At 34.0% G+C, this 288,358-nt stretch overlaps 4 protein-coding genes across 5 annotated transcripts; 2 read left to right on the forward strand and 2 right to left on the reverse strand.

Moving 5' to 3' along the window:
• Positions 1-7,370: 7,370 nt before the first annotated feature.
• LOC116413252 (lachesin-like) lies at positions 7,371-172,002 on the forward strand. 2 transcript variants are annotated; one of them, XM_052896774.1, is made up of 10 exons: positions 7,371-7,563; positions 52,629-52,673; positions 88,225-88,341; positions 118,008-118,031; positions 129,183-129,315; positions 129,820-130,031; positions 136,600-136,813; positions 158,464-158,641; positions 165,924-166,060; positions 170,642-172,002. In XM_052896774.1, exons 5-10 carry the CDS (start codon positions 129,240-129,242, stop codon positions 170,725-170,727), a joined length of 903 nt encoding a protein of 300 aa, XP_052752734.1. In that variant the 5' UTR covers positions 7,371-7,563; positions 52,629-52,673; positions 88,225-88,341; positions 118,008-118,031; positions 129,183-129,239; the 3' UTR covers positions 170,728-172,002. The 2 variants fall into 2 exon arrangements, with proteins under 2 accessions (XP_052752734.1, XP_052752733.1); XM_052896773.1 differs by lacking the exon at positions 88,225-88,341.
• A 3,031-nt stretch (positions 172,003-175,033) lies between these two features.
• Positions 175,034-185,993, reverse strand: LOC113511350 (UDP-glucosyltransferase 2-like). The gene is made up of 5 exons (XM_052896765.1): positions 185,250-185,993; positions 184,666-184,885; positions 184,064-184,283; positions 182,919-183,131; positions 175,034-175,070 (listed from the first exon to the last, which is right to left on the reverse strand). The coding sequence occupies exons 1-5, from the start codon at positions 185,991-185,993 to the stop codon at positions 175,034-175,036; spliced, it is 1,434 nt and encodes a 477-aa protein (XP_052752725.1).
• A 17,650-nt stretch (positions 185,994-203,643) lies between these two features.
• LOC128201088 (UDP-glucuronosyltransferase 2A3-like) lies at positions 203,644-239,361 on the forward strand. Its single transcript, XM_052896766.1, has 3 exons — positions 203,644-203,782; positions 236,089-236,308; positions 239,265-239,361. Exons 1-3 carry the CDS (start codon positions 203,644-203,646, stop codon positions 239,359-239,361), a joined length of 456 nt encoding a protein of 151 aa, XP_052752726.1.
• Positions 239,362-250,390: 11,029 nt separating this feature from the next.
• LOC113514775 (UDP-glycosyltransferase UGT4-like) lies at positions 250,391-256,653 on the reverse strand. The gene is made up of 6 exons (XM_052896767.1): positions 256,559-256,653; positions 254,796-255,585; positions 254,079-254,301; positions 253,168-253,387; positions 250,954-251,160; positions 250,391-250,562 (listed from the first exon to the last, which is right to left on the reverse strand). The coding sequence occupies exons 1-6, from the start codon at positions 256,651-256,653 to the stop codon at positions 250,391-250,393; spliced, it is 1,707 nt and encodes a 568-aa protein (XP_052752727.1).
• Between the last annotated feature and the right edge of the window lie 31,705 nt (positions 256,654-288,358).

Below are 288,358 nucleotides of genomic sequence, written 5' to 3' on the forward strand. Positions count from 1 at the left end.
AAAAGTAATGTAGGTATTTTAAAAATACCTGCAAGGTACATATACACCAGGAGTGTCGGTAGTCATAATCATAGAGTATATAGGCACAACACCTTAGACCTCAGGAATGGCAACGCATGAAGGGTGTTATGGACGACACAGTATACTCTGTTATGTCCATGGTACTGTTTATGCCATAGGCGACGGTCACCACTTTTCATCAGGTGGATCGTCAACTTGTTTGTCATTTTAGGTTGTATAAAAAAATCAAAATTTAATAAATTTAATATTGGTATTACAATTTTTTCATATTTATAAACTTAATTAAGAATAAATTAGCTGTAATAAACCTGTTCCTGTAAATTTATTAAGGGGCACCAACAACCAAATTTTATTTTAATTAACTTTCCGCTATACAGGATTTCCTATGGGATTCTCTTTTCTTTAAGGTCGAATGGAATTATGTGTTGGTATAGTAAATACATGTCTACTGGTCTGTTTTTCATCATCCTATAAACATTATAAAATTAGTAGATTTTATTTCTAAAAATAAAACATTAATCCCACTATTTATCTATTTAACTCTTTATTGCACCAGTAACATATAATAAATAATGACATATAAACAATTCAAATGAAATACAGTAGCATAAAATACAGATTAAAATATATAAATAAAGGCACAAAAGGCGGCCTCATCGCAGGGTAATCCCTTACAAACGACTTTTGGTTAAAGGAGAACAGATAGAAATGGGTAGGTGGCGCAAGAGTAAATTATTTTAAAACGAATAAAATACAACGATTAATGATGAGATAGTTCATAAATAAATAAGATTTAAAATATTTGAATTTAGAATGTGAAATTTTATTTCCATAAGTAAATTTTACATTGAAACCAGGACTGCAATCATTTCGTACTGTAAAGAAAAACTTTAGTTTCAATAATCATAGAATTAATATGAGATGTACATCGGACTAAATAAAATTCAGATGAATTTAGAACTTTCTCTTATTGGACGTGCCGCTTGAAAACCGTTATTGTACCGCTTTATTAGCGTGAAGCAGTTATGTTTGCATAGCTGTGTTTCGGTTTGAAGGGTGGGATATGGCGTGAATTTACAGGGTACAGAGGAATAACACCTAAGTCCTCAGGAATGGCAACGCATGAGGGGTTTCATGGGCGAAACAGTATACTCTGTTATGTCCATGGTACTGCTCATGTCTATAGGCGACGGTTACCAGTTTCCATCAGGTGGGCACTCAACTTGTTTGCCGTTCTAAGTTGTATAAAAAAAAAGCTCCATAAAAGTCGGCGATGGCATATGTCTATATTATACGAATAACTTAATGTAAACATTTTAATGTTAAACAAAATTTACACTAATTATATGAAGTTTGGAAAGCTTTTTAGACGGTTATAATAGTAATATTATTATTTACTCAGTACTGACATCACGTAGTTTATATGATGATAGTGGAATGGTAAACCCCGCCTGTGCTATCAGTGTATATCGCATGGTTTTTATATTGATCCGTGGGTCACTAGTTTACTTATATAGCCATATAAAATATAGCCATTGTCGCTCGGGAAGATATCAGATAATAGATTTGAATGTGTATTCAAATATCCCATTATAACTTCTAAATGGTGGGATAAAGAAACTCACGTACATGAACATTGAAAACATTACACTCTTTTGGAGAGAGTAAAAAGTCAATTAATTTGAAAGGCAGACATGTAGACAGATACGTTGATACAGATTTTGGTGCAATTAATGAAAACATGTAAGTTGTCTCTCTTACATTAGACAAGCGTTGACCTGTCTCGAGTCGACACAGAGTTCTCTTTTTCTCAACCGACTTCAAAAGAAAGAGGTTCTTATTATATAAGATACTAGTTGTATACCGCGGCTTCGTCTGTGGCTGCCACCTACTGTTGAACAGTCTTCCTTAAGACATTTCTTATGCATTCAGAAAGGATGGTAATCATGCAGTAATTTTTTTATTACTCGTAAATGATAAATGCAATTGAAAAATTTCGGAGCAAATATGAAGTAGGTGCAAAGTTTTTAGTGGCAAATTTATATGTAACGTATGTTTTTTTATGCAACTTAGAGTGGCAAACAAGTTGACAACTCATCTGATAGAAAGTGGTAACTGTCGCCTATAGACATGAGCATTACAATGGATATAACAGAGTATACTGTTTCGCCCATGATACCTCCCATACGTTGCCATTCCTAAGGACTCCGGTGTTATTCCTCTGTACCCTGTAAATTGTATTCTATGATTAAAGTTTCAGTTCGCTATCAGAGCACTTTTTAAATGATCAATCAGAAACATTGAGAATTGTTTGTTTTTAAAAATTGATTATTGAAAAGTATCATATAGACTCGATGGAAAGAGAAGAGTTTCATGGGCGTCATGGGCGTCGCAGTATACTTTGTTTTGTCCACGTTACTGTTCATGTTTATAAGAGACGATCACAATTTTCCATTAAGTGGACCATCAGCTTATTTGCCGTTCTAAGTCGCACAAAAAAGTATATTGTAGCAAGATAATGGACGCAGGTTTAATCGTTAATTGTCCACTGCTAAAAATATGCCACCCATATAGGCAGGTTTTTCTAGTAGTTGTCACATTTGGTAGGCAAGTTGGCAACCGCAGTTAGACTTTAGAGATGTCTTAAGAGATACGCTGCTGCCAATACCTCAACCATTAACTTTCTCTTAGTTGTCCCTTACGCCACCCATTCTATACCATTCTATACCGGGACCACACAGCAGTTGTTTAACTAGATGGCACATAATTTTGTGTTCTCCACTCAAATATACTCCATCTCAAATATCTACGTAACGCCTTGTTATTTATCAACGATGTTTTTGCCGTAAAAATGCACCCACGTATTTGTTACGAGTATATATATATATATATATATATATATATATATATATATATATATACGTAACGTATAGTCACCAGTTCCATATTTATATAAATTAGACGAACCAATAATTGTAATCGTTCTTAGAAATGTGAGATTTCTATATTTAGACAAAGTTAAATTTGATTCGTATTGCTTACCCATATCGACTTTCTGTCCAACAGCTGTACGAACTGTTCGCTGCGATTTGCGAGTTTCAAAGATTTTAGATTATCAAACTTTTTTCTTTGTACGCACTTCTGGTGATGACAGACAAATTGACAGGCCCATACAAATATATATATATATATATATAAATATATAGAAATGAAATAAAATATGAAAATTATATTTAACTATATTACACCAGTGAGGGATGATAGGTGAGGTTAAAAGGGCAGGTCAGTTAACCTATCGTGATGAATACACCTAGAATTCAGCACGATGGTTTCCAGGGGGAACCACGTGGAGGTCCACCTGATAGGGTATATTGCTAGCAATGGGACTGATAGTCCGCATTACTAACAATCCCGTTAACTGAGGGGTACCTATTATGGGCGACACAGTATACTCTGTCATGCCCGTAATACTTTATCAATAAATAGGCGACGGTTACCATTTTCTGGGGAGAAAGGAATTGTTAGCAATGGAGTTTAACAGCCTTATTGCTAGCAATATGTCTATGTCGACATCCACGTGGTTCCCCCTGGAAACCATCGTGAACAATTCTTGTTGAATTTGTCACGATGGGCTAACTGGCCTGCTTCATCCTTGCCTATCATCCTTCACTGGTGCCCCGCCGGTGTATACCGATAGCGCGGGTGGGGTTACCATTCCATTATGATCCATTAAAAGGTTACCATTTTCTGTCAGCTGGTCAAAAAGATATACGAATGATATAGAAATAACAAAGCAGACGGCTTTTGTACGAAGTTTCTCTCTGGTGGAATTTTTCCTTATTTTCGGTAACAAATCTTATATTATATTCAAATTACATCTGAAAGTAAGAAGACTAGCATATTTTGTGTCCAAATCTGCGACACCTATAAAATTTTCCGCTCCAATTTGCTGTTTGCCATAACGGCGGATCCCGTCCGCCGGCAGTAAGAAATTAAAATAACGCGGAATTCCGACGCCTGTTTGCCGAAGGAATTTTTATTACCCAAGGTATTTTTTAAGCGCTTTATTGAAACGGTCAAATCATGTGGACGGTTTGATTTATTATTTTAAATTTAAATACTAGGCAATGTTCGCGTAACCGAAATGAACACAATTGTGAAAAATACTAGAGGAAGACAAAAGTCGATTGCTTGGGTATCTCTGTCCCACTCGTGTTTCTACCGTGAAGCAGTTGTGTTTGCATAGCTGTGTTTCGGTTTGAAGGGTGGGATATGGCGTGAATTTACAGGGTACAGAGGAATAACACCTGAGTCCTCAGGAATGGCAACGCATGGGGGGTATCATGGGCGAAACAGTATACTCTGTTATGTTCATGGTACTGCTCATGTCTATAGGTGACGGTTACCACTTTCCATCAGGTGGGTCGTCAGCTTGTTTGCCATTCTAAGTTGTATAAAAAAAAAACTGTCTTACAAAAAAAACTGACTTCAGTTGCGACAAAATCAGTTATAAAACTTATACGTATTTTGATTTAAAAACAAAATTTTTGAATAGACTTTGATCAAATTCCTATGAGATCAATCTGTAAGTATACCCTTTCAGACAAAAAAAGAATTTTCCAAATCGCTTTAGAATTAACGGAGTTATGAGGTAACAAACGAACAAAAAAAAAAAAACTACTGAATTGTTAACCTCCTTCTTTTTGAAGTCGTTTGTAAATTGAATTCGATTTGACGCTTACTGTATCATATTTTGCATGATATCGAAACAAACATACAGACAAAAAAAATCTAAAAATTACACAGTACAGACATCGTTTAGATATAATATTATTTTAATACTGCAAGTAATCCTTATTTGCATACTAATACTAAAAATGTAAAAATAAGTTTGTTTGTTACATCTTAACGTCTTAATTATTGAACTAATCATTACAATTGGTTTCACATTGTGATAATTTCTTGTAATTGTTTTGTATCTATAATAAATTTTCATCTAAAATACTTCAGCCTTTCAAGACGAAGGTCTGGTCTTTACCCGTGCGTGTTGCCAGTGATGACTTATGGAACCGAAACATGACCTTACACGATTGCATAAAATTCAATTTACTCAGCGAGCTATGGAGAGGGCTATGCTCGGAGTCTCTTTGCGTGATAGAGTCCGAAACGAGGATATCCGAAGAATCAAAGTAGTCGACATATCCTGAAGGATAAGCAAGCTGAAGTGGCAATGGGCTCGTCACATAGCTCGAAGAACCGATAACCGATGACGAAGAAAGGTTCTTGAGTGACGACACCGTATGGGCAAACGCAGTGTAGGACCACTCCCCACTAGATGAAGTGACGACCTGAAATGCATTTCAGGGAGTCAGTGGACGCAGGTGGCTCAGGACCGTCCGTAATGGCAGTCTATGGGGGAAGCTTATGTCCAGCAGTGGACAGATAACGCATGGGCGGTATCATGGGCGAAACAGTATACTCTGTTATGTCCATGGTACTGCTCATGTCTATAGGCGACGGTTATCACTTTCCATCAGGTGGGCCGTCAGCTTTGATTGCCATTCTAAGTTGTATAAAAAAAAAAAAGATAATGGTTGAAATGATGTCAATAAGTTTACTATTGTAATCTTTTTGAGGAAACAATAAAAAGTATCTATTTGTCTATAAAATTCAGTGTATACATACTATACCGGATAGAAAAGAATTATTACTAATGGCTACATTTATACCCGATTAAAGAACATATTTTCGTGGCGCGGACGAAGTCGCGGGTAAAGGCTAGTATAATATATTTTGAACAGAAATATACACAAACGGCACTGAACCCTCCGCGTCAAGAGTAACGCAAATATTGCGAGAATATTCGTAAATATTTTTCGAAAACAAATCTCATTCCGAATATAATGGGCTACAATCAATATTATTACGTCGCTCAGCCTTTATTTATCTCCTTGTGTTTTGTAAAGATTTTGTCTGTGAAACTTAAAGAAATAAATTGGTTAGTACGCTGTCGTTATTAATACATATATAATATGAAATGTTATATACAATATAAACGTATATATATATATATATTATATATATATATATATATATATATATATATATATATATATTATATATATATATATATATATATTATATATATATATATATATATATATATATATATATATATATATATATATATATATATATAATTATATAAAATGTATTATTATTATATTAAAAAAAGTACTAATTAAATATTTTTATTGAGACCATTAAATAAAAATGTATAACACAAATATATATAATTAAATATACAAATAATTATAATTATATATATAATTTACGTTATGTTGATAAAAAGATTTGCTAAGATTCTCTTCTTTAATCATCATCATCGTCCTACCCTTATTCAAATTATTTGGCGTCGGCGTAATATGTTTTTTATCTATATTACAAAAAGATTTTGCTTATAGATTTACTATTGGCCGCCTGCCTGACGTCAACCCTCTTTGGGAATGCATTTGTTGGTGGTTCCCGCCACCTACGGTATGGAGGAAAAAAGGAAGGGAACGTTGGAAATGCGTAAAGGAAATTGGTAAATAAAAGGAATAAGATACTTATGTAGCAAAGGAAAGGGGGGATACTTCTTTTCTTTAATAAATATAAAAAAAATATACGGGAATATAAAATAATTTATTATATAAATTTTATATTGTAGTTCGAGAAAAAATAAAATTATTTTAATAAATATTAAAACAATATAAAATATTAAAATGTCTCATTAAAGAGAACCACGAAAAAAAGTTGCAAAGTTGCACGAGATCGTGTTACAACAGATTATATATTTATTTATCTATTTAATACTTTATTGTATACATTAGTTATAAGAATATGACAGAGGTAATCAAAAGTACAAAAGCGCGCTTAACTCTGATAGAGTATTCTTCCAGCAAAGCCAAAGTGAAAAGGAGCATAAATGTCAGCGGATACAGCAGTGTACACTTTTTAAACAGACAAAATTAAATTAGTTACATTATATTAATTTTTAATGGACTTAAAAAAGATGAATATATAGTTCTATTTGACCATATTTTTTTAAGTGTAACATGCGAACTTTGTTAATTCTAATTAAAATGAATACTTCTGTATTAGCAATTTGGTCATGATCGATGTAGCTTTTTATAGAACAAATTCTTATATTATTTTCATTTTTTTCCTAGAACACGAGAGATTAGTAACTTTTCCGCTGACTTCCTATAAGGATGTAGCACGTAGCTACCGCGTAGTATGTACAGGATTCCGAAAAGATCCGACAGAGGGCGATACTAGCCGACTACGTACAGTCTCAATTCGCCGCGCGTAGACGTCGTACGCGGCGTAGCATAGCCGTGGTCCTCGTAGCGTTACGCGTTCCGAGTAATATTGTGCGCGAAGTTACTAAAAAATATTCTGTGTGCACAGAATAAATTATTGTGTGTGGATTATTTTGTGCTACTACAATTATTGTGTGGATTTTGTGGTTGTGTCGTGTTACGTGGTTGGGATATTTTTGTAAGTCATTACATTTTAAACTTATTAAAACTTATTCTAAATTATTAGTCAGTACAATATAATACATTGCACTGTTGAACAAACTGGTTATAGTTTTATGCTTGTGTTATTATAATGAAGGTTATTTTAAAATAATAATAAATAAATTTAAAATAACTATAGATTTTAATAAATTCACATTATGTGAATTATTTATTATAAAATGTAGAAAGTTTTTTTTTTTTTGATAAATACTTGATTAAGTTTGACTTAAAACTATGAATTAAGAATTATATATAAAAATTGAAGTAGGTATTATAAAAAAAAAATATATGAAATATTCTATCCAATAATGTAAACTTTTAATACTTTATTTAGGATACAAATACGTGATTTAAATATAATAATAATTTTTAATAAATAAATATTTATAATAAGTAAAAATAAGTTTTAAAATTTTTACTGAAATTCGCATTTTGTCTTCTTTCCTTCTTAATTTAGTAACACTAATGACAATATAATTTTTTTTGGTTACTAATATTTTTTTTAATGGAAATGAAATAAATTAGTTATAATTAAATATGTATAAATAATTAATTACATAGTATAAAAAGAATGCAACATTAAAATAATGTTACAAACATTGGAAAGTTATATATATATTTTCAAATACTTAATTATTAATAGTAAAAATTATTTGCTTTTATATAATTCAATTCAATTCGGTTGCATTTTTTTACGTTCGTTGTGTCATAACTTCGTTAGTTATAAACCGATATGGAAAATTATTTTTTTTATCTTATAGATTGGTTTCATAGAAATGTTATCAAAATAGATTCTGTATTTAAGTTTTTAAATCAAAATAAGATAGATAGATAGATAATTTATTTGCATCACTTACAGCACACAAACTACAATAGACATAAATGCACAGTGAAAAGAATTTGTAACTGGTTTCATTTCTGGCCACAACCGAAGTCTGTTTTTTCCTTGAATAAAATTTTAAATTATAATAAATTAATATTTAAGTCAATCTATTAACGTTACAAATGAAAAGAATTGTGAATATATTTAGACTTTTTTTTTAGATAATTACGTGTTAATAGTGTAATTAACCCTTCTTTGCATGATTTTTTTTATTGTGAAATAAATCAAGGTCTATATAATTCATGTTTAAAATTAAAGGAAAAATGCTTAAAAAAATAAATTTAACAGCTATGATTTTTTTTCTGCAACCGACATTAAAAAGGTATCCAGACACGATCAACTTAAAGTGAACTTGGTCTTTTATATAATTTTTGAGCATTCAATGTTATGATGGAAATTTCCACTATTATGCAAAGAAGGGTTAATGGTGGTAATGACAGACAGTAGATGGTTTGATTTTTTATTAAATTTGTTACATAGATAGACCACATATATATTAACATATTTGATATTTTTATTCACTAATTTACTAATGTAGAGCAAGATTTTGCTAAGTTAGTATTAAATAAAGGTTACGTTAGGGAGGGATATGCGAATAAAATTATAGGGCACGGAATTATAATACTCTGCTCTGAGGAATGTTAGCCGATGTAGGTTCCATGGGCGTTATTCTGTATACTGTGATATCCATGGTGTTGATCATGTCTATATTTGATAGTTGTCACTTTCCATCAGGTTGACCCACAATTTGTTCACATTTACCAATAAATTATATAAGTAAAACCAGGAAAGTTATATAATAAATATAAATAATATGATATTAAATAAATATAAAACGCAATATCTGTGTTTTTTGCTAGTTGTGCTCAGCTGAAAAACCATTTCGAACTGGGCAATAGTTTTGTAAAAAAAAATACTATTAAATCATCATCATATCAGCCTATAACTGTCCACTGCTGAACATAAGTCTCCCCCTTGGGAGGTTTTGCCAGTAGTTGCCACGCTTGGCAGGCGGATTGGCAACCGCAGTTAGACATTAGATATGTTTAGGAAGGACGCTGCTGTCCATCCCTCGCCCTTCCTTAGTCGGCTTTTACGACACCCACGGGAAAGGAAGGTGCGGCCTATTCTATGCTGGAATAATAAACATATTTAATGTTTTTTTACTAATAATAACAATAATATATTTTAATAATAATAATTATTAAATAATTACTATTATTAAAATATAATAATTTTCAATATTTTATATATATAAATATAATATTAAATGAAAGGTAATTTGATCTGTATAAAATTACCTTTCATTTAATATTATATTGATATAATATTATGTACGCATCACGAATTAAATAATTAATAGAATATAAACAATTACTTAATGTCTGAATTTATAATATAATTAAATACATACAAATATAAATACTTTTTAATTTCACATAATTAATTTTAAGCACAGTTAATTAATTTAGTTAAAAATAATAACTGTCTTAATAATAAGTGTTATTGATTATTAAATTACATACATTTAGTTATATCTACTAGCCACCGAACTAGGTCGAGCCTGTATCGCAGTGGATAGTTTAATTAATTTTAAATTGTAGTTTTCTATATTTTTGTATATTTCTGCTGAATATAAAACGTACCTAATATACTCTATAATATAATATAATATAATAATGTATAACATTTATTATACATAATATTGTAGCTTTGCAAACGTAATACTATCTCTATGATTACTATTGAGTAAACGTTACATTCCCTTTAATATTTTCAAAAGTTTCAAGTTTTTCAACGAGCTATGGTGAAGGCTACGCTCGGAGTTTTTTTGCGTGAAATACGAAATGAGGATATCCGCAAAGAAACCAAAATAGTTGACAAAGCCCAAAGGATAAGCGAGCTGAAATGGCAATGGGCTGGTTACATAGCTTGAAGAACCGGCAACCAATAAGGAATAAAGATTGTTAAGTGGCGATCTTGTACAGGTAAACACAGTATAGAACGATCCTTCGCAGTGGACGCAGGTGGTTTGAGATCGTTCCTTATGGCGGTCTATGAGGGGGGCTTATGTTCAGCAGTGGGCAGATTATGGCCGATATGATGGATAATGTTATGATGAGGGATCCATCTCGCAGATAGACGTAAACAGTCGACTCATTTATGCTTCGGTCTACCGCGATGCCGGTTTCAAACGCTTGGCATCCAGAACGTGACTTATACAGTTATATAATTTATATAACGCTTGTAAACAAGTCTATTACAATAAACATGTTTTGAATTTCAATTTGAATTTATACTATAATATCATAGTCGTAATAATATAAACCCATTAATTGTTCCACGATTGCTATCTAATAAGAGGAAATCAAACTTTACACACATGAATTAGTACATAAAGTATCCTATGTACTAAGATAGGATATAACCTATCTGTGTATAAAATTTTATTCAAATCCGTTCAGTAGTTTATGAGTGAAAAAGTAACAAACATCCATCCATCCTCACAAACTTTCGCATTTATAATGTTGTAATAGGAAATAGGATAAAGCCTTTTATTAGTCTTCATGTTAACCCAACATATATATATATATATATATATATATATATATCTACCTAATACAGTTAGAAAGCATGTCGTTAGCGGGCAGCTAAAGTGCACAAGTGCTGTACGAATAACTACAAATACTAATCAATACATAAGCTACAAGTAAACAGTTAAATAAAATTTTAAACTTAAATAATAACAAATAATTTTTGTAACATCCACCGTAACGAATGTACTTTATCCCCTACAGTATCCCCCGGGAATTAAGTTCAAATAAGACTTACAACCACTTTACAACGATGTTCTCATATACAAGTAGGTTTTCTCTGCAAAAAAAAAAAAAAACAACAAAGATTTCAACTGTGACAAAATTGACCAGTAACCTCATTGATCTATTTTTAAATAAAACATATTGATGAGTGGCGAGATGTTTTCCAGACATAAAAGTTTTATTTTATTTCAATATTACATCTGGAATCAACAGCTTTTATCTAGAATAATTAAAAATATTTAATTTACACCATATATTAGCCAATTACAGATTCCCAATTTGTATACCAGACAATATTATGCTTATTTTTGGACGGTAGGTTCAATTAAATAGAGAAAAAAAATCTATGGAGATACTTATTTGAAACGTCGCATCGCTGGGGGGAAAGGGATTGTTAGTATTGGAGACTGAGAATCTCATAGCTAGCAATATACCCAACCAGGTCGACCTCCTCGCGGTTCTCCCTGGAAACTATCATGGTTAATTCCTGATGAATTCATCATGATTGACTAACTGGCCTGTTTTCATTCTCATTTCATTTCTATCACCCTTCACTGGTGCTCCGCCAGCGTATCCCGTTAGCGCAGGCGGGGTTACCATACCATTTTCACCCATCAAAAAAAAAACGTCGCGTCACTGGAAGTTCAGCAATAATTAGTGTAAAAGTGTATGTTGTTTGTGTGTGTAGTGTTACGTGAATGTGTACAAAGAATTATAAGTTTTAAAATATGTGAATTTAGAACATGGAATCATGTGTCTACATATGTAGATAGATCTTTTGATTCGCAACAATCAATCCTTATACCTTAGAACCAGAAACATCACGCACATTGCGGTTTCAAAGAAGCTTCCTACAGCAAATTGTAGGTATGAATATATAAATTTAGATAGAAAAAAAATTACCGAATCCGTTTATAACTGACTGAGTTACAAGGTAACAAACATAAAAAAACACAACCAATTTAAATGATTTCTAAAAGAAGTAGATTCTCAAGCTTTTTCATTTTGAAGTCGCTTGAAAAATCATAAATAATCAATTGTTTAAGGTTACAAATTTACTATTTTTTTAATAGTAAAAGTTTAATTTAAAAGTTTTGAATTACTAATGGAACCCACGAAAACTAGATGGTGGTTAAACTTTACCGCGCTGAATTTGAAAGGATTGTCCGCGCCCACACAAAAGTCTAAGTACCTTTGTCCAGGTATATAACGTTCTTAGACTCATATTTTAATAATAATATTATAAATTCTAAAATTTACTTGAAACTCCGGAGCTGAATGATGAACGAACTTGATGTTTAACTTCAAGAAAGGTTTTTTGTTAACGTACAAAAATAACTAAATTGTATTTACAAAAACAAAACCGTATTCAATTGTGATTAAACCAGTTATTTTGATTTAAAATCTGAAACGATTTTGATAAAATTTCTATAAAACCAATCTGTAAGTACCTATATCCTTTCAGATAAAAAAGAAATTTTTAAATAGGTTTACAAATAACGTAGTTATGAGGTGACAAACATACAAAATAGAACCGAATATTCTTTTTTTTAGAAGTCGGTTAAAAAGGACAATATTAATTAGGTAGTGTTTTATTATTATTGAGAGACGGGCTTTTTCAGGCAGAAAATCCTGAAATATTGTGACCTATCTATGATTTTTTGTTCTGGCCCTTTTCTAAAGTTCGCTGCTAATTCCTATCAGTGATAGAAATTTTAAGATTATTTTTGTAGCGACGTTTTTTATCCACTCAGGATATACAGTGTGTTTTCCAAAGGAGATATATCGTTTATGTATGAGTGGGCTACAGACACACATTCAGTGCTGCGGCGTTTATTCCTCATTGTGACAAAATCTGCAAACACTTTTTGGTCATAAGCCTAGTTGGGCCTTATACTTGTTTAGTTTAATTAGGTATTAACAAGATTTATTTGCCAATGTTGGCCACATTGGCAATAAAATTTTACAAACCGCTCTAATAATTATAGTCTGATAAAATATAATGAAATAAAAATTTTATCAAGTTTTATTGGAATTATCAACGCAATATTCTTTAAATGACGGTAATAAATTAAAACAATCAAACGATTAATTTATTTTTGTTTATACTACTGGTTTCATTTATCATCATTATCATCACATCAGTCTTTAACTGCCCACTGGTGAACATAGGCTTCCTCTTAGTGCATTTGCAAGTAGTTGCCACGCTTGGCAGGTAAATTGGCAACCGCAGTTAGGCTTTGGATATGTTAGAAGAGAGACACTGCTGTTCAGCCCTCGCCCTCCCTTAGCCGCCTCTTACGACACCCATGGCCAAGTAAGGGGTGGCTTATTCTATGCCGGGACCACACGGCTAAAACACGGTTGAAACACATAAAACTAGTGCTGTTATACTGTTCAAATTATACAGTGATCTCACGAATCATTTAGCATTTTGGTATTTCAATAAAAATAAAATATAAATAATAATATAATATAACAGTACCGTAACAATGTGGAATGGACTTACCCGTGACATGTTTTCTTCGTTCTATAACCTCGGATTCTTCAAACGTAGCGTGAAAAAGCACTTACTAAGCCGGCATAGTTCGGCCAACCGTTGAGAGTGGAACGTTCTCTTTTCAGTTGATCGTCTTCATGGAATGTTGTCTGTATGTTCGCTCAGGATAATGTGATCACATGTATGGCGTGAATTTACAAGGTACGGAGGAATAACATCTGAGTCCCCAGGAATGGCAACGCATGGGGGGTATCATGGGCGAAACAGTATACTCTGTTATGTCCATGGCACTGCTCATGTCTATAGGCGACGGTTACCAGTTTACATCAGGTGGGCCGTCAGCTTGTTTGCCATTCTAAGTTGTATAAAAAAAATTTAGTGGTATAATAAAAAAAAATTATACTTACACATGCTATTTAAATGTTGACGAAATATTATAAACGTAAAAAAAGTGACGTGACATGCAATGAAAATTAATAATTACTGGATTGTTATTACGTAATTATCAAATAACAGTTTTTTTTTTATTTAATTTATACTCGTTTAGCTAGTTTTTAGTAGAAATTTATATGTTCTCCAGTAGACTACTTTATACTAGACTAGCTTTTATCCACAATTTCGCCCACGTGACCAGGATATGTTTACTGACCAGAATATAAAATAGCCTATATCCTTCTTCGTCCTATATAGTGCCTACGTGTATATCAAATTCCATAGTGATTAGTTAAGCCGTTAAGGTACTATAAGGTATAACAAACAAATTCACTTTGATTTTCTTTGATTTGATTTATACTCGTTTAGCTGCTTTTTAGTAGAAATTAGTATGTTATCCAATAGACTACTTAAGGTGCTATAGCACCTTGTTATACCCTACAGTACCTTAACGGCTTAACTGATCACTATGGAATTTGGTATACACGTAGGTACTATATAGGACGAAGAAGGATATAGGCTACTATAGGACGAAGAAGGATATAGGATACTATACTATAGGTATAATAAACAAATAAACTCACTTTCACATTTATAATAGATGCTTCTAATATGCTTAATACTTTACTATGTATAAATGTATACAGGAATTTGAATTTGTAACACTCCACTTGTAGTAACTGACCGAAAAAAAAACAACAATGATTGATAAAACTAAAATAACCGTTAATAGCCAACAACGCTATCACTTATTTCGTACAAATTAACAGTTTATCTAAATTAGTTAATAACGAAACGTCCGTTAAATGAATTACAACACGTTAACCGCTCTTAGCTGATGAATGTCCGCAACGCCGTGAGACAGGCTTAAGTGCTAATGTATGTATGTAGGTTTATGTCGCAGTTTTGTTAGATATGTTTTGGACATACAATAATAATGTAGACAAATGGGAGGCCGAGATGAGTAGTATACATAAAAAATATACTTCGACAAAATGTGAACAATTATGTTGTTAGTAGAATTGATGTGATAGATGTTTCATATTACTGCAGCTGTGACCACGTTTCTGTGATAAATTATTCCAAACTAGTTTTTTTTTTAACAAAATGATTAAGGTATAACTTGTTCTGTATAGATGCAGCTATATTTATATATAACATATGTAGGAACGAAGTCAAAACTGATCTATAGACTTTTATAGTTTCGTGCTGCATATTTTTCTTATACTACTGAGACGGCAAACAAGCATACGACCCACCTGATGGTAAGCAGTTACCGGAACCTATGAACGCCTACAATGACAGGGGCATTACGCGCGCGTTTTCCGACCCTGAAGAAACCTCTTTACTCCTTTTTTTAAGAACCTCGTGTTATAATCTCTTAGAAAAACCTCGACAACGAGCTTACCTCATAATCTGAACTGTCGTGGGAGAATGCATATTTAAAACCTTGCTGTATGCAACCATCTAAGCTCTAAGGTATGGGAGTGAACTCCTGGGCATGTTTTATGTTTTTAATAAGAGACTGTAATTAATGCAATCATTTAGGTAAACTATAATTTAACCGAGTTATCTCGAATTAACCAGGTTACACCGACCGTAATCACGAGTAGGCTGATATGGCGTAGTAACTACATCAGTCTACTCAACGTCAACGTAGAGATAACTCAGTTAAATTATCATAGTTCATCAAAATGAAAGAAAGAAAGAAAGAAGGAAGAAAGAAACATTTTATTCATAGAATTAATTAATAAATTACTAAATGGTTTTAGAAAAAACACGGGTATACTCAAAATATAAATACATATGTATATGTATTAATATAAAGGGGGTACTAAAAAAAAAGCTATAGTTGTTGAAAAATTTCTTTGTTTGCGTGTTTGTTTATTTGTGTGTTTCGCGTTTCGTGTAAAAACTGTTGGACAGATAGAAAGAAATAATTTTTATTCGAGTAAACTTAAATTTACGCATTTATGGATAATTATTTTTTGTATGTTTCTATAACCCATTCGGATTTTGGAATACAATTTTAGTTGTGAATAGTGGACAAAAACTGAATCTCGTTCAGTTATACGGTCACTCACCCAAAGATTTATATGTTTGCATAAACTTTTTGATTGCCTACCATAATGAAATTTATCATAATTATCATCTCAACCATTATTTGTCCACTGCTGGACATAGGCCTTACCATAGACCGCCATAAGGAACGGTCCTAAGCCACCTGCATCAACTAATCGATTTTTTTTATGCAACTTAGAATGGCAATCGGCCATTTTTTTTATGCAACTTAGAATGCCGGCCCACCTAATGAAAAGTGGTAACCGTCACCTATAGACATGAGCAGTACCATGGGCATAACAGAGTATACTGTTTCGCCCATTTCTATGATACCCTCCATGCGTTGCTGTTCCTGAGGATTTAGGTATTACTTCTCTGTACCCTGTAAATTCACTGCCATATCCCACCCTTCAAACCGAAACCCAGCCATTTTAACACAATTGCTTCACGGTAGAAACACGAATGAGACAGAGGTATCCAAGCAAACGACTTTTGTACAAAGTCTCCCTCTGGTAATGTATTATTATAATATTATTAATGTTTTATTCGAATTCCTTAAGATTATTTATATTAATCATTATTAAATAGAAAATTCAACGACACTTTCGTGCAGAGCACTTCATTTATTTCTCTGAATTTGAAAATTGGAACAGAGGAATTCGAAAAAGTAATTCAGTTTCAACACAAAGTTTTGTATTTTGGTGAGACGAATTGTACAAAGTTGAGAAAAACGAATTTATTTTATTGTCATAAAAATTAAGTTAAAAAAAGTTGAAACAGTTTTAAATTCTATTGTTCGCAGAATACTGTGAGTCGCCTTTGTATAATAGGTACTTTCTAATAACACTTTTCAGGATTCCGCACGAAAATGGTACAAAGGAACTCTTATGGTATTACTCGTAACTTATCTGTCTATATGACTGTCTGTCATCAGTGTTTTGTTCTTTTGAGGGCAAAGCAATAATCTGAATTATAACCATTTTTTATTAATATGGCACACGCACGAAAGGAAGAATAATTAAATAAAAACGACGAAACGGCTGCACACGCGAAGCTTAAAAATGGAGTAACTTCTCCCGTTTTCCCAACATTTCCCTTCACTGCTCTGCTCTTATTGATCGTAGCGTGATGAAAAGTTTACTATACCTGCCCAGGAGTATAAAGAATATTTGTACCAAGTTTCGTTAAAATTCGTTGAGTAGTTTTTGTTTCTATAACAAACATACAGACAGACAGGCAAAAATTTTACTGATTGCATTTTTGGCATCAGTATTGATCACTTATCACCCCCTGGTAGTTATTTTGGAAATAGATTTCATGTACAGAATTGACTTCTCTACAGATTTATTATATGTTATCTGTGCCTACATATCTACAAAAAATAGCTTAAACTTCCTCTCACTGATAGGAATTAGCAGCGAACTTTAAAAAGGGCGAGCACAAAAGATCATGGAAAGATTTTAGCGTCATAGGTTTTTCTGCCTGAAAAAAGCCCGTATTTCAATAATAATACGAATAATATCTAAGCTCACATCCTGAATATTAATTACTCCAAATTATCAATAATTACTAGAAGGAGACTTTATTCAAAAGTCGTTTGCTTAGGCACCTCTGTGCCATTCGTGTTCCACAGTGAAGCAGTTGTGTTTGCATGGCTGTGTTTCGGTTTGAAGGGTGAGATATGGCAGTGAATTTACAGGGTACAGAGGAATAACACCTGAGTCCTCAAGAATGGTAACGTAGGCGGGGTATCATGGGCGAAACAGTATACTCTGTTATGCACATGGTACTGCTTATGTCTATAGGCGACGGTTACCACTTTTCATCAGGTGGGCTGTCAGCTTGTTTGCCATTTTAAGTGGTATAAAAAAAATGTGTTTCGGTTTGAAGGGTGAGATATGGCAGTGAATTTACAGGGTACAGAGGAATAACACCTGAGTCCTCAGGAATGGCAACGCAGGGTATCATGGTCGAAACAGTAAACTCTGTTATGTCCACAGTATTGCTCATGTCTATTGACGATGGTTACCATTTTACAAAAAAAAAAAAACCCGTAGGATAAAAAATCTAATTTTCCTTTTAGGATTGACAAATATTATGAGATATAAATCTCTAATTCAATTAGCAGATACCAGTTTGGTGACAGATATATAAATTAGTAGAGCAAGGATATAGTAATTTGTTAATCTATTGAAACACAATATACAGGATTCAAAACCGATCAGAGCCCTTAATCTTAATTAAACCCATTGAATGGTAATAAGAGGACACAGAAGCGATTTGTACTCGATTTGAATAGTTCACGATCATTCAACAAGATAGGTAGGTATGCTCGCAAAAATGTCGGCCTAGTGATTAATTAATTATAACGGTTAATAACAATAGCTGGTTGTTTAGTTTCATGGACGATATAGGTTATTTGAGTTTTTAACTGACTTCAAAAAGAAGGAGGTTCTCGTTTCGGTTGTATTTTTTTTTTATTTTTGTTACCTAATAACTGTGTCATTTATAAATCAATTTGGAATTGGCTTTTATTCGAAAGGATATACAGATTGGTATAATAAAAATTTTATTGAAATCGATTGAGTAGTTTAGTTTTTAATTAAAATAATTGGTTTTATTACAATTGAAGTCAATTTTCTTTTGTGAAATCACAATTTTAAATGTCAGTTGACAGACATTTGAACAGTTTACGACTCATCAATAACGTAGGCAATTGTGTCCGTAAAAGAGTAGACGTAGTGATGTATTAATATGTATTAACGCACTACTCAATAACGGTTTATAATCAGTTATTTGGTTTAAGCTATAATTTATTTGAATATTATCCGATTATTTAAGGTAACGTTTGTATAAAAAAAGTTATAATTAATATATATTGTATTAGTTATAATATTTTATTACAACAATAACAATTTATTTAGTTACTAGCTTTTACTGGCGACTTTGTCTGCTGGGATATGTACACTGACCAGAATAAAAAGTACCTTATGTCTTTCTCTATACCATATACCTAGTAGTTGTATATAAAATTTTATAGTTAAACTGTTAAAGCAGTAAAGGTAATGGACAAAAAGACAAATGTTTTAAGGTGAATCATTTCAAAATTCGCTTATTTTTTAAACGTTATTCCCAAATTATGTTAATAGTGAGAAATTTGAAAACGAGTAAAGTAACGCTTTTAAGATCCAAGGTTAGCTAAGTTTGATGCGCTTTAAGCTGCAAGTCATTTATTTATATTATAGGTAGTGTAGCACTAATATTATAAGAGGAAAGATTTGTATTTTTGTGTATATGTACGTTTGTAATGAATGAACTCAAAAACTACTTTGCCGATTTCAAAAATTCTTTCATCATTAGAAAGCTACATTCACTCTGATTAACATAGGCTATATTTATTGCTAGAAAAGATTAGGGATACTTACTAAAACTTTAGTAACGTAACTCAAGGTGTAAAAAAAATGCTATAAAATATCTTTCGTCACGTGCGCTGCGGAAACTATTGGTGATAGAACAAAAGTATGTTCTACAATATTGAAAAAAATATTATTAACTACAAAAAAAACTTCGCGATACTATATGTCCAACTATTATCGTTATGTCACAATAACCACTTTTTGAAATGTAAAAATGTCCACCCGTGCGAAGCCGGGACTAGCCTTTAGTTATTTATAAATATATTTATAAAATTCGCGTATAAATTTACTCTGCCATTACACGGGGAATATATAAGATGAATACCAGATTATGATTACCAGAGGGAGACTTTGTACAAAAGTCGATTGCTTTGGTACCTCTGTCCCATTCGTGTTTCAACCGTGAAGCAGCTGTGTTTGCATGGCCGTGTTTCGGTTTGAAGGGTGGGATATATCGTGAATTTACTGAGTACAGAGGAATAACACTTAAGTCCTCAGGAATGGCAACGCATGGGGGGTATCATGGGCGAAACAGTATACTCTGTTACGTCCATGGTACTGCTCATGTCTATAGGCGACGGTTACCACTTTCCGTCAGGTGGGCCGTCAGTTTGTTTGCCATTATAAGTTGTATAAAAAAAAGAATAGTAAAAATGCGATTCCATTGGGTTAGATAATATTACATATATTTGGAGCAATCTGTACTTGATTTATCACCGAGGGTTGACAACTCACCCAGAGGAAACCTTTCAATTTTAATATTAGTTTATTTATGAGATTCGCCCAAAATAATAACTTTATATAGAATTTATTTAGCAAACGGATTGAGAAGGGTCGCAATTTGACTGTAGTTCTTTACCTTTTTGTATACGTATGTTACGCGATAACTTGATTGACTGTGAATCGATTTCGATGATTCTTTTTTAATACCAACAACTTAATTTACAGTTTTATATAAGACTTCGTTTGTTATTATTATTATATCAGCCGTTAACAGTCCGCTGTTGAACATAGGCTTTCCTCATAAGGGGAGTTTTGCCATAGTTGCCATGTTTGGGAGACAGGTTAGCAACCGCAAGTAGGCTTTGGTGATGTATTAGGAGAGACACTGCTGTCTAACCTTCAACTATTAAGTTTTTGTGGCCGCCTCTTACCACACCCATGGGAAAGAAAGGGGTGGTCCATTCTATGCTGAGACGATTCGGTAATTTTTTTCAATTTGTTGTCACTATTTGTTATAATATGTATTAAATCTGAAATATAATAGATTTATAAAATATAATAAACATTTACAAATTATATTTATAAAATACAATAAACAATTATACTGGGCTTGGGCGATACAAACTGTACGCAGTAACAATATATGTATACTGGTCATGCACTATAAATTTACCTATATCTGTAGGCCAACTATATATTAGATAATATTTACTACAAACGACACAGCCGCACTCGACGCTGTCCTGCGACCGACTGCGACGTAACGTAGTTCTACATATTAAATAATCTGTGGTCAATTGTGCTGGCTTGTAATAATGAAAAGAAAAAAAAATAGTAAAAGTAAATACTACTCTTTATGAACTTGTTTGTGGTTTTAATATAATAATAATAAAAAAATCTCGAGCGATAATAAAATAGGTAATAGATAAAGCGTTTCAAAATTCAGATGTGAAATCACCGAATAACGGCTCACTAACTACAAACAGAACTCGAATACTGCGCTGTCTAACTGAATATTAAACATGGAATTGTCTAAAAGTTTAATGAGTTCGACGTTTATGACATAAAGTGCAGTTTCAAATCATTAAAACTCTGAATTCATTGTATGTGGCGTCGTTTGCTTGGCTGTTTTTGTCGTTTTGATAGGATCTCTACATGGTATCGTATTCGTAAAGATAATATTTTAAAAAATCTTTTTATTTTATACAAATATCCATAGTTTATATGACATTTAAATAATTGGTATAATTTAAATTAGTTTATGTCAAATTTGAGACATTAGACAAACAAAAATAAATAAATAAAATGAATGTCAAAATAATTTTATTGTAAATTCTTTGGTCGTTAGGTACGTGATGTGGAATACTTATAATATGATTGTTATAATATGAATGTTATAATTCATTCGTAAAAATTTACTTTAAATATAACCTTGTTTTCACAGAATAATTATAGTCTACGTATACTCATATTATCATATATATATATATATATATATATATATATATATATATATATATATCATGAACTCATTACAACAATAATAGTTAGTCATCATCTTTTATATTGTATTTATTTATGTGTATTATAATAATTTTATGTTTTTTATGTATATATTATTTATTGCGTATTGGTATATATTACTATATATTTATAGAAAAACTAACGAATAAGGAAGTTCTGAAAATAGTGAACGAGAACAGAAGATTAATTAAAATAATAGAGAATAGAAGAGACAAAATGCTGGGCCACCTTATACGACATGACGATTTTTTTAAGAGCATAGTAGAAGGAAAGATATAGGGCGAAACAGGAAAAGGAAGACCGAAGAATAACTACATGGGACAGATAAAAGAAACACTAGGTGTCATGTCGTATAGGGAGGTCAAAGCTATAGTCTGAGATAGAGCTGGCTGGAAGAAGATGCATGAATTAGTTGCACCGACAAGAGGAAGCTCTTAAATAAAAAGAAGAAGAGGTATATATTACAAGTGTTATTTACCTAACTCAATAACGAAGTACCGCGTTCGTGATTCACCGTTCATACCAATGGTAGATTGGTAGAGAATGCTACTAGCATTAAGTCTGATTTTGTACCATGTTTTCTTTTGGCCAATAAAGTTATTTAAATATATATAATGCTACATAAATATAATATATTAACACAATGATATATATGTTGTGATATATCTATTTAAATATTATTATTATTTATTCATTCATTCATTTATTTATTGCTATTACATGTTGTAACAATATTGGTCTTAATTTACTAAAAGTATAGAATCAAACATGAACCCTGGAAGGGCACAGCAATCACATTAATAAATATTATATAAACTACATAACTAAATTTTTACATTATATATATGTATCGACGTATGTATTTATCTTCCGTACCTTCTATTTTTACATTTGACGTCATATAATAGACATAATAAAGGATATATGTTTGTATAAATTCAAAATATATATTTCCATCTAATTTGCGTAGCTATTTTTCCTTACATTCACTAAGTATATGCCGTTTATCGTAAACAACATTGTATATAAGAATAATGTATTTGTATATTTTTTTTTTCGTTATTATTCAATAGTAATAATATATAATAGTCTAGTTGTCTGTCCTTCATCATCATCTCGGCCATTATCTATCCAATGCTGCTGAACCTCCTCCTAATAGACTTCCGTCATAAACTTCCATAATAAACAGTCCTTAGCCACCTGTATCCACTGACTACCTGCAATGAATTTGAGGTCGTCGCTCCATCTAGTGGAGGGTCATCTTACACTGTGTTTGCCAGTACAGAGTCACCATTCAAGAACCTTTCTTCCCCATTGGTGGTCGGTTTTTCGAGCTATGTGGCCAGCCTATTGCCACTTCAGCTTATATGTCCTTATTTGGCTATAAAAACTGAAACCATCTGTAAATATATTTTAGTTGTTTTAGAGTGTCACGTGACTATTTTTCAAAGTGAAAATGTAATGGGAAATAAAAAGATATAATGTTAATTCTCTGAAGTAACCAAAACTGATGATATTTTTGGTTAGAAGCTAATTGAATAGCAGTAGGGGGAGGGTTTGTTCGTTATACGGACTCTCAGTCTCATAGCCGCAGCACTGCTGTTCAGTTCTTTTTTATGGATGATAATGGAATGGCAACCCCGCCTACGCTACGCTGGAGAGGTACCAATGAGGGATGATAAGTGAGAATGAAAAGGCAGTTCTGTTAGCCCACCGTTATGAATACTTCTGGAATTCAGCACGATGGTTCCCAGGGACCACGTGGAGGTCGACCTGATAGGGTACATTGATAACAATGAGACTGGTAGTTCGTATTACTAACAATCTTTACCCCTCATTTAAATATATTAGTAACTAAATGTATGATGTATAAATCCATTGTTTAATAATTAAACATTCTATCTACTTATTTTCTATAAGTTGGACACGAGTTTAATATCGTATTAATGTTTCTACACGCGGAAAAGCTGAAACATACAAAACTCCGCCATTGTAAATATCACCTCGTCTCATATTAATTAGAGACAGTTTGCTGAGTGCAATATGTAGTATAATAACCTCTACATAGATATATATTACGCCAAATTCTATTAATATATTCAAAGTTTAGTCTCGCTTGTTAGAATTTACGTTTGAAAGCTTAAGAAGCCAACATTCCGGAACCAGTGGGCGTGCATGAGATGAAATATAAAAGATGGATTAAGTGATTTTGTTTATCCAATTTAAAATGGCGAATAAACTGAAGGCCCTTCTGATGAAAAGTATTAACCTTCGTCTATAGACATGAACAGCACTGTGGATATAACAGAATGTATTCTATTTTTTTGGGTACCTCTGTCCCATTCGTGTTTCAACCGTGAAGCAGTTGTGTTTGCATGGCTGTGTTTCAGTTTGAAGGGTGGGCGTGGGTATGGCGTGAATTTACTGGGTACAGAGGAATAACACCTGAGTCCCCAGGAATGGCAACGCATGGGCGGTATCATGGGCGAAACAGTATACACTGTTATGTCCATGATACTGCTCATGTCTATAGGCGACGGTTACCACTTTCCATCAGGTGGGCCGTCAGCTTGTTTGCCATTCTAAGTTGTATAAAAAAAAATCTAAGTTCAGCAGTGGGCAATGAACGGCTGATATGATTGGAATGATGATTTAAGGGGAGAAATATGGGGTAATTACCGCCGAAACATATATTATTACATATATTTTCATTATATTTTAGTACGCTCAGCCATATTTACTTGTATGTTGTATTACATGATAGCAAACAATGGAACTTAATAATCCAGCTGAAATTAAGTTAAAACCATGTAATTGAGTACTGTATGAGAAAATGATGTAAACAAACCAGCGTGGAGGTGGCTTTATCTTATTAACATATTGTTATTTGCACAAGTGCTTCGTATATAATGAATAAAATATATATCTATACTTATATAATAGAGAAGAAGAGTTTATTTGTTTGTATGTGTTAAGCTCCGGAACTAAAAGTCGGATTTGAATTAAGATCGTGTTCCATAAAAAAATTCGACTTTCAACTAGTTATTTTGATTTACAAAATTAAACTATTCACTAGTTTTTATTTTATTTTAAAAAAGATTTTCCCTTAGTCGCCTCTTACGACACCCACCTGAAAGGAAGAGGTAGCCTATTCTACGCCGGGACCACACAGCGTATGAAAAGAAATGAAATATGTAATGAATATTTATTTGCCAAAACACTTTTACATGGATGATTAACTCTACGAATTAAACAGTACACATGCCTGTATCGTGTAAGTCAGAAATACGATATAATATATACGAGTATATGTATATATATGTAATTTATAAAGTATTAAGAAATGAATATTAGATATGTTTATAACTATATCATTTCTATTCAGTGTGACAAATGCGAGATTGGAAGATCCAAGAATGAAGCCTTGAGGGACGCCCGTTCTCAAGTTGACTTGACAGATACATCCCCGTTTACTGTGACTTGTCGAGTTTTGTAGTACAAGTGGAATTTGCAGTAGATTATGAAACGTCAGTACCTATCTAGCGAACTTTGCGCAGTGTTATTTGGATATTTCAGATATCTAAATAACATTCAAGTATAGTCTATTTCCATAGACTTTAATGAGAGGGAGGACTTTAATAACAATTTATATTGAAATTATAATATGTATATATATATATATATATATATATATATATATATATATATATATATATATATATATATATATATATATATATATATATATATATATAGCCATTTTATCAACTTCTATTTGAAAAAAGCAACAGCTGTGTTTCTTGCCCGTTCTTCTCAGCTGAAATTGCATCACCTACTTACATTTTCTGTTTTCCACTAACCAAAGGCCAAGCGAACCAAGAGGTTGTCTGTAAGACTTGTCTGGAAAATATCTAAATAATATATTCTATTCCAATTGCTATTGCTGTGTGGTCCCAGAATAGAATAGACCATCCCTTCCTTTCCCATGAGTATCGTAAGAAGCCACTAAGAGAGGGCGAAGGATGAGCAGCTGCGTTCCTCTTAAAACATCTCTAAAGCCTAACTGCGGTTGCCAATCTCCCTACTAAGCGTGTCAATTACTGGCAAAACCCCCAAGGGGGAGGTTTATGTTCATGTGAAAAATGTTTGTTTTTGAAAATTTACAGATAATTGCAACATTGCTATACTTTAAACATTGTTCATGAATGCTCTTAATATTGTAACTATTACCCAGATTTGTAAAAAAGAATTGCTTAAAATTTGCATTCCGTTACGCTTCGGAAGGCACGTAGAAACATTACTCTCATGGGTACAAACAATTTCTTCTGATATGGGTCCACTATACACCATAAGGTAAAATCCCACCTCGTCGGTATTTTTTGATTCACGTATTTAGAGATAAAGCTGTATGAGACGTGTACTGATTCATTTTTATTCATAGTTCTGAATTATGAATGAAAAAGAATTATATAAGGTAAAGGTTTTGGTATAAAAATATATTAGGAATTTATAATGAACATAGTTAAAACTCAAAGTCTTTAACGAGTTCGTGTTGCCAGTGATGACTTATGGAACCGAAACGTGGTCCTACATGATTACCAGTATGCAAAAGCTTTAAATTACTCAGCGGGTTATGGAGAGGGCTTTTTTTTAATGGGTGAAAATGGTATGGTAACCCCGCCTGCGCTAACGGGATACGCTGGCGGAGCACCAGTGAAGGGTGATAGATAAGAATGAAAAGAGGCCAGTTAGCCCATCATGATGAATTCATCAGGAATTAACCATGATAGTTTTAGAGGCCGACCTGGTTGGGTACATTGCTAGCAATGGGATTCTTAGCCTCTATTACTGACAATCCCTTTCCCCCCTATGGACAGGGCTAGACTCGGAGTCTCTTTGCGTGATAGAATCCGAAAAGAGGATATCCGCAAAAGAATTAAAATAACCGACATAGCGCGAAGGATAAGCAAGCTGAAGTGGCAATGGGCTGGTCATATAGCTCGAAGAATCGGCAACCGATGAGGAAGAAAGTTTCTTGAATGACGAGCCGTACGGGTAAAGTGAAGACCTCAAATGCATTGCAGGGTGTCAGTGGATGCAGGTGGCTCAGGACCGTTCTTTATGACAGTCTATGGGGGAGGCTTATGTCCAGCAGTGGACTGATAATGGCTGAAATGATTATGATGGTGATAGTTCAAAGTACGGCGATGAAACACATTGGTAATAACAAATGTATTTTGCTCTATAATTAAACCCTTATGTAGATTAGACGTAGAACGTAAAGGTAAACAGCACGCTAATAACACAGTGTAGCTCGCGACACAGTCGTGAACCGCGCTTATGTATATGATGAGCTCCTATTGAGTTGGTATCCCCGAATATACAGGCATAATACCTTAGTCCTCACGAATGGTAATGTATGGGGTATATATATCATGGGCGAAACAGTGTACTTTGTTATGTCCATGGTACTGCTTATGTCTATAGGCAATAGTTACCACTTCCCATGGACCGTCAGATTGCTTGCCATTCTAAGTTGCATAAAAAAAAACGTGAGTGTAGACGACATAAATAATTACAATAAATATTTAAACTTAATAATCGAGGTATGGGCAGCAGCGTCCCTCTTAAAGTATCATTAAAAGCCAAACAGCGGTTGCCAAACCACCTGCCAAGCGTGGCGACTACTGGCAAACCCCCCCTTATGGGGACGGCTTATGTGGATCAGTGGACAGTTAACAGCTGAAATGATGATGTAAATCTAAACAATTCTTATACAGCAGAATGTCAATATACTTTGAACGAGTTGGACGGAGACTGCTATATTACTCTTTCAAGGGATTCGTTTAATATAATAAATAACTATGCAGATTATATCAAATAAATGTTTAATAAAGCCATGTGGAATATTAAATGGATTTATATTAAACATATTTCTCACTCTATCTGATAATGAATTTTATATTTTAATCAACATATATCTACATCTACACTAATATTATAAAGAGGAAAGATTTGTATTTTTGTGTGTATGTATGTTTGTAATGAATAAACTCGAAAATTACTTTGCCGATTTCAAAAATTCTTCCACCATTAGAAAGCTACATTCACCCTGAGTGACATAGGCTATATTTATTGCTAGAAAAGATTAGGGATTCTTACTAAAACTTAAGTAACATAACTGAAGGTGTAAAAAAATGCTATAAAATATCTTTCGTCGCGTGCGCTGCGGAAACTATCGGTGATAGAACAAAAGTATGTTCTACAATATTGAAGAAAATATCAATAACTACAAAAAACGTGGCGATACTATATGTCCAACTATTATCGTTATGTCACAATAACTACTTTTTAAAATGTTGTAAAAATTTCCATCCGTGCGAAGCCAGGACGGGCCGCTAGTGTATAATAAAATCGTAACTGGTCGCTGTCTGTACATGGAAGATATATAAGAAAAACTATTATAGCGGGGCTTTATGAACGCAATAGAACCCAAAACAACGATTTTTTTAAATTTTTGTCTGTTTGTCTGTACGTTTGTGCACGGTAATCTCAGAAACGGCTTAACCGATTTGCACGCGGTTTTCAGTAATGCATTGCGGTTTGCTCCATTTAACATTCAGTGTTAATTTCAATCAGTTCATAAATAAAAAACTTATATCAATCTAAAGAATCACATATAAAATGCTATAAAATAACCGATAATAAAAAAGTTTCAGACATTTAAATTAATTAGCTGAAACTTTTTTTATTATATGTATTGATTTTCGATAAATTCTGACTACTTGTGCGAAGCCGGGTTAGATCGCTAGTTTTATTATATGTATTATAGTTTTATTCTATATCGTGTAGTCCCGGCATAGAATAGGCCAGCCCTTCCTTTCCCATGGGTGTCGTAAGAGGCGACTTAGGAAGGGCATGGCATTGGCAGCAGCGTCCCTCTTAAAACATCTCCAAAGCCTAATAGCGTTTAGCCGACTGTTAAGTGTGGCAATTACTGGTAAAAACCCCTCAAAGGGAAGGCTTAAATAGCAGTGACTAGTTTTTTTTCAACACATGGGGCAAATAAGCATGCAGCTCACCTGATGGTAAGTGACTACCGCCGCCCATGATCACCCACAACACCAAAGGCATTGCAGGTGTGCTGCCGGCCTTTTAAAAAGGAATAAGCTCTTTCTTGAAGGCTGATATGATATCAGCCTTTAACTGTCCTATCTTCGATTACTATTTGTTATTTGTCTTGTTGTTTTCTAGTGCTTTTAGTATCACCGCGCTGTTAGAGAACTACCTTATAATAAGAGACTTAGGCCCAGCAGTGGGGCGTTTATAAATAATAGTGGTAGGAAGGATAAGCAAGCTTTTTTTTATACAACTTAGAATGGCAAACAAGCTGACGGCCCACCTGATGGAAAGTGGTAACCGTCGCCTATAGACATGAGTAGTATACTGTACTGTATACTGTACAGAGTATACTGTTTCGCCCATGATACCCCCCATGCGTTGCCATTCCTGAGGACTCAGGTGTTATTCCTCTGTACCCAGTAAATTCACGCCATATCCCACCCTTCAAACCGAAACACAGCCATGCAAACACAACTGCTTCACGGTTGAAACACGAATGGGACAGAGGTGCCCAAGCAATCGACTTTTTTACAGTCTCCCTCTGTTAAGAGACAATGGGACCGACAACCGATGAGGAACAAAGAATCTTGATTGGCGACTTTGTATGGGCAGACGCAGTGTAGGACGATCCCTCACTAGATGGAGTGACGACTTCAAATGTATTGCAGGGAGTCAGTGGATGCAGGTGGTTCAGGAGCGTTCCTTATGTCAGTCTATGAGGGAGGCCTATGTCCAGCAGTGGACGGATAATTGCTAAAAGCATGACGATGGCATCAATGATTCATAGATCATTCAGGAATTGAATTGCTTATTTTTTTCTATACAACTTTCATTAGCAATCCAATTAGCATATAATCCTGTTTAAGCAGCTTTTACACAGCAATATTCATTAGTCTTTATGACAGAGTTAATAAAGCTATATAATCCCTTACTACAGCTTATGTGCTAGTTTAAACATGTTGATAGCTTTACTAATGGAAAATTTTAGTTGTCATTTATAAACCCCTCGTAATACCCCTCAGAATAGCTGAAGCAGTAACGCATTCTGATCCTACTAAGTGGTATCAAATACCAACCTTAGATTATATAAATAGAGCGTCTTCATACAAATACTACGAGAAAAAAGCGCGCCAACTTTTTCGTACAATTTTGCGTGATACCTAAATAGTTATGAGTGTTTCCTTTATAACTTCTATATTTATTTTTTATTATAATTTTTGCATTTTTTTAATACATAGAAACTAATTTTATTTATTAAATAATTAAATATAGATAGGTCAAGATACATTGTGTGTGTGTAAGTATATGGAATATCGATAAAAAAAGGAGTCAGCTAATTTTTTTTTATACAACTTCGAATGGCAAACAAACGACTTTTGTACAAAGTCTCCCTATGGTGACAATTAGCTGACAAAAAGTTAACCCGTTTTTGAGACTCGATGCCCTATCTATATAGTCTTAGATAGACTGCTACCAAGTCCTACAGCCTATCTTAATTCACACAAACATGTATGTATGTGCTAAGTAAAGAAGTATATACGGTTACGGTGAAAATAGTATGGTAACCCCGCCTGCGCTAACGGGATATGCTGGCGGAGTACCAGTGAAGGGTGACAGATGAGAATGAAAACAGGTCAGTTAGCCCATCATGATGAATTCATCAGGAATTAACCATGATGGTTTCCAGGGAGAACCGCGAGGAGGTCGACCTGGTTGGGTATATTGCTAGCAATGGGATTCTCAGTCTCCATTACTAACAATCCCTTTCCCCCCAGTATATACGGTTGTCCGCATGTAATTTATATCTATACCTAAGTATTGCCCTCTGACCGCGTATTTTTTTCACAACAAAAAACATCGCTTTGACAACAAATAGCAGTACGAGTATTTAGCCATCTAGCGAGATTCTGAGGAACAATATCAATCTACTAAAAAAAAAAAAAATCGCAGGAGAACGACGTTAATAAACATAAAAAATGCGAGCACTAAAGTTAAACTAGTGGATACTGCACGCGGAAATCGCAGGATGTCCGGTCAGAGGGTTAAATAAAGATAGAAAATAGCCTGAAGTAATTTTTTATCCCGATCAATCAACGTATCCAGGACACGCGGACGAAGTCGCGGATAAAAAGTAGTATTAAATATTTATATATACGTCTAATGCTTGCTTATACTATAATAACACGGAAACATTTTCAGGTTTACATTACCTGGCTAGTCTAAATCGATTTATTTACGATTTAACCTCAAGTAACCTTCCCAAGTCTGAAATGTGGGCCGATTTTTCTATCAATTTCCATAAAATACAATCTTATTTCAATATTCCATTATTAAAAATCGGTTGGCACGGTAAAAAAGTCCGTTCCACTAAATTAAATGTACTTAAAAAAATCCTTTCTCCCTCATTAGTATTGTGACTATACGATCTTTTTTTAACGGGACTGTCTTATTTTATATTACAGTTATCCTTGAAAATTGTTCGCTTTTTCACTTTTGAGAAAGAAGAATCAAAACACAAACATCGCGAATAATTCACATGAACCAATAAAAAATAAAGGAACAAAAAAAAAAAAGAAATTAAAGATTGAGTCCCACAAAAAAAAAAAGACTTCAATTGTGACAAAACCAGTTATTTTGCTCTAAAAACTAAACTGCTGAATCGATTTTGATAAAATTTCTATGGGACCAATCTGTGAGTACATCCTTTCAAATAAAAAAAAAAGATATTTTAAGAAAGTTGAATGTTAGTTTAGTAAAAAAATATAACTGCATTGAAAATCTTCTTTTTGAAGTTGCTTGAAAATTGTCTCTAATTGACAATAATGACTTCTAAAAAAATAATATTACATATTCTAAAATGAATTATAAAATATTAATTATGAACTTATTTACTTACATAATCTATATGTAATATATGTAAATGAATATCGTTCGTGGTATTTATCTTGCGTTACCATCTCATCTAATGCAATCAATGTCTTATCTTTTAACGGTCACTGGATTTATTCCAACATTATAATACCTATACATAACAGGACAATACAAACATTTGTATTTTTGAATATTTTTTTAAAACTTTCTTTTGTTTAAAAAATATGTAAAAAAGTATTTATGTATCAGTGCATATATTTTTTTTATGGTTTGCGATACAGTATTTAAGACATCCTGTCCGGATACGGGTGACAGAATGCCTATACAAGAGGGTACATGGTGGGCGCAGTTTAGATGCAATATTTGAGGAGCATTAGGAAGGTACTACGGCCGGATACTGCAACAAATGAGTACGTGGTCAGCCTCCGAACTGGCGGCCTCTGCTGTCACTACGTATATTAAGTTCAGTACGCATAGTACAAAGACTGTTTAATTTAGAAATAGACGGCACTGTGTAAAAGGATATATTTATTTATTTATACATGTAATTAAAACTGTGTCCCGTTTTAATTAAACAAAGTATAGTCACGTTAGTCACGAGCCAACCGCGGGCGGGAGGTTTGTTTGCCAAAACCAACCCGATTCGGTTAATTTATAATAGGTAGTTTAGTCTGCTAGATGCGGGCGGAATCAGAAGTTTGCCGATGGCCAGTCGAGATTGCGTATAAGTAATTAAATTAACTAAGAAATAAATCAACTTTAGACAGCTTCCTGCTGTTATCGTTTCTTTATTATGTGGGTTTAAAATAAAAATGTAATGTTAGAACTATGTATTAAATAGGTTTTATTCCCGATCGTCTGCGTGATCATATTATTTTTTTATACAACTTAGTATGGTAAACAAGCTGACGGCACACCTGATGGAAAGTGGTAACCGTCGCCTATAGACATGAGCAGTACCATGGACATAACAGAGTATACCGTTTCGCCCATGATACTCCTCATGCGTTGCCATTCCTGAGGACTCAGGTGTTATTCCTCTGTACCCAGTAAATTCACGCCATATCCCACCCTTCAAACCGAAACACAGCCATGCAAACACAACTGCTTTACGGTTGAAACACGAATGGGACAGAGGTGCCCAAGCAATTGACTTTTGTGCAAAGTCTCCCTCTGTGTGGTGATTTAATAGAACCTCATATTACAGTACATTATTTTGATGTATTTTTTAAAGTATAGTCAGCGTATTTTATGATTTTTTTGGCGACTTTATTACAAAACATTCCTCTACTTATTTGAATTTGGAGTGTTATTGACATATGCTGGCGTGGTAGCAATATGAAATGATAGGTGAGACTGAAACAAGGCAAGTTTGTTCATCACAATTATTAAACAAGTATTAAACACGATGGTTTCCAGAGGGAACCGAGTGGAGGTCGACCTGACAGGGAATATTGTAGCAATGGGGCCGTTAGCACTTCATACTGACAATCCTTATAAGTAAATAGAATCAACTGACAGTTTGTAATCTCTGCTTATCACAAAGGGGAAATGCGTAATCATATAATAATCATCAAGGCGAAGGGTAAATTAAAGATAAATACCAGCATTAATTAGTGAAGGTGCTTGAACAGTGGAATTTAACAGATTCAAAGAGCAATGCCGGAATGAAATTGAATTACCTATCGCTTCGAGCTGTCGACTGCACGTAAGTGGCTTTCCACATAGTCTCACATTCTGACTCGACTTCAAAAGGAAGCGATTATCACATCTACTATACATATTTTTGTGTACATTTCAAGCTATATCTCTGTTGCGATGATTATTTGTTTATATTCTCTTTATTGCACCACTTAAAGAATAATACAAACATAAATATATAATACGCTTATGGAGTACAAAAGGCGGTCGTATCGCTAAAGCAATCTCTTTCAGACAACCGTTGGGTAGAGGAGAATGAAAAAAGACGGTAGCTATTTGGCGTAAAAATTGGTATTAAGAAAAAAAGAAAAACGCTAATGTCAATAAAACATATACAAATAATCATATGCACATATTCTAAGTACTTATAATATTAGCTACAAAAACTAAATATATATATATATATATATATATATATATATATATATATATATATATATATATATATATATATATATATATATATATATGTGTACATACATAAACATATACACATGGTTATTCTTTTTTACCAAGAATCTATAAATCGGGTCATCGACATCATTGAGTTATCGACCTGCAAACAAGTGGGGAAGAAGTCAGCGAGTATGGAGAAAACTGAATACCGCGCCTTTATTAATTTCTTCACCAAGGAAGGAAAATCCGCTCAGACGATTTTTCAAGAGCTGTTAGCAGTTTTCGTAAAACCATGGTTTACAATTAGCATAGTCTTTTCAAACAAGGAAGAGAGTCGCAAAAGTAGAAATACTTGTATAAGAAGGTACCCAGCTGAAGAAGAAGCAGCTTGCAGCAATAGCAAAATCGTAACTTGACAATGTCTGTAATGTCCTCCAAGATATTATATTTAAGAATAATTAATATGAGGTGTGTTAATGAGCCCAATAGATATAAATACAATATTTTTTTAAATTGTTGTCTGTATCACATAGGTTTTCAAGAAGTTACACTTCTTGAAAGTGTAACTTAAAACCGGGTTTATATGTTGAAACGTTTGTAACTTGATTCGCTATCTAGAAGCGGTCTATTTCATTGATTCTTCTGCTTCGGAAAACTTCATGTACGAAGTATAAGAAGCGAATAAGAAGTTTTAGTAAATATTTTTTTTTCTTTAGTAAATAAATAAAATCATATTACATTTCTTAATTAATTTTAATTATTGTTTTTTTTTAAATATTATATAATTTCGTAATATTTTAATGTTACAAAAAAAATTAAAATCCGTTTTCGTCGTAATCTGCATATCCTGTCTCTTCTTTACGCAATCCTTTTTAATCCTGCTGCTCCTGATTATCTAAAAGACCGATTCTTGTTTCTCACTGAGGCTAATGATCATACTCTACGCAGTGTCAATAATAAATAAATAATTGTAAACACGTAATAAATTGAAATTTGTAATAGTAACAGTTATCAAATTCGAATATTGTAAACAGAAAGCTTTGCATAAAGCCGGAGTAACTTTATACGGTTGTAATACTCACAGGCAGCTATGTTCGCAAGGCTGTGTCGGATTGAAAGGTGGGATAAGGTAGTGAAATAACGGGCGTAAGAAGCTATAACATTCTAGAAATTATAATGGGCCGTTTATATTATCCTGTGATTGTTCTGTTACAAAAAGGAATTTCGGTGAAATATTGACTTTCATCGCCTACTTCATCTCACGCTTAGGTTGCTGGTTCAGGGCTCCCGTAAATCGCGTTATCGTTGCCTGTTTTCCTTTGGTTTATGTGTACACAAAAATAAACAATAAAAATAATAAAATAATCCCTGAACTCACCCAAAATAAACCGAAGATTATTGATATTTGCACCTATTTTCAAAAACTGCCGTGCAGGTCGGTGTTTCTTTTCCCGCGTCAAATTCACACTGTGGTTGCACTGCGTCCGCATATATATATATATATATGTGTGTGTGTGTGTGTGTGTGTGTGTGTGTGTGTGTGTGTGTGTGTGTGTGTGTGTGTGTGTGTGTGTGTGTGTGTGTATGTGTGTATTGTGGCAATGAAAAAGTGTAGTGTTGTGAAGTTAGTAAAAATATTGCAGACTAATTAAACAGTTCTGTTAGTGAAAATTATGATTTATGATAATTAAAATATATTTCTAGGTGGTAGAGCCACGCTGTAATACCATATGGTATTGCAGCATGAATGGGCCGGCTCGACCGGGGAAGTACCACACCCTCACAGAATACCGACGCTAAGTGGCCGCACTTTTAGTGCGACCACATTCCGTATGGTGAGTGAGGGAGTCCGGAGGCCCATCCTATACCCATCCCCTTCCTTATCCTAAAATCCTCCCCCAACTCCGTCCCCCCATCTTTCAATACCATGGCAGTGGAATTTAAAAAAAATAACGTACCCCAGGGAGGTACCAGCAGCCATGTTGCTGGAGAATCCTCCCTCGAGCAACCACGCTCGGGCTGCCCTGCGTATTCTGGGGGGGGGGGCAAAATTCCGCTCTATGGGACCAAGGGCAAACAGAGCAAGACTTCTGCGGCATCCCCTTTGCTCAATGTGAGCCTCTGTAATATTAGGGGAATTCATTCAAACCTGAACGCTGTCCACCACCACCTAGAAACGGCGCGGCCGGCATTGCTCTTCCTCACGGAGACACAGATATCCCCTCCTAACGAAACATCATACCTGACCTACCCGGGGTATAAGCTTGAACATTGTTTTGTTTCGCGTGCTGGTGTATGTGCGTATGTCAGAGAGGATATCTGCTGTCGACGCCTTGGGACTCTTGAAGGTACGGACCTGTCCATTCTATGGCTGCGCGTAGATTGCAATGACCATCCCCGCATCTATGCGTGTCTATACAGGTCCCACAGCGGTAACACTGAAACCGACCAACTAATTGAGCACGTCCAAATGGCTACAGATTCCCTGCTTGAGCAGATTCCTTCCGCTGAAGTCGTGATTGTTGGCGACTTTAATGCCCACCATGCCGAATGGCTTGGTTCGCGTACAACCGACTATACGGGAAGATCTGTTCATGACTTTGCTTTGGCTTATGGTCTGACACAGCTTGTTTCCTCGCCTACGCGAATCCCTGATGTGTTGGACCATTCACCTTCACTGCTGGACCTTCTGCTGACCACCCACCCAGACAACTATGTGATCTCCGTCGAAGCCCCGCTTGGATCGTCGGATCACTGTTTGGTGCGGAGCGAAGTGCCTCTTACGAGTCCGACTCCACCTCGTTCTACGGGTAGACGTCGCATTTGGCACTACAGGTCGGCAGATTGGGATGAGATGCGGATTTTTTTCGCATCTTACCCATGGAGGCAGGTTTGCTTCACACTGGATGATCCCGACGCCATTGCCGATTCCATTGCTGATGTGGTGCTTCAGGGAATGGAATTATTTATTCCTAACTCTGTGGTGCCCGTCGGCGGGAAATCCCAGCCCTGGTATGGAGCCTCCTGTAGAACAGCATCTCGTCTGAAACAGGAGTGCTTCCTAACCTGGGCTAAAGGTGTGGCGTCGCGAGATCCTAACACCAGTGCTCTTAAAAAGAAGTATAACTCTGCCTCTAGGTCTTTCAAAAGAGTTATAGCCACAGCGAAGTCAGAGCATATTAGTAGAATTGGCAAGAGACTGGCTAGTTTGCCCTCTGGGACTCGAGCTTTCTGGTCTCTTGCCAAAGCTGCACAAGGGAATTTCTGTAAGTCATCTTTTCCACCTTTGCGCAGGGAGGATGACTCGTTGGCCCAGAACGCTAAAGAAAAGGCCGATCTTCTTGGATCCATCTTTGCGTCAAACTCGACATTGGATGACGGGGAGAAACCACCACCGACCATCACGTGTTGTAGGAGCTCTATGCCTGACATTAAATTCACGCATAGCTCAGTGCGTAGAGCACTTTTCTCCCTCGAAATCCATAAGTCGAGTGGGCCTGATGGTATTCCTCCAATTGTGCTTAGGACGTGCGCACCAGAGTTGGCTCCGGTTCTTACGCGTCTTTTTCGGCTTAGCTACTCATCGGGCATAGTCCCAAAGTTTTGGAAGACTGCTCTGGTGCATCCGATCCCTAAAAAGGGAGATCGCTCAGATCCAGCTAACTATAGGCCCATAGCTATCACTTCCTTATTCTCGAAGGTTATGGAATCCATCATTAACCGTCAACTGCTCCGGTACCTAGAAGAGCACCGGCTGATCTGTGATCGCCAGTATGGCTTTCGACAGGGACGTTCGGCCGGTGATCTTTTAGCTTACTTAACACACCGATGGGCAGTGGCAATCGAGAGTAAGGGAGAGGCCTTAGCAGTTAGTCTGGATATTGCGAAGGCCTTTGATCGGGTGTGGCATAGAGCGCTGCTTTCAAAGCTACCTTCATTTGGGTTGCCTGCGAGACTATGCATTTGGGTCGCCAGTTTTCTCAAGGAACGTAGCATTAAGGTCGTAGTCGACGGTGCATGCTCTGATTTAAAACCTTTGAATGCTGGTGTCCCGCAAGGCTGTGTACTATCTCCGACTCTGTTTCTTCTGCATATCAATGATATGTTGCAGATAAGTAATATTCATTGCTATGCGGACGACAGTACAGGAGATACATTATATACCGGTCATGCAAAGATCTCGCGGGCACATACCGATGAGTGCCGGAATAGACTTGTGTCTGAAATCGAAACTTCACTCTTGATAGTTTCGATCTGGGGTGAACAAAATCTTGTCCAATTTAACCCCAAAAAGACACAAGTCTGCGCGTTTACCGCAAAAAAGACGCCGTTTGTCGTATCTCCTCACTTTCAGGGCACTTCCCTTGATAAAAAGTCAAGTCTAGGAATTCTGGGCGTAGATATATCTTGCGACGTCCAATTTTGCGGTCATCTGGAGGAGAAGGCTAAGATAGCTTCCAAAAAGTTAGGAGTGCTCAATAGGGTGAGACGATATTTCATGCCAGAACACCGCCTGAAATTATATAAAGCCCAAGTCAGGCCGCATATGGAATACTGTTCTCACCTGTGGGCAGGAGCGCCACAGTACCAACTCCTTCCGTTAGACCGCATTCAAAGTCGGGCGGCTCGAATTATCGATAGTCAACGCCTTACTGTCCGACTTGACCCATTGAAACTGCGCAGAGATGTTGCGTCTCTGTGCATCTTCTACCGAATTTATCATGGGGAGTGTTCTGAGGAATTGTTCGGATTGATACCTGCTGCTGATTTTCACCACCGTACAACCCGCCACAAACTAAAGTTTCATCCCAATCATCTGGACGAGTGGCGGTCTTCCACCGTGCGTTTTTCAAGGCACTTTCTTCCACGCACAACCATTCTTTGGAATCAACTTCCAGCAGCAGTATTTCCGAACCGATACGACAACATAACCTTCAAGAAAAGAGTATATTCCTTTTTAAAAGGCCGGCAGCACACCTGCAATGCCGCTGGTGTTGTGGGTGATCATTGGCGGCGGTAGTCACTTACCATCAGGTGAGCCGCATGCTCGTTTGCCCCCTGTGTTGTAAAAAAAAAAAAAAAAAATATAAAAAAGTATAATTAATGATATTTCGGCATTTGTTTAAATATAATTTATCTGGACTTAACAAATTTGTAGTCAAAGTAGGATAGGATAGCTAATTATATATATGTATATGTATAATATATTATTTAGCATTTTATAATATTATTTTTTTATGAAACTATCTACCTATTTATGTACATATAATATAAAACAATTAGTGTAAATGGCGGACTTAACACCATATGACATTATCTACCAGTCGACCGCAGACAGGAATAACAGAAAATACAATTGACCATGCAACGTTTTTCAATTTATTTTTCTATTCTACTTAATATAATTACAATGTAACAGTTGTTTACTTTTTAATTTCTTAGTATTGACAGATCAAAAAAGAAGCCAATCTGTTTTTATAATTTATTTATTTTTTGCATCAAAGTCCTTTCTATTTGTTTAGCCTCAAGCAAATCCCATTCACAAAGAGATTTGAATATCTGGTAATTCTACACCCACACATATTATTTGCTTTCAATCCAATTTCCGTGAAAACTCTATAAATAATCCAAATTCAATAAGTAGTTAAGTACATTATGAATTATAATATTTTAATATAATATTATAAACTAGTCACTAATCCTATTATCAGTGGGATAATATTTCCTTTTACCAGAAGGAGACTTTGTATAAAAGTCGATTGCTTGGGTACCTCTGTCCCATTCGTGTTTCAACCGTGAAGCAGTTGTGTTTGCATGGCTGTGTTTCGATTTGAAGGGTGGGATATTGCGTGAATTTACTGGGTACAGACGAATAACACCCGAGTCCTCAGGAATGGCAACGCATGGGGAGCATCATGGATGAAACTGTATACTCTGTTATGTCCATGGTACTGCTCATGTCTATAGGTGACGGTTACCACTTTCTATCAGGTGGGCCGTCAGCTTGTTTGCCATTCTAAGTTGTATAAAAAAAAGAAGATCCTTTACTTAATTTTGAAGTAATTTAGTCAAATTAAATAGCTGTTTCTCTTTTGAAGTCGTTAAAAACAAGAATATTATAATTGGTGAATAAACAAACTTATTTGTAAGGCGTACCATAATTATACGAGGTCTCTGGCCGAAAAGATTGGTTTTTAAATTAATCGAAGTACGAAGACGGAGTCTGATATCAAAGTAAAATAAGTCGTGAGACTGCTCAACTTTTGTAGACTCAACTTGTCAACTTGAGACTCTCGCACTGTGAAAACTTGACCAAAATTCTAAACCGACTTTTAATACGGTTCTTAATTCTATGCAACTTTTTGGCAATTTTGAAGTAATTTTCATGTTTTCTTTGCAGTCTGTATTTATTTTTGTTTATTATTTCCTGTATTGATATACGAGGTCGATTTTTGTAAACTGCCTTCAAAAAGGGGAAGGTTTTTATTTCGGTTGTTTTTTTCATAAATACGGAGTAAATTTTTTTTTGATGGGTGAAAATGGAATGGTAACCTCACCTGCGCTAACGGGATACGCTGTGGGAGCACCAGTGAAGGATGATAGATGAGAATGAAAACAGGCCAGTTATCCCATCATGATGAATTCGTCAGGAATTAATCATGATAGTTTCCAGGGGAAACCGCGAGGAGGTCGACCTGGTTGGGTATATTGCTAGCAATGGGATTCTCAGTCTCCATCACTAGTAATCCCTTTGCCCCTACGGAGTTAATTAGCGGCATTTATGAATCTATTTGGATTTTTCTGTCTCAAAATATAGATATACTTTACAGATAGATTCCATTGCATATATTAATCGATAGGACCACTTTTGGATAGCATATCTAGATAAAACAAACTGTAGTTTTTCAATCAGACCTTCAGTAATAGAACTGCAAAAACTGTAACTATGTCATATAATATTTTTAAAAACTGTTGTTTTGGCATCTTTTGTCTTATTACTATTATATTACCCTTTATATTAATTCTTTTTAAATATCTTTCAAGTTTAAACTTAGCTTAATTACAATTTTGTTATATAAGTAAGATTACTTACTTATCTGTCTACTACGTACTCAACAACTAAACATACATATTCTATTTATAGACGCTAGCTACAGACTTATACACCTATCTCTTTCTATTCTTTTTCAAAAACAATTTTCATCTCGCAAACCGCGTAAATTGCAGACGATCGTGAACGAAAGTGTATGTGAAATATAATACATTACCTCACATACAAGCTATGATCCAAGTCTATATGCTGGAAACTTGCCAATTGCCATAAATTGATATACACATATTCGAAGGTGGATATAAAACTGGAACTCCACTGTATAAATATCAATAAGAACATCTCAAATGATGCGTTAACGACAAACGCAAAAATGGTGAATTATGAAGATTCGAAACGAATTAATATTGTTCCAGATTTATAGATAAGTATAATAAAATATATTATTATTATTAATAAATAATTATATCATATATATGAGTCAATTATATATTTTTTTGATGGCTAAAAATAGAATGGCAGCCCCGCCTGCGCTAACGGTATACGCTGGCGGAGCACCAGTGAAGGGTGATAGATGAGAATAAAAACAGGTCAGTTAGCTCATCATGCTGAATTCTTCAGGAATTAACCATGATAGTTTCCAGAGGGAACCACGTGGAGGTCGACCTGGTTGGGTATATAGTTAGCAATGGGATTCTTAGTCTCCATTACTAACAATCCCTTTCCCCCCTGACAATTATATTTGGTACTAGCCACATTTGCAGCTCAGCTTGAGTGGATCAGTATTTTTTTACAACACAGGCAAACGAGCATGCGGCTCACCTGATGGTAAGTGATTACTGCCGCCCATGATCATTCACAACACCAAAGGCATAAGGAATATGATCTCTTCTTGAAGGTTATGATATCGTATCGGTTCGAAAATACTGCTGCTGGAAGTTGATTCCAAAGTGTGGTTGTGCGTGGAAGAAAGTGCCTTGAAAAACGCACGGTGGAAGACCCTCACTCGTCCTGATGGTTGCGATGAAACTTTAGCTTGTGGAGAGTTGAACGGTGATGAAAATAAAGGATCCTATGTACTAAGTTAGGGTACAATCTATCCGTGTACCAAATGGAGACTTTGTACAAAAGTCGATTGCTTGGGTACCTCTGTCCCATTCGTGTTTCAACCGTGAAGCAGTTGTGTTTGCATGGCTGTGTTTCGGTTTGAAGGGTGGGATATGGCGTGAATTTACTGGGTAAAGAGGAATAACACCTGAGTCCTCAGGAATGGCAACGCATGGGGGGTATCATGGGCGAAAAATTATACTCTGTTATGTTCATGGTACTGCTCATGTCTATAGGCGACGGTTACCACTTTCCATCAGGTGGGCCGTCAGCTTGTTTGCCATTCTAAGTTATATAAAAAAAAACCCTTTCAGTAGTTTATTTATGAAATTGTAACAAACATCAATCAATCAATCAATCAATCAATCGTTGTAAAGTTTAACATTTATTATACTAATGGGATTGTTATGAATTTTAATATTATATTTATACTGTAAAAATCATTAATTTTATTTGAAACAGAAAATGGTAAACAAGCTAATAGTCCATATCATCATTATCTCAGCCATTATCCGTCCACTGCTGAACGTAGACCTCCCCCATAGACTGCCATAAGGAACGGTCCTGAACAATGCAATTGAGGTCGTCGCTCCATGTGGTGCGGGGTCTTTTTACATTGCGTTTGCCCGTACGGGGTCTCTATTCAAGAACCTTTTTTCCCTATCAACTGATCGGTTCTTTGAGCTATGTGACCAGCTTACTGCCATTACAGCTTGGTAATCCTTCGAAATATATTGGCTAGTTTGGTTCGTTTGCGGATATTTTCGTTTCGAATTCTAACACGTAAAAAAACTACAAGCCCTCTCCATAGCCCGTTGAGTAATTTAAAACTGTTCATATGTTGAAAAGTAATTGTGGCGTATAGACCTGAATCAACACATTATGGATAGGCACGATTTTTTGTTTTGTTTCTGAAATTCCAATATTCTTTCTCCAAATTGAAATGTTTTCCTTCACTTTTATCTAAACATAAACTTTTGTCCGTTTTCATTAGGTTTGATCAACTACATTACACAAACGGTAAAAAACAGCATTCCTATTATGACATATACTATATATATATATATATATATATATTCAATTTAATTTTCCTGTTAAAAAAATTTCTCCAGCAATTTTATTACTCCGAAAAATTTTTCAACACTTTTTTCCCAATATTGCGAGAAATAATGCTCAATTCACAAAATATTGATTGCTGTGTTCATGGGCTGCTGTTCCTGACTAAAGTGTTATGTCGTTCTAATTTAATCTACCATGCATTCCCACTCTTAAAACCAAAATAGACACTTTCACATTAAACCGTTTTGCCGCAGAAACATGAATGTGTCAAAAGTAACTATGCCTTTTGTACAGTCTTTCTTTAGTAAATTACTTTTTCTTTTTTTTTTCTTACAGCGCTAAAAGAAAAAGTAATCCAATTGTGGCTTCCATTCATACAAATAACTAATACAATATAATAAGCCATCCAAACTTAAGATCCAATCAGGCCGCAATACTATTGATCTTTTGTTATTATGGTGAACACAATAGTCTTTGGTTTTTGTTTGCCGAGTGTACCATGGACAGCTGGTGATTAATCATGACCATTTTGCCACGAACAACGGATAGCTTTGTAGGCGGCAATACAGTCGTATTAATATAATGAGAATTACGTACAATTTAATAAAATAATGAAAATAAACATCTTATTTGCTATTATTAAAATGTAATCCCCAATGTAGTAAGAGATCATCAACATCGTTGTTGGTGGTTATTTCTTACTTTTTAGCTTGTGGTCCCGGCATAGAATAGGCCACCCCTTACTTTCCGGGTGGAAGGGGTAGTCAGTAATGGGGAGGTTAGTCCCCATTGATATCAATATACCCTATCAAATCGATCTCCATGCGGTTCCTATTGGAAACTATCGTGACTAATTTATCGTTGAATTCGTCATGATGGGCTAATTGACCATTACCATGCCATTTACACCCATGAAAAGGAAGGGACTCTTTTTTTTAATGGATGATAATGGAATGGTAACCACGCCTGCGCTATCGGTATACACTGGCGGGGCATTAGTGAGGCATGATAGGTGAGGATGAAGCAGGTCAGTTAGCCCATCGTGACGAATTCAACAAGAATTGTTCACAATGGTTTCCAGGGGGAACCACGTGGAGGTGGACCTAATAGGGCATATTGCTAGCAATGGGACTGTCAAACTCCATTGCCAACAATCCCTTTCCCCCATGGAAGTTGCCTTACCCGTGGGTGTCGTAAGAGGCGACTAAGGGAGAGCAAGATATAGGCAGCGGCGTCCCTCTTAAAACATCTCCAAAGCCTACCTGTGGTTACCAACCCGCCTGCCAAGCATGTCAACTACTGGCAACCCTCCCCCCCTTCCCTCCTTATTGACGGCGGCTGATGCAACAATAACATAAGTCTACTGGGACTTAAAAGATAATAATGTTAACTATGTCTATTGTCAGAATTAAGGGGCTAATGAAGTAAACAAAAGGATAATTCGGCCCCAAGGAAACGGTAGGTAGTTAACGGGCTGGATAAAGAAATTGTGAAAATTATGCGTAAGCCAACGGGTCAAGGGTGAATCGCATTTGTACACACTAACGATTAATATCCTATAAAGAGTTTCGTAAACGATCAAGCAGCTCGAATCAAGCACGTTATTTTATCAACCGACTTTATAAATTGAGGAGGTTCTTAATTCGGTGATATGTCTTTTCTGTTTATTGCCTCACTGATAAACTGATTTGGATTTTTTTTATCTGAAAATACATCCTTTCAGATACAGGCAGGAGGGTTGGCGACCGTTGATAGGCTTTTGATGATGTTTTAAAAGGGATGCTGCTGTCTATCACTCTACAATTATGTTTCCTTAGTCGCCTCTTTCGACATCTACTGGAAAGGAAGAAGAGGCCCATTCTATACTGGGACAACACGGCAAACAATATAGTTTTACATACTATAAGTACAATAATTAATATTTAATAGTTTTATTCAATTTTATACATCTTTAAAACTAAAAATAAGGTATTGCATTTGATATTATATATATACCTATGATCATATAGCTTGTTTCTCATATTTTTCTCTTTCATTCTTTTCTTCATTCATCTTTATTTGTAATTATCTCAGTATTTTTTGGGGTCGTTTTTTTCACTATCGTTCACATTTGTATTTAATATAAGTCTTATAATATATTTTTTTATACAACTTACAATGGCAAACAAGCTGACAGCCCACCTGATGGACAGTGGTAACCGTCGCCTATAGACATGAGCAGTACCATGGGCATAACAGAGTATACTGTTTCACCCATGATACCCCCCATGCGTTGCCATTCCTGAGGACTCAGATGTTATTCCTCTGTACCCTGTAAATTCACTGCGATATCCTACATTCAAACCGAAACACAGCTATGCAAACATAACTGCTTCACGGTAGAAACACGAATGGGACAGAGGTACCCAAGCAATCGACTTTTGTACGAGTACAAAGTCTCCCTCTGGTAAAATATTCTCTACTTCTCTTCTGATACTACTTAGTAGTTTGTATTCACACTGTTTTATTATTTATATAGTTAAACTTTTTGAAAGACAACTGCTGAGTTTCTTTCCCGTTCTTCTTTCCTGAAATTATGTTCTGAATGGGCAGTAATGAAAAATTACAATTCAAAAATGCTTAAATCTAAATTTACTTGAATAGAAATATTTCTTTCTTTCTCTTTCTTTATTTGTACACGCGGTGATGTTAAGTCAAACTTCTATAGATTTAAAATTAGTAATACAGTCATTAAAAATGAGTACATCAAGCAAATAGTGGTTTCATTAAAGGTTTAAGCAAAGATAGCAAATGTCCTATAACGTTTAATTGAAACAAAAATCTACGCGATTATTTCAAGCCGCTTGATTGTCTGTGGACCTTTTGAGAGGCTATTTAGAGCTTAGTGTAGTTACAATAATCTTAAAAGCGTTGTCAGAGAGCAATTAGTAGAATTATTTAGCTTTTGGTCAAGAGATCGCCCACATTAATTGTCTGCTGGTTATTTTTATACTGTTGCATGTAGAAAAAAAAAACATTATTTAATACAATAATAATAATCATTACAATAATTAAGATTTTTCTAAAATAGTATTTTCACATTTTTCCAATTTTTTTTGAGACTTGGTGATGTGATTAAATTGCTAATTCTGAATCAATTTTAGCAGTCACAGTGTGTTTTTACAAAATAGGATCACATTTGATTGGATTTTGTGATTGCTTATTGTGAAGTAAAAATAACGACCCACCTGATGGAAAGTGGTCATCGTCGTTTATAGACATGAGCAGTACAATAGACATAACAGAGTATACTGTTTCGTCCATGATACCCCCCATGCGTTGCCATTCCTGTTTTCTCAAATTCAAATTGTAGACAGAATCTGAATTGAAATAATTATTTTAAATTAAGCGTATTTAAAATATTTCGTGATTTGTGGAGCAAAAATTTATAATATTTATGTTTACTTTTTTTTTGTTGCTTTCTTTTTCCCTTCCCTATTTGATTGTGAAACAGTCATGAATATAATAAGACAAATATTCTCTAATGGACATAAAAACAAAGTATAATAACATGGGCATATATATTACACTTTTTATGATTCTTTTTTCCTTCCGTCTTATTTTTATTTTTTCCTCCTTTCTTGTTTTATTGAACTTATAACTATATTTTCTTTTAATTAGTTAAAAACTATTATGTACAATTCTTTTGATTATGTTTTTTTTATAACACAGGGGGCAAACGAGCATGCGGCTCACCTGGTGGTAAGTGACTACCGCCGCCCATGATCACCCACACTAACGGCATTGCAGGTGTGCTGCCGGCCTTTTAAAAAGGAATATGCTCTTTTTTTGATTGTTTGATTAAAGATAATTTCTCTTTTATTCTATTTACTCAATTTAATGTATGTTCATAATATGTAATAAAATATTGTGTTACACAAAAAAAAAAGAAAATCGACTCCAATTGTGACAAAGCCAGTTATTTTAATCTAAAAACTAAATTACTGAACCGATTTTGATAGAATGTATACGGGACTAATTTGTAACTATATCCTTTCAGATAAAAAAAAAATAAATCGGTAAAGAACTGACGGAGATATGAGGTAACAAATAAAAAAAAAATACGACCGAATTGAAAACGGAAGCTCGAATTCTTTTTGAAGTCGGTTGAAAATCATTCATCTAGCTTTAAGCTTAGAAAGAAAGAAAGAAATGTTTTTGTTCAAGTAAACTTAGGTTTAAGCATTTTTGTATAGTAATTTTTCATAACTTACTTACTTATGACATTGTACGTAGTCTATTCAATTATCGTGAACATATTGTTGGTGTATTTTTTATAAATAAAAATTATGTTTTTTTTTATACAACTTTGAATGGCAAACAAACTGACGGCCCACCTGATGGAAAGTGGTAACCGTCGCCTATAAACATGAGCAGTACCATGGACATAACAGAGTATACTGTTTCGCCCATGATACCCCCCATGCGTTGCCATTCCTGAGGACTCAGATATCATTCCTCTGTACCCAGTAAATTCACGCCATATCCCACCCTTCAAACCGAAACACAGCCATGCAAACACAACTGCTTCTCGGTTGAAACACGAATGGGACAGAGGTACCCAAGCAATCGACTTTTGTACAAAGTCTCACTCTGGTATCTATTATATAACTACTTAGTTCATAATAAAGCAACTGGCGAAAATAATGTTTGCGTAAACTGTTACGTGCGTAATTATAATGCAAATAGGCTATGCCAGGTCGCTACGATGGTGAATTGTCCATTTTCATGAGCGTTCATCATGTTTAATGCTTACATTATATAATGATAGTGCCTGTTTATAGTCACCGAATGTAAATGAAGTGGAATGTTGATTATTTCCTTCTTAATTGAAGCAAATGTTTTCGACGCAAATAAATTTATTATTCCAAGGGCAGAGGTAAATAAGTTTATGTTGTAATGATAAATTATTTGGAATAATCCATACTAATTATGTTCTCCCTTTCCCGTGGGCGTTGTCCCGTGGGATTTTAATACTCGTAGGATGGATAACAGCGTCTCCTTTTAAAACATCACCAAAAGCCGAACTGCGCTTGCCAATCTGCCTGCCAAGTGTGGCGACTATTGGCAAAATCTCTCAATAGGTGTAGGCTTATGCTCAGCAGTTGACAGTTAACATCCGATATGAATAGTATTTTATTTCTTTAATATTAGTTAATAGATTATTTTTATAATTTTTCTAAAAGGAATATGTTGGAGGGAATGGGATTGTTAACAATCCCTTTCCCTATAGTATATTCCATAAGGTCCACATCTACGTGGTTCCTCTTGAGAACCGTGTTCTTATAAATGTTGAATTCGATTGCAAAAGGCCATCTGACCTGCTTGATCTTTCATTGGTGCTTCGTCGGTGTATATCGCAGACAGGTTACAATTTAATTTTTACCCATTTAAAAAAGGAACAGTTTCTCAATTCGTCCGTTTTATATTTTTATAGCTATATTACACAATTATATTACCAATTCTAAACTGATTGTGATAACTCTCTTTATAATTACTATGATTTATTCTGTGTGGGCCTCATGTTAATTTTGCATCGACTGATGCTCCGGTGGCTACGAAAATAAAAAAAAAATTGCAGGACCAAAAAAAAGTACTTGTTACGTAGCAAAATTTACAGATAACAAACAATTGATTTTGGAGTTTAAATTAAAATATATTTTATCTCATGTACATATCTATGAAATGTTTCAATATTAATTTTTATTTGATGAAACTTTAATGCACAGTATAAATGTATGTACGTTTGGCGGAATTAATACCGGATGGCGTTCTCTACCAGTCAACCATTAAAATAATAGATAAATAGGCAGAGCATTTATAAATTGAAAGAACATAAAGTAATGTTTAAAATATTCATATATTAATTTTTGTATTTTTTATTTCACTACTGCAATGGTTATTTGTTACAAAGCAAGATATACTCTACAAATATTGTATATTTTATGGTAAACCTGATTAAAATAAAGCTAACATATTTGTTATATCCTTAGAAAAATATAAGTTTCTTAACTTTCTACATATTTATTTATTTTGCATTTTATTGCATCAAGTCAAAAAAAAAATAACAAATACAGTAAATAACAAAAAGCGGTCTTATCGTTAAACAATCTCTTCCAGGCAACATTTGAATACATAGCGTGTATATAGTTATGTGCATGGCTATTTCTATCTATGATGTAAATTTTGATGGGATATGGGATCTTATTTTTATCTTAAGCAGAACCGAGGGTTACAACTAGATACACCATAAACTCTATTAAGATATTCAAATTCACTATTGAACCGTTACTTGGTTACCCTCGTTTGGGGACTAAAACTAAACGCATTTATATATTTGAGTAGTTTAATTTCAGTACAGTTGGGTACTTTGAGGCTTAAGCCATTAGACTTAGGCCACAAGTTTGGCCCCCGTTGACCACAAAACTATTATAAGTCAATAATGAAAATGACTCCTCTAGTTCCATTCACATTGGTCTCATGATGACTTGACACTTTCGTTATTGTGCAGAACTATATAGACTTGTAATATAAAGTTATTTTGATGTTTGCAAGAGAATCATAAGCTATAGAGCACTTGATATAGAATCGCGTTTGGAAGTAATATTGCAGTACAAATAAAGGGAAAAATCTGAAAACAAATTACAAAATAAATAAATGTGTAGTTACAACATTAAAATACATTGTTCTTTTACAGTTTTTTTTTAAATTACATATTGTATGAAACCTTCTGAAAAGTCTGACTTGCACTTGGCAATTTTTATTTAATTTTGTTAGGTTCATAAGATTTACATAATATCTAGACATACGAGTCTAATCTTACTTAGCTCTTTTATTCGCCAATGATATATATATTTATTTTTTATTTTTATTAACTTTTGCCCGAGACTCGACCTTCAGGAACATTACTTCTAGGGGGGAAAGGGATTGTTAGCATTGGAGTTTGACAGCCCTATTGCTAGCAATATGCCCTATTATGTCGACCTCCTCGTGGTTCCCCCTGGAAACCATCGAGAACAATTCTTGTTAAATTCGTCACGATGGGCTAACTGACTTGCTTTCATCGTCACCTATCATCGCTCACTGGTGCCCCGCCAGCGTATCCCAATAACGCAGGCGGGGTTACCATTCCATTATCATCCATTAAAAAAACACTACTTCTAAGAAGCGCATATAATTTGCTGCAGCAGCTTTAGCGCGATGCCGGAATAGAGAGAGATAGACAAGAATTCAAATATAAAAATATTTTGGCTTCTTTAAATTTCCTTAATATCTTCTATGTATAGACATCGTTTAAGAGGCGACTGAGGGGAACTAATGGAGGGATGGGCAGTAACGTCTCTCTTAAAAGTCTAACTGCAGTTGCCAATCCGACTGCCAAGTGTGGCAACTAAAGCAGTAGACAGATAATGGCCGATATGCTTATATATATATATATTATGTATGTATGTATAATTGATCGAACCCGTATATTAGGGGTATAACTTGATTTATTTATTTATCTAGTACGCAAATAGAAAACCCGTACCTGAAACCTTGGGGAATCCACTTTATCCGGTGGTCCAATCAAGTTACTGACAACTTGTTTGGTCTTAGTTCAAACACTAAACTAATTTGCGCGAATTCCGTTACCAAATACCAAACTACAACGGGATCTATTCTTGGCAACTACATCGGTTATTTCTTACTAGTTATTTACCGTGATTTCACTCGTAAAAATCCGTTGTCTTTTGTTCCTGTGAAATTTTCGAAATGTTTCTTTGTTAATGGTGGCCGTTAATATTATATACTTATAATATCAACAACAGAAACAAACATTGGTTAACCTCAATGTTTACAGGCAATTCTATTACTAATGTCTCGTCGCCGTTGGTTTAAAAGCGACAATGTAATAAAATTTTATAAAATTAAAGTTAGTTGAAAATATGTCCACTCCAGTAAGGACCTGTATTTTCTTGCTCCTTAAATTGTTATTCGAAAGTGAACCTTAACATTGAGTTACACAGTGGCCGAAGTCATAAAAGGAAATGAATGAATAAATAAAAAAAAATATTATTCCCTTCAAAAAAGGATACAATTACATGTGTTAACAATATGTACACAAAAAAAGAATCTTAATTAAAAGAAGCAACGTAAAGAGGCAACAATGGGCGGCCTCAACGCCAAATAGCCATCTTTTCCAGGATATTATATTAAAACGTAATAATTTTCCATTTTCAGATATGTAAATTATGTGTTGTTAGATTAGTTATTCAGAACAATATTTTAAATAATTTTCGCAAGGAGATTTTTATTTTTTTATGCAACTTAGAATGGCAAACAAGCTGACGGCCCACCTGATGGAAAGTGGTAACCGTCGCCTATAGACATGAGCAGTACCATGGACATAACAGAGTATAATGTTACGCCCATGATACCTGCCATGCGTTGCCATTCCTGAGGACTCAGATATTATTCTTCTGTACCTTGTAAATTCACGTCATATCCCACCCTTCAAACCGAAACACAACCATGCAAACACAACTGCTTCACGGTAGAAACACGAATGGGACAGAGGTACTCAAGCAATCGACTTTTGTACAGTCTCCCTCTGGTAAATCGATGACTTACTGTGTGCGATTTTCAACCGATTTTGTTAATTCTTTTTACCAATAATAAGGTTTACTCCTATTTTGATCTTATTAATATTGACGACTGAAGTCTCGGATTATTTACTATATTAACTAGCTGTCTGCCTCGGCTTCTTTCAGTTTTTTTTCAGCATTAAATGGTATAATAAATAATCATAGTAGTTGGTAATTTAGGTCTTTTTTTGTGTATACATTTTTTATCTCTTTTTACTGTATATGTCTGTTATTATTTATGTGCTGTAAGTAATGCAAATAAATTATCTATCTATATATCCATCTACTATTGTTTATGCATTAATAAAAAATATATTTTATGTGTTAATACAGTATCCGAGTATAATGGCTGTCATCAATCAGTGGTCTATATCGCGTGGTCCCGACATAGAATGGACCATCCCTTCCTTTCACGTGGGTGTAAGAGGCGACTTGGGAGCTGAACGGTCGAAAGATGGGCAGCAGTGTCTTTCTTTAATCATCACCAAAGCCTAATTGCGGTTACCAACCCGCCTGCCAAGCGTAGAAACTAGTAGTTGCCACGCTTGAAAACCTCTTAGTAGGGCGAGGTGTATGTCCAGCAGTGGACAGTTAAAGACTGATATGATGGTGATGATGATGATACTTAAAAACTATGCTATTTTTTAATTTTAGATAAAATATATTGAAATTTATAATTATTTATATAATGAATTACTAATTGTTTTGTTCCAGAATTATCCAGGAAAAGGCTAGCAAATTGCTGAGACACAATCAAAGGTGATTAATATACTTTTTATGAAACGTGTTAAATAATATGTGAAGTTCTGAAAAAGGCGAAAAAAAAAATAACGAAAAACTGGTTCTTTATTTATTTATTTATTTAATACTTTATTGTACACACTAGTAATAAGAATATGACAGAGGTAATCAAATGTACAAAGGCGAGCTTATCTTATCTTATTTTTTTTAAGGCGAACTTAACTCTAATAGAGTTTTCTTCCAGCAAACCCAAAGTGGAAAGGAGTATCAGAAGAGTACAATATTGTGACAATTTTACAAACAGACAAAATTAAATTAATTACATTATATTTAATCGTACAAATACACATATGCATATACATACATCTATGCATATACTTACACACACATACACATGTATAAACATATATCTTTACTTATTACGAGAATTATTAGTTATTCTTATATGTTATGTTTATTTATCAAGAAGCCGGGTCATGGTTATGAATACTTTTAGGGTTCCGTACCTTAATAGGAAAAATGGAAGAGACAGAATTATTTTGTTGTCTGCCTGTCTGTCTATATCTCTACTAAGACCTTTTTTCTCAGGAATGTGTGAAGGTATCAAGCGCAAATTCATATTATATACTCAAATCTGCAATCTCTTGAAGCTGTGAAACATTTTTTAGTCAACGCAAGTAAAAGATACGGATGTTTATAGCGTATATTTGGACATGTTCAAGGGAATCAAAACCTATAGGGCAGGGGTGGCCGACTTGATTAGACCCAAGATCTATTGTTTACAGACGAAATCCTGTGCGATCTACCAATTAACTACCTACTTTTTGAAATCTCAAATGAAACAACATAGTTCAGTACACAATTATGTAGTATTGTAGTATTTTTTTTTATTAAGAGGGGAAACATAAAACTGAAAATTATTCTTAGTAACTGCTTATTTATATTAGTCTGAGCATCTTTCGCTAGAATAGCAAAAAAAAAATATATTTTTTGCCGTGCCACGATCGACTGGAGAAACTCGCGATCGACCTAGTATCATTAAATTTGGTAAGAAACAATTTTGTATAACACAAGTAAAAGCAAAAGATTAAAAACTGTAAATTAGAAGTTACGTCATAATTTTTTTACTTTTTTTTTCAAATAATAATTTATATTCAATTATAGGGTACTATCAGTGTACGAGTTCGACTCGAACTTGGCCGTTTTTTATCATAAGTATTATAAATTTAATAAAAAAAGCTATTTAATAAGTAGCTATGCTATGGCATATGTTAGGTTGTTTTTAACGGGTGAAAATGACATGGTAACTCCGCCTGCGCTATCAGTATACACTGGCAGGGTACCAGAGAGAGGCGATAGGTGAGGATAAAAAAGCAGGTCAGTTAGCCCATCGTGACGAATTCAACGATAAATTAGTCACGATAGTTTCCAGGAAGAACCGCGTGGAGTTCAACCTGATACGGCGTATTGATAACAATGGGATCTAATCTCCTCATTACTATAAATCCATTCCTTCTCCCCCACAAAGTTAGGGTTGTCACCCGTTAGATATTTGTCCGGGTGTGCCCGGACTTTCAGCATACATTTTGAAATAATATTCATCTTAATTACACTCGTTCATTGACCCCGTTGAAACGTGCACTGATTTTATTATTTCGTGTCTAAAAATACCTAAACTTGTCTGAAATGTCCGCGTTTTTATAATCCAGGCACAGAGTTTTAGTTAGCTTGCATGCTATTTTCAGTATTATCATTTTTCGTCTCTATGAGTGTAATTGTCTATGAAATGTTTATAAAGTCTGCTACCCGTGCGAAAGTGCCGCTATCTAGTGTCAAAAGTTTTTAGGCCTTATTAAAGAATCAGCAATACAAAAAAAAATTATATAGAACCATCAATTATTATCCCCATAATATTATAACAAAGAAATAAATAAAAGAAGAAAAAAGAAAAAGAGAAGGAGCCTATATCATCCATTGATACCATCTAGCAAGACATGCTGGCAATCCGGGCGATGTAGTTACCTCCGGTGATGATTCAGGGGTATGTTTATATATTATCTATATACGCTGGCCGGACGCTAGTGAGGGATGATAGGTGAGAATTAAAATGCAGGTCAGTCAGCCTATCGTGATTAATTCACCTGGAACCAAGCACGATGGTTTTTAGGGGGGACCACGAGGAGGTGCACTTGACAGAGTACATTGCTAGCAATGGGGTTTCTAATGGGTGACAATTGAATGGTAATCCCGCCTGCGCTATTGGTATACGTTGACGAGGTAGCATTGAGATAGGTGAGGATGAAAGTATCATAAAGTAATCATTAAGTGATTGATTGGCCCATCTTGAAGAATTCAACAAGAACTAACCATGATGGTTTCCAGGGGGAATCACGTGGAGAGAGGGTATATTGCTAGCAATTGGACTGTCAGATCTCCATTACTGCTCTATACTCGTATAATAAGTAAAAAGTCAACTGAAAATCAGCAGTGTTCATTGTAACTTCGGATTTATTCGCGTGGGGTGTTCACACTGTGATTTGTCGTTTGGGAATTGCAGTTGAGATTAGGCAGCTCGTGACGTAGGTACGTGTCTCGTTTTAAACCGTAGTTTGTGGTTACCAGCGACCGTAAAACGAATCTGGCTCGGCGACGAGGTGTGAATACTAGATCTTTATGTTACTTATATTTTATCTATGTAAGTTTATAAAGCTAATAATAATTATTATTAATATTTTGTGACCTGATACAGGTATTCTTATACCTATCTCAGGCACCAGTCTCTCACAATTATATTTATAATTTGATTACTTTAATATAAGTATGTCTCAATGTATTTCACTGTGATTAATTGTGAAGAGGAAATAAATCTATTTATTTATTATTAATTTAATATAATTCAGTATAAAAATACATAATATAGGAAGTACTTTAGTACTTTTATATAAAACAAATTATATTTTAATATACGAATAAAAAATATTTCTTACTTGAAATAATCATACTATTTTCTCTTTTTATTGTACGCACACTGCCCGCTGGTAATTAATGCTCCTTCCCGTTTAGGATTTGCTTGAAGAGAACTCTCACATAGTTAAGCTTGCCTGTTGTACATCTTTATTTAAAATAAATTATAACAATGTAAAATTTTTATATATATATATATATATATATATATAAATAAAAAAAAAATATATATATAAAAATATATATATATATATATATATATATATATATATATATATATATATATATATATATATATATATATATATATATATATATATATATATATGCATATTTTTCGTATCAAAACTTAGTGACATGTAAAAAAATAAATCTATTAAGGTTATTTTTTTCGAGTATAAAATCGTGTTTACGGCACTATATCTATTAACTGTTAGGTTTTTATACAGCTTTGATCTCAAACCGTTGTGACTACAAAAGGTTTATAATATTAATGTAAATTAAAAACCTCCATTTCGATTTTACTTTTAATCTCGTCGCAAAGTTACGAGGCTGTGTGGAGATTATTAAGCCACACTTTGTACTCGTAAATGTATACGGTGAAGGATCCCAACTTATCAGCATTTCACTTTGCGAGTGAACAAAAAAAGTCGATCCCGTTCATTCTTATACTCATATATTTTCCTCACCAACGACTTCAGAATATATATTTTGTATTCTCGAATTATCCACGAAGGTCGTATGAAATAAAAGTAATTTGTGAATACCGCGTTTCCATACAAAACGCTTGCTTACCATAATCTCGAACTTTTATAAATGTGTTGTGTCTACACATTTTCATTGTGACAATGTGGTCTGAATAAATATTACTTTTATTCTATATGAGATTCTTTATTGTTTAGTTAAACTTTGTTGCTTTGTTTTTTTGAAGACTTCAAAAATAATTTGAAAACGAATTGCGGGATTATTTTTTAGTTGCTAATGGCGGATATAATGGTACTAAATTTGAAGGAAAAAACATAGTTATACCTTAAGACAGATTAGAAGGATACCGCATATCGATAATCAATAGTGACAAAACAAAATAGTTTAAAGTAACAATCGCTTTCAAACTGATAGCAAGTGGCTTTCATAAATGAAACGAAATGAAATTTTAATTTTAAAATAAGATGATGCCCATTATGTTTCATCACATTAAATGAAAAAAATAAATAAATACATATATTAGTTACTAATATTATTAGTAAACTCAAGTTTACAGATAATATTTTTTTTTCAATTTATTATTTTATATAATATTATATAATATATAAAGCAAAATATATATGTACGTATAAAATATATGTAAAAAATATATGTACGTCTCTGATTATATAGAGTTATACAAATCGCCATGCTTCGAGAAAAGCGGGTTTTTTATACAATTTTGCGTGATAAACAGTTATGAGTGATTCCTTTATAAATTCTATATTTAATTTGTCCTCTAAATTCTGCACCTTTTTAATGCGCCGAAGTTAATTTTATTTATTAAATAAATATAGAAACGTCGAGATACATTATGTGCTTAAATATATAGAATATTAATAGAAAAATGAGTCAGCTAATTAGAAAATTAACTGAAAAAAGTTGAGGCTCGCTGCTCTATCTATATAATCTAAGATGTATGTATATAATCTAAGATGTACGTATATAATCTAGTTCCGAGACATGATTTATTTTTATAAACAAATAGATACAAGTTCATCCCTCTTCATCTGTCACCGCATCCCCCTTGCATAATATTAATGTTTTTCCATATAAAAGTACAGCGCCGGGTTTTTCGCAACTTTCACCCATACACCTTTTCACGCGTCGTTAAATTATGACAGAGTGTTTTCAAACTGAGTAAACCTTTCAGGGGGTGCAGATTTTTTCATGATTTTGTTCTGATTTATTCAGATTGTGATAGCTTCCTTAGTGTAGCGGTTTAAATATACTGTCTTACCTTTTTATGTTGTCAGTTCGATCCCGGTCAATACAAAATTTTATGTCCATTGTTTTGTTGCAAATATATGGACTTTATGCAGATATATGAAAGTTTTCTTTTAAATTTGAAAAAAAGTTATATTTTTAATGTATAATTTTTGATTATGTTTAATAAAAATCGACTTCAATTGTAGCATGGCCTATAATTTTGATTTAAAAACTAACATACAGAATTGATTTTAATAAAATTGATTAAAGATCTGTATGAAACATAAAAAAAAAAAATTCAAAATTGCTTTATAACTGAAATAGTTATGATGTAATAAACATAAAAAAAAAAATACCACTGAGAACAATTTGCAACTGACGAAGTTAACAAACAAAAAAAAATATATAAACTCTTTTGTCTTTATTTCTTGTAATTGTTTGTATTTATAATAAAAAAAGTTTACTATTGTAATATTTTGCAGGAAACAATAAAGAGTATCTATCTAAACGAATTGAGAACCTTCTTCTTTTTAAGTCGGTTGAAAAAAACCACATCTTGCGGTTTTAAGCGAGGCGTAATTAAATATTTCTGTGTTCAGAGCTCTAACAACAATTGTTATCAAGCGGTACATAAAGCTAATTGCTAATATTCAAGTTAATTATACATATCCAAGTTAAGATTAATTGCTTGAAATAAATAATTATTACTAGGTTTTTCCTGCGACTTCTTCCGCGTAGATATTTATTTATTTATTTATTTAACACTTTATTGCACCAACATAACATGATTTGTTAAACAATTTTCAATACGTATAGTGTAGTACAAAAGGTGGTCTTATTGCTAAGCAATCTCTTAAGATATTTTGATTGACTGAAAGAAAAAGTAGTCTATATCTTTCTCTATCCACAATAGTATGTGTATGGCTAGTATCAAAATACGATCTTCAAATATGGCATAGCTATTTGGTTGGTATAGTCAATTGGTTCTTTCGTTAAATCATTAAGAAGTAATAATACATTATCTATATATTGGTCCAATAAACCTTAACCTAATTAGAGTCTGGGGGGGGGAAAAGATTGTTAGTAATGGAGACTGAGAATCCCATTGCTAGCAACATACCCAACCAGGTCGACCTCCTCGCGATTCTCCCTGGAAACTATCATGGTTAATTTCTGATGAATTCATTATGATGGGCTAACTGGCCTGTTTTCATTCTCATCTATCACCCTTCACTAGTGCTCCGCCAGCGTATCCCGTTAGCGCAGGAGGGGTTACCATACCATTTTCACCCATAAAAAAAAAACAAATTAGAGACAGTCGTTACAGATATATGTATGTATGGTCTAATAGCGAATATAATTAAATATTAGTTATCCAATATATGTATATTATCCAAATGAATATAGATATCCGACTAGTGTAGGTATTATCTCTGTGTGTGGAAATAAGTAATGCATTTTTTATGCCAATATACATTGCCATATATACATTAAATATATCTAGACAAATACAAGTTTGCAAAGTCGCGAATACAAATATTTGTATTGTGCAAGGATCGAACTCGTAACCCTCGGTAAGTGGGGCAGCACAGTATGTTATACGAGTATATTGTTACACCGCAAACGTTGTGGAAAAATACTTAAGCAGACGACTTTCGTATATGTTTCCTCTCTAGTGACATTAATAAATATAACTGTAGACAATATTGTTTTAGTTTTGTGTTATTATTGTATTTATTTTTATTACTTTATTTATCTTTATTATTTAAGTGAGCTTATGGTAAGGAAATAAGCAGCAGCGTCCTTTTTTTATACAACTTAGAATGGCAAACAAGCTGATAGTCCACCTGATGGAAAGTGGTAACCGTCGCCTATAGACATGAGCAGTACCATGGACATAACAGAGTATATTGTTTCGCCCATGATACCCCCCATGCGTTGCCATTCCTGAGGACTCAGGTGTTATTCCTCTGTACCCAGTAAATTCCAAATGAACCAATAACATTATAATGTGGCAATTTTTAATGTGGTCACCATTAAAAAAATATGTTTGGTACAGAAGGCGGACTGTTAGTTAATTATTAATGTAAATGGCATAATGCAATCATAAAATATATATGTATTTGTAATACAAAATATTTTGTTTAGTGAAAGAAACACAGGACATCACGTAGTATAAAACAAAGTCGCTGTTACTGTCTGTCCGTCCCTATGTATGCTTAAATCTTTAAAACTACACAATGGATTTTGAAGCGGTTTTTTTTAATAGATAGAGTGATCCAAGAGGAAAGTTTATATGTATATTACATGCAAAATATTGTAGAGAAACATTGATAAATTTAAAGCTTTCTAATGTGATGTCGTAAATAAACATATTTTTTGCGCTTACATTGCAAACGCTGGCTAAACCCCACGAGATAAATCAAAATAATGTACTACAGTATTATACACCTTAAAAAAGTCAACAATAAAATCTGCGATGGTATATGTCTGTCTCTTAAGGATAACCCACAATAACTATTTTTTTACCTTTACATTTTATAAAAAAAAATGGTCTATTTACGAAGTGATTTTAAGCAATATAGAATTAATTTTTATTCAATTAAGTACCTTAAATACATTGTTCATTTAATATAGATCAATATAGCCCTTTACAGCATGTAATTTAAATGAATATTTCCGAAAATATTACAGATTTAAAATGCGGTGCGGCATTGCATTTGTGCGAAGCTGGGGCGGGTCGCTAGTGTTTTATAAACAGTCTAACACAGAACAAATTTAAAAACAATACATGTTATAAAAAACCTCAGTGTCAACAGCCAGTATTAAAACTTCAACAATTATTGATCTCATTGTTACGATCCGAAACATAGATTTTATTCCCTGACATTATAATTGTAAAAAAAAAAAACTATTAAAACTTCAGTAAAAAAGTATAATTAAAATATGGCTCCGTAAGGAAGGAACAGGATTAATACGTGGTTTTATTTTATAAAATTTCCCGAATAAATATTATCCACCTAATAACCTGCGGAGACGAATTAACTTTCTTCTCGGACTATCCACTCATTTCTTTCAAAGCAAAAAATACGGAGTTCTTATAGATTTAATTAAATGAATTTCTGTATTATTTGAAAAAAAAAATGCGTAGTAACACCGATTGAACCCTATTTAACCTTTTCCACTGTAACTTAGGGTTAGTCGTAAAAAAGTTCTATCATTTATTTCTAGTTAAATCCAGAAACATCTGCTGCAGTATTGTCTGACAGTTAAAATCAAAAAGAGATTTGGGACGGCGCGAGGGATGATTGGTAAATAAACATTTTATTTTTATCTAAGCCATATTTTTTATTTGCTACACTTGTTAAGATTGTAATATATGAAGTAATAAACCGAGTTCATTTACAGAACCCTACATAAAGGGTCAAATAATAAGCCAGGTAAATGGGTTTTTTTTTAATGCACGATAATTTTCAAGAGACTTTAAAAATATTTTCAATTTGTATTTTTATTGTTGCCTTATAACTCCGTTAGTTGAAAATTAATTTGGATTTTTTTCTTACCTAAAAGTATATACTTATAGATTGATCTTATAGAGATTTTATCGAAACTTGTTCAGTAGTTTAGTTTTTTTTTTATACAACTTAGAATGGCAAACAAGCTGCCGGCCCACCTGATGGAAAGTGGTAACCGTCGCCTACAGATATGAGCAGTACTATGAACACAACAGAGTATACTGTTTCGCCCATGATACCCCCCATGCGTTGCCATTCCTGAGGACTCAGATGTCATTCCTCTGTACCCAGTAAATTCACGCCATATCCCACCCTGCAAACCGAAACACAGCCATGAAAATACACAACTTCTTTACGGTTGAAACAAGAATTTAATTTTTAGATCAATATAACTTGGTTTTGTCACAATTGAAGTGTTTTTTGTGTAACAAAATTTAATTTAATTAATAAAACCTATTTTATGGCAATTTTATGAATTTGCTCGTACTATGTTTGACGTTTCTGACAATTGTCTCGACTTCATCCAGAAGTCTTCTTCAGGATGAGTATGTTAGTATTTCAGCATCAAGTATAATGCACCATATTGAATATGGGTGTCCTAGTTGTATTCCTGAAGGTCTAATTGAAAAACTGGCGTATGAATTATCTTGACCAGTCATTTAAAAGACTATTAGAATACTAGAATAGAGCATTGTTCTATCAGCCTTTAACTGTCCACTGCTGAACATAGCCTCCCTATAAGGGAGGGGCGGGATTGCTAGTAGTTGCCACACTTGGCAAGTAAGTTGGCAACTGCAGTTTGGCTTTGGTAATGTTTTAACTGGGACGCTACTGCCCATCCCTGGACTATTAAGCTCCCTTAGTCGCCATTTACGACACCCACGGGAAAGGAAGGGGTGGCCTATTCTATACTGGGACCAACAAGGCGCGGCGAATAGAACATTACCTGAGTATTATTAGTTTTCCTATTTTTTTTTAAATTCACGCTTACGAAATAGTGGGCTAGTTAGCTAGCTAGTTGATTTTGTAAAGAGATTTTTTACATTAAAACATGTTATAGTACTTTATATATATATATATATATATATATATATATATAAAAGAGTATATTCCTTTTTAAAAGGCCGGCAGCACACCTGCAATGCCGCTGGTGTTGTGGGTGATCATGGGCGGCGGTAGTCACTTACCATCAGGTGAGCCGCATGCTCGTTTGCCCCTGTGTTGTAAAAAAAAAAAAAAAAAAATATATATATGTAATGAACATAGTACAGTAATACCGCAAAGGAATAATTCACTCAGTCGACAACTTGGAACACGCAAAAAGTATATTATAAGAAACCGGTAATAAAAGTAAAGTATGATATATTAGATTTATAAGTTAACTTTGCAGAAGTATACTGAAAGTAAATTGTTTGGATGGTGTATTTTTAACTCCGAACTTATATTTATAATAAACTGTATTATGGTATACTCTATTCTTTGCCGTATATTTTTTTTAATGGGTGATAATGAAATGGTAACCCCACCCGCGCATATCCAACCAGGTCGACCTCCTCGCGGTTCTCCCTGGAAACTATCATGGTTAATTCCTGATGAACCTGGCCTGTTTTCATTCTCATCTATCACCCTTCACTGGTGCTCCGCCAGCGTATTCCGTTAGCGCAGGCGGGGTTACCATACCATTTTCACCCATAAAAAAAAACCCACTCGCACTATTGGTACACCGGCGGGGCACCAGTGAAGGATGACAGGTGAGGATGTAGCAGGTCAATTAGCCCATCGTGACGAATTCAACAAGAATTGTTCACGATGGTTTCCAGGGAAAACCACATGGAGGTCGACCTAATAGGGCATATAGCTAGCATATGGCCTATAGACATTATACTGTTTCGCCCATTGTACCCCCTATTCGTTGCCATTCCTGAGGACTCAGGTATTATTTCTCTGTACCCAGTAAATTCACACCATATCCCACCCTTCAAACCGAAACACAGCCATGCAAACACAACTGCTTCACGGTTGAAACACGAATAGGACAGAGGTACTCAAGCAAACGAGTTTTGTACAAAGTCTCCCTCTTGTATAAATATATAGTATAAATATAATATTTTTAATTATTCTAGATATTTTTTTTTTTTTACAACACAGGGGGCAAACGGGCATGCGGCTCACCTGATGGTAAGTGACTACCGCCGCCCATGGTCACCCACAACACCTACGGCATTGCAGGTGTGCTGCCGGCCTTTTAAGCTATAAGCTGTCCATTCCAGATGTAATATTAAAATAGAATAAATAAATAAAATATTGTAACTAAAATATGTAGACATTATTACTGTATATTAAACATCCCTACTAGCCAAGTATAAATAGAAATTTGCTTTTATCTAATCCCGAATAACTTCATTATTATTCCATACGCGTGAACGTATTATAACATGGGGCATCGTTTCTGTGTCCCCTAACGATATTACCTGACATACATACCTATCTACCTACATACATATAGATAATTGAAAACATTTTATAAAATATTTCCAGCACGATTTTATTTTTGGACAACGACATAATGGAATTATGAGTGGGTTATATTATAACCCACACGTGTTTACCCACGTGGCTTTCACAATGACGCAAGAGGTAAAAAGTATTTTTAATTTTAAATCCCTGTCGATGTTCTTTTGTTTCTCGTATTGTTTCACGTAATAAACGTAAACGCGCTTAGTTTAATTCTTCGCTCAAGCCTTTATTATTATTTTTTATATGTGTGGCAAACAAGCATACAACCCGTCTGATGGTAAACAGAGTTACCGTAGTCTATGGAAAAAAGTAAATTTAGATAGTAAACATTTATCGTTTCAGCTATTCGTAATTTTTAATAATTAAAAATAAATTTTCACGTCATAGTATATTCTGTGATTTTATCTGAAGTAAATTTAGGAATTTTCATTAATTGTTTAATATATTAATAACTTAACAAAAAGCGTATATGAATGTTTGTATTGTGTGATAATCGAATCTGCGACCATTAGCAGGTAAAGCGGGGAGTTATTTTTTTATGATGGTTATAATGGAATGGTAACGCCGCCTGCGCTGTCGGTATATACCCGCGGGTACCAGTGCGGGATGATAAGTGAAAATGAAATAGCAGGTCAGTTAGCCCATCGTGATAAACATACTTGGAATTCAGCACGATGGTTTCCAGGGGAAACCACAGAGGTCGACCTGACGGGGTATATACCCCGTAATATTACTAGCAATGGGGCTGGTAGTTCACTTTACTAATAATTAGTTAGAAAACAAAAAACAAAGGTCATCATAGCTGATATAGTAAAAAAACACGTATGAGACCATGAAAATAGGTAAAAAAAATCTAAAATGTTATGTAGACGGAAATATAAACCCAAAGATGTATCGAGCCTGACAATGCTACTCCCAAATATATAAAATCTACAAGATTCCCCTAAATTATTCACGTAAACCGCTCAAGATTTTTGTGGCAATGAAGTACATGTTTTATGAACATTTGACGTTTCAGTTGTCGCTTGAATTGTAAATGAGAAAAATAAAATATGACTGTATATGTATGTATGTTTGTCCAAGTTATTCCATGGGGAATCCTAGCAGCCGAATTGGGTTGAATATTGGTGAAGTTATCAGTTATTCAGCTGTAAATATTTTTTTTATGGGTGAAAATGGTATGGTTACTCCGCCTACGCTAACGGGATACGTTGGCGGAGCACCAGTGAAGGGTAATAGATGAGAATGAAAACAGGTCAGTTAGCCCATCATGATGAATTCATCAGGAATTAACCATGATAGTTTCCAGGGAGAACCGCGAGGAGGTCGACCTGGTTGGGTATATTGCTAGCAATGGGATTCTCAGTCTCCATTACTAACAATCCCTTTCACCCCGGACTCAGGTGTTATACCTCTGTTCCCTGTAAATTCAGTGCCAGTCCCTTTAAACCGAAACGTAGCCATGCAAACACAACTGCTTCAAGATAGAAACTATACCGCCTTTTGTATCACTTCTCATTATAATTTCCTGTATTTCTCATTTATATAATAAGGTCAATAAAGAATAAATAAATAAAATAGTACTTTGTTCTCTAGATGGAGTGATAACTTCAAATATAATACAGGGAGTCAGTGAATGCAGGTGGCTCAAGACCGTTCTTTATGACAGTCTATGGGGGAGGCTTATGTCCAGCAGTGGACAGATAATGGCTGAGATGATGATGACGACTCGATGATATTGTATTATCGATTACATAATAAATAACCGACGTTTATTCGACAACATTGGCTTGCACTTCAGACCGCGGATGTACTCCTATCCATTATGTTTGCCCCAGGGAATAAAAGTTTGTCCAGAATAATACAGTATGTACAAGATATATTTGATCGATTTTGATTTATTTTTGTGTAAATACATTAATATTCTTTTAATATATAAAGAATCGCTATATGGTTGCGGTATTTTATTTATTTATTTATTTAAAAATTACTCACCACACTTACAGTCTCCCAAAACGCGTAGTGAGCCGTAGGTTTATTTTACAAACTTACAAATTTTGTACATTTTAAAAATATATCTATTTTGTCATTAAATATGTCAATATCTGGCTGCTGAGCAATCAGAGAATTGAGCAGAGAAATAGCATGATAAGTGGGAGCAAACTGAGCAGTACAGGTGCGAACCGGCGGTGCCGATAGTAGTCGATAAGCACGCAATCGCATGCAGCGTTGGGGTGCGGCTAAGAGTTGCAGGATTGTCTATTCCGCCGTTGAGCAACCGATAATAGTGCATAGTGTATAGAATGGGTCATCCCTTCTTTACCCGTGGGTGACGTAAGAGACATAACAGACTAAAGGAACATAATAGTCAAGGGATAGGCAATAGCGTTCCAAGTAGAACAGCTCGCCTGTCAAGCGTGGTAATTATTAGCAAAACCTCATAAGGGGGAGATATATGTTAAGCAGTGGACTGTTAATGGCTGAAATGATGATGATGGCGATATAAATAATTCAGTGTCAGTATGTTCGTTTACTAGAGAATGCTCAACCGTTTTTAATGAAATTTCTAAATGTAGATTATTTGCTTGAACAGAATAAAAATAATATTAAGGATTTAAGATTAAATGCTTGTGAAGCACGCTATATTTATATTATATATATATATATATATATATATATATATATATATATATATATATATATATATATATATATATATATATATATATATATATATATATATATAATATATATATATATATATATATATATATATATATATATATATATATATATATATATATATATATATATATAATACCTTGTATGTTGTGTTTCCAGTGAATGATAAATAAATAGTTTTGGAAAAAATAATATGTTAAAATAAAGTCACTTGGGTCTTTTAATTATAAGAAACATTTTGTATGACGATATTCGTTTCACACTATAATTCGAAAATACGCAACCGCTTAAAAAAATTTAATAAAATATCTCATGGGGAGTGTTTTGTAGAATTGTTCGGATTGATACCTGCTGCTGATTTTCACCACTGTACACCCCGTCACAAATTAAAGTTCTATCCCAATCAATTGGATGAGCAGCGATCCCTCATCGTGCGTTTTTCAAGACAATTTCTTCCACGCACAACCAATCTTTGGAATCAACTTCCAGCAGCAGGATTTCTGAGTTAATACATTATCGTAGCCTTCAAAAAAAGAGTATATTCTTTTTTAAAAGGCCGGCAGCATATTTGCAATGTCTCTGGTGTTGCGGGTGCTTATGGGCGGTGATAGTCACTTAACATCAGGTGAGCCGCATGTTCGTTTGCCCTCTGTGTTATAAAAAAAAAATATGACTTTATTGAAATTTTAAATGAGTATTTTCTGCAGAAACTTAAAAGATACAATAGTTTTAATCGTGATAAACGGCGCTGTTGTAAATATCTTGCACCCGTGCGAAGTTAGGTCACGTCGCTAGTATAACGTTATATCCACAACATATAATGGAGGGAAAACCGTGTACAAAGTTTTTTGCGTTTGCGACTTATTTGGAAACTTCGCTGTCAATAGAAAAAATCTTGCTACGCAACAATTCTGTTCTTATTTTGTAGCTTGGCTAATAATTTTGCCGCCAAATAGCCAAATTTTGGGATTGTTTGTGTAGCCATAGATAGAGAAAACAACTTTACTCTTATTCTTTATCTATGCAGATATACATGGAACAAACTCCCTTCCCACATACAAGAGAGTCGTTCTATTATCTATTTCAAGAAAAGGTTGAAATTACTTTTTTCCCCATTGAGTCATAATTTTAATTTTTCATTTTTCTAATTGAACTGTCTTACAAACCTTAAGATCATTAAACTAAATTTCTAATGTAGGTAGTATATTAATTTATTTTAACATTTATTATATGAGTAGGTAGGTATTATATTTATTTATAGTATATGTATTTGCTTTCTGTTTTGGGTTGACTAGAAGAGATAAGTCCACCTTTGCTCTTTCTTCTTTAACAATGTAATTTACAAGTGCAATAAAGAATATATATATATATATATATATATATATATATATATATATATATATATATATATATATATATATATATATATATATATATATAATTTATTAAGAAAATTTGATAAGAGTGATCTTAATAACAGTAATAGAAGACTAAAGAATATTTTTTAGAGTTCTTGTGTTTGTATGTAATTCTATATGTTCGTATTGGTATCACACGAAAACTACCGAACCAAATGATGTGCTAGTTGCAACCGTATTCATGAAGGTCTTATTTAAAATCCAGTGTGCATTTTATCTTGATATGTCAACGAGAAATAATGAATTTCATTGGTTTTCTGCTTCCAAAATCCACGTATACGAAAGGCGCGAGGTAACACTAGTGTAACATAAAATTTAACAAGGTTTTATTTACCAAAAAACACAAGTAGCTCGCATTACGTTAGAAAGCGCGGAAGGTGCAAATGGACCAAGGAATTTCGTTTACAGGAAAGCACAGGATTACTGGGATGCCGCTACAAGACCGTTTGTTATTCCAGCACCGTTTTATATTTCGAATTCCTTGTATATTTTGGACGGTTTTCATGTTAATGTAAAGTGATATTAATAACTTTGTATACTTTTTTTCAAACGTAATATTATCATGAATGTTTTGTAAATACAACAATTATATAGGTGATAGATAGATGGAGAGGTACTCTTTATTGCTTCCTTCAAAAGATTACAGTAGTAAACTTATAGCTAAAAGCGATATCTTCCAGGCAATCTTTGGATAGAGAGGAGAGGGAGACTTTGTAATAAAGTCGATTGCTTGGGTACCTCTGTCCCATTAGTGTTTCTACCGTGAAGCAGTTGTGTTTGCATGGCTGCGTTTCGGTTTGAAGGGCGTGAATTTACTGGGTACAGAGGAATACCATCTGAGTCCTCAGGAATGGCAACACATGGGGAGTACCATGGGCGAAACAGTATTCTGATTCTGTTATGTCCATGGTACTGCTCATGTCCATAGGGGACGGTTACCACTTTCCATCAGGTGGGCCGTCAGCTTGTTTGCCAATCTAAGTTGTATAAAAAAAACCTGAGTGTTCGCGGGAGTAATCTTCTCTGAAATCGCATTGTACGTGACCATTCTAGTTCTAAGGTGTGAGGATAGATTCTTTGTCGATGGCGAGCGGTGCGATGGTGAAAGGTGGCTGTACAATTATTTTTTTATATATATATATATATATATATATATATATATATATATATATATATATATATATATATATATATATATTACTAATACTAATATTATATAATATATATAATTATTTGAATACATAACACAACATAAGCTGCGCTTATGTGCTTACTTTAAGTATAAGAATATTTATCTTTTTGTTTAATTTATTTGTATATAAATGAAAGTATCTAGCCAGTGTCTATGCAATTGTTCTGGGAGCTTTGTCCGATGAATATGCAGAGAGGAGTTGCTCAGATCAAGATCACCCGAGACGAGATGTCATGTATATTTATGATCTGCAAGGGGTGTTATGCATTTCATTTGGTTATTTGTGATGTTTTATTTGTATAGTTTGCATATTTTATGATAAATTGTCTATGTTGTAAATTGTGAGTGGAATTACACTTTTTTTTATTTTTTTTATATAACTTAGAATGGCAAACAAGCTGACGGCCCACCTGATGGAAAGTGGTAACCGTCGCCTATAGACATGAGCAGTACCATGAACATAACAGAGATGATACCCCCCATGCGTTGCCATTCCTAAGGACTCAGGTGTTATTCCTCTGTACCTAGTAAATTCACGCCATATCCCATGGATAGTATGTAGATATGTATATATAACCTCTTTTGTTTTCTTTTTTTTCTGTAGATATTTCAGTGAGACAAAAAAACCCTTCAATATACTGCGAAAATGGTGTTTTGAAAAAAAGGGTTCAGCACCCTGAGGGCAAACCGGGATCCAATCGCTGTCACTGCTTGTTTGTATATGGGTCAGGGCTCTATATTTTTTAAACGGAATGAGCTCCAGTTCTTGTAAAAAGTGACCTAAAAAAGTATTTTTAACTTACTTATTATTAATTTTGTCCGCGAGTTTGTCTAAAATAGAACTGCAATTTGGTACTATATCTTGGATTAATATATACTTTACGTATAATCTAACACATTCATTTCAGGCATGAACTATCTTTTCATACCTACTGCACTCCAAGCTAGGAATTGTTTTTTAATTTTTGGTTACATTTTAAACATTTCTTAAATATAGAGTATCATTGTTGTGGGTAGATATATTTGCTAACAAATCATACAAGCAGTTGCTGTGACAGATGAGAACGAGAAATTGGTAAGTAAATTGGTAGTCCGCATTATAAACCATTCCTCACCCCCCCCTCATTATTTATTAGGTTGTAACCTTTTTTTTATACAACTTAGAATAGCAAACGAGCTGACGGCCCACCTGATGGAAAGTGGTAACCGTCACCTATAGACATGAGCAGTATCATGGACGTAACAGAATATACTGTTACGCCCATGATACCTCCCATGCGTTGCCATTCCTGAGGGCTCAGGTGTTAGGTAACCTAAGATTGTCACATATTATAAATATTACTTTACCAATATTATAAATGTGAAATTGTGTTTGTTTGTTACAATTTCGTGCAGTAACGATTCGACCAAACATCGTTAAGATAAGCACATGGTATTTTGGATAGAGAAGGTGTTGAAGATTGCCACCTTCTTTACTTTAATAGCCATATATTATTTTTATTTTGTCAGTCACTCTTCTTCTTTTGTTTTTCTTTTGTTTTTTCATGGCATAATTTTCTATCAAATATACGGAAGCAATTTATTATTACAAGACAATTATTTATTTATTGTTCACCATAAAATCGAGAAATCCGTCATACTCCCCAACAGAAGGATAGTTTTTCTTTTATCTTTTCAATCGATACATTCCGGTCACGCGAATGAAGTCGTGGCTAAGAACTGGTTACATTATAAAAAGCTATACTGTCTACAATTACAATTTTCTTAATACCAATAATGAAATCCAATTAATTCCTTTCAACGTTTCACTCGAATAAACAAAAATACACTAATTACTAATTCGTTTTATTAAAGAAAAACAGATTGGCCAAACTGTTTCTAATATTTAATTTACCCAACCAGGTCGACCTCCTCGCGGTTCCCCCTGGAAACTATTATGATTAATTCCTGATGAACTCATCATGATGGGCTAACTGGCCTATTTTCATTCTCATCTATCACCCTTCACTGGTGCTCCGCCAGCGTATCCCGTTAGCGCAGGCGGGATTACCATACCATTTTCACCCATAAAAAAAAACCCGTTAACGAGTATGACGGATGAGTCAGCCGTCACTGCGCTCAACCATATTTTAGGGAAGTCACTAACCCAGCCCACCACGCCGCCACATGTCTGGATATTTTAGTGAGCATGACTTACTCAAGGCCCCCAAACACGTCATACCTAAATTAAGTTCATACATACTACAGTTACAGTAAAAGCTGGTAAGAATAAGTGTTCTATTTTTAAATAATTGATGAAAATGGTAGTGTTGGTAATAAGAGCCTGCGCAGCGCAGACACTATCATTAATCTATGTAACCAACTGTTTATATTGTGATAATCACATTATTGGAATGTTCTATTTTTAAACAAAAAAACGTTATTCATGGAAAAAATAAAAACTGTTCTCCTTCTAAATAAATTAATTATAATAATTAAAAAAGCGACGGATTGCGGAAGATCGGCAACTGCGTGTTGCATATTTCTATCTAATATGCTGTATTTAATTTTGCTTAGGGATTACATTTTATTGTATTGTATTCGCCGTTAACTGTCCACTGTTGAACATAGCTTCCCCCATAAAGAGACTTTTGCCAGTAGTAGCCACGCTTGGCAAGTAAGTTGGCAACCGCAGATTGACTTTTGGTGATGTTTTAAGAGGGACACTGCTACACTTTCGTCGACCGTAGCTCCCTTAGTCGCCTTTTATGACACCCATGGGAAAGGAAGGGGTGGACGATTCTAGACCGGGACTTACATGGCTTAGGTGTTATATATAATATATTGATAATATATGTATATAGATGTTGTATCTATCTTCATTAAAGCTTTATCAAAAGCGACCACTTTTGCAGGACGCATTTTAATTGAATACTGTTAACACTGTAATTTAAGCTTAGTAATTTCTTTATTAATTTTCTTTTTCTTTCTTTCACGCACAACCACTCTTTGGAATCAACTTCCAGCAGTAGTATTTCCGAACCGATACGACATCATAACCTTTAAGAAACACCTGCAATGCCGTTGGTGTTATGGGTGATCATGAGCGGCGGTAGTCACTTACCATCAGGTGAGCCGCATGCTCGTTTGTCCCCTGTGTTATAAAAAAAATCAATGGAATACTTGCGACAAAATTTGAATGCGACCACAATTTTCGGTCGCCGATCTTCTGCGACGGATGATCCGTTGAATATGGTGTCAGCCTTACAGCTTTATCTGGAATTAGTAAAAGCAGTTATCGAGTTAAGATACTAAGATTAACCTAATTGCTGGGTTTCTGAATTATTAGAAGCATTAATACATTATTATTATGGTAGGGTGTCAAAGTGTTTACATATTTTGTGGCTATAACAACCCACACGAATTATCCAAAACTGTATAGGTAACTTATATCAACAAATTGTCGTTGCGTTTTCATATTGACATTCTAATAACTGGTTGTTTTGACCGCGTGAAGCTAAAATAGCTGTTCTCATTATTTATTACGCGTGCATATTAAATTGTGTATATTGGGTGCGATCTAAGATTATGAAATACATGCTATTTAGGCACGCGACTTCTTCTCCATTTCAAATACTAAGGTAATATCAAAATGGGATGACGACTTTTAAACTATCTTTTTAGTTTTCTAGAAATTGCGATCAAAATTGGTTCAGTAATTTAAATTTTTAAATCAATGTATAATATTGATTACCATAATTGAAGTTACTTTGTTTTGTGGTATAAAATTTTAAATGATTTCTTTCTATATTATATACAAATAGTAGTTCAGATTTAAAAACAATGCAACTTTGCATTTATGATATTTACTTTCTATCTCTGAGTGTACTATTTTTTTTACAACATAGTGGGCAAACGAGCATGCGGCTCACCTGACGGGAAGTGATTACCGCCACCCATGATCACCCACAACACCAACGGCATTGCAGGTGTGCAGGAATGTGTTCTTTTCTTGAAGGTTATGATGTCGTATTGGTACTATTTGCATTTTGTGAATCTCTAATCATCTGTTAACATCTCGTTTTCAACCAACTTTAAAAAGAACCCACCTTGGAAATCATGTCGGCCTTTATTCAAAAAACTTCGCCTTCTTCCCTTACCATGTATGTACATATATGAAATAGCAGTATTTGTTAAAAAATATTTTAGCAAATTTACTACTGCTATACAACAATACCCAAAAGAAGGAGGTTCTCAATTGTTTTTATATTTATCATCTCACAACTTCTCTTAACTCTAATTAAGTTAGTTGTAAGCTAACTTAGAAAGTACTTTTTTATTTGAAAGGATATACTTACAGAATGATCTCATAGAATTTTTAATTAAATCGATTTAGCAGTTTAATTTGTAAATCTAAATAACTGGTTTTACTACAGTTGAAGTTAGTTTTATTGTGCAACAAAATTTAATTACTAAAACTTATTGTCAGTCATGCATTTCCATACACATATCTGAAAAAATCAGGTTTAGTATGTACGTAAATTTTCGAGATTATTTTTCAAAATTGTTAACTACGTTGTCCATTTCTTTTTTTTTACGTATACCGCGTTCAACGACTCAACTCTCGGCTTGATGGAACGAAATTTGTATATAGCTCGTAGCGTGTACATTTAAATGGTCATTTTTCGTTCAACCTGTATTAATATCATGGTGAAAATGACAGATCGCGTTTGCTCCTACGTCACCCTAGAATTATGGGTATTGATTGATATGAAAATAATTATGGCGGAAGTGCGTACTCAACTAATTTGTACCTACCGCCATATTTGTTATGAATCAACTTAAAATTTGTTTTTATAGACACATTGTTTTTGTTATCGAATTAAGTAATTTAAAACAAAAAATGTGTAACATTACAAATCGTAATGAAGTAATAATATTGGAGATACATAGAGACTGATGGTCGTGTGGTAGAATAAGCCACACTTTCCTATTCCGTGGGTGTTGTAAGAGGCGACTAAAGGGAGGACGAGGGATGGGCAGCAGTGTCCTTCTAAATTTATATATATATATATATATATATATATATATATATATATATATATATATATATATATATATATATATATATATATATATATATATATATATATATATATATTATACAACTTAGAATGGCAATCAAGCTGACGGCCCACCTGATGGAAAGTGGTAACCGTCGCCTATAGACATAAACAGTACCATGTTGAGTATACTGTTACGCCCATGATACCCCCATGCGTTGCCATTCCTGAGGACTCAGGTGTTATTCCTCTGTACCCTGTAAATACACGCCATATCCCACCCTTCAAACCGAAACACGGCCATGCAAACACAACTGCTTTACGGTTAGAACACGAATGGTAACTACTGGTAAAACTTCCCTTATGGGGAAGGCTTATGTCCAGCAGTGGACAGTTAACGGTTAAAATAATAATAGTAATAATTTGTTGTGAATGTACCTAAAATTTGTTTTTATAAGCACACTGTTTTTTATTGAATTTAAATAAGTAATTTAAAAATAAAAATGCGTAATATTATAATTCGGGATGAAATAAAAATATTCAATATATATATAGATATATAGATAAATGGTGTATAGAGAATGAAATATGGCGTTGAAAATACAGTGCATTCAGCCAAATTATGCATTCTAACCGTCTAGTGACATATATCAGGATTTCTTAAAGTGGGGTTCCACGGATCTGGGGAGGTGTGGGTGAAGTCTTAGGTGTCCGTAGCATGTGTATCACGGGTCCCCAGTAGGTCAGTTGACTGTAAAAATATGTACTCTTCTCTCATTGAGACCAAACAGCAGCATTCTTCTTATTAAAATAGTCGTAAGTGTTAAGAAACTACCAATAGTAGTTTTTCTTTTAATATAAAAATACCTTTTTTTCTTTTCCTAAATTATAGAACCTAACTAAAATATTTTTTGACATTCGTTCTTGTTGTATTAGCTGTTAACTGTATCACTGCTGAACACAGCCTCCCCCATTAGGGGGAGGTTTGCTAGTAGTTGTCACGCTTGGTAGCCGGATTGGCAACCGCAGTTTGGCTTTTGGATGTTTTAAGAGGTGTACTGCTGCCTATTTCTCCACGACAGGGATCTTTGGAATTTTTACATACGGGCAATCGTGTAGGACCATGTTACTGCTCCATAAGACAGCGCTGGTGAAACGCACTGGTTAAAGATCTTCATCTTCAAACATTGAGGTATTTTGGGTTTTTTTTTATACAACTTAGAATGGCAAACAAGCTGACGGCCCACCTGATGGGAAGTGGTAACCGTCGCCTATAGACATGAGCAGTACCATGGACATAACAGAGTGTACTGTTTCGCCCATGATACCCCCATGCGTTGCCATTCCTGAGGACTCAGGTGTTATTCCTCTGTACCCTGTAAATACACGCCATATCCCATTCTTAAAACCGAAACACAGCCATGCAAATACAACTGCTTCACGGTAGAAACACGAATGGGACAAAGGTACCTAAGCAAACGACTTTTGTACAAAGTCTCCCTCTGGTTAAAGGATGTAGCATAGTTCCCTCTGGTGAAAAGATATAGCATAAAATAGGTAATATGTATAAATAATATTATAGTACATATAAACTATAGGAATGGAATTAAGAATACGAATTAAGGGGTATTTTTTTTAATCTAAGATCTTAAAGCTCATTTTTCGTTTTATAACATCGCCCTTGTTGTAGTAGATCGTTTACTTCTAGGCCATTTTTGAATTATAGTTATTGGTATGTACATAATTATGGGGCTGGTGTATGGCCAGCTTATTTACATTGCCATAATCTGTGTAGGTCGGTACTAAATTATATTTATTTAACGAATAATAGCAGTAGGTAAATAATATCACATAATTAAGTTCACGCAATGAGTCATACGCTGTACTCGTAATGAAATAGAATTGTTAGGTAACATGCAAAGGATTTACGTCTCTGAGCCCTCCATTCGAATTTGCATTTAAATGAAATTGTTTCATGATTCTCCGGTGGGTGTTAACATCGGGCGGACCGTATGGTTAATTATCATGTTTGTTATATTTATATTTAAATATGTTATATTTAAACTGGCTTCATGCTTGATAGTTCGTATGTGTGGATTTCAAAAGCAATAAAATAGTTAAATTTTAGATGGCGTATTAAGACGAAATGTATATCAGTTTTTAAGTTGGATCTTCGTGAATATAACTGTGAAACTACATCCAATTTTATACAGTAATTTTTGCGTGATATCGGAACAAACACACAGACAGACAGACTAACAGAAAAACAATTAACTTTATTGATTTGGCTTTTATTACTCTTATCAAGACTCCTTACATAAATTTTTCTTCAATATTTCCCACGTAGTAACATCGCTAATTTACAATTTTATTATATTAGTATGATGAAAATAAATGATTATTAAAAATTTAGTTTTTTTAACTAAATTTAATTTTTAGTTTTTTTTTAATGGACTTGAACGGCTCTATTGTACCAATCTATCTTACTCTCATTTTATTGGTAAAAGTATCAATAGCACATATTGTATTTTAACGTTACCGGTTTAACTTGACGCGAGCGCGAGCCTGGCTGTGCGCCTGGTCTACTGAGCGCGAACTGTACGTATTCGTATCACAGCTGCTCATGATTAAGGATCATGAATTGATACCGAAAGTAGTTTATGTGTCATTAGAGCTTTCTCGCTCTAATTAACCCTAAGTTAAACACAACCCATTTTATTGCCCATTAACTCACAATTGGTTACCCATTAGTTGTATATCATCTAAATTTTATTACCCTTACTTATTTAAAATTAATAACTCTTAAAAATTCATTTTAGTTGAGATTCCTGCTGATATCTCTTAGTGAAATTTTATATTTTCCGTATAGAATGAAGAGAAGAAGAGTCGAGAAGAGAACATTAAATCTTCTACACAATAACTGAACACGCTCTCTTACTATCTAATTTTTTGCCCTTTTTCCATTGATATTTCTTTGGAAAAATATTTAATTTTGGGCGTAAAACACTCTATTAAAAGCAAACTAATGATTCCATCTTTAATTGAAATAATCAAAATATCTTTAAACTATAGAATCCTAGCAGCTAAGTTTCTTTGAATCCTCACTACGAATTATATTCTATTTGGAAGTTTAAAGGGAATTACAGTTTGAAATGAGCTCTTCAAAGCAATATCTGATGATGAACACTTCAATAAGTTAAGCAGAAGTTATGAAATATTGATGAACGGTTGACGTGTGAGACAGATGCGTAGGCGAGACTCTATCTACAAAGTACATATCGTCAAATTTGTTTATCATTACCATCGATATAAAAATATTATAGATTCACATGTCAACAGAAATATTGCAATCAAAATTTTCTGGTATTAAAACTAAATTGTATACTGTTTGGTCCCAGTATAGAGTAGGCATGCCTTCTTTTCTTGTGGGTGTCGTAAAAGACTGAGGGAACTTAAAGGTCGACGGATGGGCAGTAGCGTCCTTCTTGAAACATCACCAAAGTCTAACTGCTGTTGTCAATCTGATTGCCAAGCATGGCAACTATTGTAAAACTCCCCAATTTATGGGGGAAGCCTTTGTTCAGCAGTAAACAGATAACGGTTGATCCGATGGTGATAGGGATGAAAATTAAGAAAGATGTGTCGTAGTACAGTGACTCGAATGAAAATTAAAAGAAAAATGTATTTATCGTGAAACTTGTTTGTCACCAAAGTAGTATAAAAACATTCATCTATATATTTAAAAATAAAAACAAAACTAGCGACTTTACAAAAATGGTTAGAAATAAGTGAATAATTTAATTGAATGTGCTTTATTTACAGTACCGTTTTACAATCTGTGCGTCTTGGGCTTTCTCTATATCAATGATTACTCCATTGACATTTTTAGTCTGGATAAAATATGCAATAAAGTGAGTGCCGTTCGTAAAATAATTTTTATGTTTTAGATATTTTGGAATAAAAAAGAGCTTAAAACAATTTAAACTCAAGTTTGCTAGTGGTTGCCAGATTTAGCAGGCGGGTTGGCAACCATAGTTAGGCTTTGGTGATGTTTTAAAATTATTGGACATCCATTACAAATTTTGTACAAAGTCTCCCATCTGGTGAATTTGTATTCAATGGCTAGGAATTTTCCTATTTTTATTTTGTTTTATTTTGGGAACAAATGCAGAGAAGAAGTTTTATATTAATAAGGTATATATTAATAAAAGAGTTTATCACAATGCCAATAATCGTTAAGATATGTAGAAAAACTTTTGAGTATTTTGTTTTTGCATTCATTTTTGCAAACCCTTATTAAAATGTCCTACAACTCGTTTGCTTTACAATAATATAAACGTTTCATCGTACGTACGGAATTCAGATCAGAATCGGAATTATGTTTCATGGTAGACCCATTGAACTTTTATCCTTAAAATGTGTAGGTATGTTAATCTGAAACCACATTACATTTTCACTTGTTCCATAGCATACAATGTTATATTGTAATGGATCAGTTTTATATCATAATAAAATATATATATTTTAACGGTCCAATCACCATATCCAGTCGGATAAAGTTGATTTAATACTACAAATATGATATATGAAAGGATGTGAATACATACAATTTGCGGAAACTCAAGTGAAATATGATTCTTTTGGCATTTAACCAGCAGCAGTTTACTGAACAATGTAATAGTGCTATAAGCAACTAGAAGACAGTATTAACTTTTTATAATCCACTTTGTTGCGATTTAAAATAAAAGTGATACATTGATGATTGATGAACATATTTTTGGCGGGAACTTAAACTACTCTGTGACAATGTTATTTGAAACGGAACGCACTGCATAGAGGGGCAAAGTACGATCGATAGGGCATTTTGGGTGCGAAAAGGTTTTAAATTAAATCACCAATATTTGAGTGGGTAAAAAGGAACGTCATGCATTGATGTTCAAAGTACGATTCACAGGGGTAATTCGGGCTTGAGGTTTTAAACCAACCTGCCAATGTTTGAATAGGTGAAATGTACCGTCTTGTACTGTTGGCTAAAATATGATTAGGACAAATTAGGTTTGCAAAGGTTTTAAACAAACTCACCAATATTTCACTGGGTGAAATAGGACATCCTGCATTTGCGAGCAAAGTACTACAGATAGGGCAATTTGAGTTCGCGGTTGAAGATTTTAAATTCACCTGTCAATATGAGTGAGTAAAAAGGAACATGATTTACTGATGTTAAAAGTATTATTAGAAGTAATTTGGGCTTAAGAAGGTTTTTTTATACAACTTAGAATGGCAAACAAGCTGACGGCCCACCTGCTGGAAAGTGGTAATCGTCGCCTATAGACATGAGCAGTACCATGGACTAACCTGCTTATGTTTGACTAGATGAAATGTAACACCTTGTACTGTTGGGTAAAGTATGATTAAGGCTATTTAGGTTAGAGAAAGTATTAAACAAATCCACCAATATTTCAATAGGTTAAATAGGATATCCTCCATTCACGGACAAAGTTGACTTACAGGGCAATTTAAGTTTGCAATAGTTCTAAACTAACTTTCCATATTTCTTTATGTATGTGTATTGTGGACACAAATAAATATTTACCAGTTGAGATAAATTTGCCTTAATAAACATGTTAAATTATTTATTAAGGTAAGATTTTGATTCAGTAAATAATAATAAATTTTAAATAAATCTGTTTAATTACTTAAGTATAATTAAGTAACAATCATTTAAATATGTTTAGGTAATTTCCTATTTTTAATATTAGTAAGATTTTTTAAATACTTTTTGACGATCTTGTCCATGTAATTGTTCAACATACTGCCACACATTTCAATGGTCCATGGTTACATCCCCACACAATATAAATATTTGTATTAATCTGGGTGTTTTTTATTGCCGTGTGGTTTCGGCATAGAATGGGAAATAAAATATCTGTCTACCCATCTATATATATCTATCTATTATTGTTTATGTATTGATAAAAAGACATTCTATGTGTTAATACAGTATACGAGTATAATGGCTGACATTAATCAGCAGTTTATGTCGTATGGTCCCGGCGTAGAATTGACCACCCCTTCCTTTCACGTGGGTGTCGTAAGAGATGACTAAGGGAACTTAATTTTATGGTCGAAGGATAGGCAGTAGTGTCTCTCTTAAAATATGTCCAAGGCCTAACTGCGATTTCAAATCCGCCTGTTAAGCGTAGCAACTACTTGCAAGATTCTCCCTTATGGGGGAGCCTTATTTTTAACAATGGACTGTTAATTAATACGGTATGATATAAAAATGGGTTTTTTATGTTATAATATGTATTTAAATACTTATAATCAATCAGTCAAGGTCTTCTGGTAGGAGGGATAGATGGGGGCCTCGGAGCGGACTCCTCTGCCTCGGCTTCAACCCCGGGGGTAATTACCCCCGGTTTGCTGGGTCTAAGCAGTCTCCATAACGAGAGGCGTGGTTTTCTTTCATCATTTAATTGGTGGTTGTCATATTTGTTGTGGGCAGCTTGGAGTAGGATCCCATCTTTTCTCTTGCAGTAATTTTTTTTATTTATAAAAAACTATACCGGGGTATTGTATTATTATTAATGAATATATATGTGGATATTAAACACACGTAATTCAAGCTTTATTCACTTTGGAACTAGATGGCGTTGTGTAATATGTAGTCAGTGGAATTTATTATTATTTGTACGGGGAACCAATATTAGGTTCCTAATGAACGTACTGCGGTTTGATCAAAGATACGTTAAAAGGGACGAGGGCTGACCTTTAGCTGTGATGTAGTAAACTGCATCCACCAGTAGGTACCTCTGTGTCTCTGCTGACGGCAATTATTGCATCCAGGGCCTTGCAACGCTTCTTCTCGGCCAAAGGTTGTCTCCGTCTTGAGAACAGTGGAAGAGGACTGTATCAGCGGTGTATCATGGTCTATCCAGCGTGAATAGATGATAGGAAAACCAAAGACGTTCAGCTACGATGAAGCGGAGTTTCATACGCAGTCAAGGAGGGCGGTTTCCATCCAGCGTGGGCGGATATCAGCGGAAATACGACAACCGTCCGACGATGTTGCGTCATAGGCAGTTATGGTAATACTGGTATATACAGCAAAAGAATTATGACGGCGGGGCGTATATAATATAAGAGTAGGGTAGATTAATTTAAAAATTGACAGTGTCAACATTATTATTATTATTTTCATCCAAACAAAGGCCCCGAGGGCCTACCATGAAGTGTTTTCCGAAATTTCGGAGTCAAACGAAACACAAAATTTGATGTTAAAATTACATAATACATGCTGTTTGGAAATATTAAAAATGTTAAAATATTGTTCCTTTGAACTTTTATGATAGGATGTATGATAAACGAAATTCCATTTATTGATCCGATTTTGGTATGACCAAAAACACGACATTGAGTCCGAAATTTTGGAATTTCATTTCATGGTACACCCGCTGGTTATAGCTAGTCCTGTACACACAAATTAATTAACTAAACGCCCGTTGCTTTGTTGTGGATGGTTCCTATTATATAAAAGCATCACGATTGTGTTCTTCCATTTGGTCCTAACAGATATGTACATGTTGTGTTTGTTCCATTAATTCTATTAATGCGTCCATTATGATTATAATGGGCCACGTGTATAACAGACAGACAAAATATCGTTTGGATTATGTTTTTATATGAATACAAAATTTTATCTGTGATTTTGTCCGCGTGATCGTTATATGTTGTTTGTTCGGTTATAAGTGTTTTGTCAGAATTAAAGTTATTGTTTTTGCAAGGTTTGTTCGTATATTTGTTTCGCGATAGGTTTCTTTGTCAATTCTAAACATTTATTCATGTTTTTTTTTTTTAATTATGTTAATTTTTTATTCGATGTCTATTACGATATATACGTATGTAACGGGAAGATAATGAACTCAGTGTGTTTATGTCGTTTAGGCCAATTGTTTCGACATTATTTGAGAGTCTTTTTCATGAGGCGTTTGGCGTTTTGCTTCACAACGCCTCGTATTTTTGCGTCACTTTTTTTATACAACTTAGAATGGCAAACAAGCTGACGGCCCACCCGATGGAAAGCGGTAACCGTCGCCTATAGACACGAGCAGTGTCATGGATATAACAGAGTATACTGTTTCGCCCATGATACCCACCATGCGTTGCCATTCCTGAGGACTCAGGTGTTATTCCTCTGTACCCTGTAAATTCACGCTATATCCCACCCTTAAAACCGAAACACAGTCATACAAACACAACTGCTTTACGGTTGAAACACGAATAGGACAGAACACGAATAGCAAACGACTTTTGTACAAAGTCTCCCTCTGGTATTTATACTATAGTATTAACATATATTTTAGTACCCAGTAATGTCATTTTAACATCGTACTCTTTAAACCATAACATAGCTATGCAAAGAGAGCTGTTTAAAAAAACGGGTTCAATGAAGGTTTCTGATTTTATACTTTCCTCAGGTTAGAAGTTGAATGAAAGTCCACAAGGATGAACGTTCAACTAGCGCACTAGCGTTCACCCATCTAATAATTCCGGAGCTGTGTGGCATGATTTGATTTCTTAGCCGTCCTGTTTCAGTTGCAGCGAGTGGACGAAGTTCACAAATCTAGTTACAGGAAAGTTTCTAATCGACCCAGTTCCGAAACTACAATGAAATCAGTTGCGCGCGTACCGGATTGTGGCGCTAGCAACTTAATATTAAGTGACAGTTGGTTGATAAGCCTTATGTACCAGATTTACGATTATGTCGCCTGTTCTGAACCGATTTCAATAATTCTTTTTGCAATCGCTAAACTTTGCTGTGTTAGTCTTCTTTGCAGAATAAAAGACTGTTTGTTGCGATACACTTGTCTTATATATATATATATATATATATATATATATATATATATATATATATATATATATATATATATATATATATTTATAGGGATAAACACTTATCCCTTTATGGGATAAGTCCGCCATTGTATATTAAATCATTTATCAGTGCTTAATTTGAATTATGTACAATAATGATTTTACAATACAATACAATACTTGTTTTTACCGAAAAGCAGTTATGCTTGCATGTCTGTGTTTTGGTTTGAAGGATGGGTATGGCAGTGAAATTAGAGGAACAACATCGTAGTTCTCTGGCATGGCAAATAACAACGCATGAAGGGTACTGTAGGTATGATAGTATATTTTGTTATATGCCAGTGGATCTAGGTGGCTCAGGACCGTTCCTTATGGCAGTCTATGGTGGAGGCCTATGCCCCGTAATGGACGTATAGTATATTATATTATTGTTCATAGCTTTACTCATGTTACAGATAATATAATACTATACTAGTACTCATGTCTATCTCTCATGACGACGATTGCCAGCTTGGCTTAATAATATTAATTTAATTTAAATAACTATATTAATCAAAATAAAATATAGTAAAAAATAATTAAGAAAACATTAAGAGTACCTATAAAATAAAATTACGTAAGTATATGTTTCAAATTCTGGGAATAAAATATCATATTCAACAGTCGTCCGTATATTTAGAGCAATAGACCGAAACGTTGAATATTATGTTAGATTTATTAAACAATTCTTAGTACTTGTATAATATTATTTGTCACATGACTTTAACGACTCTAACGTGATAGCAAAATAAATGAGGCTAATCCATTATACAGTGCGTGTTTACGCATAAATATTGTTACTGAATTTTCTTACCAAATAATATCTTAGAATTAATATTCTAACTTGGCACAAGAGAAATTTTAGAATGGCAACATTGGTAACTATAAGTACTTGTATAATTTAAGGCAACGTTTAGACGAATATGTAAATTAAGATTACATTTTTATAAGTTAGAACATATTTGTATTAGCAAAATAAAAAAAAAATTTTGATCAATAAACATTTTCACAAAAAGTAAATACATTACCATAATTATAGAAAAAAAAATGTCCAAAGCGTCGATACCTTAGCTTTTTTTGTAACGGATAATAATGGAATGGCAACCCCACCTGCGTTAACCAGTGAGGGATGATAGGTGAGAATGAAAAGACAGGTCAGTTAGCCCATCGTCATGAATATAACTGGAATTCAATATGATGGTTTCCAGTGGAAATCGACTTAGCAGAATATATTGCTAGCTGTCCTATTGCTAGCCACATTACTAACAATTCCTTTCATTCCTACCTCAGCATTGTTAAATAATATATATTGTATATAGTAGTTACTTATATCGGCTTTTAATTATGAACCGCGCTCATGAATAAGGGTTCATGTAAAGCTGTATATTTAAACAACACATAATTACTCCTCTCCATCCAAAGGTTGCCTGGTAGAGATCGCTCTTAGCGATAAGGCCGCCCATTGTTTTCTCATTGTGATTATGTCTTGTAATTATTTATATTTATAATAAGTTTACTATTGTAATATTTTGGAGGAAACAATAAAGAGTATCTATATATCTATCTACATTGTACTCGTAGAATGTAATATTAGGATTTTTATTATCATCGGACTAAAATATTGTTTTTTTTTTCATACAACTTAGAATGGAAAACAAGCTGACGACCCACCTGATGTAAAGTGGTAACCGTCGCCTATAGACATGAACAGTACCATGGACATAACAGAGTATACTGTGACGCTCATAATACCCCCCATGCGTTGCCATTCCTGAGGACTCAGATGTTATTCCTCTGTACCCTGTAAATTCACGCGTAGGATTGTCTCTTGCTGGGTTTAAAAGCTTGGACAGACGAGACAAACTTCGTTTGCGTTAACTATAAAAATACGATAGTATCTATATATATGTATGTTTGCTTGTTACCTTTGAAGTCCAAGGATTTGTAATGAAATTTAATATATATCTTTCTCGTTCTTTAAACACTACGGGATGAATAAGATATACACTTATTATATTTTTATAAGCAATTTCAAAAAACGAAGGCAGAGACCTTTTTTTTCGATGTTTATTTCTTTTTTCAATTTTGTTTTATTACATATAATTAAAAGGACAGTAGGGACCGCCCTAGACAGACGTATGCTGACCAAATAGGCGACGTAATGAAGAAGGGCTAAATTAAAAGTACCCATAACCGGTGAGTGTGTTTAATAAATTTATGAATGTAGAGGAAGCGAAAAAGATCTGTTTGAAACGAAGCATTTGGCGTTCTATTGTTTCTGCCTACCCTAATGGGGGACAAGCGTGACAGATATGTATGTATATTATTAAATATAATTGGACAAAGGAGCATGCGGCTCACATATTCGTAAGTGGTTGTTACCTTTTTAAAAGGCCGGCAGCACACCTGCAATGCCGCTGGTGTTGTGGGTGATCATGGGCGGCGGTAGTCACTTACCATCCGGTGAGTCGCATGCTCGTTTGCCCCCTGTGTTGTAAAAAAAAGTGATTGTTACCGACCATAGACACCCGCAACATCAGAGAAATCAATTGTTTACCAGTAATATAGTGTTTCATAAAATAATATGTAACTATTGAATAATATTTACTTATAGTAATGTCGAAATGCAAAATTCTTGTTAATATTTCTTATCATGCTGTATGTACTTATATCATTACGTATATACGTTGGCTATGTTAACCACTTACCATCAGGTGGGCCGTATGCTCGTTTGCCACCTCAGTGGTATAAAAAAATCAAGCTTTGCAACTTGTGTATCTTGTATCTGTGTATTGTGTTGTGGGTTGAAAAAATAAAAAAATAATATTACGCGATTTTGTTGCTAATTTTGAACTCATTTTTACAAATTCTATGATGATTGAAATTACCGTTTTTCTTTGTAGAGCAAAGGAGCGCAACCTGAATTTATATATAAATGCGAGATTTCACGTTCTAGATAAAAATATTTACAATGTGCGGTATTTACGAAATATTTCGTCCTGTGTATGCATGCGTGTGCGCGTGTGTGCGTGTGCGTGCGTGTGCGTGTGCGTGCGTGTGTGTATTCGTGCGTGCGTGAGTGCAAGTGTCCGTGTGTGCGTGCGATAGGTGCAATACCCATGAAACAATATGTTCAATATGCTTTTTTTGTAAAGCCACGTTTCCTAGTCAATCAATATGCGCCGATCAAGTAGACAAATCGCGGATGGCTAGTACCAAAGTTAAAAAGTACTCATATTGTCTGAGCCGAATATCGTCCGACCAATGCTCTCTTTTATTTGGCAACTCGCCACGTAATAAAGGAAACACGAATCTTTCTGAAAGTCACCCTTTCACGATAAGTATTTGGACGTATAAATCGAACGGGAAACTCCTTACTTCTTTGTATAATAAGTGTTTATTTATTTACTAGCGATTCGCTCCGGGTTTGTATGTGTAGGCACTGTATATACAAACTTTCCGTAAAAATATCTGCAATATATAACACTAGCTGTATCCCGTGGTTTCGCACGCGTTAATCAATATATATTGTAATTCAAATTGTTACTTATTCATGTACTAAATTTCATTCAAGTCCGTTTAGAAGTTTTTGCGTGAAAGAGCAACAAACATCTATCCGTTCTCACAGACATTTACATTTGATGGAACAAGTATCAACATCTGTTATGTGGTTAAGAAGTAACCATCTTTTTCGATATGGACATGTGATATGAATGAAGAGTATCTTTTAAAATCACCGTGGTTTATTCTCGTGTAATTCGTCATGATAAAGCAAATGACCTATTTTCGTCTTCATTTACTCTCACTTATTGGTGCTTCGCCAATGTATACCGATAGTGCAGGCGGGATCACCATTCCACTTTCATCCATTAAAGAAAATATATGTTTTGTGTTTTCCTCTCCCATCCATCTACAGTCATAATCAATTCCGCATTCGCTCCCATTCTGGCCATATCATATTTCACACAGTCCATCCATGTCTTTTTAAGTCTTCCTCTGCCCTTATCATCCATCTTGCCATGCACATTTATTCTTTGCCTTTATAGCCATCCAGATTTATCTTCATACTTTTCAATTGACTTCCAAAAGAATGAGATTCTCAATATGGCTGTTTTTCTTTTTTGGATGTTTGTTACCTCGTAACTCTGTCAGTCCAAAACCGATATAGAAAGCTCTTTTATTTATCTGAAAGAATATACTTACAGTTTTGGTTCATAGAAATTCTATCAAAATCGATTTCGTAGTTTAATTTTTAGCTCAAAATAACTGTTTTTTTTTTTGTGGGACACAATCTTTAATATTATCACTTTATATTCAAGTAAAATCTATTCATATGTGTAAATGGGACATAATTTTACATTTACACGACATCATATCACGCTACAAATGTGAATACCATAAAAATAATTAACATAATGTTATAATATTTAACTGTATAATGACTTCCGTAAACTGATTACAATAATAAAAACTTGTTAATTGAACTTAACTTTCATGCGTTAAATACCGTTATATTTAGTTATTCAGCATATAGTAATAAGAATATCGGTTTGAAGGGTGGGATATGGCGTGAATTTACTGGGTACAGAGGAATAACACTTGAGTCCTCAGGAATGGCAACGCATGGGAGGTATCATGGGCGAAACAGTATACTCTGTTATATCCATGGAATTGCTCATGTCTATAGGCGACGGTTACCACTTGCCATCAGGTGGGCCGTCAGTTAGTTTGCTATTCTAAGTAGTATAAAAAAAAATACGAAAAGAAATTAACTGTTCTCATCTAATTACGGTTGTGCGGTTGCTAATCCGTCTGTCAAGTGTGGCAACCACTGGCAACCCCCTTAAGGAGGAGGATTATGTTCAGCAGTGGACAGTTAAAGGCGGATATGATGATGATGATGTCCTTCTAATGTTTGTACCCTAACAATATATGATCACAGTATACCCTGTTACGTCCATGGTACTGTTCATGTTTACCAGAGGGAGACTTTGTACAAAAGTCGATTGCTTGGGTACCTCTGTTCCATTCGTGTTTCAACCGTGAAGCAGCCGTGTTTGCATGGCTGTGTTTCGGTTTGAAGGGTGGAATATGGCGTGAATTTACTGGGTACAGAGGAATAACACCTGAGTCCTCAGGAATGGCAACACATGGGGAGTATCATGGGCGAAACAGATTATTCTGTTATGTTCATGGTACTGCTCATGTCTATAGGCGACGGTTACCACTTTATATCAGGTGGGCCATCAGCTTCTTTGCCATTCTAAGTTGTATAAAATAAAAATGTCTATAAGTGACTATTTTCCATTAAGTAGGCCGTCAGCTTGTTTCTAATTCTGAGTTATATAAAAAAATGTTTTGTCTTCACAGGTGGGTGAGGCTATTGACTGCTACTTCCATCTGGAGGCGACGCTATTGAGACCCCTGGTGGGTCCATCTTGTACTGTAAATTTGGAGTGCTCTTCGAGAGCCTGCACGCTAATACAGGTATAGAAAATAAATAAAAAAATATGATGTTGGGAGCAGGTTATTGAAGTAAAAACAACATGAGTATATCTATAATGTATGTATTTTATAAAGACTTACAGAGCGTGTCCGGCATGACCGGCGCTTGCTAAAAAAAGGGGCGAGAGAGATATATATCTATTACTTTTGCTCATTCGCGTTTCATTACACACAACAAAATAGATTGTGTTCCACAAATAAATAGACTATTATTATAGCAAAATTGTCTATTTTGGTTTTAAAACTAAACTACTAAACTGATTTTGATAAAATTTCTATCGGTAATTATACCTTTTCAGAAAAAAAAGTAACTTTCCAATTCGGTTTATTATTAACAGAGAATGTCATCCTTTTTCTGAAGTCAACTAAAAACAAAATATAATTTAAATAATAACAGAAATACTGAGGTCAAATTGTAAATGGTACGTAAAATTAAAGTACACCCATGTTGACGAAGTGTTAGAACAGAAATATCGTGAATAAAAAATATATTTATTTATTTATTTAAACTTTATTTACCAATAAAATGTGGTGCAAAAGGCGGGCTTAATGCTGTAGGCATTCTCTACCAGTCAACCTTTACGATGTGCAGAGATACACGATGGCGATTTAAAAAAAAATATAATTTAGTATAAGATGGTAATTTCTATATTTATATATTAATACATACATATAAATATATACATATTTGTATATATAGTTACATATGATGAATTACTGCCTACTATATTCCTTTTTAAAAGGCCGGCAGCACACCTGCAATGCCGCTGGTGTTGTGGGTGATCATGGGCGGCGGTAGTCACTTACCATCAGGTGAGCCGCATGCTCGTTTGCCCCCTGTGTTGTAAAAAAAAAACTTGAATACTTGTTTTGATTCAGAGAATTAAATTTGAGACTGAACACTCTTTTTAAAGGCAAATTTATTAGAGAGAGAGAAATTCTAAAAGGTTAAAACATTTTGAATCTCCCATATTAACTTAACAGCTGAGCGCGCTGTCACTATGATGACGACGACCACAATGCAGTCGTTAACTGTCCACTGTTGAACATAGGCCTCCCACTTGGGGAGCTTTGCCAGTAATTGTCACGCTTGGCATGCATTATTTTATATTTAGCCTATCGTTTGCAAAAAGAATTATGAAAATTTATTAAGTATTAGCAATATAATAATGAAGTAATATCATTGCAATAAAAAAAAAATTAAAAAAAAATCCTAATTGAAATCCGTCTTTTTTTTATACCACTGAGGTGGCAAACAAGCATACGGCCCATCTGATGGTAAATGGTTACCGTAGCCTATTAACACCTGCAATACCAGAGGTATTACGCGTGCGTTGCCGATCCTGAAGAAACCTCTTTACCCCCCTTTTGAAGAACCCCATGCTCTCATGCACCCCTTTTGGGAAAACCTCGGCAGGGAACGCATTCCACAACCTGAGTGTTCGTGGGAGGAAACATCTCTGAAACCGCGCAGTACGCGACTATTGAGGGTGTAGGACATGAGGATGAACTCCCTGTCGATGGCGAGCTGTACGATGGTAGAAAGTGGCTGTGGGCATCATATTTTTTGGAAGTCTAAACGATTATCAAAAAAGAAGATCTCAGTTGTAGTATTATATACGAAAAACAATAATAATTTAAATAGCAAAATCCTGTTTATTGTACTATAGGTTTTTACAAGACTAGACAAGACAGCATGGTGTTTTTCAAAAAGGGCGTAAATAGGTTTCTTCAGGGACGGCAACGCGCGTGTATTGTGGCGTTCGTAGGCTACGGCAACTTATTGCCATTATGTGGACCGTATGCTTGTTTGTGGTACCACTTCAGTGGTATAAAAAAAGCAACAGTATTTTTTTGAAGAGACACGATCTGTTTCTTTTTTTGTGGAGCAAAAGTTCTAATGATTACTTGTCAGAATGTGAGAAACTGAGATGCGTGCAAGTGATTTGCCCATTCACGTGAATTATGACAAAGTGCAAACATAACATGACATGGTAACAAGTAGTGAAATTTACATTTAATGTAAAACAACAGAATATATAATAGCGCCTAGCAGATATTGTAATAAATTGACGCTGGAAAGGCAAAATGTATTTATTAAGAGCGTTCATGTTTTAGCTTACGGAAGTGCGACATTGCCCTAATTATACGTCAAGTTTAATTTCAAAAACAATTAAATGACTTTTTTTACATAATCAACTGAACATATTGACATTGAATAACAGTATATTTAGTTGATTATGTAAAAAGTTGAAATTACATTTTCTTTCCCTCGAGTCATAATTTTAATTTTTCATTTTTCTAAATGAACTGTCAAATCTTAAAATCATTAAACTAAATTTCTAATGTAGTTAGTATATTCATTTATTTTAAAATTTATTAGTGTTAATAGTAATTCGTATTCTAAATATTAATAGTTGTAGCACTTTAGTTGTCCGCTAACGACATGCTTTCTAACTGTATTGGGTTGCCTGGAAAAGATCTCTGTCAAAGATAAGTCCACCCTTGGTCACAACATTTATAAATGCATTAACAATGTAATTTACAAGTGCAATAGAGAATATATAGCAAACTAATTTCTTTTTTATACAACAAAGGTGGCAAACAAGCATACAGCCTGTATGATAGTAAACGATTACTGTAGTCTATCGACACCTGAATTACTAGGGGTGTCACGTGCACGTTGCTGACCCTGAAGAAACCTTAATATACCCTTTATGAAGAACCCCATACTGTAGTCTCTAGAGGAAACCTCGGCAGGGAGCTCATTCGACAAACTGAGCGTTGGTACGAGAAAATTTCTCTGGAACCGCATTGTACGTGCAGGTTCAAGCGTGTGAGGATTAATTCCCTGACGATGGCGAGCGGTTAAATGTTAGCAATGCAATATTATTACTAAATTGTCGATGAAATTTTTGACTTTTATATAAAAAGGTATTAAAATAAATTCTAAAATAAAGTATAAAGTAAGTGTAAAGTTTTTAGTGGTAAATTTATATACAACCTTGTTTATTTATTTTATTTATTTATTCATTAGTACATGTATGTGAACATGGCGGACTTAATGCTAAAAGCATTCTTTTCTAGTCAACCATAGGGAAGTGTCAGAATACTCGAATGTGATGCTAATAATAATTGATATACATACATTTAGTATGTAGATTTATTTATGTAGTAATTTACATAAATAAATCTAAATATATATAAGTAGCAAACATACCTACACATATATAAAATATACTATATCGTATACGAAGCTGAGAATAATAAATTAAACTTACTGCTCGGATAAAGTTTAAAAGTGAGCATAAAATTTTTCTGTGATTAACGTAAGAGCACTTTTTAAATAATTAATTATAAATATCGATAATTGTTATTTTTTTTTAAATTGACAGATAATAACGATGTTGCCAGACTTTGGAGTGAGTTAAAATATAAATAAATGTTCTTTAGTGTCAAAGTAGTGACTTATAGAAGAGGAAAAAATACGAAACAACAAGATAAAATTTCTGATAATAGATAGTATCATAATATCAGTCTTTAACTATCCATTGCTAAATATAAGCCTCTTTGGGCGATTATTCCAGTAGTTGTCATGCTTGACAGGTGGATTGGCAACCTGAGTTAGGCTTTGGAGATGTTTTAAAAGGAACGTTGCTGTCTATCCCTCGCCCTCCCTTAGTGGCATCTTACGACACCCACGAGAAAGGAAGGGGTGGCCTTTTCTATGCTGGGACCACACGGCGATATATACAATAAATGTTTAATACAGTAAAATAGTTAAATCACGTTGGCCATTTATGACTTGACTAAGTCACCAACTACTCTGTTTAATTTATTCAATATACATTCGAGGCACAAAACCGAATATAATGATATACGAGTATATATAACTTAATATCGACCGAATTGGCACGTTATACATTTTGCCTTTATAGCGTCTATCATCATCATCATCGTCATCATCATCATCATTATATCAGCGATTCGCTGCATTCACTGATTCCCAAAATGCAAAGTTGTCTCTTTATCTAGTGGCCTCGACATGCACGAGGCGCAGGGGGATCGTCCTACACTGGAGTTTGCCTGTACGAGGTTACCACTCAAGAATCTTTCTTCTACATCATTCTATTCAATTTTATAAATACTATTGCAGCGTCCATATTATATCGAAAAGGTATGATTTTCTTTTATTTCCTCATTATTGTTATATCAATCTACTGCCAAATGTATAAGGTAGGCTCTATTGTATTTTTACTTCTGACAAACGGTGACTGAGCCTTTCGTTCATTGAATACAATGAGCCATAATTCAGGACAAAGTATTTGTCAACATCCCACGTTTGACGCTCGTCTGATATGAATAATGAACAATCTGGACTGACGAGGATATTGAAAAAAAAAAAATAAGAATATTTTTACGAACAAAAATTGTTACTTTGAAAAGAAATCAAGATATCATCTTGACGAGGGCATTCGGAAATGAGAACTTCGTGGCGGTGCGCGGCTTTAATGCGTTATTTTAATGGTAGGAACATTAGATGGGCAGAGTATATTTTTGTTATTATTGGTAGTGTTTAGTTATTTAGTATTTTTTTTTGTGTGAAAAAACCACCAGAGGGAGACTTTGTACAAAAGTCGATTGCTTGGGTACCTCTGTCCCTTTCGTGTTTCAACCGTGACGCAGTTGTGTTAGCATGGCTGTGTTTGTGTGAATTTACTGGGTACAGAGGAATAACACCTGAGTCCTCAGGAATGGCAATGCATGGGGGTATCATGGGCAAAACAGTATACTCTGTTATGTCCATGGTACTGCTCATGTCTATAGGCGACGGTTACCACTTTACATCAGGTGGACCGTCAGCTTCTTTGCCATTCTAAGTTGTATAAAAAAAAAAATAGAATTCTTTTTTAATGGCTGAAAATAAAGCTTGCTTGCGCTATCAGTAAAAGATGGCGGAGCACTAGTGAGAGATGATAAATGAGTATGAAAATAGGTCAATTGGCCTATCGTGACGAATTCAAGAAGAATTGACCACGATGGTTTCCTAAGGTATTACTAGTAATGAGTCAGTTAGACCCTATTACTAACAACACCTTTCCTTCCACATAGAAACGTTTGGGTGAGGGGATTGACAGTAATGGAGACTGGCATTGATCTTCTAGCTCTTATCTTAATTATCCATTTGAGGTTGGCGTAATAAATTTGTTTGTTTCTTTCATATCTTTTCGCAGTCATGTTTTGAAGATCAGACAATGATCCATCCTATCTCATTTGGGTCAGGGGGGGGGGGGTTGTTAGTAATGCGAAATATCAATCCTATTGCTAGTAATATACCCTATCAGGTTGACCTCAACGTTGTCCTCCATGAAAACCAAAGTGCTGAATTCCAGGTGTATTCAATACGGTGGGCTAACTGACCTGCCTTTTCATCCTCACCTATCATCCCTCACTGGTGCAGCGCAGGTGGAGTAGCCATTTCATTATCATACATTAAAAATAAAAACCTATCACACTTTGATTTAGCATTTGAAAAACAGAGGGTGACTTTGTACTAAAGTTGTCTTCATTGATGCCTCTTTCTCATTCGTGTTTCTGCCGTAAAGCAGCTGTACCTGCAAGGCTGTATTTCAGGTTAAACGGTGGGATATTGTAGTAAAATTACAGGATACGGAGGCATAACACCATAGTCCTCAGAAATAAAAACCCGTGGTAAATGGTATATTCTGTAATGTCCATGGTGTTGTTCATGTCTATAGGCGACGGTTACCGCTGTCCATCAGGTGAGCCATCAGGCCTTTTCTTTCTTAGTATTATAAAAAAAATCAAAAAGAAAACAGAAGTTTTAATACATTATTAGGTAGCCCTTGGCGTTACTGTGTGATCCCGGAATAGAATGGGCCATCCCTTCCTTTAACGTAGGTGTCGTAGGCGGCTAAGGGAACTTAATGGTCAAGGGATGAACAGCAGCGTCCTTCACGTGTTAAGCGTGACAACTACTGGAAAAATTCCCCCTTGTGGGGGAGGTCTAGCAGTGGACAGCGAGTGGTTAATACAGGACATCGTAGGTAGCCCTAAATTATAGAGATTCATGTTGGAAGTAGTTAATTACAAAGGAAAATATCTTAACATTTTAAAATTGCAGTATAATACCTAGAGAGTATCTAAAGAGTGTACTTAAGTAGTCCGCCGTGCTATTAAATTGTTAGTAAGTTTCAGTGTTTCTCAGTTGTAAGCGCAGATAGTTCGCACTTACAACTATAAGTTTCCAAGTTGGTACACTCTCGTTGCCGTATCTTTGGATCTTGGACTATTTATTTTTTATTAGCCTCATTTCGTTTCGTGAGAAAATTTTATTTTCTCTTTTATTTATTATAAATACCTCATCGACTGTAGTTGATATCGCGTGTTTAAATTAATATGTAACCATAAATATGACATAAATGAGTATTTTTTTCTTTTAATTACTTTTATTTATAAAAGATTATTTTGCTCTACATAATATCGTTAGTTATTAAATTTTACAGGAGAGCAAAAAAATTTACTAAAATAGCAAAATGAGTGATGATAGGTGATATAGAAGATCTGCTGAACATAAGCTTCCACTATAGGGGAGGGGGGTATCTGTATATGCCATGCGTGGCAGGTAGATTTGAAATCACAGTTAGGCTTCGGTGACGTTTTAAAAAGGATCCTTCGACCATTAAGTTCACATAGTCGTCTCTTTCCACACTCACGGGAAAGTAAGGGAAAGCTCATTTTATGTCAGGATTATACAGCTCGCCGAGAGCACAAGGCTATAATAATACTGTCTTATTATATATTTGATTAAGTGTCTGTTACTACTGTCAATTAAGTGAATCATTTACCACACTTGTTACTGTAATAAACCACTAAAATCTGTGATTGTTGAACAAGATATTTCCACAAGAAACTGTACAATGCAGTCGTGTCAAAGAAGCAGCTGTTTGTTGGAACAATGTTCAAGTTTCATGGCAAGTTCCAGAAACTTGGATATTAAGGGAATTCTTTCGACAAGTATAAGTATGGAGAAAATCTTTCTACTGAACTTATTATATCAGTTGTGTTACATTTTTTTTACTATTTGTATGAATAGTTTCAGTTACTTACAACATACCGATATGGCTATACGTGAAATAAACAGCCAACTTTCTTTATTTTTGAACTTTTAAAAAAGTCTATTGGTTTCTAAACTTTTTCTGTCAAAAGTTGCGTTTGTTCGTCAAAATATAGAAATTAAAAATGTAATTTGTCTAATATCTTAAGTATAACTTATTTAAATAAAAATCAATTGTCAGCTGTAAGCGCATCATTTCAGAACTACTTCACCTATTTGGCTAATCTTTTATTCACTGTGTTTGCAATTGTCAGGGGAAGGTTAATATGAACGAAAATATTTGCAAAATCGTAGGGAAAAGTAAAATATACTGTAAATGGTAGAATTGGTTTCATTTTGTGCTGTTAAACATTACTTACCGAACAAAGTCAATATTTAAATATACATATAATAAAAAATCATATTTCAAATGTAGAAATGACATTTGAATTGAAAATAGAATTTTGCTCTGCAAAAAAAGTGACGCACACATGCGTGCACACTCGCGCCTCCGCGTAAGCGCATACACACACACACACACACACACACACACACACACACACACACACACACACACACACACACACACACACACACATATGCGCACATACGTGCACACACACAATATATAAATTAAATGAGAATTTTCTTTTGGATGTCGCTTAAAAATTCCGACAAAAAAGTAAAACAATTGTCCATGATATTGCTCTGCAATGAATGAATTCTCCAAGAATTTTATCGTGAAAAAAAAAAAGTGCATCACAATGAATCTTGACTATTCAAGAGTCCGATAACGACTTTTATTCAAACAGAAGCCTTTTCACTATTGAGAACGAATCGATACGCTATGAGAATGCCTTAGTCGACATCCAAGAATACTCTATAGATACATAGAGAATTGGGGACTTACGTTCCGCTTTGATGGCGGTTTGACTTAATTTTTAGGTCATGCAAATAAACGAGGCGAAAAGATTATTACACAAATTAAAAAGAAAGCCAAATTCGTGAACGTTTAAAAAAGACGGCTTTTTAATTTGTCTATAGACCAGCGATCCGCTCCGGTTTTGCATGGAGGCATTTTGATTACATAACATTTAATGTATTTACTTATATAAAAGGCATTGCTCATCACTGGCAGGAAGTAATTTCTGGGACGCTTTCTCTTATTAACGTTCAAGTTATAGAATGAGCTTCCTGTCGAGGATTTTTCCAAGTAGTTACACTAAATACAGCATTTTCATACATACAGAGTTTTTCAAAAACAGTAAAGTGATTTCTTTAGGGTGGGCAACGTAGGCATTTATAGGCTACGGTAATAGCTCACCATTTGGTGAACCGTATGTAGTAACAATTAAACAATTACTGTATTAATAGTATTAAAAAAAACTTACGTAAGAAAATATGTAAATAATAGAAATACCAGTATCAAAATCATTTGTGATGTAATAAACAGACATAAATAGTGACTTTGTTTATATTATAATAATTAGAGATAAATTTCTTTTATTAAATTTTCTACCAGTTTTGAAAGGGTTGAAAATTTAATTGCTTTTTTTTTGTGAATGTTGCTACATCTTTTCCAAATCTAGTCACCGATTTTAATGAATTTGTTTTTTATGAAGAGGTTAATGCGACATGGCTAATACTTTTTAACGGAGCAAAAATTTATTTCGCTGATGGTGAAATATAAATCTGTTTAAAAAACTAAATACTTAAAAGTGAACGATGGTACCCTATGTGTACATGTTTTGGTCAATTTTGTTTTGAGCTTACGAACTCGATCCAATTTCATCGAAGATCGATTTTTAAACTTCGATTGTTTTAAAATAAATCGATCTAAATATTAATAAAAATAGATTAAGGGCGACGTATTTTCATTCTATATAAATGTTGTTATTATGTTATTTCTGCACAGGTTTAATTTATTTTCGTAAGATTTTCTCGTGGATCGATCTCACATTTGTCGATAGGAATCGATTCAAAATCTCGATATATTTATCCAAGATCGAAAATGGAAATTTCTTCAAATTATCTACCAATTACATTCATTTCTATTCGTTTGTTGGCTTACGTTTGTTTTAACTTACTTGATCTTTGCCCGGTATTTCGTAAATTGAGAAATAGCTGGTGGTAACTGCAAATTGTTACAACATTCTTGACAAACGTTCAACGTCTTCCATCCACGGCTATCCACACTACAAAGTATCTGAAACGTCCAACTCTAAATAAACTGCTAACTGTATAAAAAACTTTGTGATACACGAGTAAAGCCCGTTTTAATATATTGTTATTTATTGCTCATAAAAAGAACACTAAATCTACACTCTCGCTTACCGATACAATTCTATACTCTATTTTAGTACAATTTAATATAAATAGAAACAACAACTGGTTGTTCTTCTTTTTTTTTTATATATAATAATAATTTTTCTTAATTTTTTACCCGACCATGCATAATCTAGTGATTGTGATTAAAAATCGATTAAGTGATCGAATAATTCAATTCGTTCGAATCGAATGTACTTGTTATATCCTTGTTTTAAATATTACACCATATAATAAAATAAATAAATAATAAAAATTTAATAAAATGTAAATTAAAAAAACAAAGTCGTGTTTTCGAATGTGTGTCAAGGAAGTCGCTTTGCCAAGAAAGGAACTATTTTCAAAACAATTATTACCAGTGTCATTCGTGATGATGTATGGATTCTAATGATACTTATCACTTACAACGAAATCTGTTCAAGTTATGGTAGAATAAAAGCATTCACATACTCATGAACCCTGAAAACATTATATTTCTTTTTTGAGCAGTTATGTAAACAAAGTCTTTACGTACAACCCGCCACAAACTAAAGTTTCATCCCAATCATCTGGACGAGTGGCGGTCTTCCACCGTGCGTTTTTCAAGGCACTTTCTTCCACGCACAACCATTCTTTGGAATCAACTTCCAGCAGCAGTATTTCCGAACCGATACGACAACATAACCTTCAAGAAAAGAGTATATTCCTTTTTAAAAGGCCGGCAGCACACCTGCAATGCCGCTGGTGTTGTGGGTGATCATGGGCGGCGGTAGTCACTTACCATCAGGTGAGCCGCATGCTCGTTTGCCCCCTGTGTTGTAAAAAAAAAAAAAAAAAAAAAAAAAAAAAAAAAAAAAAAATTACGCACGTATCGACGAGCGTAAAGTATCCATGTGTGAGTTAGTATTTTTAATTCCTTTTTATATTTCTGGGAGTACATAGGTACATATCCTAAAATATCTACTTTAAATACGTATCGACATTGGCCATGAATACTTCAACACCATATGTAAATTATATAAGATTAAAGACTGCTGTGATTTTATACTATTTGGGTGGCAAACAAGCATATGGCTCGTCTGATGGTAAACGTAGTTATGAAACGTACCTATGAATGCCTGTAACACCAGGAATGTCACGCGCTTTTTTGACCCTTACGAAACCTTAATACATTCTTTTTGTAGAATCCCATGCTGTAGTCTTAAGGAAAGCCTCAGCAGGAAGATTACTCCACAATTTGAGTGTTCGTGGGAGAAAGCTACTCTGAAACCACACTGTGTTTGATCATACTGGTTCTAAGGTGTGAGAATGGATTCCCTGCCGATAGTGAGCGGTGGGATGGTGAAGCGTGGCTGTAGGCATTATATCGAAAAGTTCATCAGAACACAATCCGTTATACAGGCGGTAGAAGGTGCAAAGAGAAATAAAGCCTCACTGGGATATGGATACATATGGATACGTCAATTAACGAGAACTCGTTAATTGATTTATCAATTTGTACTTATAATTTATTTATTTATTTATTCATATGTAAACCAAGGCTACACTAGAGTAATAAAAATATGAGTTAACAAAAAAAATATATATATGAACAAACAAGAGGAACGAAAACAAAAACTAACTATATAACAATATAATAACTAGCTTTTACTTGTGAGTTCGTTCGTGCGACTGGGAATTTTTAATTGAACGGAATAAAAAATAAGCTTTATTTTTTTTATCCGATATGGTTTGTTCAAAATAAAACCTTACTCCCCTTATAATAAAACATACATTGTTTACAATATTGGAGTCCGTAAATATTATATTCCTTCCACCTTAGTTTAGGGAGACTTTGTACAAGAGTCGATTGCTTGGGTACCTCTGTCCCACTCGTGTTTCAACCGTGAAGCAGTTGTGTTTGCATGGCTGTGTTTCGGTTTGAAGGGTGGGATATGGCGTGAATTTACTGGGTACAGAGGAATAACACTTGACTCCTCAGGAATGGCAACGCATGGGTGGTATCATGGGCGAAACAGTATATTCTGTTATGTCCATGGTACTGCTCATGTCTATAGGTGACGGTTACCACGTTCCATTAGGTGGGGCGTCAGCTTGTTTGCCATTCTAAGTTGTATAAAAAAAAACGACAGAACGGAGGCGTGTGCGCGGACGCTTGCTTCTGTGATATATATGTTATTGTGTGTTTTAAACTGTATGTACCTTGAAGGACCCGTAAGAATTTGTGTGTGCGTGCATGTACGATAGAACTTTCGATGACCTACAGCAGAAAGGTCACGAAGCCGCTGCCAGGTTAGTTCTCCTCGACTGACAGAAATTTTTTCCTTATAAAACGCTTCCACTACGGTGTTTTACCTTACGTAGTTCTTTAAATTTTGTATATGTACCAATTTTTTTAATAAAATACAAAATATACGAATCTTTTACGAAACATTTAAAAATGGAATTCGAGTTATTAATAATTAATAGAATTTTTACTTACGAGGTCTGTCCGGAAAGTTCGTATAAAAGTGTTCTGGAATAAAGGACCCCTTCCTTATGTCCCTAACAATGCTTCAGTTCTGGTCTGACCGCCGTGCGGTGCGAACTGGCTTGTCACGCCATCTGTGAAGTTACCTCTTAACGAAACCCCGTCGGCATGGAGCCCGCTTCCGTTGAAGAGCAGCGCGTCGTAATCAAGTTTCTCTCGAAACTCGGCAAGAATGGCCGTGAAATTTTTGCCGATCTCAGAACAGTTTATGGGGATGATGCTGTGAAGGAACCAACCGTCCACAAGTGGCTAAAAAGATTCAGAGAGGGCCGAGAAAGCGTTCAAGATGACCCACGTTCAGGACGTCCTTCCACTTCACATTCTACTTGTGTTAAACCGTCGTTTAACGGTCAGACATGTGGCACGAGTTCGTCCAGAATTGGCGCGAGAGGGGCGTTGGATTCTTTACCACGACAATTGCCCACACCTCTCTTGTTGTCCGTGATAAAAATTCCATTACGGTACCGAACAATTCGCCGGATTTGGCCCCGTGTACTTCTTCTTGTTCCCAAAAACCAAATTGGTACTTCGGGGGCGGCATTTGGGGGACATAAATTACTGAGAAACCTACAACCAGAGGACTTTAAGGAGCCTTCTCACATGGAAATTGGCACAAGTGCATTATGTCACAGGGGGAGTACTTTGAAGGGGATAAAATTGATTTACCTGAATAATTGTAAAATAAAATTTTTAAAAAACTTTTATACGTACTTTCCGGACAAACCTCGTATAACGCTAAAGTAGACTATGGTATATAGTGTATTCGAGACCACACGGCCAAGTTTTCCATATATTAATCTCTAAATAACATATTATATATTTAGATACTAGGCTCCCCTTTCTATTCAGTCTACAAGCGGCCTACTTTATTCGAAAATGTAAAGTTATGTGGAACATAACAGAGCTGGACTATAACACATACTCGTATATGGCGTAGAACCAAGAGCTGAATGTTTCACATTCACGTTTCATGCAAACAGAAACGTTTACATAAGCTTTGTTAAAAGCGGGAAAAATATTTATTTACTGGTACGGTACTTTAAAGATATTTTAACCAACATTAGTATAAGTGTACAGAGTTCTTTAAACTGTATTATTGTTTATTATGTAATTCTTTATTGTACCAGAAATATAAAAATATACAATGAAAATTGAATAATTCAAATGAAATACAGTAGCATAAAATAAACATGAAAATAAATACATAAAGGTTCAAAAGACGGTCTTATCGCTAGGACAAAAAAAAACCTTTGGTTAAAGAAGAACATAGAAGTGGGTAGGTGGCGCAGGAGTGAATTAATAAATTTTTTGTGTATAAAATACAAAATCCTATAAAAATATATAAAAAACATATAATTTACTAAACTACTTACTTTAACAATACATATATATGTAATACATAAACATACATACATAAATATATACATAGCACATACAAGGAAGTATGATGAATCCACTCAAAAAATTACAGAAAAATAGACACGGTGTTTGGTGTAGCCACTTTTTTATCATTACACAGTAGTAAAATGATCACTTAAATGATCGTGTATAGAGTGGTTTCACAGGACTTTCCTCCGCGAACGCTCAAGCTATGGCGTGAGCTCTCCGCTAAGATTTTCCTTCGAGACTACACAGTATGAGGTTTTTCAAAAAGATAGTATTAAAGTTCCTTCAGAACACTGCACACGTGAGTTTCCTGGTGTTGCGAGCGTCCATAGACTGCAGCGACCGTTTACTATAAGACGAGCTGTATTCTTATTTGCCATATTTGTGGTATAAAAATATTTTTTATTTCTTGTATGCCCTTTGCTTTAAAAGAATCTAAATTTGTTTATTAAATACATATATCAAGAAAAAAACATTGTATATCAGGTAGTTATCTAACTAGGTATATCATACTTTAACCTAGACATAATGATACCTAGACAGTATCATAAGCTTTTATTCATGGAGGGCTCTTTCACTGGCTCTTAGAATATAGGACATTCTCAATGGGAGATTCTAGGTCATTGCAATACAGGGTTGTCAAGTTTAATTATTTAAATCTTTCAGTTTATATTAATTAAAGCGATATTGTATAATATTCTGAATTTTTAAACTAGTATTATAAAAAGGAAAGATTTGCTTTTATATATGTTAGTTTTTAATGGACAAATGCAATCACAACTGATTTTAAAATATATTTCACCTACAGGAAGCTACAATATCAGCGAATAACATTTTAAATAAAAAAAAATGCTAAATGGATACAGGTTGCTAGTATTTCTTTAATATTGCGTATTCATCTACAATTGTCATTAGAATTATTTTGTTTAATTCTGCTATCATTAATATGCATGCGACTGTCAACGCTGCCAACATCTAACCTTTTTAACCGTTTTATACTTCTGCGGATATCATCGTTTTTCAATAATATTGTAACCAATGTTTTTGTTCCAAATACATTATTATTATTACCATCCCAGAGTTGCCATCAGACAGGAAATGCATTCTTATACTCTAGAACTTACATGGTAGCGTACACTGTAATTTCAGAAAAATTACCTTTTGTAAACGCTCACACTGGAATGAACTCTCTCTTGTTCTCATTTAAGACTACAGTTTCAAGTTTTTCAATAATGCTCTATTAAGGTTTTTTCAAGGTTGGTTCGGTTTTCCCTAAATATTACAGAATGGGTTCTTCAAAAAATTTAAAAGTTTTTACAGGAACGCTATAATAAGCTACTTTCTGCAACCATTTTACGATATAAACAAAATAGTCATATTAAATCACCATATTTTATTTAACTAGCTTCTTATATTGGTTAATATTATTATTTTCTAATCGTGGTAGTATCAACTGTTAGCTGTCCACTGCTGAATATAGGCCTTCCTTTAACGGGGGTTTTGCCAGTAGTTGCCACGTTTGGCAGGGTGATCGGCAACCACAGTTAGGCTTTGGTGATGATTAAAGAGGGAGGCTGCTGCCCATCCCTTGACCATTAAACTTAATAGTCAAGGGATGGTCAGCAGCGTCCTTTGGCCACCACTTACGACACATACGGGAAAGGAAGGGGTCGCCCATTCTATGTCGGGAGCACAAGGCGTATACTCAGTACTTACAGGAGTATATTTAGCTAAAGCTAACTACCCCTTTTAGAATGTAATAGTGAAATTAAAGTATATAATATTCCAATATTTTTAATTAGAAAAAACATTTAATATTTTCCTTCATTATTTTATTCTAAGCTCTTTAACACAAAAAAACCTCGTGTTTTTGACGTGAATATACAAAGAACAGCAAATACTCTAGTATTTTCTGGAATTACTAAAGGGATGAAATGTTAAATTTTTCATCCTTTCTCTACGAAATCCATTCAATTTACAATATTATGTCAACAACAGTTTAACAAAGTCGACTTCTATACGCAGACATGTTACTTAGCTTAATGAAGTCTAGTGTGAAATTAAACTTTTTATTATAAAAATAATCCGTGTATTTTTATCGCGTATTCTAAATAAAAATACACATAATTTATTTAATAACGGTTATTTTTACAATAAAATCCATTTTTTTATATTATTATTTAAAGGGCTTTTATCTTCTTCAGGTATATCAGTCCTATCGTACCCTGAACTGATTTCTCAAACAAAACTTTATCTACGTTCCCTAGACGCGGAAAGAGAAGAATTAATGGGCATCAATAATTTACAGAGATGTTTAAAAATTCCTGGTTTAAGTTCAGCTAACATAGATTGAATAAGACCAACATTAAATTTATTTAAGTTAAAGTGGCGCATGAATTCTTCTCTTTCCTTCGTGTTTATATGACACTCTAATAGAATATGATGCACATCATTGATGGTATTACAAGTTTGACAATGGGGTGACAAGGACTTTCCCATCATATTATGAAATATTTAACAATGGAATTCAAGTTATTAAAGTTTATTAGGTACTGTCTTTTTTCTACGAAATTCTCCAGGTTATGTTTACCGATCAGGATAAAAACTCGCCTATATTCTTTTCAACCCGTATAATATGTGTGTACCAAATTTCATAGTGATCACTTAAGCTATTAAGGCATTAACAAGTAACAAATAAACTCACTTCCCCATTTATTATACTAGTAAGGATTAACTAAGGTAAAAATAAACAAAGGATATTTTTTCCTTTAACACTAAACCTACCAAGCGCGGTCAAATGACCGTTTTTGAAATTTAGTTTAAAAATTTTCATGTTATAACCTTACTGTATCACCATGTAACTTATTGACTTTTCCTATAATATACATACAAGCCATTTTTCAATATTTACAACTTACCATTATTTATTTGTTTACTATCCAAATAGCTAAAATCTCTTTCTACATATTTTATTTTAAAGCGGTCATTTGACCGCTCATGGTAGGATTAGGTATATATGAAATGTTGGTAGGTTTAATGTTAATTCTAGCAATCAAAGTCGCAAAATTCTTCCACGTACAACTTCTTTGGAACTTCTAGCAGCAGTATTTCCGGATCGATACGACATCATAACCTTCAAGAAAAGAGCATATTCCTTTTTAAAAGGCCGACAGCACATCTTCGATGCTTCTAGTGTTACGGGTGCTTATAGGCAGCGGTATTCATTTACCATCAGATGAGCCATATGCTCGTTTACCTGCTGTATTATAAAAAAATAGAGGCGGTAGATAACATTTTTATGTCATGATACGAATAAAAAAGATTAATCAAAGAACGAACTTTCTTCGATATTCCAACGTATAATCTTATTATTTTGCTAGGTTCTCACGCATCATTAAGAAAAGAAGTAATTTTTCATGTTTCTACCAAAGCGGTTTTACGTCAAAAGCATTCATGCTATATAAACTTTTTTTTTACTATATAGCTATTATCTTGGCCTAGTTGTTAACTATTTAGATTAAAAATATCTCCAAGTTACAAAATCAAAAATACGGAAATTAAAAGTCACCTGCTCGCTGAAAGGGATTGTTAGTAATGGAGACTGAGAATCCCATTGCTAGCAATATATCCAACCAGGTCGACCTCCTCGCGGTTCCCCCTGGAAACTATCATGGTTAATTCCTGATGAATTCATCATGATGGGCTAACTGGCCTGTTTTCATTCTCATTTATCACCCTTCACTGGTGCTCCGCCAGCGTATACTGTTAGCGTAGGCGGGGTTACCATACCATTTTCACATTTTCATAAAAAAAAAAAACCTGCTCGGGTACCTCTGTCCCACTGGGGGAAAGGGATTATTAGTAATAAGTAATCAGGTTGATGTTTTTCCTTGGAAACTATTGTGATTAAGTCTTGTTAAATTTATCACAATGGGCCAACTGACCTGCTTTCATCTTCACCTATCATCTCTCACTGGTGTCCAATCAGCGTATACCGATAGCGCAGGCAGGGTTACTATTTTCTGTTCCACTTGAGTTTCTGGCGTAAAGTAGTTGTGTTGGAATGGCTGTGTTTTAGTTTAACCCTTAAAAGCCTGATTTTTTAAATCAAATTAAAAAATATATTATATGTGTACCCTTTACTGTGTTTACTAATGGGGAAAAATAGTAAAAAAAAAATCAAAACGATATTTGTATACATTTATTTTAAAAAAAAAAAACGTTTGGTAACATGTAAATAGCCAAATATTAAAATAAAATCGATTGTAGGCGCCCAATGTGATTTGTAACCCCGGTATCAAATTTGAAACATCAGGTATTTAAGGGTTAAAAAGTGAGATATGGCAGTGAAATTACAGTGTTGAAGGCATAACACCTTAAATCTCAGGAATGGTAACGTATTGGGGGTATCATGGACATCATAGAATACTTTATGTGACTGTTTATGTCTATGGCCAACACTTACCACTTTCTATCAGGTGTCTCAACTTGATTGCTATTCTAACTTAAAAAAAAACCTCTGTATATGGGTTCTAAAATTGACTCTATGTACTTATATGAAACTAGCTTTTACCCGCGATTTTGTCTGCGTGACTGGAATATTTTGATTCACTTGGTTAAATAGTAGTCTATGTCCTTTCCATCTCAAGCATGTAATATGTGTATATTAAATTCCACGACGATTGCTTGAGCCGTGAAGGTTTATATGTAAGTTATAGGCATCAGAGGGAGACTTTGTGCAAAAGTCGTTTGCTTGGGTACCTCTGTCCCATTCGTGTTTCAACCGTAAAGCAGTTGTGTTTGCATGGCTGTGTTTCGGTTTGAAGGGTGGGATATGGTGTAAAGTTACATGGTACAAAGGAAAAACACTTAAGTCCTCAGGAATGGCAACGCATGGGGCGTATCATGGGCGAAACAGTATACTCTGTTATGTCCATGGTACTGTACATGTATGTAGGCGACGGTTACCACTTTCCATCAGGTGGGCTGTCATCTTGTTTGCTATTCTTAGTTGTTTAAAAAAAGAAACAAGTGTAACAAACAAACATACTGACTTTCACAATAATAATCACATTAATAAGGATTCTCCGTTTTTTACTGTTTGGCATTAGCATCATTATTTACCTTGAAATGTTTATGCGCCTTTTAAAAAAAATATAATTTATACTTATGTCAGTTTTATTTGATTATCATACATCTCTGTGACTTTCTTTCCACAGAGTATAAAGATTAAATTCAAACGTTAGCGATACACAGCAAAGGTGAGAGTTCGCGTGTCGTTATCCGTTATTTTAATTAAACACTGGCATAACAGTTGGAAATATTGCGTAAGGTTGTACGGAATTTAACATAAAACGGAACGATTTACACCGTGTACAATTTTTTTTTATACAACTTAAAATTGCAAACAAGCTGACGGCCCACCTAATTGAGAGCAGTAACCGTCGCCTGTAGACATGAGCAGTACCATCTACATAACAGAGTATACTGTTTCGCCCATGATACCCCCCATACGTTGTCATTCCTGAGGACTCAGGTGTTATTCCTTTGTACCCTGTAAATTCACTGGCATATTCCATCCTTCAAACTGAAACACAGCTATGCAAACATGACTACTTCACGGTAGAAACACGAATGAGACAGAGGTGCCCAAGCAAACGACTTTTGTACAAAGTCTCCCTCTGGTGAATTTATACAGATAAATCATTATTAGATATTTTTTATGGATGATAATAGATGGGCTATTGGAATACGCTGGCGAGTCACTAATGAAGATGAAGCATGCTAGTTGGCCCATCGCAATGAATTCAACATTTAACCACGATGGTTTCCAATGGGAATGGCGTGGAGGTCGACCTGTCAGGTTATATCACCAGCAATGGGGCTATTAGATCCCATTACTAATAATTCCTTTCCCCCATTACTAAACTAGAAGTTATTCGAATACCCAATGATGATATCACCAGAAGTTCGAGTTTCACGTTCATGTATTTATTTAATCGTCTGGGTCCGCTTCATTATTTCCTAATATGTCTTTCTAGGAAAGTATCAGTAAAAGAATAAATACTGTTTTAAAGATTCAATGGAAACAGTAAATAATAAATGAACACAGTAACATGGCATACATAATAATAATAAAAATCTATATTTTTAATTAGTTCGACCTAAATATTCCACGGTCACTCGACAAAATTCCGGTAAGTTAGAGGGAAATACGTCTAAACGTTTAATTGTAGATACTGGCTCATAATATCATTGAGTGGCCTCAACACAAGAGTAAAGGGAGCTTAATTGACCAACTCTGTTATTCTTCACGAATTATCAAATAAGTGTCTTTGCCGTGCTGATTACTGGGGTCTTCGACATTTCGAAGTTAGGGTCAAGGTAACATTCAAAAAGCTCAATAAGCGCAGGAAACAAACGCTCAGACTATGGAGCTCCTTGCTGAAATTGTCACTAGAAATTACAGTATGGGGTTCTTAAGGCCTAGTAAAGTTAGTTTTAATCGGCAACACGTCACAATATTCGTAATGTTGCAGGAGTCTATAAACTACAGTGACAGCAAATCGCTTAATTTTAAGTTTAGGTTACACGCAACACATTACGCGTTACTTAAACTTGAGCGAAGTCATTTGGTAACCTTAAGAAGTCACTTCATTATGATCGACAATATAATGATCTTATGCTCAACCACAAATTCATTGATATATTCGACATGAAGCTGTCATCATTCAGGGGGTGCGTGAGTCGTTTGGAATGAACTTGTACGTTTACTAGTATTTAGTGATGTAGTTCATGTTTAGGATGGCTGGGCTGTGTTTCTTGTGTGGTGATAGTTTTATGGTTTAAATTTCTTTTAATGTAAATTATATATATATATATATATATATATATATATATATATATATATATATATATATATATATATATATATATATATATATATATAATGTTTACTAATTATTATGTTTTCCACTTGTCGAAATTGAAATGTTATGTCTAAATGTTAATCATGTTGTGTACACATGTTTTTGAATTGTAACCTAGTATAAAACCATAATTACCTATATATAATCCTAACATGGTTATAATTTGTTATGTGTGCCTCATTAAAAATAAATAAATAAATAATAAATTTGTTATCATCAATTTTATTATCGAGTTTTGTTAATTTTAATTTTATTACGCAACGGTGTAATAAGCGGTCGGCTCAAGCTTTAATTTGCTCATTTGAGCTTAGTCATCTCAGTGAGGTCATTCCAAGCATTGCGTGCGAAACTCCAGATAAGGTGAGCGAGGGTTCAACCAAATTCTCCTTTGGGGCTATGTTTGCCTAGTACTCGTACGTTATTCTAGTATAAAAAATAAAGGGTTTCTTAGCCTTCCTTACTTTTTACGGTTTCGTACCCAACAATTACTACAAAGCTCTCGCGGTTTGTTTGTAGTTACATCAAGAATGTATTTGATGTTTATTTGTAATAAAAAAAAATACTTTAATCATGAAAAAAGTAATATTGATTAGTTTCTAGTTAATATTTTTTTTTTATACCACGAAGGTTGCTAACAAGCACACAGCTCGATTTATGGTAAATGGTCATTATAGCCTATGAGTGCCTGCAACAAGAGTGTCACGTGCGTGTTGCTGATTCTAAAGAAACCCTAAAACATCATTTGTGAAGAATCCTAGTATATATACAGTAATTTTTCATGAATTAATAATTATAATTAAGTACATAATATAGATTTTTCTCGTGTAATTAACTTTAGGACTGTCTGAATAGTTTCAGATTTTTTTTTATGAAACCTAGAATCGTATGATGGCCCACCTGATGGAAAGTGGTAACCGTTGCCATACCTGAGGACTCGGGTGTTATTCCTCTGTACTCTGTAAATTCACTGCCATATCTCACCCTTCAAACCAAAACACAGCTATGCAAACACAACTGCTTCATGGTAGAAACACGAATGGGATAGAGGTGCCCAAGCAAACGACTTTTGTACAAAGTCTCCCTCTGGTAAAATTTAAAAAGTTTCGAATGCATCGATGAAAGAATAGGTATTTCTCAGATATCTTATCTTAATAAAATTGTAACTAGTCGATGTCTGTTTATAAAACATCAAGAAAAATAATTTTGGGAACTTAATACGAGCTTATAAGAGCCAATACAATATTTCTTTAAAATTTTGTTTATCTTTCTGTATGTTTGTTCCAGTATTACGCAAAAACTACTTGACCAAATTGAATGCGATTCTCAGACTTGTATTGCTAAACTTAAAATCTGATGTATATTTTATCATGTAATTTATAAGTGGATATTTAATTCCGCAATTCATATGTGCAAAGTTGCGGACAAATCTAGTCGAGTATAAAACATTTTTAAATTTATCACGCGGAAATGGTGGATTTTATTTTGCGTAAAACAGGTTTTTTTTACCCACTCACTTAATTGGTATCAACATGCAATTAAAAATAACATTGAAGAGTACAAAGCATTCATAACAATTGTTTACACAATATTATATGCTTTAACGTGCCTAAATCTCGTTTTTATATTTAGTTCAAATTGATTATAGATTTATTATAGCCTGCCCATTAGAAAATCTTATCTTTATATAGATAGATAGGATACTCTTTATTGTTTCCTTCAAAAGATTACGATAGTAAACTTATTATAGATATAAACAATTACAAGAAATAATCACAATGAGAAAACAATGGGCGACTTTATCGCTAAAAGCGATTATAAAAAAAAACATAGTGAATTCTAAATCTGTTCCATTTAGAAGTCGCTTAAAAATAATTTTGTATTTTAATCCACAATGCCGCCGAATATTAACGTAAATTGACGTTTAACAGTTGTGGCCTGTAATAATAGTAGGGCCCTTATCACAGCTGTCCAGTTATAATGTATTAAAATATTATAATGAGATTATTCGCCGGTATCCTCTTTGTAAATTAATTGAAATAATTTTGACAGAATTGGAGAAAGTGTTGTCTAATACACGATTATTAATTATTGATTTTTTTATTGATACAAAAATAATAGAGCAGTAGACGTCACGCTAAGAGGGGAATTGACAATCGCAGTTAGGCTTTAGAAATGTTCTAATACGCTGACTGGACGCTGCTGCCCATCCCTCGCTCTCTCTTAGTCATCTTTTATGTGTCGTAATAAAAGGCCATCCCTTTCTTTTCCGTTGATGTCTACGGGCAAAGGAAAGTTTTTTTTAATGGGTGAAAATGGAATGGTAACCCCGCCCGCGCTATCGGTATACACCGACGAGGCACCAATGGAAGACGATAGGTGAGAATGAATGCAGGTCAGTTGGCCCACCATGATGAATTCGACAAGAATTAACCATGATGGTTTCTAGGGGAAATCACGTGGAGAGAGGGTATATTGCTAGCAATAGGGCTATTAGAGCTGGTTACTAACAATCCCTTTCCCCCCTGAAAGGTGAAGGGATGGCCTATTCTGTGTCGGAACCACACGGTATTATATTAATACACAGAAATAAGGGTAAAACTTTAGTTAGCGAATTTTTGTTACATTCAACGAGTTGTTTGTCGCATATGTTTGCTATTTGGCATAACAAAGAACTACAAGACCTGTTTAGACAGTCATAAATCTTTGGTGTATAATGTAATTTTTCACATCGCGTGTATTTTTTTTTGCTTTGGCGTTCCAGCGCTTTCTTTATTCAAACCAAATAACGTGGTAATAATATTGTAATATGTATTAGAATCTTTAAGAAATTCTTCTGCCTTAATTTTGTTTAGTTATTTTTTTTATCTAAAAGGAAATACAGATTAGTGCTAGAATTTTTTTTTAAATTTGTTGTGTACTTTAATTTTTAGATTAAAATATTTGGTTTGGCCAAATTCAAGTTGATTTTTTTTGTTGGACTAAATCTTTAATTATAATTGTGTATAATAAATAAATAAATTAAAATCGGTTACTTTGATTTAAAAATTAAATTAATTATATATAAACTAGATAAAATTTCTATGGAACCAATCCACAAATTTCAGATAAAAAAAATAATTTAAAATCGGTTTAGAACTGACGGAGTTATGAGGTAGCAAAAATAAAAAAAACGAGTTGAGAACCTCCTTCTTCTCCAAGTCGGTTGAAAATGCATGTAAAAATCCTTTTCTAAATATAACAGTTTATATTCAAAAGATCTCCAGCCAGCGATACCTTTTCCAACTTATCTGTGAAGGCAAAGGCGACGCTCGTGGCAATGTGGGTTGCCATTTTATGACTAAATTCTAAACGTATGGATAATAAAACGTTGCATTGTGCACAATACTGTATATTTATACATTATACGAGACATAAAAGTGTGTGAAATTTACACAGTGAAAATAACAGCATTATAAAAAATGTAGGATATTATATTTATTTTATTTTATCGTATTTTATGTTATAAATGAGAATGTTTGTATGGATAGTTCTTTGTTACTCTTTCATGCAAAAACAAATGAATGGATTTGAATGAAATTTGGTACACGGGTAGGTTACATCCTAATTTAACACATAGGATATTGAATGTATTGTTTGAGTCGGAAATAGTTAATACACAAATAATAATCCAGGTCTGATTATTGTTTAGATATTTTGTATAGAAGATTTGCATATATTTATTTGTATATATATGTACCAGAGGGAGACTTTGTACAAAAGTCGTTTGCTTGGGTATCTCTGTTTCATTCGTGTTTCAACCGAGAAGCAGTTGTGTTTGCATGGTTGTTTCAGTTTGATGGGTGGGATATGGCTGTGAGTTTACAGGGTACAGAAGAATAACACCTGAGTCCTCAGGAATGGCAACGCATGGGGGATATCATGGGCAAAATAGTATACTCTGTTATGTCCATGGTGCTGCTCAAGTTTATAGGCGACGGTTACCACTTTTCATCAGGTGGGCCGTCAGCTTCTTTGCCATTCTAAGTTGTATAAAAAATATACTATTTACACCAGAGCGAGTGGCTAGTAAATAAATAAATAAATTTAAATGTAATCGTTTAAGTAAACTGTATAAAATTTAATAAAAATAACAACTTGATAAATTTAGTTATAACTTTTACCGTTTTACTTTTTATATTGCATATAAATTGGTCACACTATAATATAGAACTGATGAATCTACCAGTTTTAAACTCATCTCGTTCCCCAATTTTATTTTGACGTCAAAGAAAAGATATTTATTTTATCAGGTAAACAAGATTCATATTTTCCTTTCAGCAAAAATTCTCATTATATTATTATACTTACAACAAATTACGCAACAAGAACACTGTGCCTTATTCCAAATACATTGTGTATCCTTTTCCCTGCCAGATTCTATATGCTATTTGTGGATACAAACCAGCTTTTATGTGATAAATTGCGCATTTACAGATCCGTGTAATATGTAATTGTGTTAACAGAGTTAGTTAGTCCGAATTAGCAATTAAACAAAGCACAGAGCTTGGGTGATGTTGCCATAATTTAAGAGCCAATAGTGTTGCACGTACAGAATGGACCGCACCCTCGGGGTAGATAACGAATAATATATTTTGGCGGGTTTTCAAAGCGCGCTCTCTACGCAATGCGGCATAATGCAGGAATGTTCTTTTTTCGAATTAAAATTTTGTCTCCGTAGATTTGTATATAAATTTGTATTTAGAATTTAATTATTTTGTGCCAGTTATTTTTTTTAATTAGCAATATGCTATGAAGCCTGCATTCCCTGACCTCCTAAATGTTATTACATCGTATCTGGCGACTGAAATATTTTTAATAATATTTAAACACAGTTTTTTTTTTAATGAATGATAATGAAATGTAACCTCAGTTGCGCTATCGGTATACATTGGCGGGGCACCAGTGAGGGATGATTGGGGAGGATGAAAAGGCAGGTCAGTTAACCCATCGTGACTAATTCAACGATAAATTAGTCACGATAGTTTCCAGGGGGAACCGCGTGGAGGTCGACCCGATAGGATATATTGATAACAATACAGACTAACCTCCCCATTACTAACAATCCCTCCCCCCCCTGATGAACACAGTTAGTAAATCAATGCATTATAATGTATATTACGGTAGAAATATACTTTTATGTATAATTTGATATGTTCCGCGAAGTCTGGGATATTATTAGATACATTCCCCAGAATCGTATGTATTTGTTATTAACGCCCCTGATACATCACCCTCGTCAAGAATTACGAAGGAATAGGTATAATTTGCAGTAATATTTTATTTTATCACTTAAACTGTACAATGTGGTAAATTACGTCAATACATATAGTTATAAATTATTGTATAAATAAAGGAAACAAAATATTTCTATTCCAAGTATTGCATTTGATTATAATAGTGCGCCATCTAACATTTATCTTTTTCTCAAAGTCCTTTACCCAAAGGTTGTCTGCGAAGACACCACGCCGGCATACACAAACCAACAGTGTATGCCGGCTGCAAACCCAGTGACCCGGAGGTCGTCGCCTCCGGAGTAGAAGCCAGGGTAATGGGGTACGCCCCGAGGCCCCTACCTCGCCCGCTCACACATCATCCGGCGGGCAAGAGAAGACCATATTGCTGTTATTGTAGGTTGTCTGGAAGAGATTGCTTAGCGACAAGGTCACCTTTTGTTTCACTTCTCATTGATATTTACTGTATTTGCTATTTTTCTTTTTATTTGGTGTAATAAAGTGTAAAATAAATAAATAAATATTCTCATCATCATCATCATATCAGCCTTTAACTATCCATTGCTAAACATAAACCTCCCCCTAGGGGAGTTTTACCAGTAGTTACCACGCTTGGCAGGCGGATTGACAATTGCAGTTAGGCTTTGGAGATGTTTTTTTTACGACACCCACGGGATAAATTACTACAAGTTAATAAGATTATGTTTATAATTGTAGTATATTTAATATTTTTGTATATTTTTTAAAATAAAATATAATTAAAGTTTAAAATATGTAAAAGAGGCTGTTTAGTGATAGACTTATATATCAACGTACAGACGAAACCGCTGAATCTAGAATTTTGAAATTTTGCAGTTAGATAGATAGATAGATAATCTTTATTGTTTCCTCCAAAAGATTACAATAGTAAACTTATTATAAATATAAATAATTACAAGAAATAATCACAATGAGAAAACAATGGGCGACCTTATCGCTAAGAGCGATTTCTACCAGGCAACCTTTGGATGGAGAGGAGTAATTATAAACAATTTGGTGGGAGGCACGATGAAAAATTTTGTTAGCAGATAGGTACTTAACTTAGCGTAGGTGAACAATAAGGAAGAGATTTTGAAAATCCAACCCCTAAGGGGGTAAAACGGGGTTTGAAAATTTGTATCGAACTTCGTCAGCTTAGAAGTTAGACACACAAGCGATCGAAGCCGTATACGAAAACTAGTATAATATAAAATGAATACGTAATACTGTTCTAAACAATCGTAATTCAACGTTCTATTTTACTCAACGATTATACAGCTTTGCGTCATTTCACTTCAATACGCCATTGTATTTTTTAACTTCGTCTAAAAATAACTGTCCTCTTATACTCGGTTATCGATATAATTCCTTTCGAAAGATTCTAATCACGTAATCCATTAATGGCATATTGGACATGATCAGGATTTTTCTGCAGGCTATTTTATGTTTAGGTGAGCAACTTTAGTATTTATAACCAAAACAATAAGTTGTTTGTATCTAAAAATACGATATTATTTCGGTATTATCCTTACAAATATTATGAATGTTGACTATAAATACTTATTACTTTGAATTTTTGTAAGTGATTGGGATTGGGACGACTGCAAATCGCGAGCCTCAGTCACCGGCACACGGCGCTGAGAGGAATACCGAGGTGTTTTTTAGTGGGTAAAAATCTCACAGTACCCATCGTTATCCCGCTGGCGGTGGGTCTCTTTCTGAAGATTTTCCCTTCGTTAAAAAAAGGGTTTTTTTATGGGTCAAAACGGTATGGTAACCCCGCCTGCGCTAACGGGATACGCTGGCGGAGCACCAGTGAAGGGTGCTAGATGAGAATAAATACAGGTTAGTTAGCCCATCATGATGAATTCATCAGGAATTAACCATGATAGTTTCCAGGGGGAACCGCGAGGAGGTCGACCTGGTTACATATTGATAGCAATAGGATTCTCAGTCTCCATTACTAACAATCCCTTTCCCCCTATAAGTTAGGGGGTATTTGAATATTTGTAAGTTAGGGGCTTAAACAATCACTATGAAATTTGGTATAGACGTATTTACTACAAGTATATGAGATGGAGAAGGATATTATATATATATATATATATATATATATATATATATATAGGTTACTTTTTATCCTGGTCAGTAAATATATCCCGGTCATATGGAGGAAGTCACGAATAAAAGCTGACTAATTATGTCTTTTGTGGTTAAAACTGGACATAAGATATGAGTATGTATGTATGTGTTTTTGATGTATCAGCCATTAAACGTCCACTGCTGAACATTGTCTTTCTCATATAGGGAGTTTTGCTAGTAGCTAGTAGTAGCTTGCCAACTCGCTTGGCAAGTGAGTTTTATTAGTAGTTGCATTGGGTTAGCAACCGCACTTAGATTTCGGTGTTGTTTTAAAAGGGACGCAGTTGCTCATTCCTTGACCATTAAGTTTCCTTAGTCGCCTCTTACGACACCCATGCGAAAAGAAGGGATGGCCCATTCTAACCAGAGACCACACGGTGTATGCTTCATTGATTATTCTACTTCTAAAATCAACGCGCGCGAAGTAGCGGGCAAAAGCTAGTGTTAAAATAAAAATAAACAGTATAATACTGGGACAGATACCGACAATGAAAGCTAATGAAACCATAACAGTTTTGAGCACGGCGAGGTTTTTGAATAGCTAATTTCGTTATGCAAATGTGACGTGAAACGTGAAGCGTCGTGAAACAGCTCGTGTATTAATTTCATATGATTCATATGCAATTAGTTTTGTGATGTAAATTAAGCTTGAATTAATGACAAAAGAATTACAATTTGAAATTAAAAGAAGACCGTAAACGTACGGTAAGCCGTACGCATATGAGACAATGCTCGGAGTTACGTTATGTGATAGAATTCAAAATGAGGAAATCCGCAAGTAAAGTGACTTATATAGTCCGAGGGATAAGCAATCTGAATTGGCAATGGTATAGGTACATAGCTTGAAGAACTGATAATTAATGGAGAAGAAAGGTTTTCGAGTGGCAATCTCATACAAGAAATCGCAGTATAGGACTTCCACTAAATGGAGCACCGATCTTAAATGTATTGCATGTTGTCAATAGATTTAGATGACTCAGGGCTATTCCTGATGGTAGCCTATGTACAGTGGCGAGCAATTATTAGTTGACTAAAAAAACGCTGTATTTTCTTCATTCTCTCTGCACTAGATTATCCGCTCACCATTTTCTTTACAACCCAATGCAGTGAGCATTAGGTTGGCTGGAACATATTTCTTTCAGTATACTCTTCCTATTGTTCCTTGTTCCTATCCTTTGTCCCATTTATTTGGGATTAACACAGTATGTCTTCTTCCAAAAATTTCTATCAATTAACATTTCTGAGCTTACTCCTCTTTTATGTACATCATCTTTCACGCCTTACATTTGCACATGTATACAAAATTACATGACAAATAATTGAATCTTTAAGGCACTAAGAGGCAACAAACAAACAAACTCATAAAATAATATTCTGCTCACTATTTATATTACAAGAATAAAAAAGTTACACTATTTTTGGCAAACCGTTCGTATTGCGATACTAAATCTAGACCTCACCTTAAATCCAATTTCATATACAAAATGGTGTGAAACATTATGATATCGTTGGAAGCGGAGGAAAGTTTTTTTTTTTTTACACTGAAAGTCTTAGCTCACGTTCTCGCGATAAATCGTGAACTTTGTTTTTTATAGCTCGCGCTAAGTTATTGGATAAGTGTGTATTTTCTCTTCTAAAGAAAGGTATCTATCTAAAGGACTTTATTTGGGTGGTTAATCATCAAATAAATTTGGACACGAAATACTAGATGGCGCTAGGATCGAGATTTGTAGTTTTGTCTGATTAATTTGTAATTAAAGATAATTTGAGGCAAAATTTCTAAACTGGCGAGAGTTTAAGTGTTTGAGTTTATCCATTGTAAACAAACAAACGACGAAATCTTTCCTTTTTATGAATATTATATAGATTTTATAAGTTTTTATATAGATTTTATAAGTTTTTATTTTACAGAAAAAAAAACATTAATTTAATATAAATTTTATTTGTTCCAGACTAGCCTGTGATCGTGAAAAATGGTGAGTAATAAAATAAATTATAATTAGTATACATAACTAGATGGAGTGACAACCTCAAATGCATTGCAGGATGGCAATTGATGCAGGTGACTCAGGACCGTTCTTTATGACAGTCTATGAGGAAGGCCTATGTCCAGCAGTGGACTGATAATAACTGTGATGATGATGATGATACGTAATATATTGAAATATATACTCGTATATAGAAATGCTAAATGCTTCTATTGTGGTGGCTACAGACAATTTATTGAGCTGTTACATTCAAACAGACCTATTTCGCTGCCTATATATATAACTATACTATATATATATATATAGTCCGTGTCCTGGTATTATTATTATGCCTATTGGTCACGCCCTCCTTTTCCGTGGGTGTCGTAAGAGGCGATTAAGGAAGGGCGAGGGATGAGTAGCAGCATCTCATCTCTACAGCCTAACTGCGGTTGCCAATCCGCCTGCCAATCGAGGCAACTACTGGCAAAACCCACCAAGGGGGAAGTTTCAGCAGTGGACAGGTCAATAAAATGATGATGATGTTTTATATTTATCTATTAAAATATTTACCCTCAATCCTCACTGGAAAAACAGGTCGACATTTTGTATTAAAATAAATACTTATTTTTATATAGCTAATAAAAAAAGCTGAGTGGATTTTTTAAAGATACTTGTGTGGGATTGAAATTTATGATATTATAATTTGCCTTCTAAATAATATAAATATAGGTATATCTCATTTAATTTTGTTACCAAGCAATGTCGTTAGCGAGATTTAATGAAAATAAAAAATATTTATCTTTAATATATTATAGGCTTGTGAAGTAAAGAAAAAATGTTTACCCATAATTCCAGATTCGTTCGGTTTTACATTTAAATTACGATGTATTTTTTTATATTAGTTTTTTAATATTCACTTAATAGAATAATTTTGAAAGAATCACGTTTTAAAGTACGATTTTTATGTTTGCTTTTACTCTCAGGTGTAGTATATATATAGTATTGATTTTATTTGATTTATTTATACATAAAAAACTGGCTTCTAATGTGGCGGTACGCACAATGGCCCAAATGAGAGGCTAAGTGCGGAAAATGGAGTCCCTTTCACATGTGGCGGTACTGCGCGGTTTCAGAAATGTTTCCTCTCACAAACACTCAGGTTGTGGAATGAGCTCCCTGCTGAGGTTTTTCCAAGAGACTACAGCATGGGGTTCTTCAAAAGGGGGGTAAAGAGGTTTCTTCAGGGTCGGCAGCGCACGCGTAATACCTCTGATATTGCAGGTGTTTATAGGCTACGGTAACCACTTACCATCAGGTGGGCCGTATGCTTGTTTGCCACCTCAGTGGTATAAAAAAAATATTTAAAAATTCCGTTATATTTATTGGTTTAGAAACTAAACCGTTGAGTTGATTTTGATAAAATATCTATGACACGAATCTGACAGCATATTTTTTCATATAAAAAAATCCAAATGAGTACAGCCATCTTCGGGTAAACGGGGAACATACATAAAAAATAAAAAAAAAATATAAAGATTCTGTCGAATCGAGAACCACCTGCTTTTTTTGAAGTTGGTTAAAAATAACACCAAAATTGTATGTTTTTTATGATGTTATTTATTCATGGTATTATTATTTATTTTATTCTTAAAAGCCATTTCAATCATGTATGGGACTATTTAGCTGTGTAGGTCCCGGCATAGAATAGGCCACCCCTTCCTTTCCTGTGAATGTCGTAAGAGAATAAGGAAGCTTGTGGTGGAGGGATGGGCAGCAGCGTCTTTCCTAAAACATTACCAAAAGCCAAACTGCGGTTGCCAATCCGTCTGCCAAACGTGGTAACTACAGGCAAAACCCCCCTTATGGGGAGGCTATTTTCAGTAGTGTATAGTTAATGGCTGATTCAATAACATAGGATTTTTTTAGTACACACTACTTTTAGTTAAAAGAGAAATCATCAAATAGTCTACTAATTATTGTAAGCATATTACAGACAGGAGTTCATATTGTTTCATAAAAAATATATTATTAATCTAAAACGTAGTATATTCATTGATGAATGCAGAGATTTCTTCGTAGACGCAGTACGCGTGCGTTACGCGTAATACCTCTGGTATTGCAGGTGTTCATAGGCTACGGTAACCGCTTATCATCAGGTGGTCCGTATGCTTGTTTGCCACCTCAATGGTATAAAAAAAAAGACACATTGAAAATATTTGAATGTAGAATGTTGAATCGCCAGTCTTAATATAAATGTTACTACCAGTAAAACAAATTGGTTTTTTACTCTGAAAATAAAAACGGCAGTTTTAATCGTTATATAGTCAATGTGCGGCGAATGCGAGACTCAATTTTATCGATAGAGACTTTTTATGGTAGGTGCAAGTGGAATACCCCATTTTCGCTATCTCTTATCACGTATTGGTGTCCGTGAGTGATAATAGGTAAAGATAAAAGTAGGCTAGTTGGCCATCGTGACGAATTCAACAACAATTAACAACCATAGTTTCCTGGAAGATAGATAATTTTTTTTTTCACACGACGAAGGTGGCAAACTTGTTTTTTTAACAACAGGGGGCAAACGAGCATGCACAACGTGACTACCGCCAAATGGTGGCTGCCGGCCTTTTAAAAAGGAATATACTCTTTTCAGGCTATGATGTCATAGTGGAAATATGGATTCCAAAGTGTGGTTGTGCGTGGAAAAATGTGCCTTGAAAAACGCACGGTGGAAGACCGCCATTTGTCCAGATGGTTGGGATGAAACTTTAGGGCAGGTTTGCGGCCTGACGTGAGCTTTATACAATTTCAGGTGGTGTTCCGGCGTGTAATACCGTCTCACTCTATTGAATACTCCTAACTTTTACAGTCTGATTGTAAACGGTTATGACGCCTATAACATTAGGGATGTCACGTGTGTGTTATTGATCTTGGAGAATTTTTAATAGTCTCTTTTAAAGAACCCCATACAGTAGTCTCTAAGGAAAACCATAGCAAGGAGCTCATTTCACAAGCTTTAAGACTCATTTATTAACAATTCTTTTTCAAATTTCTGGCGACAGAGATTATATTTTACTGTACAAGAAAATACACAGTTTGCAATATCGATTCAAAAAAAGAATGTGAAAGTCAGCTCAAAACTGGCAACGTAGTAATCGGGTAACACTGCTACAGAAAAAAAAAAATTAAAAAGAATTACCATCGCTTCTTTGAAAGTCGCATAAAAATAATAGTCGAATTAAATATCCCCTTTTAAATGTTAAAAATAGATTTACTGAAGATAGATAGAGTCACAAGTAATACGATTGATCTGTAATAAAACTTAGAACTGATAAAATTTATTGGTGGTTATTCCTCGTAGGGGATTCTAAGTAATTTGTCCTTTTTTATAACATAGATAAAGAATAATACCTAAATTCTTAAAGAAAAGAAAAAAAAATGTATTGACGATGTTTATTTCATTCCGTGTATTTAGAATAATACCCGCATCAACATTGCACAACAATTTTGTAATTTTTTTATAGATCGTGAAGTGGCAAACAAGCTGTCAGATTATCTGATGGAAAATTTCAAGCATCGCTTATAGACATAAATTGTGCCGTTAGTATCAGTCGTTACTGTCCACTGCTGAACATAGCCTTCCCATAGTAGTTAGCCATGGTAGATGCCACGCTTGATAGGCGGATTGGCAACCGAAGTTAGACTTTAAGCTGTTGCTTAGCCTTTGACTATTATGTTCCCTTAGTCGCCTCTTACAACATTTACAGGAAAGGAAGGGGTGGCTCATTCTATGCCGGGACCACGTGGCTGATATACTGTGATGTCATATGGCAGCAGAGGTGTCATGGATATCACATAATACACTCTGTAACTATTCCTGTTGATGCTATTTTTTATGGGACGAAAGTTCATCAATCCCTTTAGGCTATATATTGTTCCAAAAACCTACACAAATAGGGTTTCTCCTGTTGGTAACGAAGAGGTTATACCCATAGCTAATTATATACCTGCTCAGGTCGACCTTTAAGCGGCTTTCCCTGGAAATCATCATGGTTAATTCCTAATGAATTCATCACGATGGACCAACTAATTAGCTTTCATCCTCACCTATCATCCCTCACTGGTGCCCTGTCAAGGTATACCATTAGTGCGTGCAGGATAACCGTTCTATTATCAACTAGTGAAAAAATAACTCCGACATACATAAGTAATGTATGTTAATGGTTACCACATAGTTATTAACTATATACGCGGTGACCCATAATACAAAAATTCTAACCAATAACCCCCATGTCGCGATGTAATAAAATGATATTTTTGCAACTGCAAAAAGTGTTCTGTTTGGAAACTTTCCAAATATAAGAACATGGTACGGCGCGGACAAGGAAATATAATAAGTCTGTGAGATTTCATTAATTTTATTGAGGTATCACTATATTGATGCTGGAAACGCAAAATGTATTAATCGATATTTAGTACATTTCACAGAAAGTTCAGTTTTAAAAGTAAAAAAAGGTAAACGAAACAAAAAGACAAATATTTTTTTTTTTTAATGCATGACAATGGTAACCCCGCCTGCGCTAACGGTAACTATAAGCTAGGGAAACACCAGTGAGGGATGATAGGTGAGATAAAAAGGCAGGTCAGTGAGCCCATCGTGATGAATACACCAGGAATTCAGCACGATGGTTTCTAGGGGAGACCACGTGGAGGCCAACCTGACAGGGTATATTACTAGCAATGGGACCGTTAATCTGCATTAACAATCCCTCTCCCCAATAAATTATATTAGGTAGTATAGTAAATATCTGTTATGGTAAAACTGTGGATAATATATACATAATATATGTACATATTACAGTTACTGTATCTATATATTGGCCTCGTAACATATATATTAAATATCGGTTTCAATATTGGAATATCGACTAATTTATATACATATATAAAGTACATACATATTATCTATATACGTAAATCAAAAACTTTATACCCGTTTTTATGAAAATTATGCGGACGGAGGAGTATGAAATTGTATAGCGAGTGCTGAATGCTAATATATATATATATATATATATATATATATATATATATATATATATATATATATATATATATATATATATATATATATATATATATATATATATATATATATATATATATATATATATATATATATATATAATACATTAAATCAATAGAAAAAACATTACGCACACTACCATGTATTTGACACATTTACACTCTTTTGTTTATTGTTAACGTATGTGGCTAAATTGAGAATAGATTAATATTGTAATAATAATAATTTATTTGTCTACAGTCTTACTGAATATCAAACGTAACTATAATAAATTCACTAGTATCAAAGTATAACAGAAAACACCCAGATCGATACTGAAATATCAATTTGAACAAATCAAAATTAGTTAATTGCGGTTAATGACATTGTAATTATCAATTCCCGAGTGAATATTTTAAATGCCCTCTTAAACATTGGAGCATTTAAATTAGTACTAATCTTACTTACGCCTTATAGGAATTGCGACTCGTACTTACGCCTTATGGGAATTACGCTAATCTCAAATACTCAAATACTAATTATTCTGCTAATGAAATATTAACTCAAGAAGGTTACTAGTAAGTCCCAATGGATCTATTAAGTATTCTAATACAAAATTATATTTTATCAAATGGAATAACTTACTGTTAATTACATATGGGAGTTCAGATGGGAGAGGGGTATTTTTAATGGATCACAATGACCAGACCAGACAGAGGGAGACTTTGTGCAAAAGTCGCTTGCTTGGGTACCTCTGTCCCATTCGTGTTTCAACCGTGAAGCAGCTGTATTTGCATGGCTGTGTTTCGGTTTGAAGGGTGGGATATGGCGTGAATTTACTGGGTACAGAGGAATAACACGTGGGTCCTCAGGAATGGCAACGCATGGGGGGTATTATGGGCGAAACAGTATACTCTGTTATGTCCATGGAACTGCTCATGTCTATAGGCGACGGTTACCACTTTCCATCAGATGAGTTGTTAGCTTATTTGCCATTCTAAGTTGTATAAAAAAAAACAATGGAATGGCACCACTGTCCGCGCTAGTAGTATACGCTGGCGGGGCACCAGTGAGGGATGACAGTTGAGAATGAAAAGGCAAATCAGTTAGCCCATCGTGACGAAATCCCATTAGAATTAACCACGATAGTTTCCAGGGGGAACCGCGTGGAGGTCGACCTGATAGGGTATATTGCTAGCAATGGGACTGGTAGTCCGCATTACTAACAATCCCTTTCCTCCCAGAGGAGGAGTGTCAACCGACTACAGGAACCCCTGTAGTTGACGCAAAAAACCTCATTGTATATGTATAGGAATTAAACCTTGTACAGTTTTTTTTAAATTTTGTTTTTACATATCACATAGATAAATATGTTTTAAAAATAATAGCAGAATTTGCTTTGTATAAACTGCCAATTTAAATATAGTTATTTTTTTTTAAATAACTTTATTGACCAAAATAAAATATGGTACAAAAGGCGGATTTTATGCCAGTACCATTCCCTACCAGTCCTACCTTTGGTGAGTAATACTAGTGAATCTCGAACGCGGTACTTCATTATAGGGATAATATATAGTATGTATAAAATATATATTATATGTATAATAAAGAATAGAAGAGGCAAAATGCTGGGCCACCTTAGAAGGAAAGATAGAGGGCAAAAGAGGAAGAGGAAGACCGAGTAATAACTACATGGGACAGATAAAGGAAATACTGGGCGTCATGTCGTATAGGGAGATAAAGGATATGGCCTGGGATAGAGCTGGCTGGAGGAAGATGCATGAATTAGTTGCACCGACAAGAGGAAACTTTTAAATGAAAAGAAGATATAATATATATAGTAGAGTACTTCAATATAGTAGATCCTTAATGTTATACTCTTAGCGTGAGAAGCCTATTAAACTCGTCGACTTATACAAAGGAAGTAATCTGCACTTTTTAACCTCCAAGGTGTCTCAAGAAGTAAAAAAATCTTGCTCTTTTTTTTATTAATTTTAATGACTTTTCCTTGTACACCTCAGAATGACGAATTAAGATGACGAAGCAGCTGATGGAACGTAGCAATCATAACTGTGATTGTGGAAAAATAAAAGCGTACATCACTTAAAAATATATATTTGAACAAAAAAAAATGTTAAAAACATATATCAAACATAAAATAAAAATCTGCAAAAAATTATTTAACTAAGTTATCAATTACTATTACATTTTGACGTGTAAAATAACAAAAAAAAAGTCTACAAAATTGCAGAATACATTAATGATGTATATGGTACCTTCATTCGTTGCCATTTTGCTATAGTGGAATAGATTTTTCAAAAATAACATAATTTATTTTATACGTTGAATATGCAGTTTTCTATATATATATATATATATATATATATATATATATATATATATATATATATATATATATATATATATATATATATATATAAGAGGAAAAATGTCGATAGACTCAAAAACTACTCAATATAAATATATATATATAGTATAGGCAAAGTTATAAATTCATTATCATCCATTAAAAAAAAAGGAATACTATTCTACCTTAATAATCATGAATAATGATGATATCCTTAAAAATTCCTAGTCTCAGAAGCTTTTCTTCCTTATGAATTTTAATGATTTGGATTAAAAGAGACCTAGGCCTCTTAAAATGCTTAAGACCCTTGAATAGTGAGTCCCAGACACGGTTTTATACTTGAATTCTTTATTTTGTACCCAATCATAATTTCTTGAAAGCTTCTCTAGATGAGTTGTATACTTTAAATTAAATTCAAATTTTTTAGTATTCACTGAAAAAGTTACTTGATTAAACTGTAATGGAAAAACTATTTTTTTTTTGACGAAAAAGTTATGAATTAATTTATTTGATCAAATAAGGTTACAGAGTAAATTTTCTTGTGATGTTTCCTTTTTGTTATATATGTATAGTTTGTATTTTTATTTATCACTTATTATCAATTCTTATATCATTTTCATCAACATTATGTCAGCCGTTAACTGTCCACTGCTGAACATAGGTATTTCCCATAGTCTGCCTATAAGGAATACTCTGGACTCACCTGCATTCATTAACTCTCTGCAATGCATTGGAAGTCGTCGCTCCATCTAGTGGGGAGTCGTCCAAAACTAACACGAAAGTAAACAGTATCAATAATAAAAGAAGCCATCAAAATCGGTTGAAAAACAGACACAAAAATAAAAACAATAAAGAGATAGAAAAGGAGAATTACGTCCTTTATTAGTCACTGATGGTGTCCCCAGAATGACGTTAGACTCTCTCAAACTTGTGAGTTCCTATAAATGTTTTTACACTTTGGTTCTTTACATTCCCCTGATGTAAAGTTTGATGATAATGGACCATAGAAATGTAACATATGTGTCGTTCTTCAATAAAGTCTTAAGCCAATTACAAGTTTTGCAGTTCCATGGAATTGGCCTTTTAAAATCGCACCATACTGCAATACCCGAGGGTGATCAAACTTTTTTTATATGCGTCACTTATGTTTGCAACTTTTGAGTTCTTTTTTATTTTAAAACTAAAAGATTCTCTCGGCTTTACGCGCGTGGATCAATATATATTAAAATTGTATGTGTTATGTTAGGATTTAATCTATCCATGTACCAAATTTCATTGATTTTAAATTTCATCCGTTCAGTAATTTTTTCGTGAAAGAGTAAAAAAAAAAAACCATCTATCTATCATTGTTACAAACTTTCGTATTTATAATATTAATAGGATTACATAGATTTTTAATTGCAATTATATATATATATATATATATATATATATATATATATATATATATATATATATATATATATATATATATATATATATATATATATATATATATATATATATATATATATATATATATATATATATATATATATATATATATATATATATATATATATATATATATATATAACGTTAGGACTACTAACGTTTATTAAGAAAGTACTTACACCATTTCTACAAATGGTCGCTCAAATCATAAATGTTACCAACTTATACCCCGTATTTTTTTGCCCTTATATTATTTAATTTGTTCAGATAGCCTTGCTTTGGCAAAATAAACGTGTTCGGACCGTCGCGATAAGATAGTGGTCAGACTAGTTTTTTATCTTCAAACGAGACAAGTTTGGGATTAATACAGTCTTATCTGTTGAATCATATAAATGTATCAAGACACGCTAGAAATTTCCCCTCGACTTTCAACTATTAGTTTAGGTCAAACATGGCGATATGGAATTTGTGTCTGTATATGTCTGAAGATTGGAGGATTAGAACTTTTCCGTTATTCGGATGTTTTAAGAGCTATTTATAAAACTACAGGTCTGGAACTTGTTAGGGTTCACAAGAGATTGGTGAAAGTAGTTTATATATAAATTTTATGAGAATTTGTTAATACAGTTGAAGTTGTTATACAGGATATATGGTAAAAAAAACTAGCCTATATTGTTGTCTATGGATTATATAATGGTATTTTCATTATTATTATTTGTTTTTTATCCTTTTTCTTAGCATCAACTAGCATATATTATTTATGCAAGCGTATACTGTAGTTACTTATAGCGTATATTTGTGTGTGCGCGTGCGTGTGTACTCGCGTGCATGTGTGTGTGTGTGTGTGTGCGTGTGTGTGCGAGCGCGTGTGCGTGTGTGCGTGCATGCTTGCGTGCGTGCGTGCGTGCGTGTGTGTGTGATGTATGTGTGTGTATGTATAACTATTATTTTTAACTGTAATAAAATTCACATTATTATTATTATTCACATTCATTCTAAACATAGACTTCTCCCATATGGAAAGTTTTGTTAGTAGTTGCCACGCTTGGCAACCAGGCTTTAGTGATGTTTGAAAAGGTTCGCTGCTGCCCATCCCTCGACCAATAAGTTCTCTTAGTTGCCTCTTACGACACCCACGAAAAGGAAGGGGTGAACCGTTCTATGCCGGAATTACACGACAATCTGGAACTTGTTAGAGTTCGTCAGAAATAGTATAGAATAGCTTATGTATAAATTTTGTAAGAACTTAATCGTGTAATTGAAAATTTAATATTTTTTTTTACATTGAATGTGATTTTGACTCTATGACCAAGATATATAATATAGTGTAAGCGCGGTATAAAGACTAGTCTATGTCTTTCTCTATGGATTATAATTTTTGGTATACACCTAGTATTTAGTGTGTTGAAAATTACATTGTGTTAGAAACATCGTTCTACCAGCCTTTAATCACGACTTTATCGCGTGATCAGGAAAAAAGGTAGCCTTTGCCCCTCTCCATGCTATGTAGTATAAATTACCATATTGAAATATCAAATTTCAATAAAAATGGTTAAGTCATTAAAGCTGGAAGACGTAACATACAAACTAATCTTAAAATTAATAATATTAGTAAGGATTCTGTCTATATATTGAATAACATGACTTACGGATGAACGTACAAACATACGAAATTGCAGCATAAATCAATCTGCCACTTTGATATGGAACCCCTCAATATAATATTACATCTTAATATTATCTATGGATTTAATTTAAATGTAGATACTTAATGAATTTGAGAGCAAAATAATTAGAAATTCGTTGCCCTGTTATTAAAGATTATAATTCTGCCAGTCTTATTAAGTATATATAACGTTATTAAAATTATAAGAAAACGTTAATTTTATAAACATTTTAAGGTGGTGGTGAGGAGGGGGGGGATTCTTAGTAATGCGACTCATGACCTTGTTGCTAGCAATATACTTTGCCTTGGCTATTGGTATTGCGCAAGCGTGGAATAGTAATTCCATATCATATCATTAAAAAAAAAGCACTTTGGGGTAACCTAATTATTTCGCTAAATATAGATAATCTAGATCTTTTTAAAATACTACCAAGAAAATGAGGTTCACAATATATCTGAATCTTTTTCCATCTAATGTAGTATAATACGTGTACACCAAAATATAATAATTACATAAAAATCTTTCATAATTAACACAAATTATTCTAATATAATATAATATATTATACATGTGTATAAATATGTACAAATATGTACTTTATTAATTTCTTATATTGTTTACAGCAACAAAAACGGCTGGACAGATGAACTCTATGGCTCCGAATTCAAGGGGCTGACAAAATGACTCCGGCTGGCCTTATGGTCTTCTGTTCACTTCTCACGAGGACGCTATGTGTCATAGCGCCCCAGTTACCAGGTCAGTAGTTGTTGCAAAAAATTGTTGCAATTCTTCTATGTGATAATCAGTAAAAAAAAATACAGGAAGATAACTCTCGTATATTCTTGTAACGATTACATTCTGAACGAAGTATGTATTGTATTATCTCTCTCTCTCTCTCTCTAAGTGCGTGTGTATGCGCTTGTGTATGTGCATGTGTGCGTGTATATGTGTGTGTGTATGATCTGTACGTTTTATGTATTTGTAATGTGAGCATGTGTAATATGTCCATAAAGTCATGCATCCTACTAATATTATAAATATAATAGTTTATAAAAATATTTGGACATTTGTTATTCAATCACGTTTAAACGGTTGAAGGGATTTGAATGAATTTTGGTTCACAAGTAGGTAATACATAGAATACTTAATTACATAAGCAAATACGTTGGAAATAGCTAGTAAAAATAACAAACACATCAAACAGAGAATCCATTCATGTTTCGTTATTTCTTTGGTTTAATATTATTAATTTCTTTACAGATTTCAAGATAGGTGACAAGAAAGTAATCACCGGTCCGTTCTGGCACGAGGTGTTCACGGAAACGTACGAGGATCAAGATGAGGATATATCCACAACAACCTTGGAGCCGCTGCCTTTCTTTGAAGACGATATTTCAACAAACAACGTGACAGCACAACTAGGTAGCAGAGTGCATCTACATTGTAGAGTACATGATCTGGGAGAGAAAACGGTAAGTTTTTTTAATAGAATAGTAACCTCATATTTGATATCGGTAAATGTTAACGGCCGTGTGGCCGTGTGGTCCCGGAATGGCTGTATGGCTTTGGCATATAATAGGGCATCCCTTCCTTTCCCGTGGGTGTCATAAGAGCCGACTAAGGGAGGGCGAGGGATAGGCGGCAGCGTCCGTCTTAAAACATCACTAAAGCCTGACTGCGTTTGCTAATCCGTCTGTCAAGCGTGGCAACTACTGGCTAAACCTTCCAAGGGGGAGGCCTATGTTTAGCAGTGGACAGGTAAAGGCTGATATGATGAAATGTTGATGGGTCATTGATGGGTGAGAATGAAAAGAAATCAGTTAGTAAATATTTTAATGAACTTAGTGTTATTTTGTGGAAGTCAATATCACTGCTTAGTTGATTAGAATTATTTTGTTTAATTCTGCTATTGAACTTAGTGTTATTTTGCGGAAGTCAATATCACTGCTTAGTTGATTAGAATTATTTTGTTTAATTCCGCTATTGAACTTAGTGTTATTTTGCGGAAGTCAATATCACTGCTTAGTTGATTAGAATTATTTTGTTTAATTCCGCTATTGAACTTAGTGTTATTTTGCGGAAGTCAATATCACTGCTTAGTTGATTAGAATTATTTTGTTTAATTCCGCTAGCATTAGTACTCGTATGCGTGCGACTGTTAACAATTAAAAATTGATTGAATAAAATTATTAGTAGAAGTTTTACGACTTTTTATACAAGTCATCAATCTCCGAATATTATTCAGTCCATGCACAAGTTGCTACACGTGTTTTACCTTTAAACGAGGCATCTTCAGGCAAATTGGAGCTTAGTGACTGTTCGCCGTTTGGGTACTGAACGGTTAATACTAGGCTTTGGTATATAACCTACTGATGTATATTTTAGCGGTGGGTAATATGTAACAATATACCAGGTAATATGTAGCAATATAAGGAGACTTTGTACAAAAGTCGATTGCTTGGGTATCTCTGTCCCATTCGGGTTTCTACCGTGAAGCAGTTGTGTTTGCACGGCTATGTTTCAGTTTGAAGGATGGGATATGGCGTGAATTTACAGGGTACAGAGGAATAACACCTGAGTCCTCAGGAATGGCAACGCATGGGGGGTATCATGGGCGAAACAGTATACTCTGTTATGTCCATGGTACTGTTATGTCTATAGGCGACGGTTACCACTTTCCATCAGATGGGCCGTTAGCTTGTTTGTCATTCTAAGTTGTATAAAAAGAAATCCATATATTTTAGTTACAATATCTATATCCTGGTCCAATAACGAATATGTTAAAAGTCCATTATCTAAAAAGTAATATTGGATAACAGATTTTTAATATATTTATTTATTTATTTTTATGTTACATCTAGAATCAACAGCTTATATCTAGAATAATTAAAAATATTATATATACACCATACATGAGCTAATTACAGATTCCCAATTTGTATACCAGATAATATTATGCTTATTTTTTGAGGGTAGGTTAAATTAAATAGAAAAAATGTGTGTGTATTTATATGTGTAGTGTTACCTGAATGTCATATGGTGTAAAAAAGTGTATTGTGTGCATATTGTTTTGTATAAAGGAAGGGTTACATGCAACTAATTTCATATTTATAGATAGATACACGTAATGATATTTTTTCTGCCATCAATGTCCAGAGAAACCCAGAGCTATATATCTTGATAGAGCCAAAGAAACGATCTGTATGTGCTATATAATCAAGGAATTGTCCTTTAACTTCTAGTCATTAAAGAGTTGAAGCTTTCATCATCAGCTCATTTGAGTACCTTAAAGGAGTACAACAACTGACTTTACGTGCCAATAGTATTCAAAGAATTACTCTGACTGCTCACCATCGAGGAGTTGTGTCTTCCATCATCAACTCAGTAACATGAGATGATGACTTCCAGATGGAAATATCGAATAAGTTTAGAAAAAAATATTAAATACCATATACTTGCCTATAGAATTTGAGGGTCACCCTCGATTTCCTTAGTATCTCATCATAAGACCCTAACTTGATGACAATGGAACGACCTTAGGACCTTTTTTTATATAGATTTATTTTTAGGTATTATTTTCAATACAATTTTATTGTATTTATAAATTCGATAATCTGTAAGTTATTAAATTTCTTAAGAAGTTTGTTTAAAGACTTCTTGTGGTAATTGGAGATGATTTAAATAATTATAAAATAAAAAAAAAATATAATTGATTATGTAAATATTTTTAAATAAAATAAGTATGATATGTTTATTTACATTTTAAAATACCTTGTGATTTTAATACCATATCTCACCCTTTAAATTGAAACATAGTCACATAATTTAGGGGCTGAAACATTAATTAAACGTAGGTACTAAAGCATACGACTTTTGATATATATTCATTTATTTCTTATACTTTTTATAGATAGATACTCTTTATTGTTTCCTCTATAAGATAACAATAGTAAATTTATTATAAATACAAACAATTACAAGAATATATTACAATGAGAAAACAATGGGCGGCCTTATCGCTAAGAGCGATCTCTTCCAGGCAACCTTTGGATGGAGAAGAGTAATTATAAAAATTTTACTGGAGGCACAAAACTGATTGCAGGTGTTCATAGGCTACGGTAACCATTTACCTACAGGTGGGCCGTATGCTTGTTTGCCACCTCAGTAGTATAAAAAAAAACTGTTCATTTTTTAAATACATATAGAGATGTGCATTATTATTATTATTTATTTCTTGATAAAATTTCATCATCTGTAAAGATTTTCCTCGTAAATACATTTTGATGTTTCGCCTAAACATATTTACACGTCGTTCGTTTATTTTATAGACAAGTTTTACTACAAGGGTGTTGAGGTCGCACGCCAAATACTTTATGAAGACCTTCGTCAAATCATTAAGGGCGCGTTGAGGCATCCCAACATGCCGTCTTAATATATTTATATACACGTACATACAGAACTTAGAAATTGCTTGCAGTGAAAACTAATAGCAAAAGTATATGATTTTGCATCGGAAAAAACAACTATTTTATTCATAATAAAATACTTTTTTTTTTTATAACATAGGGGGCAAACGAGCATGAGGCTCACCTGGTGGTAAGTGACTACCGCCGCCCATGATCACCCACAACACTAATGGCATTGCAGGTGTGCTGCCAGCCTTTTAAAAAGGAACATGCTCATTTCTTGAAGGTTATGTTGTCGTATTGGTTCGGAAATACTGCTATACTTAAATGTATGATGAGATGTTTCGTAGATTGATTGAAAATATTTGTAACTAGCTTTTTGCTTACGTACGCGCAGTTCTCAATCGTCAGAGAATCGATGAAATAGATTACTCCTATATGCCGTATTAAATTAAAAAATACACTACTTTTAAAATTGGATCTTTAGGAACAAAACAGTTAAAAGTTAAAAGTGATGTCGAAATAAAAATACAGACAGATAGACAACATTTTCAAAAATTTTGGCATCTATTAGTAAGACCAATACGTGCTCCTTGTATTAGCTTATTTTTTAAATATCAAACATCCTACATATATTATCTAGTTTCAATTTTATTATATTAGTAAGATTAATAAACTGTAATTTTCTTAGATTATACACATAGAGCATCGAGCCTGAAAAACGAGTAAATATTTGTCAGCTAATTATTAAATTAGCTGACTCGTTTTTTTTATTAGTGTTCTACTTACGCAACGTACTTTGACGTATCTGTATATAATTCTTTATTAAATAAAATAAAGTTTTTGCTCATTAAAAAGGTGCAAAATATATAAGACAAAATAAATATAGAATTTATAAAGGAATCACTCATAATAAGGTTGTCTGTAAGAGATTGCCCTAGCGATAAGACCGCCTTTTGTACCTTTATGTGTATATTTCAATCTGTATTATTTATGTTAGTGTATTTCACTTGAATTATTCACTTGTCATTGTATATTTTTATTTATGGTGCAATAAAGAGTTAAATAAATAAATAAATAAACTATTTTATGCGCAAAATTGTATGAAAAAGTTGATCCGCTTTTCTAGAAGCATTTGTATGGAGACACCTTCCATTTATATAATCTAAGCTGTAATTATTTGCCTATAAATATATTTTAATTTGCAATAAGCAAATTTTGGAAGTTCTCGGCCTTGTAAGTTGCTTGTCATGAGACAAAATTTAATTTTGGACACAGGCATTAGCTAATATTTTTACAAAATATATTATTGTTTTTTATTTTTGTGATTACATTACAATTCTTTAAAAATATGGATACCGAGATTACTATCTATTACCAGAGATGGACTTTGTACTTGTGCACTTTTGTCCCATTCTTTTTTTGCCATGAAGCAGTTGTGTTTGCATGACTGTATTTCACTTTGAAGGGTGGGATTATGACAGTGAAATTATTGGGTATAGTGGCATATCACCTTAGTCCCCAGGGATGGCATCAGGGGCGCATGAGGGGTATTATAGATGACACCGTATATTCTGTTTTGCCCACTGTACTGTTCATGTCTATTGCCGACAGTTAGCACTTTCCATCAGGTGGGCCGTGAACTGGTTGTCGCGCCACTTGAAATGGTTCTGTGCTAACCTCATCTACTATTTTCCCGTCATCCGTACTATGTTATCTAACCATGGTGTTGGTGATTTACTGATAGGAGATTGTTCAATATATTAATCAATAATAGTTTTCTGTTTGTTAATTTATTTTACGCTAACTGTGGTCCCCAATCTAACTGCCAATCAATCTGTTTCTGCCAATCTAAAAACTATTGGCAGAAACACCAAAATAGAAGGCCTATGTTCAGCAGTGGATAGTTAACAGCTGATATGATGATGATGGGAAGGATAAGCAAGCTGAAATGGTAATGAGCTGGTCATATAGTTCGAAGAACCGACAACCGATGGAGAAGAAGGTTCTTGAGTGGCAACCGCATATGGCCAAACGCAGTGTAGGACGACTCCCACTACATGGAATAACGACCTGAAATGCATTGCAGGGAGTCAGTGGACGCAGGTGGTTCAGGACCGTTCTTTATGGGAGTCTATAGAGGAGGCTTATGTCCAGCAATGGACGGTTAATGGCTGAAATTATAATGACAATGATTAGTTACTTCACTATCAAAGTCGCGTTTCCATATTTTCGGAGTAAAACCAAACTATTGACTATTTATGCCCGCAATATTTTTTACTAACTTCAATGTTGTGGTTTAAAATACTTCCATGATAAAGACGAACCTAACGATACCTTACTTTATAAAATTATACATACACTAGAAAATTATTACCTTCTTTTTGGTAGCCGGAATTTACTTACTAAAATAAAATGTTTTTCCCCGACCACATAACTGTTTATTGCGGCGTGGTCAAATCCAATAAACCCATTAATTCTAATAGCCCTTTGGATCCTTTCAACGTTATGTAAATTCAATACTCCAGTCCCGAGGCGACCGAGCGGCCGAACCCGCGCACTCTTTATTGCACTAAAGCTCTCTTCTTACAGGCTGTGCGACGCGATAATTTGAAGCGGTATTATTTTTGCCCGATTGCCCTGGGTAGGGGCCTGTTCGACGTGTGTGTGCCCTAATGAATAATTTTTTTTATTCATAAAAATAAAATGGAAATAGAGTGGGGTACTTTCGCTATTAGTTTACGCTGGTAGGGTATCAATGAGAGTTTTTTTTAATGGGTGAATATGGAATGGTAACCCCGCCTGCACTATCGATATACGCTAGCAGGGTACCAGTGAGAGATAATAGGTAAGTTTGAAAGATGGTTAGTGAATTCAGCACCTATAGTGATGAATTCCAAAAGAATTCAAAAAGAAAGAACGATGGTTTCCAGGGGAAATAATTCCAGGGAATTCCAGGCGTGGAGGTCGACTTTATAGGTTTTATTGCTAGTGATAGGGCTTTGAGATCTTATTACTAATAATACCTTTCCCCCCACCAATGATCGATAGGTGAAGACAAAATGCTATCTGTTGAATTTTATTATATTAAAGTTAGGTATTTCAATCGGGACAAAATTTTGTGGATATTGTTAGTAACCGGGACTAACGTCCCCATTACTAGCTAGTCAACCTTCATGTAGTTCCCTTGGTTATCATAATGGTGATAACTTTTAATGAATCCGTCAAACTTGAGTTCATCTTTTTGTCTATTAGAAAAAAAAACTGCGCACTTTTTAGTGCATTATTTATTTTTTAATTTTTTTGCCCATATGCCCTAGATAGGAGCATGTTCTTCCAGTGTATGCCCTAATAAATTATATTTTAAACAGTTACATTAATTATGGTAAAGCTTTACAGGAATTGTTAGTAAAGACGTTTCCCTTACTAGGAATATAGATTCAGGGCGGCATCCACACGTTTTTTATAGAAACCATCATGGTTATTTCTGGTCGATTCGTAACCATGTGCTAACTGACATGATTTCTTCCTCATTAGTATCCAAATACTGTAACCCAGTAATACAAATAAGATTACTATTCCATTATCATTCATTAAAATAAATTAAATATTTATATACTACTCCTCTTTCCAGATCTCTTGGGTCCGGCGTCGTGGTGAAGATTTGCATCTCCTGTCCTTCGGCACTCATACATACTCAGCTGATTCGAGATACTCACTAGCCTTCGAGCATCCGAATGATTGGCGCCTGCTCATACAGTACGTGAATGAAAGAGACGAAGGATTCTACGAGTGTCAGATATCGACGCATCCGCCTTTGGTCAGGCGGGTGCATCTTACTGTTGTTGGTAAGTACTAACTGTTTATTTTTTTATGATACTTAGAATGGTAGACAAGCTTGTAGCCTATACGATAGTAAGTGGTAACCGTCACCTATAGACATGAATAGTACCATGGACATCATAGTATAGACTGTGATGCTTATGATACTCTTCGTGAGGACTATTGGGTTATGTTCCCGTATGTTAGTTAAGTTATGAAATTACAGAGTAATTTCATTGTAGAGTCTCATCCTGCAAACAAATGAAGTACCGCATAGACGCATGTTTAAGACTTGTTCTACGAAAGATCAAAATATGAGTCAGCAAATGAAAATCCCCGATTATCCTGGTAAATGTGGAATTTTTCATAACTTTATGAAAATGCCGTTCGTAACACAATATTTGGAGTTCCGCTGAAGTATACGATAACTGGATCATAAATAATGATAATTTATTGCACAGTAAAAATATCATAAATTGTCTTTTGTTTAACAATAGCTTTGTTCATGATAAAATACTAAACGTTCCAAATTTAAATTTCCCGCCAAATTTTTACGAAGTCTAGTTTTAAACAAAGACTAGTTATTCTTCTTTTTCGGTTTGACAATAGACAAAGTCGGTTTTTTTGATGTTTCTTCCCCACTTTGCCCTATCTTGGGTAGCACTATCATACCCTCACATTTCAAATCGAAATACATTCATCCAAGTACAGCTATTTAATATCAGAAATAGGGATATGATATAGGTACCCAAACCAGCGTTGCTGAATTGGGTATGTTTTTCGTAATTTTGGTAATTTTGGGCAAAATTTTACAGAAATAAAATACGTGAAGAATTGTTTGGAGAAAAGTGATTCACTTTTCATTCATTTGGGTTTGAAGATATTTGTAAATTTTTTTTTTGACAAAATTTAATTTCTCTTTTTACTTTAGTATTTATAAACTATCTAGCGGTATATAAATATAACAAAACATATCAATCAAAGGTAAGTTTTTTTTGTCATTCGCTTTATGGATACATAGTAAAATGTAGTAAAGATTGACATAAATTTGTAATTGGGAGAATATTAAGGAAATGGTATCGATTTGGAAAAAAAATTGCCATTTGGGTTAATCAATAATTTTATATAGTAACCCTGATTCAAGCAGACGACTTTTGTACAAAGGATATCTGATCTCTCTCTGGATATCCATCATCCCTCACTACTGCCCTGCCAATGTATACCAATAGCGCAGACCGGGTCTACCGGTATAAATATATAGCTATAAGCTATATATTTATAAAAGTAATATCTATTAAAATAAATGTATGAGTATATGTATGTATAATCTTTTATAATGTATAAAATATTCATACATCCCTCCGTATCTCTTTACGACCTGAATAAAAAGTCGTATCCTATCAAAAAGTTGCATATTTTACGCTGGTAATATTTTTTCGCCATGATTTTTTATGACATGGGCATTAATCTATAAAAAAAAAATATAAACAATATATGTATGGATATAAAGTCCTATATTGATGGTAAGTATTCAGACTCTATGTGGACTCTATCTTGTCCTATTAACTAACTAATATTTGTCTTTAATTTAAATATGTACCGGATTTTTAGATAAAATATATGCTTTTTGTGTGTAAATTTTTTTCTATTAATATGTATTTTTTTATAATTATATTCAAGATTCCAGAGTTTAGATACTTATAAATTACGTATTATATGTAGATCACACAACCTGTGGCTTTTGTCGATTTTTTAAGCGATGCTGTTGCCCATCCCTCCACCATAAGCTCTCTCGCCTCTTACAACACCCACGGGAAAAGAAGGGGTGGCTCATTTTATGCCGGAATCTACAGAGCTAATTAATACATTATTTTTTTTTATTTTTTTTCAAGGAAAATTACAGTCTATTAATGGTAAAATTTTGTAAAAAAAAATGTAGTTAAAGTTGTTGATATTCTATTAAAAAAACATATTCTATCCTTTGATTTAATATTACTAAAATAATGAAAAGAACTTTGTAGACAAAACAACAACTGGATAATATCAAGTAACTATAGAAGTGGATGACCTCGTGTGACCTTTGTATATAATAAAACATAGGTAGGTGTGCATACTGTGCGAAAATTACTAGACTTGAAATTTTATTGTAGGGTATTTTTTTTATTTTTGCGATATCTTTTTGTGATTTTGAGTTTGACGTATATTAATAAAAATTGCAAATATTTTTTACAACGATAATATTTTTTTTTAATGAGAGTAAATGAAATAGTGAGCCCTCCTTCGCTATCGATATATACTGGCGAGGTACCAGTGAGAAATGATAGGTGAGAATGAAATGGGTCAGTTAGCTCATCGTGACGGATTCAACAACAGTTAACCGCGATGGTTTTCGGGTCACCCCATCCGAGAAACTATCGCTGTTTCACACTCGTGGTGGTTAATCTGATAGGGTATATGGCTAGTAATGGGGTAGTTAGATGTCATTACTAATCTAATAAAAAATGCCTTTCCCCTGATAAATTGATGATCAGCGCCTTACTGTCCGCCTCGACCCACTGAAACTGCGTAGAGATGTTGCATCTCTGTACATCTTCTACCGAATTTATCATGGGAAGGAATTGTTTGGATTGATACTTGCTGCTGATTTTCATCATCGTACAACCCGTCATAAACTAAAGTTTCACTCTAATCATCTGGAGAGTGGCGGCCTGCTACTCTGTGTTATTCAAAGTACTTTTTTCCACGCACAACCACCCTTTGGAATCAACTTCCAGCAGCAGTATTTTCGAACCGATACGACAACATAACCTTCAAGAAAAGAACATATTCCTTTTTAAAAGTGCGGCAGCACACTTGCAATGGCTTTGGTGTTGTAGGTGATCATGGGCGGCGCTATTCACTTACCATCAGGTGAGCCGCATGTCGTTTGCCCACTGTGTTGTAAAATATATTATGAAACCTACTGTCTTTTTGATGGGTTGAAAATATGATGTTAACTGCATTAACGGTATACATTAGAGGAGTAGCAGTGATTAATGATAGTTAAACATAAAGTCAAGTTAGTTCTGGTAAAGTTCTGGTAAGCGCGTAAAGTTTGACCTGATAATTGCTAGCAATTAGGCCACAAGTACCCAGTTTTAATAATCGTTTTCCTCTACCTAAATATCATTTAGGGGAGGGGAAAGGGATTGTTAGTAATGGAGACTGAGAATGCCATTGCTAGCAATATACCCAATCAGGTCGACCTCCTCGCGGTTCCCCCTGAAAACTATCATGATTAATTTGTGATGAATTTATCATGATGGGCTAACTGGCCTGCTTTCATTCTCATCTATCACCCTTCACTGGTGCTCCGCCAGCATATCCCGTTAGCGCAGGCGGGGCTACCATACTATTTTCACTCATCAAAAAAAAAAACATTTAAAATGCCTCTACAGCGCTAACTGAAACCAGTTCTTAACCATACATAAATTAATGACTACAAACGTCAAGCTCATTTCAATCTAAGACTTTGATAATCCGCAAGGTACTACTGGGAGTTCGAAGCACGTGTTCCCGGGGACAAGATCAATGGGTCCAAATTCCTATTTAAGCCGATTCATTTGTATCCATAATACCATGGGACGGGAAGTTTTTTTTTGTTAAATTCGTTAGTGAGTTTTTTGTATGTTGATTACAAATCTGAGTGTGTAATTTTAAATTCAATTAATAAATTTTCATAGGGTTTTTATTTATCCAAAGAACAATTCTTGAGGAAGGTTCAAGCGTATAATACATTATAGTTTTGTCTAAATTTATTGAAATATGTTGATGATTGTTGAAAATGTAAGAAAAAATCATCCCCTTTGGGAAAAGCTCCCAAAAATGCTGCCTAATCCGTTTCAGATATGATAAAACAATGTATGATGGGACTGTTTCTCTTTTATAGGTCTACAAAAAATTCGCGATGGCATATGTCTTTCCTTTAAGAATGTAACATATTCTTATCTGTACCCATCTAAATCATACTCGACGCAACAAGCTGATGCAGTAAATATAAACATATATGCTTTACTACCATTGCGAAGCCTGGGGGTTGTTAGTTAATAGGAATGAGTAGTATATAGAAAGATCTGTATATTTTAGTTACAATATCTTTATCTTGGCCCAATAACGAATACGTTAGACGTCTGTTATCCTATTATATTTAATCAGAGGGAAACTTTGTATAATAATAGTCGTTTGCTTGGGCACCTCTGTCCCATTCGTGTTTCTATCGTGATGCAGTTGTGTTTGCATGGCTGTGTTTCGGTTTGAAGACTGAGATATGGTAGTGAATTTACAGGGTATAGACGAATAATACCTGATATCGTCAGGAATGGCAACGGGGGGGGGGGGGGGGTCATGTGCGAAACAGTATACTCTGTTATGTCCATGGTACTGCTCATGTCTATAGGCGACGGTTACTACTTTCCATTAGGTGGGCCGTCAGCTTATTTGCCATTCTAAGTTGTATAAAAATTTTTTTTTTCTCTAAACTATAAAATGAGAATCCTATTTTTACACGGCATATGCAGCCATGTACTTGTTTTTGTCTCTACTATGTCTGTCCGTCTGTATGTTTGTTTTGGTATCACACAAAAACTATTACATCAAATTAAACCTGATTGCTAGTCACTGTCAGTTACGTTCCTGAAGGTCTGACTTAAAGTTTGGTATATATTTAATCTTGATACGTCACATAGAAATTGTCTGTTCATCGGTTTTTCTACTTCGGAAATCTATGCGTACGAAGTATAAGTATCAGGCGGAAAAGTAATACTCAATATAAATACTATGTTTTTTCAGTAAATTTTTCAAAAAGAAAAGAAACATAATTCGTATACTTTTTAAAGACAATAATTATTAAGATTGTTTTCCACAAAATAAAAAAAAAAAAACTAATTAAAATTGTGGAAAAACTAGTTTATTTCACTTTCAACTAAATTAATCAACCTATTTGAATATAATTTATATAGAACTTAATCTATAAGTATTTCCTGTTAGGAAAAAAAATATAAGTTTATTTATAACTATCGGAGTTATGAACTAATAAAATAAAAAAAAAGATAAGACGTTCTTATATTATATTGATAGAGTGTCCCCATAGAAATGTTTTGAGAAAAACGGGTGTTTTTTTTCATACAATTTTACGTGATTAATAAGTGATGTCTTTATAACTTCCATATTTATTTTGTCACATAAATTCTGCATCTTTTTAATGCGTAAATACTAAGTTTATTTATTAAATAATACGTCAAGATACATTTTATGCGTAAATATATAGAATAGTCATAAAAAAACGAATCAGCTAATTTGACAATTAGCTGACAAAAAGTTGACCTTTTTTTGAGACTCGATGTTCTGTCTATATAATCTAAGTAGACAGTATTGTTTTTCATTATCTGTATTTGTATAACGGTTTAACTTCCTTTTATTTACGTAGGGAACCCTACACTTGCTTGGCTTCCCCCTTATCTTTAACGATCACGGATGCCAAACGTTTCTCCGTGGAAAAAATATTCACATACACGACTTTCTGAAATTGGGTTGAGATAATGCCCCAATATTTTATATATTACTATATTTTTATACAAAACCCCGTTATGGAGTTACTCGTTTGTGACGTGTACAGATATGCGTAATTTTTATGTTTAACAAAATAAACGTCTCGTCTAGAAAGAGGATTATCAAGTACTAGTTATTTTCTGCGGATTCTCTCGCTTGTATATTTGTATAAATCAAATCAAATCATATTTATTTGCTTGCTTGCTTATTTTACTATAAATAAGTACTTAACATGCAGCACCCCATGGGGGTAATCATATATTAAATTGTATTTGGTTTTATTATATTGAAATTACAAATTTATATTTATATTTTATTTAATATTCTTATTGTCAAATCCTTACATCAAATCATTTTATAAAATTATGTTTATATTTTAAAATAATCTTTAATACAGTAATAATAATAGGATAAGTCCACAATTTTCGCCACAATTTGGCATGCAAAATTTAAAATACATTGAAGAAAATTTAAAATACATTAAAGAAAATTTAAAATACATTAAAGAATATTAAAAATACATTAAAGAAAATTTCAAAATAATTAAAGTACCTTGTGTCTTGAGGTAGAATATAATCTGTAATCATCATCATATCAACTATTTAAATTTATACTGTAAAAATATTACTATGGTGATTATTAATGGTAGTATGATGTTTTTTAGTATATAAAATTATGTGTATATATTATTAGGTCTTTTTATTTTATAGAATAGTAAATTTAATTTCTTAAACTTTGTATATGACCCTTGCTTTAAATCAGACAATGATAATGTAACTAATTTTTATTTTTGCAATAGTACTATTATTAATAAGTAAATTCTTATAATATAACTTCAATCGGATAAGTATCCTCCATAGATTAGGAACTGTTACGATCTATCTATATCCACTGATTCTCTGCAATGCATTTGAGGTCGTCACTCCATCTAGTGGAAGGTTGTTCTGCTGTGTTTGCCTGCACTGGATCGTCACTCAAGAATCTGAAAAGAACACGTTTTCGGGATATTTTTGACATTGGATGCACCATCTAGATGCAAAACATCATTTTTAATATTTCTGCTTAGTAATCCCTGTTGAATTTCAAATAATACGTCTTTGTATTGTACCATTATGCTTTTAAGCCTTTCTATCAAGGTCACTATATTTTCTACGTATTTAAAAGGTCTTTTATGTTATTTCAAAGTTATTTTGCACGCAATATTTATTACGGTCACAAACGTGGTGTATTAATGGTACCTTGAACTTGGGTTTCTTTTCGGTTTTAATGTTGGGAAATATTCAATTACCAATTTCGTTTGAATTATAATTCAAATATTAATAACGTAACAGTATTAAAAAAAATAGGAAAAGCGAACTTACGATTCTTCGAGTTCCACTTCTATCGCAGGTTCTTTTGATGTTCTTTTGATGGATGATTATGGAATGGTAACCCCGCCTGCGTTAACTGTATACGCTGTCGGGGCCCCAGTGAGGGATGATCGGTGAGAATGAAAAAGCAGGTCAGTTAGTCCATCGTGATGACTATAGCTGGAATGCAGCACGATGGTTTCCAGGAGGAACCATGTGGAAGTCAACATGACAGGGTATATTATTTTCCCCAAAGAACATATCGGATTCTTTTTTATTGGTGAAAATGAAATGGTAATTCCGCCTGCGTTTAAGGTATATGCTGGTGGGGCACTAGTGTGGGATGATAGGTGAGAATGAAAAAGCAGGTCAGTTACCCCATCGTGATGAATACACCTGGAATTCAGCACGATGGTTTCCAGGGGGAACCATGTGGAGGTCGGCCTAGTTGGGCATATTGCCAGCAATCGGACCGGTAGTCCACATTATTAACAATACAATCTATCTACAGCCCTTTAATCTCTATTTTGAATTACAATTTCAAACATACACTGGCTCTCAGTGTTCTCTGTTGTTATTTTACTCATATTACCTGAGTATTGGATTCAAAACTTTGCTGATAACTCTAAAACTATATGTTTTATAGTAGCACCCCTTCAACAGCGAAACACGGCAAGCCCCGGCCTTAATTCGGCTAGATTTATCGCTCAACATATTTCGAAGATAAATATTTGATTATCTCGTAAATTAACGGCCGGGTTCATGTTGTTTTATTGTGCGAATTAAAATTGGTTTAACGGATGTTTGTGTTAATTCGTGTTATCGAAGATGTTGTAAGAATAAATATGATTACGATTATAATACATAATAGGGTAGATAGTAGTTGTAATTAAAGTTGTTTAAGAAATAGGGTTATTACTATGAGTCGATGGATCCTCAATCATGACATTAAATTGTTATGGAATTTAAATGGAAGTAAATGTGGAAAAAATACTAATATAAGTATAATTTTTTTATGATAGCTTCACATGCCGTGATTTGACAAATTCCTGTAGACGCAAGATTCCTTGTACAATCTATGAACAAGATAAACCCGTAAGCTAGATGAACCTAAATCACTGCTTGACTGCAGTATGTCGGCTTACGAGCTGCTTTTTGACATTTCTTTTCAAGATCCCAAGATTGTAAGTTAGAGGCAAAATACAGGATAGGAGATCGTTCTATATTTGAATAGTTTTTTTAAGGGTGAAAATGGTAAGATAACCCTGCCTGCGCTATGGGTCTACGCTGGCGGGGCACCAGTGATAATAGGTGAGAATGAAAGAAGGTCAGTTGGCCCATCGTGATAAATTTAACAAGAATTAACCACAATGGATTCCAGGGAAAACCATGTGGAATTCTTACTGGTGCTCCGCTAGCGTATACCGATAGTGTGGCGGGATTACCATTCCATTTTTACCCATTAAAAAAATAGGGCTTTTAGACCTTACTTTTACTGCCAATCCCTTTTCCCACATTTTAATAGAGCGACATAAATAGGTTTTGCTAAACTTAGACGTACGTGGTCGAATTACATCAACATTAAATTGATGTAGGCTTTAGCCTTTGCGTGTACAATTATGAAAAGAAAAGACGAAGATATCGCCTAATATATAAAATAATGAATGGTATGATGTAGAAAATGAAACAGCTCCTTCAGATAGTGAGGGGAAGAGGAGTTAAATAAAATATTGTGGAGCAGTAAAAGAATTTGAGTATTCCAGTAAAAACGAATAGGAAGCTACTTGAGCTTAGCGCGAAATTGGAAAATGTGATAGTTAAAGATTTTAACTTTTACGTTTTTGGTGATAAAGCTAATCGCAATACGAAACATTTAAAAGAAAATCAAATACGTTGTAAAATCCGATAAAAAACGAACCCAATGCCGAATAGGCACCCATTATATCAGCCATTTAGGTTTAATGTTCGAATAAATAAACGTATATGTACATTACAGTGAAACACATTACCCTCCTTTTGATGGGAAGTCGGGCAATAAACATAACATAAACAGTTATTATTTATTATTATTGGTTATTTGTTTCGGCCTCACGCGGAAACGATTTTATCTCGGTAAACGGAAAATGAGCGAAGCCCGAACATTCGGCCATTTTGTGGACTTATAAATATTGGAGCTTTTTTAGGCGATACAAAAAGTTTCGTTATCTAGTTCGAAACGAGAGAGATCGGTTGGGTTATACTGGTAAATCTTTTGTATAAATAATTTGAGAGATTGCGTCACCAAAATAAAAAAAAATACGCAAAACAGTAATGAAAACGTCACGTTAACTTTTATTCCTTTTTTTTTATTATCGCACAATATGTGACCACACCATTTTAAACGAACACAGAGACGCCATGGTCCATGAATACAACCAATTGAAAAGAGAAGGTTCCAGTCTCAATGGTTGTCCACACTATGCTGGCTCACTAAGTGATTTTTACGATATGTTTGAAAGTTCCGAGGACGAAGGAAATACACCAGGGGAAAGGCCATTGCATATTGTTACGATACGGTTCATGTAAAAGTTGGCAAACTTATGTGTACGCGGAGCACGAGCGGTATACTCTGTATAGATGGAGTCACTGGCCCATCCTCGTGGTGCGATATCGGAAGGGATTATTAGTAATGGGGAAGTTAGTCCCCATTGATATCAATATACCTTATCAGTCGACTTCCACGTGGTTTCCCTTGGAAACTATCGTGACTAATTTATCGTTGAATTCGTCACGATGGGCTAACTGACTTGCTTTATCATCCTTACTTATCATACTTTACTGGTGCTCTGCCAGCGTATACCGTTAACGCAGGAGAGATGACCATTCCATTATTATCCATTAAAAAAAGCCTGCCTGCCAAGCGTGTCAACTTTTTTTTTATGCAACTTAGAATGGCAAACAAGCTAACCGTTGTTGGAAAGTGGCAACCGTTGCCTATAGACATGAGCAGTATCATGGACATAACAGAGTATACTGTTTCGCTCATGATACCCCCCATGCGTTGCCATTCCTGAGGACTCAGGTGTTATTCCTCCGTGCTCAGTAAATTCACGCCATATCCCACCCTTCAAAACCGAAACAAAGCCATGTAAACACAACTGCTTTACGGTTGAAACACGAATGGGACAGAGGTACCTAAGCGATCGACGTTTGTACAAACTCAACTAATGACAAAAGTCCCTTTTGGAGAAGGCTTATGTTTAGCAGTGATCAACTAACGGCTGATATGATGACGATGATGATTGTACGTACACCATTCCCCATCTAGTTCTAAACGAAGTAAAACTTGTATTTTAAACTGCTACGCCATCAAAATCGACAGAGTTTAAATTATAAAATAAATTTAATTATCTAAAATCTTACTAGTAAATTTTACGTCAAGGGGGAAAAGAATCCTCCCCTTACCAAATTTCAGAGGAGGAGGGAACAAATAAATAAAATATCTCATACAATTAATAGACTTTCCTCTTTTTACCGCAAAATACCCTTTTCAGGACATTGGAATCTTCCACAGATTATCGAATTCCCGTGTTCGATTTATTGAGGTATCGGGGATTAATTAATTGAAGATTATAGGATACATTTGAATAATGGACCTTACTGAAATAGATTTTACATCGTTCCCTCGGTATTACGTGAGCTTACAGTCACTATATTTGTGGTGTGATTGGTGAAGAGGGGCGGAATTTGAGGGCAAACATAATCCTCTTAATATTATGTGAAAGTTTATAAAGTTGAATGTTTAACAGTAAATCACGTTGAGCGTAGACAGTTCAGTTGGACGACGTTTGACTGCTATCTCGGCATCCATAGATCGAGTTCCAGCCTAAACTTCTAAATTAAAAAAATATTATTCTTTATTTATTTATTTATAAAATTATTAATTTCATGTTATATATGTATATGTTTTCCTTGTACTTGTAATTATTTTCCTTAATGTTTTACTTACTTAATTATACAATATTAAAATACCTACTTGAACAACATTTAGTCTATTACCCTAAGGTTGCCTTTAAAAGACTTCTTTCAGCAATAAGACCGCCTTAATGTACTTATATAACTGTATCGTTACATTTATTAATTTTCTTGCTTATTCCCTATATTGTATAATACAAATAAAGTATACTCATTCATTCATTCATATTTGGCTTATTCAAAAACGAATGCCATTCGCGTCATGTTCATGAAAGTGATAAAGTAGATACAGAGGAACAATATGTCATGTATTTCTGTCATATAGACGTTATCCGACACGCTATGTCAGAAGCCTTCAATTTTCAAAGTCGCCTTAATTATAAAGGCGACCTTGAAAATTTTGTCAGTATAAAACGATAGTCTTACACGAGTATGAAGTCAGTGTTCAATATGTACTTTTTTTTTGATGGGAGAAAATGGTATGGTTACCCCGCCTGCGTTAACGGGATACGCTGGCGGAGCACCAGTGAGGGGTGATAGATGAGAATTAAAACAGGCCAGTTAGTCCATCATGGTGAATTCATCAGGAATTAACCATGATAGTTTCCGGGGAGAACCGCGAGGAGATCGACCTGGTTGGGTATATTGCTAGCAATGGGATTCTCAGTCTCCATTACTAACAATCCCTTTCCCCCAATATATGTACTTAGTTAGCTTTTCAATGTTGTTTACTTTTTATTTAAGTTATGTTTACTTTAGTGCAATGTATATATGTATATACATGCATATGGTCCCGGCATAGATTGGTCTATCACTTACTTTTTCGTGAGTGTTATAAGAGACCACTAAGGGAACTTAATGATCGAGTGATGGGGAACCTTGTAACTCTTGAAAGATCACCAAAAGCCAAATTGCGGTTACCAACTCGCTTGCTAAGCGTGGCAACTACTCGCAAAAAAATCTGCTCACGCTTGTAAACCTTGATGGGGTAGTCAGATACTCTATAACAACTGTATATAAAATCATTTCCTATTAACCTTTCTGCACAAAATAAATTGTGTTCCCCGTTAATTGGGTAGGTAGCGAACAAGCATCTGCCTCTTGTAGATAATTATATATAAATAATGCATCACGAGCGCACAGTGTAGTGTTCTCAAATTATCTGAAACGTGTCTACATGGGTATTTGTGTGCGTGGCCCCAATAGAGAGCTTTGTGGGCAGAGAGGCACAGCGTCAATTGATTTTGTGCTAATTTTGTGGGCCTTTAATAGTCCTCAACTAACGAACGGGGCGTGTTACAGTTATACAGAAAAATAGTTCAGAAATGTATTAATTAATTATTGTCTAGAATATGACATTTAAAGAAAAAAAGGCTAAGGGCGATTTTCTCTTAATTGATGATGAATTAAATAAGCCAAACGAGATATTTATGTAAGATAGCGATGCGCGAATTAAATAATATATAGACTACTAATTATTCGACTGAGTAATTCATTCGAATTATTCGAATGACTTTTAAAACATTCGACTACTAATTTTGTTCGATTGCTAATTTCATTCGCTGTACGCTTCTACTAAACGCTAAAATCATTCATTAATGGATAAAGGAAAGGACATTATTTTCATCGTTAGTTAGTTTAAATCGAATTCGAATTAGCAAAATTATTCGGATACAAAAATTAGTACATTACTTATTTAGTAATTGAATTATAGAATTAGTAATTACTAATAATTATTCGAATAATAAAATCTTTGGCATTCGCGCACCGCTAACGTAAGACGATCACTATAGGGCAATTGTAACCACATTGTGTAAACTCGAAATCTAGAGTTTAATTTCTCTTAGATCAAATAACGAACTTTAAGAATTGGCTCGGGCTTTCTCGCCTGGCTTCTTCTAACATAAGATATCCTAGCTTGAGAAATAGGCGATTATTATAATTACTTAGCAATAAGAGCAAATTCATTGTTGCGATAAATGCGTCTTAAACGATGTATTTATCGTCGTGTTTTGCTCATTTTTGGATTGGGATTTTACTTTTCTGAGTACGAATTAAGGTGCTATAAGGTAACATACAAACAAACTTACTTTCATATTCATAATATTAGTAAGAATTATTATAAAACAAAAATAGGTAAAAAAGTTTTTTTTTTATACAACTTAGAATGGCAAACAAGCTGACGGCCCACCTGATAGCAATCGTCTATAGACATGAGCAGTACCATGGACATAACAGAGATACTGTTTCGCCCATGATACCCCCATGCGTTGCCATTCCTGAGGAGATGTTATTCCTCTGTACCCTGTAAATTCACGCCATATCCCACCCTTCAAACCGAAACACAGTCATGCAAACATAACTGCTTCACGGTAGAAACACGAATGGGACAGATGTACCTAAGCAAACGACTTTTGTACAAAAAGTCTCTGCTCCCTCTGGTTAAAGTACGTCTTCATGTATTAAATATTCTGAATTCTCATATGCAATATATTTTTGTATCTACCTTTCAAGATTCTCAATATATTCTCACGCGACATTTAAATTTTATTCTCTGTGGGTGTGATTGTTTTCATTTTATGGCCGCCATTTTATTTTTTACGGCGTATTATATATCCTACTATGTTATGCGATTACATCACCAATTCTTAATCCATTTTCACTATTCTATTTTTGTAATCGATTTTATTGATGCCATTGATGACAATTTCATTTTTAACTGACTTAAAAAAAGGAGGTTCTCAATTCGGTTGTATTTTTATACGTTTCATCATCATGATCATCATTATATCAGCCGTTAACTGTCCACTGTTTAACATAGACTTCCTCCTTAGGGGATTCTGCTAATAGTTGCCACGCTTGGCAGGCGGATTGGCAACCGCAGTTAGGTTTTGGTCATGTTTTAAGAGGGGCACTGCTGCTCATCCCTCGATCATTAAATTTAATTCCTTTAGTCACTTTAGGTCCTTTATTCCTTCAGTCACTTTACCTCTGTCTCATTCGTGTTTCTACCGTGAAGCAGTTGTGTTTGCATTGCTGTGTTTCGGTTTGAAGGGTGGGATATGGCAGTGAATTTTCTGGGTACAGAGGAATAACACCTGGGGGTATCATGGGCGAAACAGTATACTCTGTTATGTCCATGGTACTGCATATATATAATCCTGTCTAAGATACGATGTTTTAATTAGTGCATATATATTAATTTCAAAGCCGTGTGGTACCGCCATTTCCTTTACCGTGGGTGTTGTAAGAGGCAAGTAAGGAACTTAATGGCCGAGGGATGGGCAACGGCGTCTCTCTTAAAACATCCCCAAAGCCTAACTGCAGTTGCCAACCCGCCTGCCAAGCATGGCAACTACTGCCAGAACCCCCCAATAAAGGGAGGCTTATGTTCAGCAGTGGACGGTTAACGGCTGATGGGATGATGATGATTTTAATTTCTAAATAATATGTGTATACCTATATTTATTATATATTAGACAAAAGTGGTAAAAAAAAATCAAATCAAACATCAAATCGAAGCATTTGACGTTCCATTGTTTCTGCCTACCCTAATGGGAGACAGGCGTGACAGATATGTATGTATGTATGTATGGTTAAAATGCTTTCGTATGTAAATAAACGAATAAAAACTATTTATTGTTACATTTAAAAAATGTTACAGATAATAAAGATTAACAATATTAACAAACAAAATTAATATTTAATTTTCTTCTTTTCATTTAAGAGTTTCCTCTTGTCGGTGCAACTAATTCATGCATCTTCCTCCAGCCAGCTCTATCTCAGGCCATATCCTTTATCTCCCTATACGACATGACGCCTAGTATTTCCTTTATCTGTCCCATGTAGTTATTCCTCGGTCTTCCTCTTCCTCTTTTGCCCTCTATTTTTCCCTCTACTATGCTCTTAAAAAATCGTCATGTCGTATAAGGTGGCCCAGCATTTTGCCTCTTCTATTCTCTATTTAATTACATAAATTTAATTATATAAAAGCATGATAAAGAGGCAACAATTGGCGGCCTTATCGCTAAATAGCGATCTTTTCTAGACAACATTAGGATGGAGAGAAATAATTAAAACTGTGTTTGATCAAGGCATAACGGAGGAATTATAAGACTAATAGAGAACAAAAATGACTAAAGATTATAAATTAAAATTAAAATGCAAAATTAAAAAAATAATAATGAAATACTTATCTATACTTATAATAAATCTGTAGAGAAGTCAATCCTGTACATGAAATATATTTCCTAAATGACTATCAGGGGGTGATTAGTGATCGATACTGATGCCAAAAATGCAATCAGTAAAATGTTTGTCTGTCTGTTTGTATGTTCGTTATAGAAACAAAAGCTACTCGACGGATTTTAACGAAACTTGGTACAATTATTCTTCATACTCCTGGACAGGTTATAGTGTACTTTTCATCACGCTATGATCAATAGGAACAGAGCAGTGAAGGGAAATGTTGAGAAAACGGGAGAAATTACTCCATTTTTTTAATATACTCACATAAATAGATGCAATTACCAGTGGGAGACTTTGTACAAAAGTCGTTTGCTTGGGTATCTCTGTCCCATTCGTGTTTCTACCGTGAAGCAGTTGTGTTTGCATGGCTGTGTTTGGTTTGAAGGGTGGGATATGGCGTGAATTTACTGGGTACAGAGGAATAACATCTGATTCCTTAGGAATGGCAACGCATGGGGAGTATCATGGGCGGAACAGTATACTCTGTTATGTCCATGGTACTGCTTATGTCTATAAGCGACGGTTACCACTTTCCATCAGGTGGACCGTCAGCTTGATTGCCATTCTAATTTGTATAAAAAAAAAAAAAACAATAGAAAGAAAAAAAGAAACATTTTTATTCAAGTAAAGTTACATTTAAGTATTTTTGAATAGTTTTTTTTTCATTACCACTCGTTCGTAATGCATTTTCAGCCAAGTAGAACGGGCACGTATGAATATATATACAAATATACATACGAATGTAAGGTGAAAAGTTCTCGGCCTAACAATGAAAGACTGCGATTTTCAATAGAAAAATATTTTTCGTTTTCTATATAATCTCCTTTGAGTTCAACACACTTAATCCAGCGTTTCTCTAACATCATTATTCCTTTCCAGAACTGAGTCTGAAAGGTGCCGAAAATATTTATTTACGGCCTTCACAACTTCTTTATTGGACATAAACCGCTTTCCAGGAACAAATTTCTTCAAGTTTGCTAATAGAAGTCTAAGTCTAGCTAATAGAGGGTGTCAAATTAGGAGAATAGGGGACATAACCGAGCAAATCATACCCCAAATCCCGCAGTTTTTCCATCGTCAACGCACCCTTGTGTGTAGGTCCATTTTAATGAAAAACATGTACGACGTTTACTGCAAAAAAATGTGTAAATAAACTATTTGAGAGAACAAGTTTAAACTTGTCATACGAACTAATAATACATGTATCTAGACAAGAAAAATAAAATTTTGCTGACTAGAATCCCATTTCTGGGTCAGGTCGAGAATTTTTCACCTTACTCTCGTATATAAACTTATATAAAGACTTATTGTATATATGTCTAATATACTGTATCGTGGTGGATGAAAATGGAATGGTAACCCCACCTGCCCTAACGGGATACGCTGGCGGAGCACCAGTGAAGGGTGATAGATGAGAATGAAAACAGGCCAGTTAGCCCATCATGATGAATGCATCAGGAATTAACCATGATAGTTTCCAGGGGAACCACCAGGAGGTCGACCTGGTTGGGTATATTGCTAGCAATGGGTTTTTTAGTCTCCATTACTAACAATCCCTTTCCCCCCAATATACTGTATCAGGTACTACGACGGATATGATTTCCTTAAACAGTAATTTTTTACTTATAACTTAAAATTCCGCAATGTTTTTATGTTTTACATAGCAAATTGTAGAAACACTAAAAAATAAAATATAAAACATATATAACACTTCATTTTTGAGTAGTTGTATATAACGGAGCGGTATTGGTCCCCCGGTCGTCACAAGTGCGACCCGTTTTCGGCTTCATTACGTATTGTTGTCTTTTTATGGCCGCACAGCTAATTGAGTGTCGTGAAAAATGATTCTTGGCATATATTCAGGAACATTAATCATAATAAATAGCTTTGTTATAGCATAACCATGCAGTATACACTCACAAGGGAAGGGATAGTTAGTAATGCGGATTACTGGTCCCATTGCTAGCAATATACTTCGTCAGGATAACATCAACGTGACTCCCTTGGAACCCTTCATGCTACACTCCAAGTCTATTCATCACGATAGACTTACTGACATGCCTTTTCAGTCTCATCTATCATCCCTCACTGGTGCTCCGCCAGCGTATACAGTTAGCGCAGGCGGGGTTACCATTCCATTATAATTAATTAAAAAAATCCCTCACAAGGCTCAATTTACATTATAATGCCCAAAGTAATGTTCTTTTTCGACTTCCGAAGAATCGACTAAGGGAGGGCGAGGGATGGACAGCAATGTCCTTCAACCACAGTTAGAGTTAAAGATGTTAAAACAGCTCTGAAGCCTAACTGCAGTTCCCAACTCACCTGCGAAGTGTGGCAGCTACCGGCAAAACCTTCCAAAAGGAGAAGGCCTTTGTTCAACAGTGGACAGTAATGACCGATATCATCAAGTTTTCGTATAATTGGATGACTGCATTTGTTTAAAGCAGAGGTTGACCGCTATTAAATTATCATACCAATATAATAACAATTTTCTTTTATGCAACTTAGAATGGCAAACAAGATGACGGCCCACCTGATGGAAAGTGGTAACCGTCGCCTATAGACATGAGCACTAAGTACCATGGACATAACAGAGTATACTGTTTCACCCATGTTATTCCTCTTGCGTTGCTATTCCTGAGGATTTAGATGTTATTCCTCTGTACCTTGTAAAGTCACTGCCATATCCCACCCTTCAAACCGAAACACAGCCATACAAATACGGTTGTACTTGCATGGCTGTGTTTGTAGTTGTATTTGTGTATATCACGGTAGAAACGCGAAGGGATAGAGGTGATCAAGCAAACAATTTTTGTACAAAGTCTCCCTCTGGTGAGATAAATATAATAAAAATAGGTTGTAACTAGACAATGTATATAGGAGATATTAAAAAAATACGTAATGAGTCCTAATAACAGCAAATAAAAGTAAAACAATATTTTTTTACAATAATGTCGGTTTGTCTGTCCGTCTCTGTTTGTTTTGGAATAATGCAAAAATTACTATGCCAAATTAGATACAGTTTTCACTGTTACATTCCCGAAGATCGAACTTAAAAAACTACATGGTATATGTTTAATCTCGATACGCCACCTACAAGTGGTTTATTTCATTGATTTTCTTTCTGAAATCCCCGCGTACAAAGTAGCGCGCAAAAAGATAGTAAAACATTACAATTAATATACTAATATAATGCATATTCGTTCATTTATTAAACATGGAGGCGCCAACTTTTCCAATCATATTGCTATTAAATTACGATCGATCGTTTATTATTTTCCAATAATTGATAAAATTAACAGCAAGTCAGTACCTTTGTTTGATTACTGTTCTATTAGCTTTACATTAATTATAATTTAATTTGTTTCCATAAATATATTAAAGAAATAAGACATAATAATGAAATAAGAAAATACTATTAAAAAAATGCTTAAATCTAAATTTACATGAATAAAAATATTTCATTTTTTTTTTATTAGAAATTTAGAAATCTAAATCAGTTCATTAGTTAAGTTCTTAGGTAAAATAACGGCCCGTTATTTTACCTAAGAACAAAACATGTACTTTTAGCATTCAATTATGACAATACCCGTTATTAACGGGTATTGTCATAATTGAATGCTAAAAGTACATGTTTTGTGTAATTCGGAAGTTTTGTAATAATAAATAAAAAAAAAATTGGCTTTTGTAAATTAAAAAAAAGACATGATCTTTTCTAATTAAAAGTAGAAGAGTTCATTTATTTGTTTGATTATGCTCATCTCTAGACTTAGCCGGTATTTGAAAAAACTTTTTACAATTAATAGTTCATTTTTTGAGGAAGCTTATTTTAAGCTAGTTTAACATCACAATATTTGTAATAGTTTGTATTTATAATAAGTTTACTATTGTAGTCTTGTGAAGGAAACAATAAAGAGTATATATATCTACGAATATATATACCTAGTCTAACCATAAGTTCTGTTACAAAGGAAAATGCATTTTTTTTATGAAGTAATACTAAAGCATTACTAAAGTTTCTACCTACATATTTATTAAAGTCTCAGCAAAAAATAAAAAAAATATTCTATTCGAAATGGCTACCTTTGGCTTTTATACAGGCTTTTAATCTGTCTGGCCACGAATCTATGGATTTACGCACTGTTTCCAAGAGATATTTCGACACTGCTTGCTTTAAAGATTTTTCAAAAGACTTAATGTCGCCGTGTCGTTTAGAGCAGGTTATGTCTTCTAAAACTGACTACAATTTGAAGTCTAAAGGGCTGAAGTCTGGGCTAGATGAGAGCCAGTCTTCAACTCTTATAAAATCCGGAACGTTGGTTTCAAGCCAGGCTTGGGTAGGTCGCGCCTTGTGACCAGGTGCAGTCTTGCTGGAAAGTCCACGGTATATTTTTAAAAAGTGTATTCCTAAGAGGTTTCACAACACGATCCAAGACTATTTCTTGATAATATATATTAGATATAATAATGATTAATTTAAATAAATTTAAGCCCAGTACCATGTTGACATTATTATTTTATGGTTGCGAATAATTATGGCCATTTGCATATATTTGTGGTAACAGATTAAATTTTATTTATGAATGCGTGGTTTTTAAATGGATATTTAATTATACGAGATTTCATTATCATATTGTATTTATTTTCACAACGATTTTTTTTATTCTCTTGTCGAAGTAACTAAATTATGCGTTTTTTTTTTTTGTAAATAGCACTATTAGAAGCTTTGTTCTTGACATGATATCTAGTTTCTCTATATATCTTTTTAAATGTTATAAGACGTACAAGTTTAGTTAATATAAAATATTTCTTTCTTTCTATTACTAAATTCTGTATTCCAAATTTAAATTGTATTTCAAACCATTTCAAAAAAGGTTCTCATTTCAGTTCTAAATTTGTTTTTCTTTTTTGTTTATGTTTGTTACCTCATAACTTCATTATATGTTATAAACCTATTTGGATTTTTTTATCTGAAAGGACATTTTTACAGATTATTTTTAATGAAATTTTATTAAAATCCATTTAACAGTTTAGTTTTAAAATAAAAATAACTTGTTTTGTCACAATTGAAGTCAGTTTTCTTTTAGGGAACACAAATCTATATTTCTGTTAATTATCTCGTCGTACAATTCATTTTATAATTTTAAAATAAAAATGTAAATATTACTATCGGATAAATTATTAATTTTGTCACGATCGAAGTACAGAAATTGGATTGCTACATAGCAATTCATTTGAGAATTGAAATAACTGTTTCTTTGCATACAAAATTTTATATTTTCTGCATTATGAATTCACGAATTCGCGGCGCGTTCGAGTAGAGTCGTTCGAGTTCATTGTAAATTATTGAGACTTACAAGATGATATACGAAGGTTACTGTTATATGTAGCATGTGATGATATGAGTTTTGATTTCTCCTCACGTCTGTCAACGAAATGCTCGTATGCAAAACACGGACGCTTCTACGCTTCCTATGTGGACCTTAATTTTTTTTAAGATATCTTTACGGCTTTGGATGTTTCCATTTAGCCCATCTATAATATATATTACTGTTATTAAAGTAAAATTGTTTTTGAAAAATATATATAATTGAATCCATATTGATGTAATTTGTAATTTTAATAATTCTTGTTGTATCAGCCGTTAAGTGTCCAGTGCTGAACATAACCTCTAGAAATAGAAAAACTTGAGTCCAAACCAAATAAATAAACTGTTAACTCTTAAATACCTGAAGTTTCAAATTTGATACCGGGGTTAAAAATCGCATTAGGCGCCTATAATCGATTTTATTTTAAAATTTGGTTGTTTATATGTACCTAAATGTTTTTTTTTAAATATATAAAAATATCGTTTTCATTTTTTTACTATTTTTCCCCATTATTAAAAACAGTACAAGGTACACTTATACACTTTTTAATTTGATTTAAAAAATCAGGCATTTAAGGGTTAATTTATCATTACACTTGGTATCCCAATAGCCAACTGCAGTTAGCCTTTTAGAGATGTTTTAAGAGAGACGCTGCTGCCTATTCCTTTACCACTGAGTTCCCTTAGTCGCCTCTTACGACACCCACGGCAAAGAAAGGGGTAGTCTATTTTATGCCAGGACCATTATGATCAAGCGTGGCAAGTACTGGCAAAACTCTTCTTAGGTTTTATGTTCAGCAGTGGACAGTTAACGGTTTAAAAGATGATGACGGATGAAAATTTTGATTGTTTGGTTGTAACGGATAAAATTAAAAACTAATCAACTGATTTCGAAAATTCTGTCCCCTATAGAAAGCTACATTATCAGCAAGTAACATAGGCTAAAATATATTTTATTTTCGAAAACTCTATCTGCCTATGCGTAGCCAGGTTGGATCGCTAGTATGTTATATATTTGATACGTATGTTAATCTATAAGGTATTGTATTAAAATTTGATCCATATTTCTTACCATACTGGTAAGAAACATAGATCAAGTTTTTTAAAAATTTAGTTCCATGAAATAATATATTTTATATTTAAACTATGTATTTCTTTTGTCGAATAGTGCCAAAGGTAGAAATAATCGACGAGCGTGGGCGACCCCTTCAAGATAAGTTCTACAAAGAAGGTTCCATTATCGAGTTGCGTTGTATAGTGAGCGAAGTGCCGCAACCTACACGTCAAGTCAACTGGAAGCACGGCGCGAGACTGTTGAACTACGACACAAAGAGAGGAGGAGTTAGGTATGCTATCCCTACTTTGCTATTTTTATCTTGATTATTTATTAAGTAAATTATTTTAAGTGACTTTAAAAAAGAAAATATTAATTAAAATTCTGTTGTGTGTGTGTATGTGTGAGAAAGAGAGAGAGAGAGAGAGAGAGAAAGTGAGTATGCGTGCGTGCGTGTGTGCGTACATGCGTGCGTGTGTGCGTGCATGCGTGCGTGTGTGCGTACGTGCGTGCGTGTGTGCATGCGTACGTATGTACGTGCGTACGTGTGTGTGTATTTATGTATGCGCGTTTACGTGTAGACGTACATGCGTGCTTGAGTCTATGGGTGCGTGCGTGTAGACATCTTTTTATACATATGTGTTTGTACACGCTCACGCATATTTGTGTGTATCTGTGTAAGTGAGACAGTGTGCGCACGTGTGCCTTTTTTACTCTTACTACTTTGATTGATTACGATGGTCAATCGCGGGACTTCAATACTTCTCATCTGATAGAAAGCAATGATATGGTCTTAGGTGGAGCTCGCGGGTCCACGAATAGCCTATTCATAATAGCCTTACAATGGTGCAGATTTTATTTGGATGAAAAATCATAAACAGGGAAAGTTCTATGGCTTGACGTATTTTTTTGTATTAATATGTATAAAATAAATGTAACGACACCTTATTATAATAATTGTATCAAAGTAATACATACAAACATATTTACATATATCCAAAACATATCTGTACCTTTCTTTTCTCACCATCGGAAAAAAACAAAAAATCTTTTTTTAACATAATAGACAGGAATTAATGTAAGATAATGTAGTAAGTAGTAGAAAGAGTGAGTATACGTTCGTGCATGTGTGCATGCGTGCGTGCGTGTGTGCGTACGTGCGTGTGTGCGTGCGTGTGTGCATGCGTACGTATGTACGTGCATACAAGTGTGTGTATTTATGTATGCGCATTCAGAAGTAATGTAGATACATACTATATTAATATAGCCATAGAGAAAAGTAACTACATTTTCATATTTATAATACCACTACAAGTTTTATAACACCAGTCCGCGTAATAAAGATAGCAAGTATCCATCAAGAAAATTGTCGCATGGAACACATCAAAAGAAAATAAACAAGGTGCATTATTGTACAAGCATCTTACAAAGCGACAACACGTTGGATATGGCTGTCTTTTTTATAAGTAAACATAGTATAAATTGCAACATTGAATCAGGTAAAATAAAATGCAACGCAACAATTCTGTTCTATCACAGTGTTACAATATATTTTATAGACTGCAATTCGATGGAGATACAACAAATTGGCACTGTTTTTATACTGCATTTATGATTAAACATAATGATGGTCCAATACTGATAAATATTAAAAATATTTATTTATTTATACTTATACTTTACACACTGATAATACATAAAAATATGACATAGATAAGTAAATGTACAAAGGCAAGCTTAACTCTAAAATAGTTCTCTTCCAGCTAACCCAAAGTGGAAAGGAGCATAAATATCAAATACCTCTAATAATTAGAGTAATAAATGTGTTTGTTTGTTTATTTGTTACCTCTTAGTGTTTAAAAGGCTCAACTAATTGTCATAAAATTTGGTATTCAAGTACTGTGACGGATAGAGAACTTTTTATTCCAGTAAATAAGCGTATTCCGGTCACATAGACAAATTCGCAGGGTAAAAGCTAGTAATTCTATGAAATAATGTGTGAATAAAAAATATTTTTAATTTACTAACTTTCATCTCACAAACTGCCATAAGAAACCGCCTTGGACTACCTGCACCCATTTGTGTTTTTTATTTTATTTCTCAACAAGCGTTTCTGACAGGAATAAGTTTTAAAGCCTTATAAACATTTATAGGTTTGTATTGGCACCGCACAATCACATTGGTGTTAGCATATTGTATCCACATTGCATATGCACTGTGTATACAATAATATATTTGATACAATCAATACAATACAATACAATACAATTGTCTATAAGGGATGACAGATACTTTCCATTAAGCGGGTCAATAGCTTGATAGTTATTTTTATATGGATAATCTAAATTTATTATATTTGTAATTTAATTTATAATTAATTATCATATCTTATAATTATTATTGTAATTTATATCAATAATGTTGAGAGTTTATAAATGCAGTAAGGATTTTACATTTTATCATAATTCAATATAATTACAGATTAAATACATTTCACAAAATCACAAAAAAAAAATTATATTCATTACTTTATTTAACATTGTACGCGAATAGAGTTAAACAATGAAAATGAATTCTTTTAGCATGACTACAATAAAAATAAATAAAAACAAAACACGACTGCATACAAATTATAATAGGTTTAATTCAGGATGATATAAAAATTCTTATAATACTTTCAAGTTTGTTCAAGCATTTAAAAGTAGTGGTGAAATAAAATAATTTATATACACAACTCTAAAAATGTTACGCGTTATTTTTTTTTTTTGATGGGTGAAAATGGTATGGTAACCCCGCCTGCGCTAACGGGATACACTGGCGGAGCACCAGTGAAGCGCGATAGGTGAAAATGAAAACAGGCCAGTTAGCCCATCATGATGAATTCATCAAGAATTAACCATGATAGTTTCCAGGGAGAACCGCGAGAAGGTCGACCTGGTTGGGTATATTGTTAGCAATGGGATTCTCAGTCTCCATTACTAACAATCACTTTCCCCCCTGTTACGCGTTATTGAAGAGTCGTGTATTAATTAAAAATATATACGGAACCTTAGACGAGTGAGTGCAACTTACACTTGACCGGTTTTTATTTGGATAGTCGTTTAAACATTGGAGCAATTAATATGTATATAGGAGAGGAGAATGAGCATTTAATCCATATTTATTGGCAATACAAAATATATTGTATAAGATATGTGAAATAGTATATGTACACATAAACACAATATGATCATATGTATTAATGAGTATGTCTGTTTGTAATGTTTTCTATTATGTTTTCCTGAGGAAGACTTTGTACAAAAGTCATTTGCTTGGGTACCTCTGTCCCATTCATGTTTCATCCGTAAAGCAGTTCTGTTTGCATGGCTGTGTTTCGGTTTGAAGGGTGGGATATGGCGTGAAATTACAGAGTACAGAGGAATAACACCTGAGTCCTCAGGAATGGCAATGCATGGGGGTATCATGGGCGTAACAGTATACTCTGTTATGTCCATGGTACTGCTCATGTCTGTAGGCGACGGTCATCACTTTCCATCAGATGGATCGTCAGCTTCTTTGCCATTCTAAGTTTTATAAAAAAATTTTAGTACTCACAAACAAATCCTTTCTTTCCGGTTGTTGTTGCAAGAGGCGACTATGGGATCTTAATTGTCGAGGTATGGGCAGCAACGTGGATATTTTTTTATCAAAAATTAACTCGTTGAACGAGGACCATGGTATTAAACCAACTCTTAGTCGATTAATCAGTTGTGAAATTTAATTAAAATAGCTGAACGCAATACTTGGGAGACTAATTCACAACTTTTATCCAGTCGGCCCAACCCAAGTTCCAGTTATCATTTAGGAGTTAATTAATATTGCCCCCGTAAATCTCTTGGGCAATTCAAACAAACAAATAAGGGTATTTAACACCCCATAAATTTAATCTGAACCGTTTGGGGCCAGAATATATGTTTATTACACATAAACTGTATAGTATAGTAAACAGTATGGTAATTTAGACGAGATAATATCCACAGGCTTTGACGATATTGCTTCAATTTATACATAACTAGTCTTTAACCGGGGCTTCGTCCGACAGGAATATATTTATTGACAGAGATAAGAACATTTCGCTGCACAAACTAAAGAAATATTAAAAAATACGACAGTTTCTCATAGTTTTTTTTTGAAGAAACTTAGAATGGCAAACAAGCTGATAGCCCACCTGATTGGAAGTGGTAATCATCGCCTATAGATATGAGCACCATGGACATAACAGAGTATACTGTTTAGCCCATGACACCCATTCCTGATGACATAGGTGTTATTTCTTTGTACCCTGTAAATTCCTAATGCTAAATGCCTAAGCAAACGATTTTATTTCACTTTACATTAAGGCACTATAAATATCAAAATCAAGACCTTAAAAAATTACTAAAGATAAAAAATTTCTTTGAGATCACTGCTTGGTATTCGTTTGGCGTGAATTTACTGGGTACAGAGGAATAACACCTGAGTCCTCAGGAATGGCAACGCATGGGGGGGTGTCATGGGCGAAACAGTATACTCTGTTATTTCCATGGTACTGCTCCTGTTTATAGGCGACGGTTACTACTTTCCATCAGGTGGGCCGTCAGCTTTTTTGCCATTCTAAGTCGTATAAAACAAAAAAATTCGCTGATTTATCTTTCAAATCAGTATGAATAAAATAAAGTCTATTTCCAAAAGATCTACATAATTTTGCTATGAATATTTTACAGCATCTGGTTTTGTATTTATATCTAGAATTAAAATTATTAATATTTTTATATTTACTCATGTACAAAATGTATTTTGTTAAGTTACAGTCCTAATATTAATTTCTGTTAGCTTGACTCTTAATGAGTCACAACTTACCAGACAGTAAATAGTTCTATATCGAATCATTTGATACAAGCTACTCTTATTACAAAATATTTATAAGATACTGGATTTACTTTCGTTTTATATATTAAGGATATTGTGTAATGACATTTCTTGGTATTAATAAGAACTATTATCGTATTTGATGACAATATCAGTAAGAAATTAGATATCCATAAAAATAATTAACTTCGATATTGTTTTGAAGATTGAAAGTAAAAAAGTCTTTTATATTTTCGGTATTATTGAATATATATATTTATATAACCATTTGCTATTAAAACAAAACAATCTTAAAATATGTATTTTAGATGCGTAAAATTACGAAAGTCATATTTTTTAAAATGTAGGTACATTAATAAAATAACTTGACTAAAATCTAAACAACTGTAACTTTTATAATAATAACAACTAAAATTAATAGAAAATATACAAACTTATTTCTATTTATTCACGATACAGAGTCTCGTTGATTTTATTTTATTCTTGCTATATTGCTATTCTTGGGAGAGTTCGTCTTTCAAATTTAGCGTGTAAAATTCTTAAAAATCCATCTGTCGAGGTCGTAAAATATTCAAATTATAAAATATTCAGAATATACTTGTGAAATGACAATGTTGGAGTAATGTATCCAGAATATAAACTGAACTTAACCGTGCAAATTACAGTCAACTTTACGATAAAGTTAGTGGTTATTTTTTATTCACTATTTTCACTATATTACAATAAAATATTAATATTATAAATAAAAGCGGTGAATAATTTAAGAAATAAGATTAAAAAGCATAATTGTTTAAAAAAGTAGGAATATAAAAACATAGATTTGCTGATATCGTCTATTTTTTATAATACAGAAGGCAAACGAGCCGCATGCTCACCTGATGGTAAGTGACTATCGCCGCCCATGATCCCCCGCTATACCAGAGGCATTGCAGGCGTGCTGCCGGCCTTTTAAAATGGAATATGATTGGAAGGTTATAATGTTGTATCGGTTCGGAAATATATATATTCTGCAAACGAAATATCAAAATTAAAATGATGGCATTTTGATGAAAGTATTGATAAATTAGTCAATAATATTGTTTATGACACCTTCTTATTTTTCTTAAATTTTATTACAATTCCTTCACTGTTTTTAGCATTAAGTTATGGAATTTATTACCTGTTGTCATTAGAATTACAAAATCCATTGATGTTTTCAAACGACAAGTGAAAGATTAATTTGTCTCTATCTGATTAGTTCTTCATCTGATAAATGGGCATTCTTTATTTATGTATTTATATAATTATTTATTTTATGTTAAATTATTTTTCTAATATAACTATTTATATTTGTTCTAGTATTAGGTACACATTTAACATACATGTATAGAATTATATATTGTATGTATATAGTTAATAATTTTATTTTTTTAATTTGATAAAGGTACTTATAATTATTTTCTTTAATGTTTTACGCTGTTAACTTTCTTAATTATACAATATATTATATATACAAAAACATATTTTTTGTACAACAATTAGTCCATCACCCTAAGAGGTTTTCTTGTAAAGATTGCTCTCAGCAATAAGACCGCCTTACTGTACTTATACAATTGTATCGTTATATTTATTAATTGTCTTGCTTGTTTCCTACATTGTATAATGCAAATAAAGTATACTCATTCATTCATTCATATAATGCGAAGCTCATACGCAAAACTGTTTTTATCGTCATAGAGATTTACATACATACTGACATATCTGTGAGGATTATATGTAATTTCTCCTCTGAATCTATTTCAATTTCACTTCTCTATTTCAAGTTCTACACTATAATCGTTTGTGCCATTGACACCTTTCCCTACAGTAACTTTAATCGCATCACTGATTTGTAATTCAATAATAAACCAAACTGTAATTTCAACAGACCATCAGTGATATTCTGAATTAGTTAAAGGAACAAAGGCTTTGGAAACATGGCCCTTTGTAACATATAAAGGGTTCCAAAGATTTATTATCCGATTTGTCTATGTGTAGTTAATTAAAGTCGGATTTCTGTAAAACGATCGCGGTCGAATGAACATTTTAATTAAATATTTGCAGTAAAATTTAGTTGGTGTGCAGTTTGATAATTACTATAGAGTATTTTGGAGTTGTTAACATTTTGTTGCGAAGTAAAATATTTTACAGCAAGCAAAGTATCCTCGATAAGACTATATGTGTAAATGTAAGATAAATATTGTAATAGTGTAAAGTTTAAAAAATAGATCATATTAAGAGTCTTTTATTGCCTTCCAAAGGTAGAAAAAAGAAAAAGAGCTAAGATTTGACAAATCTTGACTATCAATTTGGTATTATTAAAAATAAATACCCATATATATTATAATAATATGTCAATTTTCAAAATAAAACTATTTTCAATATTTTTTAAATGATTATTATAAAAATACTGTGACAGCGAACATATGCATTTGAGGTACAGGCTTGATAACTCTGATAATTTCTTACAAACGATACTATGAATAATGGCAGTATAAAGAAACTCTCTGATCAGTCGAATGTAAGCTCAAAAAAAATTTCGTCGAATCAATCTCTTTTTTGAAGCCGCTTAAAATTTATGTTACCATAAATAAATTATCGAATGTGATTTTGCAATTAGATCTGTTACTTATATTTCTATTTTTATTGATATTTCTTTTTGTTGCCAGCGTGAAAACGGAAGCAACATCAAACGGCGCACTCTCAAGACTTTACATAGCGAACGCGAACAGAAACGATTCTGGGAACTACACGTGCTCATTAGCAGATGTGGCGGCGTCGGCTGTATCCGTACATGTATTGAGAGGTAAATATTTCTTTTTAAATACATACATACAAATCAAAATTATTCAAATTCTCTACAAAAAGCCTTGTACGTTTGAAATTAAATATTTTCTCCAAAGACATGTGAATCGAAGAATGATAATGTACTTTATGCCTGCTCTTCTAATACGGGTACGTGTATTTGGGGCATTTGATCAGCGTAACATTTTGGCTGTGAAATTTTATTTAAATTTCGAATTACGTTTTCTTTTTTTTTTGCGTATAGTATTCAATTACTGATATAATCTGCTAAATGATGACAGTTATTTTAGATTAATTCTGTATACATACAAATAATCTGACCAAATAAATAAATGAAACCGATGACACGATGGCCAGAGAATTGTTTGCATTGTAACTGTTATATTTTGTTTTTGACTAGATTTTAAAATCGATTTTAGAAATAAGGAGGTTCTCAATTCGTTTGTATTTTTTTTTGAGTACTATCTTATAATTCTATCAGTTCTGAATCGGTGTAGAAAATATTTTTTTTTTTTTTTTTTTGACAGGATATAGAGAAATTTTAACTACATCGGTTCAGTAGTGTGAATTTTAGACCAAAATAACTTTTTTTTTTTATAATTATAGTCGGTATTGTTTGTGGGACACACACATTAATTATGTATCATTTATACAAATACTGTTACTAACTGTTCCTGTCAAAATGCGCTTTAACACATTGTTGTAATTTTAAATATTAGTTTATTTTTAATCACATGTCGAATTCAATTGATATATACTGAAAACCATACAATTTAGGTTACTGGTTGTATTTCTTATTAATATTGTCAATGTAAAAGTTTGTAATGTTATTTGTATATTTAGGTATTTTACAATCTTTGTAAATTACACAAATTACTTACCTGAGTACAGAAGCCAAGAGTACTGCCTTGAAGAACACCGCAAAATTCTCAAAGCGGACATAATAATAATTTTACTTATATGCACAACCTAATATGAACTATAAATTACCGAAGAGAAGATTTCGTTTCCTTTGCCGCATTGTAAAATCCTCTACGATACGCGCCAAGCTCACGCCGCTTGATGTAGATCGTACGTTAGACTCTGAGATATGGACAAAACTCCACCAAGAGTATTCCAAGTATGTAAAACTCATTAAGAACTGCATTTTACATTAATTTCTAACAATGCGCTTGACGCCATAACTCTTCGAGTTATCTTACATTGAAGATTCTATATGTATTCGTAGTTACGAAAAAAGGTTGTATATAAAAACATTTTCGAAGGTTCAGTTTTTAATTAAAATTCTTTTTTTTAATAATAACAAAGGTTGGAGAAATGACGAGAACGGTGAGCATTTAGTTTAAATTAAGAACTGTAGTTTAACTATACATAAATATACAAGGACTAAATATATAATTGTTTGTTATAATTGTGGTGCGTTTTGAGTATTATTTGTAGAAAAATAATAGTTTTCGTATTACGATTCTCTTATACATTTACACTGGCAGAAAAGAACGTAAAAATGGCGACTGATTACCACTGAAGAAAAGAACAAGAAGAAGATAATAAAAAAAAGTAATTTTTAATATATTTTTATTTATAAACAAATATATTGGTTTACAAACTTTTTGAAATTGATACTTTTTACTTGATATTTTATATTTTTTATTATTTATAATCAGTTATTCTGGGGGAAAGGGATTGTTAGCAATGGAGTTTGACAGCCCCGTTGTTAGCAACGACCTCCACGTGGTTCCTCCTGGAAACCATCGTGAACAATTCTTATTGAATTCGTCACGATAGGCTAACTGACCTGCTTCATCCTCACCTATCATCCTTCATTGGTGCTTCGCCAGTGTATACCGATAGCGCGGGTGGGGTTACCATTCCATTATCATCCATTAAAAAAAACAGTTATTCTTACTACATAATTAGAGATTTTAGAATACGATAGAAATAAATTTTATATAAGCACATAGTCTTGTTTACAAAATTTTCAAAATCAAAAAGAAGAATCAATTGTCTTACAAAATATTTTTTAAGAAGAAATTTCAGTTTCCATACAGTATGAAAACAGGCTTGACTTATATTAATTAAAATATTAACTGCTAACGTTGGCTGAAAAGGTACAATAATATATTTAATGTAAATAGGTCAGGTAGACTGTTGATTATGCTAAAGATCACTCGAATACGGCTCTTTTGAAATAGTTCGCATACTTTTGAGCTTAGAATTTGCGAGAGAATTTTCTGACAAAAAATTAAGAATTTTTTGTTTCAGCAATTACTTTGAATTGAAACTCTGTATTCTAAATAGTTTTATAGCGAGCTAAAATGTATTTCACCTTTAAAAGTTTCTCAAAATATACATTGGCTATTTATTTATTATCAGAAGGGAAAAAATGTTAGGACACTTGATACGACACGACGAACTTATGAATATTATAATAGAAGGTAGAATAAAAGGAAGGAGGAGACCAAGAGATAGTTACATCAGGCAGATCAAGGAAAAAGTTAGTGTCGTGTCATATCAAGAGGTGAAGAGACTCGCTGAAAATCGTAGTGAACAGCAAGAGCTCCGCCGACAAGAGTGCAGCTCTTAAATAGGATAAATACATTTACTTACAAGCTATAAAATTGTTATGATAATGTTGATTATAAAAATGATATAACTGCTATACTTTTGTATTTCTAATATATGCAAATTTGAGATAATTTTACTTATGTTCGGCACATAATTTTAACGTGGTAGTTAATATTGTCTTGAACGATAAAGTAAGAATATACATACATCAAAAAAGTCTAAGCAACACATACAAATTTCAATTATACAATGTGTATTTCAGACGCCAACCAGCTGTGCTAGCATGGCAACGTCTTAATTTGAAGGACATTGAATTTATTAAGTTTATCAGCAATGTATGAGATCATATATTTTCATGCCTTCGCTAATTGTAAATGTAAATTACATATATTAATTGTAAAAAGATATTAATTGATTTTCATTATATTCAAAGAAATAGATATATTTCCAAGGATAAGCAAGCTGAAGTGGCAATGGGCTAGTCACATAGCTCAAAGAACCGACAACTGATGGGGAAGAAAGGTTCTTGAGTGGTGACCCCGTAAGGGCAAACGGAGATAAGAACGTAGACGAGAACAACCTCCCACTAGATGGAGTGACGATCTCAAATGCATTGCAGGGAGTCAGTGGATGCAGGTGATTTAGGACCGTTTTTTATAGCAGTCTGTGGGAGAGGCGTATGCTCAGCAGTGGACAGATAATGGCTGAAATGATGATGATTGTAGCAAGTGGTATGAAATCTTTTTAAATAAGATTCATTACACAAAATAAAAAATACTTCAATCGTAATAAAACCAGTTATTTTTATTTAAAAATTACACTATTAAACTGTTTTGATGACATTTTTATGGAACCAATTTGTGAGTATATCCTTTCAAATAAAATATTTTATTAAATTCGTTTACAATTGACGCTAACAAATTAAAAAAAAAAACGAATTAAGAACCTCCTACTTTTTGAAGTCAATTGAAAATATTTTCTACAGAAATCGTGTTCATATTATAGCGTTCTCTTCCAGTTAAGTTTTTGAAAAACAGAAATTTAAAAAGTATTAAAAAACTTCATAATTTTTATTAATGTAATAACTGTATATTTGTTTATATATTAATAGTTGTAGCACTTCAGTTGCCCGCTAACGAAATGCTTTCTTACTGTACTGGGTTGACTGGAAAAGATCTCTATCAGAGATAATTCCACCCTTGCTCACAACATTTATAAATACATTATTTTATATGTAACTTACAAGTGCAATAAAGAATATATATATATATATATATATATATATATACTGGAAATTTGAACAGATATTTCCCATTGTTTTGAAGGGGCCTTTGCATTTGTGAGTCTAGTGTTATACCTATTTACTACGTAGTAGACGAACCCTTACCTAACCTTTCTTTAACTACAGTGATTGATACTGAGTAATGAATACTACTGACCTGTAATCTCTTCCATAGCTCGTTTTTACTGGAAACAGCATTTTATTATCCTTTTTTTTTTTATACAACTTAGAATGGCAAACAAACTGATTGCCCACCTGATGGAAAGTGGTAACCGTCGCCTATAGATATGAGCAGTACCATGGACATAACAGAGTATACAGTCTCGCCCATGATACCCCCCATGCGTTACCATTCCTGAGGACTCGGGTGTTATTTCTCTGTACCCTGTAAATTCACGCCATATCCCACCCTTCAAACCGAAACACAGCCATGCAAACACAACTGCTTCACGTTTGAAACACGAATGGGACAGAGGTACCCAAGCAATCGACTTTTGTACAAAGTCTCCCTCTGGTAAAGTGTGTTAAGTTCTAGTGTTAAGTTTACTAAGAATATTCTTTCATACAACTTTTGTTTGGATTTGAAAAATTGCGTTTTAAATGTAATCGCTTTCTGACCACGTTTTTCAGTAAAACAGAGTCACTTTCCTAATAAAAACCCGTGACCCGTGATTTTTCTTTCGTGAACTCACCCTTAATTGCTGACGGATTATTCAAATTACATTTCCTTTACAGGGGAGAATCCTCTCGCGATGCAGCGTGGTGGCGCCGCCAGTCTTTCGTTTCCATTGACGGCTTTGTTCATCGCGTTGGTTAGCTGACACATAGCTGATCCGCGGTGGATGCATAACGCGTGTAATTAGGTAAAACTACGAGTTATAATCGCTAGGGTAAAGTTTCTTGTGGTATGATCAGAACTTTTGGTTGCAATTAAAGGGTTTTCGTTTTCTAAAATTTTCGGTGAATGTCTTTAATTTTAAAAGTGAATTTAATATAAAAAATAAGAATAAATACATAATAAATTATAACTGTATCTTTCTAATATAATAAATATAATAAAATTGACGATATATATATATATATATATATATATATATATATATATATATAACTCGACGATATCTGTACATGAGAAGTCTTAATTTTTTTTTCTTTTTCTAGTCTGCTAATTGGCAATCTGTTCCTTATAGAACAATAATCCAATCTGTTGTTTGGATGTCAGGTTTAAATCTTGTTAATATATGATGAGGCCAATTCATTAACCAGCTCTCAGTCTCTGTCTGTAAATCTTTCTACCAGTCCTTGGATACTGGTAGAAAGATTTACAGACAGAGATTGAGACAGACAAAGAAGTCTTAATAAGAGTAATAGAAGTCAAAACAATAACTTTTAGAAATTTTGTCTGTCTGTCCATCTGTATGTTTATTCCATTATTACACAAAAACTACTAGACCAAGCTGTATTCGGTTATCAAAGTTATGTTCTTGAAGGTTTAACTTAAAATATGCTGTGTGTTTTATCTTAATGTAACTAAAAGTAGTCTATTTAATTGATTTTCATACTTCTTAAATTCCACGTGTATGAGGTAGCCGGCAAGAAGTTAGTATGAAATATAATATACCATAATATTGAAGATGATGTGGCTTCCGTATTGTCCGGGCATAGAATAGGCCACCCATTCCTTTCCCGTGGGTGTCGTAAGAGGCGACTAAGCGAGGGCGAAAGATGGGCAACAGCGTCTCTCTTAAAACGTCTCCAAAGCCTAACTGCACTTGCTAATCTGCCTGCCAAGCATGGCAACTACTGGCAAAACCTCCCATGGGGGAGGCTTTAGTTCAGCACTGGACAGTTGAAGGCTAATATGATAATGATGATGATAACATTGAAGATATTCTTGAATTTTAAATTTGTACCATACAGTATTAAGAAATTTAATAATTTATTAAATAGACAATAAAATATATGTGCATATAGTTAATTGACTATACATGGTGTTCCTATAGACATAATAATTTTACGAAACTTGACGAATCTCACTCAGAATAATTTATAACAATTTTCTCCTAACAAGTCTGTGTAAATTTAGCAACAGATTACATACTGTAGTACTGTAGTAGTAGTACATTACTGCAGCGGCCAGCAACTGAGGCATTGATGGACGAACGTGGAAATGTGGGCCGAGGCGCAGCCGAGGTAGCCTTGGTAACCATGTTTCGAAGTAAAAGGTCATTCCATTTTTAAAATACAGGACAGATATGAGTTTACATAGTTATTTATCTGGCCGCAAAACACGACAGATATGGATTTTCATACAACTTTTGCCGACCGCTGCCCGCATGTATCTGGCCAGTACGGCAATTTCGATTTATCTCTAAGAAGATTGTCAAAATAATGCTCACATTTCCAAGCATGTTTGAGAAAAAAAAATTATATTAAAATAATATTTCAATAAGCTTTAAAAATCAGACGGTACGATTCTTCAATGAAACATATTTCTGCAGTACGATTGAAAGTTACTTTTAAAAGTAATAAAATTCATATTATTAATTTCTTATTTGAATACATCAGAGTTTATGTAAATTTAATTTATTTTAATTATAAATTACAAAAATTAACGCAAAAGTTCTGATTATATCTTCCCTCTTAAAATATTAAAATTCTAAATACATAAGTTACTTAAGTTATCTGTTATACACTACTGGAAAGAAAATTAATTAACTTGTAATAATGTAATTAGATATGAATAACTTAGTTAATTCTTTCAGTATTGTATATAATATATATATAACTATTGTAATGTATAAAAACGCTTTTGTATTAATATATTATTTACTTAATTTAAAATAATTTATTTACGCTAGTTTAAGTTTGCAAAGAAAATTTAAAAACTTCGTATGGGTCAGCAACAATATATGGTATATTTTTTAAGAGGTTTTTGTTCATTTTTTTATTATTATTATTAATTACTTTAAAATACTATTTTGAGTCAATATATCACACGGGCATCCTAATGAAGAAAATGAGACTAAATCTTTCCTTTCACTTACTCATTTATTCACATGGAGATTTTTGACCCACATTTATTACTCTTTCATACGATATTTCAAACATTTCGTTTCTTACAAACTTTGTCCTGATAATTAAAATATAAATAAAAATGAGACTTTTGACTGGAAGACATCCATTTCAAATGTGTACGATTTCGTAATAACTTGATTATTATATTAAAAGTGAATATCCAAAAATATATAATTAAATAAATAAAATTGCCAAATACGTGCAAATGAAATGATACGCTTATATAGTTTGGTAATTGATTTTTATTTATATAAAATACTATAATTAATTTTTACTTACTTTACAAGTTAATTGAATTTTTTTAATCTTCTCCACGCGGTCTATTAATCCCAAAAGATTTAATGAGAAGGGGAAAGTTTGGAGTTTATTGTCCAATGGTTCCGCTGTGGGTGAAAAGTTACTTACTAAGCCGTCACTTAACCGCAATGTTTTCATTTTATGTTTTAAAAGTTTGTTGTTTAGTATCTTTGTTGTTTTTGTTGTTTACATTTTTACGTTCGGAAATTGTTAACAGAAAAAAATAAGATGCAATTTAAATTAAGTCAAATTTGTGGTAATATTTTTATTTAAATTTTAATATTCATTACTGTATATAATTAATTATTATATATTATTTATTATATATTATATATATTTTTATTACAATAATAAATATGCTCACATCTGTACTCCCTAATGATGTAGACTGGTAACAACTGTTACTCTTGTAGTACATTCATACATTTTATTGAGTATATTTGAACTCAACTTTGTAAGGGTTGACTCTATCCCATTTTTTTCAAATTAATTCAAGTTATATACGAATGTTTTTTTTTGTTACTGGGCACGAACTGTATTATCATTTAAAAAAGTTCTCTAACTAAATTATATATTCATCAACGTGATATTTCGATTATAAATCCATACATTAAATTTATTTTATCTATTGATTTTAAATATGAATTTGTAATTTAAATAGAAAAGAATTATATTTAGCGAGGATAATTAATATTTTCAGTTCTTGGAATATTACTTCATTATACTTATTCAATGAATATTGCAATAAATTGTTTTAACTTTCAAAATGGAGGTATGTGAGAAAAATAATTAATTGTTTATATATTATTTACTTTAAAACTAAATTTAATATTTATAATTATAATTAATAATAATTTATTAACATTATTAATATAATTACCAGATTTGGAAAATAATTTATCAAAATTAAACAATATTAAAATGACGATTTTATATATATATATATATATATATATATATATATATATATATATATATATATATATATATATATATATATATATACTAATATTTTTTATTATAAAAATTATTTTTTTAACTACATTTGTTAATAGTATTAAATTTATTTTATTAATTTACTGATGTATAAAATTTGCTATTACCCATAAAACCTAATATTGTAATTAATAATACAAATTATTGTAAATAAAATGTAATATTCTTAATTTGAATGTAAATAGTTGTAGATAGAATAAATTCAAAGTCTTGTAATATTGTAATAGCTATCGAGAAAACAAAGCCAATTTTTGATTGGAACTCACGCGTAATTTACGCGTTCTAGCATTTTGTTGAAGAATATTAACCAAGTGGAAGTTCGATATGAATTGTTTTATTGAAAATAAAATATTCACTACCAAATTTTGATTTACATTGCTATAATTTATGTATGTGTTATTTTTTATGATAAGCTTTGAATAAAATTATGGTGATAACAACAGTAGTGATGAACCAAGAAAAAGTTGTTACTTTTTAAAAAAAGTTTAATTAAAATGAGACGATTTCAATAAGTACTGGATGTTTTTGTATACAATTGTTTGTACGCATGGTTACCATGTAATTATGTTATTATATATTTAATGTCAGATTTTACTATGTAATAAATGAGAAAATAAGACGGCGAAGTTGTTTATAATACAAAAATAAACGTTTCATTCTTAAAAATATGGGTTTTTTTTTCTCTCATTTCCTGTACACTTACGTATGTATATTACAGAGAGACTTTATACAAAACTAGGCTTGGGTACCACTGTCTCATTCGAAGCCCTGCTGCCGATTAGCTGTGCATGTACTACGCATAATATAATCACACATTTAAATTGTAATTCATTAGTCTTTTCAAGCAATTTTAATAATTTAAGGTTGTGTTCAACAAAAGAAAAACCGACTTCAAATGTGGCAAAAACAGTTATTTTAGTTTAATAAGTAAACTAATAAACCTATTAGTGACAAAATTTCTGTGAAAATAATATATAGGTTCAAATAAGAAAAAGAATTTCTTAAATCGGTTTATAAATGATGGAGTTATGAGATAACAATCATAAAAAAATACAACCGAAATGTCAAACTCCCTTTTTTGAACTCGGTTGAAAATGGTAATAAATGAGAAACACTACGAGCGCATGATGTTTGTCCGTGTAGTCCCGGCATCAAATGGACCAACCCTTTTTGTGGGTGTCGTAAGAGACGACTGAAGGAGCTTAATGGTCAAGGGGAGCGTAGCAGTGCAGTGTCCTTAAAATATCCTAACGAAGAGTAAGTGACTACCACCGCCCATAATCACCCACACCACCAAAAGCATCGCAGGTGTGCTGCCGGCCTTTTAAAAAGGAATATACTCTTTTCTTGAAAGTTATGTTGTTATGTTATGAAGTACCCGTAACCGGTGAGCGTGTATGAAAAGATTGATGAGTGTGGAAGAAGCGAAAGAGGTTTGTTTGAATCGAAGCATTTGGCGTTCCATTGTTTCTGCCTACTCTAATGGGAGACAGGTGTGATAGATATGTATGTATGTATGTATGTTATGATGTCGTATTGTGCCTAATAACAAATCTCAATTTATACCAAACCATCTCTATCTCAACCTTACGTTTCTGCATTCAACCATTACATATGGCATCCAAACTCTACCACTCTACTGCTCTCACAATGATCCCATACCAATTTTCCCCATATATTTTACCTCCCGACCACGAACCAATCAACTATTTGTTATCCCACTCATATCCCCATATGTCCTGACAATTGTGAGTGTAACCCATTAGTATATCCCTTTCGTCTTTGGGAAACTTTAACTATAAAAATGCTACCTATATACATATATATGTAATCAAGTCTAGTGTTCACATTAATTTAACTTTGAATTAAAGCAGTACAATGAACGTCTGTCCATATAAAATGAGACTTTGTATTTCAATTAATTAAGTTAAAGTTTTAATGAAATTGTACATACCTATCTTGAACATTGAAAATGTAACGTTTCTGTTATTCGGTGTTCGAATAATTTATTCCTACAGCGAAATGTAATAAAGAGTGCCTAATAAATTCAGAGCTCCTGGTCAATCCTTCTACTGGAGTATGTGCGAAAGTTTCTCAAGATATATGAAGATATGGATGCCTTTATATACATATTTGTATCGGAAATTTCATGAGTTAAACTTCGAACTGCAGCTCGCTTTGAGGCGAGACTTTGTTATGTAAAGCACCGTACTCAGCCTACAGAAGACTTCTGGATGAAGTGAAAACAATTGTCAGAAACGATAAATATAGTAAATTTATAAAAAAAATTTACATAAAGATGGATGTTTGTTATTCTTTTATAGAAAAACTGTTAAATGAATTTCAAAATATAGGATATTTTATATAATTACACAGGTCTCGCTGTGTGGTTCCCGCATAGAACAGACCATGCTTTCTTTTCCCGAGGTAGTCGTAAGAGTCGACTACGAGAGGGTGAGAGATGGGCAGCAGCGTTCTTATTTGAACATCTCTAAAAGCTTAATTGCGGTTTTTATATCACGTAAGTTCCGATTGTGTATTTAATATACATGTAAACAGAATTATTATTCAAAATAATTATTAATATATTAATTATTTGACTTGGCAATTTATCAAATACAATTTATTATAGAAATTTTTATTAAAAATATGAAGAAGTTATACAATTTGATTTTGCAATCTCGCTTCTAGTACTAAACTAAAACGAACACCATTCATCTTTCCTTACATTGTTTAAATCCTACAGAGTCGCACGAAGCGTTTCGTCTCGAAGTTCTTAATGCAAACTGCTGAGGAATGGAATGCTCTTCCTGCTTCTGTGTTACCGGAGGATTGCAATCTGGGACTCTTCCAACGAATCGCTAAACGTGTTGCTAAGGGCAAACTTGAGAACGACTAGATTAATTTGGCAATTTTTTAAAGTTAAAATCTGAAACTTTAAAAAATTCTGTAGAATGACGAAGAAAAAATTGGAAAAAGTTTTTGGAAAAATATAAAAAAAATCCATTTATCTTTTTCCTATATAAATTTAACTGGCAATTCAGACATTTTATAGGTAAAATGCTATTGGTTTTTGACAGAATGACATCCGTTTGGTCTCATTTTAATTTATTAATTGCTCCAGTTGGATTAATTTGACAAATATTTTAATGTTTATATCATATCGTTGTATTTTTCTGACAAAGATCCAATGTTTGTGTGTTTGCTTTTTGTGTTAAATCAGCTGCTTACTATATAAATACAGTAATATGAGTATAGAAAATATATACAAAGAGAAAAGTTGCCAATTTGAATCAAGAATCAAGAACCCAGAGTTTGGAAATTGCTACAAAAAATTGGAAAGTTTCTGCAACGTAATAGGATATAGAAATGGTAGAAGCTCCAACAGTGTTATAGTTTCCATAAAACGCACCAAAACAATTAATCATTACCGCAGCAGGTATTTGGTAGTAATCAGATTCATTCTAAAGCCATTCTATAAGTTGATTCTAAAACTACGAAGTCGAATTTATTACTTTTGTCTTCAAGAAATTCACGCAATTTATCTTATTTAAATTGTTTAATAAAAATTTTAGTGACTAAAAAATGCGTTTTTCGAAACAACGCAAGCTCATCATTTCCATTTGTAGCAAACATTTCCTTCATCTTCTCGTTCCAAATTTTATATATATATATATATATATATATATATATATATATATATATATATATATATATATATATATATATATATATATATTTTTTAATGAAAGAAATCGCGGTACAAAGATTTGAAATTATACAATTTTTTTAATTTGCTATGTCAAATGTTCGATTAAGAATATAAATACTAAAGTTAGTAATGAAATGATAGGTTCTGCTCGTAACTGCCTGTATAACACTGCCTGTCTACATGGTCTTATAGTACGTATGATGTCAGATATTCTCACGTGTGTATATATATTTTTACATACTAAATGTTACACTTTGTTATCATAATATTGTTAACCATGTTTCTTAGGGGGGAAAGGGATTGTTAGTAATGAAGACTAAGAATCCCATTGCTAGCAATATACCCAACCAGGTCGACCTCCTCGGGGTTCTCCCTGGAAACTATCATGGTTAATTCCTGATGAATTCATCATGATGGGCCAACTGGCCTGTTTTCATTCTCATCTATCACCCTTCACTGGTGCTCCGCTTATCCCGTTTTTACCATTTTCATCATAAAAAAAAAAAACATGTTTCTTAAATCGTATAATATTTCCGCAATGTTTAAATAAGGAATAAAACCTAAACTCAGTACAGGATCAAAATAATTTAAAGTTCATATCACATCTTAACATCCCTTATGTAGTATTTGTACTCCGTGAAGTGATTGTTTTCTCAGTGACACTGAATATTTTCATTGAAAAACATAGGTTGAATTGCAGTAAACATTTTTATGTTTCTCCTACTGTTTAACATGACATGATCGATTATTAAGTAAATACGGGAAACTCAAAATTTTTTGTGTATTCTAATTTTTTTATTAATGACATTTCTGTCTTAATGTTTCACACCATGGGTAGATTCTTAGTTCGATTTTCATCTAACAATTTATATTTCATATCTAAAAGGAAACATTAATATAAATTCTTTGTTGCGCTTATAAACTAAATTGTTTACAAAGATAAGTCAGTTATAAATATTGTGAGCAAGGGTGGACTTATCTCTGAAAGAGATCTCTTCCGACCAACCAAATGCAGAGATAAATATATGTAGTTAGTGGGCAGCTATAATATATAACACAAATATCACGAAAACGATATAAAAAAAGTAAGATATAAGTGTAAAATATATAAATAGTAACCCCGCCTGCGGTAACGGGATACGTTGGCGGGGCACCAGTGAAGGATGATCGATGAGGATGAAAACAGGCCAGTTAGCCCATCATGATGAATTCATCTGGAATTAATCATGATAGTTTCCAGGGGGAACCACGAGGAGGTCGACCTGGTTGGGTATATTGCTAGCAATGGGATTCTTAGTCCCCATTACTAACAATCCCTTTTCTCCCACTGTGTTTTGGTTTGAAGGCACGGTGGGATATGGCAGTTAATTTACAGGTTATAATTGAATAACACCTGAGTCCTCAGGAATGACAACGCATGGGGGATATCATGGGCGAAACAGCATACTTCATTATGTCCATAGTACTGCTTATGTCTATAGGTAACGATAAATACCGCGGTACACAAATTTAAGAGTATTGTGAAAGATTCTACTAGTAAGTGTATAATAACAGTTTGTTCACCATATTTAAATAAGTATGACGTTAGGTGCTTTCACATACCAATGTACATTTATTTTTATAGACAAATTAGTCTATTATCAACTGATAATTGTATGGCACTTATTATATGCCTAAGGTCATCGACATTTTGAAGGCAGTGTTACACATGTTAAGTCAATAAGAAAAAGAGCAATAAGTTTGGTATAGTCCGCGATATATCGAAATGCTGATGTAATTGATTGTGGAGTATCGATCTCAAGATTTAAAAAAAATAGAATGAATGGAATATGGAGGAAATTAGTAGGAACTGGTTGGATTTGGAGTTTTGGAAAGTGGTATAGTGGTATAAGATGGGCGTTCCACAAGGGTCAATCTTAGGCCCCTTTCTCTTTTTAATCTACATAAATGACCTTCCCTTTATGGTAGAGAAAATTGCAGATATAGTGCTGTTTGCGGATGATACTTCGTTAGTGTTTAAAATTGGACGTCAAAGTAATCAATTAGACGATGTAAATTGTGCTATGGCTGCAATATTAAATTGGTTTACATGTAATAACCTATTATTAAATTCCAGCAAAACAAAGTGTATAAAATTTACACTTCCTAATGTAAGACTAATAAATACACAGTTATTGCTTAATGACGAAATAGTAAATTTTGTTAATGATACAGTTTTTTTAGGTATAACAGTGGACTCGAAATTACAATGGGGGCCCCATATTTCAAAATTGGCCAGTAGACTCAGTTCTGCTGCATATGCAATTAGAAGAATTAGGCAATTAACAGACGTGGCGACGGCTAAACTTGTATATTTTAGTTATTTCCATAGCATAATGTCTTATGGCATACTGCTGTGGGGTAAAGCAGCCGATATAAATACTATATTTGTTTTACAAAAGAGAGCCATACGTTCTATTTATGGTATGGGTTCAAGAGAGTCATTACGTCAGTGCTTTAAAGATCAAATATCCTCACAGTTACTTCACAATACATTTATGAAAATATTATGTATACACGGAAGAACTTAGCGAGTTTTAAAAAACTCAAAGACTGTACAAGTAGAAACTTACGCAATATAAATAAGCTTATTTTACCTAAATGCCGTCTGCACAAAATCAGTAAGTCATTCTATGGTAATTGCATAAGATTTTATAATAAACTGCCGGAATCTGCATTAAATCTGACAGAGAGGCAATTCAAATCTTATATTAAACAATTTTTATGTAAGAAAGCCTATTACAGGATAGACGAATTCATAGATGACAACATATCAAGTAAATAATTAGTTTATTAGCATACAACGTTATAATTTTATTTTCATTGCTTTCTTGATTTAATTGATTAATTTTAGAAATATGAAAGCGTAGCGGTTTTTTGTATTAATTGCCGCATGCATTCTTATGTAAAATGTGAATACTATAACTATCAGATGGCAATTGTGAGTAGCTTTGACGTGGTCTAGTGTTTTGAGTAGTCATGCTCACTAAAATGTCCAGACTTGTGGCGGCGTGGTGGGCCGGGTCAGCTAAAATATGGTCGAGCGCAGTGATGGCTGGCTCATCCGTCATACTCGTGAACGGGTGCTGCTTGTAGGGACTGGTCTGCTCTAATCACTATGACTGATTTCCTCTTATTAATTGTTTAACCAGTTGGTTATGTATTCAATTTTTTTTTCTTTTTGAGTATTTAATTGAATTAGTGCTAATTGGTGGTTTGTATTCACACAATTAAACTTAAAAATGTAAAATAATAATAAAATTATTTAAAAGAGCATCACGCAAGTTTCTTGCTCGTTCTTCTTGTGATGAGACAGCTTTCCGAACGAGCGGTAAATTAAAAAAAATGTAATGACTTTTCAAAAGTGCTTCAATGTAAGTTTATTTGAATAAATGATTTCTATTCTATTCTATTCTGGTATTTTCCACTATGTCGGAAAATAATTTCAAATATTTAAGTGAAAGAATAATATTAATAATAACGGATAATGTTTCATCCAATCATATAGAATCATATCAAGATCCTTTCCCTTATGTGATTTAGGTAAAAGAACGAGAAATATTGTATAATTATATAGTATAAAGTAAGTAAAAGTGGATATAAGTTTTTCATTACATTGCATGATTGCACTCACTGCATCCCACATAATGATGTATAAATTTGCTTATTTTATATGTTTTTATGAGTTGCCAGAGAAATAAAATATATATCTATAAATGTCTTATATTATTTTCTTTAAAATAAAATGGTAAATAGATTTTTCAATGATTGCTTAATGATGATGATGATAAATGATTTAAAATGCTTTATCAAAGTAAGCGACCATAATAGTAAAAACTAACGCCATAAGGACAAATTACTGCCACTGTGTCGATTGCAAAAGGCCGGTAATTCGTTCTTAGGAAATTGTGTAAGTTTTTATAATAAACTGACAAAATCTATCTTGGACCTACCCGAAAGACGGGGGGGAAGGGATTGTTAGTAATGAGGATTAATGGCCCCATTGTTAGTAAGCCCTGTCAGGTCGACCTCCACGCGGTTCCCCCTGGAAACCATTTTGACTAATACTTCTTGCATTCGTCACAATGGGCTAACAGACCTGCTTTCATGCTCATCTATCATCCCTCACTGGTGCCCCACCAGTGTATACCGATAGCGCAGGCGGGGTTACCATTCCATTATCATCCATTGAAAAAAAAACCCGAAAGACGTTTTAAAGTAGTTTATAAAAGAATATTTCTGGAAAGGTCTATTAGAGAATAGATAAATATATTAATGACAAAAAAGCTTGGAAGGAATAATAGTGGCTGACATTTTTTTTATGTTGACACTTTTGTTATATTTTATAATGAGTGTGTATACTGATTGTCACATTCAATTTGGTAATAATATTATTGATGTAATTGTGTATTTTGAAACAAGTCATGCTAATTTTAATATCCAAATTAGTGGCGGCGTAGTGAACCGGGTCTGTGGGCTCCCTATAATATGGTTGAACACAACGATGGCTAGCTCATCCGTCATACTCGTGAACGGGTGCTACTAGTAGGGACTGGTCTATTCAAGAATACTGTGATTGATTGTAGCTTGATAGCATTTTATTTTCTTTTTCATTATAAATACGAAGTTTGTGATAATAATTTTATCTATTCATAATTCTTTTATTGTAATCTTAATTTAAATTTGAAAAAAGCAACAGCTGTGTTTCTTGCCCGTTCTTCTCAGCTGAAATTGCATTCCAAACTGGGCAGTAGTTTATAAAAAAAGACTTTTCAAAAATGCTTATTATTAAGTTTACTTGAATAAAAAATATTTATTTATTTATTGCTATATATAAGGGTAAAATATATAAAATAAATACATCTAAATAAAATTAGAAATATACGATACAGAGTAGTAAAAATAATAAATAAAATAAATAGAAGAATAAAAATCAATTCCACTTCGAAGTACTCCATCCAGGTTATATTAGCTGAGGGTGACCGAAGGTGACTCACTCCCCCATGACGCAGTAAGTATTCCGTCCACCATAATGTTCGAAGCAGTGGACTCTGCGGGTGATCGAAAAAAGTCGCTCCTATTTTTTCTATATTATGCCTGTAACTAAAATAATAACGCCATATTAAAGACTTTGAGAAATTACATATTATTTACAATATTTGAAACTTGACTATTGAGTCATATTAAATATCGTCATTGTCGTAGAATACTGACGGATCTGACGAAGATTACATATAAAGATCCGTCAGTATTCTACGACTATGACGATATAATCTATTCAATTCCGCTACTATTTGTATGCGTGCAATTAGCAATATTTAATACTGATTGACTATTTTAAGTAAAGGTCTCGGGAGCATGTATGTATAAAACCTTAGAAATAATTTTGCTCACGTTGGTTCATGCCAGATTGCCGCAACTACGAAACAATATAATTTCTATATTGCAAGCTTATTCCACTAAAATCGATAATCACAGATCGATACCAATGTAACTTGCAATTTATATTTATGTTTTATTTAAATTTAATATTTGTTATTTTGATCTGTCATTTTAATTTAAAATAGTGAAAAATAAACTCACATTTTATCATACAAATCAATTTATAAAAAAAGTACTATTCGATAGATTTTGTTTCAACTTTAGATAATCATATGTATAATTTTTTTTTTTTTTATTCGACTTAGCAAGCTGACGGCCCACCTGATGGAAAGTGGTAACCGTCGCCTATAAATATGAGCAATACCATGGACATAACAGTACACACACATACTGTTTCGCCCATGATACCCCCCATGCGTTGCCATTCCTGAGGACCCAGGTGTTACTCCTCTGTACCCAGTAAATTCACGCCATATCCCACCCTTCGAACCGAAACACAGCCATGCAAACACAACTGCTTCAAGGTTGAAACACGACAGAGGTACCCAAGCAATCGACTTTTGTACAAAGTCTCCCTCTGGTAGACCTAAACTTAAACCTTCATTGAACTTTTTGTTCATTTTAATTATTTAAAATTCTTTAATGTTAATTACCTTTTGTCATTTATTACAGTGTTTATTGCATTAATTAACTGTTCCTCTGTTAGTTTATCTATATGGATTTGAATTCCAATTCCATGATGTACATATCTTTCAGTATTAGCCCACTGATCGAATGCCAGAGGTATACCAACGAGCGGAACACCAGCAACGATAGCTTCATCAGTCGACTGCGTCCCTCCTTGGGTTATAAAAGCTTTAATTTTTGGATGCTCTGCAACATTGTCATAGTTTAACTGTATTTATTGTACACGTTTTATAAATTATATTCGTACTTCTGTATCATTAAATATAAGTTAAAATGTTTTATATATATCAATATTTAACCTAAAGCAATAGATAACTAACACGTTATATTATGTACGAAAGTTTAGATTTTTAGCATTTAGGAAAATATATCAATATTGACAACTTTTTGGTATAAAGGAAAAGTGAGAAGGAGGGAGGGAAGAATGATTTTAAGATATATAAGTATGACGTCTCTGAATTCAAAGTGGAGAATGGCCAGGACAGGTGATTACTGCTATGTGGGATACATAAGGAAGAAATAGAAAAAATTGTTAAATATTAAATTTAAAAAAATACAAATAACATACTTAGAAGATCAGCTTGTGGAACCCATTTAACTATTTTAATATTACTCGACTTTCCAGCCAATTCATCTTCATTCCATTTGAAAAGGAAATCGTAAGGTAGTTGTGAGAATGCTTTGAGCATTATTTGTATCTCTTTGGAGTATGCTGATATATCTACCGTTGTACCAAAAGACACGTAGATTACGCCGTTTGCTGAATAATTTAAAAATGATGCTAGATCCTGAAGTAGAAAATTAAGAGGTTTTATTAGTTTTTTTTTTATAAACACATGTTTTATTTTTATGCAATTAATTACGGTATTTGAGGCTATATAGATGTCTATTCTCATGTAATCGTATTTTAAAAGGGATACATGACTTCCTTTAAATGATGTGTTCTACAAGTAAAACTGAATGTTTCTTACAACAAGTGAATAAGTTGATATAGGAAGTCGTAAATTAAATCCAGATATTTATTGGAAGGTTCCTCATGACATAGCATATCCTAGCCCGAGGACCAGAAGATTTGTGTGATTGTGTGGCACTTATAATATACATATACATAAATTCAATATAGTACTAAAAATATTGAATATAAATACTTACACTTGTTAATTCTTTACTGGGTGCTTGATGTATACCATATGTATAAATTGCAGTTATTGGTACCGGACGAATTGTCTCCCACATGGGATGCGTGTTTATGTAAAGTAAGTGAACATTATTTTCTAAAATATCAACTTCAGAGGCTTTATTATGAAAAATAGTTTTAATTGCTTCACTTTCAATATCTTTCGTATCATACAATACCTTTCTATAATACAGATTTTGATACAAAAGGGATACTTCTTCCCATAGAGAGAGGTTATAGATATTATTTTGGAACATTAAAGGGTATAATATTGGTTGAGTCGAGGCTCCAATGGTGTTATAATTTTCAAAGAATGCGCCCTGAGAACTAAACTTTATTGCAGGTATTTGGTAATAATCAGAAAACGCTGTGGCCATTCTTAACAATGATTCTAAAACCACCAAGTCAAATTTATTAGTTTTGTCGCGAAGAAATTTATCTATTGTATCTGTTTTAAATTGTTCTATAAATACATAATTAATTAAATTATATGTATCATGAAACAACATAAATGCATCATTTGCACTTTTTGAAAAAATTTCGGCCTTTTTCTCAATCCAAATTTTATGGAAGTCAGCACTGATATCGATCTCTGTAAGATTCGTCGGTGTTTTTCCTTTATCATATTCAGGCCAATTAGTAATAACAACAACGTGATGTCCTTTATTAACTAATGCATTTATATATCGACGGTACACTACCTGGTGACTGTAAAACATGCTTGGAAACACACCCAATATACGTGCACATTCCGTCACTGGGACGTACAAAATAAAACTTACAATCAATAGTAATTTATACATTTCGGTTCATTAAAATGTCTATATTGAACTATCGCTTTAAAATTTTCCGTTACTGACAAATACCGCGGCACACAAACTTAAGAGTATTGTGAAAGATTCTACTAGTAAGTGTATAATAACAGTTTGTTCACCAAATAAAGTATATTTCAATAAGTATGACGTTAGGTGCTTTCACGTATGAATGTATATTTATTTTTATAGATTAATTGTTTGACACTTATTATATACCTAGTGTCATCAACATTTTGAAGGCCATGTTACTCACGTGAAGTCGATAAGAAAAATACCAATAAGTTTGATGTAATACATAGTATGCCAAGATGCTGATACAATAAATTGTGGGCTATCGATCTCAAGATTTTAGAGGAAATAGTATTTATTAAAATAGATATAGGAGACATTGGGAAAAACTAGTTAACTAGTAGGATTTGAAGTTCTAGGTAGTGGTATAAAAAAAAAATTTGTTTCGCAGGGTCGGAAAAAAATCCAAATATTTAAGTGGGAAATTAATGTAAGTTATAACGGATAATATCTTATCCAATCATGTAGAATTATATCAAGGCTTAAGTTGTCAATTACAATGACTTTGATGAGTATGGGAAGGATAATGTTCCTTACATCATCTGACGAAATAAGGGCAATTAGGTGCAAGTATATCAAAGAGATATAAAAGTTCTTAGCAGATAGGAGTTTAATAATTATAATGAAGTGTGATTAGGGTTTTTTTGTTTTTTAATATTATGACAAAGATATGGTAACTTCCCTTTCGCTATCGATTTAAATTAGCAGAGTAAGGGTAAATGAAGTCAGGCCAGATAGGTAATTTCGCCATGTAGACCTTCATCTGCGTGGTGAAATTAACACGAATGAACTACCATGTATTCCACAGGAACCATGAGGATAGAGAACCAGAGGGAGCCATGCAAACACAACTGCTTCACGGTTGAAACACGAATGGGACAGAGGTACCCAAGCAATCGACTTTTGTACAAAGTCTCCCTCTGGTATAAAATATATAAGTATAAAACATATTATTAATATTATAAATATAATAAGTGAGTTTGATCAATGTGGAGGAAGAGTAAAAGACTAGTTTGAATTTGAGCATTTGGTGTTATATTGTTTCTGTCTACCCCAATGGCTTACGGGCATAACGCATGTATATGTATGAATTACCTCTCATCTATTACCTTGACAACTCGACCGATCATCATTATATTTGGAATAAAAAAGAATATATAACCATATTTATTTCTGTCAATCGACATATCTCTGTCACGTGGACAAAGTCGTAGGAAAAGACTAGTATTATTATAACATACATTATTATGCATTTATTATTATTATTATATCAGCCGTTAACTGTCCACTGCTGACCATAAGCCTTCCCCATAAGGGGAGTTTTGCCAGTAGTTGTCACGCTTTGGCAGTCGGTTGGGCAACCGCAGTTAGGCTTTTAGAGATATTTTAAGACCGACGCTGCTGCCCATCCTTCCACCATAAGTTATTCATATATACATTAGTGATAATGAAAATTTTAATGTCTACTAATTTATTTTCAATATTTTTTTAACAATTTACAATTTTACAATTTACAAATTACAAAAATTACAAACTAAATTATGTACAATGTACAATTATAAAAAAAAAATATTGTTTTATATTAGTCGCTAGTTAAGTAATTTTTGTAACGTACATATTAAAATACAAAAACCGGCTGCGCGCTGCAAAAACCTTCGATCAACATACATTACTAATTGAACAATCATCTTGCGTCATTAATGATAAACAATGCAAAGAAAACTAGTTTAAACAAGACGAACCAAATGTATAAATTTACATGTATGTCATTTACATTTTGAGAAAAATATGTATTGTGCTTCAGATATGGCGATCAAGGACTCAGTACCTGTTTATCTGTACTACCATTACTTCTAATTGTTAATATATATGTACGTAACATGTTTGGGTAATATCGGTACCGATTTGATATCTATATATTATTGGCAATATTAGTCAACAATTTTTTCATTATTAAATTGGCAACACTTTAATACAATAGAAATGGCGAGAAATTTTTCCCGCCATTTCTATTGTATCGATTAATTGCATTACATGTCGTATAATGTTTCACTCAAGTTTTAATAAAAATAGTGAACTTAGTTTTATTTGAAGATTTTGAGTTCTTTTTCTTAATGGAATGGTAACCTCGCCTGCGCTATCGGTATACGCTGGCGGGGCTCCAGAGAGGGATGATAGGTGACGATGAAAGCAGGTCAGTTCGCCCGCCATGATGAATTCGAAAAGAATTAACCATGATGGTTTCCAGGGGAAAGCGCGTGGACGTCGACTTGAGAGAATATATTGCTAGCAATGGTACTATTAAACCTCATTACTAACAATCCCTTTCCCCCCGAGGAGTTTGAGTTATACTATTCAGTCCACCTACTTACCAGCAATTATTTAATTCACATTATATATATATATATATATTGGGGTTCTTCTGGACATTGATGATTAAAAAAAGGTCGTCATCCGTTTCTATATCGCTCATACCAATCAGATATCTATATTATACTCGTATTATATTTTTTTTGATGGGTGAAAATGGTATGGTAACCCCGCTTGCGCTAACGGGATACGTTGGCGGAGCACCAGTGAAGGGTGACAGATGAGAATGAAAATAGGTCAGTTAGCCCATCATGATGAATTCATCAGGAATTAACCATGATAGATTCCAGGGCCGCAAGGAGGTCGACCTGGTTGGGTATATTGCTAACAATGGGATTCTCAGTCTCCATTACTAACAATCCCTTTCCCTCGCTTATATTATATATTAGATAATGGATATAAAATATATATTATTAGGTTAATATATACTCGTAGATATTACTATATATTACCCAACCCTAATTTATAATACATATTTACCAGAGGGAGACTTTGTACAAAAGTCGATTGCTTGGGTACCTATGTCCCATTCGTATTTCAACTGTGAAGTATCTGTGTTTGCATGGCTGTATTTCGATTTGAAGGGTGGGATATGGATATTTACTGGGTACAGAGGAATAACACCTGAGTCCTCAGGAATGGCAACGCATGGGGGTATCATGGGCGAAACAGTATACTCTGTTATGTCCATGGTACTGCTCATGTCTATAGGCGACGGTTACCGCTTTCTATCAGGTGGGCCGTCAGCTTGTTTGCCATTCTAAGTTGTATAAAAAAAAATGTCTTATTTTATCTTATTCTGTGTTAACGGTCGTGTTACTTCAAAATGAGGAAAATATATTCAACTGTTGTATCTCCAAGTTACCTGAGTATTTTAATGGCATTAATAATTTGTAATATTATTTTTAGGTATAATTAATACAGATAAATATAAAACTTCAAAGTCATATTATTATAATAAAAAAAAACTTTTTTAATTTGTTAATATATCGTAAAAACCGCATCTCAAGGTTTACGTCAGAAAAAAAGGAAAGATAAAGTCGGAAGTTGCTGAAATATTAATTTTAAATGCATACTTAATACCATTAGAGCTTAGCAGGCTTAACGAAGACGAGAAAAAGAACCACAAAGAGTTAATTGGAATAAAGTTAACAGACTTTTTACTACGAATATTCCAATTATTATGAGAGTAGAAGAAGAAACTAGTTGTAAGTCGCGGTTTTGCTTATGTGAATTGGGATAGAAAATATATTTATTTATTTACACTTTATAATACCTTTTATAAAAATAATAAATAAAATAAAATTTAAACTAAAGGGATATAAAAGGCAGCTTCGTTGTTAAACAAGCTCTTCCAGATACATATTTATTTCTATTTTCTATACATAGTAATTATTTATGAATTTACAAGACTATCAATCAACACTGGCTGGCTATGTAGTCCCGGCATAGGATAGGCCACCCCTTCCTTTCCTGTGTGAATCGTTAGACGTGACTATGCGAACTTAAAGCCTAACTGCTATTGTAGGGGGGAAAAAGATTGTTAGCAATGGAGTTTGACGGCCCCATTGCTAGCCATATGCCCTATCAAGTCGACCTCCACGTACATCCCCCTGGAAACCATCGTGAACAATTCTTGTTGAATTCATCACGTTGGGTTAACTAACCTGCTTTATCATCACCTATCATCTTTCACTGATGCCCCGCCGGTGTATACCGATAGCGCGGGTGGGGTTACCATTCCATTATCACCCATTAAAAAAAAAACTGTTGTTGCAAATCCTCCTGCAAAGCGTAGCAACTACAGGCAAAACCCTCCTTTTGGGGTTGGCCTATGTCCAGCAGTGGACAGTTAACGGCTGATATACTGAGTAATGATGATCCTGTAACTTCGGATCACTGGTCAATCAAAGTGACCGCATACATTTTTGTAATACAATCCTTCCGTGGAACATAAAATTTAAAGGTGCTACCAAGTTTTACCCTTTTTCCTTGTTGAGCGGAGTTAGAAATAATCCGGGTTATATCGGCGGTTTTACACATCTGTTGGGTGTTCCATTATGCGTAACAGCTTAAGTATCCCGTCCCGGGTGGGAGGGCTTTTGCAATTTCGCCCAACACATGTGCAACTTGACTTTTCGGGCCAGAATGCGACATTGTATCTTTCAGAGGTATTATTCTGTTGATTGCGGCAACCGTTTAGTGAGGGGGGAAAGGGATTGTTAGTTATGGGGTCTAAAAGTCCCATTGTTAGCAGTATACCCTATCAGATTGACTTCCAGGTGGTTTCCTGAAAACCATCGTAGTTAATTCTTACTGAATTTATTACGAGTGGGTACCTGGCCTTTGATCTTCACCTATCATCCCTCAATGGTACCCTGCCATCGTATATCGATAGAGCGGGCGGGGTTATCCATTCTATTACCATAAAACGGTTTTGTGAAATTTGTTTTATGTACTAGTACCTATCATTCTATGAGTATTGAGTAAATTTTTTTTTAATTGAATAGATTGCTACTTCTTTACCTAAATAATTTACAATTTTGTTATTATATTGGCTACAATAAAATATATAGATAGATATATATATCTTTATTACTACTAATAAAATTAAAAAAAAATAACAATAAAAAGAAAAAAAAAACAATTCATTTTGCTGGTAATAGGAGCCGAGGAGGCTGCTGCTATATATGTACAGCTCCAGCGAGATGTACCTATATAGCGCTGATTTACAGGCTATATAGGTATATATCCTACAATCCTTTTTAATATTATAAATGAGGAAGTTTACACGAGGGAGACTTGGTACAAAAATCGCGTTTCTGTGAAGCAGTTGTGTTTACATGGCATGCTTCACGGTAGAAACATGAATGGGACAGAGGTGCCCAAAAACTATTGTTGTGCAAAGTCCCCCTCTGGTAAAGGATATTCATATATATATATATATTCTTTATATGGTAGAGGGTACACATATATATACATATTGTATACAATCATTTCACATACAATAAATTATTATTAAAGAATAAACAATTAAAAAGTATTGAAATTTAAAAGAAATAATAGGAAATGACCATAAAACATTAGTATTATATCACTGCACTAAATTAGTATAATACGGAGGTCATTTAGTTCATTTGACATATATTAGACTCATAAATATTATTATGACCTTCACCCAAACGTTACGAGGGCTGCGTATCATTAGGCGCCCCGCTTATCAGTCGCCGAGACATTTTACATTCCACGAACTTGTAATACACGAATTTTATATAGTACTGTAAGTTCATCACACATTTTTTTTTTTAATGAAAATGTGAATGTTTGCAAATATGCAATTGCTCCGAAAAAAAAACTTAGCTACTTCCACTGTAAAAAAAATAAATTCCATAAGTTACAAAATACATTCAAATGCAAACGCAGAATTGATAAAGATATCGTGTAACATAGACACAAAAAATACGTTTTACTCCACAAAAAAGACAGTGTCTATCACCGGAATATTAATTTTATCTTACTATTTATTCTTCGAACTTATAATAATAAATAATAATTAATATAATAGACTTTATAGAATTCAAAAAGAATTATTATAATCGACGCAGATCGATTGTGAAACTCCTTCTTTTTGAAGTCGGTTGACTATTAAAATTGCTTGAAAAGGAGAACGGGTTCCAAGTGAAACCATATCACAGAACAAGGTCGTCTCTACAACTTGAACACGATCTCAACAACCTGCGAATGAGGGTCCACGAGCGTTAGTCAACTACGTGACTCGCTGCTGTAATTTCTTCGTACGCTCTTAATGGACACTGATATTGTCTTCCAGATTACACCAGATACAGTACAGATACTACATACCTCATCCCTTCGTGTTGATATACTCATACTTTAGTTGAGGCTTTTAACTTTATAGTTATAAATAACTAAAGAGATTGTCAGTAAGTAAATTTAATTTAATTTCATTTAATTAATTTTATATATATAATTTACCTTCTTCTCCTTCTTTGTATTTATTTAGAAGAATTGTTCAAATGCCCGCTAATGAATTTCATCATCATAAAAATCACCATAAAGTACAATCTCGACTATCTGGATGCATGGTAGTCCTCCACCGTACGTTTTTTTTTCTTCCATGCACAATTAAACTATGGAATGTACACCCTGCAACAGCTTTTCTGAACAGATACGATATTAAATCCTTTGAGGAAAGAACATATTCTTTCCTAAAAGGCTGGCAAAACATTTGGAATTTCTCTGATGTTTCGAGTACCTATGAGCGGCGGTAATCAACTATCGTCAGGTATCAAATCCGTATGCTCGTTTAGCCCCTATCTTATATTATTAAATTAATTGTGTTCCACTAAAAAAAAACTGAGTTTCATTGCGGTTAAAAGAGTTGGTTTGATTTAAAAACTAAACTACTAAACTGATTTTAATAAAACTTTTACGAAGCCAATCTGCAAATATATCTTTTTAATTGGTTTATAACTGATGTAGTTATGATGGTAACAAACATAAAATAAAACTGAGTCGAGAACCTTCTTCTTTTTGAAGTCGGTTGGAATAGAAGTTTTTCTTTTATTGAGGTACCTAATTCGTGCATTCCTTTTCAACCGGCTTTATGAGTATTCCAGGCCGTATTCTTAATCTGCTTCTACGATATGACACCTAACCATATCTTTTCGGGTGGGAGGGATTGTTAGCAATGGGGAGGTTAGTCCTCATTGCTGTCAATATACCCTATCAGGTCGACTTCCACGCGGTTCCCCCTGAAAACTATCGTGACCAATTTATAGTTGAATTTTTCACGATGGGCTAACTGACTTGCCTTTTTATCCTCACCAATCATCTCTCACTGATGCTCTGCTAGTGTATACCAATAGCGCGGACAGTGTTATAATTTCATTATCATCCATTAAAAAAAAAATCATTTCATATGAATCTCATATAATCACAGAATTATACTTTCTATTCATATTTTATAATCAATAAAACACGCTGATAAACAAGGATTTTTTGTTTTAATTCTATTTATCTAAAGGTAAAGTTCATCTAAAATAAATCTTCTTATTTGTAAAAGCAAATTATTACTAGCTTGAATGCGTAAAATATTTTTTTAATGAATTTAAATGCATATATTTGAAATTAATAAATCAGGCGAATGGAGTAGTGCAATTTTTGAGAGCAAGGCTTAATTAGTGACCGAATAAAATTGAATGGCGCCCGTTCATTTCGACTCCAAGTTAGAGTGATGTTAAAAGCAATGATTCAGTCAGTTTTAAAGCTCATTAGCACAACCACAAGAGAGATATCAGTGTGGAAACTGGAATTTGTATGTATTTATTTTAACTAGCTGCTGTTACATACAAAGTTGCTAAGTAGTTCTCACATTTCATCGAAGCTTTTAACTGAGTGTTAAATAAAGGTAGGTTACGACATGTATACACGAACAACCCACTCTTAGTTCTGTATTGACCTAACTCAATATATATTATAATATAGATAACTAGATATTTTTTATTGTTTCCTCTAAAAGATTACAATAATAAACTTATTATAGATACAAACAATTACAAAAAATAATAACAGTGAGAAAACAATGTACGACATTATCGCTAAAAACAATCTCTTCCAGGCATCCTTTGGATGGAGAGGAGTTATTATAAATAGTTTTAACAGTTTATATATATATATATATATATATATATATATATATATATATATATATATATATATATATATATATATATATATATATTATAGACATGTGACACACTATTCTGAGTAAGAGACAACATGATCCATAAATGCGATAAACCATAAAGAGAATGTTATTCTTTCATAGGTTGGATGCGCTACGATGTATCACTAATTGTTTTTTGAAGGATTCGAGGTTATAGGATTAAGGAAATATGTTACGGGAAATATAGTTTACAAATTTATATATAATTTTATAAATATAACACAAAATATATTAAATACTTGATATTAAATGATCTACAAAAGGCCGGCTTCGTCGGCGGCGGTAATCACTGTAACATCAGAGAAATTGCAGGTGTGTTGCCGGCCTTTTAGAAAGGAATATATTCTTTTTTTGAAAGTGCCAATATTGTATGTGTTCGTAAATATTACTGCTGGGAGTTGGTCCCACAGTTCGATTTGTGCGTGGAAGAAAGTGCCTACAAAAATGCACGATGGAGGATCGCCACTCATTCAAATTGATCGCGATGTAAGTTTAGGTTGTCATAGGATGTACGATGATGATATTCAGCAGCTATCAATTTTGATTATTGTTATAATTCTTCTAAACATTTCCTATGTATTTAAAGACGCAAAGAGATGAAATATCTCTACACAATTCCAGTAATTGTGATAGTATATATACTTTGATCCTATGTGCTTTCTTCTTACCCCTTAAGTATCCTAGATCAACGTATATTTTTTCATGGATTCATATCAGCTATTACCTGTCCACTGCTGAACATAGACCACCCTCATAAGGGAGGATTTGCTAGTAGTTGCATTGCCTAGGTAAGTAGGTCGGTAGGCAATTTGGAATCTGAGGAATTGTTCGGATTGATACCTGCTGCTGATTTTCACCACCGGGTGATTTTCATCACTGGTGGGTTGTAACCACAAACTAAAGTTTCATCCTAATCATCTGGACGAGTGGCGGCCTTCCACCGTGCGTTTTTCAAGGCACTTTCTTCCACGCACAACCATTCTTTGGAAGCAACTTCCAGCAGCAGTATTTCCGAACAGATACGACAACGATGAAGGTTATCTTCAAGAAAAGAGTATATTCCTTTTTAAAAGGCCGGCAGCACACCTGCAATGCCGCTGGTGTTGTGGGTGATCATGGGCGGCGGTAGTCACTTACCATCAGGTGAGCCGCGTGCTCGTTTGCCCTCTGTGTTGTAAAAAAAAAAGGCTTTAGTGATATTTTAAGAGGGACCCTGCTGCCTATCCATTTATCCATTGACCATTAAGGTACATATACTTCTACAAATTTCATCAAAGTCTACTTAATCACGATTGCACTTATTTCTGTATGTAAAGACATTATCTATTGTAAAGACTATCCATCTTTTACAATACATGGGGTGCAGTGGCAGAACGTTAATGAGTTACTACAGTTATGGTACACGATGGACTCTTAGTCGCTTTAATGAAATATAGTGAGTGCACACTCAATTCCCTTTGACCCGTCTAACCCCATTGTTCTTATGTGATTAAGGCTTTAACTCGGAAATTCTATGCCTTTACACTTCAAAATGAATGCACGAAACGGCTCAAAACACTCGCCTGTTTAATATCTTAATGGTTGTAAAACGTACTCGCATTTAATATTACGCGGCGGTTTTAGTAACTAAAAATGAGTGAAGTTTTGAGCCGATTTTAAAAAGTTTCTATTTGGGCATACATATTATGAATTGCGCTCGCATCGCAAAAATTTGATGAAATATGCTTTAGTATTTTTATATTCACATGTCTTTATCATCATCATATCAGCGGTTAATTGTCCAATGTTGAACATAGACCTCCTCCTGTCGGGAAGATTTGCCAGTATGTGCCTTGCTTGACAGGCGCTGCTTTAAGAGGGACGCTGCTACTCATCCCTGGACTATTAAGTTCTCTTAGTCGCCTTTTATAATACCTATGAGAAAGGAAAAGTACATATATGTAGACTTATATTTATAGCGATATAAACGCAGTGGGATCCCGGCATAGAATAGGCCACCCCTTGCTTTCCCGTGGGTGTCGTAAGAGGCGAGTAAGGGAGGGCGAGGAATGGACAGCAGTATCCCTCTTAAAACATCTTTAAAGCCTAACTGGTCGTCCCTCGAATTGGGGACCGGTAGACAGCAGAGGTCGCCAGTTCGGGGGCCGACCACATACACATTTGTTGCAGTATCCGGCCGTAGTACCTTCCTAATGCTCCTCAAATATTGCGTCTAAACTGCGCCCACCATGTACCCTCTTGTATAGGCATTCCGTCACCCGTATCCAATAGCGAAGACAGGATGTCTTAAATACTGTACAGCAAACCATGAAAAAAAAAAACTGTGGTTGCCAATCCGCCTGACAAGCGTGGCAAGTACTGGCAAAACCTGACAAGAGGAAGGCTTATGTTTAACAGTGGTTAGTTAAAAGCTGAGATGATGATGGAGGTTTTAACCCATTTTAGATATTTTGTTTCGTATTACCCGTCAACGACAATGTTATAAATCGTAAGCATTATCTAAGGAAATAAAGCAAAATATACCCATGCAAGATATTTTTATAGGTGAAAATAAATGGCAACCCCGCCTGCGCTATCAGTATGCGCTGGCGGGACACCAGTGAGGAATGAGATGATCGTGACAAATTCAATAAGAATTAATCACGATGGTTTCTTGGGGGAATCACGTGGCCGACCCGGTGGGTCACTGCTGCTGCTATAAATGGGCTGTTAGATCCCATTATTAACAATCCCTTTACCCTAGGTTAATGGGTTGTTCAGGTAAATTAAATTCGATTAACCGCTTCGCTTATGTATTCGAGTGGGGTTAAAGATTTTTCAGCTTCTGAAAATTTCAGGGTAAACAGCGTCCGTGCTCTACATTTCACGTGGTTAAGTCAGTGCCTGATAAGAGTTATAAGTGGGGAAGTTTAATTAATTTATACGTTAAATTTATGTTAACTATAGTAAGTTAATATTTGAAATTACATAAATAAATTTTATTATCGGAAGCGTTTGTAGTTATAAAAAAAAATCAACTTAAAGAAAAGAGATGAAACAAAAACCAAAAAGGGAAAAATAAATTAATGTTACACTATTAATTTAAAGGATAAAATGTATTTAAAGGCGGTGCTACCTTTTTTGAAATCGATTAAAAAACACAACGGTCTTGCCAAAACATTTTTATTTTCATCTATTCTAATTTTTTTTTAAATTAAATTCATATCCAGCGTCACTTGTGATGATATAAGGATTCCAACGATGCTTCATATTTTCAAATCTATTCAGGCCCTTTAGACAAGCGGCAAGCGAATTCATCGACGGAATCGACGTCACTAGCGAGTCCCTGAGATAGAATGAGATAGCAACGTTGAATGTCTCATTCCAACTAATGGACACACTTTGGATAACGATTCCTTCGATGGATTCGCTTGCCACTTGTCTAAGAATAGATTAGAATAGGAACATTTATTGCCATACAATTACAATATAAAATATAAATAACATATACAAAAAGTGTCCCATACTCGGCAAAAGAAACCGGTTCAGCTGATGCTGTGAGTGTCCCAGCGCAATGTGAACAGCTGCACAGCGCCGGTTATGAGCCAGTCCCTCTCTTAACAAAACAACCAAAGTGCAGGGTACCACTGTAAAATCAGGGTAACACACTAAAGGGCTAGGCAGCTAAAATTTATGGCGAAAACATTATATATTATTTTATATATATGAAAAAATATTACTGTCACTTTTAGTAGTCATGTAATTAATAATAGTACAATAAAAATAATTTAAGATGTAAAATAATTGAAGATTGTGTTTTACAAAAAATGAACCGACTTCAGTTGTGGCAAAACCAGTTATTTTGTTTTCAAAATTAAACTACTAAACAGATTTTGATAAAATCTCTGTAGAACTATATTGTAAGATGATTTTTTCAGATAAAAGAAGAATCTTCCAAATCAATTTATAACTGACAGAGTTATGAGGCGACAAATTAAAAAAAAAGACAAAGTAATTGAAAACCTGTTTCTTTTCGGAAGTCGGTTGAAAAGTAAAAAATACACAACTGTAAAAATTCGCATTTTTTTTACAGTTTATGGCCACCATATTTTTTACTGTCATTATGCACTCTGTACGTATGCAACAATAAGACAAATCTAACGAGAGTCTACTCATTAAAATCCCATCAAGCCGTTTAGATTACACGTTTCGCTGAGAATTCGAACATTTATTCATGCATCCCTATATGCAAATATATATTTGAATTTTATTAATTTTTTTATAATATTTGGTGGACGTAGCAATCGTCGCATATAGACACGAACAGTACCATAGAACACAGAGTCTATTGTCATGTCAATAGTACCCTAAATGCGTTGTCGTTTCTGAGGAATGAGGTATTATGTAATTTCACTGCTATATTCCCTCTTGCCGTGTAGTTCCGGCATAGAATAGGCCACCCCTTCCTTTCCCGTGGGTGTCGTAACAAGCGACTGAGCGTCCCTGTTAAAATATATCCAACGCCTAACTCGGTTGCCAACCCACCCGCCAAGCGTGGCAACTACTGGCGAAACTTCCCAATAGAGGAAGGCCTATATAACAGAAAAAATATGTTACTTCTTTTATTTATTTTGCTTTTATTTCTTATATGTATTCTTTTATCCCTTTTTTATTACGTATATATTATTGTTGAAAATTCCGTAAACACACATTATATTTTAATGTAATAACTACCGGTTTAATTTACATGTAATAAGATCGAGAAAGCTCGACTACTTTCGGGATCAACTCGTAATCCTTAATCATGAGCGGCTGTGACATGAGTGCGAGGGGCTCGCGACATCGTCAGTGTTCGGAATTCTTCGGGTATAAATGGCTGAGTCCAATAGTCTTACTCTTCGTCTGCAGTGCTATTGTGTATATACTCGTATCTATATTTGTTGTTTTTTTTGTGCTGTAAGTAATACAAACAAATTATATATATATAACTATCTACTAATTAGACTCACATAAAGGTTAATTACATTCGTTTCTATTGTGATTCGTTTACCTAATTTAAACTTAATTCTAACCTTTGTGAGTAGAAAAATAAAAAAAAGTTTATATTTATTCAATAAAATAAAGGATATGTTTCAGCAATATAATGGAGTCTGGGCTTAGTCAATGAACATCATGTATAACGATATCTGTGTAGAAATACATTTAAAAACAAGCTTTTATTGTCCTCAGACTTCGTCATCAGGCTTTGGGCGTTACATAGGACCCATTACATAATCGTGTACTGTACAGTCAGCCATGCATACTTCACAAGTGCCTATAGCCACTTTCCACTGTCACCATTAGACCAATATGACAGTAACATCAATTTAGCCATTAATTGTCCACTGCTGAACATAAGCCTTTCCCATAAGGGGAATTTTGCCAGTAGATGCCATACTTGGAAGACGGGTTGGCAACTGCAGTTAGGCTTTTAGAGATGTTTTAAAAGGGACGCTATTGTTCAACCCTCTATGAATAACTTCCCTTAGTCGCCACTTACGACACCAACAAGAATAGAAAGGGTGATCTATTCTGTACCGACACCGTACAGAATTTTATAAGTACACTAAATTTTAGAAAATCATATGCTAAGTGATCGCGTACAACGCGGTATCAGAGATGTTTTCTCCCATGAACACCCAGGTTATGGAATGAGCTCCCTGCTGAGATTTTCCCAAGAGCATGGGGTTCTTCAAAAGCGTGGTAAAAAGGTTAATTCAGGGTCGGCAACGCGCGCGTAATACCCTCGGTATTGCAGGCTTTCATAGGTTACGGTAACCACTTACCAACAGGTGGGCCGTATACTTGATTGCCACCTCAGTGGTATAAAAAAATGCTAGTAAGTGAAAAATAATATATTGCAAATTTTGAAAAATTAATAAGATAATTATGAGCTTCTAAAAATGTTAATCTCAAGTATATTCGAATTTTCTCACAATTTCGCTTTGTTCTCTGTTACAAAATTAATTTTGAATTCAACATTTACAACACAAAGTCAAACATGGTGGCACATCAATTTCATTTTGATTGACACTGATTGTAGGAATGACGTATAAAGAGTGCTAATTAACTGTCAAATATGTCAGGTCTGACGATTATATTTTAATGTCGGAATTCGTATTTGTGTTTTGTTATATTTAATAAAATTAAACGTCTAATGGTGAATTTTTAGTTACAGTTACAGATTTGTTTCAATCTTATTTTTAAACATTCATTTTTTTTTTATACCACTGAGGTGGCAAACAAGCATACGGCCCACTTGATGGTAAGTGGTTACCGTAGCCTATGAACAACTGCAATACCAGAGGTATTACGCGTGCGTTGCCGGCCCTGAAGAAACCTCTTTACCTGAGTTGTATACATATGAGCTGACGTAAGTAAAAATAATAATAAAATAACGCATAATATTTTTATACCAATAAACTGTTTTGTTCATAAATTTCCTTGAATTTTTCGTTTTCTTTTTTTTTGCGTATATTTCTTAATCATCATTATCATCATATCGGCCAACTGTGCATTGCTAAACATAAACCTTCCCCTTAGGGGGTTTTGCCAGTAGTTGCCACGCTTGGCAAGCTGATTGGCAACCGTAGTCAATCCAAACTACTGACTTCCAAAAGCAGGAGGTTCTCAATCTACATTTTTTAGTAACAATACTATTATTAGGCTATGATACGCGATTATATCAACAATTTTGAACAGTTTTTCACAATACTTTATGCAATCTACAGTGTTCTATCCTGCGTTGGCCGTGTATTAATTTTGTGTCAATTGAAAGTGTTGTTTTTCTTTGTGGAGCAAAAATCTGGTTGCGAAGCAGATACCAATCGGATTTCCGTAGTAAGTCCGAAAGTATTGAAATCTCTGTCTTCAGTCGTACACTCTTGACAGAGTGGTCGTGGTTTTATTATGATAGTGGATCGTCGATGAGGCTCTTCTTCGCGACTGAGATCCTCTCAATGCATCTCCATCTATGTATTGAAATGCATCTTAACATTTCCAATTGAATCTCTTCTAAAAAGTGTTAATATAAAAAAAGATATTCACAGCTACCTCTGTCCGAGTAAACAGCCCAACTTCTTTTCAAACTTTCCGTTTGTTTATTGTTTGCGCTTTGTTGTTTCAAGTCGAGTGTTGAGTTGGCTTTGCCTTTTTCCCTTTCAAACTAATAATACAATGTTATTTCTACAATTACAAGTAAATGCTTTTACTTGGCAACTTTTGTTATATTGCTCGGAATAATAAACAAGCTAACGGCCTACATGATGCCTCCCAAGAATAGCCGTCATAATCCAATATGGGTGGGGGCGCGCCAATCTCTACTTGACATCTTTTCATGCATATTTTCATTCATAATTTAGATTAGCTTTCGTAAGCGTGGAAAGCAAAAGTAGGTAAACATATTTTTTGGCGAAGAAAAATGAAATATACATCAAATTTCAAGTTCTACACACAATACGGAGAATATACGACTGTGAAAACTGCATCTAAATTGGTGCAGTAGTTTCTGTGTGAGGAACAAAAATGCAGACACACTTATTTTTATTTTTATAAAATTTATTTACAAGAAACTTACCATGTTTCTTGTAAAAAAATAAATAAATGCAGTTCCAGTGATGCGACGTTTCAAATAAGTATCTCCATAGAATTTTATTTTGCGAATTATCTACCCTTAAAAAATAAACATAATATTGTCTGGTTTACAAATTGGGAATCTATAATTGGTATAAATATAATTTTTCTTTTTTAATTATTCTAGATATAAGCTGCTGATTTTGGATGTAATAATAAAAAAAAATATATATTTCGTTAAAAATAAAAATATTTTAAGAATAGAAAAATATACTTATTAGTATGCGGCGTATAAATAAGAGATTGTTTTTTTTAATGTTCCGTTCAGTTTTAGTTCGGAACATTCTCGTAAAAGGATTCTAATGATTCCGACATCACCCTGTATGTTATAGTGGCATGAAACGAAATACCGAGAAGCAAAAGATATTTACGAGTCATATACCGATGTTGGGGGTATATAAACGTCAGTCAGCTAAATTGATGATGTCCCAAAAATATGAGGCCGGATGTTCATAATGAACCGTCCGCGAGATGACAAGATAAGATGTGGATACTTCCTGTTTCGTAGGTCCATATTACACTATCAAATATCTTTACTAATAATAATTTAAATGTGTAAATTTGTTTGTTTGTTACTTCATAGCGTCTTAACGGCTTAACCAAACACTATGAAATTTGATATACATGTAGTATATAGCATGAATAACTCTATAATTTGGCTTATTCTTAATAATATTATAAATATGATAATAAATTTGTTTGTTATTACGTATTAGCACCTTAACGGCAAAACTTATTACTATGAAAATTACTATATTCTCATGCAAACGAAGTTGCGAGTAAAAGCAAGTTAATATTATGCATACATGAAATTTTGTAACACTATTTCATGCAAGAACTACGAAACCGATTTGAGTGGAATTGTACATGGTACATGAGAAGATTATATCCTAATTTGGTACATAGAATACTTTGTGTACTAATCCACGCGGGCGATGCCATGAGGCACGGCTAGTATCTGTAGCATGGGGTTCTTCAAAAGGGGGGTATAGAGGTTTCTTCAGGGTCAGCAACGCACGCGTACTACGGTACGCACTACGGTAACCGCTTACAATCAGGTGGGCCGTATGCTTGTTTGCCACCTCAGTGGTATAAAAAAAATATACCTCTATTCATTTACGAAGCTGAATTTACGAACCATTCTATTTTTAAAATAACCCGGGGGGCTTAAAAACTTGAAAGGTTTAGATCACGTGACTACAAACTGGCCTGCCTCTCTAGACAAGTGGTAAACGAATCCATCAATGGAACTAGGTTTAGATTACGTAACTCTATACTGGCCTGTTTTGTCTATGATTTAAGTCAAAATTCGCAGGACAGTTTAATTTAATCAAACTCTCACACATTCACACAGGCTGACATACAAAGATAATCAAATTGTAATTATTTGTGATTTTATTATAGTTTCGTTATCTACAGCGTGAAATTTAACTGGTTGATTATCCGCAACGAAAAGATTTGGTCTCAGTAGTACTATCGATTCCAAAATTGTATAGAACTGTCAGATTTCAAATGCCTAAAAAAAAGAGGGTAGCCGTACGAATAACATCAAAGTTAACTACGTCCGTAATGTTTTAATTATTTATATAGTTTAATTGCATTTATTCTATGTTTTAAATTGTGTAATTTACTAGCTCTGTAGCACTTTGGGTTATTAATTCACTAAATAGTATCACTTTCAAAGAGAAAAAAAAAAGAAGGAAACTTGATACTATTAATATGGATCTGTATTCGAAATTGAGTTCTAATATGGAGGCCATTGTTGACTTCTTTAACTCGCGGATGGAGCAAATGGAGCGAAGTATTCAGAAGCAGCAAACATCCAAACCCTCACAACCTAATTTCCAAACTTTGACACGCGAGTTCTATGATTTTAAGCAGCTTATTTGGAAATCAGTTGCAATGTTGAAAAACCAAATGAAGCTTAAGCTGATAAGTCTGGATCGTCATGAAAGAAGAAGAAATAACTAGAAGAAAGGTTTTATTATTGCATGGTATTCGAGAAAATACAGATGAAGATGCTAAAACTTTGGTTACGAAGGTATTCATGGATCAATTAAAAATGACGTCAGATTGTATCACTATGATATTTGTAGTTCATCTGCTTGGCTTTGGGCAAACTAAAGCAAGGCCTATTATGGTGCGTTTTAGAAGTTACACCATCCGTAATGAAGTTTGGAAAAGTAATAATATATAGCCAACGTTACTTTTTTTATCCAACTTAAAATGGTAAAAGAATTACAATAATTTAGGTTTTCCAAAAAAATAAGTCCAAATTATTTAATTTTTTTTTGAGACTTGGTAATGTGATTAAATTGCTAATTTTGAATTAATTTAAACAGTCACCGTGTGTCTTTACAAAATGAGGTCACATTTTGTTGGATTTTGTGATTGCTTATTGTGAAGTAAAATTATTATTTTTTTATGCAATTTAGAATGGCAAACAAGCTAATGGCCCACCTGATGGAAAGTGATATGTGATAGTAAAGATCTTTGAATTGTCTTTTATGCAACTTAGCTGACAGCCCACCTGTTACCAAAGTAGTAATCGTCGCCTATAGACATGAGCAGTACCATGCACATAGTATACTGTTTCGCCCAAGATACCCCCTATGTCACGTCACTTGCTGATAAGCTTTCTATAGATGAAAAAAAATTTGTATTTAAATTTTGTCAAGCTAGTTTTTAAATGTAGATATAATTTTCATTTATTTATTCTTTATTGCACAATAAAACTGTATACAAATAGCGAACTAAATGCCACATGACATTCTCTACCAGATAACCATTAGGTAAGAACGGAAATCGTATGGAGAAAAGCAATAGAAAAAATGTGACTTCATTATTGTATATCATCATCATCATATCAGCTTTTAACTGTCCACAGTTGGACATAAGCCTTCCCCGTAAGGGGAGTTATGCCAGTAATTACCACGCTTGGTAGGCAGATTGGCAACCGCAGTTAGGCTTTATGAGGGACGATGCTGCCCATCTCTCGCTCTCTAGTCCCGCCCTTAGTTACGAAACCCACGGGAAAGGAAGGGGTGGCCCATTCTATGCCGGAACACACACGGTTAACAGCTTTATAATTTATACTCTATAAGAATATAACTTTATATAGGTGAGACAATTTTTGAAGTCAGTCTTTTTTTTTACAACACAGGGGGCAAACGAACATGCGGCTCACCTTATGGTAAGTGACTACCGCCGCCCATGATAACTCACAACACCAACGGCATTGCAGGTGTGCTGACGGCTTTTTAAAAAGGAATATGCTCTTTTCTTGAAAGTTTTGATGTCGTATCGGTTCGGAAATATTGCTGCTGGAAGTTAAATTATTCGTTACATACAAATAAATAATCAAACCTTTCCACTTTATAATGTTATTATAGATGTGAATAGTAAGTAGATACCAGTTTTCAATACTCTTTAGCGCTCTATTATATATATATATATATATATATATATATATATATTCTTTTTAATACTCATAAATACAATATCAACTGGAAATAAAGGTGAACTTATCTTTAACAGAGGTACTTTCCAGTCAACTTAACACTGAACATAGGAAGTCTCGAGTGAGCATCAATAGCGCTAAAGAGTATTGAAAACTGGTATCTACTTACTATTCACATCTATAATAACATTATAAAGTGGAAAGGTTTGATTATTTATTTGTATGTAACGAATAATTTAACTTCCAGCAGCAATATTTCCGAACCGATACGACATCAAAACTTTCAAGAAAAGAGCATATTCCTTTTTAAAAAGCCGTCAGCACACCTGCAATGCCGTTGGTGTTGTGAGTTATCATGGGCGGCGGTAGTCACTTACCATAAGGTGAGCCGCATGTTCGTTTGCCCCCTGTGACGTCAGATTGTATCACTATGATATTTGTAGTTCATCTGCTTGGCTTTGGGCAAACTAAAGCAAGGCCTATTATGGTGCGTTTTAGAAGTTACACCATCCGTAATGAAGTTTGGAAAAGTAATAATATATAGCCAACGTTACTTTTTTTATCCAACTTAAAATGGTAAAAGAATTACAATAATTTAGGTTACATACAAATAAATAATCAAACCTTTCCACTTTATAATGTTATTATAGATGTGAATAGTAAGTAGATACCAGTTTTCAATACTCTTTAGCGCTATTGATGCTCTTTTCTCGAGACTTCCTATGTTCAGTGTTAAGTTGACTGGAAAGTACCTCTGTTAAAGATAAGTTCACCTTTATTTCCAGTTGATATTGTATTTATGAGTATTAAAAAAGATATATATATATATATATATATATATATATATATATATATATATATATATATATATATATATATATATATATATATATATATATATATATATATATATATATATATATATATATATATATATTATCCTGTATTAAATACTTGTTGCACTGCAGTGGTTTTGCCTGGGATTTGCGGGAATGAATAAATTTTTTTCTATACAACTTAGAATGGCAAACAAGCTGACGGCCCACCTGATGGAAAGTGGTAACCGTCGCCTATAGACATGAGCAGTACCATCGACATAACAGAGTATACTGTTTCGCCCATGATACTCCCCATGCTTTGCTATTCTTGAGGACTAAGGTGTTATTCCTCTGTACCCAATTAATTCACGCCATATCCCACCCTTCAAACCGAAATACAGCCATGCAAACACAACTGCTTTACGGTTGAAACACGAATAGGACAGAGGTACCCAAGCAATCGACTTTTGTATAAAGTCTCTCTCTGGTAATACATAAAGTATCCTATGTACTAAGTTTGGATACAACCTATTTGTGTCCCAAATTTTATTCAAATCCATCTACTAGTTTTTACGTGAAATTGTAACATCTATAAAAAATATCTAAAGTAACATGATGTCACGCATAGCCACCACAGAATATCAGCGCTGTAGCAATTAATTCGCTGCAGCACATGCTGAGTGGCGGCCATCCTGTATTAAATAATTATTGGGCTTCATTCCCGCGGGTGAAGCTGCTGCAGTGATTTTGCCCGGGATTTGCGGGAATGAATACATAAAGTATCCTATGTACTAAGTTTGGATACAACCTATTTGTGTACCAAATTTTATTCAAATCCATCTACTAGTTTTTACGTGAAATTGTAACATCTATAAAAAATATCTAAAGTAACATGATGTCACGCATGGCCACCACAGAATATCAGTGCTATAGCAATTAATTCGCTGCACCACATGCTGAGTGGCAGCCATGTTGCCAATAACAAATGTAAAGTTTGTTTTCTATCGATAATATAATTAATGTAACTCTTTTTGTTGTTGGCAACAAATGTTTTCTTTTTTTCTTATATTCATAATCATCTATCCTTTTTTAATTCTTGCGAACTTTTCCATTTATAATATTATATGTCAGTGTAATATATTCCTTATCCACAGAGAACGTTTTATATGAAACTAGCTTTTACTTGGGACTTCGTCCGCGTGACCGGGGTATGTTCACTGACCAGGATAAAAGTAGCCTATAACCTTCTCTATCCCATATAATCATCATCATCATTTCAGCCATAATACTTGCTGGACATAGGCCGTCCCATAAACTGCTATAAGAAATGATCCTGAGCCACCTATATCCAGTCAGTGGATATGAGTATGTAATGTAATGTATTTGAAGTCGTCCCTCCATCTAGCGGGGGGTTGTCCTACTTCCCATATAGTACAATATAGTAATTTTCATAGTAATTGGTTTAGCCGTTAAGGTGCTATGTACCTAATAAATTTTTGGTTGGTACAGTTATAGTTTTTAATATATTTAATAGTTTTACTTTAAAATATATATATAATAATAAGATTTACAGCATAACAGTAAGACAGTCTTATAGTAGTAAAGTGTAGTGTCACATAGAGGGCGTCTCGACCGAGCGATTAATATAAAATTTCCAGGGTAGTATGGTGACTGTTGCGCTGTAATAATTTACACAGCCTACCCACTACGTTTATTTCGGTCCGCCATTGTCTAGGCATGCGTTAGTGTTAACACAAACAAATTCACTTTCAAATTTATAATATTAGTAAGGATAAGCCAAATTGTGGGTATTTTAAGTATGCAAATAAGAACACAGTTCTATGTACGTTCAGGACAATTTAGAAAATGAATAACTAAATTAGGTTGCATTAACTTAGTAGGGATTGTATCGCTAGATGTTTCTTGTTTGACTTTTCTCTATAAATAAAAAAGAAAAAAAAGTATCGACAAGAATATAAAAAAAAAACATATAAATAAAATGTCTCTCCTAACTCATCGAGTAATAACTGCATTTAGATTAATTTTCGCTCCCAGTTAGAATACTTCCAGTTGAATAAATATATAATTTGTAAAAATGTTTAAAAATATGCTTTTATAAGTACTTTACATATGAATTGTTAAACTATCTATTTAAAAATTTATAATTTTCATACATACATTCAGTGGGGAACGCGCGACTTACTAATTTTAAAACACACAATTCCGCATTCTAAATTCAAATATTTTAAATGTAATGTAAACGTCTCTATGTCCATTCCACATTCTAAATTAAATATTTTAAATACAATGTAAACGTTTCGATGTCCATTTTGCATTCTAAATTTAAATATATTAAATCTAATATTGCTCCGTGTCTAATATATCAATAATTGTATTGTTTATTGATACAATATACAGAGCATTGAATATCAAAAATGGGTAAAACTTAAATCAGATAATAAGGGGCATATTTTTTTTTCAAAACAAAACGCAGTTTTCTTTTTAGTTTTGTAAGTAATTCGTTTAAAAATTTTCCAGATTAGGTCAATTTTTATTCGGATTTGTTTTTCTGATATAATACAAATATGGTAATTACTCATACATTAACACACACGTGTGAATTAAAATGGCAGTCATATTTTACGTTTTAAAAACATATTTTTTGTTTTTAGTTTTCAGATAGATATCAAAGTAATCAGTAAAGGTACATACATCATCACAAATGATTATGCACTGTATTTCTTGTATTTCCAAATATAATTGTAAGAATTTTATAGACTTTTTAAATAATAACTATAAAATATAATTTCTCCCATGTACTGAGTTATAATTAAATATTATGGTAACTCTATGGACGCACACATGCAAAAAACGTTGACCTGTTTTTGGTGAAGTATTTTTATAGACACACTATACAAGTACCCACATAATTTAAGGCATTATATTTATTAACTAGCTTTTGCTCGCTACTTCGTACGCACAACATTTACGAAGATGGATGTTTGTTACTCTTTCAGGCAAAAACACCTGAACGGATTTGAATAAAATTTGGTTCATGGACAGGTCATATCTTAACTTAGCACAATGTTTTATATATTGATTCACAATATAGCTGCGGGCGTTAGTAGTATACAAATATAACAGGGAGTTCATTTGTTAACTCTTAGCTCCTTAACAGCTTAACCAATCACTGTGAAATTTAGTATACACGTTTTTATTTATTTATTCTTTATTAATCACATTATAAAAAAATGTCTGGTACAAAAAGCGGACTTAATACTATATAGCGTTCTCTAGCAGTCAACATTTGGCAAAACAGAAATTTAATTATGCGGTGAAAAAAATTTAAAATTGTTGCAAATAAATCGTCCATTATTAAACATAGGCCTCCTCTATAATGGGGGGGGGGGGGGGGGGGGGGGGGTAATAGTAGTTGCCACGTTTGGCAGGTGAGTTGGCAACCGCAGTGAACCGTTTTGTTGTAAAAGGAACGTAACTGTCCAAAAATCGGTATACGCTGGCGGGGCACCAGTGAGGGATAAGTGACGATGAAAGCAGATCAGTTAGCCCATCGTTTAGTCGCCTATTACGACACCTACGAAAAAGGAAGGGGTTATTTATTTTATGGCGGGATCAAACGACAATATAGAATAAGGAAAGATATACTTTTGAGGTTACTCTTTCTCTCGGTCAGTGAATATACCCGGTCAGAAGACGAAGTCGCGCGTAGTTTTACTGTTCAGAAACAACTGTGTTTGTATTTTTATATATATTTCGTCGTCATATATAGGTATATAAATTCTTACACACGCCATGTCAGTTCCCAACACAATAAGTCTTTGTCTAATGAACAATAAGGAAACATTTATCAAGCGTGAAAAATCATGGGAAATGTCGGCAACGATGCACATTGCTTTCTTTCTTTGCCTTGTTGATTGTTGTAATAAATTGACGGGTTTTTGTTGGTCTTACAAAATGATGGCAGATCGAAGAGATGTATAGATAAATTGATGGTAAAATAGTTTGTTCTTTGATAGCTTACTTTATTTTTAGCTAGTTTCTACCTGCGACTTCGTCTGTGTGACCAGATATGTTTTCTCTTATTCTTCTCTATACTGTATAGGATTTTATCCTTTTTATATACGTTTTGATATATATAACGAACATATATTTATATCAGTATATATTAAGTTGGTATATAACCTATTTGTGTAGCAAATTTAGTGTTAATCTATTTAATAATTTTTGGGTGAAAGACTAACAAATATTCATCCAACTTCGTAACTTACTTTCGCGTTAATAGTAGTAGTCAAATTAGTACGGGTTACAAATTTTGTTATATTTTTTTTTTGTTTCCTAATCAATCTTACTATTTTGATTAAAATAAAATATATTTTTTAATCAAGTAAAAATAATCATATATTTGAATAGACATGTTCAGAATGCGAACATTGATTAATTATTTAGAAATATTGATTGATCTAGTCACATGTAAATCAAATCATGATGACAATGTTAATTATTCTAAAGTAAATTGTTGTTTTATATATTCTGTTTTGTTTTTGTTGCTTTCTTTTGTTTTTCATTCTTTTATCTCTTTTTACTGTGTATGTCGGTATTATGTGTATGTTTGTATTGTTATTTGTATGCTGTAAGTAATGCAAATAAATTATCTATCTATCTTTCTATTCTTCAAAAGCATAAGTTCAAAATTAACTATAAAGGACAAGTCCAATGACCCAGTGTATTCATATTTACATGTAATAGATAATTATGTATGTTTATTAGTACTAATTAACCATTCACTATATTCGATGTTTACTTTAGTTATAGTGGAATTTATGTTGACAGAATTCAATTTGTGTTCCAATTATTATGTATATTTATCAAGGCGTGATCACAAAGTAGAACTGAAGCCCTCAGGCGAATAATGTAATAAGATTTCGAAATACCTTGTATGTACGTATTATATACGGTGGATTACAGTAACGATACGTACCTAAGGATTTTATTAAGCGACTTATAAAACACTGGCCATTTGCCTCGGCTTCGCACGGGTAGACGGAATAAATATAGCATGGGCTATATTATTATTAAAACTATTAAAATTTGGACAAGCTAGTTTTACGTGTTAACGTAGCTTTCTACCAGTAAATTAGTTTGTGGCCAAGGTTTTATTAAATAATATAAATTAAATAATATATAGCGTATGTTACTCGCTAATCATGTAGCTTTCTATAAGTGAAAATATTTTTAAATAAATGTTGAGTAGTTTTTTCTGATTTATCCATTATAAAAAAAAAACAAAACAATCAAATATTTCCTCTCACCATACTAGTATAGATTAGTTTAGACTAGTTTTCACTGGTTTGTGACCGAGATTAATGACTGACAGGGATAAAAAATTGTAAAATAATGTTAAAAATGTGTCCTTTTCCATCCCAAATGATACAGAAATATAATCATACAAATACGCGCCACCTGCTTATTTATTAATACATTATTTCTACTCAAAGGTTGGAAGAGATTGCTTAGCAATAAGACCGCCTTTGCTGCTACACTATACTTATTGGAAATTGTTCAACAAATACACATACAAATACACGAAAAATAAATCTATTCTCTTTAAAACATTAGTTTAGGTAACCTTTATAAGAAAAAATACAAGTAAAAACAGCTAGTTAACCCTATCTACTTGCATAGTCTTACCCATAGCAAATTTTTGCAATTTCCCATGAGCGTGACGTTTTCATATTTTTACCCTGTTGGAGTAGTAGTTGAATACAATGCCTTCTTTTTCTCTGAACGCGGGTTCGATACCCTCATAAATCAAATATTTTTATCTTTCAATAATATCAAATTTTTATTTACTATATATGTACATATTATATTCTATCCCTTTACAATGGACTATTAATTTACATAGAATAATGTTTATAATAACATGTAAAATAATAAAATTAATTATTAGATAGTCATATTTGTGATCCGTACCCGACCCAAAGGTCCTCATGACACTTGCGGCATTACCGCGTTAGAATACCAGAGATATCCTTTGAGCCAGATTTCTTTCTTTCAGATTATCTTTAAATATATTTGTTTGTGTTTGAGACAACTCTAATTTTCTTTGGTTTCTTTCAACGCAATTAGCGCAGTTGAGAACAGATTTAACTGCATTAATACTGAAACGCTGATCAAGTCAAATTATTAATAATTCAACAGTAATATCATTACGCTTTCTAATGTCTTGTAAATGCGAACGAGGGGTCCCGGTATAGCGAGATAAATATTGACTTTCGACAAATAAATTTGACTTTCCCTCGTCGCTTGCACAGTAGGATGTTTTGTGTATTCGAGTACATTTTACAATGATTGCCAACCAAGTACTGCAGCTCGTATCTCTCAGCTATCCGTGTTGAGTGCTTTTCCAATTAATAAAATAAAATAAAATGTAAATTTTGCTATGGAAATATATAATAATACTGGTATTTGTCCGGATTTATGTATGCGTTAGCGGATTATTATTGTTATTTTAAAAATTATGTAAATTTTTTATTCGATGTCTTTATCAACAGACGGCTTCTATCCTATCAGACGCAAACCGATCGCATCTCTTTTACACCGACTGCGTGGCAGCAGTAACAGCATTCTGAGGATATTAGAGGGAGACTTTGTACAGAAGTCGATTGCTTGGGTGCCTCTGTCCCATTCGTGTTTCAACTGTGAAGCAGTTGTGTTTGCATGGCTGTATTTCGGTTTGAATGGTGGGATATGGCGTGAATTTACTGGGTACAGAGGAATAACACCTGAGTCCTCAGGAATGGCAACGCATGGGGGGGGGGGGGGGGGGGTATCATGGGCGAAACAGTATAATATGTTATGTCCATGGTATTGCTCATGTCTATAGGCAACGGTTACCACTTTCCATCAGGTGGGCCGTCAGCCTGTTTGCCATTCTAAGTTGTATAAAAAAAAAATGTTTACAAAAATACTACATTCACATTGATAATATTAATTCTGTTAATTTTCTTAATTATACCATACCTACTTGTACAACAATTAGTCCATTACCCTAAGGTTGTCTTGAAAAGATTGCTCTCAGCAATAAGACCGCCTCACTGTACTTATACAATTGTATCGTTATATTTATTAATTGTCTTGTTTATTTCCTATATTGTATAATGCAAATAAAGTATACTCATTCATTCATTAATAATAATTATATACATAGCCAACTATTATCACTTTGGCCAGGTGGGTCGGGATAATATTATGTTATGAATTTTCCTTCTTTACCACTATTCCATTGTGCCTTTCTCTTTACTCGAATCTTGAGATATCTTGGGGATGAAAAGGATATTATTAAGGCACTTGAAGCACCAACATATTAATAATATAAAAGGAAAATGATGTTTGGTTGTACTGAAGACGCATTTCCTTGGGGAAATCTTTCAGTCAATCTGTGAGTGTTATGAGGAAATATGGGCGTGGAATGCGTACAGGTTAATTGTTTCTCTATTACACTTGCTTTCACCCGTGATTTTGTCTGCATAACCAACATGTGTTGATTTTTTTTTGGTAGGTGAAAATGGAATGGTATCCCCGCTTGCGCTAACGGTATACGCTGGCGGGGCACCAGTGAAGGGTGATCGATGAAAATGAAAACAGGCCAGTTAGCCCATAATGATGAATTCATCGGGAATTAACCATGATAGTTTCCAGGGGGAACCGCGTGGAGGTTGACCTGGTTAGGTATATTGCTAGCAATGGGATTCTTAGTCTCCATTACTAACAATCCCTTTCCCCCCAAGATGTGTTGATTGATCCTGACGAAAATAACTGTAATGATCTAAAAAAATTAGAATAAAAATCCTCAGTTGTGTCGATACTCTAAAACGTACTTGATTCTAGACAATTTCGATATGTGTATGTAGTCCCTCAAACTTTCTCTAGGTATCCCATTAATAAGACATTTTATATGCCATTGAGCAAAACTAATTTAGGATTGAGTACTTCGCTTACGAGAATATGTAATAAATAAATCATATATCCGGTTTAGATCCGGATACGGACGTAACTCATGACTCTTTGGTGGTGTTTTGCGGTAAAGTACTAAAGACCTTGTCGATTTATTGTTAATAGTACTGCCTTATTTTGCTTTATATTTGAACCAGAGGGAGACTTTGTACAAAAGTCGTTTGCTTGGGTACCACTGTCGGCAAAATATAAGTGGGATATACATAGATACCTATGTAGGTTACTATTGTATAAAGTTCCCGTTTAGAGAAATTCGAAAATTAATCCGAATATAGTTCTGGGTAATTTTCAAATTTCTCAAGGATTCTGCATAGCGTAGTAAGTTTGTGGCATTTGAAATCATGTACCTCTGAAGTAAGTTTCCGATTACAACACCCGAATTGAAATCAAAGTTTCTAAATATCCGATATCTGATATTAGTTACCTTGAAGTTTCATTGCTTTGAACTTCATACCAGAAGTTGAGGCTATAGTATTTTGTATATTAATGTTCGACGCTAATTTGAGCTGAACAGAGTCTAATTTAGTTCGGATAAATTTAAATTGTATGTTATTAAATATAATTTATATGGGACAAATAACTGCACCGCATATAAACTATTTTACAAACAAAAACCGACTTAAATTACGGCAAAACCATTTGTGCTGCCACTGAACTACGGATCCAATTTTAATATAATTTCTATACTCCTTCTATTTGACGTCGATTGAAAGTAACCATAATTTGTTAAAATACCCGCAAAATACCTTTTAAATGAAATTAGTAATACATCAAACTATTCGGTCATCAAAAAGCTGTACGTGTGTGGTCACCTCTTCCTTCCTCGTGGGTGTCGTAAGAGGCGACTAAAGGACTACATCACCAAAAGCCAAATTGCGGTTGCTAACCTGCCTGCCAAGCGTGGGAACTACTGGCAAATCTTACCTTATGGGGGAGGCTATATTCACCAGTGGACAGTTAACGATTGATATAATAGTAACATATCAAACCATTCAATCAAGCAATAAATTTTTTATTTGTACATTCGAAATCGTTATAGTCGGAATAATTATAATTAATAATTATAAGTTTGTAAACATATTAAAATTAAACATATTAAACATTTTAAAATGTAAACAAACTAATAATTATTAATTTGTTTACATTTCAATTAATTTGTATTGAAACAGAACATAATATTGTTGTTTTTTTTATAAGTATTTAATTAAGTAAATTTTGATTATTTGATTTTTATTATTTATTTATTTAAATTTTAATGCACAGTAAAATTCTACGTGCGTTTGGCGGACTTAATACCGGACGGTGTTCTCTACCAGTCAACTATTGGGCAAACCTAGAAATACGTAGGCGGTGCATTATTGAATAGTAGAATATAAATATACACATAATATATTCAATAAATAAATATATACATACAATAAATACATACATAAATAATACATAAAATCTTATTTATAAAATTCTCGTGTCGCGGTGTTTGTTACCAAACTCCTCCAAAACGGCTTTACCGATTTTTATGAAATTTTGTATGCATATCGGGTAGCTCTGAGAATCGGCCAACATCTATTTTTCATATCCCTCAATGATAAGGGTGACTTACCCCTAAATATTTTTTTTAACAATGTTTTTTATTTTTATTTTATTATGATTTAGCATTGAAAAATAAATATAATTTTAAATTTTTACGCTTTTACGACCAACCCCTATTTTTTAATCGCAATTTTTATATAATCGAATATAATAATTATAGTAGAATAAATTTTCATGTATAGTTCTAAAAATAATGTATATGGTAAAACAACGTTTGCCGAGTCAGCTAGTTTATCTATAAAAGTATTAAAGACTGCAGCAAGATGTACTTCTATGAAGCAAAAGTCACTGTGTAATAAATCAGCACGAATCAGGGTGGTAAATATCTTATTTTTCCGTTGCAAAAATGAAACCGCATAAAAATGTTTTACTGTACTTTACAAATTTGAGCCAAAGTTTATAATTTGTGAAATCAGTAAAGTTTAGTCATAGCACCGCGCAAGCCGTAAACACCGTATTTACAAGCATATAAAGTTGTTTATCGCTCGTAAAATAAAGTTTTCGTCTAGCCAAGTGATACAATATCGGATACATAAATAGGAAATTACTCTAACACCGTGTTATCACAAAATTATATATATTGTATAAATACATTTATTCATATAAAATATTTATAATAAAATTGAAAAAATGCGTTTGATTTCGCCATTTGGAAAGGACGGACGAAAGAAGAATTACGAAAGAGATTTATCGAGCATGAATGAATGGAGATATCGGTAGGGGCTGCCCTAAGCAGATGTATGTCGACCAAATTAGGGGTGTGCTGAAGATGGACCAAATGAAATATATATGGATAAATTGATGAATGCGGAGGAAACGGTCTTTCGCTTGTTTAAAGCGAAGCATTTGGCATTCCATTGTTTATGTCGACCATAATGGGAAACAGACATGACAGGTATGTACTCGTATGTATTTATATGAGATTTTTTTAAATGCATAATCCTGCATTGTGCATATGCATGTCCCGTGTGATCCCGGCATAGAATAGGCCATCCCTTCCTTTCCGTGGGCATCGTAAGGGGCGACTAAGGGAGGGCGAGGGATAGGCAGCAGCGTCCCACTCAAAACATCGGTAAAGCCTAACTGCGGTTGCCAATCCGCCTGCCAAGCGTGGTAACTACTGGCAAAACCCCCCTAGGGGGAGGCTTGTGTTTTACAATGGACAGTTAAAAGCTGATATGGTATGATGAATCCTGCATTTGGGAATCCTAATAATTGAGTAAAAATTATTATTTTTCGACAGCTAGATTCAATGGGATAAGTACCATCATTGAAGAAATGATATATTATCCAATTTATTTATATTTTTCTACTTTTTTTTTATTCAACTTAGAATGGCAAACGAGCTGACGGCCCACCTGATGGAAAGTGGTAATCGTCGCTTATAGATATGAGCAATACCATGGACACAACAGAGTATACTGTTTTGCCCATGATACCCCCAATGCGTTGCCATTCCTGAGGACTCAGGTGTTATTCCTCCGTACCCAGTAAATTCACGCCATATCCCACCCTTCAAACTGAAACACAGTCATGCAAATACAACTGCTTTCCGGTTGGAACACAAATGGGACAGAGGTACCTAAGCAATCTATTTTTGTATAAAGTCTCCCTCTGGTAAACTTACTTACTTATTTAGTTTATATATCCTATTTTAATAGATAGAACTTGTTGAAGAAATGTTCATCACCATCATAACCGTCTACTGTCCATTGTTGAACATAGACCTCCCCAAAAAAGGGGGTTTGCTAGTAGTTGGTACGCTTGGCAAGCAGATTGGCAATCGCAATTAGGTTTTGGTGATGATCTAAGGGAGGTGCTGATGCCCATCCTTTGACCATTAAGTTCCCTTAGTCACTTCTTACGACACCCACGTGAAAGGAAGGGATGGCCTATTATATGCTGGGATCACACGGGAATGTTGAACAAAGTATCATTAAAATTATTACAGAAATACTTCTCTAAGCTGGAATAAGTAAAAATTGAAACATATAATCAATATTTTTTTTATGATACTTAGATTAGCTAATGAGCTTGGTAGCTTAACAGCTTGTTAATTCACTTGAGGGAAAGTGGATACTGTCACTGAAATGCGAGCATTAGCTATGTAAGCATAGTAGCTACTACTACACGGCAAAAACATTAGTGGCACAGAGAATGCAGACAAGTTTTGTACAGTTTTCCCTAGAGACTACAACATGGGGTTCTTAAAAAGGTTTTTTAATGATCAACAAAATACGCGTGATATCTCTGGTGGTACAGGCTTGACGCCTACGTAATGGTTCATCATCAGACGGACTAAACGCGTGCTACCAAATTAGTATAAAAAAGTCTCTCTCCAGAATTTCTTGCTTCGATATACATCTAATAATATTGAATGCTAAGAAAAAGAAATATGTAAATTTCTCTCTTGGTAAAAATCCCAATTCCAATGCTATTATAAAACTGTATAACGATCCACTTGATTTAATGGATTTTACTGTCTTTCTTAGAATCACCCTTGATAATAAAACTCAATGGGATCTTCACATTCGGAAGGTTCCTATTAAGTTCTGCGTCGTGTGCTGTACGCAAGTTCAGATAGTAATTTAATATTGGGGTCGATTCTGAGGTATTATTTCTCTAAATCTATAACTTCAAACACTATTTTTTCTACTTTTAATTTATATCAAGACATTACATTTAGATTCTAAGTAATTAAAGACTATCATCATCATCATATCAGCTTTTTTTAGGGGTTTTGCCAGTAGTTGCAATGCTTGGCAGGCGGTTTGGCAGCTTCAGTTAGGCTTTGGAGATGTCTTAAGAGATGCTGCTGCCCATCCCCCGCCTTCCCTTAGTTAACTCCTATGGCACTCACGCGAAAGGAAGGGGTGGGCTATTCTATGCTGGGCCAACACGAGGCTACAGATTAAAGACTAATTAATTACTAAATAAATTTTTGAGCAATTTAACAATTAGTGTAGTTGATTTTGAAGCGTCAGTATATTAAAGCTATCTCTTAATATTTTAATTTGATAGTTTCGTGAAATTACTGTTTTATGAACCATCAGAAACTAAATTTATAGTAATTAAATATAAGTATTAGAAATTTAGCTCATATTGCCCATGTATTCATCATACATCATCATACTTAGAACTTTTTAACTCGCTGTGACATCAAATAGATTTTTTTATTTTACAAATAGATTTCGTTGGAAAGTTTTTGGAGGAAACTTGGAAACAGGTAATTATTTTTAGAAATTATATCGAGATAAAACATAGACTTAGTTTAGATCAATCTTCAGAAACACAACTATGAAAACCCTATCCAGTTTGATGCAAGAAACTAAATAAGACAGATAAACAAAGAAACAAAAATTCTAAAAATGATTGTTTTAGCTTTGGTTCGTATCACTTTTTTTAAATATCTTCTATGTACAGAGATCGTCTAGTTACATTATTACATTAGTAAGATCAGTAAGAGGAAACATTATCATCATTTTAGCTATCTTTTTTTTTATACAGCTTAGAATGGCAAACAAGCTGACTGCCCACCTGATGGAAAGTGGTAACCGTCGCCTATAGACATGAGCAGTACCATGGACATAACAGAGTATATTGTTTCGCCCATGATACCCCTCATGCGTTGCCATTCCTAAGAACTCAGATGTTATTCCTCTGTATCCAGTAAATTCACGCTATATCTCACCCTTCAAACCGAAACATAGCCATGTAAACACAACTGCTTCACGGTTGAAACATGAATGGGATAGAGGCACCCAAGCAATTGACTTTTGTACAAAGTCTCCCTCCTATATCTACTGCTAGATATAGGACTTCCCCAATACCTTCCAACATATTTGGCCTTCCACTTTTCGCATTGGGAATTACACATTATTGGTTTCATTGGGTTTATGTTCATAAGTCAGAACGGTGAGCAAGCGTGTTGGTGACTGGAAATTTTGGAAGAAGTTTGAGTGGATTTTTGATTTTTGAACTGATACGGCGTGTGCCCATAATCAATGGCAAGATGAACCTACTGATGAAGATACATAGCAAATATAAGTAGTCGACTTCTTGTGGAAGTATAAAGTCGCTAGTATAGCCATTATTCTGTAAAGTGTGAATATGTGCGCAATACTTTCCTTGATGTGGTTTCAGATACCGTTAGGGTTGTCACTTGCTGGTTATTCATTTATGAAGATAAAAAGGGCTTTACCCTCTGGCGGTCGGCCGCAATGTATAAAGGTTCTAATTATTTGATATGGGATGCGTGGATACCTATTTGACCTCTGGAAAGAAGATTTGAATTAATTAAAATAGGTCCGTGGATATTTATATGCTTCTAATTAAATTTTTAAGCTTATTCCTATTGCGCTGTTTGAAGTAAAATATTTAAACACAAAATTTTTGGTCTATGACAAATTAACACAGACACTAAAGTAATATTTTGCTATGTAAGAGAAGACAATTATTGTATTTATTTTACTGAACTAGATGTTATCTTGCGGTTATTTCATTAGAATTACTTTGTTCAATTTCGTTACCAATAGTATGTGTATGACTGCCAACACTCGAAGATTGACCACTACTATTACCACAAGAAGTCTCACAACCTTCCATATTAGCCGTCAATCTCCGACTGCCATTTTGTTCACGCACCTTTTGCGACACGTGTTTTACCTCTAAACGAATTGGACGGAGATTAATTTGTATCATCAAATTGAAAATCTAGTATGTTTCAACTCAATATTTCGTCTATAAGTGGTTTATTTCATTAGTTTTCCGACTTCTGAAACTCAGGCTTATAAAGGTAAAAACACTAGTTATAACTACGCATATATAAAAACTATATTACCCGTTTCATGTTCCTATAAATATGGGCCAAAAAACGACTTTCAATCCTTTAATAACTAATTTGGAAGCTGAATAGACCGTATTAGTATGAAAGGATCAAAATTTTTTGTCCTATTTCAACCCACATTTCTGTGGGAAAAGAGGTCCAGTTTCAATGGTCGAATACTGAGAAATATACACGTGTGTAACAAATCTGGCAAAAAGAGAAGTTCAATGTTCGAAATTACAAAAGTTTTCGCCCAAGGACGGATTTAGGCTAACTCTCGCTATGCAGAGAGCGAGGAAAATTTGGGAGGTAATAAAAATTTCAGCAAAGGACGTTTTGAAGACTTTTTAAAATGTAGATACTTTTGTCAATACAAATGTGTTTATACTTCGATTTTTGCTCAGTTCAAAATTATTGAAAAGAGAGAAAAATACATTAATCACGATGAATTTTTTTTTGTTGGGTGAAAATGGTATTGTAACCTCGCCTGCGCTAACGGGATACGCTGGCGGAGCACCAGTGAAGGGTGATAGATGAGAATGAAAACAAGCCAGTTAGCCCATTATGATGAATTCATCTGGAATTAACCATGATAATTTCCAGGGAAAACCGCGAGGAGGTCAACCTGTTTGGGTATATTGCTAGCAATGGGATTTTCAGTCTCCATTACTAACAATCCCTTTCCCCATCATGATGGATTTAAGGAGGAACCGCGAGGAGGTCAACCTGATAAGATATATTGCTAGCAATGCGGTTGCTAATACCAATAATTACTTCTCTGGCCCTTGTACATATTTATGAAATAACATATTTATGTAATTCTATTAGTTGTATAGTCCTTTTCGCTCTTCGTGTCTCGAGGCAGTTCCGCTCTGGTTTCTATGTCAGGAAGTATTACCCACAGATTACGGGTTCTTTGTACCTTATGGGCTGGCGTCTGGAATGAGATATCAAATGGGGAGTAGGCATTCTCTTCTTTAATTTATTTTAATAAATATCTACCTATTATTATTATTATTATTATTGAAAGACGAGCTTTTTAAGCAGAAAAACCTGTGACACTGCGAACTATCCGAGAGCTTTTGTGCTCGCCATTTAAAAAAAATACCCAGAAATATATTGTTATCAAATTTAATTAATTTATGAAGTATACATATTTATTTAAACTTTAATGCACAGTAAAATTCTATGTACATTTGACGGACTTAACACCGGACGGTGTTCTCTATCAGTCAACCATTGGTCAAACTGAGAAATACGTAGGCGGTGCATTTTTGAATAGAGAAAAATATAACGCAATACTTGAGAAATTCATATAATATATGTATAATGTATATAATTAATTGTCTAGTACACATAATACGGTGGGAAAGGGATTATTAGTAATGGGTTTGAAAAGCCCCATTGCTAGCAATACACAATATCAGAGGGAGACTTTGTACAAAAGTCGATTGCTCTGTCCCATTTGTGTTTCAACCGTGAAGCAGTTGTGTTTGCATGGCTGTGTTTCAGTTTGAAGAGTGGAATATGGTGTGAATTTACTGGGTACAGAGGAATAACACCTGAGTCCTCAAGAATGGCAACGCATGGGGGGTATCATGGGCGAAACAGTATACTCTGTTATGTCCATGGTACCGCTCATGTCTATAGGCGACGGTTACCACTTTCCATCAGATGGGCCGTCAGATTGTTTGCCATTCTAAGTTGTATAAAAAAAAAAACAAAAAAGAATATCAGATCGACCTTCAGGCGGTTCCCCTTGGACGCCATCACGATTAATTGTTGTTGAATTCTTCACGATGGGCCGACTAACCTACCTTCATCCTCACCTATCTATCACTGGTGCCCCGCCAGCGTATACCGATAGCGCAGGCGGGATTATCATTCTATTTTCGCCCATTAAAAAAAATACACATAAAACAACTTCTGCTTAGTTTGGGGTTAGATGGCAGTGTGATATATGCAAAAGATATTTTATTTTGTAAAACTATTTGCGTATGTGGTTATATCTATTTGTAAGAAATGCTTGTTCAGCAATTAGATAGGTATAGTGATTAAAAATATCAGATTTTAATGTCAACGTTTAAAATAATACTTTGTAATATTTTCTATATAAATGACAATGATTGAAAGTCAGCCAGATCACGTTTGACTTCCATTTATTTGCGAAGATACTAAATAGCTCCCTGATCCCGAGTCATAACCTTACCTTCTTCAAACTGTCACCTTGGTTTGTCCCATATATTCAGAAGGCTAGACAATTTCCTTTGTAGAATGTATATCTAAGTCCTTTACAAATACACTATTGTAAAGAAAATGTTTCATGTTTCTAGAAAATTAAAAGATACACATTTGTTTCAGAAAATAATAGCAATTACTTGCTGGAATTTTAAAGAGTCTAGAATAGTATTAGAAGTGACTAGCTGCTGCCTTCGGCTTTTCATGGTTAGTGTCGTGTTTGACCTTTAAGTTGAAATTTTCAAAAATCCTTTCGTTCTGTTTTCGTAGTGTTTGTCACTGTGCGTTAACCCTCTGACCGTGTATTTTGTATTATTTTTACCTTTGTAAAAAGTAGGCTATCCTTACATCCTTCTCCATCCCATGTAAGACATGTATTATATACATATATTAAACGAGCAGTTATTTGTAAAACTAATTAAATTACATTGATATTAATGCATGTATATTAAGCCACCTATCGTTTAAATTTTGTTATTCCCAAACAAGGATCATCTACTCTTTATAAGAACATTGTAACAACTCTATATTATGTACATAAATGTATTATAATAAAAAAAAGATATATTTTATATCAAATTTCACAGTGATTAATTAAGCTATCAAAGCGCTATAAGGTATTAAAAAATCACTTTCATATTTTTAATATACTTATTTTATAATACACACACACACACACACACACGTAATCGTCATTCCAGCCATTATCCGTCCACTGCTAGACATAAGTCTTCCTCATACACTGCCATAAAGAACAGTCCTGAGCCACCTGCCTCCACTGACTCTCTGCAATGCATTTCAGGTCGTCACTCCATCTGGATCTCCATCATGGGGGTTCGTCCTACATTACGTTTGCCCGAACGCGGTCGCCACTCAAAAATCTTTCTTCCCCATCGGTTGTAATACAACATGTATATTTGGTGGAACTTCTTATAACGATTTTTCTCACATTTTTCAAACGCAGTTCGCCCTCCCAGCTGCTTCTAAATTTATTTTTAAAAGCACCATCATTCAAATCCAAATCTGCGAACACCTAATACAGCCGGAATAATCAATTTAATGTCCATTCAATTATAGTCACTTTTTTATCAACTCCGAAACGGATTGCAATTTTATTTAAATGAGAATTTCGTTACAGCCTTCCTCATAAATTTAGGCCGATTTACGATCTGCCATCCCGCGAAATAACGACTCCCGGTGCCATCTGAGCCTTAATGCGGACAGTGAGTGCATCTTTATTTATTTTTACCCAATTTCCGAAGAGATGAGGGTAAGGGAAAATCATTTTTAGCTATGTATAAACGGATGAATTAAAGATTTATTGGCAACGTACAAAACAAAATGCAGATGTAAATTGTATTGTAATTTTTTTTATATCTGTTATATCAGACATTAATTGTCCACTATTGAACATAGGTCTTTCCCATAAGGGGAGTTTTGCTAGTAGATGCAATGCTCGGCAGGCTGATTGGTAACTGCAGTTAGCCTCTGGTGATGTTTTAAGAGGGATACTGCTGCCCATTCCTGAATCATTAAGTCTACACATGGATATAAATCAAGGTAATCCGTTAAGTAAGCATCATTACAAGTCATTATGCACTGTTTACATTGTTCTTTCAAACATATTCCTAAGAATTTTGAATCATTATTATTTTTCAATTTAACCTTACGACTGTTCACTGCTGAACATACGCCTTCCCCAGAAGAGGAGCTTTGACAGTAGTTGTTGTCATGCTTGGTAGGTGGGTTGGCAACCACAGTTAGGCTTTGGTGCTGTTTTAGGAGGGATGATGCCTCTCGCTCAACCATTAAGTTTCCTTAGTCGCTTCTCATGACAGGAAAGGAAGGGGTGGCCTATTCTATGCCGGGACCACATGGCAACGGCATTTATATTATTTATATTTAATTATGTATATATAAATTAACTATGCATAATATGCATACAGATACTTTATGTGTTTCGATATATATAAATCTTTAGGACTAAATGGCTATAGAATTTTCATCAATATCATTGGTCTTAACTCTGAGAATACCATAGCGGATAATGACGATTGCATAAAATAAATATTGCGGCTATAATTTTTTATATTTGTTTCCCATTATTCATGAGTATTTGTTTCTCATAAATAATTTCATCTACAATCCAATTAATAGGTTGTCAGGAAGAGATCGCTCTTAGCGATAAGAGCGCCCATTGTTTTCTCAGTGTAATATTTTATTATAATTGTTTGTATGTATAATAAGTTTACTAGTAATTCTATGGAGGAAACAATAAAGAGTATCTATCTAATATACAGGTTGTACGAGTATATTTATATTATTGAACAAATATTAGTGAATAATTATTATTTATTGTATAAATGTTTTATAAACATTATAAAATGCCCATCCATGCAGATTTCTCAGCTTGTTGTTTTCCACTTCTCAGAAATACTAGTAAAAATTAATAGCATCTAAATAATATGCTAGGAATAGTTACTGCAACGTTTGGATAAAGAATACTATAACTTTTTGAATTTGTTTCTCATTATTCATGAGTATTTGTTTCTCATTAATAATTTCATTATCAATCTAATTAATATACAAGTTGTATGGGTATATTAACAATATTGAATAATTAATGACAATAATAAACATGATAAAATGCTTATCCATGCGGATTTCTCAGCTTATTGTGTTCCACTTCTCAGAAATACTAGTAAATGTTAATAACGTCCAAATATTATGTTAGGAATAGTTACTGCAGCGTTTAGTTAACGAACGGTTTATTGATCTTAGGAACTTATAACGAGAGCGGACTGAGTCAGCGATAAAATTGTTCACTGGATATGTGTGTTGACTGTCACATGATATTTCTTTTACAAGTAAATAGTATGACTGTGCAATAATCATTTGATACATGTTTATTATTAATATTATTTCAGCCGTTAACTGTCCACTGCTGGACGTAAGCCTTTCCCATAAGGGGAGTTTTGCCAGTAGTTGCCACGCTTAGTATTAGGGTTGGCAACCGCAGTTAAGTTTCGGTAATGTTTAAAGAGAGCCGATCCTGCCCTTTCCTTGACTATTGTTTCTTCTTACGACACTTACGAGAAAGGAATGAATAGCCCATCCTACGCCGGGATCATACGAATGACTAATTATTATGCTGTAGTGTCCCTGACACTACAGCATAATGCTGAGCATACGCCTCATTTTGCATGTATTGCGACGCACGCACACACACACTCATTTTTGATGAAATTGTTATAATACGAATCGTTTTATTTTTCTTTTTTAATTTTATATATTTTTTTTTATAAATATTTTTTTGTGTTGTTTCTTTATTATAATTCTTAATATATGGTTTTTTTTTAACCCCTGTGTGGGTGCCGTCGCATATTTCTTGTAAAATAAAGTTTTTTTTTCTTTCTTTCTTTCTAATTTATAACTATTTATTATGTGTTAAAAGATATAAATATTATTTTTTAATTGCTCAATTTAAAGAAATAATTATTTGTTAGTAAAAAATCTGTATTAATTTTATTAATTAATCTCTATAAGCCTTGTTTTAAGAGGGACGCTGCTGCCCATCCCTAGCTCTCCCTTAGTCGACTCTTACGACACCCACGGGAAAGGAAGGGGTGGCTTATTCTATGCCGGAACCATACGGCGATACCACTTACTAATAAGCGATAAACATATATGTTTATTACGGTTCCGATCCAGTTTCGCAGAAGGTAGATTTTTCGATAATACTATATATAGCCTGTTACTATTTGATAATGTAGCTTTTTATAGGTGAAAGAAATTTTCAAATATTTTGAGTAATTTTTGAGTTTGTCATACGTAAATAAAAACACAGCCGATTTTTTATCAGGTGGGTCGTCAGCTTGTTTGCTATATCATTATAAAAAAAAAACACTTTTTTAATTTTTTAAAATTAAATGAACGCCAAGTTATTATAAACATATTATTATACGAAACAAAAGAAAATAACCAACAAACCCGGATATTAATTTTATCTTTTTCGATTTTTTAATCAGTAATATTTTTATATTGTCATTTATCCTTCCCAATCATCCATCCCATTCATACCTGCATTCCATATGTTTCTAACGTGGTTCATTTTGCTTGTTTCTTTATTGCAGCCAGGTTATTTCGGGCATCATTTAGAGCTGTTTCCCTGCCATGGAATTGGGCACCCATTCCATTCCCGTTGATGTTGTAAGAGGTGACTATAGAAATTTAATGGTCGGGGGATGAACAAATGCAGGATGTTGATGATGAAAGTGTTCCTTTTAAAACATTGGAAGTGACTGTGGTTGCCAATCCGCCTGCCAAGCGTGGCAACTACTAGTAAAACCTTTCTTATGGAGAAGGCCTATGTTCAGCACTGAACAGTTAATGGCTGATATGATGATGATGATGATGAATAGAAGACTAAACAATATTTTTTTAAAGATTTTGTCTATCTGTCTGTAGGTTTATACCTCCATCACATAAAAACTATTATACAAAATCGAATGAAATTTCCACTGATATATTTATAAAGGTATAATTTCAAAATTGGTGTATGTTTTATATTGATCTGCTTTCTAGAAATGACCTAAGTACTTAGTTTTGATACTTCTGAAATCCAGAAGTACGAAGTAGCGGACAAAATACTATATATATATTAATAAATTAATAATTTCACATAACAAGCGTACGAATTAAATTGTCTGCGGGTTAATCCAAACATCCACGCAAACCAGCGTATTGCATTGATCCTGAAATAACGCGAGGCAAATTTCACCGTGAATACCCAACGCTATGCGATTATCTGCGAGTTCACGTCAGCGAGGATTTAGATAATCCCGGTTGGAGGTACGAAAACGCTGAGCCAACTTCACGTGGGCTGAAAAGCGAGCCAACTCCAAGGTGGGAGTACTGGCTCTTTGGAATATAACGGACAATGACTCTATTATTAACAAGCCTGTTTTGTAATATGTAAATCTGTGATAACAACTTTTGTGTATACATGACAGTACTTGAAATCATTATGTCGTAAGGGTTTTTTTGATGAGTGAAAATGGTATGGTAACCCCGCCTGCGCTAACGGGATACGCTGGCGGAGCACCAGTGAAGGGTGATAGATGAGAATGAAAACAGGCCAGTTAGCCCATCATGATGAATTCATCAGGAATTAACCATGATAGTTTCCAGTGAGAACCAGTGAGAACGAGGAGGTCGACCTTGTTGGGTATATTACTAACAATCCCTTTCCCCCTATGTCGTAAGAGTTGGTAACTCACGAATGATTCCTCGTGTTTTTTTTAGGGGTCTAAGATGCATCGCCGTATGGGAACCACAGAATAGAATATGCATAGAATAGGTCATTCCTTCTTTACCCGTAAGTGTCTTAAAAGTCGATTAAGGGAGGGCGAGGAATGGATAGCTCCGTTCCTTTTAAAGCATCTCCAAAGTCTAACAGCGATTACCAGTCCGCCTGCCAAACGTGGCAACTACTGGCAACCCCCCCCCCCCCAGGATAGGATGCGAATGAAATATATATAAGTGATCAAAGAAAGTAATGATCATTATAATTATTAAAAATCTTTATTTTACGGCCTTGTTATACATTTAAAAAATGCTTAATCCCATTTTAGAGGCGCTTGTAAATTCAAGGCGTCGTTTCCTTTAAGTTTTTTTCGATAAAACCTAATTTAATTATGTTGAATAAGAAAATTTAATATTCTGGAACTTTTGGGTCATGATGTCGGTACCATCCTTATTGTGTGACATCAAAGTGATTTTATTTGCTTTATTTCTAAGTAAATATAGGCGACGTAAAGTCTAGTTGGCATAGGTCATCGTCCAAGACTTCGCAAGTTTAGGTTTTGAATTGTGCTCAGAGGAATTGTTCAATATGATGCCCACAGCTGCTTTCTACCATTATACGGCTCGCCATCGACAGGGAGTTCATCCTCATGTCCTACAGCCCCAATGGTCGCGTACTGCGCGGTTTCAGAGATGTTTCCTCCCACGAACACTCAGGTTGTGGAATCAGCTCCCTGCCGGGGTTTTCCCAAGAGACTCCAGCATGGGGTTCTTCAAAAAGGGGATAAAAAAGTTTCTTCAGGGTCAGCAACGCACGCTGAGGTATTACCTCTGGTATTGCAGGTGTTCATAGGCTACGGTAACCACTTACCATCAGGTGAGCCGTATGCTTGTTTGCCACCTTAGTAGTATAAAAAAACCTCGCGCTTTGTTTTTTCTAAATTTATAGCTAAAGCCGCAATTTTTTTAGCCATCTTTTTAAAAAACCAAACTGTCGCGCATAAAATGCATCTTCAATCTACATTCAATCTAGAACTTGTCCAGCCATTGTATATATCATGTGTTTAGGTTAAACCTTGCAAATGATTCTTCAACAAAAATTGTTAGCCTATGTCTATAATCATCATCATCATCATTTCAGTCATTAACTGTCCACTGCTGGACATAAGCCTTCTCCATAAGGGGTTTATTGTTTGTTTGTTGAATATTTATATCTATAATAAGTTTTACTATTGTAATCTTTTGATGGAAACAATAAAGAGTCTCTATTTATCTATAAGGCAAGTTTTGACATTAGTTGTCACGTTTGGCAGGCGGGTTAGCGACCGCAGTTAGGCCTTGTAAGAGTGACACTGCTGCCCATCCCTCGACTATGTCTATAATGATAACATTAAATATGTTATGATTTTGTATAAAGACCTATAGGAGTTTTTAAGATACTTAGAACGGCAAACAAGCAGTTGCCATTTTCCATCAGATGGCTCACTTGACTGACTGTTACCTATAATTATAAACAGTACCATGGACATAACAGAATATACCCATGGTATCCCTTATATGTCACTTGAAGACTATGGTAATGTTTTATAGAAGCGATAGTTGTAATAGTATTTATGATTCTAAAAAACGTTTCCCATTGTGCATAAATTAAAATATAAGCCAATTTTAACTAGTTTTACTGTTAGTATTTTATAATTATTAAATAAATAAACAAACAAAAGAAGGAACTAACGAATGAATAAACAAAGAAATGATAACTCTATCAATTATGAACAAAAATTTATTTTTCTTTATTTGAAACGAAATTTCATCAATATCGGCTCAGTAGTTAGTTGTTTTTTTAAATAAAATAACAGCTTTAGCGACGTCTGAAGTTGTTTTTTGTTTTGTAAAATAAAATCTATTATTATAATTAAAATCACTGTTTTAGTTTTTTTTTTCCGATCTAAAATACAGCTAGATTCTTAACAAATCTATCCCAATATAAATAACTTCTTACAGCAACTAATATAATTTTAATTAATTGTTAACTTACGTTATATAGCAAACTTATAGTGGTTATTAAATGACGCTGTCATGCTGTAGACAAGAAACTAATAAGAATAATTTACCTAACACTATGTTAATGTTTATTTACTTATGGTATTTCGATATGGCGAGTGTCTCCAAAAGTCATTCTGAAGCCACTTGAAGTAGTACAGAGGACGATTCTAAAAGTTTCAACTTTTCGACTATTAGTATATCCTACAAAATAATTGTATAAATCATGCGAAATATTAATAATTCACCAACTCTTTATATTTACCAGCGTGCTTAAGCCAAATGGAATATGACCCACAATTATTAATAAAATGTAAAACATACTCTATCTGTAAGCAAACATGTAAATTTGGAACAATCTTTTCACAAAGATTCTATTGATTCTTGGGTCCGTATATGTACAACAAGGTGAACAAGAAGCTGTCCATCTACTCTAGAAAAAATAACCAATTGGCTACTAACATTGCTGTATGATCAATGTGGAAGTTTGTTATTAATTCTAAAATAAACCTTAATCCAAAACTCCAAACTAAAACACTATATAAAACACCGTCTCATGTGCACGAGCACACACACACACACACACACACACACACACACACACACAGAGAGAGAGAGAGAGAGAGAGAGAAACATGCACTCATCATGCACACACGCACGCACACATACACATTCACTACGTAGGGAGAGGTATACAGAAATAGGTAAACATATTCTTCACACATTCGTCTCTAAAATAAAAATACCAAAAATACTTACCTCACAATAACTGTATTGATATAATAATTAGATCTACAATAATGTACTCGTAATGTAAGACCCTGGAGAGAGCCTGGAGTACTGTAGTACAGGTTTCGACCTAAATCAGATTCCAGACTCTTACAAGAAATAATATTTTTTAAACGAAATCCTAAATAGTTATATACTGTATAGTATTCCTTATGGGTGATAAATAAAGATTTATTATATATTATTATTACTGTATTTATAAGAGAAACGCAAAATAAATGAAATGAAACCGCACTTTACCCAACGAGGTATAATATGTCACGAACTACTAAGAGAGAACGTAATGCAGTAGTTTAGCTGTAGTATCTTTTAGTGGCTTTTGCCCGTTGTAGACTGTAGAATTGTATATTATTTTATATGAAACTAGCTTTTATCCTCGACTTCGATCGCGTAACTGGGATATGTTTATTGACCGGGAAAAAGTATGTAAAAACTATGTATATTTTTACATACTTTTAGTATTATTGCTATATATAATTACTTACTATTGTAATCTTTTGGAGGAAACAATAAAGAGTATCTATCTATCTATCTATCTATATAGTATATGCTATTCAGTATTTCATCTACCAATAATAATGTCTCACAAAATAATCCGATTCATCGGATGTGTCAATTCTATAACAAAATTAGCGAAAAATTCGACTTTCATTAGAGTACTATTAGGTTTAAGAGGTCGTTGTATAGTTTTGAGATGGAATAAGTTTGGATCATAACTCTAATCAGTAATGTAATGTACATCTATAAAAGTGACATAACATTTATATCTAACTTACTGTTAAACGATGTTTACAATGTAAGGTTGGCAAACTGCGTACTGATAAAATTTGTATTGTTTTCTTTTGGTACATTTCCATTTGCAAACTGTTATTGTAACTTATAACAGATAAACAAATAAATAAATAAATCATAATTTAAATTGCGAAGATAAATAGAACGCCACAATGGAATTTCTCATCTTATATATTTTTTTTATCTGTCATTATAAGTTTATTCGTCTAAAGTTAAATAGTTTTATAAGCAATGCAAAAAAGTTTTATGTTGCGAACATAAAAAATGAATTACAAAAGCTCCCAAACAAAAACAAAAATATAGGTAATCAAGCAAGTAACTTCGATATCTTATAAAACAAAAAGATATCACTTATTTTACCAATCAATATCTAATGTTGACATATATTTTATTTTATAAGCAATATATTACGTTAAAGAAGAAGATATTATTTTTCGTAATCCTTTAATTAAATAGATGACCAATATTTATATCAGTAATTCGTTTTTAAAAACTATATAGCTGTTAGTAATCTCTAGCCCATATAAACGTATATACCAAGTTTTAAACTAATGGTTAAAATATTTAGATATCTATATATTTATATAATATACAATATAATATACTTTATTATTCAGACTACAATTTGGTCCATTTTGTTAGTAACAATTTTCTTACAAACTATGTTAGTAAAAAAAAAAGCAAATTTAATTAAGCAGTTCACTCAGATGTGACCCACCCGACTAGATCAGCATCTGAATGAAATGCCCAATTATGGGCGAATTATTTATATATGTGACGGGAAATTAATGAACTCACTGTGTTTTGCCACGTACCAGACGAGATGATGTAATACTAAGTGCCAAATGCCCCCTTAAGAAGAGTTCCGAATGAATTCGAAACAATTGTGGGAAACGGCATGTTATGAGATGTGTTAAAAGGGACGCTGCTGCCCATCGCTTGTTTTCCCTTAGTCGCTTCTTACGATATCTACAGAAAAGGAAGGAGTGGTCTATTTTACGTCGGGACAACATGGCAGACAATTTTATATATAAAAACTAAATTATTCTTTTCAAGAGCATTCTAACAATATGCCCCCAGTGTATATGCTTACCGCACAAATATGGCCGTTCGCCTATCTAGTTATTTAAGATAGAAGCCTCAAAATTTTAAAAGATATAACAATGGCGTCAGGAACTTCGACTTTACTCATAATTTATTTAAACAGTTGTCGTTTAAATTGGTGACGGTGGTGAAGAAATTTATTTATCTGAGTATTTGAAAATATGCAATTTATAATAAACAATAAAAATAATTTACTTTAAAAAAAAAATATAATACCTACTATTTTTATCAGGACCGTTCCTGAAGGCAGTCTATAATAGGAAGGCCAATAAATATATATATATATATATATATATATATATATATATATATATATATATATATATATATATATATATATATATATATATATATATATATATATATTTAAAAATTTGAAATGAATGTAATAAATTCGTTACTTCTTTATCATCCCTTCTGTCGAATTTTGCGTGGTATTGAAAATTGAATATAAAGAATTTTATGTGCCTATTTCCACCTATGGTTTTTTTAATAGAGTGACAGTGGAACGCTGATGTGTTTGTGAAGCCAGCACCAGTGAGAGATGAAAATAAAGGCAGGTCAGTTGGCCCATTGTGACGATCAGGAATTAACCACGATGGTTTTCAGGAGGAAAGGGGGAAAAAATGGTGTAGAGGTCGCGCGTAGATGGTGTTACCTATTTCATTCTATTTTAATCATAAAAAAATTGGTTATTGCAGGCAATTATATTTTTGCTCGTAGTTTTTTCATGAAACTTAGAATGGCAAACAAGCTGACGAAATCGAAAGTGGTAACCGTCGCCTATAGACATAAACAACACCTCGGACGACACTGAATACACTGTTATATCTAAAGTACCCCTTATGTGTTTCCATTCCTGAGAATCATCACGCAGGTCTTATACATATTTTCCACTGTTGCTATAAAAAAAGAACATATTTTGAGAAATTGCTGCGCAAAATAGCAAGGTTAGACACTTTGCCGATACCTTATCTGTTGCGAGACAATTTTATTCCGAATGTGGGCAATAAAAATCTCATTCGGCTTGATAACGGGAAATATTATACCATAAATCAGAATTTGAAAGTTTCTGACTGTAAAAACTTTTATACAAGATATAGAATCGTGTTCACGATACGTACGGCCTACGAAATGTTTCACAACTTTCGTATGAAATATTTCGCGCAAGATAAAGATGGCTCGGAATGAAATTTGTGCCCTTCAAGAAGTTCTACATTTCATGGTTTCGCAGAATACATGAGATATGTTTACTGTGAAAACAAAAAGTGTCTCTGAAACAAAACATAACCAGAATGTGCTCTCAGCAAAAAGATACGCTAATAATTCAGCTGTTTACCGGTTTGTGACGTTCTAACTTCATTACTTAATTTATTATTAGACTAGCTGTTTCCCGTTGCGTTACCCGCTTTTAACTATGTAGTTCTCGTATATCATTCCCATTGGAACTTTTCATAAATCTGGCCTTATATTTTATTATGCACTTAAATGATTATAACGTACCTAATACCTTCAGAAGGGGGTAAGGGATTGACAGTAATGGGGAGGTAAGTCCCCATTGATATCAATATAATCTATCAGGTCGACCTTCACGCGGTTCCCCCTGGAAACCATCGTGACTAATTTATCGTTGAATTCGTCACGATGGGCTAACTGACTTGCCTTTTCATCCTCTCCGATCATAAATTGTATGTGTAAACTTAAGTCTATTTCTTTTTTGTTTGAAAATTGGTCCAATATTGTACACCGCTCTACCCGCTGACGTTGATGCTCCTTTCCACTTTAGGTGTTGCTCGAAGAGAAGTATTTTAGAGTTAAACTCGCATTTGTATATTTATTTACTTCTGTCACATTTTTATGTATTATCAGTGTGTTAAGTATAAGTAAAATACTTATATATATACATGTTTTGGCTATATGTATTTAAATTGAGTAATTATAGATGAGCATAAGGTCAATGTCAGGTCTCGTGAAGAATTTATGAAGAATTAACTAGATAGTTTCTAGTTAGGACCACGTGGACGTTTACCTAAAAAGGTACTTACAACGAGGTCATTCAATTGGGACTAATTTATTACTAATCAGATAGTATTATATTGTTACTTTCTATTTGTCAACGCGATCTACCATATGTATTAATATATTGCATCTGTTCAAATTATGTGTTTATTAAAGTACATAATTATATTAGACATAAGAAAGTATGGTAAGGTATAAATGTATCTGTAGTAATATACTTGCTTTTTAAATATTGGTATATCTTTTCAGTAGTGATCATATATACTTCACCAGAATCTGGAATACAAAATTAATATCGGAATATCAACTATATATAATCGAGCAAAGGGTAATGAAAGAGAACATATATTTAGTGAATTTATTAAAAAATACCTACTACACGTCAGTGTTCGAATTTACCAGGAAATATCAAAGTTCTGGATTGGATCCCCCAACCAGAATTTCTTAATAAGTTATTTGAACATTTCGATAATAATATTTTATGTTTATGACTGAAATTATCCTTCTGTATATCTTCTTCTTTACCCATCCCCGAAAACCTTCTTCCTTTTCCCTTAATCATTTCTTCCATACCAGAGACCATAAAAAAGTGCATTCCCAAGTAGCTGGTCATAAAAGCAAAATCTAAAACATTATGCAATATGAATAAAATCATATTAGCTGACCCCAGATAATTGGTGTAAGGGCAGAAAAATGATGATGATGTTCATGATAAAAATTAAATAAGATGGTAGTACCATAATGGTCCTACCTTCTTCGTGTAACGATAGAGTAAGTACACAGTCCTTACTAAAATTATAAACGTGAAAGTGGATGGAATAACACAATCAGACATCATGAAATTTGGTATAAACGTACTATATAGAATGGAGAAGGATAATATAAAAGAAAAAATAGAAGAAAGCCACCTTTATCCTGATTAATATCAATTCCAAACGAAGTTGCGGATAAAAGCTAGTACGTCATAATTTCTTTTCATTCTCAATACATATTAAAAGATGACCAAGAGAAACTCGAAATCCAAACCACCTGACCAGAATGATATAACCCTACTACCATGTTTATGAAAACTTATCATTATGTATACATAATATACAAAAAAGTTCAAAAAGTAAAAAAGTGAAAATAAAATTATAAATTTTATTCAGGGCATTCCAATGTCAAGCTGTTCATCACTCAAGGAGGCATACACTCTACACATGAAGCTATAGCCGCTGAAGTTCCATTAGTCGCGATACCAATATTAGGAGATCAATTTTACAACGTAGAAAAATGTACATGTCATAAAATCGGCGAAGTGATTAATATACAAACAGCTACAGTTGAGCTATTTAAAAAAATAATCGAAGTCGTCTTAAAGGATGAAAGGTAAATTACTAATGTTATCGTTTTTGGTTGAAATTCAACTAACTGTTGATCAAGACATGTATGTATGTATTTATGTATGTTACCATAGAAGCCCGTATATTGATAAATCTTAGATTACGCCAGTAAAACTTAAGATTACCAATATGAGTTGATAAATGTAAGGATTATATTTTTGGACCTGTCAGGATACCAAACGTAAGTTTACCTGGTTTATATTTCTGAGAACAAGTTCGAGCACAACGTTCTAAACATGTGTTAAATTTGTGACTACTTTTTGACATTTAGAAATTTAGATTTGTTTTTTTTTTTTTATTTTTGGATTTCTACACTTGCAAATATCATATTGAAACATGTTTAGTTCGTGGTTTTCATACTCGTAATCCAAAAGGTAGGCTAGGTTTAGTGAATGTCCTTAAAATATTTTTTCTTATATATAAAATCCTTACATTTACCAACTCGTGTTGGTAAATTCTAAAATTTACTGCTAAAACGTAAGATTTAATAACGCGCTGGGTTTTAATATAATATATACAAATCATCTTTTCGTAAAAAATAACTCTAAATGACACCAAAGACGAATCTTTTGTGTCATTTTGTCATATTTTTCGTCAAAAACTAATGAATGATTGATTTATTGACACATCATTGTACTAATAGAAATAATAAATAAAGTACATTATAATGAGAAGTGATACAAAAGACGGTCTTATCGCTAAACAATCTCTTCCAGATGACCTTTTCGCAGAGGACATTGAGAAAAAAAGACAAAGAGAAATGATCAGAAAGTAAACTACTACACTACTACTACTACTAGTAAGAAACTAAACACACACACACACACACACACACACACACACACACACACACACACACACACACACACACACACACACACACACACACACACACACACACACACACACACACACACACACACACACACACACACACACACACACACACACACACACACACACACACACACACACACACACACACACACACACACACACTACTTACACATATATAGTAATTAATTATATTTCATCTGCATTACTCATAGAATGCTTAACAAAAAAACAACATAGATGTACTCATGAATTATTCTAAATGAAACGCATTGTAAATTTGATATTATGTCTAACAATACTTATCTCTGCTTAAAATAATATTATGCTATAATATAAATTAATTTATTAATATTTGTCTTAAGTCAATACTTTATGTGGTTGCTAATATGACCGGCAAATAATATTGCACATTAGGTGGGTAAACTGTTAATCGTGATTGTAAGTAAATAATATGATGCTACCCACATTTAACAATGTTGCACCAAAAGTAAATTGAACATTGCAAATGAGTGTATTTATGTTTTAGATTGTACCGTCTTATGTTAAGTCAAAGGAAGTTTTTAACTAACCACTGAGATACAGGTTCAGCCTAGTTCGGTGGCTAGTAGATGTAACTAGGTGTGAATTGTTATTAAATAAAGAATTATTATTATTATTATTATTATTATTATTATTATTATTAAACTGATCAAAGAGATCTCAATACTAACATTTAAAATAAACAGTGACACAGTCACGTGGGCTGTACATTGACGTAATTTCCTTGCCTACTTTTATTTACAAATCAGCTGAATTGAATATATACATATTGTAGTGCCGTCTAGTCTCGGCGTAGAAAGGACCACCCCTTCCTTTCCCATGGGTTTCGTAAGAGGCGACTAAGGGAATTTAAGGGTCAAGAAATGAGATGCAACACCCCATTTAAAACATCACCAAAACGTATGTGCGATTGCTAACCTGCCTAGGAAACGTGGGAAATAATTGAAAAATCCTTCGTGGGGGAGGCCTATGTTCAGCAGTGGACGATTAATGGCTGATATGATAATGATAATGATGATGATGATGTAAATCACTAAATAAATTAATAAATAAATAATAATTTATTTGCTCGAAATGTGGTACAAATGGTCTTAAATGGTAACAGAGCTACACATTTCGTCTTATCTAAAGGCATGCAAATTTTGTTTTAGCGCATGTTAGTTAGTTTTGTTAGTTAGTGGCTAACATTTTAGAGTAAAAATTTATCAAATACGTATATCTAATTAATTATTCTAAATACATATTAATTGTTATATTTAACTGTTTAATTATGTCAACGTTTAAAAATAGTCGATATTATAGTTATTAAGCATTAAAATTGTACATGTCATATTATGAATATTATTACATAAAGTGCATTCTTAGTGTAATCTACCATTCAGACTTACAAATTGTTTTATCGTGTAAAAACATTTTTCAATAAGCCAATTTCGTAGTTTTCTTCGGAAAATTTCAAAGGACATTTCACGAAATGACTGGGGTATCTTATTGTAAATTTTTATGCACATCACAAAACAATTGTTATGATAGAGGCTACTCTTACATATAGGTACTGAAGTATTAAAATACAAATTAACAGGAAGAAACGAAATCTTTATAGGCTTCACTAGGCGTAAACTACTAAACTGATTTTGATAAAGTTTTGCAAGCATATCCTTTAAGATATAAAAATGGTTTAAAAATGACGGAGTCATTAGATAATAAATATAAAAAAAATTACAACCAAATTGAGAACACCCTTCTTTTTGAAGTTCGTTGAAATTGCTTTGAAACTGAAACTACTCACTGCTGCTTTGTATGCTGTCAATTCCAATGTGCTTAGAGTCTAAAAAATGAGGCAGTATATTACACTGTTACACCAGCTAGTGTCATTATTATATTAAATTATCAGGTCCCTTTAAACAGGAATATTGAAAATTGATAAATTATTTCAGAAAATTCGTTCACAAAAACTTGTCAATTTTTAAAAACACTTCAATATTATCACATTTAATAATATATAGCAATAAGACCGTTGTTGCCTCTCATAGTTTTTTATTTTGATGAATTGTTTTTCTTTTTTACAGCTACCGGCATAACATCGGTAACCTGCGCAAGTGGTTGTCGGATCAACCTCAGCCATCACTAGAGCGCGCTGTGTGGTGGACGGAGCACGTGCTTTGATACGGCGCTGCTCACTTGCGCTCACCTGCCGCGAACATGTCTCACGCAGAATATTATGAAGTGGAACTATTTATAATTTTATTTATTATCGCATTAATATTTATTTCAATATTTGTTTTTATATTCAAATTAATTTTAACACCTTCATTTTTTTGTTTCTATTTTTATATTTTTATTGTCTTGCATCGAACTTTTCTTTTTATCATAGAAATATACTGTAACTTATTTAAGATATAAGAAATATACTACACTGTTTACTGTTTAAACAGAATGGCTGTTAATAATAAATTATATATATATATATATATTCCCCTTCCCTTTCTTCTTTCTTTATTAATTCATTAAATACTTTGTTATACATGTTTTTATACATATGTACAAATGTTATTTACAATTTGTGTATGTTTATTTTATTTGTAGCCTATTTACTTTGTATACCTTTTTTCCTGTACTTTTCCTGCACGAGATTACCCGCTAATCATTTTCTCTCTTACTGCATGGGTTGGCTGGAAGAGATCTCTTTCAGAGATAAGCCCACCCTTGTTAACAAGTTGTTAAACTAATCGCTGTATGTTTTTTACAAGCGCAATAAAGAATATATATTAATATAAACAAACCCTTCCGATAAAAAATATGCAAATTGTCATAGAATGAACTTAGATACATATCTACAGATATAACAATTGAGAACTTTCCATTTTTCAAGTCAATTGAAAAATGATATAAACTAAATAGGACAAGTATAAAAAAATTACCAAGTTGATTTATTAAACATCAAAAATGACATTATTTGAGGAAGATAGGTGAACAGTAATTACGAGATATATATAAGAAAGTAGCTTTACCCGTGAGTTTGTCCGTGTGACTGGGATATGTTTACTGACTTCGAAAAAAGTAGTCTATGTATTTTTTCATTTAATATATATGCAATTGTAGTCTTTAGTTTATCTAAGGTATGGGGGTAATCTTTCTGTCGATTTTCTGAGCACACTTCATTGTACAAGCGATAGAACACGCAGAGTGAGACAAAAAAGTTACAAATATTGAATAGGATCATTTAATATACCGTTACTGTATTATTTATTTTATTTTATTATTTATTTATAATATTTATTCTCTATTCCAATAGGAAATGAATGGGAAAAAAATCTTATGAAATTTTTATTTCGAGCTAACGTCAACCCATTGGTAAATGTTAATTTATACAATATGATACAAGGAATAGTCAAATTGTTACAACAAAGGCAGTCCATATATTTAATCTTAATTTACACAAAACCCTAATGCAATATTCATACCAGTGGAGAAACAAAAGCAAAATTAAAGAGTTACTTTATAAAAGTAATGACCTTCCACATTGAATATTCCGACATTAACGAGAAATGAACTGAAGCACCCAATCATAAACAGTGTAATGAGATTCCGTGAAACAAGAAAGTGGCAAATTATGCTACAAATAAACAAATGCAGGCCAACCTGAATCACAGATATGCTAATTTACATCATTTGGCAATAGCGGCTACGATTGTTGTGATGAGCGTAGCGATTATGTTAAAGTTTTATTTATAAGCGATTTTTAAAAGAAATTTATTCAATCGTTTGATTTTTTTGTGGCTATATTACACAATTTTTAATTTATTAATTTAAAATTTATAATATTACAAATAGCTCTTATTATATAAAAACAATACAACAATAACTTACACAATTATTTAGCTATTTTCAACCGACTTCAAAAAGAAAGAGGTTTGTCTGAATTTAGTTGAATATTTTATGTTTGTTATTCATAACTCCATTAGTTCTAAACCGATTTCGAAAGTTTTTTTTTTTATTTGAAAGGATTAAAAGTTACTCCCATAGGAATTTATCAAATTCAGTTATTATAACTTAAAAATAACTAACTTATAATAACTAGTTTTTATGAGTTCACAATTGAAGTCAAATTCTTTGTAGGACCAATCTTTGATTATTTGTATATTCATTCTATTATTATAAGTTTGAAGACGGATTCCTTGGCAAAATCTAATTTATTAACAACTAGCTGATTCCACGAACATCGTACTGCGAACTTCGATTCTTTAATTTTTAAGTTTTTTTTAATACTTATTCTGATATTCGTGACGCCGGGTCAGATAGTAAGATAAAAAAAGAAAACAGAAAGAAAAAAGTTAACAATTACATTATGTCAAAAATTAAAAATTATTAAATACGTCCCGCTACGTCAATTGTTTTGCCTTCCCGGAACCTCTCCACTAATACTTAAACTTTATGGTATGGTATTAAAGTTAAAATTGAATTTTAAGTATTATAGAGTATAGAAAAGTGTTGCTTTTAGACTTTTTCAGGCATTTTTTTAAAATTTTCTCTCCATAACAACCATCCTCGTACTTCAAGTAATATTCTAAAAATTATCGAAATCGGTTCAGCTGTTCTCAAGATTTACGCTTAGCAACACATTCAGCGATTCATTTTTAAAAGATAACTAAATTCTTTATCCGCTGTCCGCTTATGTTTCTCAGTGCTAAGCTCTCATGCGACGTCATTAAATAACAGCAAACATTTCGTATAAATTTTCGCGATGCTCACAGCAAAATAATCGTATTTTCGGTTCATTTGCTTCCTTCCTCTGCCTAATTTGCTATCTCCGCATAATCATTGCACGTAAATTTTATTCAGTGGAAGGTGGAGTTTTGAATAAGACCCTTTTTTCCAGTCAAAGCATGAGTTTCAACCGTGATCTTACGCAATTTGATCACGCCTTTTCATTGCCGGAGACCGCCTGAGGCGCTATAAATCGCGTCAAATATTTGAAATTAGTATTACAAAGTTGTTCATATGTATTTTTCATGTCTTCATATTATATTAGCCTTCTGTTTTATATATATATATATATATATATATATATATATATATATATATATATATATATATATATATATATAGGCAGTAGTTCATCAAATGTAAATGTATATATTATATATATGTTATACGGTTATTTTATATGTTTTTGATATAATTTTTTTATTTATGAACCGATGGAAACAAACTCCAAATGTTCAGTGAAAACCGCATTGAAATCGGTTAAACTGTTTTTAGCGTATTAGCGTGCACAAACGTATAGACAAACATACAAAATTTCGCAAGAGGTGACTAAGGAAGGGCAAGGGATGGGCAGCAGCGTCCCTCTTCAAAGAGTTAATTCCGGTTGCTGACTAGCATGGAAACTACTGACAAAATCCCCGACTTATATCCAGCAGTGGATAGTCAACGGTTGAAATAGTAATATATACATACATTTACATAGAAACAGCTAGATAAATTTTCATAACAATTTTATTTCAATGAAATCAATTCTGAGACGCCTCTAAACCTATCTCTTATTAAAAATTTTATTTGATATCGCAGTAAAATCTTTATTCTAAAAACTAATATGAAGGACTATTATGAAACTAACCAAATTTCTAATAAAGTCAATATTATTAAAAATTTAGTTTACGATAATTAATTGAAACAATAATTTCATAAAACTATTAAATTAAAATATTAGGTTAGATAGATTTAATAAAATTACGACTAAAAAATTATTGCTTTGAAGAAATATTATTAAATTGATTAAAAATTAATTTAGTAATTATTTTATAACTAACTACTCTGCACTAAACTTCTACTTCTTTTAATTACTTCATAATATCATCATGGCAAAGTACAAAAAGGAAGTTAATATGTACAAAGAGCTTCAAGGAGACTTCATAAGTTGATTTTAGTGCGATTTGATAAACAGAATAATAATTAAGATTGTGTCTAAAAAAAAAAAACTATATTAATCGTAAAAAAGCGATTATGTTTTGAGTTTATCCATTACTAGTAACGCCCCTGGCTTCGCAAAGGTAGTTAGAAAATATACAGAATATATATAAATTCGGCGTCGTGCTGAAGAAGGGCCAAATTAAAAGTACCCGTAACCGGGAAAAGATTGATGAATGTGGAAGAAGCGAAAGAGGTTTGTTTGAATCGAAGCATTTGGCGTTCCATTGTTTCTGCCTACCCTAATGGGAGACAGGCGTGACAGATATATATATATATATATATATATATATATATATATATATATATATATATATATATATATATATATATATATATATATATATATATATATATATATATATATATATATATATATATATATATATATATATATATATATATATATATTGTTCGCGACATTATTTGTATATATGTAATCGTAATTTGTAGTTGTTAAGTCCCTAGTTTAATCGTTTGTATACTGTTATTTTATATAGATTTACATAGATTTAAGATACCTATAGTGTAAGTCAAATAAAGCATTCTTTACGTGTTGTCATTATTACCTACGAATAGAAATAGAAATTGTAACAATAAATAGAACTAAGAAATTGTAAATTGTAATAAATAAATAGACGCTATAGGGTACCGATCTGAAGAGACACGCGTCTCGTTCACTCTCACCCCGTCCCGCTCGCACAGATTCGCTAACGCAAGTTGGAAATGTTATCGTGCGAGCGGGCGGGTATAAAGATAGGCCGCCTCCCGTCGAGCGGCATTCGCTTCCGGGCAGCGACGCACTACACTCGAGAAGAAATAGGACAAGAAGAAAAAATACTCTCTTCAGACGGTACCAGAGGCTTCAGAATAGTAATCGCTGTGTTTCACTCCAGCCTGAACCAACGCCCCTACAGTCCATGCTCACCGAACGGCAGTCCACACCGTTCATCGTGGTCCTTCGAGAAGCCGGATTGCTGGAGGAACACCGTTGGTACATCGAGAAGCCGGATCGCTGGAGGAAGACCATTCTGAAGCCGGATCGCTGAAATGCCGACTACGAGAAACATGAAGTCGTCGCAGCAGAAAATCGCCGTCACCGAAACCACAACGTCCGCCGCCACGTCGACTACGGCCGCCGGAACGCTGTCCGTCGCTGCCACGCCGTCCGTTGCTGCCACCACGTCGTCTGCGGCTGTCAGAACGTCATCTGTCGCTGCCACGTCGTCTACCGCCGCCACCACATCGACTACGAACACGTCCGGCGATACGACGACCACAGGAGCCACGGAGACTACCGAAGCCACAGGAACGACAGAGGAGACAGCAAGGAAGAAGGAACCGAAGCACGGCACGGCACGCACGGTTCGCACCACGGCCTCGCAGAAGAAGAAGGCTCTGGCCAAGGCACGGGAGGAGCTACTTCGAAAGGAGGTGGAATTGGCTGCTGCACGTGTCGCCGCCTTGGAAGCCGAATCGGAAGACGACGAGGAAATAGAAGACGACGACGCTACCGTCAGAAGAGAACGAACGTCAGATTGGGTTCATCGAAGCACGCTAGCACTCACGATGGAGCCGCATGTACCAGAGATAGAAGAAGTCACCGGCAAGCGTCAGGGGTTCGTCCCATCGAGACCCGTTGAAGAGGATTCGAGAGCGCCGCCGCCACAGCCGAGCAGCGACGCACTTCACCGGGACCACGCACGCCACGTTGACCCACATGCCGCCATTCCTACGATAGCAGCAGCGATGCAGTCGATGAAGAAAGAAGAACCGGTGCTGAAGGTGGGCATCGATTGCAATGAGTTTGCGATCGCCATGCAGATGGCCGCTCGCAACATACTGCCCTCCACAGCGTCAAGAGTCACCGAATTGCCAGTCTTCAATGGATCGTCGAGCGAGTGGTTACCATGGAAGATGGCCTATGAAGAAAGCGCAAGTCAACACACAGAACAGGAGAACCTAGCAAGACTGCGCAGAAGTTTGAAGGAGGCCGCAAAGGACGCGGCACGCTCCCTATTCGTCGGGTCTACGACCGCAGAAGAAGTGATGAAGATGTTAGCCGCGAGGTTCGGCCGCCTTGGAGCACTCGTCACAGCCGAACTGAACAAACTCCGCGCGCTACCACGACTCTCGGACAACGCAAGAGACGTCTGCCTCTTCGCAAGCAAGGTGCAGAACGTCGTCGCCACGATACGAGCGCTGAACAAGAGTCACTACCTCTACAATGAAGAAATAGTGAGAAACGTCACAGAGAAGATGCCGTCGGTACTACGCTTCAAGTACTACGATTTCGCCAACGACTAACCGGAGGGACAACCGGACCTCATAACACTCTCTCAGTTCCTGCAAAGGACCGCCGCACGATGTGGAAACTTCGCCCCCGCCGAGGAGATACCGTCCGAAGACCGGCGGGAGTCCGCTCCCAGGAAGACGGAGAAGACATACGCGACGCAAGAGAAACCCGCTACACCACCGTGCCCGATGTGTCGACGAGAGGGACACGCTCCATCGGACTGCAAGACGATGAAGGAAGCGGACACATCGGCGAGATGGGAGCTAGCGAAGACTCATAGGCTGTGTTTCCGTTGCCTCAAAGTGAGAAGATTTCGCCACGCCTGCAAAAGCAAGAGATGTGGAGTAGATGAGTGCACGCAGACTCATCACCCTCTGCTGCACACCACGCGACAACAGCCGGAGAACGAAGTGACAACACACGTCATCGAGGACAAGTCCGCCGCAGTCGCCGCATCGGCAAGGGAAAACGACAAGATCGCGTTCCTGAAGATCCTGCCGATACGAGTCACCGGTCCCACGGGAACGTGCGACACCTACGCGCTACTGGACGACGGGTCGACTTGCACCATCATCGAGACGGCGGTGGCGGAGCGAATCGGTGCTACGGGTTCCCCCGCACCATTCTACATGGAAGGTGTGGCCGGGGCACGGATCAACGCAGCTCAATCGACGCGTGTCCACTTCAAGATCCGCGGGCGGAATTCACAAGAATACACAGTGGGGGCACGGACGATGGACAGACTGCAGTTATCACCGCAGTCGGTACCACGCAGCGTCATCAAGGGCTGTCCACATCTACAAGACATAGAGAGGGAGTTGGTCTACGAAGAGGGCAAACCGACGGTACTGTTGGGGCAAGACAACTGGCACCTACTGCTGACCCACGAAGTCAGAAGAGGATCCGACACGCAGCCGGTCGCATCACTCACCGACCTGGGATGGGTACTGCACGGTACGAGTCGCGGCAGGGCAAGACAGCAGGTGCACAGAATCAGCCACATAGTGACGACACACGAAGAGGAACAATCGATGGAAGAAATGATGAAGCAACATTTCGCGCTCGAATCGCTGGGGATCGCACCGAAGAGGTCCTACAATGAAGAGGAACGTCGCGCCCTACACATTTTAGAGGAGAAAACTCGTCCGCTACCGGCGGGAGGATACGAGACGGGGTTATTATGGAAGAAGGACGACCCTGTGCCGCCGGACAACTACGAATCGGCAATGCGACGTCTCCAACTGGTCGAAAGGAAACTCGACAAGAATGAAGAAATTAAGAAGAGGTATGAACAACAAATGGACACGCTACTCAAGAACGGGTATGCCGAAGTCGCCCCGCCACGGAGTTCCCAACGGGTGTGGTACCTGCCACACTTCGCCGTCATCAACCCACAGAAACCGGGGAAACTGCGGATCGTGCACGACGCAGCAGCCAAGACGAAGGGCATCAGTTTGAACGACATGCTGCTGCCGGGCCCCGACTTACTTCAATCGCTACCGGGGGTCCTCATGCGGTTCCGGCAACGACGGGTGGCAGTCACGGCGGACATAAAGGACATGTTCATGCGGGTCACCATACGGGAAGAAGATAGGGACATGCAACGATTCCTGTGGCGAGGAGATCGACGAGAGGGTCCACCTGTGGAATATAGGATGAAGAGTGTCATATTCGGCGCAACATCGTCACCGTGTACAGCGATCTACGTCAAGAACAAGAACGCAGAACAGTACAAGGAAGAGTTCCCGGAGGCAGCAACGGCGGTGGTCATGAACCACTACGTCGACGACTACCTCGCCAGCTTCGACACGGAAGAGCAAGCCGTACGCGTCTCAAGACAGGTCGCACAGATCCACGGTCGAGCCAACTACTATCTCCAACGGTGGGCGTCGAACTCGCATCAAGTGCGCGCCGCGTTCTCCGACACCGGCGGGGACAGCGTGGTACAACTCGACGCGGAGAAGATACTGGGGATGGTATGGCGACCTTCTGAAGACACCTTAGGCTTCAACTTCAACGGACACAAGCTTCCGCCACAGATAGCTAGCGGGGAACAGACGCCGACGAAGAGGGAAGCGCTACGAGCAATCATGTCGCTGTTCGATCCACTGGGCCTCGCCACTCCCATCACCATACAGGCGAAGAAGATATTGCAGGAGACGTGGCGTACCGGTATCGACTGGGACACCGAGCTGCAACCACGGGAAGCGGACGCCTGGCGGAGCTGGATGGACCACGTGCGACGGCTGTCCGCGCTGGAGGTGCCGTGGTGCTACCCGGAGGTAGCCACGGCCGATACAGCGGAGCTGCATACATTCGTCGACGCCAGCTCGGACGCGTACGCCTGTGCCGTGTACTGGCGGGCCGTAAGCGCGACCGGCGAGGTCCACGTGTCGCTGATCGCGGCAAAGGGACGAGTGGCCCCACTCAACAAGGTGACCACGATACCGCGACTGGAGCTGCAAGCGGCCGTCCTCGGGTGTCGCCTATCACGCACGGCAGTCGAAGAACACGACCTGAAGCCCGCTCGCCGAGTATACTGGTCGGACTCACGCACCGTGCTCGCATGGCTACGCACCGGTCCTCGCGCATACAAGCCGTTCGTCGCGCATAGAGTCGCCGAGATCGTCGAAGAAACGAAGACGAACGAGTGGAGATGGATACCGACGCGGCACAACGTAGCAGACGACGCCACACGCGACCCACCGACGGACTTCGGCTCGCAGCATAGATGGTTCCGTGGGCCGGACTTCCTGTACCTCCCCGAAGAGCAGTGGCCGCGTGAAGATAGTACGAGCGACGATAGTCAAGCGGAAACGGGAGAAGAACGCGTACACAAGCTACAGAACGCGACGCAGTTGTCTATAGCATTACCCGATCCGTCACGTTTTTCTAATTGGTTGAAACTTGTTCGCAGTTCAGCACGAGTGTTGCAGTTCATCGACCTCCTGCGACCGACCAGTCAACGCTGTACCACCATCCGAAAGAGAAACAAGAAGAAAGAGAGCGCCGACCCCACTTGGACCCGCACGAAGAAAGTCGATAGAGAGAAGACGAAAATGAAAACCAAGAACAGCAATAGTCCATCTGTGTGTTTCATCCCCATAGACACACACTACCTAGATCACGCGCGACGGCTATGGATTCGCGCGATGCAACAAGAGGCGTTCGGCAACGAAATCGCAGCATTGAAACATGGAAAACAGCTGCCGTCATCCAGTCGACTCATACAGCTGTCGGTCGTCATAGACAACGACGACATTCTGCGACTTCGATCGAGAATAGCAGCCGCCGCCGATCTGTCAGCCGAGCAACGAGAGCCCCCGTCGTCGACGGAAACCACACCTGGGTGCGCCTATACATCGCATGGGTGCATCGGAAACTTCACCACGGCGGCTTCGAGATCACCACGAACGAGGTGCGACAACACTTGTGGGTGTTGCGCCTACGACACGCCGTCCGCAGTGAACTGAAGAGGTGTCAGCTGTGCCGCCTACGAAGAGCAAGACCGGCGCAGCCATCAACGGGCAACCATCCACAGAGCAGGCTGGCGCATCATCAGTGACCGTTCACGTACACCGGCCTAGACTACTTCGGGCCTATGACCGTGACAGTGGGCCGCACTCACCAGAAACGATACGGAGTGCTCTTCACCTGCCTAACGACGCGCGCAGTTCACCTAGAAATCGCCGGCAGCCTCAGCACGGACTCCGCCATAATGGCCCTGCGGCGCTTCATAAGCCGCAGAGGGTGTCCCACGGAATTATGGTCCGACCAAGGCACCAACCTCAAAGGTGCTGACGTCGAACTGAAGAAAGCAGCCGAGGAAGCCATCCAAGAAGAGTCATCAGTTCATTTCATCCGGTGGCGCTACATTCCCCCGAGCACACCCTTCATGGGAGGTGCGTGGGAACGGTTGGTGCGTAGCGTGAAGACCGTACTAGCCGCTACGTTGAACGAGCGGGCCCCCAAGGAAGAGGTCCTCCACACTCTGCTGGTCGAGGTCGAGCACACCCTCAATAGTCGACCGCTAACCCACGTGTCGACATCGGCAGACGACGACAGCGCCCTAACCCCCAATCACTTCGTATTGGGCAGTCCATCGCGCGTCCCACTGCCAGGCAGCTTCACAGAGAGCGACGCGGCGGGACACAAGGAGTGGCGTGCCAGCCAGAGGCTAGCTGACTGCTTCTGGAACCGGTGGGTGAAGGAGTACCTACCCGAGTTGCAACACCGGCGGGAGCCCCGAGCTACACACGGAGCCATCAAAATGGACGACCTGGTCCTAATAGCTGATGGGACCTTGCCTCGCAACACGTGGCCGCGAGGCGTGGTGGTGGCGACCTACCCTGGACCAGACGGCGAGATCCGAGCGGTCGACGTGCGGACGAACAAGGGCATCCTACGGCGACCCACTAAGAAATTGATCATACTGCCCACATCGACATCGAGCGACGCGAATCCTCATCTATCACCGCTCGCTGGTATCACGCCAGCTTATACCAACAGTGCAGGTGGGGTTACCATTCCATCATCATCCATTAACAATAAACATACTACGTGTATAATTTAAAGAGTATTAGTCAAGTTGTTGAACAGCCTGGTGGCAACAAAAAAAATAGTATTGCATTTATTATATTAGTAAGAACGTAAGGTAAGGTAAATCATTGTTTGAATGAAGAAAAACTTTTAAAGACTACCAATGTTCAACAACAATGTACAAAGACACATTTCTTGGATATTTAAACGATTTCACTATAAGTCACATGCAAGATACTTTGAAATTGAAAACTCTTGTAGCAAACAAGGTGTTTAAAAATATCGGATCACTAATTTCCTACGTTTTTGACGATAGACGTGAGATATTAAATGACAATGGAATTCTCGACAACGGAAGTCAATTTAAAAATTCCTATTTCAAAATACTCGTTATTTTGTTCCAGTCACAGATGTCGTTTGGGAGTCGAAATGAAATTCTGCCGTCACTTGTTCGTTGACAACTACGCACCGACGTGCCCTGAATCTTATACGCTTTTTTGTGTCGATCTTTTGATAGGTGTTTTGCTTTCTTGTGGATTGATTATTATTGTTGTTAGTTAATCTATGGGGAAATAAATTGACGAGATACTAATTATAGTATCTAGAAGCCCCATTACTAGGAATATACTCTACTGGTTGTAGTTCCACAAAATAACATCTCTTTAAATTTAAAAGTTGAATGTGACAAGGAGAACACAATACAATATACTAGGTAGTTCAAGAAGAAAAAAATTCGAATTATTTATTGTGTATATACATATATTATTAACTACTATTGTATTATGTGTGTTATTACAGTTTTAACTGTAAATGGCATAGCTTATTTCTTACATCTTAAATAAGTTACAGTAGATTCCTACTATAAAAAGAAAAGTTTGATGCAAGACAATAAAAATATAATAATTGGAATAAAAAAATGTACGTTAAAAATTAATTTGAATATAAAAACAAACATTGAGCTAATTATTAATACGATAATAAATAAAATTATAATAAGTTCCACTTCATAATATTCCGCGTGAGACATGTTCGCGGAAGGTGAACGCAAGTGAGCAGCGCCGTATCGAAGCACGTGCTCCGTCCACCACACAGCGCGCTCTAGTGATGGCTGAGGTTGATCCGACAACCACTTGCGCAGGTTACCGATGTTATGCCGGTAGCTGTAAAAAAAGAAAAACAATTCATCAAAATCAGAAATTACATAAGGCTACAGTGGGAAGCCTTATTGCTAAATATTATATATATTAAAATTTTATGATGTTTTTGTAAATTCACAAGTAATTGTGAACGTATAAAAATACATAATAAACTTCAATAAGATTTTTATGACTTATATTTTTTTATAATTTAATAAATATAACTTAATACTTTTTTTTAGCTTATATATTAGTGTATTTTTTATTGCACCACCCAATTTTGAATCCAATTTACACTGAGAGGAAAGGGCATCAAACTCAGTTATTGCTTTTCAAACACAAGTCTAATTTTATAAGGTAACATTTTATCTTAGGTTATGTAGATTTTTTATGCAACTTAGAATGGCAAACAAGCTGACGGTCCACTTGATGGAAAGTGGTAGCCGTCGTCCTCCGTACCCTATAAATTCTGTTCCGCCCATGATAGCCCGCCATGCGTTCCATTCCTGAAGACTCAAGTGCTATTCTTGTGTACCCTGTAAATTCACTGCCATATCCCACCCCTCAAACTGAAACACAGCCATGTAGATACAACTGCTTCACGGTAGAAAGAAAGTACTTTATTTTTTAGATTGAAATACTTAGTTTTATCACAACAGAAGTCTCTTTGTGGCAAACAATCTTTAATTATGAAATTTATATCATCATTATTATATCAGTCTTTAGTTGTCCATTACTGAATATAAGCATCCTCCTGGGGGGTTTTATTAGTAGTTGCTACGCTTGGAAGGCGGGTTGGAACTGCAGTTAGGCTTTAGAAATGTTTTAAGAGGCAAGCTGCTGCCCATCCCTCTATCTCTTATCCCTCTATCTCATTACTCTATCAGAAGTATTTGTATTTTTTCAACATTTTTATAAAATGTGTACTAAATTTTAAATCGATCGGTCCAAAAGTTTGAAAATTGGTTGTGAGAGACGAACAGATAGGCAGACACGCAAGTGAGCCTATAAGGGTTCTATTTTTTTCTTTTACAGTGCGGAACCCTAAAAATGTAGTGACTAATTAAAAATTACTAGGAATCTCACTATTTGTATTGTATTTTAATTCATCATCATATCAGCGATTAACCGTCCACTACTAAACGTAGGCCCCACCCTTGGAGGGTTTTGTCAGTAGCTGCCACGTTTGGCAACCGCAGATGGCCTTTGATCATATTTTAAGGGGTACGCTGTTATCTATTCCTCGCTTCTATCTATCTATACCTTTAAATTCCTTAAGTCACCTCTTACGAAATCTACGAGAAAGAAAGGGGTTGGTCATTGTACATCGAGACCATACAGCATTACAATGTGTACACATCCAATTCAGCTTATTTGTAAATGTGAGTAGACAAAGAAATGACGTCAATGATCAGCCCATATGACTGAGTCATTATTTATTTAAAATGTTAGCATTGAGATCTCTTTGATCAGTTGACTTTCTGAGTCATGAGTAATTTGAGAAAACATACGACAGAAAAAAAAGTAACTCAAAATGACACAAAAGATTCATCTTTGGTGTCATTTTAAGTAAATTTTTTAAAAAGGTGATTTGTATATATTACTGTAAAACCCAGTGCATTGGTAATTCTTATCTTATGCATCGTAGGTTTTACCGGTGAATTTTAAGATTTACCGACACCAGTTGGCAAATGTAAAGATTATAAATTTTCATCTCAAATACTTCAAAGTTTGAAGAAGGTTTTACATTCCGAAGTTAGTAGTCCATACTTATTCCCGCTTACTTAGGTCTTCTTATTAATAAAAAAACGCAGTATAGGATGATCACACCGACTAGATGGAAAGACGATGTCAAATACATTGCAGGAAGTCAGTGAATGCAGGTAGCTCAGGACTGTTCCTTATGATGGTTTATGAGAGAGGCCTCTGTTCAGCAGTCAACAGACAATGGCTAAAATGACGATGATGATATACATACTTGATCAACATTTAGTTGATTTTCAAACAAAAACAATAACATTAGTAATTTACCTTTCATCTTCTAAGACGACTTCGATTGTTTTTTTAAATTGCTCAACTGTAGTTGTTTGTAAATTAATCACTTCGCCGATTTTATGATATCTATATTTTTCAGCGTTGTAAAATTGATCTCCTAATATTGGTACTGCAACTAAAGGAACTTCAGCGGCTATAGCTTCGTGTGTAGAGTGTATGCCTCCTTGAGTGATGAATAGCTTGACGTTGGGATGTCCTGAATAAAATTTATAATTTTATTTTTAATATATATATTTTTTGTACATTGCCTATATATTATGACGAGTCTTCATAAACGTGATAGTAGGGTTATATCTTACTTAAAGTAATTATACTTCTTATATATATTCTTTTAGTCGCCTTCTATTATGTATTGAGAATGAAAAGAAGTGATGACGTACCTACTAGCTTTTACTCGCAACTTCATCTGGATCTGATATTAATCAGGATAAAGGTGGCTTTCCTCTATTGTTTCTCTTATATTATCCTTCTCCATTTTATATAGTACGTGTATACTAAATTTCATGATGTCTGATTGTGTTGTTCCACGTTTATAATATTAGTAAGTACTTAGAAGTACTTACTCGATCGTTACATGAAGAAGAAGGTATTACCATTATGGTACTACCATCTTATTTAATTTTTGTCATGAACATCATCATCATTTTTCTGCCCTTACACCAATTATTTGGGATCAGCTAATATGATTTTATTTATGTTGCATAATATTTTAGATTTTGGTTTTATAACCAGTCTCCTGGAAAATAATTTGTTGATGGTATCTGGTATGGAGGAAAGGATTAATGGTAAAGGAAGAAGGTTGGTAGAAGTGAGTAAATAAAGTACAAAAGGATAAATTCTATCATAAACATAAAATATTATTATCGAAATGTTCAAATAATACTTACTGAGAAGTTCTGGTTGGGGGATCCATTCCAGAACTTTGATATTTCCTGGTAAACTCGAAAACTGATCTTTTTTGCATTTGAACAAAATATTATAGGGCATTTCTGATAACACTTCTAAGAGCATTTGTAACTTCTCTGCGGGTATATCGGATACTGTCACTGTTGTTCCAAAACTTACGTATATGACACCATTTTGAGATGAGTCCAAATAGCTTTTTAAAACCTGAAAATATTTTTTTAATTATACCATAAAAATGACAGAGCTATGGGTGTTGAGAGTACGTTCTTTAAAGTATGAATTGTTGTTATTATTATTTCAGCCGTTAATTGTCCACTGCTGAACATAAGCCTTCCCCATAAGGGGAGTTTTGATTTTAGAGATGTTTTAAAAGGGGACATTGCTGCCCATCTCTCTCTTAGTCACTTCTTACGACACCTACGAGAAAGGAAGGGGTAGCCCATTCTATGCTGGGACCACAGGGCAGATTAATATAATAATTATTTATACCAGCGTAAAAATAATTTGAATAAACTAGAAAGTCTGTTAATTTTATTAATTAATCCTAATTCCTACAGAACTGGCTTAGCTTACTGCGATCAATGGTCAAATTTAGTCTTTATACAAATTTTCTTTATCAATAAAAACATTTGTACTTTATTTTCATTTCGAAAGTATTTGTTATATGTACCTATTAATATTTTCTCATCATCCCTTACCTGCTCTAATTGTCTCTGTGGAGATTGATCAATTTCACCATAATATATGACACTGAGTGGAACAGGCCGATTGTTTGTCCAAATTCTGTGTGTATTCAATAACAATACATTGTCTTGATTATTGTTCATTTCAGTTATAGTTGGAATGTTGTTACCAAACATTTCATACAGTTTAATAGTATCCATTTCTTCTTGATGATATTCAAATTGTTCCAGCCAAAAACAATAGATCAGGTTTTTCATTTTCTCCCATAGTGTAAGATTGTTAAATCTCTTTTGCGTATGGTCTGGGTAAAATAGTGGATGAACAACACCTCCTACTAAATTTAAATGGTTAAAATGAGCTTCTAAAGAACTTATATGGATCATTGGTGCTTTAAATATATATGATAATATTGTATTCAATTTACAGGGGGAGGCTTCAGATAATATAAGATCAAAAGTGTTGTTTTTATCATTTATTACATTTTGCATTTCTTTGCTATTTAAATGCGCGGCATTCACTTCCGTACTGTACATGTTTATCAATTGTTTTTGACTCCTGAGATCTAAATCGATTCCATTTTTAATATGTTCCATCAGTATTTGGTTAACATCATTTGTTGTATAACTCACATCGATTTCGTGAAGATTGGATGGCACACTTTCATTCGTAAATACAGGCAGAGGAGTTACTACAACCACATTTGCCCCTCGCTTTGCGAGTTCTTGAGTTAAAGGTCTCATAGCCATTTGATGGCTTTCTAATGGAGCCGATAACACACTTAGAATTCTTCCAGATATTTTTCCGCTTGCGACATTCACGAATATAAATATTAATAAATAGGATAAAATTGATGACATCATGTTCCAAAGTTCAGCGGTATTAGAAAAATATTATATTATAATATAAATATATATTAACTTATTCGCGGATAAATAATGAATCCAATAGTGTCAAAACGAAGAATAAGTAGTAACAAATGAACGAAACTAATATCACGTACAAACAGGTAACATATGTTATTAAATTTAAACTAAATAAATTATGCAAAGTAAGTATGCGTGACTTTAAAGTGGAAAGTGTATATTGCGTATCTCTATTTATATATTGACAGTAAGTTGAAGTCGAAGAATAACCATCTCATAAATTAATTACTTCTAATTTTTTTAGTCGCAACATCGAATATAATTTTAGTGACAAATTATGTTTATAAATTCAGTTTAGCTTCTACTTAGGGCGCTAATTAAGATTTATTTACGTAAATAGAAAATATTTAACTAAAATATAAGAAAAACAATATTAACAATTATCTAAGTGAATTACTTATTAAATTAAAAAGGAAATTGGCTTTAATAAAAAAAATTGTGCTGATATAAATACTCATATATATTTATGTATGTTGTAATATTATTACTAGCAGTGTGGTGCCAGCATAGAAGGAGCCACGCGTTCCTTCCTCGAGGAAAAAGAGTCAAAAGAGGCGAGTAAAGGAACTTAGTGGTCGAGGGACGGGCAGCACTGTCTCTCTTTAAATATCATTAAAACCTAACTGCAGTCGCCAACCTGCCTGTCAAGCATGGCAACCACTGGCAAAGTCCCTCAATAGGACATGAGGACGATATTGTACATATATACTCGTATGTATTGCGAGGAAATCGAATCCACAATTATGGTGGAAAGGTGAGATATTAACGATAAAATTTTTCACTAACAAAATTGTGCAAACGGGTAGTTTTAATTCAATAATAATTAAGTAAAATGAACTTAGAACGTAACTAACCGGTAAACAGCTGAATTATTAGCGTATCTTTTTGCTGAGAGCACATTCTGGTTATGTTTTGTTTGGGAGGCACTTTCTATTTTCACAGTAAACATATCTCATGTTTTCTACGAAACCATGAAATGTGAAACTTCTTGAAGGGCACAAATTTCGTTCCGAGCCATCTTTATCTTGTGCGAAATATTTCATATGAAAGTTATGAAACATTTCGTAGGCCGTACGTATCGTGAACACGATTCTATATCTTGTATAAAAGTTTTTACAGTCAGAAACTTTCAAATTCTGATTTATGGTATAATATTTCCCGTTATCAAGCCGAATGAGATTTTTATTGCCCACATTCGGAATGAAATTGTCTCACAACAGATAAGGTATCGGCAAAGTGTCTAATCTTGCTGTTTTTCACTTCAATTTCTCAAAATATGATTATTTTTTTATAGTAACTGTGGAAAACATACGCACGACCTGTGTGATTATATTTTGTTATTCATTCATTCACTCATATCAACCGTCCACTGTCCATTGCTGAACATAGGCCTCCCAAATAAGGGGAGTTTTGCCAGTAGTTGCCATGTTCGACTGCGGGATTAGCAACCACAGTTAGGTTTTTGGTGGTATTTTATGAGGGATTATGCTGTCCTGAATACATTATAAAGTGAATATAATGAAGTAGGAGTAGAAAGTAGAAATGGTAACCGTCGCTTGTAGACATATTTATAGGCGACAGTTACCACTTTCGCTTAACCTGACCCTGAAAAAACTTTTTATAGAACCCCATGCTGTAGTCTCTTGGGAAAACCTCGGCAGGGAGTTCATTCTATAACCTGAGTGTTCGTTGGATATATAAATATGATGAAAAGATTTCTTCACCACCGCCTCTAATTTAAACAATTGTTTAAACTAAATATGAGTAAAATCGAAGTTACTAACATTATTCTCATGCATTTTTAAAGTTTGAGGCTCCCATATTGACTAATTAAATAAGGGAACGGGCTATTTATGTAAAGGCATTTTTTTAACATTTGTTTTTGCATGTTTTTTGATGCTGCTTTACTGATAGAATGTTCTTTAAAAGAATAATATTTATTTATATTTTCACTTTGCATAAAATTGCATGAATGCGAGTAAAATGTTTAAATTTAATTGAAAAATAGACTCGAATAATTTTGATTTTATTCTAGGTATATTTTTGTCATATTTGGATTCATGTTTCCAATCAGACAGCTTTAGTTTGCGGGTAACTGAAAGCAGCCAGTCTGGGTGCATTGTGTTATATTTTCGATCAACATTTATTTAATATATTTTTATTTATTGGCTGTAGTGTGTTGGAGTTTAATCATCTGTAAATTTGAGGTAATATATAAAAAAAAATAATAAAAAATAAACCAAGATTCACACACAAGCTATATGTTTTCAAACACATTGTTGCTGTTAATGTGTTTTTTAAAACTTTTTCCCTCTTTGCAACATATTTTAGGAAATATTTTAGTTTATGTATATACGAATATAACTAAACAAAAATGTAAGTCACTGTAAAAAAAAGATAATATAAGAATCACATGGGAACCAATAAAGGGTTTTATTCTGTTATTTACAAGATCACCCCTAACCTTTTTTAGAATTAGAAATCCCTCGAAATGGAAATCCGGGACACATTAAAATATCCAATAGCCGAATGAGCGATGTTATTTTTCCTTCTAATCACTTAATCCCGTTTCACTTCTCTGGAAACCTTTTTAATAGGTCACATGTCTACATTATATCCGTATGGTCCCAGCGTAGAATAGACCACCCCTTCCTGTTCCATAAGTGTCGTAAGAGGCGACTAAGGGAACTTAACATTCGAAGGATGGGCAGCAGCGTCCCTTTTAAAACATCGTTAAAGCCTAACTGTGGTTGCCAATTCGCTTGCCTAGTATAGTTACTGCTGGCAACTACTGGCCAAACCCCTCTTGTGGAGGAGGGAAAGGGATTGTTAGTAACGGGGTCAAATAGCCCCATTATTAGCAATATACCCTATCAGGTGGACCTCCACGTGGTTCCCCCTGGAAACTCGTTTAATTCTAGTTGAATTCGTCAGGATGTGCTAACTGATCTGCTTTTATCCTCACCTATTATCTCTCACTGGTACACCGCGAGTGTAAATCGATAGCGCAGGCGGGGTTACCACGCCTTTTTCACCCACAAAAAAAAAATATAGCTCTTCTCCTAGAGAGGACTGCGATCCGTAATCTCCATACTCATTTTAAGTTTTTCAGATCATGTCAAAACAATTGCCAAAAACAACAAATACAATAAGTTTATAAAATTTCCATTACACTTTTCTATAATGTAAACCGTATCATTGACTTGTAACCAAGTATTCAAGTATTCTTACACATGAGTTGTTCCGATTCTAAAATCATTCAATTGTAATATTATTGAATCGGTTTCGAATACATTTTACATGATTTATGTAATAATCATCCCAGAATATCTAAATCGAATTAATATAGATAAATTCATTTGGACCGACCAAGAATGGAACATAGGACCTCATTTACGTAAAGCAACGTACCTATCTCCATACCATGGAGGTCATCTGCAGGGTTTGAATATCAGATAATTTGGTACGTTTGTGTGACATTTGTTATTATTCTAATTGCAATTTTATAAAAAAAAAAATGTTGTCTATTTTATATGAATATCGAGCTACAGTTTGGATATTTGTCGCCATGTCTAATGATACTAAATAAGTCGATGTTTATTTTAGAGCAGGTCTCAAAGGAGCAAACATTTTTATTTATTAGATTTTCTGTAGTTGATTTTCTATACGAGATTTAAGTCAAACAAAAGTGATGCACACTGTATTCTATTGACAGTAAATCTCGAACGGAGTAAACTGATTGGACTAGTGTAGTTATAATACATAACACAACCCAATATACAACACATCACAATACATAACACATGACACTCAATACATAACACAACACAATATACAACGCATCACAATTCATAACACATACACAGTGTTATGTAATTAATGTGTGCACAATCGAATTTTCTTCGTAATTCCATTCATTACCTAAACACGAGATGTTTATTACTTTGATAGCTATTATATTGTATATATTAATTATTTTACAAAATTTTATTACAAGTTTATTTTGTTTATAAAATATATTATGTATAAAATAACATAATTCGACATGAATTATATTAAAGAACGGCGGACTTATCCCATAAAAACATGTCATCCAGACAACCTTGAAATATCTAAAATGTTAGAGAAAAAAAATGTCTGGTCTAAAATAAGAATAAAATTTATATTTAATATTTAACAAGTAAAATATAGCTACTTATTTAGTTGTTTACTAATATGCTATTATTAATATGCTACGCCACAAATCAATATAAATAAAAGAATATTTGCCATATCACTGTAAGATCTTCATATCAGAATAGATTCATCTATTTGGCTGAATTGGGATTTTAATTGGTGGGGTAAGGTTCGTATTAAAGAAGATGATCGAAAAATCGTTTATTAGTACACCCATGCAAAGCTGGAACTATATAGGATTAAACTTGATGATTGATAGTTTTTTTTAATGGGTGAAAATGGAATGGTAACGTCTGCGCTATCGGTATATACTGGCGAGGCATTAGTGGGAGGTGATAAGTAAGGATGAAAGTAGGTCAATTAGCTTATCGTGAAGAATTCCACGAGAATTAACCACGATGGTTTTTAGGGGGAACCGTATGCAGGTTGATCTGATAGGGTACATTGCTAGCAATGTAGGTGTTAGAAAAATCGCACGCATCGAAAAATAAAAATATATATATATATATATATATATATATATATATATATATATATATATATATATATATATATATATATATATGTATATGTATATGTAGGTTAACCTTAATTCATTTCCGTTTTCACATAAGTAAAGTTAAACTAAACATTATAAAGGAAAGAACTATACAGCAACCTGTCTTTTTATTCATACATTAATCTATATATATGACAACGAAATTATTCTGATTTAATCAGAAACAAAATAATCTATCAATGTTTTAAATGACTGAAGTTCAAAATTTTAAATTTGGAATAAACAAATTCTTTTTCAATATGGTTATCCAGAGGAAATTAAAAAAAAAATCTTAATAGATAAATCTGCTCAAGTTATAATAAATATACGGAAAATATATACACGTTACCGTAATACGTGCGGGTAAACAGTGCTTCCTTTCGTAGAAAATTTCGTTTCCCTAATTAAACCACAACATATGCGAAACAATCTTTTGTAAATTGCTTCGGGTCTAGCTACTGAGGTTAACCGGATGTTTCGATGTTCGATAAATCAAAGAACAATTTGGAATAATGGAATAATTTTATTAATGATTTTTTTTATATGGTTATAGGTACTTAATCATTAGAGTTCTAACATTGACAAGTGACATTTGTCCGTTGAAGCAGAAATTCTATATATCTATTCTATATAAAAATATATCATCAAAGACATGCAAATTACAAACATACACACATATACACACACACACACACACACACACACACACACACACACACACACACACACACACACACACAAAGACACACGCACGTGCAAACTCATGCACGTACGCACGTACGCACGTACGCATGCACGCACAAAGACTTATGCTAAAATATTACCAGTAGGTAGGTACCGGGAGAGTTTGTACAAAATTCTTTTGTTTGGCCGTTATTTCTTGAGAAATATAGGCTATCCAATGACACGATATACCCACAGAATATATGTGGTTTTTAAGATAGTCGAAAAAAGATATTTTTTTTTATTATTATTTATATATATATATATAATTCTTCAATCTTATCTTTTATATGTATAAAAGACAGTACATGTCTCGAGGAATTTCATTTTGCAATGTAGACGTATTATATACGTATTTTTCTATTTTTCGTTCTCATAGTATTTGAATTAAATTAAAGCCTCTAATCATTCCATAAGTATCCATAATCCACTTGTTAAATTCCGCTTATAAAGTTACTTAATTTGTTTAGAAATAATGTTCAAACCAAATAATCCCTCATTTAAATTTACCAAACACTCATAGCTTAACGAAGTGTTGGATTTATTAAATTTTTCAAGAATAGTCTTGATATAAAAAAAAGATATACTTCATTCATATATAAAAGTGTTTATTTTAAAATTTATGACACATATTTGACAAATATATATAACATATACGAATTGATGCGTTTATATACAAATAGATAAAATAGTATATATATATATATATATATATTTTACAACACAGGGGGCAAACGAGCATGCAGCTCACCTGATGGTAAGGGACTACCGCCGCCCATGGTCATTCACAACACCAACGGCATTGTAGGTGTGCTGCCGGCCTTTTAAAATGGAATATGCTCTTTTCTTGAGTGGTTGTACGTGAGAGAAAGTGCCTTGATAAACGCACTATGAAACTTAGCTGTATGTTTTCGACTTAAAATTGGTGATCTCTTTTTTCCCCGTAGGTATCGTAAGAGACGACTAAGGGAATTTAATGGTCGATGTCACCAAAGCCTAACTGCGGTTATCAATCCAACTGCAAAACATGGCAACTATAGATATAACCCTATAAGGGTGAGGTCAATGTTCAACAGTAGACAGTTGACAGCTGATGTAACGATGATGATACATGTAAATAATTTCAATACACTTAGAAATTGCACTTTCACAAAAAGTTCTGAGGAATTGTTCGGATTGATACCTGCTGCTGATTTTCACCACCGTACAACCCGCCACAAACTGAAGTTTTATACCAATCATCTGGACGAGTGGCGGTCTTCCATCGTGCGGTTTTCAAAGCACTTTCTTCCACGCACAACCATTCTTTGGAATTAACTTCCAGCAGCAGTATTTCTGAACCGATACGACAACATAACCTTCAAGAAAAGAGTATATTCCTTTATAAAGGCCGGCAGCACACCTGCAATGCCGCTGGTGTTGTGGGTGATCATGGGCGGCGGTAGTCACTTACCATCAGGTGAGCCGCGTGCTCGTTTGCCCCCTGTGTTGTAAAAAAAAGTTGTTAGTTAAGATGAGTGTGATATCTTGCTATACATTCTCGGACTTAAATATGCTCAATGGAATAAAAGCCAGTTATGATTTTTGAACATAACAGTGACTACAGGAGCTGTAAATGATACAACAAACCAGGAGAAAAAAAAAAACGCAAAAAATCCGAACTGCAATCGTACTCTCGTGAAGAAATATACTCAATTTTAGAAATAATGGGTCCACATCTCTGGAGTGGCCTATAAATTCTGGCAAGATATTTCAACCAAAGATATGCGAGTCAATCTCTTGTCTGACGTAGATACAAAAAGAGATTGAGGAAAACCGTAGTAACGGTAACCCTGGCTGTAACCGAGATAGAAGCTAAAATAAAGAATACAATGAAGAGAAATCTGAGCAAAACAATGGAACTTTAAAAGTTCTTATAGTATAATGTAGTGTAATGATAATATTTAACAAAATGTCTCTGACTTTGATATATGGGTACTTTCCTATACACCATGGAGCAATAGATGGTAACTCCGAAAGTGCTCAAGAGTAGTCAACTCAAGAACTTAAAAAAAAGAATAAAGTAAAAAAAATCAAGCTTCGTTTTTATCAAATTCACCACACTACCATCTGTTGAAGACCAAGAACAAGATCAAGTACCAGTTCCCAATAACAAATAATTTTTAGTTTAATAAATTTACAACCAATCAAAAATATCATCACCTAATTTGCCTTATATATAAAGCCAGTATAGTAATTATGTTCAAAAGGCTATAGAAACTAAATTAAAGACAATGAAATTTCTTGGAAGGCGTTGTAATTTGGCTAGAGACTTTGCCAAATCGCAAAAGGGGTGGGCAATTAAGGAATCTGCAATTACAATGAATGACCGAAGGCTAAAGTAACGAATTAGAAGGTTATTTGTTTTAGAAACTTATGTTTATAGTTATGGAATAACCACCATTAATAAACCAGACCTATACGAGTAGCGATGGTAGGTTCATTCTGTCCTAGATTTAAATATTCGGTAGTATTATTTTATTTAAACTATTTTATTTTAGAACAGACATCAAATTCAGAAATAGTAGGAAACCATTTGTTAAGTGAACAATACAGATTAGAGAAAGTATATATAAAGTTTCAACCAACTATATATTCTATAGTAAACGTCAAAACAAAATAGAAGGCAGCAAATTTAAACGTTACAACAGGTAGAATATTTTTATCTATGTGAGTAATAACATTCAGCTTAATAATAATAGTAAAATGTCTCTGACTAGGGGGAAGGAATATTGGGAACGAAAACTAGCAATACATCAAGTCGATCCTGAAAACTATTTTGGTTATTTTCAGTGAATTCTTCATGATGGACTAATTGACTTGCTTTTATATTCCTATCATCCCTTACTGGTGTCTCGACAGCATATAATCATCTCCATATATAACAACCGTTGACCATTCACTGCTAAAAATAGGCCTCCTCTTTGATAGTATTGCCAATAGTTGACACGCTTGGCAAGCGGGTGCAAGTGCAATTAGGTTTTGGTGGCGTTTTAAGATAGATATTACTTCATCACTCGACTATTAAAATCCCTTAGTCGTGTGTTGCAACACTCGAGAAAAAGAAAGGGCGGCCCATTCTTTGTATGTAATATTTAAGCAAAATTGATATGAGATGTCTTAATAACAGCAATAGAAGCCAAAACTATAATTTTTAAAAATTTTGTCTCTCTATCTGTTTGTCCTAGCATCACGCAAAAACTATTGCACCAATCTAGATACAGTTTTCAAAGTTATGTGCCTAAAGATCTAACTTAAATATCGATGTACAATTTATGTCTAAAAGTGGTTAATTTGTGTGTATTAATTTTCGTGTACGAAGTTGCGAGAAAAAAGCTAATTTAGTATAAAATAAAAAAAGCCGGTCAAATGCGAGTCGGACTTGCGCAACGACGGTTTCGTACAAAATCATCAAGGTTTAATTTTTTTGTGAAATAATTACAAATTTACAGTTTTCGGATATTTTCCTTTACTCGTGCTACATGACATTGCTTCTTACCAAATTTCATGATTATAGGTCAACGGGAAGTACATATATTAATTTCAACTTGATACCTCCACACGTTCCTAAGAAAAAGAGTCTTGACAGACAAAGACAAAGACAGACGGACAGACAGACGGACGGACAACGAAATAATCCTATAATGGTACCATTTTATGTCCATGGTACTGCTTACCACTTTCTATCAGGTGGGCCGTCAGCTTGTTTGCCATTCTAAGTTGTATAAAAAATAAAAAAAAATCTACGGAACCCTAAAAAAGAAAAAAAAAACAGGAACATAATCTGTATCATATATATTTTAAGTTTTCTTTATAGTTGCCCAAGCGAAGTTTTCGGTCGAAATAATCAGAAGGACAGCACCGATTATTTAAAAGGGCTAGAGCTTTGTCGACAAAATGTCAGCACTTAATCGCGTTGAGTATCTCTACGTGACCGTTGTTACAATCAAAGTGTAGCAATGAGAGTTATTTGCCCTCGGGAAGTGTATTTGGTTTGTCTTTGTGAATTGAGGACACCAAATCAAGGCGGGCGTTATTGATTGTCATGAGTTATAAAAGAAATATTTAAACGCTTCTCAAACTGTGATTCAGAATGGTTCACATTTGGCTTGTGATATAATATATTATTTTCTCTCTGACTGCATTGGGTTGGCTGAAAGAGATCTTGAGGGAGACTGTACAAAAGTCGTTTGTTTGGGCACCTCTGTCTCATTCGTGTTTCTACCATGAAGCAGTTGTTTGATGTTGTATGACTATGTTTCAGTTTGAAGGGTGAGATATGGCAGTGAATTTACAGGGTACAGAGTTATCAGATAACACATGAGTTCTCAGGAATGGCGACACATAGGGGGTATCATAGGTGAAACAGTATATTCTGTTATGTCCATGGTACTGCTCATGTCTATAGGCGATGGTTACCACTTTCCATCAGGTGGGAAGTTAGCTTGTTTGCCATTCTAAGTTGCATAAAAAAAAAGATCTCTTTTAGAGATAAGCCGATCCTTGTTAACAAATTGTTAAACTAATCGCTGTACCCTTTGTTCAAATGCAATCACTTTCCATCAGGTGGACCATCAGCTTGTTTGCCAATCTAAGATGTATATATATATATATATATATATATATATATATATATATATATATATATATATATATATATATAATGTTTATGATAATGTGTAATGAAATGTTTACTTCCATATTGGTTTCATATTATCACATCACGATTGAATAGTTAATTTAATTGCAAAATATTACATTATCTTATAAATATGGATACGAATCATCTTGTTTTGCGTAAGTTTATATTTACATTTAAAATGAAAATAGTAAAAAATATCAGAGGGACACTGTACAAAAGTCTGCTTGGGTACCTGTTCTAGTTATGTGTATACTGTAAAGCAGTTGTGCATTCATGGCTGTGTTTTGATTTGAAGAGTGGGATATGGCAATGAAATTACAAGGTACAATAATAACAGCTTAGTCTTTTTTTTTATACAACTTAGAATGGCAAACAAGCTGACGGCCCACCTGATGGAAAGTGGTAAGCGTCGCCTATAGACATGAGCGGTACCATGGACATAACAGAGTATACTGTTTCACCCATGATACTCCCCATGCGTTGCCATTCCTGAGGACTCAGGTGTTATTCCTCTGTACCCAGTAAATTCACGCCATATCCTATCCTTCAAACCGAAACACAGCCATGCAAACACAGCTGCTTCACGGTTGAAACACGAATGGGACAGAGGTACCCAAGCAATCGACTTTTATACAAAGGCTCCCTCTGGTCCCTCCCTCAAGTCTTCGGAATGGCAACGCATGTAGGTTATCATGGGCCACACAGTATATGTTATGTCCAACGTATTATTCGTATCTATTGGTGACGGTTACTATTTTCCATCAGATGGACCGTCAGCTTATTTGCTTATATAAGTTGGATAAAATAGAGATATTACAAGTCATATGTAATTTTGAAACTATTGAGGTTGCTGTTTCTTGTGGGACAAAAACCACTTGTTTAAGCATTGTGGGCTGAATTTACGCAAATGCTTAAAATTCCCTATGAATAATATTAAATTCAGGGCCTTGTTCAGGCTTCCTCGGTATCTCAGAGCATCTAAGATGTTTGTATATGCCAATATAAATAACTTTACGTTATATTCCTACTAAAATTATAATAATAAAAGTCTATAGAGTTGTTTCTATGTCTATATGTATGTTATTTAATTACACTTTAAAGGCTGGACAGATTTGAATGAAATTTGACACAAATCTCCTGGCATAGAATGGGCCACTCCATACTTACTTATGTGCGTCTCTTAAAACATCATCAAAGCCTAACTGCGGTTGCCAATCTATCTACCAAGCGTAGCAACTACTTGCAAATCTTCCCTTAAAAGAAAGACAGTGGAGAGTTAATGGCTGATAATAATTTCCCAGCATAGAATAAGCTACTCCTTTTTTACACATGAACATCGTAAGAGGCGACTAAGGGAATTTAATCGTCGAGGGATAGGCAGAAGCATATCTTTTAAAACATCATCAACTAATATGATAGTAGACTTTACCACAAATTAATGTATAGGATACTTTTTATCCCGGAATATTGATCCTATGGGATAATTTGAACTTTTTCTAATTAATTTTTTGTTACAAAATTGCTTTTAGATGTTTAAATGGAATTAAATTAAATTTTAGGCATATCATTAATTATTTATATTTATGTAAGATATTTATATCAGACTGCTGTGCTCGGACATCTCCTAATAAAAGTAAGGTTCTAGCATAATTATAGTTATCATATCAAACATTGTCTGTCCGCTGCTAAACATAGCCCCTCTCCCCACTTTGGGGTATTTTACCAGTAGTTGCCACGTTTAGCAGGCGAGCTAGCAACCGCAGTTAGGCTTAAGATTATTTATTCTTATGGTTTTAGCCTTCTATTATCATGCTGGCTAAGTACTTTAAAATAGGGATTTATGTTGAATTTTCCTTCATAAATACTGGTGTGTTTTGTAAACCTGCAGATGAAAAGTGGTAACAAATATATCTCCCTTCGTCTCTTGATCCTGATTCTAAACAATATTGTTTACACATATTGTTTGTATTTAGAAGTATTTTAATTTTTTTTTATATAATTAATCATTAATGTATTATGTATATTCAATTAAACATCCCAAAATTTACCTACAGAGGAAACTTTAAGAACTTCAACTTTTTAAAGTCTTCAGTAGCGTCTGATATGCCGAACTTTTTATTATATTAAATTTCTTTCCAGAAACCTTGGCGCTCTTGTATAATGACGACGATATTTTGCTAATGAGGTTTTTTGAAAAATATTTAAAAACAAAGTATGGTTATTTACGAGTACATTTGATTGATTATTATACATTCCTAATTCAATGTAGAACACAATCGTTTATCTAAATTTTGCTCAGTAACGAGTAGCATTTAAGATTTTTTCAAGAAAACAGCATTATCAGATGGGACTAAAAAGACGCGACGGATGAATTATTAAAATCTTCACAAAATTCGCGAATACTTCACTTGACGTATATGTACAAAAATACAGGCGTATTGTGAAATTCCTGCTTTTTCATATAATAATTCGAAGCATCATAAAAGGTCAGAGTGTAAACCAATCATATCTAAACCTTTATCAACCTACAACCTCTCAAAAATATCGTTGTGCATTGTTATTCTTCTCGTCATTTGCATAATATGAGTTCGATTATGTTTTCCTACGTTGTACTTCTTTGTATATTTACGGATATCGGAATTTGAAATTCGATCTATCAATCAACTTGTAAGGATATCAGTGACAGAGTAATGATTTGGCTTTTTATTTAAAACGCTGTTTTATTAAGCTGACAGATCACCTGATGTAAAGTGGTAACTGTCGTCTAAGGTATTAATAGTATCGTCGATGGAGAAATTAAGTTACTGAAATTGGCGAGTTCGAATGTGTTATGAAAGTGAATGAGACACGAAATGTGTATAAAGTTAGAGAGAGACTTTTGGTATATAGTTTTTTATTGCCCAGTATTGTTATAAATGGAAAACACTTGACATTACGGAATACTCTGCGAATACTAAAGACTTCTTATATATTCATTGCAATAACTTTTTGTATTATATTTTAAAACCAAAACATAATCATACACCTCTCTTTTGGATCATTGTGCGTATGAGTCATGGCTAATACAGCCAGCTCAACTTCGACTAGAAGCACAGAAGATTCTGGGATCTTCACAGGCCTCACGGAGCGCCCTCACTGTTCCGAGGATTTCTAAACGTGAAGAGGCCGCAGCTTCATATTCCATAATTATGTGAACAGCCGTTTCTTTGGCGTTAAAACAGCCTCGATATAAAGGGCTCTCTGTGTCTCCTATTTTGTATAAATGTTTGTTTAATGGACAATAGACCATTATTGTTCTACTACCTGTCTAGATATAATAGACGTTTTGATAGTCGTTTATTGAACGTTGGCATAACCAATTTTAATTGTCGGAAATCAGTAGTCTGTATATAATAAATATATATAGGGAGGGGGGGGGGGAGAGGGATTGTTAGTAATGGAGACTGAAAATCCCATTGCTAGCAATATACCCAACCAGGTTGACCTCCTCGCGGTTCCCCTTGGAAACTATCATGGTTAATTCCTGATGAATGCATCATGATGGGCTAACTGGCCTGTTTTCATTCTCATCTATCACCCTTCACTGGTTTATCCCGTTTATCATACCAATTTCACCCATCAAAAAAAAATACCGCTATATATTTCATATACCTCCGTAACGATAAAAGAATGTCTTACAAAAAAAAACTGACACCATTTGTGACAAAACCAGTTATTTTAATCTAAAAACTAAAGTACTAAACCGATTATGATAATTTTTTTATAGGACCAATTTATATTAATTTTTTTATCTCGAGGAGGGCTAAAGGGGCAGATCAGAAGGCATTAGGAAACTGTACTTACAATAAATTGAGTTCTCTTTGATGATGACGCAGCGGTACGCAAATGATCCTCTCTTCTTGGTGTTGTTCTCGTTATCTATGTAAGTATTAAGGTGTGGACACTGTAACAATGGTAGAGCGACTTCTCAACTCGCTAATTTTAGCTTCTAATATTTTCTTTTACGTTTGTTTCGTCAGAATGATTGTATGGATTTATTTTTTACAAAAGACTATCTACATGTACATATATAATATATACACCACGATCGTCTCTTTTTGGGATAAGTAAAAAAAGGAAACGTCAAAAACTTACTCGTCGTTTCAGATTATTTATTCAAGTTATTTATATTTGAAATAAATAACGATTAAAACAGTTTACAGTAATTGATGATTAATCTACGACTAATCAAGACAAGTAGTCAAGTCCAAGTACAAGACATAAAAACCAAGTTATCTATTTGTTTTATATAGATTGTCGGAAAGTATTTTAATTTTTTTTATATGTTATTAAACTCTGTATTTCTACATACACTACTACTAACATTAATTAACTTACCAACAAAATTATTCTGAAAACTTTATTTTATTTCTCGTATTTCATTTCAAATTCTTTTAGTGGAATTCTAGCACATTGACAGATTTAATTAATGTTATTTAATGAAAATGAAAAGCAAGCAATTTCTTTAGAAATAAAACTAGTTTTTTTTTTATACAACTTAGAATAGCACTCAAGCTGATGGCTTACTTGATGAAAAGTGGTAATCGTCGCCTATAGATATGAACAGTACCATGAACATAACAGAATATACGGTTTCGCCCATAATACCTCTAATGCGTTGCCATTCTTGAGGACTCAGGTGTTATTCCTCAGTACCCTGTAAATTTACTGTCATATCCTACCCTTCAAACCGAAACTAGTTTATCAACCGGTTATTCAACCAGTCTCCATTTATTTTAAAAATATTATAGAAAATATATGTAGTTCTATTTTTTAACCTGAATACAAGATTTCATTTTTGATTTTTATTGATACAGAAATAGTTAATTATAAATGATTATATCTATTAGGAAATTATAAAGAACTAAATGTATTTTTTTTCTACTTAGTTACACATACATTCATTACGGTTTTTTTTAGTATAATAATAAAATAATAACTTATATAATGTACATTATGGTCTCAAGAAACTTTAATAGTTGTCGTTAGAAATTATATTATTAATGTTATTGTTATACGACATATCAAAATGGTGTGTAATGTTTTAAACGTCCATTAAATATCTTTATTGCACCATAATTTCTTCTTCATAAATTCTTCAATTCGTTGTGGCAGTAAAATTTTATTTTTTTAATTTTAGTACCAAAGTATACTTGTTTATCGTTTTACTTTTGCTTAATATTTTGGTTACTAATTATTATGATCATTATTTTAGTGCTAATCACAGATTTTATACGTTTGCTTCTATTTCTTAAAGCAAATTAAAATGCAAACAATCGTCTATAGCTGTCATATAATTTCCGCCTGTCGCCTGTAGATAAACGCTACCACTCACGCTATCGCTTATTCACTAAAGCCTCTTCCCTATTTTTTTTCCATCTACGTACTACGTAGTACCTGGGCGTATTTTTCATTCGAAATCGAGTTAACGACTCGTCGTATCCATGATAACGCAATTTGTTCACACGTTCATTTTGTGGTGAATTCGACATTTTTAGGCAAATTGAATTGGAACGGTATTATGTGTCAGGACCTTTATATATTTACATAACATCGGCGTCTGTTTTGATGTGTCAATTGGGTCATATTGAGTTTTTGGAGAGTTGTGTAGGTATATCAAAAAAAATTATTTATAATTTTGTATTATATCCATATTCACGCCAAGTCCATTAAGATAGGTGAAAGGTTCTATTTTTGTTAAATATTTATTTTATTTATTTACACTTTATTGCACCAAGCAAAAAGATAAATAACAAATACAGTAAATATTAATGAGAAGTGATTTGTATCAAGGCGGCCTTATCGCTAAGCAATCTCTTTCAGACAACCTTTGGGTAGAGGACATTGAGAAAAAGACAAAGGGTAGGTGGCGCACTATTATATAAATATTATCATATACAAACATATATACATAGATACATACACATACATATATAATATATACACAATTAAATATATACATAACATACACATACTTAACAGCACACATACAACAAAAAACATAGAAAATAAAATGACGAAGGAAAACGAAGAGAGAACCACAGGAAAATAGTACTAAAGTGAGAGGTAGTAAGATTTAACAGAGGTTTTGAAGCTAGTAAGAGTTTTAGCGCACCGAATAGAGGTAGGTAGTGAGTTCCATAGGCGAACTGCCTGGACAGTAAAGAATTTAGAATAAAAGGAAGAAGAATGAGTGCGAAATTTGAGTCGGAGGTTATTGACACTGCGTAAAGTATGATCATTAGCCTCACTGAGAAACAAGAATCGGTCTTTTAGATAGTCAGGAGCAGCAGGATTAAAAAGGATTGCGTAAAGAAGAGACAGGATATGCAGATTACGACGAAAACGGATAGGGAGCCACTTAAGTTGAGTACAAAATTGAGAAATGTGATCATATTTGCGAAGACCAAATATGAAGCGGATACATAAATTTTGGAAAATTCTTGTATCATACAATTTCATAAGCCGTTTTAGACGCACCGTTTCAGAAGATTCTTGATTTCTGTTTAACACGGTATAATAGCTGTGATAGAATGATTAATAGATAATTAGCGTTATAATAATATTTATATATTATATAAAAATTAAATTTATTATTAAAAGTTTCGTATTATATAATAATTATATAACTATTTCGTTAATTATATATTAATGTAATAACCATTAAACTAGGTGTAATTTGGGCGACAAAGCTCGACTGCTTAGTCTTAAATGGTTGTGACGCGAGCGTAAGTCTAATTGCGAGCAGTAATAAATTACATATCAGTTAAACTGATAATTATTACATAAAAAAACATAATAATTAATTACTAATAGAATTTAGCAGCGAAAACTTTTTCTAAACGCTGATAATCTACCTGATGGAAAGAGGTAAATGTGTTCTATAGGCAAAACGATAGATACCAGAGGGAGACTTTGTACAAAAGTCGTTTGCTTGGGTACCTCTGTCCCATTCGTGTTTCAACCGTGAAGCAGTTGTGTTTGCATAGCTGTGTTTCGGTTTAAAGGGTGGGATATCGTGTGAATTTTCAGGGTATAGAGGAATAACATCTGAGTCCTCAGGAATGGCAACGCATGAGGGTATCATGGGCGAAACAGTATACTCTGTTATGTCTATGGTACTGCTCATTCTATAGGCGACGGTTACCACTTTCCATCAGATGGGCCGTCAGCTTGTTTACCATTCTAAGTTGTATAAAAAATAACTTCAGAACATTACAGAGTATACTGTAACGCCCATAACAATAATATTTTGTATAGTAAAAAATTAATATCCGATGGTTTTTTTCTACCAGCCTATTTCCCCCATCAATGTCCAGAACCCAATATATAAATATCGGATCTATATATTGAGTTCCTCTGCCTAAATTAATGCATAATATTTTCTGTTATGCCTGTCTACGATTGACTGGTAGATAACGCCATATGGTGTTAAATCCGCTATTTTCACTTTCTATGTGTATTAAAATTTAATAAATAAATAAAATTATGAAATCAGATAGTAGTACCTGTTATTTTTATAGTTATATGTTATTTCCTATTAAATTCCTTAGACATGAAGCTGAGGACGGGTTAAAATATTGGTTGTCAAAATAGAAATATATACAGTGCCCAACAAATTGAACGGCTGATTTATGCGAGTCAAGCGTGACCTTAATAATGCTCTGTAACAATGATTTATTATAGTGAGACCACTAGCACTGCCTTGTAATATGGGCGTCTCGTCTTCCATATTTTATGGGGATGCAATTAGGAAGTCTTGTTCAGCTACGTACCTACTGCATGGACTTTAACTTAATATGGTGTTAATGTTGCTCGCTAGATTTACCCGTAAGTTTGTAACTTGGGGTTTAGTAGTACGAGAGAATCTGGATAATACATTTAGAAAGTTCGAATACAAAAGATGGAAAGTTTGGCATACTTTTAAGGTTGTATTTTATTAATGAAATTTAATATTTTTTTTTCCAAACATAGGTATAATTAAGTCAAATAATAAAACAAAAAAAAAATGAGCATTTTATTATAACTTGATATACATTGATATATACAGGGTGAAAAGGATAGGTTGGCCATAACGAAAACAGCTGATTCAGAAGAATCGTCTGAATCAGATGGCAGATTATTTTCCTACAGAAAATGCACCACAGCCATATAATTAACTGTTCTTAGTTTTACGTCGCGCAATGTATGTTAAATTTTACGATGCACACAACGCGCGGTACCTACACAGCGTGGTGTCTGGCGCTTCTTTGTAGGTAGTTTCGTACGCTTGTGGCGTTGACCTTATACAGCTGATTTCGCGTGTCGCGGCAGGATTTGAATACGAATATTACATTGCTGTTTTTTGGTATTTAATAGTATTTTACTATATAATATTATTATTTCTTTATATTATGACATACTATCTTAGATTATATGATTTTAAATGAAAACAAAAAAAAAAAAACAAAAACATGGAGTTTTTAGTTCAGAATAATGGTCTGTATAGTGAATATCAGTTTTTACCAACCTGCCTCCGGGTCTACCAGGTATAAACCCGGTACTCCAAAATGATACCACTTTTATGGTTCCACTAGTGTTTTTTATATATTTATTTACATAACAAAATTATAGTTACAAAACATTACACGAAGAGATACAAGAATGGTATACAAAAATTCAAATCATTCTTTTTCTTTTTTTAAATATACTATATGGCTTCTTTCCAGCCATGACCATCCGGTATATGTCGTATTAGTATGGGAGACACAAAATATTTTCATTGTTCATCTCGTATATCTAGTACTCGTGTAATTCCGTGGAATTGGGGGGATGGGATTGTTAGTAATGGAGAGGTTAGTCTTCATTGCTATCAATATTCCCTATCAGGTCGACCTCCACGCGGTTCCTCCTGGAAACTATTGTAACAAATGTATCTAACTGACCTGCCTTTTCATCCTTATCAATCATCCCTCACTGCTGCCCTGCTAGTGTATACCGATAGTGCGAGCAGGGTTATCATTTCATTATCATCCATTAAAAAAAATCAGTGGAATTAAATATCAAAAGAGAGATATATGTTGAAAAACAACAAAAAAATTATACATTTCTATAATCTTTAATGGGTGATAATAAAATGGTAACTCCGCCTGCGCTATCAGTATACGCTGTCGGATTACCATTGAGTGATGATAGGTAACGATGAAAAGGCAGATCAGTTATCCTATCATACTGTATTCATCCGGAATCAAGCGTGATAGTTTCCAGGGAGAGCCGCGAAGAGGTTGACCCGGCAGGTTATATTGCTAGTAAGGGACCACCAGAGGGAGACTTTGTACAAAAGTCGATTGCTTGGGTATCTCTGTCCCATTCGTATTTCAACCGTGAAGCAGTTGTGTTTGCATGGCTGTGTTTCGGTTTGAAGGGTGAGATATGGCGTGAGTTTACTGGGTACAGAGGAATAACACCTAAATCCTCAGGAATGGCAACACATGGGGGGTATCATGAGCGAAATAGTATACGATGTTATGTCCATGGTACTGCTCATGTCTACAGGCGATGGTTACCACTTTCAATCAGGTGGGCCGTCAGCTTGTTTGCCATTCTAAGTTGTATAAAAAAAGGGGGCCTCTAGACCCATTATCAACAAATCTTTTCTGTAGGCATTTCTATATCAGCCAGTCACCTGTGTTGATAAGGAAGGCAATCTTTTTTCTATTTCCTTTCTTTTTTCTTTGTATAATAGAATATGAAATTAGTATATCTGCAGAAGCACCAATGTGACTAGCATAACTCGAAGACTAAGCTGAAGAGGTAATGGGTTGGTCACATAGCTTGAGGCGACAACCGATGGGGAAGAAAGTTTCTTTAGTGTCGATCCCGTACAGGCAAACGGAATGTCGCACGACCTTTACTGGATTAAGCGACGACTTCAAATGCATTGCAGGGAGTCCGTGGATGCTGGTGGTTCAGAACCATGTCTATTTTTTTTAACGTATCAAAATGAAACCGGTGAGAGTTGTAACACTGCTAAACATTGACTTTCCCCATAAACTGCTGTAAGAAATGGTTCTGACCCATACGTAATATTTAGAATAGATTATAATCAACAATTATTGTATTGATTTAAATGTATTTATAGAAATTATATATAAAGGAACATTTATTTCCTATATTGTATATATAATATTTCATTATTCATTCGTCTATACTAATATTATAAAGAGGATAAATTAGTTTATGTGTTTTTTTGTAATTTGTAATGGATACCTAACCTCAAAAACTAATTAACCGATTTAAAAAAAATACTTAAAGAAAGTTTTGTTACCAGCGAGTAATACAGGCTGTATATTATTTTTAAAAATTATAAATACTCGTGCGAAGCCAGGCCGGTTTGTTAGTATTAATATATAAATAATTCGTAGCAGTAATGTCTCACTGTTATATATTTTGTTCCACTGTAATACGAATGGCTAGAAACACAACGGTTAATAGCTTTAGGAGTAAAACCACAGATTAAATTATAGTACAAGCTGATGCATGTAATCCTTGCATTACTCTGTGCATCAGCGCTTTAAAAGCGGTAATAATTTTGCTGTGTATACAGAACCGCTTTACCATTGGGAAAAGTTCACGGAGTACATTTGATCACGTTACATAATGGTATATTGGTCCATATATATATATATATATATATATATATATATATATATATATATATATATATATATATATATATATATATATATATATATATATATATATATATATATGTATATATATATCCATTTAAGAGCTGCGCTCTTGTCGGTGGAGCTCTTGCCACTCACTACGATTTTCAGCGAGTCTCTTCACCTCTTGATACGACACGACACCAACTCCTTCCTTGATCTGCCTGATGTAACTACGTCTCGGTCTCCCTCTCCCCCTTCTTCCTATATATATATTTATATATATGTATATATTTCCTAAGAATTGTTTTAACTTAATCAAGAATCATGTAAATAAAGAATATAGGAAGTTCGTTAAATTCCCGTTACACATATAAATATATATCATATATCGAATATGTTTTAAAAATTTACATAATTTTTTATGGGATAAAAAACTGCATGTTGTAAACCAAATTCACTGTCTTAAGATAAAATCATGGATATTGATGGAAAACACCTTTAAGAAACCAAACTAAACCAAATGCAAATGCTAAGTGGGCTCACCCCTTGTCATATTAGATTCTAATACTGGTACTCACCATAAAAACCATGAGCGTGGACTGAAACTTATTAGCTCCTAGTATCTTCTATTCCGACTCACAGGGTGTCGTTGCGGGGACCATAATTTAATTAAAATTAAAAATTCGGACGTCCTTTGAATGAATTTTTATTTAAAAGACGTGCACTTTCTGCGGTGTTGGTTGACAGGAGGATGCGATGTTACCATGTGTAAAAAAGTATTTTATACATTTTATAAGTTATTATTTATGTTGCCAATAAATACCGTTGGGGGATTTGTTGGCAACATAAATGGATATTGGGGGATACGTAAACAAATCGAGTGTTATTTGCATTATAACTGCGAGAGTCAACAAATGCTTCGACCTGGTTTATAATTGTAAACATTTACTAGCTTTCACTTGCAACGTTGTTCGTGTAACCGAGGAAAAAAGTAGTTTATGTCCTTCTTCATCCTACACAGTAAGTGTATATTAAATTTCATAATGATTGGTTAAGACATTTAGGCGTTAAGAGGTAACAAACAAACTCATTTTCACATTTGTAATATTAGTAAAGATTTTATTTTTTCAACTTGAACTTTCTCTTTAGAATTCAATACTTATTTACGTACTTACGTATTTCCATCGTTTTAGGCTCTACCTATGTCACGTTAATGTCATAAATTTTGTTCCGCGCGAAGAAAATAGAAAAAGAAGTGTCCTAAAATTGTTTTAATCGAAAATTATAGTCCATTAGCTTCTAAATCTTCCCATTTACTTTTAGTGTCTGCTGGCTCACTCATTCACTTGCTTTGTGTGTACTGTCGTTATATTTTATAAATATATTCTATTCCATCTGTCAACTTCAATAATCGTTTATCCGTACCATAAGAGATGGCGCTGTATGTATATAAAGTACAGTTTTAATCTCTGTATCTATGAAATAACTGTAAATGTTTCTCTCTCTTCCACTGGATTAGAAATAAAAATGACCTATTGTTTGCGTTTCTCGAATTTATTAATTACATTTTATAAAAAAGCGAAAAATAAAATTATGGTTCAATAAATATAAATGTTTTTTTATGCAACTTAGAATGGCAAACAAGCTGATGGAAAGTGGTAAGCGTCGCCTATAGACATGAGCAGTACCATGGGCATAACAGAGTATACTGTTTCGCCCATGATACTTCCTATGCGTTGCCGTTGACGTTGATTAGGTATTATTACTATAGGTAATATAGTAATAGGATTAGGCATTATTATTACTCCCTCTGGTAGTTATTGTATACCTAGTCTAGTGTTCGTTTATATTCTTTTTAGGGTACCGTAACAAAAATATACAAAAAAACCCTAATGATGAGAATTTGTCTCTCCGTCCGTTTGTTACAGTGCTATATCTCAGTTACTACTAATGTTATCTATTTGAAAGTCGGACTAATTTTACACATTGATTGGTACATTTTGCACCAGAAATAATTAGAAGATATTTCTTTTGCTGCGGGGTCCATTTTAGAAATTTTAAATGGTACTTAAAATTTCAAAATTGATCTATATAGTGTATGTGAGGTATTATATGAAAGAGCTTACACTTTATAATCCCTCTATAGGATAAGCCCATTATTGTATATTAATTTTTTTTTTAAATGTGCCCAATGTATATTATGAACAATACAAATTTTACAATACAATATGAATGCTTAACGGTAAAAATACAATAAATCTGTGTACCTATCATATTTCATTCACATCTATTTAGCCGTTAGAATAGTTAATATTTATACAAGCATATAATACGGCTGTGTGGTCCCGGCATAGAATAGGCCACCCCTTCCTTTCCTATGGGTGTAGTAAGACGCGACTAAGGGAATCTAATGATAGAGGGATAGATAGCAGCGTCCCTCTTAAAACATTTCTAAAAGCCTAACTGTTCTTGCCAACCCGCCAGCCAAGCGTGGCAAATACTAGCAATCCCTCCCCCCTCCCCCTTATGAGGGAGGTTTATGTTCAGCAGTGGACAGTTAACGGCTGACATGATGATGATGATGATGATGATGATGATATGATTTTGCTAAATTTATCTCGTCAAGCCAGCTATTTTGTTTTAAGAGTAATGTTATTAAGATAATCTTTCAGAATGAAGGAATCTTACAATAAGTTACTCATCAAAATCAGTCAAGCGCGACTTGTTGCTAAGAGGGGTTAAAAACCTCACATACATGAACATATTTTTCTTTGGTAGTCAAGTAAAAATAAAGAAACACCCTAACGATTGTAATCTCTAATGGGGTAATATTCATATTCATATTTCTTTATTAACCAATGTAACAGTTTTCGTCACACAATGGCAAGTCAATATTTACATTATAATTTTGAAATTAATAAAATAAATAATAACAATAAGATTTAAATTATAAAATAAAAATAACATTACAAATGAATTATAGTTAACATTTTAAATTAGTTACTACATGTCAATATAATGGTAACTATATACCAATAATGATGACTACAATTCATAAAATTGGAATTGTCACACTTTTTACAGTATAAATAAATAATAATGGGGTAATTAGTGGTATTTGTCAACGTTCCCTCATTTCAAATAGTTTCTTATTTTAATTCAATGTAGCAGTGACCGATTCTACTGCCTTCTTTTGAACTTGTTCGTTAACGATGTTTCGTCATCAGTTTCTTCAAGCAGCATTCATCAATACAAAAAACATACACACACACACAAACCACACACATATCCGTATCCCCCGATCAACGATAAAATGTTTTGTAAACACATTATATAAAAATATTTAAATTTAGAACGCGGAATCGTTTTTACGTTCACGAGTAGATTTTGCTTCGCAACAAACAGGTAGCTATTTACTATGTAAACAAAAAAGGCTGTTTCAATTATTATGGGATTTACAAAATTTAAAATTAACTGTAGAAACAATTGTCAAAATCAGTTTGTAATTAGCGACATAGTCGTGTGACATAGTAAAAAGAAAATGGCGTCTTTGGGACCTCTTTTTTGAAATTATAATTTGTGTTCCGTTCATAAAAGAATTACCGTATTTGTGTATCGTCTTCTACAGTACCGTTAGCAATTCTTCACCGTTCAAACTAATATTTTCAACTAATTAAAAAAAAAAGAGATTATCAATTCCAATACTTTCTTTATGATGTCAACGTTTTTGTTGACTGGCAAACCCCCAATAAAGGGAGACCAATGTTAAACAGTGGACAGTTAATGACAGATATAATGATGACGATTCCGAGATTTTTTTTAAGTATTAGTCTATTGATACCTAATACTAAAATAGTGGGGGAAAGGGATTGTTAGTAATGGAGATTGAGAATCCCATTGCTAGCAATATACCCAGCAAGGTCGACCTCCTCGCGGTTCTCCCTGGAAACTATCATGGTTAATTCTTGATGAATTCATCATGATGGGCTAACTGGCCTGTTTTCATTCTCATCGATCACCCTTCACTGGTGCTCCGCCAGGATATTCCGTTAGCGCAGGCGGGGTTACAATTCCATTTTCACCCATCAAAAAAAAACTAAAATAGATACCCTTTATATTGCTGCCTTCTCAAGATTACAGTAGAACTAAAGTAGGTAGGAACAAATATTACTAGAAATAGATCACAGAGAGAAAATATAAGGCGAGCTTATTGCCCAAAGTATTCTCTTTCAGACAAACTTTGGATAGAGGGTAGTAATTGTAAATATTTTGATTAAAGGCATGGTATTTAGATAGTTAACGTAGGCAATCTTGAATATTATAGAGAATTTATAGTACAGATTAATAAAAGAATTTCGTTTTAATGAAGTCTCTATAGCATCATCATCATCATCATCATCATCAATCGTTAACTGTTCACTGCTGAAAATAGGCCTCCCTCACAAGGAAGATTTTGCTAATATTTGCAATGCTTGGCAGGCGGATGGGCAACTTTAATTAGGCTTTTAGTAACGTTTTAAGAGGGACGCTGCTGCCCATCTCTCGACCAAATAAAAAGTTTCTATATATTTTATTAAAACTCTATTAAGATAGAATTCTAATTATTTAAATAAATTATATAAAAATGAAATTAAAAGAAGTAAATAAATAAATACGCTCATCATTGTAATTCTTGATGGGTAGTTAATTTTCTACTCTTGCTCCTGTGATGAACATAAAACTGGATATGTTCATATTTACCAGAGTATATTAGAATCGAACACGGTAAAAGACGCCTGTTACAGTCACTCGGATGAAATTGGCGTATTAACGGTGTTATTCATCGTCGGAGAGTTAGTCGTAACTTTTAATTGAGAACTCAAATTGTGAACTATTGTTCCTATTTTGCAACAAAACTCAACATCCCAAACTCGAAACTTTGAAATAAACTAACAAGTGCTTGCAAGTATACCAAATGACTCTCACATTCGCAATTCGTTGGAACGTACTTCTGAAGGACCCCGCGCCCTGTACAAGTACTTTGTATACTATTTCCTATTTCGGTCACGTAGCTAAGTGGAAACAAGTTCTCACCTCACGCTAAAAGAGGCTGACTTGACGTTTCCTTAAGAAAATCGTAAAAAAAACTCGGCCTAAAGCTACCTCAAGTGAGAGCAATTCTGAGAGATAGATTTCCTCGTTGTGTGCTATACATATTGGGTGTAGACCGTAATTTACATTATGTTAACGCACATTCTAAACTTTAGAGTAATGGCATAATTAATTAAGTCGTTAAGAATAAAAGAAAACAGGAAAAAAGGTGAAAAAACGTCGGGGAAATAATATAATTGATGGATTACAAAAAGAAAAGTAAACGAAATACGTTGTAATGATAAAGTAAATACTATTTAAAATAGGAACTTGTTAAGATCTTAGATAATATTTTCTAAAAATAACATTAAGGCTTTATCAGATGAAAAACAACCAAAAAAAGGATAAATGGATAACGTAGAAGCAAGTTAATGTTAATATTAAGAAATAAATAATAAATAGTATATCAGAGCTAATATTAGAAAGCTTTTTTTTTATGGAACTTAGAATGGCAAACAAGCTGACGGCCCATTTGATGGAAAGCGGTAACCGTCTAACAGAGTATATATACTGTTTCGCCCCGACACCTTACATGCGTTGCCACTCCTGAGGACTCAGGTGTTATTCCTCTGTATCCTGTAAATACACTGCTACATCCCAACTTTCAAACAGAAACACAGCCATGCAGACACAATTGCTTCACGATACAAACACGAATGGGCTCTGTCTAATTCGTGTTCTCTGGTAAATTGTAATGCATAAACTCAAAAATTACTCAGCTGATTTTAAATATCTGTGAGTAATATTAAAAATAAATCATGCGTAGCCAGATTTGGCATCTAACATATAATATAACATGATGATTTTATTATTAAAAAATTGTGTCCCACAAAAATATCTGTAAAGTAAACTATACAACTTATATATCTTTATACCTATTGAGTTTATTTGATACAAATAAATAAACGATCAATCAAATTTTTCCCGTTCATAATCCTAATAATTTAATGCATTAAATGTGAAAGTTCGTAATGATGGATGGATGTTTGTTTCTCTTTTATGCGAAAACTACTGAACGGATTTGAATAAAATTTTATACACTGGTAGGTTATATCCTAATCTAGCATATAGGGTACTTCATGTACTGATTCACGTGGACAAAGCCACGAGATACACTTAATATTTGTATAGATTTATTAGTATTGAAACAGATATTTTTATCATGGCCTTATTTCGGTTGTAATATCCACGCTTCTACGTTTGACACAATGTGATACTTCTAAATTGTTATTTATTTATTTTAAAATAAAAATAATGGAATTATTGGCCATATTGACAAGCAATATAATTTTTTACCGTGTTGTCCCGGCATAGATAGGCCATCCCTTCCTTTGCCGTGGGTGTCATAGGAGTCAACTAAGGGAGCGCGAGGGATGGACAGCAGCGTCTCTCTTAAGACATCTTCAAAGCCTAACTGCGGCTGCCAAACCACCTGTCACGCGTGGCAATTACTGGCAAAACCCCCCAAGGGGAGGCCTATGTTCAGCAGTGGACAGTTAAAGGCTGATATGATGATGATGACCAATAAAATGTGATACAAAAGGGGGACTTAATGCTATAGATAGATAGATACTTTTTACTGTTTCCTCCAATGAGCGACCTTATCGCTAAAAGCGATCTCTTCTAGACAACCTTTGGATGGAGAGGAGTAATTATAAACAGTTTGATCGGAGGCACAATGAAGATCCTATCATTTCTAAATATAGAGATGTATATATATATATATATATATATATATATATATATATATATATTATTTATTGCACTAAAACATACAGTAACAACAATAAGTTAATAACAATGTTAGCAAAGGCGAACTTATCTCTAAAAGAGATTTCTTCCAGTCAACCTAACGCAGTGGCATAGGAAGTAGTGAGTGGGCAGTAGTAGTGCAAGACAGAAATTTAAATAACTATTTACATAAATTATAAATAATTATATATATACACACATACATACATATATATACACACATACATACATATATATACACACATACATACATATATATACATACATACATACACACATACATACATATAATATATGTAATATTGTAAATATATGTCCCTACTCACTATTATAGTTATAGGCATTCTCTACCAGTCAACCTTCAGTATGTGCAGAGTAAATAATTTATAATATTGATTTTATCGTTAAATTATGCCATTGTTTTTTTTTTCATATATATCAGCATAACAACCATTATCTCCCCATAGCTGAGTACAGGTCTCCCCCATAAGAGGGGTTTTGTCAGTAGTTGCCGTGCTTGGCAGGTGGCTTAGCAAACTCAGTTAGGTCTTGGTGATATTTTAAGAGGGTTACTGCTGCCTATCTCTTGACCATTAAGTCTCCTTATTCGTCAATTACGACACTCACGGGAAAATAAGAGGTAGCCCATTCTATGCCGGGACCATACCGCGAATTTTTGTGTAGTAAAATGTACTTATTATTATTATTAAATTGTTATTTATATTTTAACAGGGTAGAAACATTATAATAGAATCTTTCATCTATATTGCTATAAATCTTTCATACAGTGTAATTATATTTTATTAAGTACTCGTATTTTCCGAATTTGATAAGATCATAATGGTAGACATGGAGATGGGAAAATGTTATTTAAATCTTATAAGACAGATACTCGTATTATGTTTTCCTCGTCCTTTGGAAGTTGTGTAATTTAGTTTTTCCTTGAAAACATCAAATATTTTCTCAAATAGGCCTGTAAAAGTGGATAATTACATTGGCACCTATTATTAAAATTATAAAGTATTTTTTTTTTATTTTGAATTTTCGCTCTATACATAGATTATAATATAATATGATAAGGTATTTTTGAAATCTTCGTTTTCAACGAACGATTCCAAAGGTTAATATTTAATAGAATATAGTATTTTTTTTAATTGAAATAATTAATTATTTACAGTCATTTATTACAGAGAGGGAGAGATATTTTTTTCTATGATACAGGGGGCAAACAAGCATGTGGTTCACCTGATGGTAAGTGCCTACCGCTACCCATGATCGTCTACAATACCAGAGGCATTGTAGGTGTGCTGCCGGCCTTTAAAGAAGGCATATACTCTTTTCTTAAAGATTACGATGTCGTATCACTTTGAAAATATTACTGTTGGATGGTTGATTTCAAAGTGTGGTTGTGCGTGGAAGAAAGTGCCTCGAAAGATTATACGGTGCTATAAATCAGTAGCAAGTATCAGTCAAGTAGTTGTCATCAATCCAAACATTTCCTCAAAACATTCCCCATGATACATTCAATAAAAGATGTACAGAGATGCAAAGTCTCTACGCAGTTTGAGAGAGATAGAAAATCGCTGATCATCAATAATTTGAGTTTCCTGAAAATAGAATATAAATGCTTCATTTGCACCACATTCATTATGACTGGATAAAGTTTTATATAATCATATCTAACACCAAGGGACTTACACTAGACTTGTTTATCTTTATTGACATTATGTAAACGTGAGCTTGTATGCTTGTTTGTTTGTTAGCTGTAAGATTTATCTGACACATATATTCTTACTCTGTTATTATATCTACCGTGAATCAGTTGTGTTTGCATGGCTGTGTTTCGGTTTGCAGGGTAGGATATGGCAGTGAATTTACAGGGTACAGAAAAATAATACCTAAGTCCTCAGGAATAGCAACACATGGAGGGTGTAATGGGCGAAACAGTGTACTCTGTTGTCCACGGTACTGCTGATGTCTATAGGCGACGGTTACCACTTTCCATCAGGTGGGCCGTCACCTTGTTTGCCATTCTAAGTTGCATAATAAACATTGACAGGGTACAGTTGTCCTACTATTATTGAAAATGCACAAGTTTGTGACAATGTTTAATGGATGGACATTTGTTATTCTTTTACGCAAAAAGAGTGAACGGATTTTAATGAAATTTGATTTTGAATATACAGATAAATTATCCCTTAACTTAGCACAAAGGATAGTTTTTGTACTGTTGAAATGAGCGAGGTTGTTTTAATTAAAGATTATGTACAATAAAGAAACTAATTCAATTGTGATAAAGCCAATTATTTTGATTTGTAAACTAAGGTACTGACTGAACTGATTTTTTTTATACAACTTAGAATGGCAAATAAGCTGACGGCACACCTCATGGAAAGTGGTAACCGTCGCCTATATACATGAGCAGTACCATGGACATAACAGAGTATACTATAATATAATAAAATTTCTATGGGACTAATCTATACGTATATACTTTCAAATAAAAAAAGAATTGTAGAAATCGGTTTAGAACTAAAGGAGTTATGAGATAACGAACATAAAAAATATACAACCGAATTGAAAACGTCCTTTTTTGAAGTCGGTAAAAAAATAAATATAATAAAATAAAACCGGTACATGCTCGTGTTTTATTTTATAGACAGTCCAATACCTTTGCTGTAATGTAAATTAATTAGAATCACAAATCACTTCCTCACCCAATGCCTATATATAGACCGTCGAACTGGTGAAAGCTTACAAATTGCCCAGGCAGCCCGTCCCGACTCTCCAATAAGTGTGGTAATAGTGACGTCATTAGAAAGATGCGTGGGGCGTGCTCAGTCCGCCATTCGTCAGCTTTTTGCCACTTCTACATAATAGTGTACTTTGGACCCGACCTCGTATAGGGTTACCATATGTAGATACATGTCCAGAATTTCAGACTTCTATCCAGACTGTGGCCTGATATCATCAGAGTACTAGATTTCTTTAAAATTTTCAAATTGTCAAAAACACAAGCCTCTCGTTCCGATTAAGAATGGTTATAGTGATTTCTGCTATTAGAAATATTTGGGTTATTTTTGTGTAGTCATACATTTTGGACTCGTTTGTATATAGGATTAGTTGTTTACCAGAATAAAGGGTCGTAGCTAGATCCAAGTTTTAAGGTAGGGCAAAATAACTTTCTGGTAGGGTAGAAGCCATAATTAAGTAACTTTGAAAAATAAAATCTGTCTAATTTTATTAGGGTCTTTTATTTTAAGGTAGGGTGTTGTCCCTCAATGCCTTCCTCCTGTAGCTACGGATATACAAGACTATATTAAATCTGTTAAACGTTTGGATATCAAATTAGCTAAAACCTGAACTCATCTGTTCTAAACAATTGAGATAATATAATTGTGATACCGATAAAGATACGTGGAACATTAATCCACAATCCGTCAGCTTTTTGCCACTTCTACATAATAGTGTACTTCGGACCGTCGGGTCCAAAAATGGGGTTGCCATACTTAGATATCTCATACATAGACTTTTAAACTTCGATCCGGAATTTATCCTATTTGCATAATCACTCCAGAGATGGTGTTTGTCCATTTATTCAGCTAAAACATTATTTTTTTATTGCTAGGGAGACAAATGAGCTGACGGTCCACCTATATTAAAGCGTTGTAATTGTTAAATTAAAACACACTATATAAATAAAATTTCTTATGACAGTTTGTCTGTGCGGGTGGCCTATGGTCAGCAGTGGAAAGATAGAGGCTAATATAATGATGATAAAATACAGTGACAGGTTCGATAAAAACACAACCGACACTTTTCGCTTCTGCCAACAGAATGCGCACAACTCAATGCGCTTTTATATTCGTACTTCGTTTGGTAGACGAAAGCTACCTTCACAAATTTATCAAAATATCATACGACTGTTACAAATTATTGTAATTTCAACCGACTTTCAAAAGGAAGTTTTCAATTCGGTTATATCTTTTTTGTTTGTTACCTCACAACCCCTTTAGTTGTTAACCGATTTGGAAAATGTATTTTTCTTTCTATCTCAAAGGATATGCTTACGGATTGGTAGTATGGAAATTTTATAAAAATCCGTTCAGTAGTTTTTAAACCAAAATAACTAGTTTTGCCACAAAAAAATGCTTTAAATTTAGATTTTTTTATTGTTGAGAATTAAATGGTAATCACGCCTGCACTATAGATATACGCTGGCGGGGCACTAGTGAGAGATGATAAGTGAGAGAAAGCAGACCAGTTAGCACACTGTGAGGAATTTCACAAGAATTAACCACGATGGTTTGCAGGTTGACCTGAAAGAGTAAATTACTAGCAAAAGGGCTGTTAAACCATACTACAACCCCTTTCCTCCCTAAAAATTTAGATTTGGTAACCCTACTTGCATGTGACCTTCTGGGCCTGGCAATGAGCCTGATTTTGCTTATTAAGAGTGAGTAAGGACCATGTTTGTTTTAGACAAATATTGTCCCAGTATATATCACAAGTCTGAGACTAATGTGTACTAGGAAGATGATAAATGTGATCTAAATATTTTTTTATGCAACTTAGAATGGAATGAAATAGAACAAACAAGCTGACGGCTCACCTAATGGAAACCGTCGCCTATAGACATGAGCAGTACCATGGACATAACAGAGTATACAGTTTCGCCCATGGGGGGTCCCATAACCTCGCCATTCCTGAAGACTCAGGTGTTACTCCTCTGTACCCTGTAAATTTACTTCTATATCCCACCCTTCAAACCGAAATACAACCATGCAAACACAACTGATTTACGGTAGAAACAAAAATGGGACAGAGATGTCCAAGCAAACGACTTTTGTACTTACAAAATCTCCCTCTGGTAATATATAAAATTATATTTTAGGTACGAATTAAATTACATGTAATGTTTAATTTGGCATTCATAAATCAAACTAAAATATCTTAGTACAAT

Source organism: Galleria mellonella, unplaced genomic scaffold, assembly GCF_026898425.1.
Source record: "Galleria mellonella isolate WM207_F2 unplaced genomic scaffold, CSIRO_AGI_GalMel_v1 utg332, whole genome shotgun sequence".
Taxonomy (NCBI): Eukaryota; Metazoa; Arthropoda; class Insecta; order Lepidoptera; family Pyralidae; genus Galleria; species Galleria mellonella.

Bases quoted from the DNA above. Each gene is read 5' to 3' on its own strand.
- LOC116413252 (XM_052896774.1), top strand. From the start codon at position 129,240: ATGACTCCGGCTGGCCTTATGGTCTTCTGTTCACTTCTCACGAGGACG. The intron at 129,316-129,819 runs GTCAGTAGTTGT...ATTTCTTTACAG, and splicing joins CATAGCGCCCCAGTTACCAG to ATTTCAAGATAGGTGACAAG. The intron at 158,642-165,923 runs GTATGCTATCCC...TTTTGTTGCCAG, and splicing joins ACAAAGAGAGGAGGAGTTAG to CGTGAAAACGGAAGCAACAT.
- LOC113511350 (XM_052896765.1), bottom strand. From the start codon at position 185,993: ATGTTTTACAGTCACCAGGTAGTGTACCGTCGATATATAAATGCATTA. The intron at 184,886-185,249 runs GTAAGTATTTAT...TTTCTACTTCAG, and splicing joins CCAGTAAAGAATTAACAAGT to GATCTAGCATCATTTTTAAA. The intron at 175,071-182,918 runs GTATCGTATATT...TATTATGCGTAG, and splicing joins TTTATTATTTTTACTACTCT to TACATGCACAGCTAATCGGC.
- LOC128201088 (XM_052896766.1), top strand. From the start codon at position 203,644: ATGGATCTGTATTCGAAATTGAGTTCTAATATGGAGGCCATTGTTGAC. The intron at 203,783-236,088 runs GCGAGTTCTATG...AATTTTATTCAG, and splicing joins TAATTTCCAAACTTTGACAC to GGCATTCCAATGTCAAGCTG. The intron at 236,309-239,264 runs GTAAATTACTAA...TCTTTTTTACAG, and splicing joins GTCGTCTTAAAGGATGAAAG to CTACCGGCATAACATCGGTA.
- LOC113514775 (XM_052896767.1), bottom strand. From the start codon at position 256,653: ATGTTTACTGTGAAAATAGAAAGTGCCTCCCAAACAAAACATAACCAG. The intron at 254,302-254,795 runs GTAAGGGATGAT...AAATATTTTCAG, and splicing joins CACAGAGACAATTAGAGCAG to GTTTTAAAAAGCTATTTGGA. The intron at 250,563-250,953 runs GTTTGTTTTTAT...ATTTCCCCATAG, and splicing joins GTATTAATAATTAGCTCAAT to ATTAACTAACAACAATAATA.